The sequence below is a fragment of the Bufo bufo genome, chromosome 2, assembly GCF_905171765.1.
Source record: "Bufo bufo chromosome 2, aBufBuf1.1, whole genome shotgun sequence".
NCBI lineage: Eukaryota > Metazoa > Chordata > Amphibia > Anura > Bufonidae > Bufo > Bufo bufo.
The window spans coordinates 781,135,573-781,423,930 of record NC_053390.1 but is presented as its reverse complement, the minus strand read 5'-3'; the positions used below and the strand labels follow the sequence as shown (position 1 = coordinate 781,423,930).

General features: G+C 44.6%; 2 protein-coding genes across 5 annotated transcripts; one reads left to right on the top strand and one right to left on the bottom strand.

Annotated features, from left to right (window-relative positions):
• Positions 1–110,553: 110,553 nt before the first annotated feature.
• On the bottom strand, positions 110,554–154,453 carry TRMT44 (tRNA methyltransferase 44 homolog). Its single transcript, XM_040419165.1, has 11 exons — positions 154,108–154,453; positions 144,119–144,236; positions 133,539–133,758; positions 131,743–131,811; positions 129,036–129,143; positions 127,315–127,386; positions 125,000–125,106; positions 123,404–123,587; positions 121,910–122,294; positions 120,264–120,380; positions 110,554–110,908 (listed from the first exon to the last, which is right to left on the bottom strand). The coding sequence occupies exons 1-11, from the start codon at positions 154,418–154,420 to the stop codon at positions 110,658–110,660; spliced, it is 1,944 nt and encodes a 647-aa protein (XP_040275099.1). The 5' UTR covers positions 154,421–154,453; the 3' UTR covers positions 110,554–110,657.
• A 471-nt stretch (positions 154,454–154,924) lies between these two features.
• ACOX3 (acyl-CoA oxidase 3, pristanoyl) lies at positions 154,925–278,263 on the top strand. 4 transcript variants are annotated; one of them, XM_040419160.1, is made up of 18 exons: positions 154,925–155,040; positions 160,160–160,322; positions 160,700–160,933; positions 199,743–199,817; positions 209,428–209,517; positions 210,979–211,122; positions 211,702–211,790; positions 227,774–227,870; positions 230,288–230,470; positions 233,244–233,366; positions 241,065–241,185; positions 244,050–244,172; positions 244,728–244,841; positions 267,418–267,533; positions 268,647–268,821; positions 270,179–270,246; positions 274,366–274,452; positions 276,726–278,263. In XM_040419160.1, the coding sequence occupies exons 2-18, from the start codon at positions 160,170–160,172 to the stop codon at positions 276,843–276,845; spliced, it is 2,112 nt and encodes a 703-aa protein (XP_040275094.1). In that variant the 5' UTR covers positions 154,925–155,040; positions 160,160–160,169; the 3' UTR covers positions 276,846–278,263. The 4 variants fall into 4 exon arrangements, with proteins under 4 accessions (XP_040275094.1, XP_040275097.1, XP_040275095.1 ...); XM_040419163.1 differs by having other exon boundaries at positions 154,932–155,040; positions 160,163–160,322; XM_040419161.1 differs by lacking the exon at positions 154,925–155,040 and adding an exon at positions 159,862–159,966.
• Positions 278,264–288,358: the final 10,095 nt, after the last annotated feature.

The following is a 288,358-nucleotide window of genomic DNA, read 5'->3' as shown; positions in this document are numbered from 1 at the left end:
TCCTATATTCTGCTACCCGTTTCTGCCTGCTTGTCTTGACTCTCCAGTTGCCGACCTGGATTGCCTGACCTGTACCTTTGCCGCCTGTCCTGACCTATTGCCTGTCTGACTTCATCTCTGCCTCATCCTTCGGTCCTGCACTGTTGCCCCTGGTAAAGGATCAGCCTGCTGACGATGCCTGTACCTCTGGTACCTTTCTTAGGTACCTCCTGGTCCACCTGGACCAGCTGCCTCGTGCGACCTGGTGTTCCCCTCGGGAAAGTATCCTCACCATCAGGGGTACTGTGAAGATCGAGGGGTTCACTTAGACAATGCACTTAGAGGAGGTAGGACACGTGGCACAGTGGGTTCTCTGTTGGATCCCATTATAGTCAATTTAGGTGGTTTGTGGCGGTATCCAGCAATGCTCAATATGGTAACTTCATTAGTCTATTCCGTTGTCTGAGCAGTCTACTGGAGTTAAGTTCCAGAGATGTGAACTGCCTCTAATTTAGTCATATAGTAATGAGGTCCCATCTCATGAGGCGGCCACTCAATTATGGTTCTTTTCCTTCAATTCTATAAAAGTGCCGCCACAATAAATGGAGAGATGCCTGTTCAAGTGTGGCTCTTTTCATTCACTTCTTTAGGAGTTCTGCCACCATGAATGGAGAGGTGGCCACACAAGCATGTCTCTTCATTCACTTCTATGGGAGTTCGGGCACCATGAATGTTAAAGTAGTTCCCCTTTCGATCTGTAGATTAGGACTACAGACTCATTTCATCTGGTGTCCCAAATTCTCAAAAGCATGCAGTGATCACTGGAGAGAAGTCAGAGAAGCAGACACAAGAAAAAGATATGATCGGGTTCAAGCACAAAGCTTGTGATCCATTTATTTTATAAAAACATTATGTAAAAAGTAGCCAATCATCATCATACACATCATACTGTGGCAAATCTTTGTCAATCAATATAAAATGAATAACACTACATGTGCATACATTAGTTATGTGTACATACTGTTTATTAGCTATGCATACAAACTGGAAGTAAATCCTTTATATGCATAGAGCCCCCAACACTACTGTAAATGCCAGCACAGACTAACTGGCCTAACCCACCCTTCTGCTGGACAGAGTGAACTCAATTAACCCTCTCTGGCATAGACAGAATGCACCAGAGTAACCCTCTCTCTGGTACATTAGAAACACTTCCTGGCTTTAAATACTATCACAAATGGATAGGTGACCACCCAAGTGTGGCTGTCTCCATTCACTTCTATGGAAGTTCTAAAAATATTTGAGCAAGCTTGCTTGGCAATTTCTGAAACACTTACAGAAGTGAGTGGAAAGAGCCAACTTTCCATTCGAGGCCGCTCAAGACAGGACCTCATTCTTGAGGAGCGGGCCACAGAGTTAGGACCGACACCTATGTATATGCCATACATACATGTCCCAGATGGGAATACCTCTTTCACCAAACTGATTCATTTAAAAATACATTACACTTTTTGGTCAAATTTTGAAAACCCATTTCAAATATCCTATTTGAGTATTTAAAATGAATAAAGAGGCTTCTATCAATTACCGTAGATTGGGAAGAAGCTAAAATAGGTCTCTTGCTTTCAAAGACCCATCTTATTATTGTTTTACATATACTGCACATTGGTTTCAATGGTCTTTGTGTAATTCCACATTTTCCCTGGGGTGACACTGCAGGAGAATAAAACACTTGCTGATGGGTTCTCTGACAGGTCACAGCTGAGTTGATCACTACACAGCATGATATCAGTGAACAACCCCTTCAATATCCTTTATATAGATTAACACTGGGTATATTGGAACTCATGGGATCCCCAGTCATGCTGCTCTTATTTTTCATTTCATGGTTTGCTATAGCAAGGAGCTGATGTGGGTAATGTACCTCGAAATGAAGCAAAGCTCAAAGTCCTAATGAGACTAGTTAGTTACCTCAAAATAGAGGAAAATGACCTAGAACCTTAGGTGTTATCTATATGTAACACCCCAGAGTGGTGTTACCACTCCTGCACCCTGCTACTATCTCTAATGCGCTAACACAATGCCATCTTATATATTTTGTTCCAGGTCCTCCACAATGTGCATTCCTAATCTTATTATGCAACTGTTATACATGTAATGTGCCTGGCTCACCAGCAGGTGGCAGCAAACACGGCAGCGTTATAGTTAGACAGAATGGAACTCACCATTCCATTCTCCCCCCCCTTTTGGGCAGAAGTGGGCGAGTCCTGCTTGCTTCCAGAAGGAGGTGGGGCAGTTAGATGATTCCGGTTTAGACTCCATGTTGGAGCTGACAGGACACTAATCTATTCCTTGGCTGAAACTAAGTCAGACAAAGAGTGGAGTGCAGCATAAAGAGGGAATCAAAGTTACTAAGCTAGCCTGTCAGTACAGCAGAGAGAAAGAGATAAAGCAGGGTTGTTTGCCTGCCAGTTCATGCTAAAGCCTGCTGGAACCAAGACAAAGCCTGTAACTGTTGGAAGAAATGTTTATTCAAAGTTAAGCTGCTGTTGAACTTCATCTCAAGGTCTGGACTCAAGTTCTTTCCAATCCCTCAATTATTCCCCCTTTTCATTGCTTTGGAGCCAAAGTCTGGGGTCCAGCGGTATCCAGGTAGGAGCACCGTGACACACAATAAGAAATATTTAGGCCGCACTACACCGCTTGGCATTCTTACACCTGGGACGCGTTATAGGAGTACCTTGGGGGGAGGCGCCCGTTGCATATTAACAGGATAAAAAAAATTAATTCTACTCTTGTTCTCTGTTGTCAGCCGTTTCAGGTTGGGGAGTTTCTTCTACTCATTTAGCTCCCACAATTGACTGGTCAGATTCAGTAGGTGCTATACTATACTGCCCTCAGATAGGAAACCTAGATGAAAGCAGGGTTCACATGCTTTTTCTATGAGTACTTAAGAAAACAGGACTCACAGGCTTTCTCTATGAGTACTCAGGAATGCAGGACTCACAGTCTTTTTCCATGAATACTCGGGGAAGCAAAACTCACAGACTTTATCTATGAGTATTCATGGAAGCAGGACTCACAGGCTTTCTCTATAAAAGGGCAGGGTAAGAAGGACTCACAGGCTTTCTCTAGGAGTGGGCAGGGGAAGAGGGACCAGCCCTTCTCCATGAGTAGGCAGAGAATGCAGGACTTACAGAATTTCTCTATCTGTGGACAAAATAAGTAGGAATCACAAGCATTCTCTATCAGTGGAAAGAGAAAGCAGGGCTCACAGGCTTTCTCCATCTGTAGTTGGGAGAAGCAGGACTCAAAATTTCTCTATGAGTGGGCTGGGAAAATTCACAAGTCTTGTCTAAGAGTGGGTGGAGGAAGAAAGACTCACTGGCTTTCTCTATGAGTGGGTAGGAGAACAGGACTCACAGACATTATGAGTGGCTGGGGGAAGCGGGGCCCACAGGCTTTCTCTATAAGTTGGTGGAAAAGCAGGACTTACAGGCTTTTTCTATGAGTGGGTGGAGAAGCAGAATTTACAGCTTTCTCTATAAGCGGGCGGGAGGAGCAGAACAAACAGGCTCTCTATATGAGTTATAACCAGGACTCACAGGATTTCACTATGAGCTTGCAGGAGAAGCAGAGGAGTTGATAAAGACTGGCAACCAGATTATTATATATGATAAAAGGTCTCTCCTATAATGAGAGAATTAAAAAATTGGACATGTTGAGCTTGATGCCATAGAGGTGATCTAATTTACATGTTAAAAGATATGCGTGGTCAATACAAAGAACAGGGACGTAGTTTATTTATTCCAAGGACTTTACAAAGGGTTAGGGGACATTCATTGCATGTGGAGGAATGTGGATTCAGAAAAGGATTCTTTACAACTACAGTAGTCAAACAGTGGAATGCACTACCAAAATGGACAGTAATTGCAGATACTATGTCAACTTTTATGAGAGGGCAGGAGAAACAGGACTGGTAGGGTTTCTCTATGAGTAGGTGGGCGAAGCAGGACTTCTAAGACTAGGCAGGAGGAAGCAGGACTCACAGGCTTTCTCTATGATTAGGTGGGGATGCAGGACTTACAGGCTTTCTCTATGATTAGGTGGGGATGCAGGACTCACAGGCTTTCTCTATGATTAGGTGGGGATGCAGGACTCACAGGCTTTCTCTATGATTAGGTGGGGATGCAGGACTCACAGGCTTTCTCTATGATTAGGTGGGGATGCAGGACTCACAGGCTTTCTCTATGATTAGGTGGGGAAGCAGGACTCACAGGCTTTCTCTATGAGTAAGCAGGACTCACAGGCTTTCTCTATGATTAGGTGGGGATGCAGGACTCACAGGCTTTTTCTATGAGTAGGTGGGAAGCAGGACTCTTCTGTATAAGTCCTAGTAGCAGTTAATCAACTGTTCCCATAAAATACTGAATCAAATAAATAGAAAACAATGCATCCCCAAGCTCAGCATCTTCATATCTATCCTTTGTTGTCTTCAGATAGGAGACATGAAAGGCTTGCTTTATATCTGGGACCCAATAAAAGGTAATGTTCAAGAAGTATACAGCAGTCTAGGAAAGGCACCGATTATTACTTTGTATTTTTGTAATACTTTTTCTATTCTATTCATAAACCAGGAGGCTCAGGATGGAAAAGTGTCCAAAACTATAGGAATAACTTGTTATTTCACATCTCCCTACCTATATAATTAAATCTTCTAGTGTCTTGAGGTTACTGCAGTCGGTTTCTTGAATGACTGGCAGACAATCCAGCAGTGTTAGTGTGCACTTTCCAGATAAGATTTCTGTCTGAAAATGCTGCCAGATATTGATGGACATCTTAGTCAATTGATCCCTGTTTGTGTATAATCCTGGAATGCTAATAAAGAGACCCCGAAGCAGCCAAATCTTACAATTAATTTTAAAGGTCAAAGGTCACAAATCTGATTATCCTTGATAAGTGACATTAAACAGCAGCTCTTACTCTCCAGATGATGAGAAATCCAGTGCAATAACCATATGCAAACATTACACAGGCACATCTTATCCAATGTATGGTACACATGGAAGGCAATGCCTTATATTTTAATCCTAATTATTAAAAGGGTTTTCCAAGATATTTTTTTTTACTGATGACCTATCCTCTGGACAGGTCAGAATACAGAAACTTTTCTTCATGTTGTCACCCTCTTAACAATCACAGCCTATTACTGTAATCTCTCCCCATGTGCAGGATCTAGTGACCCCAGGGAGGATAGAGGAACATTTCTTCCATTTATCCTCTTTTTTACCAATCATGGATTAGTGATGAGCGGTATGGGCAATAGTGTTGGGCGCGAATATTCGAATAGCGAATTTTAATCGCGAATATCGCCACTTTGAGAATTCGCGAAGATTTAGAATATAGTGCTATATATTCGTATTCACGAATATTCTAGATTTTTGTTCATCTGAACCCATGATCCCTCCCTGCTTCTTGCTTGTGGGCCAATGAGAAGGCTGCAATGTCTTTGTCTGAGCTTAGCAACATCCCTAGCAACCAATAGGAAAGCTGCCTACCCCTTACTATATAAGAACCTCCCCAGCAGCCATTTTCTGCAGTTTTTTGCAGTTCTGAGAAAGAGAGCAGTGTCATTGCTGTGCTCTCTGCTTTCCACTTATTACATTAGATAGTTAGATAGCTTATATATATAATACAGATAGTTAGTGGGAGATAGTCAGTGTAGGTTAGATTGATCTATAGTGTAGCTGTCCATACATACATGCTACAGACATAGTGCGGTGATGTCACAAGTTCACAACAATACTTAGTGCACCAATCAGTAATATGTAGTCAGACCTGCTAAAATGTGAAGTTGCACGTATTGCACCAAAATATGCGCATTATTAATTGCCGATTTGCGCAGTCGCAAATATATTGGATCCCTCTATCTGCATATAAAGCTGTTGTAATGTTCTGCCCTGCCAACCATTTTCTCCAGTCTCAGGAAACTTCTAGCAGCTTGGAAAATGTAGCAAAAGTGACCCACGCCTGTATTGCGCGCGCAATCGCGCATATTACAAGAAAATAATGGCAAATTTTCGAATTCGCTAATTTATGACGAATATTCACCCAAATATTCGCAAAATATTGCGAATCCGAATATTGCCCCTGCCGCTCATCACTAGGGCAATATTCGTTTTCGCGATATTTCACTTTTTTTTTTTTTGCATAATATTCGCAATAAATCCAGTCATTAGTTCAAATCGGCACTAATGATGCACATTTTTTTTGTGCAATATGTGCAACTTCACATTTTAGCAGGTCTGACTACATATTACTGATCGGTGCGCTCAGTATTGTTGTGACATCACAGCACTATGTCTGTAGCATGTATGTATGGACAGCAGAACCTATCACACTACCTAACACCCTGCTACGCTATATCCCTATCTAACCTACACTGACTATCTCCCACTAACTATCTGTATTATATATATGAGCTAACTAACTAGCTAACTTACTAACTATCTAATGTAATTGGATAAGGAATAGGATCCAGATGAAAGCCCAGAGCACAGCAATGTCACTGCTCTCTCTCTCAGAACTGCAAAAAACTGCAGAAAATTGCTGCTGGGGAGGTTCTTATATAGTAAGGGGTAGGCAATTTTCCTATTGGTTGCTAGGGATGTTGCTAAGCTCTGACAAAGATATTGCAGCCTTATCATTGGCCCAGAAGCAAGAAGCAATACTACTGATGAAAAAAAAAACTTGAATATTAGCAATTACGAATATATAGCACTATATTCTAGATTTTCACAAATTCTCAAAGTGCTGATATTCGCGATAAAAATTTGCGATTAGAATATTCGCGATCAACACTATCATGTATTGTTACTGTAAAAACTTGTCTTCATGTTATCTCCCCCTGAGTCTTCATTACGAACTGGAATATAGACCTCCTATTTTCCTGATTTTATCCCCTAGCCCTCCCATCTCTGTGACCTCATTAAAGGGCTTTTTGGGTTCAAAGTATTTTTAGGATAGGCCACCAATATCATATCAGAGTAGAGGCACAACACTCAGGTAAGTACTGTGACATCTTGACTGTTTACACTGCAAGTCATCTATTTAGTAGTGTCTGTGTAGGGTATTTCAGTTTTGTCCCATTCATAGCAATAGACCAAACCTGCAATACTCCTGCCATAGATGCCATCGATGCAGCTGCTATGAAACTAGGGTTACCACTTGCCAGGTAAACCAATCATCAAGCTAATACTTATTCTTAGAATAGTTTAAATTTTCTTGCAATTTTGAATTGTCTTCACTAGAGTTGAGTGAACCCGAACTGCAAAGTTTGGGTTCGTACCGTACTTTGCGAGTTCGGGTACCCGGACCCGAACCCGGACTTTTTCACTGAAGTTCGGGTTCAGTGTTCAGTGTTCGAGTGACATTTTATTTAGCATTCTGTTTTAAGAATGCTATTATTTTCCTTTATAACCATGTTATAACGGAAAATGATAAAGTTAAGTTCAGGTCCCCATTGACTTAAATGGGGTCCGGGTTCCGGGTGAAGTTCAGCAGAACCCGGCGAACCCGAACTTCCACGGGTTCACTCAACCCTAGTCTTCACACATTAAGGTTTTTCACAAAAAATCTAGCAATGCACAAGTTAATGTCACGTGGTCCAGAGAGGGAGGTCCTACCAACTACTTACTATGGCTGGGGCTACATGGCGATCTTATCCGCTATACCTGTCCCACGACCAATGATTAATTGCTGTGTAACTGTGCAGCAATTAAACTGATTGCTTTTGAACCCCAAACTGCTGGATTTCTTGTGATTCAGGGGTCGTGGCAACTTTCAAGATGCACTGCAACCACATTCAGTTGAATGGCTGCACTTCTACACTGCAATCCTTGGGTGTCATGACCAAGATCAATGTGTGGCCCCCAGCCTAAATGTCATCAGACTCCTCCTTCATAGGAGAATAGAGCCTATGTCATGGGACAATCTGCCTATGCCATCCCTACACCAAGATATCATGAGACCACTAGTGGTGGAGTTTTATTAAAATAATTTGAAACCAGAAACAGTCAATTTTGACCAGCGAAAATTGCTCCATTGCTCAGAACACTTAGGGTAAATCTAGATATAGCAGAATTTTTTTTGCTGTGAATTCTATGTGTGTATTATGCTGCAGATTTACAATTTATTTCACTGTTTGCATTGCTAAGAGTGAATTGCACAGTGAAAATCCCTGGCATTCAGCAAAGATTTTTTCCGCTACATGTGGATAGGGTTTTGGAAAATCTGCTAAATCTGAAACTATTCCTATTATTAATACGTTATAATTTTTCTAAGCAATGAATGGTAAATGGTACAGTTGTAAAATTAATTGAAAAATCCACGTGGGACAATGCACTATTTTACACAGTATGAAGTAGATAATGTTTCATAGGAGATATCTATAAAAGGTAAAAATTTAATGTTGTCTTTTTTGGTGGACAAGGTGGCAACCCTATTTACAGTACAGACCAAAAGTTTGGACACACCTTCTCATTCAAAGAGTTTTCTTTATTTTCATGACTATGAAAATTGTAGATTCACACTGAAGGCATCAAAACTATGAATTAACACATGTGGAATTATATACATAACAAACAAGTGTGAAACAACTTAAAATATGTCATATTCTAGGTTCTTCAAAGTAGCCACCTTTTGCTTTGATTACTGCTTTGCACACTCTTGGCATTCTCTTGATGAGCTTCAAGAGGTAGTCCCCTGAAATGGTTTTCACTTCACAAGTGTGCCCTGTCATGTTTAATAAGTGGGATTTCTTGCCTTATAAATGGGGTTGGGACCATCAGTGGCATTGAGGAGAAGAATGGTGGATACACAGCTGATAGTCCTACTGAATAGACTGTTAGAATTTGTATTATGGCAAAAAAAAAAGCAGCTAAGTAAAGAAAAACGAGTGGCCATCATTACTTTAAGAAATGAAGGTCAGTCAGTCAGCCGAAAAATTGGGAAAACTTTGAAAGTAAGGGCTATTTGACCATGAAGGAGAGTAATGGGGTGCTGCGCCAGATGACCTGGCCTCCACAAACTCCTTCAAGACTGTTGGAAGACCATTTCAGGGGACTACCTCTTGAAGCTCATCAAGAGAATGCCAAGAGTGTGCAAAGCAGTAATCAAAGCAAAAGGTGGCTACTTTGAAGAACCTAGAATATGACATATTTTCAGTTGTTTCACACTTGTTTGTTATGTATATAATTCCACATGTGTTAATTCATAGTTTTGATGCCTTCATAGTCATGAAAATAAAGAAAACTCTTTGAATGAGAAGGTGTGTCCAAACTTTTGGTCTGTACTGTCCATAGTCAAGTTACTTTATTATGACCATTTCCTACTTTTGACATCGCTATTGCACAGCTCATGAAGGAAATCACGTGTGGTAAGCCAGCTTGGTTAGTCTATAAGCCTTATAGTATTTATATATATATATATATATATATATAGTATATAGTATAGACTATAGTATAAGGTGTGGGATTGGCGGTCTGCACACATGTCCCTCGCTGCTGTCATGGTTAAAAGGGGCAATTTATCAGAGTTGCAAAAAGGGATGATTATTGGTTTTCGGGTCGGGGTTGGCAGTATTTTTAAAACTGTGCAGTTTGTGAGCTGTTCTTGTGCTGCTGTGGTGAAAGTCTATCGTGAATGGCACCCATGTGATGTCACTGCCTGCCCTGTGAGAGATCTGAGAAGATCGGATAGACTTGCAGCACGTGAGTCTGTCTGACAGGTATTTCTGTGTTTCCTTTCTGTTTGTTGTTGTGGGCAGGATTCCACCTATCCACAGGTTCTGCTCGTTAGCTGTTTAAGAGGCTCTATTTAAGTCTGCCTCTTACTGCTGACTTTGTTTTTGGATCCTCTATTTCCCGCTCGTCTCAAGCTAAGTCCTCCTGTTATCTCCTTTGTGCGTGTGTTGCTTCTAGGTCTCAGGGAAATGCTGGTCCCTTCAGGGTGGAAGGTACCGGCTGTCTCATTCCTCGATCCCTAAGTTAGGGTTTGCGACAGTGTCAGCAGGGCTTAGGTTCCAGCGTATGAGTTCGTTCACCATCAGGACTTGCTCATACTGTTAGCAGTCAGGGAAAGGCTCAGGGATTGTTATGAGGTTACCATTCCCTCCTCCCTAGCTTTTGGACCTAGTCTGTTTACCTGTTGCTGTTTGTCTACTTGGTGTTCCTCTTATCCCCACTTGCCGTGACATGTGAATAAGCAACATGTAAACTGTGGAGAACCACATGTCATTGATGTGAGAGGTGAACATCGGCCATGAAGGTGCGTGAGAGTGGACTGACACCCTACAGTGGAGCAGCTCACCTTTAAAATGAACCAGGGGGCTACCAGACGTGTGTCTAATACAACAGTTCAGTGAAACCTACTGCGTATGGGGCTCTGAAGGAGATGGATGATCACTGCACCTCTGCTAATGAAGTTGAATAGGCAGAAAGGGCTTGAATTGTCAGTATCGGATTTGGACCTCTGCTGACTGGCAAAGGGTTGCCTTTTGTTGGCATGTCAGGCAAAAAACATAAGAGAACAAAATACTCTGCAACCATGGCTGGAAGAACACAAACTGGTGGTGGCAGCGTTATGGTCTGGGAAATGTTTTTGTGGCATTCTCTGGGCCCACTAATCCATATGGAAGGCACTCAACTGATTTGGGTAGGAATCCATCCTTGCAGATCATGTACACTCATACATGCTGATTGTCTTCCCTGGAGTGGATGGGATCTCACAGTAAGACAATGCGACATGTCACACGGCTAGAAATGTCTGACATTGGTTGGAAAATCATGACCTAGATTTCCAAGTATCAACCTGGCCTCCTAATTCCCCAGACTTGATCAAAACTGATCATTTGTGGGGCCATCTTGATCATCGTGTTCATTCTAAGGATCCTCCCCCACACACCATCCAGCAGTTGTGGGATGCACTGCAGTTAGCATGGCTCCAGATACCTGTGACAGCCTACCAGTACCTTATTGAGTCACTCCCAGCCTTATAGCCACTGTCTGTGCTGTACACGGCAGTTATTCTGTATATTAGCTGGTGGTCATAATAATGTGACTCGATAAGGTATACCCTGTAGGGGGGTTGCCCAGGTTTACTTCCATATTTGGTTAAGATTGGTCTTCAATCGGTCCATGACTTGACAGGGTAGGGTTAGTCTTAGGTTGGCCTTGCCGGAATGCGAAAAAAAAAAAAGCTGCTTTCTTCCAGATACAGCACCACGGTGGTCTATACATTGTATGTGGTATTGCAGCACTTTACGGACCATGACCACAATATACAGTATTCGTCTACTCAAATTCTTCTGCAATGTTACATTTCCATATTATGGATTGCATAAATGAAAAGATTAGAACAGGGAGATGAAAGGGAATATAGCGCTGTGATCTCTTTGGACAAGAAACATAAAACAAAATCTAAAAGGCTTTGAACATTTTACTAAATCATTGTGGAGTGAGGGAGCTGACCCGCCATTGCTGCGGCCTGCTGTGTAAAAGCATTTGTCTTAAGAACAGTAATTAGTCTGAAAGTGGCAGAAGAATGTAGGAAGATGCTGATTGGAGGCAATTCTGGACTAAGAAATACAATGTGTCACAAAGCAAATCAATGGTGCTAATATAAAATAGGTTGGCATAAATAGAATTAGATTGTGAAATTTTTGGGCAATTCAGTTTATACTTCAACAAATACTCCACCTAGCCAAGCTAAGGAAGCTGGTAGTAGAAGACCACTTGAGGTACACAATGGAAGGAGACATCCATCAGCAGAATAGTGAAAGATAAGTAATGTAATGTATGTACACAGTGACTCCACCAGCAGAATAGTGAGTACACCTCTGGAGTATAATACAATATATAACTCAGGATTAGTGCAGGATACGTAATGTATGTACACAGTGACTACACCAGCAGAATACTGAGTGTAGCTCTGCAATATAATACAATATATAACTCAGGATCAGTACAGGATAAGTAATGTAATTTATGTACACAGTGACTCCACCAGCATAATAGTGAGTGCAGCTCTAGAGTATAATACAGGATGTAACTCAGGACCATCAGGACCAGTACAGGATAAAGTAATGTATGTACACGGTGAATCCACCAGCTGAATAATGAGTGCAGCTCTGGAGTATAATACAGGCTGTTACTCAGGATCAGTACAACATAAATAATGTATATACACAGTGACTCCAGCTGCAGAAAGACAAGTGTAGCTCTGGAGTATAATATAGTTTGTAACTCAGGATCAGTACTGTTATCGCAATTCATGCGATTCTCATCTTCTTTGTGTGGTTCCAAATCAATTAGAAGTATAAGTATGCACGTGTCATACTGCTTTCATAATGAGACCAGACACACAAGTTGGTTTCATGAAAGCATCTTCCCCCCCCCCGGGGCAAGAGCAAGAAAACTTTATTCAAATTACATTCACTTAAATAGCAGACATGACATCACAAAAAAAGTGACCTTAAGACAAAGAAATGCACATGAGGCTCACACATCTGGTTTGCTGCCATCTTGTGGACAGAAAAGAGTAATACAGTACATATATATAGAGAAATAAAACCTATCTCTCACAAATCCATTCTTTTGTGGGAAATAGACCAAAGGTGAACAGGAAAAGTGAGGTGCTCTCCCAACGCCCTAAACAGCAAAGAGCTGGACTTTCCTTATTGCTTCACCAGGTCCCCTCAAGTCCCTTTCGGGTTTGCCTTCACCTTGTCCTATTTACCCCGCAACCATCAACAAGGTTTTATTTACTTCAGGATGGAATAATCTTTATCTTTGACAGGGGCACAGCACATATACACAGTGTGGGCATGGATGTATTAAACTTTTTTTTTTTTTTCTTCCTAAAATGGAGAACTATATAACAGCCTGTTAAAGCCAAATGCTAAAAACACTGTAGTCACTGAACTAGTTCCCAAAACATTGTTCTGGCCATGATGCGATTAATTTCAGAATTTTCCCGTCAGTTCATTTGATAAAGTCCATCAGTTTCTTCAGATCCTTGGTGATCCTTCCATCAGGGGCAGTGTTGTCTGGAATTTAGATGCAGCAGGAGCTTCCAACGATCTTGTAGACCCCTCCTTTTTCTGCTGTCAAGGACCAGTCGGTTCTGTAGAGTCATCACCGAAAAAGAGCTTAGTTGTTCCACCATTCCCTTTGCAGCATAACAGGTGTAATTCACAAATCTCTGTTGATGACAATAGAGATGTTAATCCAATCTACATTTTTTTTATTACTATAATGACTAAAATCCTGCAACTATCTGACTTTTAGCTTTAAATTTGTCAGAAACTCTTCTACAGACTCCTATGGTATCCATATATACATGTGAGTCAAAGGATGTAGGGAGTGACCTCCTTAGTTGTGACCGGACATTGTGTTGCTTACTGATTTGATCTCACTCTGGAGGTGAGAATAGATCAAATAGCATCAGTACTTGATCGGGGTACATTGGCCACCTTATTCTATCTGCATCCTGGGTCGGAGTTTCAAATCTCCACACAATCACCAGAAATCTGCGTTTTGATCATTTTGGTTGATAAACCAACTGTCAGGAACTATTAGAGTCACTACTTGACTTATTCAGCTGAATTATGTTAGAACAATATCCTGGATGAAAAACACCAAAGGTGTCACGGATGGTGTACAGGAAACAAGACAATGCAATACAATTAATGACTTACTGGATCCACAACTAAGGAACAAAAGGGAGACCCCTGCATAAGACCTGCCACTCTCCCTAAGTGCTCAGCCTATGCGAACACCCCAAAGGTGGATGGGCGCATATCCACGTACCTCGGCTATCTAATACCTGAATACCCTACAATAGTGAGGGGACACGACCACCGGCTCCCTACACTAGACACGGAGGGAGTCAGGGTCACCTGAAAATCCAGCAGACAGAAAATCACAAATAAAGGAACAGCACTTATCTTGCAGAGGTCTGGGAAACAGAAAACAGCATGCACACACACTCCAGGAAGTTGTATAAGACGCAACCTAATGCATCATGGGGAGGAACTTAAAGGAAAACAATCAGTCCAACTGCATGACAGCTGAGATAGACTAACGAGATGAGGAACTTAACCAAAACAAAGAAACTCAAGGAGGAGGATCTGGAAAGCTCCTGTCAGAGCTTCTCAACTGTCTGGTTGTGACAAAAGGGCTTTCCTGTATAAAATCCTGTCTCTAAGGCCACTTTGTCTTCATATTTTTAAATTGGCCAAATATTTAATGCCAATTATAGGTAAGGATGTAGGAGCCACAGATGCAACTGAACTTTGAGGTTTTTCCCTTACCAACATTCTAAATTTGCCAAGGGGATCTTTGTCACTTACACATGCTCCTAAAACATATATCCCCGAATCCTGTTGGATAGGAATTCTAATGGACAGGAACAGAGGATTACACTCATTATGTTTACAACTGTGTGGTGGTGTTCCCTTCAGGACAGTCATCCTTTGCAGAAAACTTTCACCTTTACTGAGGTAGTTTTCACTGGTTTATATTGCCAACACTTCAGACTAGTACTCCATTCTGTTAATCTCCAATATCCACAGTTGGTATGGTCATATCTAAACACAATTACTATAGACTGGGTCAGTTCCAGTCACACTGATGTACTTATCAGACCAAAACCAAGTGTCCTATCTGTCATCTGTCTTAAGTCCACTATACTGCAAAAGTCAACTTAGTTGTTCCTGACTCATCTTGATAATATAACACCGTTGCAATTTGATTTGACTGTGATTTCCCCCTTGTACAATATGAAACAGACAATACAACATGCAAAAACATTATGGCTCTTATAGTCCTGGCACTTGATTGCAATATGACACGTAGACGCAATCAGTCTCTCCTTCCAATTTGACAGCAGTGGCGGTGGTTATCAGGACTTGATGTAGAACTTCAAACCGTAGCTCTAGGACTTTCCTCACGTCTCTCGTTTCACCACTACCCAATCTCCTGATTATAAAGAATGAATTGCTTCTCTAAAGACTGGATTCTAGAAATAAAAAAAACTTGGAAATACACATTAGACAATCAATTTGTGCAACAGACAACATCATTTGAAAAACTACTATGCTGCATCTGGAGCTGTTGGGGAAATAGATACCTAATTTAGGGGCATTCCCAAAGAGTGCTTCATAAGGACTTAGGCCTATCCTCCGGTCAGGTATGTACCGGATGGAGAAAAGCCCCAGGAGTAGGTACTCTTACCTCAGTCAGTATCTTTTAGCTGTAGCCTTTGCTACAAGCCAAATCTCTGAATGTCCTGGAAAGAGATCAATACAGACACAGACATATTCACACTGTTCCACCTTTGTTCTGAATGTAGTCAATCCGCAGTCTCTGAAATGGGTAAGTTGACCTTGGCATATGCCTTACTGGAACTCCCATAGTTCTCCTATCATTATTACAGCATTCACCTTCAACTAACCTAATGGCAGCATTGTTGAACCTAGGAGCCATCCACAATAGAACCCAAACACACCTTCTCTCTCTTGATTTGCCCATGTTCTAAATCCATACTCTTTAGGAAGAGTGCCCTCTGAAGGAAGAGTTTCTTACCAACCCTCCAGAGTCCATTTTCAATCATCACTTCTACCTTTATTCTTTGATGTTTCCTTTCAGCCTCTGTAGCCTGTATCTGAAAAAGACAAACTTTTGGAAGTCTACTGGCCCAAAGCCATTCCGTATCACACAGATTTCCACTTAGCGTAGACTTCAGGTAATAGTTTAGCCTTTACCTTCTCAGGCAGCATCAGGGCATCAAACATCTTTCATACACTCAGCATTAATTCTTGATGTGCTTACCCATGGATCAAACAAAATCTCTGCTTCACCAGATTAGACCATAATAATGAGTGATACCAAAGGCATACCTGGATGTTAGCAGTCTTACCCTCAGCCATTTTACAAACCTCAGCGAGTGTCTACAGCTCTGTCTCCTGCACTAACATTGCTGGAGGGAGTGATTCTTTCTTGACAACATCAGATTAAGTAGGAACAACATATCCTGTCCGAGATGATCCATCTTCCAAGAACCTGAAATTATCTACCAGAAACTCAAAAATTTGGTTATTAATTGGAGACAGTCATGTGAATTCGAATTTTTATTTTTAGAGGTGGGAAGGCACTACTACTCCCTCCCCCCTCCAGTGGCAGCAAAGTAGTCGGATCTAAATTTTCGCACCTTTAAGGCAGTGAACAGTTGGTGAGAGGAGTAGGAACTGCATTACTATCTACTCCTACACATGTGATACTACCCTTAGCCATGAGAGATCATGGAACATGTTTGCTATGAGGCAATGGAAGCAGATCCTAAGGATTGTATAGATAATAGGGATCCAGCATTTGATTCTGGATTGCTAATTCTCTATGGGCGTTGCATTTGAAGGGCTGAACATTTGTAGCTCCTCCCACGGGCGAGGAAGTGGGCATGTACTTAGGCTAGTTTCACACTTGCGGCAGGACGGATCCGACATGCTGTTTAGCATGTCGGATCCGTCCTGTGGCTGTTCGCCGTGCCCCCGCTCCGTCCCCATTGACTATAATGGGGATGGGGGCGGAGCTCCGGCGGAGCTCCGGCGCAGCACGGCGGTGCACGGAGAAAGCCGCCGGACTAAAAAACCTGACATGCAGTAATTTTAGTCCGGCGGCCTTAAGCCGTGCACCGCCGTGCTGCGCCGGAGCTCCGCCCCCATCCCCATTATAGTCAATGGGGACGGAGCGGCGGCCCGGGGGCACGGCGAAACAGCCGCAGGACGGATCCGACATGGTGAACAGCCTGTCGGATCCGTCCTGCCGCAAGTGTGAAAATACCCTTATAAAGTCTTCCTTCCCCCTTCTTGTGGGGAGGACTGATAGGCAGCCACGGCCGCCTTAGGCCTTTGTTCAATTCAACTTCAACAAAATGAAGAAACAAAATGGAGGGCTATAGTGAACTTCACTCAGGACTAGCTAATACTAGACCTTTCCAGATGATCCTTAAGACCATCCACAAAGGCAGAACTTAAGATATTCTCATGCATATCTAAGGTATGCTCAAAGCCCAAATCCACTCAACTTTTCTGGAGTCTACTTTCTCCACACTCTCTGCCCTGTCCTGATGCATATTTAGACAATGTGACAGAATAATCGCCTAAATGCTTTATCCCCCACCCACTGTTGAAGCTACAATCTTGAGAGAAAGAATCCCCAGCTCTACATTGGACTAAACCTTTTAAATCCTACTAACAACATGAGAAAACTCTCCATATTTTAACTGATTCTCTACAAAACAGCATAGGTAAGTCCCCTCATCGGGTAAAATTGATGTTACTACTGGTGATACTGGGTAAAGCAGATTTCATACATCATAAAACGATGCTAGAAATCTCGCATTTTCCTGTGACTGAAATCCACTCACATCTGAATAAGGACTTAGAATGGGTGCAAACTTAGATTGAATGGATTAGTCAGGGAAACTTCCACTTGGCATCATAGGAATGTTCTCTGCAGGCACATTTTAAAATAGTAGAACATACAATTGGGAAAGGTTATTTGTAGACATCATTGAATCTAATCCAATACTGGGACCCATAACATGAACGGAGCCCTGTCTGGAATATCTATAGATAACACACATGTTAGTATCTTCACAGTCTGCAGATACATTACCAATTAGCATCCCCCACCATAAGGGGGGTTGAAATCCTGTGGGAGGGGACTTCACTAGAGCACAATAGGGGGATGGAAAAGAAAGGAGCGGAATACACGATAGGAGGGGTTCCCTCTTGAAGAGCACATTCCAGAGGACAAAGAAAACAGGAAAAGTTATTGTGGAACTAAGAGACACAGAATAGCCAGTGTGAGTTACAGCAGATTTTGAGAAAGGGGGATGGGATGCCACATGGCAACTTCTTTGTTCTCTATAGGATTCATAATCCTCCATCTTGCAATAGAAATGCTGCTTATTTAATTTCTCCAACTTACTTCAACTTCTATCAATCACTTTCATAGACAATTTTCACCATAACTCAGCTTGCACCAGCCTATTGTCCTTTAATAAACTTTCCTTTTTCCTATTCCTTTCCTCAATACACTTATCCACAAACTTTCATTTAATTTACCTCCTACTGCACTTTACTTGTTATGCAGTTTTGATATTCAGCATCTAGGGGGAACTCTTACACAATATTACATATTTCCAGATAATACCGGAATCTCTGCTACACAATATCACAAAATGATTTCAACTTTCTAACTGGAACATTTTCCTCTTTCTTGTATTAGCTGAGCCGCTGTTAACATCTCCTCATTATATCCTGTAACATTAGAATTGCCCCGTTTTCTTTTTTTAATATTTCACTAATATTCTTCCTAATAGGGACACACAGTCTTAAAGATATGCAGCTGTTATCAACCCTTCGGGACTCATATAGTCTTAAAAAAAAATCCAAGCGATACTTACGGATGTAGTAGAGTTAACACTCATGCTTTATGAGACGTGTTATCTTAACTAAATGCGTTAAGAAAACACCTTCAATTTATTTTCAATGGTTTTTGTCTCAAGATAATGTGATGAGTTAAGAAATTTGAGTTAAGAGCTTGAGTGCTAACCCTGCTACATCTGTATCCTACGGAACACACAGTTTTAAAGATATTCGGCTGCTATCTAACTTGATTAGGGTACACACATTACTATTTATCCTTCCTAATCGGGAAACCACAAAAGTATTTAACCTAGATTCCTCCTAACCGGGAAACCACAAATATTTAACCTAGATTTTTCCTAATTGGGAAACTACAAAAAACTAAAACAACAAACAAAAATTCATCCAATTAGGGGAACTCAAAACTATATAATCTAGATTCTCCCGATTAGGGGAACTAAAAAACTACATAATCTAGATTATTCCGATTAGGGAAAACAATCTCACTGGGATCCAATTCTACATCAATCACAGATATTAAGCTGTCTATCAATTCCCGCTTAGTTCCAGCACGTCCTACCACATGAAAAAGGAATATTCAAATGAATTATTTCGTTCTAAATGACAGATCAGCTATAATTTGAACCCTTCTATCGTGATAACACCAATTCAACTCTTGAGAATCTACTTGGGCAAAAGGCTCAGAGAAGGTATGTAAGAAATAAATCTTTCCTACCTTGCTGCAGTATGTGACCTCATCTGATGGTTTTGCGCAAGTCCTCTTGTGGCGTTTGAATCGGAAGTTACGCAAGCTGTCTGCCCACCCAGGGACGATAAATTGTTATTGCAATTCATGCGATTCTCCTCTTCTTTGTGTGTTGCCAAATCAATTAGAAGTATAAGTATGCATGTGCAATACTGCTTTCAAAATGAGACCAGACACACAAGTTGGTTTCATGAAAGCATCTTCTCATCCCCCTGAGCAAGAGTAAGAAAACTGTATTCAAGTTACATTCACTTATATAGCAGACATGACATCACAAAAAAAGAGTGTTCCTTAAGAAAAGACTATTGGCTCCTTAACTTGATAGGAGTGGTTTCAACAACTTCAACTCTGAGTTTCATTGGCACATTAAAAAATGACAACCTAACTCCCCCTCCCCCTCCCCCAGTGACCTTAAGACAAAGAAATGCACATGAGGCTCACACATCTAGTTTGCTGCCATCTTGTGGACAGAAAAGAGTAATACAGTACATATATAGAGAGAAATAAAACCTATCTCTCACAGTACAGGATAAGTAATATAATGTATGTACACAGTGACTCCACCAGCAGAATAGTGAGTGCAGCTCTAAAGTATAATACAGGCTGTAACTCAGGATGAGTACAGGATAACTTATGTATGTATGCAGTAACTCCATCAGCCGAATAGTGAGTGCAGCTCTGGAGTATAATACAGGATGTAACTCAGGATCAGTACAGTATAAGTAATGTATGTACACGGTGATTCCACCAGCAGAATAGTGAGTACAGCTCTGGAGTATAATACAAGATGCAACTCAGGATCAGTACAGGATAAGTAATGTAATGTATACACACAGTGACTCCACCAGCAGAATAGTGAGTACAGCTCTGGAGTATAATACAAGATGCAACTCAGGATCAGTACAGGATAAGTAATGTAATGTATACACACAGTGACTCCACCAGCAGAATAGTGAGTACAGCTCTGGAGTATAATACAGGATGTAACTCAAGATCAGAGCAAGTCAAGATAAGTAATGTAATGTATTTAGTAAGTTGCTAAAAGTTTTATATATTTATTTACTTAAAATTAAACTATCACTATTGTGTCAGATGTGGACATACACATCACAATGTAAAGTTCTCAGTGAGCTGTAAAAAATAGGTCTCTATTTCATGCAGATACTTTAGTGAAGCGCAGTTCTGTCATTTTTTTATGTTGAGCTTTTCGACCTTCACCATATTATGTCTGTGAGTATGATTTTAGCAACACCAGGTATGAATAGGACAGACCAAACTAAAGCATGGGAGCGGTAAAATAATGGCAGATAATATATCATATTCCTGGAGAATGCCTATCCTCCGCCAAGGTTTTGTCACGCATGATAAACTCTGTACATTTAGTTCAAGATATTTCAAGATAAGAATCACACAAATGTAAAATTATTCTAAAACCTAAGACAAAATCTGCCCAAGTCTACTGTAAATCAAAGTAAAAAATGAAGCCACATCTACATATTCCAGAACTATACCATACGTCATACATAATCTAATCCATCTACTGGCATATGCTATACAATTAGGACATCCAGAGTAAATAAGACATCCAGAGGTCACTATACACTTAAAGGGCCACTATATCTAAAAAAAAAAAAAAAAAAGTTGTTTATAGAAGTAGATGCAAACAATAGATATTTAATGTAGTAATCATGAGTCATTTTCTGGTGAGTAATCCCAGTGAGGAGCACATTTCTCTCTGCAGCCTGAAAAGACAGGGAAAAACAGGCATATTAAACTGCACAGCTAATGAACATAGAATTTAATTTTGATGTCCCTTTAAACAAGGGTCTAAGTATAGGGTGGTTTGGAGATACACCTGGGCTTCAGTGGGGTAAGTATTCAGATAATGTGAAGCAGAAAATAAGTTGGAATTCTAAAACAGCAAAATCTGCACCAAAAACAGCAGTGGAATTGCAACAGATTCAATCTCTGCATTGCAAAGGGTGAAATCCTTGGTGGAAAGCAACAGCATACATTAACATCCACAATTAAATTCACTCTGCATGTCAAGTTACATGTGGATTCCATTTATAATTTTGTCTGCATTGTGTGGATGTGATTTTCTGGTACTGTAACATGCTGCTCATTTAGTGCACAAAAATCCATATAAGAAACTCCTCTCTATTTACACATATGCGTATGCCATATAGCTGGCCATATAGTGAAAGTTGCCATACCTCCAGGTCACATCAGTTGCCATTTAATAATTGCCTATGTGGACATCCTTCCTGCTGTCTGCTGGAATTATGTTGACAATGAAATCAAAGACCCTCACCCAGAGAAAACCAACAATAAAACAGGCACCTACTAGGTTCTCTTTTCATCTCTGTTCACCTACTGCATTCCTTTTTTGTCTCCATCCACCTCCTAGGTTCTAATTCATCTCCATCCACCTAATAGGTTCCCTTTTCATCTTCTTCCACTCACAAGGACCCTTTTCATCTCCATTTACCTACTAGATTCCCTTTTGGTCTCTATCCAAGTAATACGTTCCCTTTTCGTCTCCATCCACCTACTAATCATCTTTGCCATCTCTATCTACCTACTAGGATCCCTTAACTCCATACACCTACAAGGATCCCGGTTCGTCTCCATCCACCTACCAGTTTCATTTTTCATCTCCATACACTTACTAGGTTGCCTTTTCATCTTCATCCACTTACTAGGATCCCCTCTTATAACCATCCACCTACTAGGATCACTTTTCATTTCCATTCATCTACTAGGTTCATTTTGTCTCCATCCACCTACTAGGTAACATTTTGTCTCCATCCATCTACTAGCATCCCTTTTTGTCTCCATCCATCTACTAGGTTCTCTTTTGTTTCCATACACCTACTAGGTTCCCTTTTTGTCTCCATCCACCTATTAGGTTCCTTTTTCATCTTCATCAACCTACTAGGTTAATTTTTTGTCTCCATCCACATACTAGGTTCCCTTTTCATTTCCACCCGCTTTTTCAACTCCATCCACCCACTGAGTACTATCTATTTTTCCTTTTCATCTCATCCACCTACTAGGTTCCCTTTTGACCTCATCATCCTACTAGGCTCCCTTTTTGCCTCCATTCACCTACTAGGTTCCCTTTTCATCTCCATTCAACTACTAGTTTCCCTTTTCATTTGCATCCATCTACTAGAATCCATTTTGCCTCCATCCATTTACTAGCTTCCTTTTTCATATCCACCTACTAGGAACCCTTTTCATCTCATCAACCTACTAGGTTCTATTTTTGTCTCCATCCACCTATCAGGTTCCCTTTTCATCTCCATCCACTTACTAGGTTCGATTTTCATCTTCATCCACCTATTAGTTTCCTTCTTCATCTCTATCAACCTACTAAGTTCCCCTTTCATCTTTATACAGCTACTAGGATCCATTCTGATCTCCATCCATCTACTAGGATCCCTTTTTGTCTCAATCCATCTACTAGGTTCCCTTTTGTCTGTATCCACCTACTAGGTTCCCTTTTCATCTCCATCCACCTATTAGGTTCCTTTTTCATCTTCATCAACCTACTATGTTATTTTTTTGTATCCATCCACTAACTAGAGTACATTTTTATTTCAACCCACTCTAAGTTTTCAACTCCATCCACCCACTGGGCACTAGCTTCCCTTTTATGTTGTCCACCTACTAGGTTCCTATTTCACCTCATCCACCTACTAGGTTCCTTTTTTTGTGTCAGTTCAGCGAGTAGCATTTCTTATGTAGAGGAAATTAATACAAGGCACTTACTAATGTGTTGTGATTGTCCATATTGCTTCCTTTGTTGGCTGGATTCATTTTTCTTTACATTATATACTGCTCGTTCTTGCTTGTACTTCATAGTAAAAAGTGCCAGCCTCTCTGGTGGCCAAACCCAGGCAGCGTACATAGGCTAGTGCTTTTTCTTATAGTGTGCAAGCACGACCACCACTGATGGATTGCAGGGAGGTCGTAACCATGGTAATGAACAGTGTATAATGTGATGGAAAAATAAATACAACCAATAAAGGAAGCAATATGGACAATAACAATACATTAGTAAGTGGCTTGTATTAACTTCCACTACATAATAAATGCTATTTGCCAAAGTGAGACAACCCTTTTAAGGTACTGAGCTGAAAAAACTTACAAGTCAAAACTGTTAACAACTTTTAACTTGCAGTTGTAACACCATATTTATATCCCAGGATAGGCACAGATTGAATGCCACTTTAGACTTGGCCCATCATATAGGCTACACTAACATGTTTGCGGAGCTCTCTGCAGTCTTCCTTTTGTCCTCCTCTCACGTCCACATTAACTATCATAATCATGGATGATATGGACAGACAAGGTCTTTGACAGTCTTTCAAGCACCATGATGACCATGACTTTGATGAAAATTATGGTGAGTACTAATCTAAGAACATTTGCTCCTAAAACTAAAATAACTAGTAGTCTGTAGTGTTTTTGTTATTCCTTAGCTTTACAGCTCTTGCAGTAAAGATGTCTTTTCACTTTTGGAAAATGTTTCACAATCCTCTAATAGTTACTGAAAGAGAGGGCCACAGTGGCACACAGCTGAGTGGGGCCATGCCTGGGTTGGAAAGGGAGTGCAGGATTAGTATAGTGCATAGAAGATTTGTAAGGAGTGGTGCAAAAGGAGGAGACGAAAAGGGAACCTAGTAGGTGGATAGAGATGAAAAGGGAACCTAGTAGGTGGATGGAGATGAAAAGGGAACCTAGTAGGCGGATGGAGATGAAAAGGGAACCTAGTAGGTGGATGGAGATGAAAATGGAACCTAGTAGGTGGATGGAGATGAAAAGGTAACCTAATAGGTGGATGGACATACAAGCCACTTACTAATGTATTGCTACTGTCCATATTGTGTCCTTTATTGGTTGTATTCATTTTTCCATCACATTATACACTGTTCATTACCATGGTTACGACCTCCCTGCAATCCGTCAGTGGTGGTCGTGCTTGGACACTATAGGAAAAAGCATCAGCCGGGGGCGTGGCTAGCAGTTGAACAGCGAGGGCGCCATTCCCTGGAGCTCCCACCCGCCGGATCTAATCCTTTAGCATCTAACCTGTAAAGGCCGACGAGGGAACACCGGACCCCACCAACAAGCCTCTCTTCTTTGTGGACTACGGAGGAAGAAATCTCGGAGGCTCCCAAACGCTCTAGGACCAGAGATACATCTGCGGCCAGACCAGGCCCTGAAGCCTCGGCCTCAATTTGCGGCAACGGGAGAAGCGATCGCGATCTCCCGCTTCGCAGCTAGATTGGTTGCCGGGGACCCCCTGTGTCCCTGTCGCTGACGAAGGGGACACTCCCGTGGCTTTCCCAGACCTCTGGCCCTGAATAATAACTGAGGCCTGGCGGGGAAGGCAAATCCCCGGGCTAAATTTTTGGTGCAGGCGGAGACCCGGAGAGGCAGAGCGACGGCCAAACAGCCCAACTGCCAGCGCCCTCCAAACAAAGAGGACACTCGACCTCGCATACCAGCAGCCAAGGTAGACCAGCTAGGCACTACTGTGGACTCCAGAACCTTTGACAAGGCAGCTGCTGGACCCACCACCCACAGGACCTGGAGGTGAGAGACAAAAGTGAGGAGACAGACTCTCGGGGGTGGGACATCACGCATGACCGCATTTTAATGGCTCACTCCTGTGAAACCCTGCCAGCATCTACGAGGTGACATACCCCCTGTAGCACATATGAACTGGAGAATGCCATCCGACATTACTCGGTGGTCAGTGGCGATAGGCCACCTGACATACACGTGGCCCATTGGGACATACAGTTGACTCTCGATTCCTCTCCCTGTCGCCAACTCCCTTCACACAGCACGATATTCGGCCAGCAGCAGTACACAAACCTCCCTAACGCAACTTAAACAGGGAGGGGGAAATACAGTACAGCCACACTAACAGTGGCCATAAAATAACAAGGCCGCATCCCCATGATCGTGGCACATACCCCCGTCATACTTGTCTCCATCTCTTGATGGCATAAAAGTCTTATGAGGACCACCCTCCCAGGTTAACAACAAAACCACGACTCCAGACAGCCAGGCTTAGAGCTAATAGAAATTATGGACAAATTTGTGGCCAAAAACCTCTCTACAAGCACACGCAAAATCTCTCAAGTGCACTGTGTTCCAACCGCTACAGACACCATAACCAAAATGTCTAAAACTTCGGGCAAACAAACAAAAAAAACATCCAAAACTACCCTAGGACCTTCTGTAACGGGGCGCCGAAGGCGCACTTGGTCTCCCATCAGCCACAGACCTGCTGCTTAGCTTCGGGAGCGAGGATCTGTGTTTGGCCTTGTTCCCAGGGTGGCTTTGCTAGCTGGGAGGCTCCCTGCTCCTAGGTCTGCCTTGAGCGCCGAGCTGATCACTCGGTGCTCGATTTGTCTGTCTGTTGGTCATGTGATGCTGGTCACGTCACATGACCCTCACTCCCCACTATAAATACAGGCGGCCTGCTGGCTACAGGTTGCCTGTGATTTTAGTCTCTTAGGCTGTGTGTATTATTAGCTACTCTATTGATCGACCTCTGGAATTTGACCTTGACCGTTTCCTGACCTTCCTTTGCCTGCTCCCTTGGTTTTGACGCTACATCTTGGATTCTGACCTCGGCTCGTTCTCGGATTTGTCACCTGCCTCTTCCCTTTGTATTGACGTGACCTCCCGGACTGAACTCGGCTAGCTGACCCGCCTTTGCCTTCTCCTTCACAGGGTACCTCTCTCTTGTCCCCTTCCTTGTCCATTTGTCTGCCTGCATCTCGCGTACCGTTCTCTGCCTAGCTGTCCGGTACCCTATCTGTTCCTTCCTCCCCTACCAGGCACTTACGGAGTTGCGCACCGTCACCTAGGGTGGGTGGTGCAAGTAGGCAGGGACAGGGTTGAGGTTGGCAGTCTAGGGGGTGCATTTCCTTCTACCTTCCCTTCCCGTGACACTTTCCCAACCAGCATCAGATATACCTTTCTCTGCTGAACTCATAACAGATGGTGACATTACACCACTCAATCTCTCCCCTAGATACCCTCCTCCACTCTCCCCTGAAGAGGACTCTAACCACGCTTCTGCTGTGGCAGAGGAAGTCTCTCTGGTTCTTTTACCTCTTTTGACAAAAGATTGGAGGTACTTCGCTCCTCTATCAATTCTGCCCTGCAATCGATCACCACGAACTCTCAAAAAATCTCAGACTTGGAGAATAAATATGCAGCCCAGGAGATAACTATATCTAATCTGGAATGCACCATAACACAATGCAGAGAAACAGAATCTGCTTTAACCGCTAAACTGGTGGACCTTGAAAATCGGGATCGCCGCAATAACCTTAAATTCATAGGCATCCCAGAGAACAATGCAAGAGAGGACCTGCTCACATATCTCACCGTAGACCTACCCTCAGCACTAAGCCTGGAGCTGTCGAGGCCAGCTTGAATGGATAACCCAAGACCTCGCCCTGTCATCGCAAAATACCTGAACTGGGCAATTAAAGAGCAGATCTTACGCACCTATCGGCGCCAACGCACCCTGAAAATACAAGGCCACTCCATTCTAATTTTACAAGACTTTTCTGCATCAGTCTCATAAAATGAAGAGCATTCACCCCAATATGCCAAAGCCTCTATGAAAGGGCGATCCGATTCCTGCTGGTCTATCCAGCAAAATTAGGGTGCTGGAGAATGGCAGACCGCTCATCTTTGAAAATCCACACGACGCCTGACGTCACTTTCAACTGGATCCTGAGAACTGAAGCCTGCTCCATTATACTGGGAGGGTTCCTTATAACCCTTCACACACATGATCTCACCAACATGGGAGACCCATCGGTCTCAACACACCCGCAGTAGTAGTAGAGTGCAGGACACAGCCTCAACTTTACCGAGGCCCACCTTAGTTAGCACTAAAGTGCAATGGTTTATATTGTTTTTGACATGTTCTGTTTTCCTAATGGGCCATTTAACACCTATTTTTTTTTTTCAGGAATTCGGCCGCGGCGCGCAGACCCCTGAGCACTCCATCTCAGTCTTCCAAATCCGTTCTCTGTCGCTGCTTGGATGACGGGGAATGGTCAGTTATGACACACTCTTTAAACTTCTACTTCACTATTCTGAGGTCAGATGACATCATACACACCCTATGACACGGGGGAGTACATTACCCTCACCACACTTAAATTGATATCCTGGACTGTGGCGGGTCTTAACAACCCAATTAAAGTAAAAAGGTCCTCACCCACTTACAACGAACAAAAGCTGATATAATATTCTTACAGGAAACACACTGGAAATGAGGGTCTAATAGCAGAAGAATAGAAGAATGCCACTGGGCGGACTACACATCCAAAGCCAGAGGGGTAGCCATATTATTTCGAAGAGGTTTGGGGGTATTGGTAGAGGAGGAGTTGGAGGAGAGAGGGGGAAGATATTTACTGCTATGAATACAAATAGCGGGGAAGTCATATACACTCTTAAATATACACGCCCCTTATCAAACGAATACAGATTACTTCGCTAGACTTCAGGCCCTGCTTTTACCCAAGTGAGATCTCAACCTAATTATAGGGGGTGACTTTAACGCTACCATATATCCACTATTAGACAACTCTGCCTCACAAACATCACCTAGAATGTCCTCTAGAGACCTCACTAACTTAATGGAAGCGGTCTCGCTGTGCGATCCATGGAGAATACATAACACTGCCCGGGAACATACTTTTTATTCAGCAGCACATACTAGCTTCTCAAGACTCGACTATCTACTAACAGCATCTCTTTTCCACTCTGTCATTGACACCTCGATCATGGCAATTACAATCTCGGATCATGCACCCATGACAATGACTATACAGAGCCTAGAATCACAAATCAGAACTAGGTTATGGAAATTTCCCACATATCTCTACACTTCAGACGAGTTCCATGACTACCTCAAAATACACTGGGCCACTTTTGTGGACGATAATATTGAACACCTAGACAACCTGCCACTTTTATGGGCAACTTCTTAGGTAGTCCTCAGAGTTCATATCATCAATTACACACGCTTGAAACGTAAAAAGGTAAAATAAAAATTCTCCTACCTACATAGAGACTTACTCAAAGCTCAACAGTTATACATACATTTCCCCTCCCCCCACACTAAACAAATACAGTTGCAAGAAAAAGAATGTGAACCCTTTGGAATGATATGGATTTCTGCACAAATTGGTCATGAAATGTGATCTGATCTTCATCTAAGTCACAACAATAGACAATCACAGTCTGCTTAAACTAATAACACACAAAGAATTAAATGTTTCCATGTTTTTATTGAACACACCATGTAAACATTCACAGTGCAGGTGGAAAAAGTATGTGAACCCTTGGATTTAATAACTGGTTGAACCTCCTTTGGCAGCAATAACTTCAACCAAATGTTTCCTGTAGTTGCAGATCAGATGTGCACAACTGTCAGGTGTAATTCTTGACCATTCCTCTTTACAGAACTGTTTCAGTTCAGCAATATTCTTGGGATGTCTGGTGTGAATCGCTTTCTTGAGGTCATGCAACAGCATCTCAATCGGGTTGAGGTCAGGACTCTGACTGGGCCACTCCAGAAGGCGTATTTTCTTCTGTTTAAGCCATTCTGTTGTTGATTTACTTCTATCCTTTGGGTTGTTGTCCTGTTGCAACACCCATCTTCTGTTGAGCTTCAGATGGTGGACAGATGGCCTTAAGTTCTCCTGCAAAATGTCTTGATAAACTTGGGAATTCATTTTTCCTTCGATGATAGAAATCCGTCCAGGCCCTGACGCAGCAAAGCAGCCCCAAACCATGATGCCCACACCCCCATACTTCACAGTTGGGATCAGGGCCGGCCTTTGGGGTGTGCGAGCTGTGCGGCCGCACAGGGCGCCATGGCAACAGGGGCGCCCGGTGGCCGACACAGCTCGCAGTCGGTCTCTACAGGCTACAGCAGCCGGCCGGCCCGACCCGAGCCGTGATTGTGTGAGTGGCAGGGCCGTAGCGTGGGGGAAGGCGGGCGGGCCGTTGCTCCGGGTGCAAAATTTCAGGGGGCGCCAGGCAGAAAACACTTCAATGAGGGTCATGGGAGCCTATGGCTCCCGTCCTCTCCGTTCTTCCTCATAGGCTTCAGGCTAGTGGCCTGAAGCCTATGAGGCAGTAGAGCGAGCGTAGTGTCTAGAATGTAGTTGATCCTGGGAGGTATGATGTCAGGGGAAGAGGCGGAGTCTCATCATCCAGGGGCGGGGCCTAAATATGTGCGGGAGATTCTACAGAGCAGGAGCAGAGTCTGTAGGTAAGTATGTGGAGGAGAATAGTGACTGTTATTTTTACTTGGGGGGCTTTTTGCAGGGGCTGAAGGGAGAAGGAATCATCTTTGTACTGGAGACTGTATGTTAGAGGGGTCTGAAGAAAGGGTAGTGGGGGTGATATTATATACATAGGACTGTATGCTGGAGAGGCTGAAGGCAGGGGGGTGATATCTTACATGGGACTGTATGCTGGAGGAGCTTAGGCAGGGAAGTGATGTGTCTTACATGGGACTGTATGCTGGAGGGGCTGAAGGCAGGGGGGGTTGTATCTTACATGGGACTGTATGCTGGAGGAGCTGAAGGCAGGGGGAGTGATGTATTTTACATAAAACTGTATGGTGGAGGGGCTCAAGGCAGGACGAGTGATGCATTTTACATGGGACTGTGCAAGAAGTGTTGGAAGGCAGGGGTGTGATGTATCTTACATGGGACTCTATGCTGGAGGGGCTGAAGGCAGACGGCAAAGAGAGGGAATGTGATATTATTTACATAGGACTGTATGTTGGAGGGGCTGAAGGCGGGGAGTGATGTATTTTACATGAGAGTGTATGCTGGAGGGGCTGAAGGCAGCAGAGTGATGTACCTTACATGGGACTGTATGCTGGAGGGGCTGAAGGCAGGAAACGCGGCTGAAAGAAGTTATCATGACGGTCCTATCTCCGAATGAAGATGCTGAGTAAAGTCTACATCACAGGAGAGGTCACTGGATGTAACAGGTATGGTGCGGTATTCTCCTGTATATTTCCTAGCAATGTATGTTATGTCCATACAAATATCTGTTTGGGGGGTGGATATAGAATTTGGCCCACACTGCCGCATCCTGGCCCCAGACTTCAGGTCACACTGTGTGTGTTCTGAATTCTGGGGGCCTAACACCCATCTACTACATTATCTGTACTCAGAGAGTTATCCCTGTGTTATCTGTGGTGTTACATAGGACTGCAGATGACATCTACTGCATTATTTGTAAAAAGGGTGTGGTCACAGGTTGGGGGAGCGCAATACTTGGCTTGCCCCTGGTGCTGGCAACCCGTGCTACGCCACTGGTGAGCGATGAGGCCGCGGAGAGCCTAGGCCTGGCGAGTGGCGAGCGCTGAGCCGCTGGTTCCGGAGCGTGGAGGAGGAGCTTAGGGGCACGGTGCAGCGTCCAAGTGCCTCCGCCTTCACAGTCGAGAGAGCCGCGGAAGGATCCGCCGCTCAATGTGTGAGGCCGGCGGCCAGATTGGCGGTGCGCCTCTGCAGACAGGGGGGAGGGAGCAGAAGACAGACAATGAGTACCTGTTGAACTGTTCTTATTGTTTTTTTGTTTTTTTAACCAAATATCTTTCATTATCTTTCATTAAATGGGGCCTGGGGGCAGGGGACTGGATAAGGGTGACAGACACTGGGTATGATTAAGGGAGCAGGGGACTGGATAAGGTGGGTGACACCGTGACAGTCACTAGGTATGATTAAGGGGGCAGGGGACTGGATAAGGGTGACACTGGGTATGATTAAGGGGCAGGGGACTGGCTTTGGTTGACACTGGGTATGATTAAGAAGGGCAGGGGACTGGGTAAAGGTGACAGGGTATGATTAAGGGGGGCAGGGGACTGGCTATGGGTGACACTGGGTATGATTAAGGCCCTTAATCATACCCAGTGTCACTCATAGCCAGTTTCCTGCCCCCCTTAATCATACCCTGTCACCTTTGCCCAGTCCCCTGCCCCCATTAATCATACCCAGTGTCACCCAGAGCCAGTCCCCTGCCCTCCTTAATCATACCCTGTCACATTTACCCAGTCCCCTGCCCTTCCTAATCATACCCAGTGTCACCCTTACCCAGTCCCATGCCCCCCTTAATCATACCCTGTCACCTTTATCCAGTCCCCTGCCCTTCCTAATCATACCCAGTGTCACCCTTACCCAGTCCCCTGCCCCCTCAATTAGACCCTGCCCCCCTTAATCATACCCAGTGTCACCCATAGCCAGTCCCCTGCCCCCCTTAATCATACCCTGTCACCTTTGCCTAGTCCCCTGCCCCCCTTAATCATACCCAGTGTCACCCATAGTCAGTCCCCTGCCCCCCTTAATCATACCCTGTCACCTTTGCCAAGTCCCCTGCCCCCCTTAATCATACCCAGTGTCACCCTTACCAGTCTCCTGCCCCCCTTAATCATACCCTGTCACCTTTGCCCAGTCCCCTGCCCCCCTTAATCATACACAGTGTCACCCTTACCCAGTCCCCTGCCCCCCTAATCATACCCTGTCACCTTTACCCAGTCCCCTGCCCTTCTTAATCATACCCAGTGTCACCTGTGACAAGACCAATCTCGCCACATTGCATTGGAGAAGCCTGGTTGCCGCCTGCTTCCTTTAGACTATGGCCCCATGTTGAAACGCTTGATTTTCCCCTGCAAAGACATGAAAGCCGGGTCATTTGGTACTTGCCCTATGTGAACAGTGATACCCCAGATAGCTATGCCATGGAGCCCATTCGGATAACAAAAGACTATGTGAAAGACCTTGGCTCCATGGTGATTCTATTGTATTTGTGTAGTCTGAGTGCCATTCACCTAATAATATGCACTCAGACCTGAGCTATCTGTGGATTTGTTAAATGTCTGTGTTTACTTTAATGGTTGTGACATTGTATATTTGAATAGTGATTTCTGTTCTGTTGTCCCCACGTGTACAATGGCGATGTCCCTTTGTCCTGAGATATAATTGAATTACTCCTCGGTTGTCTCCAGGGCAAAGAGGAGGAAACCAGGATGCATTGTGGGGATGTATTGTGTCTGTGTATCCTGAATTGCTCCCTCTGTCCTTGGAGATAAATTGGATTACTTCCCAATTATCTCCAGGACAGAAGACTCTGTAAAACTGTGTATTCTCCTGCCTGTGATAATTACATTAACCCATTGTGTAAGGTGATTGTATCACAGGAAGAGGGGAGGATTTTGTGTGGGAGTGTCTGAGTGTATTGTACGTGTTTATTGGTTGTTTTTACAAAACCCTGTGGGTGGTACTAATGTGTAAGAATGTGTATAAGAACAATAAACACACAGCTCTGCCTGTCCACTGCTTTACCCTCAACACAGAGCTTGGTCTCGTTCTTTGGGGGGATTCACTGTATGCTGTTAGAGACTGATTGCTAGGAGTGTAAGCCTCTTGGGTGCATTTCCTATTCGTCTGCTAGCAGCTATTCGTGAGGTTCCGTTCGGAGTTTGGAGCATTCCCTTGTATGCCGTTCGGGAGTTTGGTGTTCTGTAAGTAGCTGTGCCTGTACCTCTGGAAGGGGAAGATCGCCTAAACGGTTTTAACCCCTTTTATACCCGGGGTGCTGTAACAATTGGTGGCAAGCGGCGGTATTGTTCCCACAGCCAGAAGGACAGCTACAGGAGACACCATTCCATGGATTTTACAATTTGAGGGCAACGCATGTCCTAGTACAGCGACCCTGACAGCACCAGAATGGAACCAGCAGTGGAGTACGATGAGGGTGTCATGGATGACCGAGATGCAATAAGGAAAGGCATCTGGTACCATGCACTGGGTATGGAGGAGTACCAGCAGGTTGGGGGGTTCCGGAAGCTAGTAGCCCTGCGGATGCACTTCCTGGGAGAGCAGCCCCTGGAGGAATGGGTGAAGGAACTGGAACACTTAGTATGGCAGGAGATGTGGCTGGAAGATGCCTACCAGGCGCTCTGGTGGTATGGGGCACAGAACCTGCCCTGGACAGCCGAGCATGACAAGCCAGAGGGAGAGGAGTTGGATGGTCCTGGCTTGTTATGGTAGACTTTTTCAGAGCCGGAGTTTGGGCCCCTACACAAGCCCGGTTCAGGGACCTCTTTGAGTGGCGGGAGAGCAGATATGACTGGGACGACACTCACAAAATTGAGCAAGACCTGGTCCACCTGGTGACCCGGGAGATGGAGCTGGAACAGGACTACCAGCAGCTGTTCCACTCCAGTGAGAGGGCTCAGCGAGAGAGCAGAGTGTCAGACCCAGGTCCAGAGCCCTTCAGCTGGCAGGATATTGTGGAGGTTTACTGGGAAGAACCCCAGGTGGCCAGTGGAGATGGGACCGAGGTCTCTCCAACGGTCCTGCAGGGAATTGGGAGCCCAGTCTCCATTCCCCAGCAGCAGGCTGAGTTACAGGGGGCAGAGATAGTCAGTCCTGTCCCCCAGCGGCAATGGGATTTATTCGGAATTGGGAGCCCAGTCTCCATTCCCCAGCGGCAGGCTGAGTTACAGGGGGCAGAGACAGTCGGTCCTGTCCCCCAGCAGCAATTGGATTTATTCGGAATTGGGAGCCCAGTCGCCATTCCCCAGCGGCAGGCTGAGTTACAGGGTGCAGAGACAGTCGGTCCTGTCCTCCAGCGGCAATGTGATTTATTGGGAATTGGCAGCCCAGTCTCCATTCCCCAGCGGCAGCCTAAGTTACAGGGGGCAGAGACAGTCGGTCCTGTCCCCCAGCGGCAATGTGATTTATTGGGAATTGGGAGCCCAGTCTCCATTCCCCAGCGGCAGGCTGAGTTACAGGGGGCAGAGACAGTCGGTCCTGTCCCCCAGCAGCAGAGTGGTTTATTGGGAGAGGAGAGCTTTGTCCTCCCAACCCAGCGGCAGAGTGTCCAGCAGGGAATAGAGAGCCCAGTCTCCTTTCCCCAGCAGCAGGACAATGTATTGGGAGCGGAGACGGTCGGTCACCCTCGCCAGCGGCTGGAAGTATGTATGGGAGAGGACCTTGTTACCCCCTCTCCCGAGCGGCAGCTTAACGTACCAGGGGGAGACAGTAAGCCCCACAACAGTGCAGATGGGACCGTAGTCTCTGCATATACAGCCCAGGGGGTAGGGACAGTCGGTCCTGTGCCCCAGCAACAGGGCTGTTTAGCCAAAGGAGAGACAGTCGGTCTCCCCCTCCAGCAGCAGAGCTGTGTATCTAAAGGGGAGACAGTTGGTCTCCCCCTCCAGCAGCAGAGCTGGGTATCCAAAGGGGAGACAGTCTGTCTCCCCCTCCAACAACCAGGCTCCAACCAGGCTTCTTCCGTGATAGCTCTGGCACCAGGGCAAAGTACCGCTGGTCTCTGGCCACTCAGCAACCCACCAAGGCAGTCTACCAGTCCCCCACACAGCCGTAGTGAGGCACATGGACATGGACAGGTTTCTCCCTTGCTCAGGTGTAGTAACCATTTATTGTGGGTGGGCTGCACTGCTGTTTCTGTTTTGTGGGTGGGCTGCTGGACTAAAAAGGGCACTGACTGGCAGGAAGTCAGATACCCTGTTAGTCTGTTTGGAAAAGGGGAGAGATGTGACGAGACCAATCTCGCCATATTGCATTGGAGAAGCCTGGTTGCCCGCCTGCTTTCTTTAGACTATGGCCCCATGTTGAAAGCTTGATTTTCCCCTGCAAAGACATGAAAGCCGGGTCATTTGGTACTTGCCCTATGTGAACAGTGATACCCCAGATAGCTATGCCATGGAGTCCATTCGGATAACAAAAGACTATGTAAAAGACCGTGGCTCCATGGCGATTCTATTGTATTCGTGTAGTCTGAGTGCCATTCACCTAATAATATGCACTCAGACCTGAGCTATCTGGGGATATGTTAAATGTCTGTGTTTACTTTAATGGTTGTGACGTATATTTGAATAGTGATTTCTGTCCTGTTGTCCCCACGTGTACAATGGCGATGTCCCTTTGTCCTGAGAGATAATTGAATTACTCCTCGGTTATCTCCAGGGCAGAGAGGAGGAAACCAGGATGCATTGTGGGGATGTATTGTGTCTGTGTATCCTGAATTGCTGCCTCTGTCCTTGGAGATAAATTGGATTATTTCCCAATTATCTCCAGGACAGAAGAATCTGTAAAACTGTGTATTCTCCTGCCTGTGATAATTACATTAACCCATTGTGTAAGGTAATTGCACTTAAATTATATTTAATAAAAAAAAAACTGTTTGTTACAAAGATTGTTTTCCTCTTTGTGTATGTTTAGGTGAACCAGAGGGGGGGGGAGGGGTGACACAAGATTAGCTCGCACAGGGCGCCTGAACACCTAAGGCCAGTCCTGGTTGGGATGAGGTTCTGATGTTGGTGTGCTGTGCCTCTTTTTCTCCACATATAGTGTTGTGTGTTTCTTCCAAAAAACTCAACTTTGGTTTTATCTGTCCACTGAATATTTTGCCAGTACTGCTGTGGAACATCCAGGTGCTCTTGTGCAAACTGTAAACGTGCAGCAATGTTTTTTTTGGACAGCAGTGGCTTCCTCTGTGGTATCCTCCCATGAAATCCATTCTTGTTTAGTGTTTTACGTATCGTAGATTCGCTAACAGGGATGTTAGCATATGCCAGAGACTTTTGTAAGTCTTTAGCTGACACTCTAGGATTCTTCTTCACCCCATTGAGCAGTCTGCGCTGTGCTCTTGCAGTCATCTTTACAGGACGGCCACTCATAGGGAGAGTAGCATCAGTGCTGAACTTTCTCCATTTATAGACAATTTGTCTTACCGTGGACTAATGAACAGCAAGGCTTATGGAGAAACTTTTATAACCCTTTCCAGCTATATGCAAGTCAACTTTTGTGCGAGGCATCATTCACATCAGGCAATGCTTCTTATGAAAAGCAAACCCAGAACTGGTGTGTGTTTTTTATAGGGCAGGGCAGCTGTAACCAACACCTCCAATCTCATCTCATTGATTGGACTCCAGTTGGCTGACACCTCACTCCAATTAGCTCTTGGAGATGTCATTAGTCTAGGGGTTCACATGCTTTTTCCACCTGCACTGTGAATGTTTACATGGTGTGTTCAATAAAAACAAGGTAACATTTAATTCTTTGTGTGTAATTAGTTTAAGCAGACTGTGATTGTCACAACGACTTAGATGAAGATCAGATCACATTTTAGGACCAATTTGTGCAGAAATCCATATAATTTCAAAGGGTTCACATACTTTTACCAGCAACTGTATATGAAGAAACCAAGCAGATACTAGAATCATTTGTCCAAAGCCAGGCAGTTTAGCTGACTTGTCTGGATCAAAATAGATATTACAGAGAAGCAAACAGAACAGGACGTCTGCTGGCACGTCTAGCCCAAAGCCGTACTAAACATGCACATATTCATTCCCTATATAACTCTGCCTCTGCAAGTACCAATACTGAGATAGAGAAGATTAGAGATATATTTCACTCATACTATGAAGACCTCTACAGAGCTGCCCCAACAGATCTGGACAAAATAGCCTTCTTTTATCAATTCCCTTAACCTTTCCACTTTTACGGAGGACCAAAGGACAGCCCTAGATGCAGCTATCACGGAAACTGAGGTGCAAACTGTGATCTCCTCCTCACCAACCAATAAGACCCCAGGGCCTGACGGGCTCTGTAACGATTATTATAAAATGCTCAGCCCTGAGATCATCCCTATACTGACTCAACTATACAACACCATATACACACAACATGCCAAGGTAGATCTGTTTCTCGATTCTAGGACAATACTAATTCCCAAACCTAACAAAGACACGTCATTGCCACAATCTTATAGACCTATATCCCTTTTGAATAGCGATTTACAAATTCCTGGAGAAAATTTTATCTAATAGACTACAAAACATTATCCCCGGAATCATACACCCCTCCCAACCACTCCCAACACCCTTCCAGGATTCATTAGATCTAGACAATCTATTAAAAATATCAGGGCGGCCATACCTTTTGCGCTGTGGCATTAGAAGAATTTTGATATCTCTGACTTTTAGTCTAACCAGACTGTCCATTACTCTGTAATTTCTCTAGCGCCGTTCTATGGAAACAGTAGGTTTAAAGAGCACACCAAATGCTTGAAATAACTTCTTTTTTCACTTCAACTTTTCTTCATATATAACACTGCCGCCTCCGCAGCAGATAGTCCATGTACAAAACACGTGTTGCATAAAGATTTATAAAATGGCAGTATGCATAAGATGGTGGTTCAACTGTTCAATCTTGTCATTCAACATAAAATGGTGGATATATTTCTCTCTTGGGTATCCGTACTCTCACTTTAAGTTATTTAAGCACTTTATGATCTCTCTGAAAGGTATATCTGAGGTTAACCAATAGTTCACTTGCTCTACTTGGTTTGCAGTTTGCTCTATACAATTGCTTATGATCTGGTATGAGCAGTTTGCATTTGTATGCAATTTGTTTGGATTGTATGATTGAATGGCTCAGTAGTTCGTTTGTATGGTGGAACTGTAAGTAAACATACATATACAGTTCAGTATACAGTTATAATCACTATATTAACAATAGGAACGTATATAACTGTTTTAAATACCTATTTTGGCCTCTCTGCTTCCATAAAACACAGCTCTTAGTGGAGTGTGTGTCTGTTCAGCTCCTCTCTCTGGTAAATAATGATTCCAGCAGCTCCTGCTATCGGAATTTCCCACACAAGCTGTGTGTGAGGCTGACTGTAATTGGTCAAAACTCCTGGGCTGTGTGAGGTTAGCTAGGATTGGTCAAGACTACTGCTTAGCAACAACAGTTTAACTCTATGCTTTCTGTTGTTTCTGTTGTGTCATTGAGCTTACCTTACATTATATAATGAATCTTAAAGGCATATTATCTTTTCTGCTTCTGTGAACACAATATATATAACAGTTATATGACATCCAAACATTAAGTCACTGTAAATAACTCTGCATTTGTCTTTAACACACAAACATAGGAACTGTATTAAGGTTATTGGCAGGTCTAGCTGTATAAACACACAAGCTATATTAGCAACCTATGACAGGTCTTAGCTGGCCATCTACACTCCCACCAAAATTACCTATAATTTTATATTCTTAGTGGTAGGACTTAAACATGAATTTGAGGAATTGTTCATCAGGTTCTCAACTTCCAAGTGTCTTTTATCACTTTCAAGTAGAACAACTAACTTCTGTATAGGACATTTCAACTTGAGTGGAGTAGTGAGACATTTTCCTTTTTGTCAAGTTTTGAGTCTCCTATTTGTAACAACACTCTTCTTACTAGACTGTCTTCATCCTTTCGAACTTCTAGAACTCTGGCCAATTTCCATTGACTTCTAGGTAAATCTTCATTTACAAACACTATGTCACCAACTTGGACATTTCTTCTGGGTGTTTGCCATTTACTTCTTAGCATAAGATTGGCTAAGTACTCTTTCCTCCATCTATTCCAAAACTGATCTGATAGATATTGAACTCTTCGCCATCTCCTTTTAGCATATAAATCATCTTTGGTGAGCTTTCTAGGAGGTGGCTGTATGTAATCAGACTAAGGCTACTTTCACACTAGCGTTCGGGGCTCCGCTTGTGAGCTCCGTTTGAAGGGTCTCACAAGCGGCCCCGAACGCATCCGTACTGCCCTAATGCATTCTGAGTGGATGCGGATCCGCTCAGAATGCATCAGTCTGGCAGCGTTCAGCCTCCGCTCCGCTCAGCAAGCAGACACCTGAACGCTGCTTGCAGCGTTCGGGTGTCCGCCTGGCCGTGCGGAGGCAAACGGATCCGTCCAGACTTACAATGTAAGTCAATGGGGATGGATCCGTTTGAAGTTGACACAGTATGGCTCAATTTTCAAACGGATCCGTCCCCCATTGACTTTCAATGTAAAGTCTGGACGGATCCGTCTGAACTACTTTCACACTTAGAATTTTTTTTAAACTATAATGCAGACGGATCCGTTCTGAACGGATCCAAACGTCTGCATTATAGGAGCGGATCCGTCTGTGCAGACATCAGACGGACCCGCTCTGAAAGCAAGTGTGAAAGTAGCCTAAAGGTGAAGTAGATGGTTGGGAGTTAAAGGGTCCAAACTTGTTGGATCGTTAATATTATCAACTGTAAGTGGACGACTGTTAACAATAGACATTATAGAACAGGGTCCTAAGTGAAGCATCATCCATTCTTCCGGCGTTCTTTTTCAACACTGAACTTAACACATTTCTTACAGTTCTGATTTGTCTTTCCCAAATTCCTCCTGTATGGCTTGCATGTGGAGCATTCATGTGAAAATCACACTGTTTCTCTAACAAATACTCAGTTACCTTTTCTTTATCGATCTCTTTTAGAGCTTTCTTCAATTCCTTCTTTTCTCCGACAATATTAGATCCTTGGTCAGATCTAAGCTCTCTGACAGTACCTCTTGTGGCTATGAAACATTTTAAGGCGTTGATAAATGCGTCAGTTGACATATCTTCTAACATTTCCAGGTGAATTGCTCTGGAGCTTAGACATGTAAATATTAGTCCATATCTATTGTACTCCTTGCGGTTCTGTTTGGTGATGAAAGGGCCAAAACAATCCATTCCGCTATAAAGAAATGGTGGTGATGGGTTTACACGATCTGTCAGTAAATCTGCCATTTTTTGTTCTTCAGTAGGTGTACGTGCCTTTCAGCAGACTACACATTTATTTATATACACTGCTCAAAAAAATAAAGGGAACACAAAAATAACACATCCTAGATCTGAGTTAATTAAATATTCTTCTGAAATACTTTATTCTTTACATAGTTGAATGTGCTGGCAACAAAATCACACAAAAATAAAAAAATGGAAATCAAATTTTTCAACCCATGGAGGTCTGGATTTGGAGTCACACTCAAAATGAAAGTGGAAAAACACACTACAGGCTGATCCAACTTTGATGTAATGTCCTTAAAACAAGTCAAAATGAGGCTCAGTAGTGTGTGTGGCCTCCACGTGCCTGTATGACCTCCCTACAACGCCTGTGCATGCTCCTGATGAGGTGGCAGACGGTCTCCTGAGGGATCTCCTCCCAGACCTGGACTAAAGCATCTGCCAACTCCTGGACAGTCTGTGGTGCAATGTGACGTTGGTGGATAGAGCGAGACATGATGTCCCAGATGTGCTCAATTGGATTCAGGTCTGGGGAACGGGCGGGCCAGTCCATAGCATCAATGCCTTCATCTTGCAGGAACTGCTGACACACTCCAGCCACATGAGGTCTAGCATTGTCTTGCATTAGGAGGAACCCAGGGCCAACTGCACCAGCATATGGTCTCACAAGGGGTCTGAGGATCTCATCTCGGTACCTAATGGCAGTCAGGCTACCTCTGGCGAGCACATGGAGGGCTGTGCGGCCCTCCAAAGAAATGCCACCCCACACCATTACTGACCCAATGCCAAACCGGTCATGCTGGAGGATGTTGCAGGCAGCAGAACGTTCTCCACGGCGTCTCCAGACTCTGTCACGTCTGTCACATGTGCTCAGTGTGAACCTGCTTTCATCTGTGAAGAGCACAGGGCGCCAGTGGCGAATTTGCCAATCTTGGTGTTCTCTGGCAAATGCCAAACGTCCTGCACGGTGTTGGGCTGTAAGCACAACCCCCACCTGTGGACGTCGGGCCCTCATATCACCCTTATGGAGTCTGTTTCTGATCGTTTGAGCAGACACATGCACATTTGGGGCCCTCTGGAGGTCATTTTGCAGGACTCTGGCAGTGCTCCTCCTGTTCCTCCTTGCACAAAGGCGGAGGTAGCGGTCCTGCTGCTGGGTTGTTGCCCTCCTACGGCCTCCTCCACGTCTCCTGATGTACTGGTCTGTCTCCTGGTAGCGCCTCAATGCTCTGGACACTACGCTGACAGACACAGCAAACCTTCTTGCCACAGCTCGCATTGATGTGCCATCCTGGATAAGCTGCACTACCTGAGCCACTTGTGTGGGTTGTAGACCCCGTCTCAGCTACCACTAGAGTGAAAGCACCGCCAGCATTCAAAAGTGACCAAAACATCAGCCAGGAAGCATAGAAACTGAGAAGTGGTCTGTGGTGACCACCTGCAGAACCACTCCTTTATTGGGGGTGTCTTGCTAATTGCCTATAATTTCCACCTGTTGTCTATCCCAGTTGCAGTGAAATTGATTGTCACTCAGTGTTGCTTCCTAAGTGGACAGTTTGATTTCACAGAAGTGTGATTGACTTGGAGTTACATTGTGTTGTTTAAGTGTTCCCTTTATTTTTTTGAGCAGTGTACTTTGCTATAACTTTGCTTCCTTTCACTATCCAGTAACCACCTTCTCTCAAACAGCTTTAGCTAAAGCTTCTTCCTTGATGCAAGAATTTGATGTGGTAGTGATCAATAATCAATCTTGTGAAGGTAGAATTTTTGGGTAGAATTTCTGGATGCTTCATTCTGCTAGGTAACAATGCATTTACCAGTCTCCCTCCCACCTTCAGTATACCATCCTGCAGAACAAGATTAAGCTTGTACAATGTGTGGTTGTTTGGAAGCCTTTTAGGTTCTTGACCAAGTCTCTTCAATTCTTCACTGTAGAATCTCTGTTGAATGAGTCTTATGACTGTTTCTTCAGCGTTCATTCTTTCTTCTACATTCAACAATTCCTTCTTTCTGATTCCCTTTGCCAAACCTTGAATTTGAGCTACTACATTTATGACCGTATTCCATTTTGAACATCTGGCTAGTCTTTCAAGTATGTCATCTTGACACTTGGCAGCAGTGCTCAATGTTTGTACAACTTTTAATTCTGGTTCACCCATAGACAATTCTGTGTAACCTTTACTTGGTGGAGAATTCCTTTTCCCAAAGGAACTCTGGGCCTGTGAACCAGTTAGAATTTTTCAATTCTGTTACATTCAGGCCTCTTGAAGCATGATCTGCTGGGTTATGCTTTGTGTCAATGTGATGCCAATGTTCTGGATTTGTTATTTCCCGAATTTTTTCAACTCTGTTGGTGACAAAGAAATTGAATCTTCGAGCTTCATTGTATATGCATCCTAGGACAACTTGTGAGTCTGTCCAAAAATATTCTACAGGGTGGGCCATTTATATGGATACACCTTAATAAAATGGGAATGGTTGGTGATATTAACTTCCTGTTTGTGGCACATTAGTATATGTGAGGGGGGAAACTTTTCAAGATGGGTGGTGACCATGGCGGCCATTTTGAAGTCGGCCATTTTGAATCCAACTTTTGTTATTTCAATAGGAAGAGGGTCATGTGACACATCAAACTTATTGGGAATTTCACAAGAAAAACAATGGTGTGCTTGGTTTTAACGTAACTTTATTCTTTCATGAGTTATTTACAAGTTTCTGACCACTTATAAATTGTGTTCAATGTGCTGCCCATTGTGTTGGATTGTCAATGCAACCCTTTTCTCCCACTCTTCACACACTGATAGCAACACCACAGGAGAAATGCTAGCATAGGCTTCCAGTATCCGTAGTTTCAGGTGCTGCACATCTCGTATCATCTGAAGGCAATCGTCTATGCTGTGAAGATATGAGATGTGCAGCACCTGAAACTACGGATACTGGAAGCCTGTGCTAGCATTTCTCCTGCAGTGTTGCTATCAGTGTGTGAAGAGTGGGAGAAGAGGGTTGCATTGACAATCCAACACAATGGGCAGCACATTGAACACATTTTATAAGTGGTCAGAAACTTGTAAATAACTCATGAAAGAATAAAGTTACGTTAAAACCAAACACACCATTGTTTTTCTTGTGAAATTCCCAAAACTTTGATGTGTCACATGACCCTCTTCCTATTGAAAAAACAAAAGTTGGATTCAAAATGGCCGACTTCAAAATGGCCACCATGGTCACCACCCATCTTGAAAAGTTTCCCCCCTCACATATACTAATGTGCCACAAACAGGAAGTTAATATCACCAACCATTCCCATTTTATTAAGGTGTATCCATATAAATGGCCCACCCTGTATTTTTAACTCCTATTCTTCTCTCAGAAACTTTCTTACTGATGCTGAAGCAACAGCTGCTGTCAGTTCAAGTCCTGATATTGTCTGAATACTGGTAGTTGCTACTCTGGCCTTTCCCATAACCAGGGCACGGTGTATATTTTCTTCTCCTATCACTCTGATGTAGGAGCACTGACCATAACCATAACTACTGGCATCTGAAAAGTGATGAAGTTCTGTTTTCTTGTATTTTCCGAAATCATGAGGTACAAAACATCTGTGTATCTGAACCACTCTCGAGTTTTGCAAGTCTCTTATCCAACTCTCCCACCTTGGCCTCAAATTTTCATGTATGGGCTCGTCCCATCCCAACTTCTGTCTGCATAATTCTTGTAGTATTTCTTTTGCTATGAGGATTACTGGGGCCAAGAATCCCAATGGATCATATATAGAAGCCACTGGGAAAAAGAATATTGCCTCTATTTTCAACTTTCTCTACAATAGATACTTCAAAGAAGAACTTGTCATTCTCTACATTCCATCCCAAGCCAAGTACGTTCTGAACTGGAAGATGATCATAATTGAGATCTACATTTTTCATTGTTGATGCATGTTCAGAGTCACTGATGCATTCCAGTACCTCTCTGTTGTTTGAGATGAATTTATGAAGGCGCAGGTTTCCTCTTGCGCATAACTCTTGACTTTCTTTCACTAGTTTGATTGCAGATTCTGTGGACTCTAGACTTATAAGACCATCATCTACATAAAAGTTTTTCTTCAGAAAATTTGCTGCTGATGGGCAATCTTTTTAATTCTTATTGGCCATGTACTTCATACCATAATTGGCACAACCTGGAGACGATGCTGTTCCAAACAAGTGTACAGTCGTGGCCAAAAGTTTTGAGAATTACATAAATATTGGAAATTTGAAAAGTTGCTGCTTAAGTTTTTATAATAGCAATTTGCATATACTCCAGAATGTTATGAAGAGTGATCAGATGAATTGTATAGTCCTTCTTTGCCATGAAAATTAACTTAATCCCCAAAAAAACTTTCCACTGCATTTCATTGCTGTCATTAAAGGACCTGTGAGATCATTTCAGTAATCGTCTTGTTAACTCAGGTGAGAATGTTGACGAGCACAAGGCTGGAGATCATTATGTCAGGCTGATTGGGTTAAAATGGCAGACTTGACATGTTAAAAGGAGGGTGATGCTTGAAATCATTGTTCTTCCATTGTTAACCATGGTGACCTGCAAAGAAACACGTGCAGCCATCATTGCGTTGCATAAAAATGGCTTCACAGGCAAGGATATTGTGGCTACTAAGATTGCACCTCAATCAACAATTTATAGGATCATCAAGAACTTCAAGGAAAGAGGTTCAATTCTTGTTAGAAGCCTTGTAAGAAGGCTTCAGGGCGTCCAAGAAAGTCCAGCAAGCGCCAGGATTGTCTCCTAAAGAGGATTCAGCTGCGGGATCGGAGTGCCACCAGTGCAGAGCTTGCTCAGGAATGGCAGCAGGCAGGTGTGAGCGCATCTGCACGCACAGTGAGGCAAAGACTTTTGGAAGATGGCCTGGTGTCAAGAAAGGCAGCAAAGAAGCCACTTCTCTCCAAAAAAAACATCAGGGACAGATTGATCTTCTGCAGAAAGTATGGTGAATGGACTGCTGAGGACTGCGGCAAAGTCATATTCTCTGATGAAGCCTCTTTGCGATTGTTTGGGGCATCTGGAAAAAGGCTTGTCCGGAGAAGAAAAGGTGAGCGCTACCATCAGTCCTGTGTCATGCCAACAGTAAAGCATCCTGAGACCATTTATGTGTGGGGTTGCTTCTCATCCAACGGAGTGGGCTCACTCACAATTATGCCCAAAAACACAGCCATGAATAAAGAATGGTACCAAAACACCCTCCAACAGCAACCTCTTCCAACAATCTAACAACAGTTTGGTGAAGAACAATGCATTTTCCAGCACGATGGAGCACCGTTCCATAAGGCAAAAGTGATAACTAAGTGGCTCGGGGACCAAAACGTTTACATTTTGGGTCCATGGCCTGGAAACTCCCCAGATCTTAATCCCATTGAGAACTTGTGGTCAATCATCAAGAGGCGGGTGGACAAACAAAAACCCACTACTTCTGACAAACTCCAAGAAGTGATTATGAAAGAATGGGTTGATATCAGTCAGGAATTGGCCCAGAAGTTGATTGAGAGCATGCCCAGTCGAATTGAAGAGGTCCTGAAAAAGAAGGGCCAACACTGCAAATACTGACTCTTTGCATAAATGTCATGTAATTGTCGATAAAAGCCTTTAAACCTATGAAGTGCGTGTAAATATATTTCACTACATCACAGAAACAACTGAAACAAAGATCTAAAAGCAGTTTAGCAGCAAACTTTGTGAAAACTAATAATTTTGTCATTCTCAAAACTTTTGGCCACGACTGTACATTCATTCTGTATTCTGCTGGCTCTGAATCTGTACGGTTTTACCATAGAAACCTCAGGAAGTCTCTATCTTCATTCTTCACATGAAACTGGTGAAACATCTTTTCAACGTCACACATGACTGCTATGGGATACTTTTTGAATCTACAGAGTTCTCCAGGCAGAGTGTTTGTAAGATCTGGTCCTTTTAGTAGATGACCGTTCAATGCAACACCATCGTACTTTGCTGAGCAATCAAATACCACTCTAATCTTATCTGGGTTTTTTGAGTGGTAGACACCTTGATGTGGGATGTACCACACTTCTCCTTCTTTAGGTTGGTTATTAACTTTCTCTGCATTTTCTTCTTTGAGGATGGCTTCCATGAATTTCAAATAATCATTCTTGAGTTTGGGATCTCTTCCCATCCTTTTATTCAAACATTTCAATCTTGCTAGGGCAAGATTTCTGTTATTTGGCAGACGAGGTCGTTCTCTAAAAGGAAAGGGCATTTCAAGATGACCTTGTTGATTCTGCTGAATATTTTCTTCTAGAGTGTGTACGAACTTTATGTCTTCTTGGGATACACTCTTTTCTTTAGAACTTATGTCTGCAAAGTCGGATTCAAGGATCTTGATTACTTTCGCTGGACTTACAGTTGGTAACTCTTGGACAGATATATGATTACACAATCCTGTCACCTGTCTTGAGTTTGCTATTTGCTGTTTTCCTCCAACAACACCCCATCCTAGATCAGTTTAAACAGCGTAGGGTTCACTCTTTTCTCCTGTGATTACCTTTTGTAGTGCCAAGGCTTTGGGACAATCATAGCCTATCATCAGTCCAACACCAAACTCCTTCAGCGGGGACATTTCATGAGATATGACAGATAGGTGTTCCCATTATTGGCTGTTTTACAGGTAGGTATGCGATCTTTATCTTCGGTATAAGCTGGAGGTAGATCTAATGTAAAGTTTGAATGAAGTCCTCTCAGTCCTTTGACCCTTTGACTGTTTACTACGGTGTCTCTCCCCGTCATTGTGGTGAGTTTGAGCTTTTACTGGTTCTGTAGCCACTTGTAATTTCTTGCAGATTTCTTGATCAATGAAGGTGACATCACTCTGGGCATCCAGTAGTGCATAGGCGTATACTTTCTAGTTCCTCCTTTTAGGATTTGAAATGCATACTGGTACAACCGTTGATGTGCCGTTGCTTTTTTCTTCCCTCACTCTGCAAAAGAATACCGATACTTTCTTTCCTTCCTCGGTATCTTTAGGTATTGAGGATTTATCCTTCTTTGGACATTTTTCATGTAGTGGTGTAGGATGACGTCCTTTGCAAATGCTGCATGTGGCCTTTTTCTTACACGCCTTTTCTTAGACATCCGAAACACAATTGGTTATCCAGTACAAACATTTTCCTTTCTTCTGGGGACTTCTCCTTCAATTGTTGGCACTTGTGTATGGAGTTGTTCTCTCCACAGAACATACACTTGAAGGTAGTCTGAAGATTTGTCGGTTCTGTCTCTCTACTGATCCCAGTAGTAACTTTGAACTTGCTCTCGTAGGTATCTGGACCTTTAGCTGCTGTGTTGGTTGCAAACTAGTTGCTCTTGCACGTCTTATCTCTCTTGCAGGCCTTTCTTCTAAGGATTTTAAGACGTAAGATGATGTTACTGGATTACATGCTATCCTTGCTTCCTTATTGACGAACTCAGAGAACTCTTTAAAACTTGGGAAGTTCTTACTTAGATATAATTGTTCAGTCACATAGCGATTCCATCTAGAAGCTACTTCTTCAGGTAGCTTAGTTAGCATCCTGTGGTTTTCTAGATAATCGTTCAGTACTTCTAGTCCTCGTACATGTGGGGTGGCATTGCTGCATGCTTTTGTCTGAAGTGTTCTTTAGGACCTATTTTAGGCCAGTTATTCAGTTTCTCTCTAAAGGCTCTTTGTACTAGGAAAGGATGACCATATCTTGCATTAAATTTTTCCCAAGCTTGCTTGTAGGCTTCTTCGTCTTTTCTATATGTCATTTTCAAGAACTTCCTTGGCTCCTCCACCATCATATCTCTGAAGGTAGAATAACTTGTCAACTGGACTGAAGCAATGATGCTCAATGATTATCTCAAAACTTGCCTTCCGCTCTATTAACTTCAGTACGTCTCCCGAAAATACAGTAGGTTCCGGAAAGGGAAGTCTAGCTAGGACTGTTCTCTGTGGTCTTGCTGGGACAATGGTTGTAACATTCTCCTGAGCATTGCCATGGCATCTAGGAATTGAATCATCCGGTTCTATATTCTCACTTAGTTCAGAATTAGGTGGGTTCCTTTCTTCATCTTTTCGGAAGAGACAGAGGGTACATTCACACACCTTTTTCCTAACACTGGACTAGGCCTCTCTTTGTTTTTCTAAGCAGGAATGGAAGGATAATAACTTAATTCTTCACTACATGCTGGAGATTTCCTTTCATTCTCTTGAGCGTATGAAGGAAAATAGGAGTCTTTTTCTTCACTTAGTACAGATTTGAACCTATGAATACTCTGACTCATATCCTCCTCATGTACTCTGACTCTGGCTTCTATGATCTTAACTTCTTTCTGCCTTTCCAGACTTTTCATCTGTTGGCACTGTACTTCCATTTCAGCTTCCATCTGATGGCGCTGTGTCACTGTAAATAACTATACTTTTGTCTTTAACACACAAACATAGGAACTGTATTAAGGTGTCACCGCCAGATCTCTGAGAAGTTCTGACAGACGTTCTTCAGTACCTCTTGCATGATGTTCTTTTGTTTTGGTTTCGTTTTGTCATCTCTTCTCCCTCTCCCAGCTGTCATCTATTAGCAGTGATTGCCTCCCTTTATATCCCCTCCCATACTGCCTCACTTTGCGATTTATACTCCTTCCTGGATTGTGCTCACTGCTAGATGCTGCAACTGCTGGTTCCTCAGATAAGTCTATTCCTTTATTTGTGTTTTTCTGTTGGCTTGATTCTAGGTGACCCTGACTCCCTCCGTATTAAGTGCAGGGAGCCGGTGGTCGTGTCCCCTTACTATTATAGGGTTTTCAGGTGTCACTCAGTCTAGGCATGATGGCATGCAATTTTCTATCATAGAGATCTTTGCATGGGCTGAGCAGTCAGGGAGAGCTCTAGGGCTTTTATAGGGCTCACCCATATGTTCCTTAGTTTGGGATCAAGTCAGTCGGATCTTTATTTGTGACTTCTAGTTTTCTGCAAACACCATCCGTGACATAAGGTTATTGGCAGGTCTAGCTGTATAAACACACAAGCTATATTAGCAACCTAGGACAGGTCTTAGCTGGCCAGCTACACCTCCCACCCTACTACTAAGTCTTGATGCCGAAAAGGCGTTCAACAAGGTGTCCTGGCCTTTTCTGAACTCTGCACTCTCACAAACGGTTTGGCCCTATATTCTCTCATTTTATTTGCCATCTCTAATCGGATGTCCGCAGCACACTTAACGATAAATGGTTACAATACCCCCTACTTTGATATTTTTAGGGGCACCAGCCAGGTTGCCCTCTTTCTCCTTTACTTTTTAATATCTCTTTAGACCCCCTTTTACATAATCTACAACCACTTAACAACTCTCCGCAAGATAGCTATCCTCAAATCACCTTAGCTGCATTTGCCGATGATATACTGTTAATTGTCGCAGACCCTGAAATCACACTTCCACAAACATTACAAGACCTCATAGATATCGGACAGCTTTTGGGTTACACCCTTAACCTGGATAAATCTGAAGCTCTGCTCCGCAAAGGGCTCACAAGACCGAGATGGACTGCTCATTTCCCCTTTTAATGGTGCTCCCACTCTATATCATACCTGGGGGTACAGATCAGCAGATCACCTGGTAAGCTCTATAATGCAAACATTGCACCTTATATACGTACACTAGAGGACACGCTAGCAGGCTGGCAACATCTCCCTTTATTCTTAAGATGGTGGAATTTCCCCACCTGCTATCTCTTCTGCATTCCCTACCAATATACTTACGCCCCAGAGACGAGAAAAAAATAACTAATTATACCGTAAATTTATCTGGCATGGCCGTCGCCCCAGGATACCTTACATTATTTTACAACAACCTAGGATTGACCTTTCCCAACATCAGGGCATATAACATCGCAGCTTTGATGAGAATAGCAATAGACTGGATACACCACACATCCATGTTCTCAAATGTCAGGGGGCGAAGGCACGCCGAAATGCGCATCAGGGTAGCGCCATCCTGGTTTTTGGACACACGTGGCTCTTGAGGTAGGTCTCTTCTCACTAGATTTTGACACAATTTGTCACAGGCTTTGTGTCATGCTGCCTGATCTTGTGATTTCTAGAGCATTGCTGGGTTCACTTTCGCAGGCACTGTTATTTAAATATGCAGCTATATAATGTATGAGACCCACATTTATTTATTATATGCTGACAAGCTTGTTACATTACAATATGAATATGTAGCCGTTGTCCTACCAGGGTGGTGTTCTTTTCTGCTACCTTCTATTTAATAGCAACGTCGTTTATACATGTATTGTTGTGATTTCAATAAAATATATACATTTTTTGTATTGGTACGTGGTGAGCTCAATTTTTTGTAGATTTTGTGTTTGAGGTAGGAGCTGGTACTTTTTACCCCCGTATTTTTGCCGCAATGTGATTTGGATGCACTAACTTTAGTTTTGGCATGTGGGCCACGTTTTGCTTTTGTATGTATTTATGCCTGTTAGCAGCAGCAGGAATTAAAACAATCCTTCACACATGGATTGACCCCACGCCCCCACCATTTAAGCTATTTCTTGAGAAAGTCTACTTCTTAATGAAGATGGACTGGGTAGAGGCGTCTTCCAGAAAAGAGACCCATGTGAAGCAATTCTTCGCATGCTGGAAGAGTTTCATAGACATATTGCCCCTCCAGGTTAGAAGAAATATCCAGGATGGTTTTCAACTCACATCTTGGTATCAGACACGGATCTTACTAAACGATCCTCCAATCTCAGGGATTGAATCTACTTGAGGGCTCAGCGGGGGTTCATGCGCGTCGCGTGCCTGCCTGGAATTTGACTCCACCGACTGTGGAGAAGAGGTGAACATGTTGGGCTATTGTTACATTATATAAGCCTTGCGGTTTGCAGGGAGTTAAGTTCTGGTTTCTAAATTATTAATCCCCTGTACCCTATCCCTTCCCCCTCGCCTCTCCCTTCCCTTATAAAAAAACAACAACTGAGGTTGGAAGGTTGACGTATTAGCTCCTATACACTAATCTGATTGTTTATATCAGGACTTGTACCAAAAACTTGCTGTAAAGTACAATTTAACGTATCACACTGTATGTACTCCTTTATTATGTCAACCTGAAATAAAAACATTTGAAAATGAAAAAGCACCAGCCTATGTGCACTGCCATGGTTCTGGCCACCAGAGAGGCTGGCGCTTTTTCCTATGGTGTACAAGCACGACCACCACTGATGGATTGCAGGGTGGTCATAAACATGGAAGCAAGCAGTGTATAATGTAAAGAAAAATGAATCCAGCCAACAAAGGAAGCTATTCGCTGAACTGACACAACCACTTTAAGGCCAGACACACATGAGTGAGCTCAGTGTGAGAAACTCACCGCCTGTGTCAGTGTGAGTTCTCGTTCTGACCTCCACTCCTCTGATAGGATTGCACAGCCTTATAATGCTGTGTGACCCTAAGTATCCTGGAATCTACTGAAGTACACTGACATTATTATGTCAGTGTTAAGCTACATGCACACGACCGTTTGTCATCTCTTCTCCCTCTCCCAGCTGTCATCTATTAGCAGTGATTTCCTCCCTTTATATCCCCTCCCATACTGCCTCACTTTGCGGTTTATACTCCTTCCTGGTCCGCAAAAATAAAAAGGTAGGCATACGTTTTTTTTTTTTGCGGATCCATTGTAACAATGCCTAAGGCTACTTTCACACTGGCGTTTTGGCTTTCCGTTTGTGAGATCCATTCAGGGCTCTCACAAGCGGTCCAAAAACGGATCAGTTTTACCCTAATGCATTCTGAATGGAAAAGGATCCGCTCAGAATGCATCAGTTTGCGTCCGTTTCGTCTCTATTCCGCTTTGGAGGCGGACACCAAAACGCTGCTTGCAGTGTTTTGGTGTCTGTCTGGCGAAACTGAGCCAAACGGATCCGTCCTGACACACAATGTAAATCAATGGGAATGGATCCATTTTCTATGACACAATCTGGCACAATAGAAAACGGATCCGTCCTCCGTTGACTTTCCGTCTTGGCTATGTTAAAGATAATACAAACAGATCCGTTCTGAACGGATGCAGACAGTTGTATTATCTGAACGGATTTGACGGATCCGCACCAAACGCGAGTGTGAAAGTAGCCTAAAAAGGACAAGAATAGGACATATTCTATTTTTTTTTGCGGACATACTGATGCGGACAGCACACGGTGTGCTGTCCGCATTTTTTGCAGACCCATTGAAATGAATGGGTCTGCATCCTATCTACAAAAAAAACGGAACGTACACGGAAACAAACAACGTTCGTGTGCATGTAGCCTTATTCAGTAGATTGCATGACTCTCAGGGACACACAACCAGTGATGGCCAGTTCGCCGTGTTCGCCCACGAACACATGCGAGCTGCCATCTTAACTCACAAGTCCGGCGATGCACAGGTAAGTCCTTACCTGTGGAAAATGCAAATGTGATCGCACACTACATCCAGCACTCTGCCCTGCCTCCATGCTGGATGAGACATGGGTGTACATTTTGGCCAAAGCGTAATAAGCCACTCACCACGTCAAGGTCGCCTCTATGAGTGGTCCCTAACACTAGTTCCTACCTGTTTATGGGCCATGATGGCCACACAAAGTCCAGGGAATGCAGGTCAGCATGCAAGCCAAGCACACTCTGCTTTTAACCCCGTCCGGTGCCATTACAGCTTTCATCGGATCCAGGGATGCAAGTACCAACATATACTTCTCCTGGAGCCAAATGGCTACTGGTAGGTTCTATATAAGCAGACTCAGTTTTATACTGACTTTAAAACCAGCCTCCAGGACAGATTGACTGGTCAGGTGTGCATGACTCCAAGGAGATCGCCACGCCTCCATTATAAACTACAAAGAAAAAATGTGGGGGGTTGAGTCAGCACAACCCGTATGTAGGTGCATATCACTATGGCGAAATACATATACAAACGGAAAATGCAAATGTGATCGCACACTACATCCAGCACTCTGCCCTGCCTCCATGCTGGATGAGACATTGGTGTACATTTTGGCCAAAGCGTAATAAGCCACTCACCGCGTCAAGGTCGTCTCATTTGAGTGGTCCCTAACACTAGTTCCTACCTGTTTATGGGCCATGACGGCCACACAAAGTCCAGGGAATGCAGGTCAGCATGCAAGCCAAGCACACTCTGCTTTTAACCCCGTCCGGTGCCATTACAGCTTTCATCGGATCTGCTTATATAGAATCTACCAGTAGCCATTTGGCTCCAGGAGAAGTATATGGTGGGCTCAGCGTGCATGTTGGTACTTGCATCCCTGGATCCGATGAAAGCTGTAATGGCGCCGGACGGGGTTAAAAGCAGAGTGTGCTTGGCTTGCATGCTGACCTACATTCCCTGGACTTTGTGTGGCCGTCATGGCCCATAAACAGGTAGGAACTAGTGTTAGGGACCACTCAAATGAGACGACCTTGACGCGGTGAGTGGCTTATTACGCTTTGGCCAAAATGTACACCAATGTCTCATCCAGCATGGAGGCAGGGCAGAGAGCTGGATGTAGTGTGCGATCACATTTGCATTTTCCGTTTGTATATGTATTTCGCCATAGTGATATGCACCTACATACGGGTTGTGCTGACTCAACCCCCCACATTAAGTCCTTACCTGTGCCTGTGCGCGAGCCGGTCTGAAATGAAATGCGGTCACCGGGAGCAGGCAGTTCCGAGAACAGCCTCCGGGGGCCTTCATCGGGCTGTTCTCGGAACCCGTGCATCGCCTGACTTGTGAGTTAAGATGGCAGCTCGCATGTGTTCGCGGGAGAACACGGCGAACTGGCCATCACTGCACACAACATTGTAAATCATTATAATGCTTTGTGATCCTGTCAGAAGAGCGGAGGTCAGAACTGGATCTCACACTGACACACGCTGTGAGTTTCTCACGTTGAACTTGCTTGTGTGTGCCTGGCCAAATTCCTATACTTTGTAGCATTTAATTAGATCATTTTCAATAGCCATAGTGCTAAATTGATCCTAAGTGGCTCCGATTATTCACTAAACTTAAACATATTGAGTCACTTATGACTACGACTACATAAATAACCCAACATGGCAACAAAGAAAAATAAACAACATTAAAATATATCAGAGAAAAGCTTTCTGTAGAAGTAAATATTTGATGTTATTGTCCTTTTTGTAATATCAGTGCCTGGAGCTACACAACCTGTGGAGCGCTGAAGGATTCAACCTCCACCCAATACATCTCTAGCACAGCAAGAATCCACAGGATACAAAACAGCAAGTAAATGTATCCATTAGACAGCATGACAGTAAATACTCATTAAATATACATTTTTTGTTTTTTACTTATCTGTCACTGTGGCTCATAAAGCGTGCTCGGTGGGAGTAAATCTGGATTTTTATAGCAAAGCCTGGCAAATGCATCGTAAGTCTTCTATCAGTCTTGGATTGAAATGATATAGAAATATAGCAGAGGCAGAGAAGATTTGAAATACAGCCTAGGATGACACAAAAAGGTACATTAGTAGAAATACATTGACATATGCGATTGTTTGCTTTTACAGGAGTTGCCATCCCACCTTTTTAGAGTACTGGATGTCAGATCTGTCCACTAATACAACAATGTAGAAATAGGGCAGGGGTGTAACATGAAGCAATGCAAAATCTGTCTCAGGGCCCAGAACCTACCATGTGCCCTTTATAATATTGGTTTCTTATGTGCCTGACTTAAAGAGGCAGTCCAAGATTAGAAAAACATGCCTGCTTTCTTTCAAAAACAGCTCCATCCCTGTCCTCAGGTTGTGTGCGGTATTACAGCTCTGCCCTGTTTACTAAGATGAAGATGAGCTGCAATACCACACACAGGGGTGATAATGTTTTTGGATGAAAGCGGACATATTTTCTAATCCTGGACAAATGTTTAAGCTAGGAAGATGGATAAGTCCTACTTGCAAACTCTCCCAGTCACTGTGTGGAGGGCTGATCTCTCTTGAAAGTGCCCCGGGGGAAAATTCTTTTTTACAGTAGGCAACTAGTGTTGAGCGAACTTCTGTTTTAAGTTCGACGTCTAAAGTTCGGCTTCCGGTTAGCGGAGAATCCCGATATGGATTCCGAATTCCGTTGTGGTCCGTGGTAGCGGAATCAATAATGGCCTATTATTGATTCCGCTACCACGGACCACAACGGAATTCGGAATCCATATCGGGATTCTCCGCTAACCGGAAGCCGAACTTTAGACGCCGAACTTAAAACAGAAGTTCGCTCAACACTATAGGCAACACCTTTAACTCAGTCTAATTCCTACCTATACATACCCAAACCAGTCCAGTCCCCTTACTGGCCCACACAGTGGTTATGCCCTCATAGTACTCCCACACAGTAGTGTTAACAAAAATGTCCCCATAGTGCCCCGACACAGTAGTTATGCCCTCTTAATGCCCCCTCACACTAGTATTAACAAAATTTAAAAAAAGTAATACTCACCTAGACTGGTTCCCCTGAAGATTGGAGCACATCCTGCTTTCACCAATGTTGACATCATTGCGCCTGCTGGACTGAAGAATGTATAAGCCTATTCCCCAGCCGGGCAGTGATCTTCGGCCTCTGCACTCTCCAGCTCAGCTCTGTAGGCGAGATGATGTCACTGCATTGTGCCTGCTGCTGAAGAAAGTGTCAGCAGTTCAATGGTAAAGCAGCGAGCCGACAGCTCCCCCACTTCACTATTGCATTAAACTGTATCTGCGTCCTGAGGACGCAGATACAGTTGAAAACAGGACATAGCTCAAATGTTTGGGAACACGGGACAGCCGATGAAATCCGATATTCAGAAGGTATGGTATTCAGCTGCAAAACTAAAATTTACAGATATCAATACATTATATCCACAATGCAGTAACCGCATCACCTAACAGGATTACTCAATGAATTCATCAGCCAAATAAGCGAATCCTACTATGTTCCTTTTAAAAATATTATTATCTTTTATTGAATATGATTTTAAAATGAACACCTTTTCATGATTGTGGTAGGGATTCAAATATAGAACGCCATGATAAATATTCAGTACAAAAAGAAAAAAAAACGATTGAATAAAATGGTCGATTGCACAAATGCCTTGTCTGACTTGTTCTTCCCCTCCTGAAGAAGCAGTAACGCGAAACGCGCGTTGAGGGGAAGTCGCCATCTTTATTCAGCTCACGGTATGTCACCTATTGAATGGTTCCATTTATGTTTGCCACCATTACGCAGATAGGATAAACAGACTTTGTTCTCATGTTAGTTTCAGGAAGGTAAATGTATAGAGGCTAGCCTTGGGTGTGATTGCAACTAGCGTTGAGCGAACTTCTGTTTTAAGTTCGGCGTCTAAAGTTCGGCTTCCGGGTAGCGGAGAATCCCGATATGGATTCCGAATTCCGTTGTGGTCCGTGGTAGCGGAATCAATAATGGCCGATTATTGATTCCGCTACCACGGACCACAACGGAATTCGGAATCCATATCGGGATTCTCCGCTAACCGGAAGCCGAACTTTAGACGCCGAACTTAAAACAGAAGTTCGCTCCACACTAATTACAACCCTTTTTTCCTCCTTTATTAGCGCACTCTATATGTATAGTCGGACTGCAGGGAACATATTAAAACAAGGCAGACAAGGCACATATGCAATCGACCAATTTATTCAATAGTTTTTTTTCTTTTTATACTGAATATTTATCATGGCGTTATATATTTGAATCCCTACCACACTCATGAAAAGGTTTTAAAATCATGTTTAATAAAAAATAATTATATTTTTGGCTGATGAAAACTAAAATTTCATAGGTACCATAGCAATACGGCCACCCCACCTCAACTACTTTTTACTTGAGCAACCAAAGTGCTAATACTATATATTTGTGTATATATATATATATATATATATATATATATATATATCTTTTTTCAGCCACTTTTCATTTTCTGATGGGATGGTAAAGTTCTTAATTTCATGATCACGTGATTATGGGGGCAGCCATCTGGACCATACAAACCTGTAGTCTGCAGATGAAACATTGTTTTCTATGAGAGAGTGTTGTGGGCATGCTCTGTGACCCATGCAAAAGTCATTGAGCAGGGAAGGAAAGCTAAGCAGTGACCATTTATCACTTATTGTGAAAGGTGGAACCTGTGCTCTATATATATATATATGTTAAGACTGTAGAGCAGTGATAAGAGACTTAGGCCCCTTTCACACGAGCGAGTATTCCGCGCAGGTGCAATGCGTGATGCGAACGCATTGCGCCCGCACGTAATCCAGACCCCTTCATTTCAGTGGGGCTGTGTACATGTGCGTTGGTTTTCACGCATCACTTGTACGTTGCGTGAAAATTGCAGCATGTTCTATATTCGGCGATTTTCACGCAACGCTGGCCTCATAGAAGTGAATGGGGCTGCGTGAAAATGCGTTTTTCACGGATGGTTTCTAAGAGATGTTGTTTGTAAACATTCTGTTTTTTATCACGGGCATGCAAAGCGCATTAAATCGCATTGCACCCGCACGATAAAAACAACTGAACGCGATGCGATGCGCGAGCTCGCGCATGCGCAGTGACGGCATAGTGTTCCTTCCCTGTGCTGGCATCAGCCTCAGGGAAGGAACTGAGCATGCGCAAGCTCGCGCACCGCGAGATTACTGCGATCTGACTTTGTGAGCAAGGGGAAGATTCCTAGATACAGGCAGTGCTGGGCTCCTTCACAGGGGGCGTAGCTGGGCTCCAGAACGGTTAGTGCAGTCTCCTGGGCTCCTTACCAGGCTGATTTACATATCGATAAAATCATTTTTAACACTCAATAAAAAGACTCAAAGATATGGGACAGGTATATTGCGGACATGCTAGCGGCGATCTAGCCGTGCATGTCCACATCTCTATAGGGTAAAAAGAGGTGACAGAATCCCTTTAAGATATACCACCAGTATTTGATCTGCAGGCGTCTGACGATCAGTACCCCGCCCCTTTGATTGTGTTAACCTATTGGGGTTCCAGAGATCATTAATGGGCTGTCCTTAGGATAGGCCATCAATGTTAAAGTCATGGAAGATTTCTTTAACTCTATGTCTGTGTGGCTGTTCCTGCCACGTGGCTCCGTTCCTGTACTTGAGTTTCCCCCTCATCCTTTGCTACTGTTGCTTTAGTTATGTCTAATTTTATTTTATTTTTTAATAAAAATCACCACTTATAGCAACAAATAACCTATGTACTTTTTCTGGTGCAATAGTTGGTACACTTCTTACCTGGAGCATAGTAACCAGTGTGTCACCATGAAGCCTGACATGTGACATTTTCAATTTCCCAAGCAATTGGTGATGTCATAGGCCTCCAAGAGCATTGCTCTGATATTTAGACAGTGTGCACAGAAATGTCACAGCCATGATCACAGCAGCAGCAAAATTGATGCTTTCTCAAGGTAACTTCTAAACACTGGTATGGATTTGTGACCATTTGCCCATAAACACTCCAGGATTTTTTTAATATATATTTTGATCCAAATGTAAAGTACATGAGCAGGCATAGATTGACCCACAGGGAGCCGGCAGATCCTATGGTGGAACCCGATCCAGGACTGGAGCCACAGCCCCCAGCTCCCTGCACAAGCGGTACACAGCACAGTACACTCGCTGCACTACATACAGATGTATAGACAGAATACTGAATCTCACCCAGCCTATGCGTCCATATAATAAACTCCTATGCGTCCATATAATAAACTGGGTAGTTTATAATAAACTAGACAGTTTATTATTATAGATACACAGAGGCCATCTGAAATGACAAATAGTCGGAGGGGCAGACCTGCCAGTATATCTCTCTGCGGGTTCCACCTTCTCAATGTTGCCACCAAGCCAACCCCAACAAATCATTTTTGCAGCTTCTTGTTACTGTCTGCGGCCTGCTAATACATCAGCATATATGCCCAACCTACAGCGATAAGAGATCTCTCAATCCATGCAAGAACCAGGTAGCTGACTACTGAGAGGACCCCCAGACAGAGTCCGAAGAAAGGGCCAGGCAGCAGACTGCTAAGATGGCCCCCAGATAGAAAGAGTCAGAGGAAAGGGCAAGGCAGCAGAAATTTAAGGGGGCACCCAGACAGAAGGAGTCTATGGCAAGTACCAGGCAGCAGACAACCGGAAGGTCCCCCAGACAGAAAGAGTGTATGGCAAGGTCAAGGCAGAAGGATATTGAGAGGGCCCCCAGACAAAATAAGTCCAAGGCAAGGGCCAGGCAGCAGACTACTGCTGGAAAAAAAAGTGTGTCCCCAAGTCAGCAGAGGGCCCACAAACAGAAAGAGTCAGGCATGGACCAGGCAGCAGGTGTCACATCTGTGACAGGTCCCAGAAGGTCTGAAAGATTATCTATGCATTAGTGATCTGACAGCCTCTTTTGGTTTCACTTAGTCTGTGTGTTGCTGGTATGTCCACACCTCCTGTTCAGGTGTGGATCATGTGACCTCTACCACACCCTATTTAGTCTGACTTTTCCCATCACTCCTTGCTTGGGATAGCTTCATTTGGTCTTGGAAGAGCTGGAGTGTGGTTCGTGTTGAAGTCCTGTTCATCCTTCATCCTCTGAAGTTAAGTGTTCCGCTTGTCGTGTTTTGTGGTACAGGTGGTCTCTGCCCTGTCATTATCTTAAGGGCATCTGAGGGTCACCAGGGTTTTCTAGGTTCCCGTGTATGGGTATCTCTACCATCGAGAGGTGCCCATACGGATAGGAGTTAGGGCCAGGACCAGGGTTTTATAGGTGGTGACCCTTTTTCTTCCCTAGCGGTGAAGCCTAGTGTCTTTCCCCTTCCTTCTTGATTGTCTTTTGGTGTTCTCCCCTACTACATCCGTGACAGCAGGCTACTCGGAGGGTCCTTAGATAGTGAAAGTCCAAGGCAAGGGCCAGGCAGCAGACTAGTGCTGAAAAACAGTGTGCCCCCCATCTCCAACTAGGTAATTATACCAGCCCTTTCCCTTCCACTGGGAACTAAAACTCTCAGCATGCCCTGACACCTTAAGACCTTCATGGCATACAGGAGTTTTCCTTACCTTCTTGAAAGTGAGTTGACACATACTGTAGCAGCTTTATGACAAATGTAATGGTTTATGACAATTTTTAATGGTTTTTAATTGATTATTAATGAAAGTGGGGTTTTGTAGGTAAAACTGCTGTTTACCTTCAAAAATGTCCAGACATTAACAATCAATTAAATTACTGTGCAGATTAGCTCCAGCACTTTCCCTTTACAGGCTATGCCATAAATACCGTCTCTGGGATCCTCACTAATCGGGTATATGTGCAGCGGACCGGACCGCAGGGACAACACTTGAGGCTACGGTGGGCCGATGGGGGTAGTTCATTTACTCACTGTTAGCGGAGTCTCCCTGGGCCGGCGTGTAGTGATGGGGAAGACAGCACTAAATCCTTTGGGGCAGTCTCTATTGAAGGGAACACCAGCAAGATGGGAGTTGAGGTGCCCTTGATGGTACTGGGTATGTTTAGGGTGCTTTGGTGGCTGGGCCCCTGTGTTTGTGACGCCAGCACCATAAGGTGCAAATGTTGAGGGTAGTAGAAAGGATGAGGAGTCAGTTGTAGTAAAACACAGTTGAACTTTTACTGACTCAATGGTCTCAGGACAGTTGGTACATTTCATTTATATATCAAAGGTAATAATACAGATGTTAATTTAGCTGGGATCCTTATAACAGGTCTGGCAATTGTCAGTTGAGGAGTTTTCCAAATGCTGTTACTTTACAGGCAAGACAAAGGTTCTCTTCTTAGATAGTTCTACTTTAAGTCCAATCTCTAGCACTCAGGTACTGAATATAATGGTTTCCTTACTTTATATTGAGCAATCCAATAAGGGCGTTCTGCCTCGTGGCAGGCAAACTCTCTGCTACATTATTTGATGTAGGATGCTCTCCTGAAATATTTAGTTTCACTATGTCCCAGAAGGCATTTAGTGAAAAAGGATAATTCTGTGCACTAATTATCCAGTTGTGTCCAGGTACCTTTTAAGTTCCTCCTGGCCACTGGTGCTTGTGAAGTCCCTTGGCTAGACTCAGCTCTAATCTTCACTAGACTTGCTTTATATTCGTACATAGACTCACTTGTCTGTGCTGGGCTGCTGTCAGGGCCGTCTTTAATATTGATTGGACCCTGGGCAAGAATTTACTTGGGCCCCCTGGATCCCGCCTTCACACACCCTAGCATGCAATCACGCCCCTCCACCACAACACACAACACACAGTGAATGGGTCCGCATCCGAGCCGCCAAAACAGCAGCTCGGATGCGGACCCAAACAACGGCCGTGTGCATGAGGCCTAAGCACATGCAGTCTCAGGAGTGGTCCACACCACACCCCTGCCTTGCAGCCTCACAGGAGTACAGGACCAGTATCTGCACACGTATGTATGGCAAAATTGGGATGCACATCACACATGACATGACACAGGTCTTTACCAGGCTGCAGCCCAGCAGACACATTATTATTGCCACATGTGTCACATGCCACTACTGACTGCACAGCCATTCAGAGTTCAGACAGTTCACAGTTCCACTTCCTTCAGAAAAGCGAGCCTGCCGTGCACTCCAGCCACTTACAGATAGAGGCAGTGGCGTTGCTATGGCTGGTGTCACCCTTTGCTCAGGGGGGCCCTCATGGTGTGGTGTGGACTGGTCATTTTCACTAAGGAATATAGTTTAACCGTTTATGTCCAAAAGAGAAAAAAATAAGTCAGTAAGTCAGCTCCAATCAGATATCTGCACATAGACCAAGACTCTTGGTCTATGTGCAGATATCTGATTGGAGCGGACTTCTGATTTTCTCTTTTGCACATAAATGGTTAAACTATATTCCTTAGTAAAAATGACCAGTCCACACCACACCATGTGGGTCTTTATTTATGAGGGCCCTCCTGAGCAAAGATTAGTAAATGTGGCCGGGTGGCCCCACGCCACAGTTCAGCAGACAGAGAGAACCCAACCCCTTATGTCTCCCTTCTCTATAATAATCCCCCACTAATGGGGTTATTTAAATTACTGGTGGATTATTAGAGAGACGAGAGACATAAGGGCTTCTCTCTGTCTGCTTAACTGTGGGCTGGGGCCACATTTACTAATCTTTGCTCAGGGGGGCCCTCATGGTCTATGTGCAGAGATATCTGATTGGAGCTGACTTCTTATTTTCTCTTTTGCACAAAAATGGTTAAACTATATTCCTTAGTGAAAATGACCAGTCCACACCACACCATGAGGGCCCCCCTGCCCTGAGCAAAGATTAGTAAATGTGGCCGGGTGGCCCCAGGCCACAGTTCAGCAGCAGACAGAGAGAACCCAACCCCTTATGTCTCCTGGGGCTGGGGCCGTCTCTATAATAATCCCCCACTAATTTATGAATGGGGTAAGGGTTAATTAATAATTCGGTGACCTGACCGGTCTAAATTTCTAATATAAATAAAGTCAATATGCGTGCAGCTCTAGCCTCTACCTACCTCCTCCTCCTGGCGCGGCAGTGGCAGGTCTGCCTGTGTAAGGTGAGTGAGTCACTGGTGGTCACGTGAGTCTGTGACTCACCACCCAATCCTTTTAGCTCCGGAGGTGGAGACTTAGTCCCTGCTGCTGGCTGCTCCGCCGCAGCGCCACTCACCACAGACCCCCTTTACCAACCATGTGACGGCGCCGACGACGCGCTTGCTTGTAAGTTGTTCTGAAGAAGACTGCATAGTGAATCGGAAAACTGAGCTCCCTTGGGCCCCCAGGAGCAACTGGGCCCGGGGCAGCTGCCCCTTTTGCCCTGCGGCAAAGACTGCCCTGGCTGCAGTGACTACCTGGTCTGTCCTCTCCAGGCTTGATCAGGGCCCAGAGGAAAAAAAAGGCAGCTACATCTTGGACTGAGCCTGCTCTGCTCCTCCATACACTTCCTTCCTACTCCTCTTCTACATTACTGAACTCAAACTAACTTTATTAATAAACCACAGGCTACATACACTCACCTAAAGAATTATTAGGAACACTATACTAATACGGTGTTGGACCCCCTTTTGCCTTCAGAACTGCCTTAATTCTACTTGGCATTGATTCAACAAGGTGCTGATAGCATTCTTTAGAAATGTTGGCCCATATTGATAGGATAGCATCTTGCAGTTGATGGAGATTTGAGGGATGCACATCTAGGGCACGAAGCTCCCGTTCCACCACATCCCAAAGATGCTCTATTAGGTTGAGATCTGGTGACTGTGGGGGCCATTTTAGTACAGTGAACTTATTGTCATGTTCAAGAAACCAATTTGAAATGATTCGAGCTTTGTGACATGGTGCATTATCCTGCTGGAAGTAGCCATCAGAGGATGGATACATGATCTCATTCTGTTTACGCCAAATTTGGACTCTACCATTTGAATGTCTCAACAGAAATCGAGACTCATCAGACCAGGCAACATTTTTCCAGTCTTCAACAGTCCAATTTGGGTGAGCTCGTGCAAATTGTAGCCTCTTTTTCCTATTTGTAGTGGAGATGAGTGGTACCCGGTGGGGTCTTCTGCTGTTGTAGCCCATCCGCCTCAAGGTTGTGCGTGTTGTGGCTTCACAAATGCTTTGCTGCATACCTCGGTTGTAACGAGTGGTTATTTCAGTCAACGTTGCTCTTCTATCAGCTTGAATCAGTCGGCCCATTCTCCTCTGACCTCTAGCATCCACAAGGCATTTTTGCCCACAGGACTGCCGCATACTGGATGTTTTTCCCTTTTCACACCATTCTTTGTAAACCCTAGAAATGGTTGTGCGTGAAAATCCCAGTAACTGAGCAGATTGTGAAATACTCAGACCGGCCCGTCTGGCACCAACAACCATGCTACGCTCAAAATTGCTTAAATCACCTTTCTTTCCCATTCTGACATTCAGTTTGGAGTTCAGGAGATTGTCTTGACCAGGACCACCCCCCTAAATGCATTGAAGCAACTGCCATGTGATTGGTTTACTAGATAATTGCAATAATGAGAAACAGAACAGGTGTTCCTAATAATTCTTTAGGTGAGTGTATATGAGTGGTGCCAGCACCACCTAGGGCCGAATAGATGTAATGATAATGCCAGCCTGATATTAGAAAATACAATACATTAAATACATATACATAAATTTAAGGGGACCACTTATACACACATAAGTGTTAAGCTGCATATGGGAGTCCACCAGTTCCTGCCTGCTACATTTTTCATACATTTTGCTGGAAATGTGGCCACATGCAAAAGCATTCAAAATTTACCTCGAAGTGTATAGAGAATGACATGGCCAGGAAATTGCACATGGGGGTTAGTTACAATTTTTATGTAGCTAGTGAGGTACCACAATGAATTTTACTACAGGTCCCTTTTGTGGTTTGCTGATCACAGATGTGCAAAATATGGTTGCGGTCCATGTGCATCCCATAATATTCATGGGGCCCACTGTAAAAAAAAAAGTCTATTATTGCCCGCAAAACAGACAAGAATAGGACGTGTTCTGTCATTTGCGGCTCAGCCACATGGATGACATCAATTTGCTGTCTGTTTCTTGGGGGGACCCATAGAAATCAATGGGTCTGTATGCGATCAGCAAAAAATGGGATTGGACACGGACGAAAAATAGGGTCATATGAATGGGGCCTAATTGTTATTTCATGGGGAATACAAGCATTTACTAAAACTGACATGTCAGGATAGGTGGTGGGCAGTGGCGTAGCTATAGGGGGTGCAGAGGTAGCAGTCGCTACCGGGCCCAGGAGCCTGAGGGGGCCCAAAGACCCTTGTGCCACATAAGAAGACACCAGTATTATAGCAAATGCATACTGGTCAAGTTGCCGGCTGGAGGGAAGGGGTTAGGTCAGGAATTTGGCATGGGGGGAGGAAGGTGCCGTTTCAATTTTTGCCTCAGGCAGCATGAAGGCTATATGCTTCCCTGCCCCTGGCCACAAAGCACTGAGGGAAGGGGGGCCCAAGCTGAACTCTTGCACCAGGGCCCATGAACCTTTAGCTACGCCCCTGGTGGAAGGTCCTCTTCAAATGTTTGTGCCTGGGATGTGGAGATTAAAGGGGTTTTCCGATACAAATGATTTTTTAACAAGTTCCTGCAGCATGGCCCAGCCAATGATGTGGCCACAAGCAGGTCAGTCCTAGAAGACCCATCATGAATTGCCCATTCTTCAAATTGAACTCTGTAATTCTGCATTTTTCCTGTGGGGGAGCTGCAGGGAAACTGAGCCCTTGCTGCTTGATTACCGCAAAGTCCAAATCTTGCGGGAAAATGTACAAGGACGAAAGAGAACACTGAGAATCAAATGGAAATGCAAATTATCTGCCTTCATGTAAAAACCTATCACTGGGTAATTTTAAAATATATTTAGAGAAAATAAAATAATACATACAGTATAATGTAATTAACCAGCATGCATCAGACACTGCTAAAAACAAATCAAAGCTTGTTAAATCAATTCCAGTTTGTCACATAATTGACGAGCAGAATTGTCCAATGACTAATGGGTGTAAACATATGCATTGCGATTATCCTCCCCCGGCTGGGTACGTATACCTTGTCTAAATGCCAAACATTGACATTTAAAGTTTAGCATTGATTTCGAGCCTAAACCTATCTGTAGTGATATTATTAATAATTACATTGAAGAAGTAATTTTAGACGTGGCGTAGTCACAGCGGGAGGGGACATCGAGGAAAAGCCGAACACACATGTAATAAACTGACAGTCTGTGTGAAATGGGGGAAGGGGGAATGAGACTCAGTAATAACGTAAGTTGTCTCCAGACGGATTTGTGAAATAGCAGTAACTGGATCACACTGCTGACATGTTGTCAGAGGAGCGGAAAGTTATTTTATGCTGGAGGTATGCGGCCGGCGTCCAATTCTATTGCCAATTTAAGGGGAATATCAATTAAGGACAAATTCTATTATAAAATATATGGGGGAAAAAATAACAATAATGTAATAATAATAATAATAATAATAAAATAAAAATGTAATAAAATAGTAATAATAATAAAATACTAATAAAATATTATATAATAATAATTCTGCTGAGAAAAATAATAATTAATTTGAGGCATTACAGGGAATGTTTCATGAAGAGAACCCCTGCCCTTATATACATTTGGACGTCATAAGGGGCAATACAGCTCTATGGGCCAAAACAGAGAGTGAACCCATCTTCATGTGTCCCTATTGCCACAGATTCAGCGGGACAGCACCAAAATTCGGAGACTGTCCTTCTGTCTCAGGGCCGCTGTCATTTGTCCCATTTTGAATTGAATCTGTGTTCTCAGATACAGTTAAAGGGCATCTGTCAGCAGATTTGTTCCTATGACACTGGCTGACCCAGGGCTGGGACAAGGTCCACCTCCAACAGAGGCTGAGCTGCCCAAGTGTGCCCCCCCCCCCCCCCCCCTCCTTGCCTGAGCCCAGGGCCGGTGCAAGGTTTTTTACCAACACAAGCGAACCTACATTTTGGCGCCCCCGACCCCCCCTCCCCCTTCAGCTCACCTGGGGGAAGGGGGGGGGGTGCGCCAAAATGTAGGGTCGTCCCATAAGACGCACCTAGGTTTTAAAGGAGGATAATAGGAAACAATATTTTTCATTCCACCTTAGGTCAGACCAGCCATCAGACCCCAGCTCACAGGCACAGCCCCAATGCCTCAGATCAGACCCCCATGTCAGCCATCAGCCCTCCATGTCATATTTCTCCCCGTCCATGGCACAGAAAGACTACAGACATTGTCTCCGGCCCATCATGTAACCCCATCCTCACCCATGTCACATTTCTCCCCCTCCATTTGATTGCTCTAACACCTAAAGAAATCAGGGGTAAAAGGTATCAAACTACAATGTTTTATATTGCTTGCTCTTTTTGAGAGCATCAGGGTTTTTGCACATTTTACATACACAGCTCTGCTACATGCGCACACACACACAGCTCTGGGTGGCACATTATATATCACTGTGTTGCACATTTTACATACACAGCTCCGCTGTGCACATTATACATTCCTCTGTCTCATACAGCTCTGCTACATACACCACACACACTACTGTGCTGGATTCACACTATACACCTATCTTTGCTGCATTATACACATGAAGCACCCTCAGCTCTGCTACATGCACCCCACACACAGCTGCTCTGGGTAGGCAGACACACACAGCTCTGCTACAAGCTCGCTGTACATCTTGTTTGCAGATTTGACTAAATCTGCAATGTGTGAATGAGGCCATACACATCATCCCTGCATTAACCCCTAAGTACCCGGAATTGTAAGTGCTAGGGTGCTAACCTCATATGTTCAACAGTTCAAGCCAAAGTCAGGAGCAGATGAGGATCATAAAGGCGCTACCAGTCCAAAGCCTGGCTCCTCCCACCCACATGACCGGTCACATGGTCATGACATCATCAAAGGTCCTGTAGCTTAGAAGGATCTCGCATCTACACTGAGCTGCAGAGCCCCTATGTCTGGTATACTGGGAGGGGGGGCGCGGAGCTGAGGGATCCCCATATGTTTAGCTCTGCAGGGATAGACAGGGCACGCTGCCGGGGGCCGGGAGGGGAGGGCGCCCGGCAGCAAGTAAGTGAAAAAAAAAAAAAAAAGGTTGGTTTTTCCGCCCACCCCAGGCTGCGCCCTGAGGCTGGAGCCTCCCCAGCCTCTGTGTCGGCCCGGCCCTGGGCTGACCTGTTACATGTGCGCTTGGCAGCTGAAGACATCTGTGTTGGTCCTATGTTCATATGCGCCCACATTGCTGAGAAAAATGATGTTTTATTACAGTGGGATGCGAAAGTTTGGGCAACCTTGTTAATCGTCATGATTTTCCTGTATAAATCGTTGGTTGTTACGATAAAAAATGTCAGTTAAATATATCATATAGGAGACACACACAGTGATATCTGAGAAGTGAAATGAAGTTTATTTGATTTACAGAAAGTGTGCTATAGTTGTTTAAACAAAATTAGGCAGGTGCCTAAATTTGGGCACCACAAAAATGAAATCAAATCAATATTTAGTAGATCCTCCTTTTGCAGAAATGACAGCCTCTAAACGCTTCCTTTAGGTTCCAATGAGAGTCTGGATTCTGGTTGAAGGTATTTTGGACCATTCCTCTTTACAAAACATCTTTAGTTCATTCAGGTTTGATGGCTTCCGAGCATGGACAGCTCTATTTAAGTCACACCACAGATTTTCTATTATATTCAGGTCTGGGGACTGAGGTGGCCATTCCAGAACGTTGTACTTGTTCCTCTGCATAAATGCCTTAGTGGATTTTGAGCAGTGTTTAGGGTCGTTGTCTTGTGGAAAGATCCAGCCCTGGCGCAGCTTCAGCTTTGTCACTGATTCCTGGACATTGGTCTCCAGAATCTGCTGATAGTGAGTGGAATCCATGCGTCCCTCAACTTTGACAAGATTCCCAGTTCCTGCACTGGCCACACAGCCCCACAGCATGATGGAACCACCACCATATTTTACTGTAGGTAGCAGGTGTTTTTCTTGGAATGCTGTGTTCTTTTTCCTCCATGCATAACGCCCCTTGTTATGGCCAAATAACTCAATTTTAGTTTCATCAGTCCACAGCACCTTATTCCAAAATGAAGCTGGCTTGTCCAGATGTGCTTTAGCCCACCTCAAGCGGCACTTTTTGTGCTGTGGGCGGAGAAAAGGCTTCCTCTGCATCACTCTCGTATACAGCATCTCCTTGTGTAAAGTGCGCCGAATGGTTGAACGATGCACAGTGACTCCATCTGCAGCAAGATGATGTTGTAGGTCTTTGTTGCTGGTCTGTGGGTTGACTCTGACTGTTCTCACCATTCGTCGCTTCTGTCTATCCAAGATTTTTCTTGGTCGGCCACTTCGAGCCTTAACTTGAACTGAGCCTGTGGTCTTCCATTTCCTCAATATGTTCCTAACTGTGGAAACAGACAGCTGAAATCTCTCAGACAGCTTTCTGTATCCTTCCCCTAAACCATGATGGTGAACAATCTTTGTCTTCAGGTCATTTGAGAGTTGTTTTGAGACCCCCATGTTGCTACTCTTCAGAGAAAATTAAAAGAGGAGGGAAACTTACAATTGACCCTCTTAAATACTCTTTCTCATAATTGGATTCACCTGTATATGTAGGTCAGGGGTCACTGAGCTTACCAAGCCAATTTGAGTTCCAATAATTAGTTCTAAAGGTTTTGGAATCAATAAAATGACAACAGTGCCCAAATTTATGCACCTGCCTAATTTTGTTTAAACAATTATAGCACACTTTCTGTAAATCCAATAAACTTCATTTCACTTCTCAAATATCACTGTGTGTGTCTCCTATATAATATATTTAACTGACATTTTTTATCGTAACAACCAACGATTTATACAGGAAAATCATGACGATTAACAAGGTTGCCCAAACTTTCGCATCCCACTGTATATGCGAATAAGTCTCTAGGAGCAACGGGGTCGTTGTCATTAAACCTAGAGGTATGCTTTCTCTACAACTGCCGCGCCCTCTCCAATTTCATTGACAGGGCCTGACGTGATGACATTTACACTGCCTGGGTCTGTCATTCAAAGCCAAAAGGCGCTGCAGTTGCAAATGTCAACACCCCCGTTGCTCCTAGAGGCTAATTTGCATATATTAAAACATTATTTTTCTCAGCAGTGCGGGCACATATGAACATGGGACCAACACAGATGCCTTCAGCTGCCAACTGCACATGTAACTTTCTCTTGCTCTCCTCCCCTTTATACTTATTGTATTTTTGATGGTAGTACTCATTTGACTCACTCCTGCTATACACTGTGTTCTATGGGCCAATAGTGCCAATCTAACAGTCATCCCATCCCGCAAAAATTATACCCAACCTGAGACAATCGCCTAAAAACTGAAAAAAACTAAGGCTCTCAGACTATGGAGACACTAAAACATGATTTTTTTTTGTTTCAAATATTATTGTGTAAAACCTAAATAAATAAAATAAAGTATACATATTAGGTATCGCCACGTCCGCAAGAACCTGCTCTATAAAAATATCACACGATCTAACCTGTCAGATGAACGTTGTAAATGATAAAAAAAAATAAAAACGGTGCCAAAACAGCTATTTTTGGGCAAATTTTCCATTTTAATCCATTTTTTACTGTAACAAAGCAAGGGTTAACAGCCAAAAAAACTCAATATTTATTGCCCTGATTCTGTAGTTTACATAAATGCCCCATATGTGGTCGCAAACTGCTGTATGGCCACACGGCAGGGCGCAGAAGGAAAGGAACGCCATATGGTTTTTGGAAGGCTGTTTTTGCTGGACTGGTTTTTTGACACCATGTCCTATTTGAAGCCCCCCCTGATGCACCCCTAGAGTAGAAACTCCAAAAAGTGACCCCATTTAAGAAACTACCCCCCTCAAGATATTCAAAACTGATATTTACAAACTTTGTTAACCCTTTAAGTGTTCCACAAGAGTTAATGGCAAATGGAGATGAAATTTCAGAATTTCTATTTTTTGTTACTTTGCCTCACAAAAAGTGTAATATAGAGCAACCAAAAATCATATGTACCCTAAAATAGTACCCACAAAACTGCCACCCTATCACGTAGTTTCCAAAATGGGGTCACTTTTTTGGAGTTTCTACTCTAGGTGTGCATCAGGGGGCTTGAAATGGCACATGGTGTCTAAAAACCAATCCAGCAAAATCTGCCTTCCAGAAACCATATGTGTTCCTTTCCTTCTGCGCCCTGTCGTGTGCCCGTACAGTAGTTTACAACCACATATGTGGTGTTTCTATAAACTACAGAGTCAGGGAAATAAATATAGAGTTTTGTTTGGCTGTTAACCCTTGTTTTGTTACTGGAAAAACTGGATTCAAATGGAAAATTTGCCAAAAAATTGAAATTCTGAAATTTCATCTCCATTTGCCAATAACTCTTGTGGAACACCTAAAGGGTTAACAAAGTTTGTAAAATCAGTTTTGAATACATTTTTGGGTGGTTTCTATTATGTAAGCCTCACAAAGTGACTTCAGACCTGAAGTGAGATTTGGAAAATTTCTGAAAAATTTCAAGATTTGCTTCTAAACTTCTAAGCCTTGTAACGTCCCCAAAAAATAAAATGGCATTCCCAAAATAATCCAAACATAAAGTAGACATATGGGGAATGTAAATTAATAACTATTTTTGGAGGTATTACTATGTATTATAGAAGTAGAGAAATTGAAACTTGGAAATTTGCTAATTTTATTAAATTTTTGGTAAATTTTGTATTTTTTTATAAATAAAAATATATTTTTTTTTTTTTACTCCATTTTACCAGTGTCATGAAGTACAATATGTGACGAAAAAACAATCTCAGAATGGCCTGGATAAGTAAAAGTGTTTTAAAGTTATTCACACATAAAGTGACACTGGTCAGATTTGCAAAAAATAGCCTGGTCCTTAAGGTGAAAATGAGCCCGGTCCCTAAGGGGTTAAGTAGTGCCCTGTATGTACACCTTCGTTCTCATTAATAAACGTATCTATGAAGATAAATTTGATGGCAATTTGACGCAGCTTTAAGAAATTATTTGTATTAATCGTGTCCTCGTTTTTAGTTTACTTTGTAGGTACAATTTAATTATAAGTGACAGCACAAAATATTGCCTCGCATTTCATAGTGCTGAGGTGAACGGACACGAGCGGGCTGTGAATATTGATCGTGATGCTGGAGAACTGGCTGTACTATGGATTGTCCAAAAATGAGAACGTCCCCATGACTGAGCAGATCCTTTAGCTAATAATAGTTTGTTTGAAGAGATTAAAGTGACTGGCGGGGGAGAAATTAATTATAGCCTCAAATCACACATTAAACATTTAACTAGGACATCTCAATCACATGGATGCCGATAACATCGCTCAAAATACAGTATTAAATAGAGCAGCGGCATCACGTGATCAGCTGCAGATCTATGAAACTGTCTATTGCCCATAGCAACCTATCACAGTGCAGGTTTCATTTCTTATAGAGCTCTTGGAAAGTGAAAGCTGTGCTGTGATTGGTTGCTATGGGCAACAGACAGTGGGAGAGATTTCTAAAGCTGTCTTAAAAGAGGCTTTTTCTTTGGAACTAATAGTAACCAACAGTGATGAGCAGCATAGTCAATATTCATGTTCGCGATATTTTGCGATTTCTTGGCCTAATATTCGCCATAAATTCGCAAATTCTAAAATTTGTGATCTCTAGTCATTATTTTCTTGATTGCGAAAATTGGCAATGTAATATGCGCGCATTGCGCGCGCAATTCAGGCATGGCTCACTTTTGCTACATTTTTAAAGCTGCTAGAAGTTTCCTGAGACTGGAGAAAATGCACAGTACAGTAATTCCTATCACACTACCTAACACCCTGCACTGGAACCTATCAGCTACACTATATCAGGATATAACCTACACTGACTATCTCCCACTAACTATCTGTATTATATATATATAAGCTAACTAACTAACTATCTAATGTAATGACACAGCAAAGCACAGAGCACAGCAATGAAACTGTATATGACATTTTATATGCATACGTTGCAGCTCCAATTTTAAACGAATGAGCTGAAATTTTTGTACCCTGTAAGTCAGTGTTTTTTGCATCTTGACAAAATGTAATTGAATTGGAACTTGGTTAATGGAGATCCATTAATGTGCATGAAAAGAGGGCTTGGTTTACATGATCTAGCAACTATCCAATATTTTTAAGCCAGAACTGGACAGATTGTAGATGACCGTAATTCTTTAAGGGTTACCCAAGTCCCTTTACCTTGCTGGTCTGTTTTAGATCTTTTTATGTATAATTAGATTTTTTTTCCCTATGGATAACCAGGTCGTTGATTTGTAATGGTGCTTCTGTTGTTCTATTCATAGACATAATTTCACTGATGCGAAGTGCACCGAAAAAAGAAAGCGAAATTGCAGCTTTGAATAAATAAGTCTCATACAGGGATGAGCATATAAACTGTAAGTTCTCCATATTTAGTTTTAATAGATCAAGAGATAATGGTTTAGTTCTTTTCTTGATAGGATTTTTTCTTTTTAAACCTTTAATTAGATGTTTTAAAAAAGTTTTTGACGTGGGGGAATATTGCAAATTTTTGGGAAAAAGGAAATGCCGGATAAGATTTTTGGAATGTCGTCCCCTTTGTAGCCCTTTTTTATTAGACTCAAGTATTCCATGCGGCTGTGTAAGCAGCCCATATAGTAGGGGCTAGTGAATTGCTAATCAAACCTTTGATCAATTCCAGATCGTCTTCCACAATTTTGATGGGCATGGGATTCCCTTTTCTTATGCTTCTGGGACCAGCTGTCTGAAATTGGAGAAGTTCTGCTGAGACAAAGAATCTGTAATTACATTAGACCTGCCTTCAATATATTTAGCTTTTAACCAAATATTTTAAACATGTAAGAACGATTTGTCTCAAAATGTTGACTACTACCTCTGATTTGGCAGATAAACAATTTATCAAAAAAAACACACCCTTTTTATCTGAATATATTAAAATCAGTTTGTTTTTTAAATAAATATGCCAAATAGTTAAAGCTACCAAAACTGGAAAAAGTTTCAAGAAATTTATGTTTTTTATGAATGGTTCATCTAGCCAATTTTTTGGCCATGTTTCAGAAGACCATTGGTTCCTGAAGATTGCTCCATAACCCACTGAAGCCGCAGCATCTGTGAATAATTGGAGTGAATCAGAATCTACAGTATAAATTCTTGCTGCCACATAGTTCTACCATTATAGTCTTCCAGGAAACGTAGCCAAATTTGAATATCATTTTTTATTTGTTTTGTAAGACGAATGTGATCAAATGGGCGGCTTTTCCCCACTGTGGCAGAATACATTCGTCTAGAAAAAACTCTCCCCATAGGGATCACTCTAGTTATAAAATTTAACCACTTGCCATCTGGGCCATTTGCCCCCTTCCTGACCAGGCCTAATTTTGCAAAACTGACATATCTCACTTTATGTGGTAATAACTTTGGAACGCCTTTATTTATCCAAGTCATTCAGAGATTGTTTTTTCGTGACACATTGTACTTCATGATAGTCATAAATTTGAGTCAAAATATTTCACCTTTATTTATGAAAAAATCCCAAATTTACCAAAAAATTTGACAAAATCGCAATTTTCTAAATTTCAATTTCTCTGCTTTTAAAACAGAAAGTGATACCTCATAAAATATTTATTACTTAACATTCCCCATATGTCTACTTTATGTTGGCATCATTTTGGAAATGTCATTTTATTTTTTTAGGACGTTAGAAAGCTTAGAAGTTTAGAAGCAATTCTTCCAATTTTTAAGAAAATTGCCAAAACCCACTTTTTAGGACCAGTTCAGGTCTGAAGTCACTTTGTGGGGCCTACATAGTGGATACCCCCATAAATGACCCCATTGTAGAAACTACACCCTTCAAGGTATTCAAAACCGATTTTACAAACTTTGTTAACCCTTTAGGCGTTCCTCAAGAATTAAAGGAAAATGGAGATCAAATTTTTAAATTTCACTTTTTTGGCAGATTTTCCATTTTAATCAAATTTTTTCTTTAACACATCGATGGTTAACAGCCAAACAAAACTCAATATTTATTACCCAGATTCTGCGGTTTACAGAAACACCCCACATGTGGTCATAAACTGCTGTATGGGCACACGGCAGGGCGCAGAAGAAAAAGAACTCCACATGGTTTTTAGATGCCATGTCCCATTTGAAGCCCCCTGATGCACCCTTACAGTAGAAACTCCCAAGAAGTGACCCCATTTTGGAAACTAGGGGATAAGGTGCCAGTTTTATTAGTACTATTTTTGGGTACATATGATTTTTTAATCATTCATTATAACACTTTATGGGGCAAGGTGACCAAAAAATTGGTTGTTTTAGCACAGTTTCTATTTATTTATTTTTACAGCGTTCACCTGAGGGGTTCAGTCAAGTGACATTTTTATAGAGCAGATTGTTACGGACGTGGCGATACCTAATATGTATACTTTTTCTGATTTATTAAAGTTTTACACAATAATAGCATTTTTAAAACAAAAAAATTATGTTTTAATGTGTCCATGTTCTGAGAGCTATAGTTTTTTTATTTTTTGAGAGATTTTCTTATGTAGGGGCTCATTTTTTGCGGGATGAGGTGACTGTTTTATTGGTACCATTTTGTGGGTCATACACGTTTCTGATCACTTGGTGTTGCACCTTTTGTGATGTAAGGTGACAAAAATTGCTTGTTTTGACACAGTTTTTTTTTTTTTACGGTGTTCATCCGAAGGGTTAGGTCATGTGATATTTTTATAGAGCTGGTTTTTACGGACGCGGCAATACCAAATATGTCTATTTTATTTTTTCTATTTTTAACTTTTTTTTTTATTCCTTACTTGGGGACTTTTTTTTTTTACATGTGAAACTTTTTTTTATTTTATTTTTTCAACCCTTTATTTTTATTTTTTTTATTTTACACTTTTCGTCCCCCATAAGGTCATACAAGACCTCTGGGGGACATTTACTTCACTTTTTCTTTTTCTTTTTTCACTGTTGATTTCTCCTGTAACTGGGGCTGACATAGTAGCCCCAGTTACAGGAGAAATACACCCCTATAGAGGCTGTACAGCAGCAATACAGCGCTGTACAGCCTCAGAGCAGGGCTGATCGAGGTCTCTGAAAGACCTCACACAGCTCCTGCACTCTCTGGTCCCGGCGGTCACACGACCACCGGGCCGGAACAGGAAGCGCTCAGCGCTTCCTGCTCTGCATACACAGCGCTCGGTGAGCACTGTGTATGCAGCGATTCAGAAGGCAGGGACACCTGGGTACTGTCCCTGCCTTCTCTCTGGGTTTCCCTGCTGTCACTGACAGCGGGCAACCCGATCAGCAGCTGCACGATTAGCGTGCAGCTGCAGTTTCTGAACGGACGTTCTGGAACGTCCATTCAGAAATAGAGATCCACCCATATCCTATGGGCGGACGGAAAGTGGTTAACGAACCTAAAGCTGATTGTAAACATTTTAATGTAGTTTTCTTGGATGTTAACAAATTGATTAATAAAATTCTCAATGCCGATATTTTTTCTTCCGGTATTTTGAATTCCATTTTTTCTGTATTTATGGGGATACCCAAAAGTATGATATCCTTTGTTGGGTATACAGTCTTTTCTTCTGCTAATGGAATTTGGAAAAATTCAGCAATGTTTCTAAAGGTGTTTTTAACAAATTCATGCAATCATAGTTTTTTTCCCCACCAATGAATAGAAAATTGTCCAAGTAATGGATTGTGTAACCTCCGCTTGAATGACTTTCTAGCATCCATTGAAGGAATGTTGAGAATGCCTCGAAGTAGAAACAGGATAGGGAAAAACCCATGGGAAGTGCTTTGTCATAATAAAATTTTCCTTCTAATTGAAAGCCTAAAGAATTATACCCAGCTGGGTTAATAGGCAATAACCTGAAGGCAGATTTTATGTCCATTTTTGCCATCAACACATTCCTTCCTGCTTTTCTAAGTAATGATAATGCTTGATCAAAGGATGCATAGTGTACAGATGTCAATTTTTTATCAATTTAATAATTTACTGAATTGTCTTTTGGGTATGATAAGTGATGCATGATTCGGTAACTGTTAGCTTCTTTTTTAGGGACTAACCCTAGTGGAGACAATCTAAAAATTTTTAAATGAGGTTGCATAAAAGGACCAGCAACTCTGTTTTCTGAAATTTCTTTATCAATTTTTTCTTAAACAGCTGATTTATTTAAATTAACCGATTTAAAATTTTTAACAAAAGAACATCCAGTATTAGAACAAGGCAAAACATAAAATCCATACAGTTTTTTGTTTGGCTATATTTTTAAATAGTGAATGAGCCTTGGTAGGTTCAATGGGGTCACCTCCTCTACTGAATTCTTTATTATTGGAAAGGTGCAAAAAGTGCACTCGTGTTTGTATTTGCAATTTGCTTGCCATCTGCATACTGACTCGTTAAATGCAAAGCAAATTCCTTTTTTGGGAAATTGTTGCCGAAAAAAATTAGTCCTTTGGGGCAACATAAGGTTAATCCAAAGACCTACATCGATTTTAATTCCGGGTATACTGTTTGTTTTTTTTTACGAAAAGATTTGTCATAATTACACCATGCAGTACCTCCGAAGTTTTTATAAGCTTCTAGGATACTGTCAAGATGGTGAAATAAGCCGCTACATAAATTCAGGTGTTTTTCCCCCATTACTGCTGCAAAAATGCATAATGCTTGAAGCTAATTTAAAAAAGTATTTTGTTGATTTCTTTTTCTCTCCTCCTGTTCTTTTTTATACATTTTTTATGTTTCCTTAGCCGAAGGTAGTAGAGAAAAAACATCACTATGTTCCCTGTTCCATATTTTTTCTTTGATTTGTTTGAATAAATGGAATCACAGAGGGAAAATCTGGGCGGGCATTGTTTCTTTTAATGATGTTTCTTTATATCCGCTTCCAGACTCCAGGGATGGGAATAAACATTTGTCATTTAAATTCCCTGAATTATCTATTGTGTAAATATTTCTGGAGCTATGCTTGTTATCTTTAATGCTGTCCGAATCCGAATTTTTGCCTGGTGAAGACCATACCAAAATCGGATTCAGATTTGACGCCTTATGAGATAGGAAAGAAATAAATTCCTTAAATAAGTGAACCTTATCTAAAACGGTGTCAGGGTTAGTAATCATGTTTGAAGTTTTAGTGCACTGCTGAAAGCAGTCTTTAATGACTATTGGTGTAAAAGTATTCTCACCATCCTTAGTTCTGTTTGATGTCCTTTCTTTTTCAGCTCCTTGAGATTACCTGCCTAGAGGGACTGGCTAAATTGCGCAGGGCAAAGGCATTTTTAGGAGTTCCGGTGACAAACCTGGCTCTCCATGGGGCTGACAGGAACCCCGGTGACGTCACCGGCATTGATGGGCGGGATTTTGCTTTGCCCTAGCCAGTTGAACGGCTAGGGCAGAGCTAAAGCCCGCCCCTCAGAGCCGGTGACGTCACCGAACACACTGCCGGGCGGAAGTTACCGCCCGGCAGTGTGTTATTGAAAACAAAAGAGCCCGTGCCCTGCGCGATTTAGCGCAGGGCACGGGAGCGCATCGGAGCATAAGATTCTCCGATGCTAGGCTCAGGGGGGCTGCCGGGGTGAAAATGAGGGTATGTCCGGGTTCAGCTCTGAACCGGGACAACCCCTTTAAGAGCAGTAAGGTCCTCAGCTGTCAGTGTATCACAAAGTTGTTTTTCAATTGATACAATCTCTGCCTTCGTTTCAGAGATGGCATTAGCTAAATGTTCGATAGTGAGGACCATTAGATCGTGTGAGCATTTGTCTAGAATTCTTGCGAATTTAGCACAATAATCGATATTTTCACAAAAGAATATCGGTCTAAGGTTTACCCGCAGTCCACGCGGAATCCTCTTTAATCTGCAATATTCTGCCAAGGTAGCCTCGTGAAGTTCACACGCTATCAGCTTCTTGGACCCTGCGGGTAAACCTTAGACCGATATTCTTTTGTGAAAATATTGATTATTGTACTAAATTCGCAAAAATCTTAGACAAATGCTCACACGATCTAATGGTCCTCACTATCGAACATTTAGCTAATGCCATCTCTGAAACGAAGGCAGAGATTGTATCAATTGAAAAACAACTTTGTAAAACACTGACAGCTGAGGACCTTACTGCTCTTAAGACCAAGATCGAAAAAACTCAGTACAGACGTGTTGATAGGATTGTTTCGGATGCTTCAATTAAAGAAATGAGGATTAATGAAATATCAAATAAATTTTGGGCGAGGGGATACCCACAACCATTGTTGGAAAAAGAACAGGATAAACTGAAAAATGTTTCTACATCAATTCAGGGTCTACCAAAAAAACAACCACAAATTCCATTGGTGGTAAAATACCACCCATGGATTAATAAATTTAGGAACATCAGAAATAGACACTGGAACATTATAAGAGAGGCATACCCATTAGTAACAGAATTCCAGCAGTTACCGATGATTTGTTACAAAAGATCGAAGAACATTAGGGACATTATCATCAGGGCTGATGTAGGCAGCAATAAGACCTTATCGCGACAAATGACACTTGCTACACCTAAAAGAGGCACATTTCCCTGCCTACAATGTATACATTGCTCAAGTGTAATAAAAGGGGAATATTTTGTACATCCACATTCTGGAGAGAGATTCCCAATTAAAGTTTTTTTCACTTGTGACACCAGTTTCATAGTTTATATTTTAAAATGTCCTTGTGGATCATTGTATGTTGGGGAGACATCGACCAGAATGAAAGACAGATTTTCAAAACATAAATCGACAATAAGGAAGAAGAATTTATTGTTACCTATACCCTTTCATTTTGATCGCTGTCACCACAACAGAGTCCAGTTTTAAAAAAAACGCGAGGCATTCTGGATCCATAGGTCACGAACCTTGGAGCCAGGAGGCTTAAATCGCGAATATGAATTAAATGTCTTTCTATAGGTTTTAACTTATATACTTTTGTTTTGCTTATAGAAAACCTGATGTGAAAAGACATTACCCTAACAGGTCTCCCTTTACTTTTCATCTATTACAATATTAACAATGTTAATTATGGTGTTATTTGGTATACCATACATCGAGATATTTTGCATCCATTGTCGGCAACATTGTTTATTTTGGTCATTCATGGTATTTTGATCCTCTGTTCTGTATATGTTCTCGCCAGGCCCCAGGATAAATGTCGGATATATTTGTTTACTTGTTTCCCTGGTTACGTAGCGTCACTTCCGCTGACGTTGTAACTAGAGGTATAATAACTAACTTTATTGTTTCTAATATTTTTCATTTGTTATGTTTTCTTTATGTTCCCTGTTGATTTTTTGCATGAACTCTCGATTTACTTTGTTTGTATGTTTCCGTGGTTACGGAACGTCACTTCCGCTGACGTGGTAACCGGCGGTCTATTTAAATGCACTCATTTTATATTCACATTTTACTGGTTTGATAAAGACTCATGTAGAGTCGAAACGCGTGACCTTATCTATTATTGTTCCTCCATGTGAAACAATCAAAGAATATTGCATCCTTTCTATATGGATACATGTGGGACGCCGGCCCTGGACACGTGCACCGCCAATTAACATTACGGAGTGTCGACTGATCAATTTGTCGAATTTCCGTGCTCAAGCTGAAGACATCTTCTGAGCCCGTCCTCCCCTCTGTAAGTTTCTGCTTTTGTGTTTAATTGTTTGAGTAATTCTTCCATTTCTTCTTTCAGGTGCAGGTCTGGATTCTTCACGTGAGTGCGCAGCAACTGACATCTCCTTTCTTTTATAGGTTTCTCCACGCGACCAGCCGTTGATCCATCCTCCAGTCAAGAAGCTCCAGATGACTTCAGCCTGCACCAAGTACAGCTGTTACCAGGTAAGTCAAAATCACACACACATCTTTTGCGCATGAAAATAACTGGGGGCATGACACCATGTCCCCCCTATTTACATCTGCAAATATGGTTTCCTCAGAGCACAGCTGTCACGGCTGTATGTGAGCAACAAGAGCATACACAGTAAATAGAGCTACTGACCGGACCCAAACTAGGGAGGATAAAGGGTGACCACTGTCAGACCCTCAAAGCTCTCCCTATGCTGCTAATCACATGCCCGGATCCAAATGGTGGAACGAGGCATGCCCGCATACTTAAGACTGATGACCACTGTAACCCCTACAATAGTGGAAGGGGCACGGCCACCGGTGCCCTGCTCAGTATATGGACGGAACCGGGGTCGCCTCGGATCCAGTCAGAAAACAAACAGAAACACTACAATGTCTGCACACTTAACTGAAGGAGCTGCAGCAGCAGTGAAGACAGATCCAAAGACAGCTGGCAATATCCGGAGTACTTGCTGCAGGAGAACACAGGTCCAGTGAAATGATAGCACACAAGTGAAGATACTCAAGCAAGAGATACAACTCAAATGAGAAATATAATCCGCACCCTACAAAGGAGGAGGGGTGATTTAAAGGCAGAGAAATCAAACACAGGAGGAACAGCTGGGAGGAAGGAAACAGAAAGTAAAGACCTCATCACAGGGGCGGAGAAACAGAGCAGAGAGAACTCCTCCAAGCTCTAGTAGTGACATCATCACAGGGGTGGAGAAACAGAGCTGTGAGAACGTCTCAAAGCTCTGGTAGTGACAACAGCAATGACACTGCTCTCTCTCTCTCTCTCAGAACTGCAAAAAACAGCAGAAAATGGCTGCTGGGGAGGTTCTTATATAGTAAGGGGTAGGCAGCTTTTCTATTGGTTGCTAGGGATGTTGCTAAGCTCAGACAAAGACATAGCAGCCTTCTCATTGCCCCACAAGCAAGAAGCAGGGAGGGGTCATGGGTTCAGATGAAAAAAAAATCTAGAATATTCGCGATTACGAAGATATAGCACTATATTCTATATCTTTGCGAATTCTCGAAGTGCCGATATTCGCGATAAAAATTTGCAATTTGAATATTCGCGATCAACACTAGTAACCAATCACAGCGTAGCTTTTATTTTATTATCTGCTCTTGAAATATGAGCTCCGTGCTGTGATTTTATTTCCTTATTATGTTTTCCATCAAAAAGTTTTTAAGTTAGAAAACAAGATTTAAGGTAATATGTCATCAGTTTCTGATGGCAACATAAAACTGGTGACAATGACCTCAAGCAAAAAGCTGTGTCACTTTCTTGACAAAGTCATTTTGCTAAAATCAGTATTAAGGTCCATTCACACGTCCGTAAGTGTTTTGCGGATCCACGTATCTGCACGGACACCGGCAATCTGCGTTCCGCATTTTGCGGACCGCATATCGCCGGCACTTAATAGAAAATGCCTAATCTTGTCCGCAATTGCGGACAATAATAGGACATGTTCTATTTTTTTCGGGAACGGAATTGCGGACCCGGAAATGCGGGTCTGCAATTCCGTATCCGGGCAGCACATTGTGCAGCCTTATAGAAATTAATGGGTCTGCAATTCCGTTCCGCAAAATGCGGAACGAAATTGCGGACGTGTGAATGGGGCCTTAAAGGAGTTATCCAAAGTCTAAAATATCCCCCCCCCAGTGCCTCTCGTATACATTATACTTACCTGCTCCCTAGCACATGCGCCTCTTCGGATCCCTGCACAGCTGCTGCTGCATCTCCCCGTCGCGCGAATCAAAACATCACAGGCCACAACGGGGATCAAAATGGCAGGCTGCAACGGGGATGAGCCTCCCTAGCTCGGAGCGACAAGGGTGCCGGGAAGCAGGTAAGTATAATCAGTGATGGCCAGTTCGCCGTGTTCGCCCGCGAACACATGTGAGCTGCCATCTTAACTGACAAGTCCGGCGATGCACAGGTAAGTCCTTACCTGTGCCAGTGCGCGAGTCGGTCTGAAATCAAATGCGGTCACCGGGAGCAGGCAGTTCCGAGAACAGCCTCCAGGGGCCTTCATCGGGCTGTTCTCGGAACTGCCTGCACCCAGAGACCGCATTTGATTTCAGACCGGCTCACGCACAGGCACAGGTAAGGACTTACCTGTGCATCGCTGGACTTGTCAGTTAAGATGGCAGCTCGCATGTGTTCGCGGGCGAACATGGCGAACTGGCCATCACTGAGTATAATGTATACAGGGGGCCTGAGCACTGGAGGGATATTTTAGACATTGGATAACCTTGGCAAAATGACTTTGTCAAGAAAGTGAAACAGCTTTTTGCTTGAGGTCTCTGTCACCAGTTTAGGCTGCCATCAGAAACTGGTGACATATTACCTCCAGAGAAAGCTGAGCACTAGAGTCCTCTGAACGTTCTCAGGAGTCCTCATATTCATGAGCTTAGTGCCCTCCTGCCACTGATCACTATAGGAAGAGAGCTGTCAATCAATGTGGGGGGAGGGAGGACTCCCGAGTGCATGCAGTTTATTGAGTGGGCTCTAAGGCCCCTTGCAGACGAGCATGAGCGGATTAGGTCTGAATGCGTTCAGTGAAAAATGTGCGATATTGCAAGCAAAGTCATTCAGTTTTGTATGCGATCGCGTTCAGTTGTTCAGTTTTTATTTTGCGGTTGCCATTCTATTTAAAGCATTTTGCACGCGCGTGATAAAAAAAAGAAGGTTTACAAACAACATCTCTTAGCAACCATCCGTGAAAAACACCTCGCATCCGAAAGCAAGTTCTGCGTTGCATGAAAAACGCAGCATGTTCTATGTTCTGCGTTTTTCACGCAGCCCTGGCCCCATAGAAGTGAATGGGGCTTCAGTGAAAAACTCATTGCATCCAGAAGCAAGTGCGGGTGCAATGCGTTTTTCACTGATGGTTGCGAAGAGATGTTGTTTGTAAATCTTCTATATTTTATCGCATGCGTGAAAAATGTATAAAAAAAAACGCATTGCACCCGCGCATAAAAACTAAACAACTGAACGCAATCGCAGAGAAAACTGACTGAATTTGCTTGAACGCACCCTGAACGCATCTGGAGCCAATTCGCCACGCTCGTGTGAATGAGGCCTAATGGCAGCTCACGCTATACTGGCTTTAGCAGAATGACTTGGCCAGCTCCATAAACTGACCCAGCTTGGGGCACACTTGCCAACTTTTGACCTGCAGTCTGTGGGAGAGTTGATAGCTTGGCGCACAAAAGCGCACTGCTGAAATTTTTTGGACATTAAAGAGGTTGGCCACTTCCTGGCTACTGTTGAACAATTTGTTTGCGAGATGATAATATGGCACTTACTAATATAGTCCTTGTTGAAATTCTGCACTATTGTCTATATTTTCTAAGATATGCTTACTTGTTTACAAAGTCTTTAGTGCTTTCCACACAGAGGTCCTGCCCATAAGATGGCCGCAGATGGAGGACACGTGACCAGGCCAATGACCTCCATGTGATGTCTCCTCTATTCAAACACAACTCCCAACAGAACAAGTACAGGTGGCAGGTGCAGTGTATTTGAATGGAGGAGACATTGGCCTGGTCACGTGTCCTCCATCAGCCGCCATCTTATGGACAGGACCTGTGTGTGGAAAGCACTAAAGACTATGTAAACAAGTAAGCATATCTTATAAAATATAGAAAATAGTGCAGAATTTCAACAAAGACTATATTAGTAAGTGCTATATAATCATCTCACAAGTACATTGGTCAACATTTACCAGAAAGTAGCCAACCCCTTTAACCTATATCTTTTATCAGGCCCCACTCATTTCCTTACATGCCCCACCCCCACTTATCCAACTTTCTGTGCTGGGGCGGCATCTAACGAAGTTGCATCACTGCGATATATACATTTATAAATAAAGGACTTTTTTTCTGGGGAGAAAGCAACCCTACCAGCAATTCCAGGAATTCAGGGGGTTTTCCCTTTTTGTGGGAGTCTCCCAGAGGTTCCAAGAAATTTGGCAAGTATGGCTCAGGGTCTCTGTCACCAGTTTACACTAAACTGGATATGAAACCAGTGACATAGCGAAGCTCCACATTTAACTGCTATTGGTTATACTCATTTTGCCAACATTACATCACACATTGTTACATAGGGTGGTAAAAGGGTTAATGGGGCTATCCAACTTTTGAAACAAAATAAAAACAGCAGCAAACGCTATAAAATAATAAAAATTAAAAAAAATAAACAAAACACAACTCATCTCTCTAATCCCACATGGATTGAGCGCAGATGAGCTGGTGACCCCCTCCCCCAGTAAGCGGTCATCTTGTGACCACTGACCACTGGAGCCAGTCAGGGGGCCTTAGTGGTCACAGGCTGCACTAATAACATAACCTCAGCCGAATGAAACTAGACCGCTTGAGCTCCTACTGTCTACATTTTTCTACCGCCTCACTCCTTTGGATTATGTTGTTGGCGCCTATTGTTTTATACCTGGTTGTCATCCCTGACTATGTCACTGCTCCATGAGCTCGACTGCCATTGTTGACTATCCTGAAGGACATAAAATGGTAATCCAACCCAGAAAGTTTGTACCTGCTTACAGGATTTGAAGGTAAAAACTTGGAGAATCCTTGGAAAACTCTGCAGCCCAGTCTAGCTAGCTCTTAACAGATGGGTGTTTTAGAAGATCCACATCTCCAGCAAGAAACATAACAGTGAAAGTTCCCATTGAATAACAGCAAGCAGAGATCTTGAAAACTGTGAGGAACTGATACAAAATGTAGCAAAACTATATAAAATATAACAGGAGAAATAGCTTTAATATTATACAACATTAATAATAAAATATACATATACATATACAGTTATGGAGACTAGCATCCTCACACCCCAGTCTTGATCTCCCTGCGCTGGAGTAAGATGCACCCAATTTATTAAGAGGCAGATGCGTGATATTTAAATAAATAAAATACGAGTTTTGCTGAATCTTTCCCCACAAAACTATATATCAATCTGCTCAGTTCCACCTGCTCTATAACAGGTTGCCTGTCCTGTGGCTTTAACGATGGCAGGTGTAACACCCCAGAGTTGTGTTACTACACGCCTCTACCCCGTTACTATCTTCTAAGAGCCTGTATATTGTCATCTGATGTAATTTATATTATGTATTCACAAATATGCATCTAAAACCATGCTAAACACAATTGATCTTGACATTTTCCAGGTTCATCAGCAGGTGGCAGCAAAACTGTGGCAAGGTACAAGTCCTAGTTTAGTGTATCTAGGCTGGAATGGATTATTCCAGCTTAGCTCCCCCTCTGTGGGGAGTGGTCAGTTCCCACATCCTGCAGCATGGGTGGAGAAGGAAGTTAGAGTCAGTGTATCAGCCTGTGTGATAGCGTTCAGGAGATCCCCTGCATAGGGAAGACAGCAAGGATCTTGTCTCGGCTGAGACTTTATCATTTTCCCAATCTGAGCTCCATCAGTCTCAGCTGGATGAAGAAGCAGCAACTGCAGACAACCTCCAGAGTTCCAGGAAGAAAGCATACCCTGAGAAACCATCTGAGAGATAAGTCCAGAGGCCTAGGAGAAGCCATTCCTCCCAGCTAGTCTGTCTCCCATAAAGCAGAAGTTACAGAAAAGTGCAGAAGATTAATTCCTGCCACAATTACAGAGCTACTAAGCAGATGACTTATCCTGCAAGCTCTCCAAGTTTAAAGCAGAAGCACCCATTCCTTCCAATCATTGCTAAAACCTGCTGGGACCAGAGACCAAAGCTGTATACCGCTTGGATGAAGGTTACAGTTGACACAATTATCACTACCCTACAGAGACATTATAGGCCATTGCACCACTCTGGCATTCCTAATCTGGGACGTGCGTTATAACACCTTGGAAGGGCCCCGGGGTAGTACCCTGCGCATGCTGCAATTAGCGTCACGACAAATACAGACTATTATCCACCTGTGTCCTGGCCCACTGCATAAGTAGCGTCAGTGTACCTGTTCCTGGTCACTGCAAAAGTGGCGTCACTAGAACAGGATAGAATTGTGTGCCTGTCCCTGCTATAACAGGATCGGATTGTGTGCCTATCCCTGCTACAAGGCCTACGGACTGTGTGAATACCCTGAAAATTGACTTTAGTTCAAGTAGTGAGGAGGACCTGCAAGTCTTTCTCTAGATGCCTCTTTACTACAAATAAAGACTACTGGGAGCCACAACATGGACTGCACTTGAAGGGGGAAGATCTGTTGGCCATTTGTTCCGTGTGTGTTGCCCTCATTTGTTCTTCACCAGGATGGACATGGTTTGTAAGGACTCCCCCCCATCTTCAATAATTTTTTATACCAAGTCTACACATTGTTTTATTCCCTTTCTCAGGTTACCTGAGATCCTCATGGGACTATGGTTCTCATCATGCTACTATTTGATATGTGTTTTTATATAACATTGCATAATATTCCTTGGATTACAAATATACCTCACAAATGTGCATCTAAAACCATGTTAAACACAGTTGTTCTTGAAATTTTCCAGGTTCACCAGCAGGTGGCAGCAACACTTTGGCAAGGTACTAGTCCCAATTTAGTATATCTAGGTTGGAATGGATTATTCCAGCTTAGCTCCCCCTCTGTGGAGAGTGGTCAGTTCCCACATCTGCAGCATGGGTGGAGAAGGAAGTTAGAGTCAGTGTACCAGCCACCCCTGTTGGGGAAGGCTGTGTGATAGCGTTCCGGAGATCCCCTGCATAGGGAAGACAGCAAGGATCTTGTCTCGGCTGAGACTTGATCATTTTCCCAGTCTGAGCTCCATCAGCCTCAGTTGGATGAAGAAGCAGAAACTGCAGACGACCTCCAGAGTTCCAGGAAGAAAGCATACCCTGAAAAACCATCTGAGAGATAAGTCCAGAGACCTAGGAGAAGTCATTCCTCCTCAGCTAGTCTGTCCCCCATAAAGCAGAAGTTACAGAAAAGTGCAGAAGATTAATTCCTGCCACAATTACAGAGCTACTAAGCAGACGACTTATCCTGCAAGCTCTCCAAGTTTAAAGCAGAAACACCCATTCCTGCCAATCATTGCTAAAACCTGCTGGGACCAGAGACCAAAGCTGTATACCGCTTGGATGAAAGTTATCTTCAGTAAAGAAACGTTTGAACTTCATCTAAAGGTCTGGACATCGTTTATTTTTCAAAATTCCTCTATTACTCCTACTATCACTACACTCAAATTTATTGAGCCAGGAGTCCAGCCGTACCCAGGTAGGAGACACAGTTGACACAATGATCACTATACTACAGAGACATTATAGGCCATTATACCACTCTGGTATTCCTAATCTGGGATGTGAGTTATAACACCTTGGAAGGGCCCTGGGGTAGTACCCTGCGTACGATGCAATTGGCATCACAACAAATACAGAACTTTAAATACGCGTATCCTGGCCTATTGCACAGGTTCCCTTTAATTAATCTGGCCCTAATATGTTTTTGAGTGAATTTTTACTGAACATCATGCCATTTTTTTTTTTTTTAAGTTTCTAAACTACTTTCCAGACATGGATTAAATGAATAACTTAAAAAAAAGAAATCTCAATTTACAACAACGGAAAGAAGAGTAATGAGAGCGAAATAAGAATATAAGAGTGGAAATGACAGAATTCATATTATGGTAATCACAAGAGACCCCGGTATAAATTAGTGTCAGAAATATCAGCAAAGGAAAAGTGATATCTAAAATTGCAATCTAGTCATTGTAGTGAAATTAGAAGATAATAAATGGAGAGAAGGGACATAGGGAAATTCTTAAGATGTAAAATTCTTAAGATGACTTGAATGGGTCCGCGAACCGTTGTCCGTGAAAAAAATAGGACAGGTCATATTTTTTTGACGGACTGGAAACACGGATCACGGACGCCGATGACAAACGGTGCATTATCCAAGTTTTCGGACCCATTGAAAGTCAATGGGTCCGCAGAAAATCACGGAAAACGGAACAACGGACACGTAACACAACAACGGTCGTGTGCATGAGGCCTAAGGCTGAGTTCACACTGAGCCACATAGCACCCCCTCAAACTTCATCTGTCCGTGTTGTAAGTGGACGAGTTGAGACACAGGAAATGTAGACAGGCTGCCTAGCAGATGATGATGATGACGGCTAATAGCAATGATATCCTGGGAGAGGTCCCGTTTCAGCATGGTAAGGCCTGTAGGACCTGTTGGTTTTGCCACTGCCTTTAAAGGGTTTATGCCATGATTGATGTAAAAAATGAAGACCAGACATCATATAGTACATGAAAATCTCTTTCTAAGGGTACTTTCACACCTTCGTTAAAGTTTTCCGGTATTGAGTTCCGTCCTAGGGGCTTTTCCCTATTTTTTACCAATTTTTTTTAACTTTATTTGGAGAAAATTATGTTTTGTTTTTGTTTTTACTTCAAACTTTTAATTTTTGGGGGGAAAACTTTCTTTTTTCAACTTTTTTTCACTTTATTTTTTGTCCCACTTTGGGACTTCAACTTTTGGGGGTCTGATCCCCTTTACAATGCATTCCAATACTTCGGTATTGGAATGCATTGGCTGTATGAGTAATACAGTGTGTATTACTCATGCAGCTTCCTGCCTGTGAGATCCAGGGGGCTGGATCTCACAGGCTCTTCACCGGAAGTCAGCCCCGATGCCTCAGGAAGGCATTGCGCTGCCTTCCATGCCATCGGGTCCCCATTACAGCAGCACGGGGACCCGATGGCAGCGCCCATCCCCGCCTGAATGACCCGTAAACGCTGCAAACCGCAGGTCTGAATTGACATGCGGTTTGCAGCGATCGCCGATACGGGGGGGGTCACAGGACCCCCCTCGGCATTGTCACAGGGTGCCTGCTGAATGATTTCAGCAGGCACTCTGTTCCGATCACCGCCCGCCGTGCGGCAGTGATCGGAAATACACAGGCGCACAGGTACGCCTTGTGTCCTTAACCCCTTAAGGACTTAGCCCTATTTCACCTTAAGGACTTGGCCATTTTTTGCAAATCTGACTAGTGTCACTTTAAGTGCTGATAACTTTAAAACACTTTGACTTATCCAGGCCATTCTGAGATTGTTTTTTCGTCACATATTGTACTTCATGACACTGGTAAAATAAAGTAAAAAAAAATCATTTTTATTTATAAAAAAAGACCAAATTTACCAAAAATTTGTAAAAATTGCAAATTTCCAAGTTTCAATTTCTTTACTTCTATAATACATAGTAATACCTCCAAAAATAGTTATTAATTTACATTCCCCATATGTCTTCTTCATGTTTGGATCATTTTGGGAATGATATTTTATTTTTTGGGGATGTTACAAGGCTTAGAAGTCTAGAAGCGAACCTTGAAATTTTTCTGAAATTTTCAAAAACCCAATTTTTAGGGACCAGTTCAGGTCTGAAGTCACTTTGCGAGGCTTACATAATAGAAACCACCCAAAAATGACCCCATTCTATAAACTAAACCCCTCAAGGTATTCAAAACTGATTTTTACAAACTTTGTTAACCCTTTAGGTTTTCCACAAGAATTAATGGAAAATAGAGATACAATTTCAAAATTTCACTTTTTTGGCAGATTTTCCATTTTAATAATTTTTTTCCAGTTACAAAGCAAGGGTTAACAGCCAAATGAAACTCAATATTTATGGCCCTGATTCTGTAGTTTACAGAAACACCCCATATGTGGTCGTAAACCGCTGTATGGGCACACGGCAGGACGGAGAAGGAAAGGAATGCCATACGGTTTTTGGAAGGCAGGTTTTGCTGGACTGTTTTTTTTGACACCATGTCCCATTTGAAGCCCCCCTGATGCAACCCTAGAGTAGAAACTCCATAAAAGTGACCCCCATCTAAGAAACTACACCCGTCAAGGTATTCAAAACAGATTTTACAAACGTCGTTAACCCTTTAGGTGTTCCACAAGAGTTATTGTCAAATGGAGATTAAATTTCTGAATTAAAATTTTTGGGCAAATTTTCCATTTTAATCCATTTTTCCCAGTAACAAAGCAAGGGTTAACAGCCAAACAAAACTCAGATTTATGGCCCTGATTCTGTAGTTTACAGAAACACCCCATATGTGGTTGTAAACAGCTGTACGGTCACACGGCAGGGCGCAGAAGGAAAGGAATGCCATACGGTTTTTGGAAGGAAGATTTTGCTGGACTGGTTTTTTTGACACCATGTCCCATTTGAAGCCCCCCTGATGCACCCCTAGAGTAGAAACTCAAAAAAAGTGGCCCCATTTTAGAAACTACGGGATAGGGTGGCAGTATTGTTGGTACTAGTTTAGGGTACATATGATTTTTGGTTGCTCTATATTACACTTTTTGTGAGGCAAGATAACAAGAAATAGCTGTTTTGGCACCATTTTTATTTTTTGTTATTTACAACATTCATCTGACAGGTTAGATCATGTGATATTTTTATAGACCAGGTTGTCACGGATGCGGCGATACCTAATATGTATACTTTTTTTTATTTATGTAAGTTTTACACAATGATTTCTTTTTTGAAACAAAAAAAATCATGTTTTAGTGTTTCCATAGTTTGAGAGCCATAATTTTTTCAGTTTTTGGGCGATTACCTTGGGTAGGGTATGATTTTTGCGGGATGAAATGATGGTTTTATTGGCACTATTTTGGGGTGCGTGTGACTTTTTGATCGCTTGCTATTACACTTTTTGTGATGTAAGGTGACCAAAAATTGCTTTTTTTACACAGTTTTTTATTTTTTTAATGGTATTAACCTGAGGGGTTAGGTCATGTCATATTTTTATAGAGCAAGTTATTATGGACGCGGTGATACCTAATATGTATACTTTTTATTTATTTATATAAGTTTTACACAATGATTTCATTTTTGAAGCAAAAAAAATCATGTTTTGGTGTTTCCATAGTCTGAGAGCCATAATTTTTTCAGTTTTTGGGTGATAACCTTGGGTAGGGTATGATTTTTGCGGGATGAGATGACTGTTTTATTTTCACTATTTTGGGGTGCATGTGACTTTTTGATCGCTTGCTATTACACTTTTTGCGATGTGAGGTGACAAAAAATGGTTTATTTAGCACAGTTTTTATTTTAACTTTTTTACGGTGTTCATCTGAGGAGTTAGGTCGTGTGATATTTTTATAGAGCCGGTCGATACGGACGCGGCTATACCTAATATGTATACTATTTTTTATTTATGTAAGTTTTACACAATAATATAATTTTTGAAACAAAAAAAGAATAATGTTTTAGTGTCTCCATATTCTGAGCCATAGTTTTTTTTTATTTTTTGGGCGATTGTCTCAAGTAGGGACTAATTTTTTGCGGGATGAGGTGACGGTTAGATTGGTACTATTTTGGTGGGCAAAAGCCTTTTTGATCGCTTGCTGTTGTACTTTTTGTGATGTAAGGTGACAAATAAATGGTTTATTTAGCACAGTTTTTATTTTTTACGGTTTTCATCTGAGGGGTTAGGTCATATGATATCTTTATAGAGCCGGTCGATACAGACGCGGCGATACCTAATATGTACACTCCCCCCCCTATTTTTTACCAATTTTTTTAAACTTTATTTGGGGAAAATGAAGTTTGTTTATTTTTACTTGAAACTTAAATTTTTGGGTGGGTAAAACTTTATTTTTTCACTTTATTTTTTGTCCCACTTTGGGACTTGAACTTTGGGGGGGTATATTCCTTTACAATGCATTCCAATACTTCTGTATTGGAATGCATTGGCTGTATAAGTAATACTGTGTGTATTACTCAAACAGCTTCTGGGGCCTGTGAGATCCAGGGGGCTGGATCTCACAGGCTCTTCACCGGAAGGCAGCGCGATACCTTCCTTAGAAATTGCGCTGCCTTCCATGCCATCGGGTCCCCCCCACAGCCGCATGGGGACCCGATGGCACCGCCGCACAGCCGCTGCAACCGCAGGTAAAGCCGCAAACCGCAGGTCTGAATTGACCTGCGGTTTGCGGCGATCGCTGATACAGGGGGGTCACATGACCCCCCCCAGCGTTGTGACAGGATGCCCGCTGAATGATTTCAGCGGGCATCCTGTTCCGATTAACCCCCGCCGTGCCACAATCGCGGTTTAAACCCATGACGTACCGGTACGTCATGGGTCCTTTAGGACTCGGGAAACATGCCGTACCGGTACGTCATGCGTCCCTAAGGGGTTAAGGACTCGGACATCAGGGCAAAATAAATAAATACCGGATCCTTTTTTTCCGGATGACACCAGAGAGACGGATCCGGTGTTTCAATGCATTTGTTTGACGGATCCGTCTACAAATGCTATTGGTTTGCACACGGATTTCCGGATCCGGCAGGCAGTTCCAGCGACGGAACTGCCTGCCGGATCTTTACAACGCAAGTGTGAAAGTACCCTAACAAAGCTGGAACCAGCCCTGTACCTCACATGGGTCCAGAGATCTCTACATTCATTGCTCCAATTGCTCTACTAGATTATTTTTAGCCTGGCAGCTCATGGGTCATGTCCTTTTTGCTGCAGCTCTATCCCTGTAACAGCCACAGCTTCTAACAGAACATGTTGCTGGTGGCAGTTGAAGATGGAAGTGAAACGGATGAAAAATAAGTAAAAGAACGAACAGCAGATGGTGCTGTCCAGATACATTTTATTGAATAGCTCTCTGGTCATACTACACTTTTAATTACATGCAAATAAAGTATTCAGATCCAGCTAGTTTCAAAAATGTACAATATGTTTCGTGACACAACCCCTTTAACAGAAAAAAATATATCACAGAGATAACAATCATGTACAATGTAGAAACCATATTGTAGCATCGCATACAGGAGGCGCAAAAGTTTTATAACATAGAATTATCGGACATAAATGTTTCATTTGACACTAAATTTGCAAAAATTAACCACTAAAGGAGGATGTATCATCATGACAATTTATTCTTTATCCAGAGGATAGGGGGTAAATGTCTGATCAGTGGGGGTCTGACCATCGGGACCCTTGCTGTTCACGAGAATGGAGGTTTTGTGAGATGGGGAAGCAGCTCTTATTGTCTGAACACAGTTTGTGTAAATTAAGTTAAATATCTGGACTGACATTCTGATGTTTGGCCACAAGATGCTGCTGTTTCCTAAACACAGCTACAGACTGCATATTGTTCCATATTCATGAGAGGTGGAGTTACAAGAGCCTGCAGAGGAAGAGGTAGAGCAGCCATCTTGGGAAGAGCTTGGAAGAGGATCCAGGAGCTGTGTGCGAGGAGGATCCATCAACATCCAGGCGTGGGAGCATCCTTCGGTTACTAGAACTACAGCCCAGTGAAGCTGAGTATGTCCAAGGCCCTAATCCTGTCCAGAGGAATGAGGATTGCTTCCAGGAACGCTGACGAGAGCTGTGGAGCAAAGCAACATACACTGCGATACCACATGCTTGTTCGAGAAGCTTTTGTTCGTTCACAGCCACTAGCGGATGCAGAGCAGACCCTCATCACAGTGCTGGCGCCTGAAATCCTAGAGACTGAGACCAGGCCTGTAGTTAGTTAGATTGGATTTCGTTTTGTGTCAGGCCACAAGTGTTGCTGACTGTTCATTGTAAGGACTCTATAAGTGACATTTCACACTGGAGATCTGATAAACTTCCCCACAAACTCAAGCCATGCTGGGGTTTGGGTTCAAAAGGTATACTCTGGCACGTGCTACAAAACCAGTTATGGGAGTGGGAACTCTGTAGAGCATTGTAAGTTTGTAAGCTGTTGTGCTGCACCGCAGACTAGCCCATACCACACACCCAAATAGTTGATCTTCATCTTTTAGGCTAATAACAGGTAAGGCGTGGCTGTTTAATTGTGCCCGCCAGTAGGTAAATTACCGCACGTTCCTCCGGCATCCATCGGAGGGCGCCGCGCTGTGCAGCACTAGGATCTCAGCCTTCAGGCTGGGTGTATGTAAATGTATTGCGTGTTCCCAGCATTTGTGGTTGTGCTCATTGCCACGTTTAAGTAAAATACTGTTTTGGCAAAAGCTGGTGTTGGAGTTGCTTTCCTCATTCGTAACTTTGCTGTAGCCTGGGGAGCCCAACCTGGTACACGGCTTACAGTTTGAGCACACTGGCAGTCACTGGTGCACTGCCGCTCCGTACTGCTCTATGAGGCTAAATAGCTGAGCGTTTGTGCTCAGCTAGCTCCAAAATAACATAACAAAAACAAATACAGGTGCACTCTGCGGTCTTACTAACCCTCGTACTGGTGTAAAATTGAGAATTAGCCAACATATGCTACTTGGAGGACATGTCTGAGCCCGAGCACCGTGCCAAGGTTTCTCAAGTAGCTCGGGAACCTAACGCTAAACCTACCTGGGCCATATGGGCAATACCAGGAGCCAGTGGGCGAATTACAGGTGCGTAAGGTCCGACTCAAAGCAATCTCCCAGTATCCTCCAGCATGTGACCATGCATACAATGGGAGGAGGCAGAGAGCTCTGAGCCCCACCCAAGACTGGCTGATATAGCCCGGGCCTCACATGTGCACCAGAATGGGGTTGAGCACTTCCTGCTTTTTAATACCACACCAATTTGTAGTTTGTATTTGGAATTTTTGGAGGTGTAGAAACTCCTAGTCTGAATGTGCCTTTATTTCCATCCACAGGCAGCATTCTGGTGCACATGTGAGGGCCGGGCTATATCAGCCAGTCTTGGGTGGGGCTCAGAGCTCTCTGCCTCCTCCCATTGAATGCACGGTCACATGCTGGAGGTTACTGGCAAAACTACAACTCCCAGCATGCCTGGACAGCCTACAACTATTAGGGCATGCTGGGAGTTGTAGCTTTGCAACAGCTGGAGGGTCACATGTTGAGCATCCCTGATCTAGAGTAAATGATAGATTCTGCATTCTCTCTATAGAGATGCTTCCTGTTATTGTACAGTGCTGTGATGAAGACTGATGAGAAGTGATTTCTACAGAATGGGAAGTAACAGCCTATTATCAGTGGCCTCAGGGAAAACTGCAAAATTTCAGGATTTTTTTTGAAATATCGTTGGTGACATGGAAAATTTAAAACTTTCTCAATAATGCATGTATCCGAGCAAAACATATTAATTATAATCAACAGATTAGTAATCGTCTTATCCTTCCATTTATGAGAAGCTGCATTGTGTGACAGTAACAGACATTGGTATTTTGATCTTTAAAAGCCCACATGTTAAAAGTTTATAGTGTGCATTCACTTTCAAGTGTGCTAAAATGTGCAGAAGCTTTTTATCGAAAATCCCAGCATGGCAACCATGTAGCCTCTCACTCGCATATGAGCAATATATATAGCATACAATGCCCCGCATGTTACTCATATTCTAATCATTAACCTATACGTATCTCAAAATGGCACCAAAAGAAAGTACCTCTAAACCACCAAAACTGCATTGTCTCATGCAGCTACGTTCACCTAAAAATAGAGAAGTTATGACCCAAAAAAAAGTCTTATGACCCTTAAAGCAATTGTCCAGTTTGTAAAACCCATTTTAATACACTCTTTGAGGTAATAGAGGGTGGTCTACTGTTTAGTATCTTCATCCATTGGTCAGAGAGGTTTCCTGCTCTGGAGGACCTGTACTGTCCTGCATTACATGACCTATTGATTTGAATAGGCACAGTGTAGTTTTCTTTGGGGCAGCGTTGCAGGAAAATTGAGCAATCAATGCCAGATTTTCCCACCATTGGTGGTTCCAGTAGGAGAACACTTATGATCTGTTTATTGTCAAATGACCTTTCTAGCAAATAAGAATAGTACTTTTGAAGAAGTTGTCCAACCCTGTACAAGTGATGGCCTATCCTCAGGATAGGCAATCACTATCTGATTGGAGGGGGTTCAACACCCCACACCCCCGCTGATCAGCTGTTCTGTAGTAGTTCTGTCTGTTGAGCAGTGGGTGGAAATGTCAACTGCAGCACTGCTCCCATTCACTTCAATAGGAGCAGCTCTGTCTGTAAACTCTGTCTACTGCACAATGGACAGAGCTGTGGAGTTCCAGTGCCGAATTCCAGCACAGTAGCTACTGAGGAACAACTGAACCCCACCAATCAGATAGTGATGGCCTCTCCAGTGTATAGGCCATCACTTGTAAAGAATTCTGATGTAGGGGCTACTGTGGAACAGAAACCCCCACCGATCAGATAGTGATGACCTCTCCAGTGAATAGGCCAAACCTTTTAAAGAGTTGGACAATCCATTTAAGGCCAAAAATAGCATGGTCTTCAAGAGGTCAATGATTTGAAAAAAAATGGGCAAAAACTTCACAGGTCTTTGTAATTTTATATAAAACATAAAAGTTCATATGTTGTCATCTATCGTAGGCTACAGTGACACAATATTGTGTTCATTCTCAGAGATAAAGAGGAAAGGAAAAAGTTTTCTGCAAAAGTCGAAACTCCACACCAGAGAATTTCATCGACTGAGCTGAAACAAATCAAGCACATAGTGACAGTGACACAAAGTAATCATCCTTCCACATCTAAGCCCAGGAATTATTTATGACGGTAACATTTGGATGAAAGTGACGAGGCAGAGGACATGTTCTTCTCAACCTCTAGAAACCAACAGGGAAGTGCATTTAATTGGAAGAGATTTGTTGAGTGGAGTGTCATCGGCGGTGACACGAGGTGGGGGGTAATCATCACCTACTCTTCATGACATTGGTTTATGGATTGGAGAGTGTGTGGGAGAGAGGGAAACACAGAGACATCTTCAGCCGCGTATCAATTATACATAAAGGAGAAAAGAGAAGTAACTGACAGCGGGAAGATAAAGTGAAAACCTCTTATTTCCTCCTCTATTTCCACCAATAACTAAATTGTCAGATTAGGGGTTTAAGCAGCAAATGCTAAACAGATCTTGAAATTATATAAAGAAAGAGCATGATGTAATAATCATAGAACATACTGTGTAAAGACAGAGAAGGGAAGATCTTCAGGATATGTCACAGAGCTGAATTTTTGTTTAGTCAATTAAATGTAAGGATGTGGAAATATGTGTTCTTTATGGAAGTTAATGGAGAGAAATGGAGGAGGGTAGTTTCACCATGATACTTTCATTCCATACGTCTAGATAGTGTAATTTACATATGATGTGCAGTAACTTCTGCTGCATGTAAACTTATCATTAAGGCCTTGTTCACACGAACGTATGGCTTTTATAGTTTTTTGCGGTCCGTTTTTCACGTTTCTTGAGTTCCGTGTTTTCGTTACCTTTCCGTTTGCCATGTACAGTATACAGTAATTACATAGAAAAAAATTGGGCTGGGCATAACATTTTCAATAGATGGTTCAGCAAAAACGGAACGGATACGGAAGACATACGGATGCATTTGCGGACCCATTGACTTGAATGGAGCCACGGAACGTGATTTGCGGGCAATAATAGGACATGTTCTTTCAACGGAACGGAAAAACCGAAATACGGAAACTTATGCTTTTTTTTGCGGAACCATTAAAATGAATGGTTCCGTATACGCAACACAAAAAAACGATCGTGTGAACTAGGCCTAAAGCTGAGAGTTCCTTAAGAGATAAGGGTCAGGTTACAATCTGCCCACAGAAGTCTATGGAGAGGGGAGGGAGACAGGGTAACAAACAGAGATCCTGCTGCTGTTTCTGGTAATTTTCTTATCTCACCCCAGGACTGGATTCACAGCTACACTGGTCAGTACTGCTGTATAATGTGCTACTGCTTCTGAGTGTGCGCAGGGCCGGCGCCACCTGTAAGGCGACCTAGTCAGCCGCCTAGGGCACAATTTAGCAGGGGGCGCCGCCGTGCGGTTTAAAAAAAAAAAGTGTTGCCGCAAGTTTTATTTATTTTTTTTTTTTTTTAAGTACGGCGGGCCCTCCCCCGCACCGGGCAGCTGCCGCACTGCCCAGAGAGAGGGACTGACAGGAGGGAAGCGCCTCTAATTCATTTTCCTGGCACTATATAGTTGTTAGGAGTGGGGCACCCTCGTGTCCCCCTCCCACTGGGCTGAAGGGGTTAAAACCCCTCACTGGGAACTCTTCTCCCCGATCCTCCTCTCTGCTGCGAATGCGCATGCGCACGCATTCAAAACTATGTTCCGCGTCTTCCCACTGTAATTTTCACAGTGAGAATCGCGGAAGCACCTCTAGCGGCTGTCAGGGAGACGGCTACAAGAAGCTGGATTAACCCTAAGGGAAACATAGCAGTTCTTTTAATTTAAATGCTGAGAAAGGACTGGAACATATGTGATGTCATGATATGGGCAGATCATCTGATAAGGAAAGGGGGGGGGGGGGGGGGGGGCGGCAATTTTTATCTTGCCTAGGGCGGCAAAAATCCTTGCACCGGCCCTGAGTGTGCGATACAGAGAGATAGGGGAGCAGGATCTCCTCTTATGTATGTGTGTTGTGTATAGGTGACAGCATAGCAGCTAGTCTTCAACATTACATAAGTTAAAGTGATAATTAGAGATGGAGCCTGCAGAGTAGGAAAACTGTTGAAAAATGCAGAATACAAAAAGTCATAAAATGGTCACATATAGTGATATTCCTTATGTACACACAAGGCAAATTATTCAGTCACCCGAAATAATTACACTTTAAAGGGGTTTCGCGTTTGGTTATGTCACTGCTGAAGCCAGGTGACCATGCTCACGCCCGGCTGGAAGTAAAAAAGTAGAGATCGGAACATGTACACAAGAGAGCCAGTGCCCAGGACCAGAGTGGCGGGGAGCAGGTAAGTATGACTCTTTCCATAGCGGAGGCAGGCTGCAGGGATCAGGAAAAGTTAGTTATTTCTAAAAACCCCTTTAAGATTCATTCAGATGCTAACATTATGACAGCGGGTCCTGGTCCGACCACAGATCTAATGATCCAAGCTAACAGCATCATTGAGATCTATAATGCAGCTAGACTGTGTTTTTAGACCAAGGTAAAATGTAGTTGCATTATGGCTGTCCGAATGAGGCCTTACAGTCCCCAGAATGTGATGGAGTAATGCTCCTCCCATAGAGATCATGAAGTGACAGAGCAGCTGCATCCAAAACAGTATCTGTCTGTATAATGTTGCTATCTTGGCTTATCTAAGCCTCCAACAAAGCAACAGAACTGTCACTCTGTTCCCTGCCCTCTGCTGACCCTGTCCCAGTCTACATGGTTAAGCTAAAAGACGAGCTGCGGAAAACAGAAAATGTCATCTTATTGTTTGTGTTCCAGTGTCTGGTCTGAAAATCGGAAAATCAAGCGACTGATCGAAATGTGTGGGGGTTAATCCCCTGGGAACTGAAAACACAGAAGGACCTTCCCCAAAAATGTTTCCTAATCACTCTCAACCAATAGGAATTGCTGCACAGCCCCATTAACCTGCACTGTCAATGTTGCAGTTCCATGCATGGGGGCTCGTGTAAAAAGTCCCAGTGATCGCAGACCCCCACAACTGTACACTGATCTTATTGCTATGCTATCAATGTAATTTGTGGGGGGGAAAAACCCTTTAGATTTCAATCTGAGGCAAGTATACCAGACTCCAGAATGGGAAATCGTCCTCGTAATATTACAATGTGGGTGCTGTACACATGTACTAATGTGGGTACAGAACGAATAGAAAAAAAAAAATCACAAAAAAAAAAGTGGCCTAAATGGGTGGAAATGCTCCAAACCCAAACACTGTAGCGTGTCTATAACCGGGGGAGCAATTCGCAGAACGGCAATCCCCAGCAAAAAATGCGTACAACGGAGGATGCCGGGGCGGACCGCATGCACCACAAGGACATCTTACACAAAATAATACAATGTGCAGATGAAAAAATATATAATTCCAAAAATCACTGCAAAAAATGCACCAAAATGATACGCAACTGACAATACTAGCTAATTCCTCAGGCCGATGTTAAAAGCTGAGAACTTTGCCAATATCTTCCAGTCAGGAACATATCGGAGCCCCTCATGCACCACGTCACGGTGTCTCAGCACGCATGGGGTCCTACCACTCAACTACCCGTGGTGTGTGAACAGGGTCTGAACAGTGCTAGAAACCAGCTCTCCGCCAGACTCTCACATGCCTCCATAGTGGTATCACCAATGCACTGTGAGGTAGGATAAAGCTGTGAGCCGCACCCACAACAGACCATGTGACACAGAAGCCGCACCCACAACAGACCATGTGACACAGAAGCCGCATCCACAACAGACCATGTGACACAGAAGCCGCACCCACAACAGACCATGTGACACAGAAGCCGCACCCACAACAGACCATGTGACACAGAAGCCGCATCCACAACAGACCATGTGACACAGAAGCCGCACCCACAACAGACCATGTGACACAGAAGCCGCACCCACAACAGACCATGTGACACAGAAGCCGCATCCACAACAGACCATGTGACACAGAAGCCGCACCCACAACAGACCATGTGACACAGAAGCCGCACCCACAACAGACCATGTGACACAGAAGCCGCATCCACAACAGACCATGTGACACAGAAGCCGCACCCACAACAGACCATGTGACACAGAAGCCGCATCCACAACAGACCATGTGACACAGAAGCCGCACCCACAACAGACCATGTGACACAGAAGCCGCATCCACAACAGACCATGTGACACAGAAGCCGCATCCACAACAGACCATGTGACACAGAAGCCGCATCCACAACAGACCATGTGACACAGAAGCTACCAGGTGCAAAAGAATGTTACCAACGAAATGAAGAGGCACTTTCCATACACATAAAGAAAAAAAACTCACTGAAAAAAGTGGCCTAAATGGGTGGAAATGCTCCAAACCACAGCTTTATCCTACCTCACAGTGCATTGGTGATACCACTATGGAGGCCTGTGAGAGTCTGGCTGTGAGTTGGTTTCTAGCACTGCTCAGACCCTGTTCACACACCACGGGCAGGTTAGTGGTAGAACCCCATGCTTGCTGAGACACCATGACGTGGTGCATGAGGGGCTCCGATATGTTCCTGTCTGGAAGATATTGGCAAAGTTCTCAGCTTTTAACATCGGCCTGAGGAATTAGCTAGTAATGTCAGTTGCTTATCATTTTGGTGCATGTTTTGCAGTGATTTTTACAGAACTAATAGGCAGAAACCATCAGAATTCAGAGATGTTAGAATGACAACTTCCGTGAGAGCTGGAAGAAATGTCTTTTTGGTTTCCAGTTGAAAGATTCAGACCAGCATAATTAAAGGGAGTTATCTTTTGTACTTACACGTCCTAAACAATTGTTCTATTGAACAGCCTTTCTGTGTCCACCTCAGTAAATGTGCTAGGGTGGTCACACATGCTCAGTCTTGCTTCTCTCGCTGTTCCTTTGGATACATTATATGAATGCAAAGGCGGACATATTTGCGGATCCGTTATTTGCGGTCTGCAAATAACGGATCTGCAAAAAATATGAATGATATCCGTGTGCATTCTGTATTTTTCGGAACAGAACAGCTGGCCCCTAATAGAACAGTGCTAATCTTGTCCGTAATGCGGACAATAATATGACATGTTCTATTTTTTTGTGAACGGACATACAGAAAGCACACGGAGTAAATTCCGTATTTTTTTTCCGTACCCATTGAAATGAATGGTTTCGCATATGGTCCGCAAAAAAAACAGAACGGACACAGATAAGAAAATATGTTTGTGTGCATGAACCCTTAGAATGTATGGGCTCAGATGAGCTGAAGTAAGTTATTCACAAAGTCGCATGTGACTTTGTTGAATAACTTCCGTAGTTGATATTTGATCCCTTCCCGACCTATGACGTACTACTACGTCATGGGAACCACTGCGTTCCCGCAATTTGACGTAATAGTACATCATGGTGATCGCGCGGGCACGGAGCGGTGAGAGATAACAGCAGGGGCCCGGCAGTCCTCAGGCTGGGTCTCCTAGCAACCTGTTAGTGTATGACACTAACAGGCAATGCATTACAATACAAGATGTAATGTATTGCAGAGGGGATCAGACCCCCAAAAGTGAACATCAGAAATAAAGTAAAGAATTTTTTTTTAAAAAAAAGTGTTTTTAATAAAATTAATAAAGTAATAAAATTAATAAAGTAAAAAAGAAAAAAAAAACGCCTCTTTCCCCTTATTTTATACAAACAAAAACTGAAAAAACAAAACAAAACCCACACATATTCGGTATCGCCGCGTCCGTAATGACCGGCTCTATAAATATATCACATGATCCACCCTGTCCTATAAAACACCATAAGAAAATAAAATAAAAACGGTGTAAAAAAAGCAATTTTTGTCACCTTACATCACAAAAACCATCACCTCATCCCTCATCCTTCATCCCTGCTATTATTGTGCTAAAGTTAAATACATAAAAAAAATATACATATTAGGTATCGCCAGTGATGGCTGCCATTTTTTGTAAGGTAGACTCACCTGTCCAGCGATGCACAGGTAAGCCCTTACCTGTGCCTGTGTCGGGAGACGGTCTGAAATCAAATGCAGTCACCGGGAGCAGGCAGTTCCGAGAACAGCCGCCGGGGACCTTCATCGGGCTGTTCTCGGAACTGCCTGCTCCCGGTGACTGCATTTGATTTCAGACCGGCTCCCGACAGAGGCGCAGGTAATCGCTTAACTGTGCATTGCCGGACAGGTGAGTCTACCTTACTAAAGATGGCAGCCCGCATGTGTTTGCTGGCGAACACTGCAAAGTGACCATCACTGATCGCCACATCCGTAACAACCAGCAATATAAAAATATCACATTACCTAACCACTCAGGTGAACACCGTGTAAAAAAAAAAAAAAAAAAAAAAAAAAAAAAGCCTTTTTTGTCACATTACATCACAAAAATTGCAACAGCAAGTGATCAAAAAGGCGCATACCCCCCAAAATAGTACCAATCAGACCGTCACCTCATCCCGCAAAAAATGAGACCCTACCTAAGAGAATCGGTCAAAAAGTAAAAAAGCTATGGCTCTCAGACTATGGAAAAAGTAGACATATTAGGTATTGCCACGTTAAAAAGAACTGTGCCAAAACATAAATTTTTTTGGTTACCTTGTCTCACAAAAAACTTAATATAGAGCAATTAAAAATCATATGTACCCCTAAATAGTATCAATAAAACTGGCACCTTATCCCGTAGTTTCCAAAATGTGGTCACTTTTTTGAGTTTCTACTGTAGGGGTGCATCAGGGACATGGCAATGGGACATGGCATCTAAAAGCCAGTTCAGCTAAATCTGCCTTTCAAAAACCATATGGCGTTCCTTTCCTACTGTGCCCTGCAGTGTGCCCCTACAGCAGTTTACGATCACATGTGGGGTGTTTCTGTAAACCACAGAATCAGGGTAATAAATATTGCGTTTTATTTGGCTGTTAAACCTTGCTTTGCTACTGGAATTTTTTTTATTAAAATGTAAAATCTGCCAAAAAAGTGACATTCGGAAATTTCATCTCCATTTTCCATTAATTCTTGTAGAACACCTAAAGGGTTAACAAAGTTTGTAAAATCAGTTTTGTATACCTTGAGGGGTGTAGTTTCTAAAATGGGGTCATTTTGGGGTGGTTTCTATCATGTAAGCCTCACAAAGGGACTTCAGACCTGAACTGGTCCTTAAAAAGTGGGTTTTGGAAATTTTCAGAAAAATTTCAAGATTTGCTTCCAAACTTCTAAGCCTTGTAACGTCCCCAAAAAATAAAATGTCATTTTCAAAATGATCCAAACATGAAGTAGACATATGGGGAATGTAAAGTAATAACTATTTTTGGAGGTATTACTATGTATTATAAAACAACAAAAAGAGAAAATCCGGCTCTTGAACAACAGGAGACACCTTATTTAGCGGTAAAACTTCCAATCCTCATAGGCAGGGTATAGTCAACATGTTTCGGACCTTCGTATATCAGTCCTTAATCATGACCTAAAAACCCCAAACTGAACAGTTACCCATATACCCCTCCCCCACCAATCCACGGAGGTTAAGGCATCACATGGATGTTTAACTGTTTAGTAGGATTTAAAACAGACCTAATGTAAAAACAGCTTGTACATAGACACTTAATTACCATATATTTCGCTTTATAAGACGCACTTTTTTCCCCCCAAAAGTGGGGGAAATAGGCCGTGCGTCTTATAAAGCGAATACTTCGCTGGCCGCTATGCTGCACAGCGCGGCCAGCGAAGTATCAGTGACAGTGTGGAGGGAGGAGGCGGGGCCCGGTGCAGTGACTCTACTCTAATACACCGGGCCCCGCAACTGTTAAACATTCAATCTGATAGTATATGCTCTGTACGGGCGGCTCTTACTATAGTACCGTAAGTATAGCGCAAACCGGCATCTCCATCGGTCATGCGCCGCTTGCCGCACCTCCTTCCTCATGCGCCGTCTGCCCCAGCTCCCTCTGTCATGCGCCGCCTGCCCCAGCTCCCTCTGTCATGCGCCGCCTGCCCGTTCATTCATAAAGTGAGATAAGCAGGCAGGCGGCGCATGAGGAGGGAGCTGGGGCAGGCGGCACATGACAGAGGGAGCTGGAGCAGACGGCGCATGACAGAGGGAGCTGCAGCAGGTGGCGCATGACCGATGGAGATGCCGGTCTGCGCTATACTTACGGTACTATAGTAAGAGCCGCCCGTACAGAGCATATACTATCAGATTGAATGTTTAACAGTTGCGGGGCCCGGTGTATTAGAGTAGGGTCACTGCACCGGGCCCCGCCTCCTCCCTCCACACTGATGCATCTGATGGGGGGATATGTGGATGACACTGATGGGGGGGATCTGTGGATGACACTGATGGGGGGATCTGTGGATGACATAAGTGTCATCCACAGAGCCCCATAAGTGTCATGCACAGATCCCCCCTCAGTGTAATGCACAGATCCCCCCCCATCAGTGTCATCCACATATCCCCCCATCAGTGTCATCCACAGATCCCCCCCATCAGTGTCATCCACAGATCCCCCCCATCAGTGTCATCCACAGATCCCCCCATCAGTGTCATCCACAGATCCCCCCATAACAGTGCGTCATCCACAGATCCCCCCATAACAGTGAGTCATCCACAGATCCCCCATCAGTGTGTCATCCACAGATCCCCCCATAACAGTGCGTCATCCACAGATCCCCCATCAGTGTGTCATCCACAGATCCCCCATCAGTGTGTCATCCACAGATCCCCCATCAGTGTCATCCACAGATCCCCCATCAGTGTCATCCACAGATCCCCATAACAGTGCGTCATCCACAGATCCCCCATAACAGTGCGTCATCCACAGATCCCCCAAATAATTTAACTCTCCTTAGTCCACTTGATCGCATAGCCCGGCATCTCCTTCTGTCTCCTTTGCGGAACAGGACCTGTGGTGAGCATTAATTAAAGGTAAAGGACCTTTGGTGACGTCACTCCGGTCATCACATGATCCATCACATGATCTTTTACCATGGTGATGGATCATGTGATGACCGGAGTGACGTCACCACAGGTCCTTTACCTGTAATTAATGCTCACCACAGGTCCTGTTCCGCAAAGGAGACAGAAGGAGATGCCGGGCTACGCGATCAAGTGGACTAAGGAGAGTTAAATTATTTATTTATTTATTTTAACCCCTCCAGCGCTAGTTTACTATGCATTCTGTATTCAGAATGTATTATTTCCCTTTATAACATAGTTATAAGGGAAAATAATAGCAATCTACAGAACACCTAACCCAAGCCCGAACTTCTGTTTAGAAGTTCGGGTTTGGGTACCAAACATGCGTGATTTTTCTCACGCGAGTGCAAAACGCATTACAATGTTTTGCACACGCGCGGAAAAATCGCGGGTGTTCCCGCAACGCACCCGCACATTTTCCCGCAACGCCCGTGTGAACCCAGCCTAATAGTAAACAACGTTTGAGATCCAATGTAGATGATCTGTCCGGTGGCGATGCCATTATCTTCTCGACCGCTTACAGTGAAGAGTACAAAGACATCTGTCACATAATGAAAAAACATCTCCCTGTTCTGAGTTTTGACAAGGATTGGTGAAGATTCATACAGGGCGGTATTAAATGTGCTGCACGACGTGCACCAACACTAGGAAATCTACTCGGCCCCAGCCTTTATGTTGAACGTACCAGGCTGCAGCCAACCTGGCTTTCCAATAAAGGCAATTTTAAATGCGGACATACCAGATGCATATGTCGTGGGCACATGGAAGTAAGCAATATTTTTACATCTACGGTGAATAAAAGACAATTTGCAATCGAGACATATTTGAACTGCAATACCAAGTACGTCCTCTATTTAATCACATGTCAAATCTGCTTGCCTCAATACGTGGGTTGCACAACAAATGCATTTAAAACCAGGATTAGAAAACATATATCCCACATTCCGCATTATAAAACAAGGAACGTTTCCGCTGTTAGTTTGCATTTCGCCTTGGAACATGGAGGCGATCCCTCAGCACTGAGTGTGGTTGGCGTTGAAAGAGTTACAGCCCCATTACAGGGCGGGGGCCATCGCAGAAAGCTTCTCAACAGAGAGACCTTCTGGATGTTCCAATTGACTACTCGGATCCCAGCAGGATTAAATAAGAGACCAGATTTAATTTTACAGTATAATTAAGTGTCTATGGGATTATGTTGGAATACATCAGCTAATGTTGTGGGTTTCTTGCTCCACGTTTTTGATTTTAGTAACATATGTACAAGCTGTTTTTACATTAGGTCTGTTTTAAATCCTACTAAACAGTTAAACATCCATGTGATGCCTCAACCTCCGTGGATTGGTGGGGGAGGGGTATATGGGTAACTGTTCAGTTTGGGGGTTTTTAGGTCATGATTAAGGACTGATATACGAAGGTCCGAAACATGTTGACTATACCCTGCCTATGAGGATTGGAAGTTTTACCGCTAAATAAAGTGTCTCCTGTTGTTCAAGAGCCGGATTTTCTCTTTTTGTTGATTTGCTGTTACGGCCGTGTCCAGGCTGGTACCGTGCTCACCACAGGTGCAGCAGGTGAGAGCTGCTCAATCTCCTCATTTACTCCTTCTATGTATTAAAAAAGTAGAGAAATTGAAATTTGCTAAATTTTTTACAAATTTTGGGTAAATTTGTTATTTTTTTTATAAATAAAAATTATTTAATTTTTTTTTACTCATTTTTACCACTGTCATGAAGTACGATATGTGACGAGAAAACTGTCTCAGAATGGCCTGGATAAGTCAAAGCCTTTTAACGTTATTACCACATAAAGTGACACATGTCAGATTTGCAGAAAAATGGCCTGAGCAGGAAGGTGAAAACAGGCCCGGGGTTGAAGGGGTTAAAATAGAAAACCCACTTTAAAACTTGAAACTTCTAATACTGCACGGAGACGGTTCTCCATGCAGTATTATTCCGAAGTTTTGAACGAAGTGACTTCGGATTAAGCTCACTTTGCTCAACTCTAGTGGTGACGTGAGCCAAGGGGGAGCAATGGAACTGGAACCCAGCGGCGGGGATCAGGTAAGTACGATCCCCATCGCGGGTCCGGGCCAAGCACAGGAAAGGTGGACAGACACTTTAAGGGAGTTGAACCACCAAAACTACTTCCCATAGAAATGTACCGACCCATATATATGGTCAAATTACAATACCAACAAGAATATATGGATACTCACTAGATCACCTAGAATAATGTGCCAAGACAGAATATAATCAGATCATGCAAAATGTTATTATAATCACTAAAGAACATATAATTGACAAAACACACGATTAAAACACTGGAGCTGGTGGTGCATGATTAGTGGACTACAAAAATATATAAATCGGATAATAAAGTGCAAATGTGCGGTTAGCAGCAATAGATGGATAAATGCTGGCATCCAATAGTAGCCGACTACAATATGAATAAACCAAAACAAAACCTCGCCGGCGTCACTGTTGTGACACACACAAGGCACAGAGGAGCTCAGCATTAAATAAATACAAAACCGGTACAACTTTACAGTGGTCACCCTAGTTTGATAACATCCACCAAAATATACAAGGGAAATACCATTGCAGGCATACTGACCGCCAAATAATCCGCAACCAAGTGTATGCCTTGAGAAAGCAGCACGCGAAACGCGCGTTGGGGAGTGGACTGGTGGTGCGTGCACTTGGTTGCGGATTATTTGGCGGTCAGTATGCCTGCAATGGTATTTCCCTTGTATATTTTGGTGGATGTTATCAAACTAGGGTGACCACTGTTAAGTTGTACCGGTTTTGAATTCATTTAAGACCTCATGCACATGACCGTGGTGTGTTTTGCGGTCCGCAAAACACGGATGGCGACCGTGCGCGTTCCACAATTAGCGGAACGGCACGGACAGCCTTCAATATAAATGCCTATTCTTGTCCGCAAAGCGTGGACAAGAATAGGACAGGTTATATTTTTTTTTAGCGGGGGCCACGGAACGGAGCAACGGATGCGGACAGCACGCAGAGTGCTGTCCGCATCTTTTGCTGCCCCATTGAAGTGAATGGGTCCGCATCAGAGCCGCCAAAACAACGGCCGTGTGCATGAGGCCTAATGCTGAGCTCCTCTGTGCCTTGTGTGTGTCACAACAGTGACGCCGGCGATGTTTTGTTTTGGTATATTCATATTGTAGTCGGCTACTGTTGGATGCCAGCATTTATCCATCTATTGCTGCTGACCGCACATTTGCACTTTATTATCCTATTATATATTTTTGCAGGCCACTAATCACGCACCACCAGCTCCAGTGTTTTATACTTTAAAGTGTGTTTTAAATAACCCCCACAGACAGCGGGATCTGTCAAGGAAATCCTACTTACCTGCTCTCTGATGCTTGGTATCAGCTCCTTGGGTCCCCTGCTATTTTCACCCAAGAGATGTGCTGCTTTGGGACACGTCACCGTAGAGGTGTATGTGACCCCCATCTGTGCCAGAAGTTTACATACAGGCAAAAGCGGATTGGCCAGGGAAGTTTCCCTGTACGCCGATGTCCATGGGGCCGCTGAGCCCTCCTCACGGGTGCCAGTCACGTAAGTAATGTCCGTCGATCCCAGTGTTTATTAATGCTGGGGGCATCAAGTAGTTATGTACCTACAGATACCCTGCCGATTCCTGAATTCAACTGTATTGCCACCCTGAGGCGACTAGAGTAGATAGACAGAACATGGCAGCTGAGCTGGTCACCAGAGAGGGGTAAGCTTCCGGGAAGGGGTGCACCATCACTGAGGCGACTAGAGTAGATAGACAGAACATGGCAGCTGAGCTGGTCACCAGAGAGGGGTAAGCTTCCGGGAAGGGGTGCACCATCACTGAGGCAGCACCAGGTAGGGGAAAGAGGGAGGTGATGCTTCTGCAGTATAGTATTGGGAAGCACAGTGGGCACAGTACATGGCGCTGTATTACCCTGTAGGTTTTGTTTGGACACCGTTTCAGTTTTCGCTTCTGGCAGCAGAAAGGCTAGGGGCACCTCTGCGTCTGGGAGGTATTTTGTGCGTCACTGTGGTTTTTGATGCTGCCGGGGCAGTTTATTGTGTTGCACTGTGGTACTTGTCTCTGCTGGAGCGGTATTTTGTGCTGCAATATGGTATTGCTGGCCCTGGCTACTTGGGTTAGCCCTGACTTCTGTCAAAGTGGACCGGCCTAAACACGGGGGCCGCTTTTAGTTTTTACGTTCCCTGTCCGCCCCTGCCTACAGTGACTCAAGCGCAGTGAAGGGCGTGAGGGAGAGAGTTTCTAGGAGAATACAAGTATTAGGTTAGGTGACAGGTCTTTTTAGTAAGGGGGAAATGGTCTGTAAGGACTACTCTAGAATAGTAACGTGAAGGAAAACAACTGCAAGGCCATTAATCTTCATAAAATGCATCTGGAAGCGTTCGTGTAAGACGTACAGCAGTGTGAAATGAAGGTTAAATGCTCCAAAGTGTTCTAATTATTGAAATGTGGCTTCCCGCGGTGTACAGCAGGCTATAATTTACCCCGCACCTTTTGTTCTCAACAATTGACATAAGACTTTTATATACGCCAGTCACTTTATCCACATACTTCGACTAAAACTATTAAAACATAAAAATTTGAATTATAATCATATCCGTCATTGAAGTTTATATCATTTCTATTGTGTCGAGACTTTTTTTGTTGTTGTGTTGGCAAAAAAGAACAATAAAAGCAGAAAACTGCAGATAATGAATCACGGCAATCAATAGCGAGAACATTCCTTGAGTTTTTTTTTTCAGAAAGTTTAATTAAAAAAGAAGAAAAAATAAAAAAAATCACAGAAAATCAAAGAAAAACAGTGAGCCGGATGGTCTAACATGTAAGGTGCAGAGCAGTCTTATGCTTCTTAGGTAAAGGACATGGCCGCAGTTCTTTACCTCCGTGTGCGAACGGGCAATGGACGGCGGGACGAGGACAGCCGTCGGAGTGGTTGGCATGAAACCAGCAAAGTCGCGTCTTTGAGGTATCGGCTGAGAGCTTGCGTTTGGCTTCTGTCTTGCGTTTATCTGAAGAGGTTCTTGTCTCTTGGCTCCAATCGCGTATAGAAACCAACGATTTGCGCACTGCAAAGAAGACAAAGTGTGTGGTTACTCAGAGATCAACATACTAAGTTTTCTATACCGATTGAGGTGTAGAAGAAGGTTGAGGTGTAAGCAGAGACACCCCCTTAGCAGTGCTGCCGGCATCAGGCTGCGAACTGTGAGTGAGAGAGCATCTCGGCCGGCCATTGCCAGTGAATCATTAACGGAATGGCTCAGGCGGGATGAGTGCAGTCAGCAGTGACAGAGGAGGGGAGGTTACGTGGGCAGCGCCGCAGCAGGGGGATCAGCCTATGAAGTAGCGTGCATGACCTGAGTCAGGGAGTGTGCGCGCACCTATCTTGCCTCCGGCCGCCGCTCACCCTCCTCCAGGCAGGAAAAAAAACATTCCATTTTTGCAGCCGCTCGCTCGATCCAGTGCTCCTCTCTAGTCCTCCTGAAAACGGCTGTGTGCCTTGTAGTGAATTGAAGTGACCACCAGTGTTGCGGGTCACAGACAGGGTGTGGGCAAATATACACTGTAGCCGAGCTGAGCCTGCTGCTGTTTTAGTAAAAAAAAAAAAAAAAACCCACTGTGTGTGTCAGGGCATTACTACTACGAAGGGGGGGACAGAGGGCATTATTACTATAAAGGGGGGCACAGAGGGCATTACTACTGTGAAGGGGGCACAGAGGGCATTACTACTGTGAAGGGGGCACAGAGGGCATTACTACTGTGAAGGGGGCACAGAGGGCATTACTACTGTGAAGGGGGCACAGAGGGCATTACTACTGTGAAGGGGGCACAGAGGGCATTACTACTGTGAAGGGGGCACAGAGGGCATTACTACTGTGAAGGGGGCACAGAGGGCATTACTACTGTGAAGGGGGCACAGAGGGCATTACTACTGTGAAGGGGGCACAGAGGGCATTACTACTGTGAAGGGGGCACAGAGGGCATTACTACTGTGAAGGGGGCACAGAGGGCATTACTACTGTGAAGGGGGCACAGAGGGCATTACTACTGTGAAGGGGGCACAGAGGGCATTACTACTGTGAAGGGGGCACAGAGGGCATTACTACTGTGAAGGGGGCACAGAGGGCATTACTACTGTGAAGGGGGCACAGAGGGCATTACTACTGTGAAGGGGGCACAGAGGGCATTACTACTGTGAAGGGGGCACAGAGGGCATTACTACTGTGAAGGGGGCACAGAGGGCATTACTACTGTGAAGGGGGCACAGAGGGCATTACTACTGTGAAGGGGGCACAGAGGGCATTACTACTGTGAAGGGGGCACAGAGGGCATTACTACTGTGAAGGGGGCACAGAGGGCATTACTCCTGTGGAGGGGGCACAGAGGGCATTACTCCTGTGGAGGGGGCACAGAGGGCATTACTCCTGTGGAGGGGGCACAGAGGGCATTACTCCTGTGGAGGGGGCACAGAGGGCATTACTCCTGTGGAGGGGGCACAGAGGGCATTACTCCTGTGGAGGGGGCACAGAGGGCATTACTCCTGTGAAGGGGGCACAGAGGGCATTACTCCTGTGAAGGGGCACAGAGGGCATTACTCCTGTGAAGGGGCACAGAGGGCATTACTCCTGTGAAGGGGCACAGAGGGCATTACTCCTGTGAAGGGGCACAGAGGGCATTACTCCTGTGAAGGGGCACAGAGGGCATTACTCCTGTGAAGGGGCACAGAGGGCATTACTCCTGTGAAGGGGCACAGAGGGCATTACTCCTGTGAAGGGGCACAGAGGGCATTACTCCTGTGAAGGGGCACAGAGGGCATTACTCCTGTGAAGGGGCACAGAGGGCATTACTCCTGTGAAGGGGCACAGAGGGCATTACTCCTGTGAAGGGGCACAGAGGGCATTACTCCTGTGAAGGGGCACAGAGGGCATTACTCCTGTGAAGGGGCACAGAGGGCATTACTCCTGTGAAGGGGCACAGAGGGCATTACTCCTGTGAAGGGGCACAGAGGGCATTACTCCTGTGAAGGGGCACAGAGGGCATTACTCCTGTGAAGGGGCACAGAGGGCATTACTCCTGTGAAGGGGCACAGAGGGCATTACTCCTGTGAAGGGGCACAGAGGGCATTACTCCTGTGAAGGGGCACAGAGGGCATTACTCCTGTGAAGGGGCACAGAGGGCATTACTACTGTGAAGGGGCACAGAGGGCATCACTTCCTTCTGGGATTCACGTCCCCACCTATCCCTTGGTTGAACTTGATGGACTTTTTTCAACCGTATTAACTATAATATTAAATTTAGTTTACATGTCGGTATAAAATGCATTTGTATTTCCTCAGCTGCCGGCAGAAATAAACCTGCACTTAGCCCGAGGGCCCGTCGTCTACCTGGGAGAGCAGAGGGAAGCGGAGGTCAAAACCGCAATTTATTCTGACCTAGAAACGTATTGATGGCTCATAAGGAGAAACACAAGAAAACAGAATGTGCTCCTCAGATTACGGAGAGCTCCTTTTATTATCTTATGTAACATAACAGCAGGTCGGCCCGAGTGCACTCTGCAGATAAAAATTATTTATAAAGTGCACCTCAAGCTACAAACGTACAGTCCAGTATCTCAGTATCAGATCAGTATGACCTTGATTCATTCGTTTCTGCTCTGCACTAAGTGTACAAAGACATTGCTTCTTGGAAACTGTCAGCAAGTAGGCTACCTGCATATGAGGAATCCAATTATGCATTTTATTATTAGAGTAAATTACAATCAAAACAAGTAGCTCAACTTATTCCCAGCATTGTTCAGATAGCCATATGTACCAAGGATACAACAAAAAACAACAAGATATTTCAAATCCATTAAGACTTTTCTGCTGTTCTTAAAGGGATGGTCTAGAATTTTCTTATCGATCAGTCCATTTATCAGGTGTCACCGGAATGGGAGCAGCGCTGCAGTAACCAGCACTACCCATTACACAATGGGCAGAGCCGTGTAGTTCCAGCTCATCAGCAGGGGCGCAGGGCGTCGGATCACGCTGATCAGATATTGATAGGCCATCAATAGTAAAATCCTGTAAGAGGTCAATGGCATCTACTCTGGTGGTCTATGGTAAAGAGGAGGTTAATATTCTATTCCCTAGTGGTTTTGGATAGAAGAGGGGTCAATACTGGTATTTCCTGGTGGTCTCGGGTAGAAGACTGTTTAATATTTTATTCCTTTGTGGTTTTGGTTAGAATGGATTCCCTAGTATTTTAGGATAGAAGAGGCGTTAATATTAGATCCCCTAGTGGTCTAGTGTAGAAGAGGGGTCAATATTTGATTCCCCAGTATTTTAGGATAAAAGAGGTGTTAAAATTAATCTCTCTTAGTGGTCTAGGGTAGAAGTGGGGTCAATATTTAGTTCCCTAGTATTTTAGGATAGAAGAGGTTTATATCCTCTAGTCGTCTAGGGTAGAAGAGGGGTCAATATTTAAGTAGTATTTTAGGATAGAAGAGGTGTTAAAATGATGTTCTCCAGGTGACTAGGGTAGAGGAGTAGTCAATAGTTGATTCCCTAGTGGTTTAGGATAGAAGAGGGGTTAATACTGCATTCCCTAGAAGAGGGGATTATTCCTGGTTTACTCATTTCTCCAGGCACCAACAACATCTCCTCTGTGTGCAGTCTCTACATTCAGCTTCCATTCCTGCCCTGCACAGATCAAACGCCTCTGTCCCTGCCCTGAAAGGATGAAACTGTGCTTTGTGAACACACTGCCAGATTAAGGGAGCTGTCAGGGGGCCTGGTACTGCCTATGAGATGCAGAGAAAGTAGAAGCCTGAAAAATACAAAAATATCTGAACTGTCTAACATCGAAATAGTAAATACTTTGGGTATAACTGTGTAAGAACAGTATATGGGCCCCCTTTGTCTCTTAATCATAGGGAACCCTCCTTAACCCCTTAGCGACCAGCCTGTTTTGGGCCTTACTGACCAAGCGTTTTTCTTCCTTTTTTCGTCGTCACCTTCCAAAAGTTATAACTTTTTTATTTTTTCGTCTATGTAGCTGTATGACCGCTTCTTTTTTATGGGATAAGTTGTAGTTTTTAATGGTGTCATTTTAGGGTACACATAACTTTATGATTAACTTTTATGAAGTCTTTCTGGGAGGGAGATGGGAAAAAACAGCAATACTGCCACTGGGTTTTTACGTTATAAATTTGACAGCGTTAATTTTTCGGTATAAATAACATAATATCTTTATTCTCTGGGTCAGTACGATTACAGCGATACCAAATACATATTTTTTTTTTTTTACGTTTTACTACTTTTCTGTAATAAAACCTCCCCCTTTTTTTTTTTTTTTTAAAAGAAAGAAAATCTTTTTGCATCGCCACTTCCCAGACCTATAACTTTTTTTTTTTAATTTCTATGGAGTTGTATGAGGGCTTGATTTGTGTGGGACGACTTGTAGTTTTCATTGGTATCATTTTGGGGTAAATTAAGTTTTTTTTTCGGTAGTGACTAAGAATAAATTAGCAATTCTGCCATTTTTTTTTTAACTGCGTTCACTGTAGGGGATAATTTACATGATATTTGTGTAGTGTGGGTCATTACAGATGCAGCGATACCAAACATGTGGTGGTGATTTTATTTTTGCAATTTTTTTTATTGAAAAGTGTATTTTTTTTAAATTGGAATTTGTTTTATTTAATAAATGTTTTTTTAACCACATAATAGTCCCAGAAGGGGACTATGACAGGCAATATTTAGATTGCTTTTAAAATATAATGCACTATCCCCATTGCATTTTAATGTCAGTGCACAGCCTGCTAGAAAACACTAAAGGCAGACTTGGGGCCTACACCAGGCCCCACCCAGCCTTTACACACATCAAAACCCCACGATCGCATTTGTGGGGTTGCCGGTGGGACACAGAGGGAGTCCACTCCCTTTGACACCGGTTACATGCGGCATGTAAGGGGTTAAACAGCCCAGATTGGCACTTCTGCCGGTCTGGACTGTTCGAAAATGTGAGAGCCTAGCCGCTGCTTTAGAATGGGCCACCGAGAAAAGGCGGATAGGTCATCAGTATCTGATCGTGGGGGTCTGGAATCCGATCAGCTTTTTGTTTTTTTCTTTTAAAAGGCAGCGGCGCCTCTGCTTTCTTGCAGCTTGCCAAGCACAGCGCCGTACATTGTATAGTGGTTGTGCTTGGTATCACAGCTCAGACCCATTCACTTGAATGTGGCTGAGCTGCTCCTAGGCCATGTGACAGATGAACGTGTCATCACTCGGCCTAGGAAAAGCAGAGAGAAGGCCGCAGCACTCAAGAGTGCCGCTGCCTTCTCAAACAGCTGATCGTCAGGGGTCCTGGGATTCGGACCCCCACCGATTAGATACTTATAACCTATCCAGAGGATTGGTCATCAGTAGTGTCGAGCGAAGTTCTTGAAAATTCAATTTGGACACTTTGCTGAATTAAAAAATTGCTTCATGACAAATTACTTCTTCACGAAGTGCATTTCTTTGTAAGCAGTGGGTGCAATGACAGGGAACGGCAATTGCACCGCTCCCAGTCATTGTACCCCTCAGATGTCCTGTTCATAGCTGATCACAGCATCTAACATTAATATTAAGGTCTATAATAAAAAAATAAAAACCATACCTAATCCATTCGATCGCGAAGATCCTGCCACCGCCACCATCTTGATTGAAGATCCAGTGTGAAATATTGCGCAGCACATGACGTCATCACATCAGCCGGTGTGGTGACGTCAAATGCGGTATCTTCAATCAAGATAGCGGTGGTGGGTTCTTTGTGTAACACCCCAGAGTTGTGTTACGAAACTCTTTTACCCCGCTACAATCTGTTAAGCGCCTTTACATTGTCATCTAATGTAATTTTACATAATATCCTCACGAATGTGCATTGAAAGCCTTGTTAAATGCATATTGTTGTAATTCTTCATGTTTACCAGCAGGTGGCAGCAATGTGTCAGCAAGGAGTTAATTCAGTTTAGTGTTTCTGAGCTGGAATAGTTCATTCCAGTTTAGCTCCCCCTTCTGTGAGCCAAGTGGGCTGCGCCCATATCCTGCCTCATGGGGAGGGAAGGAAGTTAAGTTAGTGTGCTAGCTACCCCTGCTTGGGGAAGGCTGTGCGTGTAGGAGCTCCCAGATATAGGGATCCAAAGCCAGGACCTTGTCTCGGCTGAGACATTGATCATCATCCCCAGCCTGAGCCTTGCAGTCTCAGCTGGAAGAAGCAAGCAGACAACTCCAGCTCCAGGAAGAAGCATACCCTGTGAAGAAATCTGTGAGTACAGACCAGAACCCAGGAGAAGCCATATTCCTCCTCAGCTAGTCAGTCCCCAGACAGCAGAAGAAAGAAAGCGCAGAAGCCAAATTCCTGCCACAGTTTAGAGCTACAAGCAGACGTCCTTTCCTGCAAAGCTCCAGGTACATGAGAGAGCAGAAGCATGAATTCCTGCCAACCATTGTCAATACCTGCTGGGACCTAAGACTAAAGCTGTACCTTGCCTGGATGAAAGTTACTACAAGTAAAGACAAGTTTGAACTTTACCCAAGGTCTGGATCTGAATTACTGCTGCAAAAATTCCTCTATCCTCCTACTAGCACCACACTCATTTTATTGAAAGTGAGCCAGGATTCCAGCCGTACCCAGGTAGGAGACACCGTTGACACCATTTCTACTACCATACAGAGACATTACACCACTCTGGCATTCCTAACCTGGTACGTGAGTTATTACATTCCTAAAGGGCCCTGTGACTGTACCCTGCGCACGCTGCAATTGGCGTCACAAACAAACTATAGACTATTACACCCATATCCTGACCCACTGCATAATTTGGCGTCCGTGTAACCGTACCACGGTCCAGCTCATTGCATTTGCACTTAAATGAGGTATGAATTTTTTTTTACCCCATTTCAGAGGAAATTCGGCTTCGCGACGAATAAAAGTTTTCCTGAAATTTGGATCGAAGTCCACTTCAGACACTTCAATTTGCTGAACACTAGTCATCAGTAAAAAAAATATCTCAGAAAGTCTCTCCAGCAATGCCCTAGTAAGGCCTCCCGCACACAACCGTTTTTTTTTTCTGTTTACGGGCCGTTTTTTGCGTTCTGCATACGGAACCATTCATTTCAATGGTTCCGCCAAAAAAACTGAATGTACTCTGTATGCATTCTGTTTCCGTATTTCCGTTGACAGATAGAACATGTCCTATTATTGCCCACAAATCACGTTCCGTGGCTCCATTCAAGTCAATGGGTCTGCAAAAAAAAAAAAAAAAAAAAAACGGAACATATACGGAATGTACTCCGTTTTTGCGGAACCATCTATTGAAAATTTTATGCCCAGCCCAATTTTTTTCTATGTAATTACTGTATATGCCATACGGAAAAACCGAACGGAAACAAAAAAACGGAACAACGGATCCGTGAAAAAACGGACAGCAAAACACTGAAAAAGCCATACGGTCGTGTGCAGGAGGCCTAATAGTGAGCTATTGTCTGGCCAGGTCGCTGCTGTGCAGGAAAGATGGAGAAAGGGGCCAAAATCAGAGCTGCGGCCTGTCTATTCTAAGGACTGGTGGGGGCCTCAGGGCTGGACCCGTACAGATCACAAGATGGGAATACCTCTATATAGACGACATGTCACAGGAGCGGAACTGTGCCACATTTGTTAGAATGAACAGACCATGGTTCCCCTCTTCATCTTCTGGAAACATTGGGATATCACAATATCTCCCATATGGAAATGTACATTGCGCTCTCTTTGTTCTACAAATTAGTGGAAGGTTAATGGCACAGACCTCACTGATGACATCATCTGACAAGGGTTAGTGACAGATCAGAAGTTGTCTTTTTTTGTTTATTTTTTTAATGACCTATTAAAATTAAAAAATATACTAAACAAAAAGGTGCTCAGAGGAGATCGCTCACAGAAGTTCCTACCAAGTAAACACACATAATAACAGTTCTGTTAACATCAACCTGCTGACAGTTTCCAGGCAGCAACACAAGTTTTTTTTCTTCACGGAATTGAGTAAAAATGTATGCAAAACATGGACAAAGGAGATAAAGTAATGCTATATATATTGCGGACTGTATAATCCATGTTAATCAATGGGTTTAGGTGACAAATATCAGATCGGCGGGGTCTGGCACCTCACACCCGGCTGTCGATCAGATCCAGGGCTACCAGGTTACAGCTGATCACCTGAGACCCGACACCCGGTTGATCTGATACCGATGGTCTATCCAGAGGCACAGTCAAAAATATCAAACCCTGGAGAACCCCTTCAAGTCACTTTCTAGCGGCACCAAATCCCTGAACTCTCATGACATCACCAACTCCCATTAGCCACCTGCACCGCGGCTGATGGGAGTGCACACAGAGGCTTTACCAGCTCCTGTCTGTACATATGCCAGATCCTGTAAAGGGCTCGTGTGCCCGTGACCGCGATCGGCCCGGGAAACCTGGTTGCATCAATCAGCCCTTAGCCTTAGTACAGCGCCTGCGCAGGTTAAAGCTGGAGTACACAGAGATAGCTGAAAGAAATATTTCACTGTCTGCAGTCTAAGGGCTCATTCAGCCAACCGTATGTTTGTGGCCGCATTGTTTCGCAATTTTTCATTCATTTCAATGGGGCTGCAAACGATACGGACAGCACACAGTGTTATTCTATTATGCGGCCCCACAAAAAGATAGAACGTGTCCTATTCTTGTCGGTTTTTGCGGACAAAAATAGGTATTTCTATCGTAGGGCTGGCTATTCCGTTCCAGTCGTCTGAAGGGTACAGGGTACTAAAACGGCCATTCAAAATGGATACGGTATAAGTTTTTTATGGCCGTTTTAAATAGGTTTTTAAAGACTATTAAAAAATGGAAGTTAAACAGATTAATTATAGGCTTCTCTTTTAAAACCCACCCCGGCAGTGCCCTCAGTGTACATAATGTACCCATGGTACCCCCTGGATATCCAACGGCTCCCTGGGGAATGCTCCCCAGTATAAATAATGGCCTCTTTGTGTCCCCCAGTATAAATAATGCCCCCCTTTTTGTACCCCGTATAATGGCCCCCTTTGTGTCCCCCGATATAATAATGGCTCCCCCCCTTTGTGTCCCCCAGTACAAATTATGGCCCCTTTTGTGTCCCCCAGTACAAATTATGGCCCCTTTTGTGTTCCCCAGTATAAGTAATGGTCCCATATAATGCTTCCAGTATAAGTAATGGCCCCACGCAGTGCCCTATGTAGATATAATAATATATATATATATATATATATATATATATATATATATATATATATATAAAATTAGCCCCCCGTTGTACCCTCTGTATTTATAGTTCCCCATAGACGGCAATAGTTCTGAAACGGGACTGATGTCTCTCACCGTGGTATAAACTCACCCTAATGCTCTTACCTTGGAAGACTTGGTAATTGTTCCTGAGCAGGGTCTGCAGACCTCCACACTCATTCTTCAGTCTCTGTAGCGTCTCCTTGTCCAGGACTTCAGCGACTTCCCGTAATGGAAGACTTCCTGTAGTGGATATGAAAAAAAACCTTTAAAAAAATCCGACTTTACGCACCCCCACAATCTGCTGTCTGAAGGGGCTGTATTGCTCAGACAAGTGCTGCAGCCTTTTCATAGTATAGTAAGCACAGCGCCGTACATTGTATAGTGGTTGTGCTTGGTATTGCAGCTCAGTAACATTCACTTGAATGAGTCTTAGCTGCAGAGAGGTCATGTGACAGACGGATGTGATGCTATAGGCCGAGGCCGTAGCGCTCAGCCCTTCCAGCGGCTGATCAGCAGGGGGTGGCGGGAGTTGGACCCTCACCTATCAGATATTGAGGAGAAATCCTGAGCACAGGTCAATCTCAGAAAACCCGTTTAACCCTCACAAACTCTTCTTTTTATGACCAGGATTGATTGGCTGACGTGATTACTAGCAATTTTCTATAAGTAATTAGGAAATATCACTTCATAAGGTCCCCCCTTTCCCCTAAGGATTGGGACCACAGGAGCAACATGAGAAGGGGCATACTAACACCGTCACTGCCCGAGAGTACCAACATCTTCATCACCAACTCCTTCTCTAGAAGCACTATATGGCAGTACTTGAATTGAAGGACTGAAAGGCAGTCATATTCACGGCACCAAATGGCAGTAATATGGGCAAGGACTAGCAATCTTATTTGATGCAATGAACGGCACTATTACTTGGAGCACTGATTTAACAGTTGTATTCGTATTCTTGGCACTGAATGGCAGTCATGTCTCGTGCACTTAGTAGTATTATTTGGTGTACTGGCTATCAATCTTATTAATCGTACTAAACAAGCAGTCTTGTGATTGAGTGGTAGTCATTTGGGGCACTTAATGGCAGTATTACGGCACTATATATAGCTGTCTGATTTGGGACGCTGGATTGTCAGTGTCACTTATGTCACTGAATGGCAGTATTATTTGGAACACCGGATGTCAATCTTACTCATGGCACTGAATGGCAGTATTACTTAGAGCAGTAACTAGCAGTCTTTTTTGGGGCACTGAATGGCAATATTATTTGGGACACCAAATGTCAATCTTAGGCAACTTTCACACTGGCGTTTTGGTTTCCGTTTATGAGATCCGTTCAGGGCTCTCCCGGATCAGTTTTGCCCTAATGCATTCTGAATGGAAAAAGGATCCGCTCAGAAGGCATCAGTTTGCCTCCGTTCTGTCTACATTCCGCTTTGGAGGCGGACACCAAAACGCTGCTTAGAGCGTTTTTGGGTCCGTCTGACGAAACTGAGCCAAAGGGATCCGTCCTGGCACACAAGGTAAGTCAATGGGGACGGATCCGTTTTCGCTGACACAATATGGCACGGATCCGTCCTCCATTGACTTTCAATAGTGTTCAAGACAGACATGTTATGGCTATGTTAAAGATAATACAAACGGATCAGTTCTGAACGGATGCATGCGGTTGTATTATCTGAACGGATGCGTTCCAAACGCGAGTGTGAAAGAAGCCTTACTCATGGCAGTACAGCAGCTCAGGAGACACAGAGACACGGACTTACTCCCTCTGTTCCAGGATTGCTCGGCTCCATCTTTAGAAAGGTCGTCCTTCTCTCCTGGGTCAGAGCAGAGTAATAACTGGGCGACTTGCAGGACCACCTTATCGATGAAGTCCCTGGGAAGTGACACACAGTTCCTGACCTTTTCCACTTTGTCTCTGGGTTGGAACCCCGATATCCAGTCCCCATGTTCTGTCCTGGAACAATTGGTAATCCTGTCGGTGTTGACGCCACCAGTTGCATCGTCTGTGTGATGTGTAGAGCTCTCAGAAGCCGCTTGGCTAGTCACAGAGTCCGCTGAATGACTGGAGATATACTGAGCTCTCTGTGCATCAGCCTGGGGCTCCTCGGCAGGAGAGTAACTCCTGGACTTCCCTAGAAGGCACACCTGTAGAGAGGTCACCAGGAAGGGAGTGTTAAAATCCATGTATATAAACTACTTACTGGACACATTAATCCTAATTAAAGGCGCTGTCCAGAATCAGAAACAAAAGGTCTGCTTAGTTTTCTTAGAAGCAATGCCACCCTTGTCCTCAGGTTGCGTTCGGTATTACAGCTCGTAACCATTTTCCTAAATCTGAATTGTGCCTGTGTGTATATTGTGTGTGATCCCCTTGTGCCACCAAATCTGCTCCGACCTGTCGAGACATGGACTACACAGAATCTCTGAATACGTCCTGTGGTATTTGGCACCAAGGCGTTAGCGGAAGATCTTATAAGTTCTGAGGCGAGGACTTTCTTTTTCCAGCACATCACATAGATCAGGGATGCCCAACCTGAGGCCCTCCAGCTGTTGTAAAACTACAACTCCCACAATGCCCTGCTGTAGGCTGTCCAGGCATGCTGGGAGTTGTAGTTTTGCAACAGCTGGAAAGCCGCAGGTTGGGCATCCCTGCCATAGATGATTGGATTGAGATCTGGGGAATTTGTAGGCCAAGCCGTCCACTCTTTGTCATGTTCTTCAAACCATTCCTGAGCAATGTTTGCAATAGGCAGGACACATTACCCTGCTGGAAGAGACCGCTGCCATTAGGGGATACCGCTGCCATGAATATTTAGGTAGGTGGTACGTGTGAAAGTAACGTTCGTGTGAATGCTAGGACCCAACTTTTCCCAGGAGAACATTTCCCAGGGCATCATATTGCCTCCGCCAGCCTGTCTTCTGCGTATAATGCACCCTGCTGACATCCCTACCTTTGCTCCTCAGGTCAATGAGCCTTGGGCACCCATAACCCTGCCCCCGGTTGTCCTTCCTTAGACCGCTTTTGATATGATGAAGCAGTCATCTAGCTATCACAATTTGGATCTTGTCAAAGTCGCTCAGATTCTTGCCCATTTCCAACACATTTTCACTGAGTTGGTTGAGGCGTCAGTGTGAAAGGAATGGGTCCACGTCCAATCCACAAAAAATGCAAATCAGATGTGGAAAAAAATATATATAATAATACAGTCGTGTGCATGAGGCCTTAGGCGGACATAAGTGAGGGGGCTTCTTACTCTTTTTGTTGATGGGATTCTCAGACAATCCTCTTCCACCAGGAATCCGCAGCGAGTGCCAACTTCAGTGACAAAGTCCAGGTATTCTCTGTACTGGGTCTTTTTACTGGATTTTCTGTTGTATTTTCCGTAGAAACTGAAGAAGCAGCACGGCAATACGAAGAAGCGGCAAGAATAAGAAGACCTGGAAGAGAAGTCCTTCAATGTAAGACACAAACAGACGCTCCGTCCACTTCATTGTTTCCATTATTGTTATTGCAGCTATAGCTAAGGTTTTCTAAGCAGAAGGAGCAGGTTTTGAAGGGTTTTTTCAATTTTCTCCCCAGACCTGCGCTGCCTGAGGAGAAGAATGCAGCTCGTTATCATCAACAGAGCACGTAAATCTGGTAGAAAACCGAGATCAGATAAAGTAAAAAACTTTTGGGAGGATTATCAATGTCAATCACTAACCTTTAAAGGGGTACTCCTCTAGGACATGCAGTCAGTTGCCGATAGGTCAAAGTTCAACCTCAGACTCCCCACTGACCGCAAACAATGATTTAGTGCAGGCAAGGCCAACCTGCGGCTCTCCAGCGGTTGTAAAACTACAACTCCCACCATGCCCTGCTGTAGGTAGTCTGGGCATGCTGGGAGTTGTAGTTTTGAAACAGCTGGAGAGCCTCAGGTTGGCCGCCCCTGATTTATCCTGCGAAGTAACGCTCTGGGCCGCGCAGTGCACTGAAGCACAGCCCTGTTCGCTTGTTCGGAGCGGTGCTGCAGTTCCCCTGCGCAGCAAGATGGACCCTGCACTGCAGCCCTAGGGGACGGAACTCTACAAATCATAAAGTGATGGCGTATCCTTAACAATAGGTCATCACTTTATGAGATGGGAATACCCCAGTGATATCCCCTACAACAGGGATAAGCAACCTCCGGCACAACAACTCCCAGCATGCATACTTACACTGCTCTTCAGCGAACTCCCATAGAAATGAATAGAGCATGCTGGGAATGGTAGTGCCGAAGGTTGCTGATCCCTGCTCTACAATAGGCCATCACATGCTGATCTATCAGGGCCCGACTGCTGAGACCCCCACTAATGGCAGAGGTTGCGGCGAGCTGCGGTGCACTGCAGGCTGAGATCCCTCAAGGGCATCCAGGATCAGATCCGTACTGAATCCAAGGACGATTCTATTCCCCAACCTGTGCAGCAATAGAAACGCTGGCAGTGCACATTAGATTCACGGTGGCTGAACCTGAGGACTATCTAATGTGTATGGGGAGGGCCTCCTGACCTTCCCCTGACCGCTGATCTTAGATTTCAACTGTTCGAGAAGAGAAAACCGAAAGCACTTGTTAGTCTCTCCTGTTCACAACACATGCGTGCCTGGCCAAGCCGAGTATGCCTTACACATGGGAGAGGGGACTGTTGGCCAAACGAGCGTTCAGCCGACAGATCTCTCAGGTGAGTGGCCAGAGTAAATCCATGGATTGGGGACACTGAAGCACCCCGCTTTCACAGATCCGACCTCGGCTGAGATCTCGGCAGCTTTGTATGGCTGCTTAACATTCAACTGCACCTCCTCTATGGAACATATAGGAAGCTTTATTCATTACCGAGCGGCGATCACGGGCAGCCAAGGTGTCAGCTCATCAGAATGGTTGCCGATTATCCAGTCCGTGTCTGGAAATAAGTAATTATCACTTGGTGTAATAGCAGATTCCTAGGAAAGACAACATGAAAGTCGTGAAAATCCAGAAATCCACAGGCAAATTTACCGCATAAAACTAAAAATTGCTAAAAGCATACGTTACATTCTGATACTCGAATTAGGCTACTTTCACACTTGCGGCAGAGGATTTCGGCAGGCAGTTCCATCGCCGGAACTGCCCGCCGGATCCGTCAAAACGTATGCAAACTGATGGCATTTGTCAAATGGATCAGGATCCTGATCCGTATGACAAGTGCACCGAAATGCCGGATCCATCTCTCCGGTGTCATCCGGAAAAACGGATCCGGCATTTATTTTTTTTCACATTTTTTGCCGTCTAAGCATGCGCAGACCGCAATGCCGGATCCGTTTTGCCGGAACACTCGGGCCGGATCCAGCATTAATGCATTTCAATGGGGAAAAATGCCGGATCCAGTATTCCGGCAAGTGTTCCGGAATTTTGGACGGAGATAAAACCACAGCATGCTACGGTATTATCTCCGTCCTGAAAAGTCAAAAAGACTGAACTGAAGACATCCTGATGCATCCTGAACGGATTGCTCTCCATTCAGAATACATTAGGATAAAACTGATCAGTTCTTTTCCGGTATAAAGCCCCTAGGACGGAACTCTATGCCGGAAAAGAATAACACTAGTGTGAAAGTACCCCTTACGGTATATGGAATTGCAGACATTTTTACAGCAGTTTGCTTTACTGTTCTTATAATATAATATTTCATAATTCTGTTTGTTGCCCTTGACTATGGGTCTCTACTACTGCTGGAGGCCATGTGACGCAACAATTTTTTATGGGAAAAACCTGTGACATAAATCAACATGCCGTGCATTTAAAGGGGTTATGCCCCTATAATGTCTCCCTAAATGCCCGTGCCCCTTACACATATTGTACTTACCTTGCTCCCCAGCATCTGGGTTGGTTCTGACACCCGCCGCTACATCTCCCCGTCGCGCGAATGAAAACATCTGGTGACAAGGGGGAAGAAGCAGCCAATAGCAGGCCGCGACGGGGACGAGCCTCCCTAGCATCGCCAATTTCTGCCACATTCCATGCAGTGTGTGGAGGAGAGGTGTTAAAATCTCGTCCATTTTGCTAGTTCTGTAATGCGTTGAGGATTTTCTGCCTGCTTAATCTGGTCCGAAAATCTGCAGCGTATCCAACCCGCGTAAACATGCCCTAACAGTATAAGGTCACACCCGGACCCAGCTGCAAGACCTGCACGATTCCATGGCGAGTCAGTTTCCAGTTCGCTTGAAATCAGAAGAGTGCAGGCCTTAAAGGGGTTGTCCAGTTTCCAATAATGATGACCTATCCTCAGGATAGGTGATCAATATGAGATTGGCAGGGGTCAGACTCCCCTGCCGATCAGGTGCTTGAAGTGAACGCAGCGATCGCAGTCTCTTCATCGTGTACCTGCTCACAGTAGACATTGCAGCAGCTCCAACTCATTCAAGTCAATGGAACAGAGGAGCTGTAATTACACTGCTCGTCTCTGCAGGTACACAGTGACGAGATAAACAGCGGATTGCAGGGGTGCCAGGAGTTTGGACAGACCCCCACCGATCTTATACTGATGACCTATTCTGAGGATAGAGCATCAATACAGGAAACTGGACAACCCCTTTAATATGGCCTGAGGGTCATCTGAACTCCTACACCGCAGACCAGTGGCATTCTGAATTTAGCTTTAGCTATGAATAGAGAAGAAAACACCTCCCTTTCATGCAAGTTAGCGTTTAATAATGCCCTGTGTACGAAACAGAAAAGGGGCCATTTTCTCATGTGCGGGAGCGTGCCAATATCAGCGTGAGCGGACCCAGCCATAATGTGCCTACAGATGGCATTTCTCCCTATTCCCTGGTGGAAAACAAACAATCTCCCGACCACAGGGACCGCCAACCACCATTTAACAGTAAAAGGCTTTGAAGAGGTAAATGTAATGGATGTAATTGCCTTCACCAGCGATGGATGCCATTAAACTATCAGGACGCGGGTTTAGCAGAATGAATTCGCCGGAGGGAAATTAAAAAGGAAGCAAAAAAAGCTGGACCCCTCTAAGCAATAAACAGCCGAAATGAAAAGCAGCGCATGTCTCATGTAGAAATATCACGTTGTCTGGCTCTCAGGCGGTGTCTGTCGCGGCACGCAGCTACTTCCAACGTAAAGGTCATCAGCCATACCACAGAATACATTTAGCTTACCTCCAAAATTGTCCGTGACCCGTACATATCCCAGATTTTTCTCCTGCGGACATCAATGCCTCGGCCAGGGTGCTGTTATCACATGTAAAATTAAAAATAAAAGAATGACTTTTTACATAGAATATTCCTTATGGGCATTATTTGTACTGCTAGAATTCTCATCTTGTTCAGTACATGTTTATTAAAGCGTACGGAAAAAAAAAAACGTCACGTCCTTGTGTACAGAACCTCTGCTTGTGCTGCAGACCTCCTCTTCTTGTCTTCATTGTCTGCCGTGGTACACACATGGTGCAGCTGCAGCCCGGTCACGGGCACCGTGTCTTCCAGTATGCCAGCTCACTGTACACCCCCCTTCCGAGTAGTCACAGCATGGACTCCCCTCTACCCCAGTAGTCAGAGCAAGGGCAGCCCAAGCCCACTCCCTCTTCCATGTAGACACAAGCCACGAGCCCTCCTCACATCGTGACGATGCGCCTATTACCAGGTGTTGTACGTAGATTCGGGTATTGGCCTCTGGTACAACTTAGTCATCATATGGCGCCCGCAGGGCCTTTTCTCTAGCTAGCCGGAGTGGTTTGTGGCCTGGGAGATTGATTTAGATTCTTTAGGGAACTGGGGGGGAAAGCACCTGCTTGACAAATGCATTAAAAGGGGTTTCCATTAGGAAGCAAAGATGGCTGAGCGGGCATCTACAGAAGTAGAGACCAGCAGACACGCAGTCAGCATTGCCAATGAACTGTAATATAAGCAGGGGTTCCTTTATGTTTTAACCCCCTCTGAGCCTGCTGCAACCATTTTTTTCCTGATGGAAAAGCCATTAAAAGGGGTTGTCCGGGTTCAGAGCTGAACATGCCCACATTTTCACCCAGGCATGCCCCCCTAATAACTAGCAGTGGAGCAGCTCTCCTTTGCCCTGCACTGAAATCACGCAGGGCAAAGGCTTATTTTGGAGACGTTACCGGGCTCTCCATAGGGACTGCTAGGCAGAGGCTTCCGCCCAGCAGTATGCACGGTGACGTCACGGTACTAATGGGCGGACTTTAGCGAATACCTAGCCTGTAAAGCGGCTAGGGCAGCGCTAAAGCCCACCCCATCAGAGCCAGAGACGTCACTGAATACATTGCTGGGCGGAAGCCTCCGCCTAGCAGTGGGAAAACAAAGAAAAAAGCCCTTGGAAGATCCACCACCAGCTATAGGGATAGCGTCAGAACATGAAATGCTCCGATGCTAATATCAGTGGGCTGCCAGGGTGAAATTGTGGGCATGTCCGGATTCGGCTCAGAAGCCGGACAACCCCTTTAATTAATAGCAGAGAGCTATAATTAATAGCAGAATCCAGTTGCCATAGACCATTTTCCAGTCACCATAAAGACAAGGAGGGTCATTTACTAACTGATATACGCGTATCTGCGACTTTTCCCCACTCACGCCAGTTCTAAAAAAAAGGGAGCGGGGAAGGGGGCAGCCCCGTCTCATTTATCATTTTCTAAGGCTGTTTTAGGCGTAAAAAAAAGTTCTAAATCTAAGGCCAGCAAGGGAGACAGCGCCTCTACATAACTTTGGAGGATCCACCACCAGTGTCTAAAAAGACGGTCTTAATAAGTGACCCCCCCAGGTTTTCTGCAGCACAGGTCTAAGCCCACTACTACGTTTAGGTGACTTAGCGGCAATATTCAGACCCAAATCACAAAAATGTGCTGTGTCAAAATGCATAGAATTACCCCTTCATTGCTTAAAATATGAACCAGGAGTCCATTTCCACATCCCAAGTCTACAAAGGACTGCTTCTCCGTACTTTGCCTTTGTGATCGCTCTTCCTCCCAAAGAACCTAGAAGAAACACAAGTTGTGGCAAAAGTAAATGAGAATCTGACAGTAAGAGCAGCAGTCTGAACAGAGAGAATTTGAGGTGTCACTAACAAAAACTCCAGGGCCCGAATGCAAAACCGCTGGTCTCCTCAGAGGCAAGGATCCAGGTATCCAGACAGGAGAACACTATAGCCGTCCCTCAGAGCAGAACCAGGCAGAATAAAACTTCATATTGACACAACCCCTGATGACAAAGCTCCACAAACTGTGTGGTTACCCAGATTCCCCTACCTAGTGCTGTCAGCAGTTTAGCATGATCAAAACTGCTGACTAAGTCCCGATAAATCTGGTGCCCTGTGAGACCATTAATTAGTTGGTGCACATCTTGCCCCCCCCCCCAAGCTGGCAAGTAACTCCTCTTTCCTGCTATGCAACATCTTTGGTTGGCGCTCCGTCGCTGTAATAAGGGTCTAAAATGCTTAAAGGGGTTTTCCCGTAATAATTATATTTTGTTATGCATCCAGCCTGCCTCTTGAAAGAGAAGATTCATACTACTCCATGCCACTCTGGTCTTCTGCCGTCTCCATCTAGCGGTCCCCGCAGTGTTTACATCTGGCTGGCCATGGTCACAAGCACAGCTCCAGCCAATGACTTGTTGTGGCCACATCACCGCTGAAGCCAGTAATTGGCTAAAGCAGTGCATGTGACCATGTCCATGTCTTCATATACTGGTTCCCACACTGTTTACATCAAACTAGCCATGGTCATGGTGAGGGACATGTGACCATGCCCATGTCTCCATCTACCGCTTCCCACACGGTTTACATCAGACTAGCCATGGTCATGGTGAGGGACATGTGACCATGTCCATGTCTCCATCTACCGCTTCCCACACGGTTTACATCAGACTAGCCATGGTCATGGTGAGGGACATGTGACCATGTCCATGTCTTCATATACTGGTTCTCACACTGTTTACATCAGACTAGCCATGGTCATGGTGAGGGACATGTGACCATGTCCATGTCTTCATATACTGGTTCCCACACGGTTTACATCAGACTAGCCATGGTCATGGTGAGGGACATGTGACCATGTCCATGTCTTCATATACTGGTTCTCACACTGTTTACATCAGACTAGCCATGGTCATGGTGAGGGACATGTGACCATGTCCATGTCTTCATATACTGGTTCTCACACTGTTTACATCAGACTAGCCATGGTCATGGTGAGGGACATGTGACCATGTCCATGTCTTCATATACTGGTTCCCACACGGTTTACATCAGACTAGCCATGGTCATGGTGAGGGACATGTGACCATGTCCATGTCTTCATATACTGGTTCCCACACGGTTTACATCAGACTAGCCCATGGTCATGGTGAGGGACATGTGACCATGTCCATGTCTTCTTATACTGGTTCTCACACGGTTTACATCAGACTAGCCATGGTCATGGTGAGGGACATGTGACCATGTCCATGTCTTCATATACTGGTTCTCACACTGTTTACATCAGACTAGCCATGGTCATGGTGAGGGACATGTGACCATGTCCCATGTCTTCATATACTGGTTCTCACACTGTTTACATCAGACTAGCCATGGTCATGGTGAGGGACATGTGACCATGTCCATGTCTTCATATACTGGTTCTCACACTGTTTACATCAGACTAGCCAATGGTCATGGTGAGGGACATGTGACCATGTCCATGTCTTCATATACTGGTTCCCACACGGTTTACATCAGACTAGCCATGGTCATGGTGAGGGACATGTGACCATGTCCATGTCTTCATATACTGGTTCCCACACGGTTTACATCAGACTAGCCATGGTCATGGTGAGGGACATGTGACCATGTCCATGTCTTCATATACTGGTTCTCACACTGTTTACATCAGACTAGCCATGGTCATGGTGAGGGACATGTGACCATGCCCATGCACCACCGGATGTAAAAGGTGCAGGGACCGGAAGATGAAGACATTGGAGGCAGCGTGGAGCAGTTAAGTATGAATCTTCATTTTCAGGGGGCAGGCTGGGGCATTACACAAGATATTTATTAAAGGGGTTTTCAAGTAATAATTATGTGGTTCAAAGCATGTCCACCAGCCGCACCAGAATTCAGGTGAATTTTGTATTAGCAGATCTCCCCCATGTAGTCAGCTCCTGAGCGCCCTCTAGTGGTGGCTGCAATCTGCTTTTTTTTTTTTTTTTATCTATGCAGTGGATTTGGGGCTCCGTTTCCATAAAAAGGACACTCTGACCACCCTGAAGATATACTTAGAATTAATCTGCACAGAATTTTGAACCTAAAATAGAAGATGAGGATAAGTTGGGAAGATCAGTAGATCTGTCACTTTTTCCCCAAGGCTCAGCTACGATTCATGCAAAACGACATTAGGACTTGGCTGTGAAACCACCTCTTCTCTGTCAGCCGTGAAGTCATTTTACTCTGTGCTGAATACGGCGGGTTCCTTTGTGTCGCACATTTAAAGCCAACATGATTCTGCCACGGAAACTGGCCACGTGGGATACAGAATCGGGTCACGTTGAGTACAGATATACAGCCAGGTGTTTCACAATGGGAATCTGCCCTTTTAGACTCACTAACAGATAGGTCGCTATGGCCACATCTTCATAGACAAACTTTTCAGGATCTGTGACTTCAGGCCAAACCTGAGGGGAAGAGAAAAAGAGGAAAAATGTGATATTAGCAAAAGGATTCTGTACAACTTGTCCTTAGAGAGAATTACAAAAAAAATCCTTGTATTCTACATGCCTTTCCATATTATATGCGTTTCTGGGAAAGCTGGGTGACAATCAATATTGCTACTATTGGGGATATTCTTCAGGAGGGTCTCGTTTTAAAAAGGGTTATTTCATTAATTATTTTCATGCTATTGGCAGTTTCAAAATACTTCTGCATAAAAATTTCTTTTTCAGAATTTTTTGCTTCCATATGTCCCTATTGATGATGCTGGGATAGGGATCTGGATAGAATCGGTTTCCTTTCCTTCTGGCAGCTGACTCCCAAGATGCTGCAGAGGCTTTGCTCCTTCCTGACATGGGCACCAGTTCTCAGCCCATTTGGTGGACCTGCACATTGCTAAACACTGGTGGCTTTACAATGCAAGTAAATGAAAGCAGGTGGCGCAATACTATGTAAGTAAATGAACAGCAGGTGGCGCCATACTATGTAAGTAAACGAACACCAGGTGGCGCCATACTATGTAAGTAAATGAACACCAGGTGGCGCATACTATAAGTAAATAAACGCAGGTGGCACCATACTATGTAAGTAAATGAACACCAGGTGGCGCCATACTATGCAAGTGGAATGAACACAGGTGGCGCCATACTATGTAAGTAATGAACACCAGGTGGCGCCAAACTATGTAAGTAAATAAACACCAGGCACCACCATACTATGTAAGTAAATGAACACCAGGTGGCGCCATACTATGTAGTGAATAAACACCAGAAGGCGCCATACTATGAGTAATGAACACCAGGGTGGCGCCATACTATGTATGTGAATAAACACCAGAAGGCGCCATACTATGAGTAAATGAACACCAGGTGGCGCCATACTATGTAAGTAGATGTCATTACTCTTTACAGTATCTTTTTAACAGCAATTAAATGGCAAATATGCTTCATTTTTATGATCTATACAATTAATATTATATTCAATGGTGGGACAAGCGACAGCCTTCTAGATTTATAAATCACTTTAGTCATCATCTTCCAGGATGTACCACTAACATACTCTTAACAGAAGCTAATAATCAGGCAATAATCGGATTTGTCACAAGCTAATTATAGTTCCCTTTTGTGGTTGCGGGACCTTTGGACCTTCTTTAGTCGAAAAGGGTGCAAGGGCAATTGTAAGTATAGCTGCTACTGATTCAACAGCGAATGAATTTAGGCTGAATTTGGAGGTCCTAACAAAAACAAACCTGATTGGCCATTAACTTTTGGCCAATCAGAGATAGTCAGAAAAAGGTCATGTGGTGTAAATCCCGCCCATGCAGAACCATTCAGAAATGGATTACATAGAAAATGAGCCCTCCTGTTGGTGCATGGCATCAGATCACTCCAGGGGCTTGCTGACCATGCCCTCCCCCTTCACCGGTTAGCATCATGGCGTCTGGGCCCCAAAGCTGCCTCTACTACATCGCCTGCTAATAAATAACTGAAATTGTACAAACATTCTACGGATTTCACACAATGTAGGATATTCACATTTACTGCCTACGAAACTGAAGAGCAGGGTGAAAAATTGCTAAACTTCCAGCAGTAATCTGGGGCAATTAATAAGAGAATATGAGCCCGGGAAACGATTCATTGCTATGATTTTACTGTAATATGTGCCCTGGCAGTGATGGATGAGCCCCGGCTACCTTCACCATATCTCTGTACTTCTCCTTCAGGCTCTGATACTTCTTGCTATATTTATCCACCGCAATGAGCGATAGCGTGCTCTTAAAGTCGCTCTCTTGTCCTCCGTGGACCACTTGCCGCAGCCGAGACAGCAGCTCATTTTTCATCCAGGAGATTTTAGGGTAAATCACGCCATCCGACTCCCAGCCTTCTGCATAAAGAGTGAATAGGGAGAGCGACCTGCAAAACAGCCATGTATAATTGTATCAGGAGAACATACCTAAGTAGAGGTCCCACCCATTCATACCTTGTCTGCCCATTTTTCTAACACAGATCGATTGTGTAAACATATTTAACCCCTTCAAGACCAGGGGAAATGTATTCCCCCCCCCCCCCCACTCCGCCAATCACATGCTTACTTTCCCGTATGAGGGTTTGTTTTCTGCAGGACAAGTTATATTCTGCAATGGCACCGTTTAGTTTACCATATTTTGCGTTGACAAATTCTTTGTGGGGTGGAATTGAAAATTTTAAAAAAACGCACTTCCGCAATAGTTTTTTTGAGTTACAGGGTTCACGGTTCTCTAAAAATCACATGAGGACCTTCTTCTGTTCTGGTCAATATGATTACACCATCTTATATATACGCCACCAGAAGCTGAAAAAAAAAAAAAAAAGCAGCTGGAAAACGTAAAGGGGTTTTCTAGTTACACACAAAATAATAAAAATAAATAAAATAACCCAGTCAGGTGATGAAGTCACGAGTGCATTTTGACTCCTCCAGCGTAACTGCGAGACTCATGGGCAGCTTGAATGTCACAGATCCAAGCCTGCTTGAAGTAGGGTTGGGCAATATACCGGTATTTATGATATATCGCAGTATTAAAAAAACGGCGATATCGCCGTTTCTTAATTACTGTTGTATTTTAGTGATGTCATAGGGGCAGTCGAACGTCAGAGTGCTGACTGCTTCTAAACGTCCAGCGCACATTACAGAGCAGTACGCCCACCAGCCGGAGAGTCCCTCCCTCCCCACTGTGAGGGGGCCGCCACTGCCACCAATGAAAAAGATTAAGGGGAGGGGCTATGAAGCTGCCGCTGGCCACCAATGAAGATAATACTTGGGGAGCCAATGAATATAATTAAGGCTACTTTCACATTAGCGTTTTCAATGCCGCTATTGAGATCGGTCATAGGATCTCAATAGCGGTAGAAAACGCTTCAGTTTTGTGCCCATTCATTGTCAATGGGAACAAAACTGAACTGAACGAAATGGAGTGCACTTAAATGCATTCCGTTCCGTTTGGTTGCGTCCCCATCGCGGACAGAAAAACGCTGCAGTACAATGTACTGTGCTAAGCAGGGAGAAGACGGCTGATCGGCAGGGGGGGGTCCTGGGACAGGACAGCTCATCAGTAAAAGCCTTTTACGTTTTCCAGGTATTCTCTCATTTTTATTATGCTTTACAAAAGACTAAAAACCTTTGAAAAGAAATGTTTTTGCATCACCATATTCGGACACCCATAACTTAATATTTTTTAGTCTACAGAGCCCTCTCTTTCCTGACTGACGGGGCCCTGTTCCTACAGGTTCTTTTCGCTTAGCCCTGTCAATCAAAAGAGAGGGGCTAGCAGAGGAAGCAGGACTCTACCCAAAAAGCAGATGGAGATAAAAGTTGGGCAAGCTGGGTTTCAATATGCCTGATCCTTTTTTTTCCCCCAGGGAACTAAGCAGCCACCAAAAGGAGCCTGACATCAGCTTCTCATGCGGAACACATGCATGCTCGGCCGATGTACAACGGCCAGCTTACGAATCAGGAATACCTTAAAAGGGGTTCTCCGGGAATTAAGAAAATCAAAATACCTAAATATTACTTTATAATAAATATATTCCCAGATATCTTGCATTAGTTATAACGGCTCGATTTGTCTGGGGAGCAATCATTAGGGGAAATAAAATGGCCGCCATCCTACTAGTACACACAAAACTGTCCTAATCGCATAGCAGGACACAGCAACATCCCCACCCTCCTCTCTGTACTTCATGTCTCCTCATGAACTCCATTCCTACAGAGATTCAACTGAAGATCTTACCAGCTGTATTCAGGATTATAATTCCTGACAAGCAGAGCAGAGAGGAGGATGAGGCAGCTCTTTACCTCAGGGCTCTGAAGTAACTTGTCCTGCAGTGTGATTAGGACAGATATTGTGTGTACTAATAAGACGGCGGCCATTTTATTTCCCTTGATGATGGAAATATATCTATAATAAAGTAATATTTACTTATTTTCATTATCTTAATTTCCTGGAGAACGGGAAGTCTGGCATTCCACCGCACACTGAGGGTTAATGAAAGCTAAAAGCAGTAAATTAAGCTCAGTAAATAACTGAGGACCAGAGAGAATTAGAAAACGCCACTTTCTCCATTCAGAGGAGAACAAAGAGCTTTGAGGAGACGAGATAAAACATAAAGGGGGAACCGAAGGACTGAAATTTCATTTACATTTTAACAAACTAAACAGAAACCTGATTAGAGGAACTGCAAACGAATGCGCTCGCTCTAAGGGAGATAAATGGAGCAATGGAGGAACAATGCAGAAACTAAAGGCCCGGAAATATCCAGGAGGTTTTATAAAGGATGCTGATGGAGACGATTATCTGCGCTCCGCACTCCAAAAACTTTTTTTTTTTTTTTTTTTGGAATGCGTGGGCACTTGTATGCCGCTGTCCTCCCCTAGAGAGGAATGGAGCAGTAGTGCGCATGCGCATCCTGCTGCTTCATTCAGTTTGGGTGGCCCCAAAGGGTACAGGGTTTTTATTTGTATGCAAATGAGCATGTTGGAGCACCAGGAGGCGGGGCTGAATCCATGGAGCCTTACTTTGTAACACCCCCTTGTGCTCTGTACACTCCTCCTACCCTTGATTGACAGGGCTAGACATCAGCATGCTACATGTACACATCATATACTCTATGTACTACAGCCTTACCATATTGAGATCTGCTCAGAAAGCTGAATATATGATTATAAAGACACCAGTAATATGTGTTAGCGTCTAAGCAAGAAAAGACATACTTCTCTATGCGGTAATGCTATAGCATAGTGTGCACGGTTTTGTACGTAGCAATCCCAAGTTTGAATTTGGGGAGAGATTTTTTTTTCTTCCACATTTAACCCATAATAAGTCTATATCCTTATGATATTGAGAATAATGTTTTTATGCTTAAAAAGCTAATATTACTGGTTTCTTTACAATCATATATTGTGCCTGTGAATAAACCAGTAATAGGAGACTATATATTATGTATTGTAGTATAGCCTTTTATTACAGATTTAGGCCTCATTCAGACGGCCATAGTTCTGGGTCCGCACCCGTTCTGCAATTTTGCGGAACAGGTGCGGACCCATTCATTTCAATGGTGCTGCAAAAGATGCGGACAGCACACCCTGTGCTGTCCGCATCCGTGCTTCCGTTCCGCGGCTACACAAAAAAAGGTAGGAGCATGTCCTATTCTAGTCCGCAGACAAGAATAGGCATTTTCTATTATGGTAGCGGCCATGTGCGGTCCACAAATTGCGGAACGCACACGACCGGTATACGTGTTTTGCGGATCCACAAAGCACTACGGCCATCTGAATGGGTGCTAAATAAGAGAAAAAAAATGAAAAAAAAGGCTGTGCACTTACTAATGAGCTATAGCCATTTCCCATAGTGTAAGTAGTTTTTACTTTTCTTATAAGACCTGTTTCACACTTGCGTTTTGGTTTCCAGTTTGGAGACCCGGACGCATCCGTTCCGTTAGGATGCGGTTGTGTTACATCGAAACAGAACATAACCATATCCGGCACTAAAATCATTGTAAGTCAATGGGTGACGGATCTTTTTTTTTTTTTGGATCTGAAAAAAAACGGATCCGTATCAGTGAACTTTAGTGCTGGGATCCGGATTGTTCCGTTTCGCAGACAGACACAAAACTGCAGCTTTCAGTGGTTTTGCGTACGGTCTCAAAAAAAATGCAACAAACTGGAATGGAATGCATCTGATCAGATTTGTCCCTATTGACAGTGAATGGGGACAAAATGCAAGTGTGAACCAGGCCTAAGCTGAACACATTAGGCTTACTTTCAACACCTGCGTTCGGGTTGTCCGCTCGTGCGCTCCGTTTGAAGGGGCTCACGAGCGGTCCTCCCGAACGCAGCGTCCAGCCCTGATGCCTTCTCAAATGGAGGGGATCCACTGAGAAATGCACCCGTCTGCCAGCGTTCAGCCTCCGCTCCGCTCAGTGAGCGGACACCTGAACGCTGCTTGCTAGCGTTCGGGTGTCCGCCTGGCCGTTGCGGAGGCGAGCGGATCCGTCCCAGACTTATAATGGAAGTCAATGAGGGAGGATCCGTTTGAAGATGACACAGTATGGCTCATTTTCAAACGGATCCTTCCGCCCATTGACTTTCAATGTAAAGTCTGAACGGATCCGTTTGCATTATCATTGTTCATGGTTATGCAGACACCAGACGGATCCGCTCCTAACGCAAGTGTGAAAGTAGCCTAATAATGGTGTCTTTATAATCACATATTGTGCTTGTGAATAAAGCAGTTGTATGCAGATTAGCCTTCTGAGCAGATCTCAGTTTGGTGAAGCTATAGTACATGGTGTATATGATATGTAGATGTAGCATTCTTATGTCTAGCCATGTCAATCAAGTGGAGGGGGGAGAGTGAAAATGAAAATCACACATAATCTACTACATGACAACCTCTTTCTAACAAAGCTAGAACCAGCCCTGTACCTCACATGGATCCAGAGATCTCCCCATTCATTGTTCTGCTAGATTTATGAGAAGCTGACACCTTAGGGGACATGCCCTTTCTCAGGGAGCGTGCCCTTTCTACTGCAGCTGGTGGCAGTTGAAGAATGGAAGTGAGAATGTGCTTCTGTCTCAGTGAGAAGGCAGAGAAAAAGAACAAACAGCAGGTGGCGCTATACTGATACATTTCATTGAATAACTCAGTAGCTATAAGGCCCCTTTCACACAGGCGAGTATTCCGCGCGGATGCGATGCGTGAGGTGAACACATTGCACCCACACTGAATACCGACCCATTCATTTCTATGGGGCTGTTCAGATGAGCGGTGATTTTCACGCATCACTTATGCGTTGCGTGAAAATCGCAGCATGCTCTATATTCTGCCCCATAGAAGTGAATAGGGTTGCGTGAAAATCGCAAGCATCCGCAAGCAAGTGCGGATGCGATGCGATTTTCACGCACGGTTGCTAGGAGACAATCGGGATGGAGACCCGATCATTATTATTTTCCCTTATAACATGGTTATAAGGGAAAATAATAGCATTCTGAATAGAGAATGCAAAGTAAAATAGGGCTGGAGGGGTTAAAAAATAAATAAATATTTTAACTCACCTTAGTCCACTTGATCGCGCAGCCCGGAATCTCCTTCTGTCTCCTTTGTTGAATAGGACCTGTGGTGAGCATTAATTACAGTTACAGGACCTTTGATGACGTCACTCCGGTCATCACATGGTACGTCACATGATCTTTTACCATGGTGATGGATCATGTGATGACATCATCAAAGGTCCTGTAACTGTAATTAATGCTCACCACAGGTCCTATTCAACAAAGCAGACAGAAGGAGATGCCGGGCCGCGATCAAGTGGACTAAGGTGAGTTAAATTATTATTATTATTTTTTTAACCCCTCCAGCCCTATTGTACTAAGCATTCTGTATTCAGAATGCTATTATTTTCCCTTATAACCATGTTAAAAGGGAAAATAATACAATCTACAGAACACCGATCCCAAGCCCGAACTTCTGTGAAGAAGTTCGGGTTTGGGTACCAAACATGCGCGATTTTTCTCACGCGCGTGCAAAACGCATTACAATGTTTTGCACTCCCGCGATTTTTCCGCGCGTGTTCCCGCAACGCACCCGCACATTTTCCCGCAACGCCCGTGTGAAACCAGCCTAATACATTTTTAATCACATGCAATCACAAAAGTATTCAGATCCAGGTGCTGGTTTGGAAACCGTTGAATATTTTTCATGGGACGACCTCTAACCTTTAACAGCATTTAAAGATACATTTTACAAAAACCATAAAAGACCATGGGAAATGACAGAATGGGGACTACTCCTTGACTTCTATGGAAGAATGTAGTGGGCGTACTCTGCGACCTGCGCAGGGGTTATTGTGCAGAGAGGGGGGGGACACAAACTGTGATATCAGCTATTGTGAATGGTGGATCCTGTGTTATATATTCAGAAGTGTTATCTATCCTTGTAATCCTGCCCTTGATAATAAGATGACTGCTGAGAAGAGATCTGTACACATCGAGAAGTATTGCCTATTAGGCTTCGTGAAAGCTGCAAGATTTATTCTTAAAGGGGTATTCCCATCACAGACAATGGGGGCATATCGCTAGGATATGCCCCCAGTGTCTGATAGGTGCGGATTCCAGAGGTGGGACCCGCACCTACAACGAGAACGGAGCGGGAAGAGCTGTCACTGGAGGACCCCAGATTTCCCGGGTTCCGTTTACCACCAAGCGCTGCTCCCCGATGCTCCCATAGAAGTGAATGGGAGTGCACCGCGCATGCGCGGCCCCTACTCCCATTCATTTCCATGGGACAGACGGAAATGGCCGAGCCAGCGCTCAGCTATTTTCGGTGGCCCCATAGAAATGAATGGAGGGCGGCTGCGCATGCGCAGTGCGCCCTCCGTTCATTTCCCCGCTCCGTTCTCATTGTAGGTGCGGAACCCGCGCACCTATCAGAGAATGGGGGCATATCCTAGCGATATGCCCCCATTGTCTGTGATGGGAATACCCCTTTAATTTAGATAATGATGTGAAAAAAAATATGTCTGACATTGAGAGATGATGGCACGTTCCCTTTTAGGGGGAACTCCAACAGGAGTGGAAAAACTGGAACTCCTCTTTAATAAAATATCAGAAAATGGCACCTGGTAAGGGAATGGTCCACATGTAGCATCTCCACACGTGGGCACTGACAAGTAGAGGAGGACGCCATCATGTCGTGCTCATCTACTGAACAGAATTTGGTGGCAAAAAAAATCAATACAGAATAAAAAATAAAATAAAAAAAGGTGTAATGAAGAAGACAATATAGAGAAGTGGGTGGTACCTGGATGACTCGCAATAGAAAACGATCTTCAGCGGGAGAATGAATGAGTGCAATTAATGAAGCACTCCGGGATTTTTTTTTCCTTTGCCTTGTAGGATAGGCCATTTATAAAGAATAAGTTTTTTTTTCCGTTTCGATTTTTGCACTCCGTATACGGAACCATTCATTTCAATGGGTCCGCAAAAAAAAACGGAAAGTACTCAGTATGCATTCTGTTCAAACTAGATAGAACATGTCCTATTATTGCCCGCAAATCACGTTCCGTGGCTCCATTTAAGTCAATGGGGCTGAAAAAAAGGGAACGGACACGGAATGCATCCTTAAGTCTTCCGTATCCGTTCTGTTTTTGCGGAACCATCTATTGAAAATTTTATGCCCAGCCCAATTTTTCTATGTAATTACTGTGTACTTTATATGCCATGCTTCCGTTTCCGTTCCGCAAAAAAACGGAAAACAAACAGAAAAAACGGAACGGAAACACTAGTGAAACAAAAAAACGGACCGCAAAACACTAAAAAAAAAAAAAAAAAAGCCATACGGTCGTGTGTAAGAGGTCTAAGATAGAGACTCTTGTGAACACCTGTTTTACTTGATGTGCAATGTGTGGGTTGTCTGCCATCTTTATTCCTTCTTCCTAATGAATCCTACATTTCTCATCATGCCTGGCTTTGCAGAGACAGAGCGGGTGCAGTCTCACCACACCACGGTGTGTAAGTGCAGCCATGACAGATCAGTGACAAAGAGCTGCTGTCCCCCAGGGCCGGCCTTAGGTGTTCAGGCGCCCTGTGCGAGCTAACCCCCCCCCCCCCCCCCCCAAAAAAAAAAACGCTGCTTGTTGCTGGCATCATGGCATAGGCTGGCTGACTATCCAACCAAGTAGCTACCAGCCCACACACCCCAAAGGCCGGTGTAATGTTATACTTCCCTACTTCGTGAGATTTCCCTTCCCTCGTCACTTCCAGTCGCACCGGACATGACGTGAGGAGGTGTGCAGCGCCGCGCAGGCGCACAACGACAGGGAAGTTTCACAGCAGAGTGCGCATGCGCCAGGAGCCTCACCAGCGGTTAGGGAAGGGAAAAATTACGTACGGGCCAGTGCTTTTTCCCTACCCTAACCGCTGGTGAGGCTCCCAGCGCATGCGCAGTGTCGGCCGGTGTCCAGCTGAGAACATCCATCCGATCACCGCACCTGTGCACTGGCCCATAATTTTTCCCTACCCTAACCGCCGGCGAGGCTCCCAGCGCATGCGCACTCTGCTGTGAAATTTCCCTAACCCATCGTTGTGCGCAGTGCGCCCCCCCAATATAATAAACATTGGTGGCGCAGTGCGCCCCCCCAATATAATAAACATTGGTGGCGCAGTGCGCCCCCCCAATATAATAAACATTGGTGGCGCAGTGCGCCCCCCCCCAACACCCCAGTATAATAAACATTGGTGGCGCAGTGCGCCCCCCCCAATATAATAAACATTGGTGGCGCAGTGCGCCCCCCCTCAATATAATAAACATTGGTGGCGCAGTGCGCCCCCCCAACACCCCAGTATAATAAACATTGGTGGCGCAGTGCGCCCCCCCAGTATAATAAACATTGGTGGCGCAGTGCGCCCCCCCAACACCCCAGTATAATAAACATTGGTGGCGCAGTGCGCCCCCCAGTATAATAAACATTGGTGGCGCAGTGCGCCCCCCCAACACCCCAGTATAATAAACATTGGTGGCGCAGTGCGCCCCCCCCAATATAATAAACATTGGTGGCGCAGTGCGCCCCCCCAATATAATAAACATTGGTGGCGCAGTGCGCCCCCCCAATATAATAAACATTGGTGGCGCAGTGCGCCCCCCCCAATATAATAAACATTGGTGGTGCAGTGCGCCCCCCCTCAATATAATAAACATTGGTGGTGCAGTGCGCCCCCCCTCAATATAATAAACATTGGTGGCGCAGTGGGCAGTGCCAATGAGGGTTAAAAAATAATTAACTCACCTCCTCCAATTGATCGTCTTCTGTTCTTTCTTCATGACCTGTCAAAGGACCTGTGGTGACATCACTGTGCTCATCACATGATCCATCACCATGGTAATGGGTCATGTGATGAGCTCAGTGACGTCACCACAGGTCCTGAAGAAAACAGGAGACCGGCAGCTATGCGATCAACTGGAGGAGGTGAGTTAATTTTTTTTTATTATTTTTTAACCCTCACTGGCACTTCCCACTGTGCCACCAATGTTTCTTATACTGGGGTGTTGGGGGGGGGGGGGGGGGGGCCGCACTGTGCCACCGTTTCTTATACTGGGGTGTTGGGGGGGGGGGGGGGCGCACTGTGCCCCCGTTTCTTATACTGGGGTGTTGGGGGGGGGGGGGGGGCCGCACTGTGCCACCGTTTCTTATACTGGGGTGTTGGGGGGGCGCACTGTGCCACCAACGTTTCTTATACAAATACAGGAGGCGGGTGCTGGAATCAAATAGCCGGCACCCGACCTCTGTGACAGGGAGCTGCGATCAGCGGCAGTTAACCCCTCAGGTACCGCACCTGAAGGGTTAACTCAACTGCAGCTAATCGCAGCTCCCTGTCACAGAGGTCGGGTGCCGGCTATTTGATTCCGGCACCCGCCTCCTGTATTTGTATTTCAGGTCAGTTTTTTTCATTGGTGGCGCAGTGGCCACAGCCCCTCCCCTCCTCCTCCCGTCTCTCTTCTTATTGGCAGCGGCGGGGGCAGCAGGCAGGTCAGACAGGGGAGAGGGAGATGGAGGGGGCGCCCCGAGGGAGAACACAAGTGCAGCCTCGCCTGCCGCAGATTACATTGCGAGCTGTCGGCCGCCCAGCGCCCCTGTTACTATGGCGCCCTGTGCGGCCGCACAGCCCGCACACCCCAAAGGCCGGCCCTGCTGTCCCCTCACACTGCAGGGTCGCCATGTTTTCCTAGGTGATGTAGCTAGCTCCTGTCTGACCTCTCTCTTCCCTGTCAGCATTCACAATGCAGTGAGACCAGTGCGAAGCTTCATCTCATAGAACTACACTGGAGAGTCAGCACACACTGATAGTACAGACAGGCAGTGTGAGTCAGGAGGTTTATAGAACTGCAGTTAATCACTGTATACACTCTTGACCCTTTAAATAGGGAAGACTTTATATCTTCAACAGAATACAGGGGTATACAGAGGAACATGGAGGGACTTGAGAGCTTCGAGGAGGGATGTGATTGGTGATGATGTCATTAGGGAGTTCACAGGAAGTCATGGATGCAACTGGTTAAAAATGTATGGATGTAATGGAGTACACTGCTAGGATACTGGTGGTAAGTTAATAATATATGTGAAATTAAAATAAATTAATAAATAAAAAAATAAAAAAAAAATAAACGGAGTGCTCCATCGGTCTCCTGAGCGAAGCATCATATCCTAGATACGGGCTAATGTATGCAGTGCAGAAAACGCTCACCATTCATCATCCTCGACATGTTCAAGACGGATCTGATAAATGTTGTTTTTCTTGACCTGGAAATGTCCCTGGCTGGCCTCTTCCAGCGGGAGAAATGTCACTGCGTTGCCGGAGACATCTGGAAAAGGGTTTCAGAGAACAGGTAACATGACTTCTCCTCCATGATCTCACCGCCACAAAGGTTAGGTCACAGACAGAACAGCCACGGAAGGCTCTGTTCACACTTCCTTCATGTAACGGACCCCTAGGACTTAGAATGGGCTTGGTCGGGTTCTGCTGTGAAGTTTGGGATTTTGACACACTTACCGACGTCGTAGTTGGCAAATTCGGGGCATGTAAGCCCCACTCTCGGAAGGTCCCAAACCCACTCAAATATGCCCACTTTCGTGGGCAGTTTTGCTCCCATTTTCAGTATGGGACAGCCCAATTTTGCCAGGACAGTCCTTGTAAAGTCAGGACTGAGGCTCCAAGTGGAAATGTGAACACAGCCTTAAAGGGTTATCCAACACCTATTATGCCCCCCAAAATGCTCAGGCACCTCATACAGGTTATACTTACCCTGCTCCCCTCCTGGTGTCCGCTCGGCCGCCGCTGCCTCCCTAGTGTCATCCGCAATGCTAGGAGGCTCGTTCTCATCGCAGCCTGGCACCCCAACCCCCTCCCCCCCCAGGGGTATCAGGAGCGATGCAGGTGCCGGGGAGCTGGGTAACTATAACCTATATGAGGTGCCTGGGCATTATAGGGGTTGGATAACCCCTTTAAAGGGGAAATCAGGTTTCCAGCTATAAAGTTTCTGAAAGGTTATACAATTGTCCACTATACTTCCTGTATTAATCCCACCGTTTTTAGGATCTCTGCTTGCTGTCATTCAATAGGAACCTTTATTGTTTACTTAAACGGGATGGACTCCTGTCCTGGCTCTGGGATGGCTGCTCGGCTCGTTACAGCTCTGAAGTAGGCACTGTATGATCCCTGGGGGCCCCAACAACCACTAGAACAGGGGACCGAGCTCCCATTCTTCCTCTCTATGATGCTGATGGAAACAGAGGAATCTTGGGCGTCTTCATCAGTCCCAAAGACTTCGGGGAAACAATGGACCTCATTTTAAATCTAACAGTATGACCGCCACTGTTTTCCATAGCAACCAATCAGAGCTCAGCTTTCATTTTTCTACAGCAGTTTAAGAAATGTGCACCGAGCTCTGATTGGTTCCTATGGGCCAATGATACGTGAGGCCCATCGCGAGTGGAGAGCTATTCACACTGCGCAGAATATTCAGACTTGTGCCCTGCCCTTTAACCCTTTAGAGACCCGAAAAGACCTTAATTGACCAGACACTTTTTTTTAGTGCGCGTGGTGGTTTAACGGTACTCTTTTTTTGTTTTTGTTTAATTTTTTACTTTACTTATTAAAGTTTTATTTATTTGTGACTACCAAAATAATTTGGCAACTTTTTTTTTGAGACCTAGGATTTTTTTTGCAATATGTTTAAGGATTTTCAATTTTTTTTCTTAGTTTTATTTTGGTAAAACGGCAAAAGAAATGTAAATTTTATTTTTTCCAAAGTGTAGCGCTTTATTCTTTAAATATGCAAACCGACCAAAATAAATTATTTAAACCGGTTCATTCCGCAAATGATAGAACATGCCCTATTCTTGTCCGTATTGAGTGAGAAAAATTCGGGTTGCATGAGGCAGGTGTCCGTATTTTGTGAATCGAAATACTGATACGGTCATGTGCATGAGGCCTAATAGTTTTTAATTAGTGGGACAACCCCTTTAAGGAAACCCAAGGTCACCCTTGAGGGCGATGAATCCTGTGGACTGAACCCAAATATTTAAATCCAATGACTAGAAATAAAATAGCGCTACAGACCATAAAGTAGTACTAAACTATTCGTCACGATTGCTTCGCCTACACAAGTCACCCCCACGTGCATTTTGGTTTAGACCACAGGATGTACGTGTGCACCCCTGTACAACGCTTAGTGTTGGTTTTATTAAAAGTAAACGGAAGCAGCACTGCAGTACCAGCTCCATCCACTAAATAACAAACGGCGCTGTGTAGCTCAGGTGCTGGAGCTACTGCAGAACATCGATTAGAAGGGGAAGGGGTGCAAGGAGTCAGACCCCTGCTGATCAGATAGTAGGCCATTACTTGTAAGGGTTGGACAAGCCTTTTAAAGTCATTGTTTTATGCTGTCCTATCAGAGAGAAGGAAATGACAGAGGGAGAAAAGCTGAGCTTAAGTTATATGATTTGGAGCAAGATTCCTTAAAGTAGCACTCCTGCAAAAAAAATTATTCTCTGACCTGTTAAAAAGGTAATCTTCTCACCGGTGACGTATTTGTGAGTTATAACCTCCCTTCTGATCCTCAGCTGTGTCATGTGACCAACACTCCAATCCTCCAACTGACACAGGACAGGAAGTCAGTTACTTCTCTATTCATTCCTATTAGGGTCCATTCACACGTCCGTAGTGTATTGCGGATCTGCAATACACCCAGCCGGCACCCCTATAGAACTGCGGGCAAGAATAGGACATGTTCTATTTTGTTCCAGAGCCGCGGACCGGAAGATCGGGGCCGTGCTCCGGAATTGCGGATGCGGACAGCACACTGGCATTGGGGGTGGGGGGGGCTCGGGTGGGGCTCAACGGTATCCCAGTGCTGCTGAATGGCTTACGGTGTTTAATCGGCGTATATAAACCACTATACCCACTCTCAATTAGGCCATCCAGCAGCAGGGTCTGGTGCTGACCCTAATCTCATACCGTAATGTGCACCACTGTTTAGCACTGGGGTATGAACTGCCTTTCTGATGTGAACCTGACTCTCCCGATTTATTTATCCCAATTACCCTTGGGTGTCAGGAGTATTCCGATATAAGCCTGTGAACTGGGTGACGCTCCTTTTAACCGAATATAGTAATAAAGATTTATTGTTTGATCTTTTAGCGTCTTATATAGGCAGTGAGTAGGAGAGTCCGTGTTGGTCACATGACACAGCTGGGGATCAGAAGGGAGGTTATAACTCACAAATACAGCCACTGGATTATATCATGTACCTTTCTACCAGGTCAGAGAATAAACATTTTTTGTTGGACTCCTAGAAGAGACCGTGAGAGTCCTGATTACTCCACCTACACAGGATGATTGACAGCTCTCCCCATACAAGTCTGTGTAAACAGAAGGCTGTCAATCACTGTATGTGGGTGGGGTGATCAGGACTCTCACTGCTTCTCCTAGGAGTCCTGAGAGGATTTACTCTAACCCTGGGTTCACACCTGAGCGTTCTGAAAGGAGCGCTCTGTATGCGCGATTGTACGGGCGTTTACAATCGCGCAGAGACAAGCGAACACACATTGTCGCGCGTTCCCGAAAGTCTATGTACGGGAACGCGCGACAAAACGCCCCAAAGAAGCTCAAGAACTTGTTTGAGCGTCGGGCGTTTTACAGCGCGATCGTACGCGCTGTAAAACGCCCAGGTGAGAACCATTCCCATAGGGAAGCATTGGTTTCTCCTTGTTGAGCGTTTTACAGCGCGTAGGAACGCGCTGTAAAACGCTCAGGTGTGAACCCAGGGTAAACCTTTTACTCAGAAATCCTGCTCCAAAATCATACAAACCTATATATCAGGGGGCCCGGCTTCTCCCCTTCTATCACATCCTCCTTCCAGATAGGGCACCAGAAATCACATGACCGGCTCCCTTTAAAGGGGTTCTGCAGTTATTTTAAACTGATGATCTATCCTCTGGATAGATCACCAGCATCTGATTGGCGGGGGTCCGACACCCGGGACCCCTGACGATCAGCTGTTTGAGAAGGCAGCGGCGCTGGCAGTAGCGCCGCGGCCTTCTCACTGGTTACCGCAGACCCCCGCCGATCAGATTCTGATGATCTATCCAGAGGATAGATCATCAGTTTAAAATAACTGCAGAACCCCTTTAAGGCTAATTTTCCGTATGGATGCATTACAGTTTGTGAACGGAGAGCCCCCCCGGATTCCTCTTTCAGTTTCCAAAGGAGCTGTGAAAAATGAAAGGTGGAAGATGAAAGCAATCGCAGGCAAAACCATCAGATCTTCACTGAGCAGACCATGACACATTCCCTGTCACTCATGTGAAAGAGGCTCGAGGCCTATTCACTGACAGCAAGCAGAGATCTCGGAATTTACACTATATACTTTCAAATCTTGATTCCACTTCCATTGTACACAACCATACAACAAGCGACGTTTTCTACGCACAAGGCCATTCTCAAGCCTTAAAGGGATTCTGTCACCACATGTTACCCCCTACAGTAAAACAGCTACTTGTAGGGCTCCCTGAGCTGTATTAAACGATGCCCTTATTAACTAATAGTCTTCATTTATTTCTTTATAAAATCGATTCCCAGCCGCACCCCTCGGTCCGGTGCCCAGCGCCGCCTCCAATATAATATATTCAAGAGCCGGCGCGCTAACGTAATCCCTGAGCCTGTTTGAAATCCTGCGCGTGTGCACTACACACTGTAGTCTGCGCCCGTGCGGACTACAGGTAATGGCATCGTCGAGCGAAGTGCGCTATAGGCCGGCGCATGCGCACTTCGCTCGACGATGCCATTACCTGTAGTCCGCACGGGCGCAGACTACAGTGTGTAGTGCGCACGCGCAGGATTTCAAACAGGCTCAGGGATTACGTCAGCGCGCCGGCTCTTGAATATATTCCATTAGAGGCGGCGCTGGACTTAGGAAGGCGCCGCTGGGCACCGGACGGAGGGGTGCGGCTGGGCACCAAGTTAGGAAAGGACATCCTCTTGGGCACCTTATGTAAGTCATTAGCATATCACTAAAATCGATTTTATAAAGAAATAAATGAAGACTATTAGTTAATAAGGGCATCGTTTAATACAGCTCAGGGAGCCCTACAAGTAGCTATGTTTTACTGTAGGGGGTAAAATGTGGTGACAGAATCCCTTTAACCACCTCAGCCCCCAGTGCTTAAACACCCTGAAAGACCAGGCCACTTTTTACACTTCTGACCTACACTACTTTCACCGTTTATTGCTCGGTCATGCAACTTACCACCCAAATGAATTTTACCTCCTTTTCTCCTCACTAATAGAGCTTTCATTTGGTGGTATTTCATTGCTTTTTTTGTTATTAATCGAAATTTAACGATTTTTTTGCAAAAAAATGACATTTTTCACTTTCAGTTGTAAAATTTTGCAAAAAAAACGAGATCCATATAGAAATTTTGCTCTAAATTTATAGTTCTACATGTCTTTGATAAAAAAAAAATGTTTGGGTAAAAAAAAAATGGTTTGGGTAAAAGTTATAGCGTTTACAAACTATGGTACAAAAATGTGAATTTCCGCTTTTTGAAGCAGCTCTGACTTTCTGAGCACCTGTCATGTTTCCTGAGGTTCTACAATACCCAGACAGTACAAACACCCCACAAATGACCCCATTTCTGAAAGTAGACACCCTAAGGTATTCGCTGATGGGCATAGTGAGTTCATAGAACTTTTTATTTTTTGTCACAAGTTAGCGGAAAATGATGATCTTTTTTTTTTTTTTTTTTTCTTACAAAGTCTCATATTCCACTAACTTGTGACAAAAAATAAAAACTTCCATGAACTCACTATGCCCATCACGAAATACCTTGGGGTCTCTTCTTTCCAAAATGGGGTCACTTGTGGGGTAGTTATACTGCCCTGGCATTCTAGGGGCCCAAATGTGTGGTAAGGAGTTTGAAATCAAATTCTGTAAAAAATGACCTGTGAAATCCGAAAGGTGCTCTTTGGAATATGGGCCCCTTTGCCCACCTAGGCTGCAAAAAAGTGTCACACATCTGGTATCTCCGTACTCAGGAGAAGGTGGGGAATGTGTTTTGGGGTGTCTTTTTACATATACCCATGCTGGGTGAGATAAATATCTTGGTCAAATGCCAACTTTGTATAAAAAAATGGGAAAAGTTGTCTTTTGCCAAGATATTTCTCTCACCCAGCATGGGTATATGTAAAATGACACCCCAAAACACATTCCCCAACTTCTCCTGAGTACGGAGATACCAGATGTGTGACACTTTTTTGCAGCCTAGGTGGGCAAAGGGGCCCATATTCCAAAGAGCACCTTTCGGATTTCACAGGTCATTTTTTACAGAATTTGATTTCAAACTCCTTACCACACATTTGGGCCCCTAGAATGCCAGGGCAGTATAACTACCCCACAAGTGACCCCATTTTGGAAAGAAGAGACCCCAAGGTATTCGCTGATGGGCATAGTGAGTTCATGGAAGTTTTTATTTTTTGTCACAAGTTAGTGGAATATGAGACTTTGTATGAAAAAAAAAAAAAAAAAAAAATCAGCATTTTCCACTAACTTGTGACAAAAAATAAAAAATTCTAGGAACTCGCCATGCCCCTCACGGAATACCTTGGGGTGTCTTCTTTCCAAAATGGGGTCACTTGTGGGGTAGTTATACTGCCCTGGCATTTTCCAGGGGCCCTAATGTGTGGTAAGTAGGTAAATGACCTGTGAAATCCTAAAGGTGCTCTTTGGAATATGGGCCCCTTTGCCCACCTAGGCTGCAAAAAAGTGTCACACATCTGGTATCGCCGTATTCAGGAGAAGTTGGGGAATGTGTTTTGGGGTGTCATTTTACATATACCCTTGCTGGGTGAGAGAAATATCTTGGCAAAAGACAACTTTTCCCATTTTTTTATACAAAGTTGGCATTTGACCAAGATATTTCTCTCACCCAGCATGGGTATATGTAAAATGACACCCCAAAACACATTCCCCACCTTCTCCTGAGTACGGCGAAACCAGATGTGTGACACTTTTTTGCAGCCTAGATGCGCAAAGGGGCCCAAATTCCTTTTAGGAGGGCATTTTTAGACATTTGGATACCAGACTTCTTCTCACGCTTTGGGGCCCCTAGAATGCCAGGGCAGTATAAATACCCCACATGTGACCCCATTTTGGAAAGAAGACACCCCAAGGTATTCAATGAGGGGCATGGCGAGTTCATAGAATTTTTTTTTTTTTGGCACAAGTTAGCGGAAATTGATATTTTTAATTTTTTTCTCACAAAGTCTCCCGTTCCGCTAACTTGGGACAAAAATTTCAATCTTTCATGGACTCAATATGCCCCTCACGGAATACCTGGGGGTGTCTTCTTTCCGAAATGGGGTCACATGTGGGGTATTTATACTGCCCTGGCATTCTAGGGGCCCTAAAGCGTGAGAAGAAGTCTGGAATATAAATGTCTAAAAAATTTTACGCATTTGGTTTCCGTGAGGGGTATGGTGAGTTCATGTGAGATTTTATTTTTTGACACAAGTTAGTGGAATATGAGACTTTGTAAGAAAAAAATAAAAAAATTCCGCTAACTTGGGCCAAAAAAATGTCTGAATGGAGCCTTACAGAGGGGTGATCAATGACAGGGGGGGTGATCAATGACAGGGGGGTGATCAATGACAGGGGGGGTGATCAATGACAGGGGGGTGATCAATGACAGGGGGGTGATCAATGACAGGGGGGTGATCAGGGAGTCTATATGGGGTGATCACCACAGTCATTGATCATGCCCCTGTAAGGCTTCATTCAGACGTCCGTATGCGTTTTGCGGATCCGATCCATCTATCAGTGGATCCGTAAAAATCATGCGGACGTCTGAATGGAGCTTTACAGGGGGGGTAATCAATGACAGGGGGGTAATCAATGACAGGGGGGTGATCAGGGAGTCTATATGGGGTGATCACCACAGTCATTGATCACGCCCCTGTAAGGCTTCATTCAGACGTCCGTATGCGTTTTGCGGATCCGATCCATCTATCAGTGCATCCGTAAAAATCATGCGGACATTTGAATGGAGCTTTACAGGGGGGTGATCAGGGAGTCTATATGGGGTGATCACCACAGTCATTGATCATGCCCCTGTAAGGCTTCATTCAGACGTCCGGATGCGTTTTGCGGATCCGATCCATCTATCAGTGGATCCGTAAAAATCATGCGGACGTCTGAATGGAGCATTACAGGGGGGTAATCAATGACAGGGGGGTGATCAGGGAGTCTATATGGGGTGATCACCACAGTCATTGATCACGCCCCTGTAAGGCTTCATTCAGACGTCCGGATGCGTTTTGCGGATCCGATCCATCTATCAGTGGATCCGTAAAAATCATGCGGACGTCTGAATGGAGCTTTACAGGGGGTTGATCAATGACAGGGGGGTGATCAGGGAGTCTATATGGGGTGATCAGGGGCTAATAAGGGGTTAATAAGTGACGGGGGGGGGGTGTAGTGTAGTGTAGTGGTGCTTGGTGGGACTTTACTGAGCTACCTGTGTCCTCTGGTGGTCGATCCAAACAAAGGGGACCACCAGAGGACCAGGTAGCAGGTATATTAGACGCTGTTATCAAAACAGCGTCTAATATACCTGTTAGGGGTTAAAAAAAACACATCTCCAGCCTGCCAGCGAACGATCGCCGCTGGCAGGCTGGAGATCAACTCTCTTACCTTCCGTTCCTGTGAGCGCGCGCGCCTGTGTGCGCGCGTTCACAGGAAATCTCGGCCATCGCGAGATGACGCGTATATGCGTGACTGTGCGCAGCGCTGCCACCTCCGGAACGCGATCCTGCGTTAGGCGGTCCGGAGGTGGTTAAAGGCTATGTAAACCTTTGGGGGGCAATTTTTTTTTATTTTTTTCAATTGGTCTTTATTAAAAATAATTAACATTTCTGTCACAAAGGGTTAAACATCTAGCTATGTGACTGGTACATCTAATACCCCTCATCTGTAACTTATTGAAAAGGTCATAAACACTTATTTAAAGGGGATGTCCAGATTCAAAGCTAAACCCGGACACAACAATCCGATGAATGAGTGGAGCGTCGGCGCTTTTCACGCTCCGATGCTCGCCATTGCCCTGCGCTTTCTTGGGATCCGGTGACGTACCGGGCTCTCCATGGGTAAGCTAGGCAGAGGCTTCCGCCTAGCAGTGATCCCGGTCACGTCACCAGCACTAATTAGCGGTGCCTCAGCCTGTTTTTACATCCACGGGCAGCACTAAAGACCGCCCATTAGAACCAGTGATGTCACCGGGGTATCACTGCTAGGCAGAAGCCTCCGCCTAGCAGCGTCCAAAAGTAAACATAACAGCTGAATCGCACAGGACAAGGGGGAGCATCAGAACGTGAAAAGCGCCGGTGCTCCACTCATTCATGGTGAATGAGTGCAGATCGGGTTGTGTCAGGGTTCAGCTCCGAATCCGGACACCCCCCTTAATCAGTAAGATAAGGATTGAGCTGCACTGAGTGTTTATCATGTCAGAGAGCAGAGATAAGGAGCCGTCAGCTGAGCTGCCTGATGGAACAGAGTGAAAATACAGAGCCTGCTACGAGAGAAACTCGAGGCTGCACAGAGACAGGGGCTCAACATTTTTAATTGAAGACCAATTGAAAATAATTTTTTGCTCAAAATGAGTACAATGCAATAACAAAAAGGTGTCCATGGCCTTAAAAGAGCTTGTGTGAAAAGTTACCCTTTTCATGCTGCAGGGGAAATGCGCAGCTCGAAACAGAACGGAAAGGCTTTGAAGAAGGCAGTGGTTTTTGTTCGCCCAATTCCGTTTTTTCATGGCGATTTTTTTCGCTTCCATGTGAATGCAGTTTTGGTGGACATGAGGCACCAGACAGCGGTGAGTAGGCTCTTTAATCACCGCTCCCTGGACCTCTCCTGCATCTCACTGCAGCCACACTTTAAAAAAACAAAATATATATATATGGTCACCCTACTGATTGGCCAGGTGTAACATGCAAAAAAAAAACACTGTTTGCAGAAAGAAAAAACACAGACATAAGGAAATGCTGTGATATCTGCGGCAGAGTCTAGGGTGACCCCCGTCTGTCCTCTGATCCCCGGGGTCTATGGGTTGACTGTATGAAGGTAAGATAGGCCATACGTAGGCAGATAACGCATAAGGCCCTGTTCACACGGGGCTCACCTCTCAGTAGCAGCTCTCTCCGGGGCTCGGTGGACGGGTAGTGCGGGTTGGCCTTTGGGATGATGCTCCTCAGCACGCCGCCGCCCTCATACCCCCTGACCCGGGCCAACACCTCGTCATCTCCCCCCGGACAGCTCAGCCCTGACAGCAGCCTCTGCACCGCGTCTTCCTCCCATTCCCCCTCCGCACAGGAGCCGCACAGCCTCTTATTCAGCACCTGCGGCTTCTCCACCCACACCGCCACCGCTGCCCAGAACCCACCGGGCAACACCGAGCCGGGATCCCGCACACACAACTTCCCCAGCTCCGGCATCTTCCGGCTACAACATGTGTGCACACAGCGGCGCCTGCTAATGACCGTCACAGCTGTCAAACTAGATTGTCACCATAACTGCAGCCATTTTACTTAAGACCACCTATCTTTTCCTATATAAACTTGTCTTCACAAAAATGGCGGCCAACAGCGCTCCCCAGTACAGAAATAATGACTACTTTTAGTGTGCATTTTGCCCTAGCAGCCAAAGGACGTTTCCAGCTGTATCAGGACGCATATTGATGACGCTTTCTCATTGCTTACTGGCAACAGTTTGGAGACTGAATGTAATCTAGACCGCGTCATGAAGCGGCGGCCATCTTAGTTTCGGGCAACCACTCTGGTTCGGGTTCTATGACTTGTACATTAGATTCAACGACTTCCATTTTTGCTTGTACAAGTACAGTCCTTTTGACAAATGTATGTTTGTATTTACACAGCGGCACACGTTTTCACATAAGAGCGAATTCAAGCTTGAGACTATTGCCCAAAAGAAATATGGCGGAAGGGACTTCCCCTTCCTATAAAGGATCTGTGCCTGTGGGTGTAGTATTTGGCTGTCACTTTTAGACTCTCTGCTCTGTATCTGTACAGTCTAGGAGGGCATAGCCGTCACTGAGGTGAGCTTGATATAGCACCATTTCTTTCTACTGTATGTGTCTGTGGTTGAACTATAAGTCCCAGCATGCCATGATAGCAGATGTTCCATCAATCTCCCTAAGGGCTTGTGCACACAAATGTATTTTTTGTCCGTGTTCTTTCAGTTTTTTTTTTTTTTTTTGTAGCCAGTATGTGGAGCCATTCACTTCAATAGGGCTGCAAAAAACCTGAACTGACTCTGTGCGCATTCAGTTTCTGTATGGCCATTCCGCAAAAAAATAGAATATGTCCTATTACTGTCCGCGTTACGGTCAAAGATAGGACTGTTCTGTGAGAGGCCAGCTCTTCCGTTCTGCAAAATATGGAATGCACATGGCTGGTATCCGTGTTTTGCACATTTGCAAGTTGCGGACCGCAAAACGACAACGGTCGTGGGCATGAGCCCTAAAGCTGTTGCAGAGGAAACGTTTTAGGGGATGCTCCTATTCCAAAAGCTGTGCTATGTCTCCTTTCGGGCTGTAGGGTGTGCGGAGGCGTGACCACTAATACTGGCGCAGTGACCCTCTGTGCACGTGCTTCAAAATATGGCGCAGCTGCTCAACATACCCGGGTATAAGCGGGCAAATCCTTGTGTAATGAGGCTTTAAAACCAAGCCCCTTTTTGTCACGCAACTGCTTGTTGGATTTTTGGGCGACTGTCATGTTGTATTGTGATGCCATTCGCTATGATTACAAAAATAAAATAATTGTGCGACTTTTCTGTGACAAAAAGTCGCCGTTTAGTTGCGCGACACATTTCGCCATGCAGCCCTAGCCTTTCATGTTCCCACCCCAAATCTGCCTGAATCTCCCCCCAGTTCTCCTAAGGCCTCATTCACACGTCAGTGTTCGGTCAGTGATTTGTGAGCCAAAACCGGGTCCTGGTGAAAAACCCAGAAGAGGTGCAGACGTTTCCCTTGTACCTCACGATCCCTGATGGAAATCATTGCTCAAACACAGACATGCCTAAAGGGGTTCTCTAACTTATTAAAAAACATCCCCCAGCAATGGTGATAAAGTAATGTATACTCCTCCTTTGCTGCTCCCATCCTCCCCGCCGAGCTTTGTTTGGCTGCAGCAATGACAGTGCCACATACCACTGTGGCCAGTGGGTGGCTGCAGCAGTGTCCTGCGTCTATGGGCACGTAATCGCTGCTGCGGTGGGGGATGGAATAGGGGAGGGGTGTATGCATACTGTTATTGTTTTATCACCATTGCTGCCTTGGAGAGGTTGGACTTCCCCTTAAAGGGCATCTGTCAGCAGGTTTGTCCCTATGACACTGTTGCATGTGCGCAGTTGGTCCCGCATTGCTGAGGAACATGATGTTTTATTATATGCAAATGAGCCTCTGGGAGCAACGGGGGCGTTACCATTACACCTAGAGGCTCAGCTTGCTCTACAATGGCAGCACCTTCTGCCCGTTGATGGACAGGACCAGGTGTGATGATGTATTCACTGTCTGGTCCTGTCAATCAAAGTGCAGAGGGCGCGGCCATTGTAGAGAGAGCAGAGCCTCTAGGTGTAATGGTAACGCCCCCGTTGCTCCTAGAGGCTCATTTACATATATTAAAACATCATTTTTCTCAGCAATGCGGGCACATATGACCATGGGACCAACACAGATGTCTTCAGCTGCCAAGTGCACATGTAACAGGTCAGCCAGTGTCATAGGGACAAAACTGCTGACAGAGCAGGGTTTTCTGGGACGTCAGTATTGATGATCCATCCTCAGGATAAATTATCAGTATCTGATTGGTAGGGATTAGACTCCTGGCACCCTCTCCGGTCAGCGACTTTCCGGTGGGCGCTGCAACCTCTTCCTAGGCCATTTACATCACGTTCATCGGTCGCATGTCCTATGTGCAGCTCAGTCCCTTTCAAGGGAATGGGGCTGAGCTGCAATACCAAGCACAGCCACTATACAATGTACGGCGCTGTGCTTGGAGGCCACAGCTTTTTGTCAAACAGGAGACAGACCCCACACTGATCAGATATTGATGTCCTATCCGGAGGCTAAGCCATCAGTATTAGGCCTCTTTCACACGTGCGTCATGTTTTTTGCCCGGATAAGATGCGGGTGTGTTGCGGGAAAATACGCAATTTTTCCGCGGGAGTGCAAAACATTGTAATGCATTTTGCACGCACGTGAGAAAAATCGGCATGTTTGGTACCCAAAACATGGGTTAGGTGTTCTGTAGATTGTATTATTTTCCCTAATAACATGGTTATAAGGGAAAATAGCATTCTTAATACAGAATGCATAGTACAATAGGGCTTTCAAAACAGGGGTTAAAAAAAAAAAGTTATAATAATTTAACTCTCCACTTGATCGCGCAGACGGCATCTCTTCTGTCTTCTACTTTGCTGTGCACAGGAATAGGACCTTTGATGACGTCACTGTGCTCATCACATGGTCCAATCACATGGTTCATCACCATGGTGAGGGACCATGTGATTGGATCATGTGATGTGACGTCACCGCAGGTCCTTAGCCGGCAGCTCAACATTACAGAAGAAGACAGAGATCCGCAACTACACGATCAAGTGGACTCGGTGAGTTAATTATTTTTTTTTTTTAACCCCTCCATCACTATTTTACATTCTGTATTAAGAATGCTATTATTTTCACTTATAACCATGTTAAAGGGATAATAATAATAATGATCGGGTCTCCATCCCGATCGTCTCCTAGCAACTGTGCGTGAAAATCGCACCGTATCCGCACTTGCTTGCGGATGCTTCCGATTTTCACGCGGCCCTATTCAGTTCTATGGGGCCTGCGTTGCAGAATATAGAGCATGCTGCGATTTTCATGCAACGCACAAGCGATGCGTGAAAATCATAGCTCATGTGCACAGCCCCATAGAAATGAATGGGTCAGGATTCAGTGCGGGTGCAATGCGTTCATCTCACGCATTGCACCTGCGCGGAAAACTCGCCCATGTGAAAGGGGCCTTAAAGTTCTGGGAAAATCCTTTTAACATATTCAGGACTAAGTTAAAAGGTGACTTATTGGGGAGACCCCCACCCCCTCTTAATATATATCGATATATGGGGAATTATTATTTTAGAGTTCCCCTTTAAAGGGTTTATCCACATTGGACAATCCCTACTTGTTAGAGGTGTCCTTCTGGTACATTTCTACCAACAGATTATCTGACCAATTTCTATCCAATCAGACCAATAATTGGTGCGTGTAACGAAATATCTGTGTGAACGGCCATCTGACCAATGATTGGTCCGAAAATCTGTCAGGTAATCTGTTGGTGTAAATGCCCCCTAAGCAAATTGTACTGTTCCCCTCCTTCCCCCCCCCCCCCCCCCCCCCCCCCCCCGCTGGGACCCAGCGGTCGACTGTAATCATCTGTGGGGGGAAGCATTAGGGCTCATGCACACGACTGTATGTATTTTGCGGTCCGCAAAAAATACGGCTGTCGTCCGTGTGCATTCTGTAACGGAACAGCTGGCCCCTAATAGAACTGTTTTATTTTTTTGCGGAACAGACGGAATATGGAAATGGAATGCACACAGAGTAACATCCTTTTTTTTTTTTTTGAGGACTCATTGAAATGAATGGTTCCGCATACTGTCTGCAAAAAAACGGAACGGACACGGAAAGAAAATATGTTTGTGTGCATGAGCCCTAAGTGATCAGTTTCCCTGCAGCGCCACCACAGGGGGAATTAAGCACTACAGTGTCCAATCAAATTCATGAGATGTCTGTGTAATATAGGGCAGGTCCGCCAGAAGATGGATTCCCTAATGGGGTCAATGAAAATGGACCACACCTTTTTAAGGTCCTCCAGGTTAGGCTACTTTCACACTGCCGTTCCTGGGTCTGCCTGTGAGATCCGTTTCAGGGATCTCTCAAAGGGCCCATAACGGATCAGTTCAGCCCCAATGCATTCTGAATGGATGCGGATCCATTCAGAATGCATCAGTTTGGCTGCGTTCCGTCTCCATTCCGCTTTGGAGGCGGACACCAAAACGCTGCTTGCAGCGTCTGATGAAACTGAGCCAAACGGATCCGTCCTGACCTACAATGTAAGTCAATGGGGACGGATCCGTTTTTACTGACACAATATGGTGCAATTAAAAACGGATCCGCCTCCCATTGACTTGAAAAAAAATCATGGTAATGCAAACGGATCCGTTCTGAACGGATACAAGCGTTTGCATTATAGGTGCGGATCCGTCTGTGCAGATACCAGACGGATCCGCACCTAAACGCAGGTGTGAAAGTAGCCTTAGACTACTTTCACGCTCTTGTTTTGTGCGGATCCGTTCAGATAATACAACCGTCTGCATCCGTTCATAACAGATCCATTTGTATTATCTTTAACATAGCCAAGACGGATCCGTCTCGAACACCATTGAAAGTCAACGGAGGACGGATCCGTTTTCTATCGTGACAGATTGTGTCAGTGAAAACGGATCCGTCCCCATTGACTTACATTGTGTGTCAGGACGGATCCGTTTGGCTGCAAGCAGCGTTTTGGTGTCCGTCTCCAAAGCGGAATGGAGGCTGAACTGATGAATTCTGAGCGGATCCTTATCCATTCAGAATTCATTAGAATACAAACAGATCCGATTTGAACCACTTGTGAGATCCCTGAACGGATCTCGCAAACGGAAAGCCAAAACGCCCGTGTGAAAGTGGCCTTACCCAGTTGGATGACACACACTATGCTTGCTAGGAACTTTTGTGAGTGTTGCAACCCAAAGTACAATAGAACCCGATGGAGATGTACTTTAATACCCTGCTACGGTGGAGTCCCAAGTCCAGACATCTTATCAGTGTAGTCAGTAAATAACTGTGTGCCGGGCAGAGATCTGTCACTGAGCTGGAGAGGTGTCCTTCTAGATCATCTCCTAGTCTCGGGGTCCGGTTGGTTTCCTTGTAATAGTGAGTATAATACTGAGCGGTGATGCAATCTGTGTATGTATTGTCTATAGATGTCACCATGTTCATGGAGCTCAAAGGGTGGTCCCATATGGACATGTATGGCATGTCCCCATGGTGGCCCTCCCCTGTCATGTGGTCAGTTGCTCATTGACGTTGCTCCACTGTCTGACGTAGTATTTTTTGTTTTTTCCAGCAGGTTAATAATGATCACTGCCAGTAAGTCAGACGCCGTATCTCAAGATGGACTGCTGCCTGACTTACCCAACGGACCGCTCAGTGAATACCGCCGAAAGGCCTCCTTCAATTGGAAAGACATGGCGATGTTTCTGGAAGATGAAGACCTCATCGCTTTTAAGGTATGGGGGTAAGGTCTAAAGCTGTGATCTCCAGCCTGTGGTTCTCCAGCTGCAGCACCCATCATGCACTGACAACTGAGAGTTAGTTTTGCGAAGCAGGATAACGTCTCACAATACCCCCTCTCCCCATCATCCTATTTAAGGTAAGGTGTAAGATCTAAAGCCATGATCTCCAGACTGTGGTTCTCCAGCTCTTGAAAAGCTGCAGCGTCCATCATGCACTGACAGCTGAGAGTTGTAGTTCTGCAAAGTGGAAGAACATCTGTGAATATACCCCCTCTCCTCACCATATCCTAATCGGAGGTCTAGGAAGCTGAGATATGGGGAACTCCTCACAATGGTTCTTTAATAAATAATAAATTTACTTCTGCCCTCAGAACAAGATCTTCTCCACCCTAGAGAGTGATCCACTTTTCTACCGTCAGCCTGGGGTGGACCTACCTTTGGAGAAGTACAGAGAGTTGACATTTCTACGGTGCAAGAAGATTTTTGAATATAACTTTCTGACTTTCGAGGCAACCATGGAAAAGCCTCAGAAAATGCTTGTCCTCATCAACTGCCTTGGCATGTACGACTGGTCCCTGTCCACTAAATATTTCCTGGACACACAGGTTAGTCCAAAAGTGTCTTCACTGACCACCTTGTGTAAAAAGCTACGTACACCTTCAGAACCAATTTGTTTATTGCCCAAATTTACCTAAGGTTGAAAAAAGCAATGTTACAAATGGACCACCTTAAAAATACTGTTTGGGGTCCACAGCTGCTATGTACACTTATGCATCTCCATGGTAACAGACGGAAAACACACTTTGTGTAGTCTGGTCCTGCAGTCATGCGTTCTTTCTCCCAGCTAATATACCAAATGTGTGCTAGAGAGAACAGATAGAAGACGTCAGGATCCATCTACACAGGGTCTGTTACCATGGAGACGCATAAGTCCGCGAAGAAGCTGTAGCCACACGGGCAGACATTTTTAACGAAGGTGTAATAAAAAAATATTTTGAAAAAAATGTTCGACATGGTCTTTAACCACCTCAGGACCGCCGTACGCAGGATTGCATCCTGGCGGCGGCCCTGTTGATCTGGATGGACGCGCCGAGATTTCCTGTGAACGCGCGCGCACACAGGCGCGCGCGTTCACAGGAACCGAAGGTAAGCGAGTGGATCTACAGCCTGCCAGCGGCGATCGTTCGCTGGCAGGCTGTAGATTTTTTTAACCCCTAACAGGTATATTAGACGCTGTTTTGATAACAGCGTCTAATATACCTGCTACCTGGTCCTCTGGTGGTCCCCTTTTGCTTGGATCGACCACCAGAGGACACAGGCAGCTCTGTAATAAGTAGCACCAAACACCACTACACTACACCCCCCCCCCCCCCTCCCTGACACTTATTAACCCCTGATCACCCCATATAGACTCCCTGATCACCCCCTGTCATTGATCACCCCCCTGTAAGGCTTTATTCAGATATTTCTCTCACCCAGCATGGGTATATGTAAAATGACACCCCAAAACACATTGCCCAACTTCTCCTGAGTACGGCGATACCACATGTGTGACACTTTTTTGCAGCCTAGATGGGCAAAGGGGCCCACATTTCAACGAGCACCTTTAGGATTTCACAGGTCATTTTTTACACATTTTGATTTCAAACTACTTTGCACGCATTAGGGCCCCTAAAATGCCAGGGCAGTATAACTACCCCACAAGTGACCCCATTTTGGAAAGAAGACACCCCAAGGTATTCCGTGAGGGGCATGGAGAGTTCCTAGAATTTTTTATTTTTTTGTCACAAGTTAGCAGAAAATGAGACTTTGTAAGGAAAAAAAAAACACATAATTTTCCGCTAACTTGTGACAAAAAATAAAAAGTTCTATGAACTCACTATGCCCATCAGCGAATACCTTAGGGTGTCTACTTTCCGAAATGGGGTCATTTGTGGGGTTTTTCTACTGTCTGGGCATTGTAGAACCTCAGGAAACATGAGAGCTGCTTCAAAAAGCGGAAATTCACATTTTTGTACCATAGTTTGTAAACGCTATAACTTTTACCCAAACATTTTTTTTTTTTTTTTTTTAGCAAAGATATGTAGAACAATAAATTTAGAGAAAAAATTAAATAGAAATGTAGTTTTATTAGAAAAATTTTACAAATGAAAAATGTAATTTTTTTGCAAAAAAATCAGTAAATTTCAATTAATAACAAAAAAAAGTAAAAATGTCAGCAGCAATGAAATACCACCAAATGAAAGCTCTATTAGTGAGAAGAAAAGGAGGTAAAATTCATTTGGGTGGTAAGTTGCATGACCGAGCAATAAACGGTGAAAGTAGTGTAGGTCAGAAGTGTAAAAAGTGGCCTGGTCATTAAGGGGGTTTAAGCACTGGGGGCTGAGGTGGTTAAGAAAAAATTATATAATAGGGAGGGTTTTCTTTATGGACTACTTATGGCTGCTTTCTTCCAAAAAACAGCCGAACACCTGTCCATATGTTTTGTGGTATTACAGCTCAGCCCCATCCACTTCAGTGGAACTGAGCAGCAATACTAGGACAACTCATGGACAGGTGTCGGACTATTTTATCATACAGCAGTCCATTCACGTGGTGTTTTCCCGTTTTGGCACAGGAAGATAGCAGCTGCGCCAAGATCTTCAGCGCTGGCTTCCATTAAGAAAAAATGGGAGGCAGAAATGACGCAGCGTTCACTGGAATTTCCCGGGGGGGAGAGAAACGCTGTGTGAACAGGCTCTTATCCTGTAGTCCTGGCCATCCCCTGATATTGTTGCTATTGATTGACATGCGGTTAGTCGCAATGCCATGACAATGTCATCACTGCAGGACAGCAACAGGGGCTGGCAGGAGTAGCGGCAACGTAAGTAACATTTGTTTTGTTAGTTTAGCATATCCCCTTCTTTCTCATCAATTTTAAAAGGTCAGAGAAAACCCCTTTAACCCCTTAAGGACACATGACGTACCCGGCGGGAGGTGATCGGAACAAGGTGCCTGCTCAAATCATTGAGCAGGCACCTCTGCTAAATGTGCGGGGGGGGGGGGGGGGGGGGTCCCGTGATTGCGATCCGCTGCCTCTTGAATATTCATCGGTGTCCAGTGGTTATACCAGAGTGTCAGCACATTGCTGACACTCTGGTATAAACGGCTGACATCTGTGCTGTGATGTCAGCCGTTTAACCCTTTCCATACCGCGGTCCGTACGGACCGCTGTAAGGAAAAGGTTAACAGTCATTTCAATGGGGCTGTTCAGATGAGCGGTGATTTTCACGCATCACTTGTGCGTTGCGTGAAAATCGCAGCATGCTCTATATTCTGAGTTTTTCACGCAACGCAAGCCCCATAGAAGTGAATGGGGTTGCATGAAAATCGCAAGCAAGTGCGGATGCGGTGCGATTTTCACGCACGGTTGCTAGGAGACGATCGGGATGGAGACCCGATCATTATTATTTTCCCTTATAACATGGTTATAAGAGAAAATAATAGCATTCTGAATACAGAATGCATAGTAAACTAGCGCTGGAGGGGTTAAAATAAATAATAATAATAATTTAACTTGCCTAAATCCACTTAACCCCTCCAGCGCTAGTTTACTAAGCATTCTGTATTCAGAATGCTATTATTTTCCCTTATAACCATGTTATAAGGGGAAATAATACAATCTACAGAACACCGATCCCAAGCCCGAACTTCTGTGAAGTTCGGGTACCAAACCCGCGCGATTTTTCTCACGCGAGTGCAAAACGCGTTACAATGTTTTGCACTCACGCGGAAAAATCGCTGGTGTTCCCGTAACGTACCCGCACATTTTCCCGCAACGCCCGTGTGAACCCAGCCTTACCCTTCCCAGTCTGCTCAGTTGTGGCCACAACTGAGCAGACGGGGAAGGTTCCCATGGCAACAGGACGCCTTCTCAGGCATCCTGCTGTCCATGGTGCTGAACAGATCTGTGCTAAAGGCATAGATCTGTTCAGACAAAGTGTAAGTAAAATACAGTACAATACACTATAGTGTACTGTATTTTATATAGACATCAGACACACTGGATCTTCATGAACCAAGTGGGTCTGGGTCAAAAAAGTGAAAAAAGTAAAGATTAAAAAAAAAAAACATTTATCGCTGAATAAAAATAAAAAAAATAAAATACACTACACATTAGGTATCGCCACGTCCATAACGACCTGATCTATGAAACGGTCATGTTACTTTTCCCGCACAGTGAAGGCCATAAAAATAAAAAAATAAAAACTATGAGGAAATTGAAATTTTGCCCACCTTACTTCCCAAAAAAGGTAATAAAAGTGATCAAAAAAGTCGCATGTACGCCAAAATGGTACCAATCAAACCGTCATCTCATCCCGCAAAAATTATACCCTACCCAAGATAATCGCCCAAAAACTGAAAAAAATATGGCTCTTAGACTATGGAAACGCTAAAACATGATTTATTTATTTTTTGTTTCAAAAATGAAATCATTGTGTAAAACTTACATAAATATAAAAAATTGTATACATATTAGGTATCGCTGCGTCCGTGACAACCTGCTCTATAAAAATGCCACATGATCTAACCTGTCAGATGAATGTTGTAAATAACAAAAAATAAAAACTGTGCCAAAAAAGCGATTTCTTGTTACCTTGCCTCACAAAAAGTGTAATATAGAGCAAGCAAAAATCATATGTACCCTAAACTAGTACCAACAAAACTGCCAACCTATCCCGCAGTTTCTAAAATGGGGCCACTTTTTTGGAGTTTCTACTCTAGGGGTGCATCAGGGGGATTCAAATGGGACATGGTGTCAAAAATCCAGTCCAGCAAAATCTGCCTTCCAGAAACCGTATGGCATTCCTTTCCTTCTGCGCCCTGCCGTGTGCCCGTACAGCAGTTTAGGACCACATATGGGGTGTATCTGTAAACTACAGAATCGAGGCAATAAATATAGCATTTTGTTTGGCTGTTAACCCTTGCTTTGTTACTGGAAAAAATTGATTAAAATGGAAAATTTGCCAACAAATCTAAATTCTGAAATTTTATCACCATTTGCCATTAATTCTTGTGGAACACCTAAAGGGGGAATATTAATCACCAATATTTATGCAAATATCGGTAATTAATATTCATAAATAAATATAGGCTGGCTCACAGTATTTTTGCTTTAAAATTTATTAATACATTAAATCACAACAGGCTAACTGTGTCAGTATCAGCGTACATATATAGACAAAAATGTGTAAATAGGTATATAAGTGCGGAGCTCACGCACAAAACCTAAATAGCCGGAGTACTCCTAGGAATAAGACCTAATGGCTAAAGTTGGGCTGCAAGGGGTATTCTGTTGAACGAATCATATGTCCATGCTTTCAAATATCAATTTGCCATATAGTTGGAACTGGAGATTCTGCTTTGTCCCGATTATATTTTTCTCACGGAAGGACTCTGTGTTGAGATGTTGTCTGACAAAATAGAAACCGCACTTGTTCCACTTAGTAGGGCTCCACTTACTTATTGTTAGCGGAGCAAACCATCAGAGCCGCTCTCTCAGCGTCCCACGTGTCCAGCCAGGTAGTCGATCGCTGGTTTGTGACGCAGGAGTCTGAACCGTCAGACCAGCGGAAGCTGGTACAGCTGAGTTGAACCAGTATTGTCTGAACTCGTCAGGTCAGAAAAAGTGAACAGGATTTACCTTGTATTTGCGGCAATGCCAGATATAGCAACACAATGTCAGTCCACTTGGTGAGTCCTTAGTAGATAAGATCTTTTGCAGCGGTGTGGGAAAAAATAATTGAAGAAAGTCCTCTTGCGTTTTTTAAAAAAACCGCACTAATAGCCAGGTCTTAATACACACTAGACGCGTTTCGGAACCAAGTTCCTTCCTCAGTAGATAGGTGTATAATGCTGAATACAGACACAGGTTGTTACTTTATATACCCTGTTTGGGTTTGTTAAAAAATGTGGGTCGGATGGCGGACTGGGCTGAACAGCACAGCCGTAATCTTCACCTTCAATGACAGACACAATGACTAACTGCAAATATATTGCTAAAAGCGTCCTACCATCATGTTATAATTATATATGTGTAGGATACACATTGAAAAATTAACAATAAAACAATTAAAATAATTTAAAATGTAACATATGCTGGAACGGCTGGACTTTGTTATAGAGAGGTTTGATGGAAAATATGGATCGGTTTTTGGACTGGACCAATCACAGTCTCAGTCATTACTCAATAAATTCCAGCACGTTACTGCACAGGCTATATTATGTGGATACACATTTATTTCATATTAAATATAAATATACATAATAGAAAAAAAAAAAAAAAATTGTTAATAAAATACAATATAATAATACTAAAATAAAAATAAAAATAATACTAATGATAAAAATAATAAAAAGTGATAATGAATTACATGTTGGGATGTCTGGTATGTGGCTTTAGGGTGAGAGGGGAAGGGATGCAGGAGGGGTCAATGCGCTGAAAAACAGCCCGGCATTGACTCCCCGTGTAAACCAACCCGTCTTCCCTATAGGAACCCGAAAATTTCAATTTCTGAGTTGAGACCTAGAGGCATCAAAGACCCAAACTCGAATATTTTCTTGGACTCCTGTCTAGACATTTTGGCCACAAAGTCGCCTCCTCTCCAGTCCTGTTTGACTGTTTGGATAGCCGCATAACTCATTTTGCCTGGATCACCTGCATGATATAATTTAAAATGCTTGGATAGAGGATGCGTTTCAGATTGTTTCTTGATATTATTAATATGTTCAGATATTCTGGTCTTAAATACCCTTTTTGTACGGCCGATGTACTGCTTTGGGCATGGGCACTGAACAATGTAAATGACTGCCCTACTATTGCATGACAAAATTTCTTTAATCTCCCATTTGAAGTTGTTGGACGTTGATGTTATCTGTTTAATGTTTCTATCAAAGTGTGTCTGTCTACAATTTTGACAGCATCCACACCTGTAGAAACCTTTTAGGTTGGCCCATGGGGTTATCAATGATTTAGTTTGATGTTTCCTTATAGTGGGAGCCACTTGTAGTCCCAAATTGGGGGCCCGGGTATAAACTATTGGCGGATGTACCGGGAGTATAGGACCCAACAGTTTATCATCCTTTAGTAGATGCCAATGATTATGAACGATATTGCTCACCATTTTGTAATCTTTGTTATATGGTAAGATTATTTTAGCTGCAATATCTGGTCCTTGAATGGTGGTAGATACTCTTTTGGGTTTGAAAAATAGGGCTCTGTCAAGTTGTCTTACCCTTTGTATAGAGTTCTCCAATAGTTTGTTGGGGTACTCTTTTTGTAGGAACTGTGTTTTCATGTTCAGCGCCTCTGCTTCGAACTGTTCATCCTCCGTACAATTTCTTCTTAAACGCCTAAATTGGCTATAGGGGACATTCAAAAGCCATCTCGGGAGATGACAACTTGTGTTCAGAATAAAGCTATTTTTGGCCACATCTTTATGATAAGTACTACAGGCAAAAGTTTCCTCTTTCTTTTCAATACGCAAATCCAGAAAATTTACTGTATGTGGATCAATATTGGCTGTAAATTTTAAATTTAGTTCGTTAGTGTTTATGTTACTTATAAACTCCAACAGTGATGGATAAGAACCTCTCCAAATCAACAGAATATCATCAATATAGCGCCGCCATAGGACCAAGTCCGCTCCAAGCTTGGGAGTGATGGTATCTTGTTCCCAAGCTGCCATGAATAGATTGGCATAGCTCGGAGCGAACCTGGTACCCATGGCGGTGCCAGTAGTCTGTAAATAAAAACTAGACCCAAATTGAAAATAATTGTGGTTCAGCACAAAATTGATCCCATCCAGTATGAACTGGAGTTGCTCGATCGCCAAATTCCCTTTTTGTGACAGGATTTTGGACACTGCCTGTATGCCCTGATTGTGATTGATGCTTGTATACAAAGAACTCACGTCCAATGTAGCAAGCATCCAATCTGGGTGACAGTACATCTCTTCCAACATTTTCACTACTGTAGCCTGTGCAGTAACGTGCTGGAATTTATTGAGTAATGACTGAGACTGTGATTGGTCCAGTCCAAAAACCGATCCATATTTTCCATCAAACCTCTCTATAACAAAGTCCAGCCGTTCCAGCATATGTTACATTTTAAATTATTTTAATTGTTTTATTGTTAATTTTTCAATGTGTATCCTACACATATATAATTATAACATGATGGTAGGACGCTTTTAGCAATATATTTGCAGTTAGTCATTGTGTCTGTCATTGAAGGTGAAGATTACGGCTGTGCTGTTCAGCCCAGTCCGCCATCCGACCCACATTTTTTAACAAACCCAAACAGGGTATATAAAGTAACAACCTGTGTCTGTATTCAGCATTATACACCTATCTACTGAGGAAGGAACTTGGTTCCGAAACGCGTCTAGTGTGTATTAAGACCTGGCTATTAGTGCGGTTTTTTAAAAAAACGCAAGAGGACTTTCTTCAATTATTTTTTCCCACACCGCTGCAAAAGATCTTATCTACTAAGGACTCACCAAGTGGACTGACATTGTGTTGCTATATCTGGCATTGCCGCAAATACAAGGTAAATCCTGTTCACTTTTTCTGACCTGACGAGTTCAGACAATACTGGTTCAACTCAGCTGTACCAGCTTCCGCTGGTCTGACGGTTCAGACTCCTGCGTCACAAACCAGCGATCGACTACCTGGCTGGACACGTGGGACGCTGAGAGAGCGGCTCTGATGGTTTGCTCCGCTAACAATAAGTAAGTGGAGCCCTACTAAGTGGAACAAGTGCGGTTTCTATTTTGTCAGACAACATCTCAACACAGAGTCCTTCCGTGAGAAAAATATAATCGGGACAAAGCAGAATCTCCAGTTCCAACTATATGGCAAATTGATATTTGAAAGCATGGACATATGATTCGTTCAACAGAATACCCCTTGCAGCCCAACTTTAGCCATTAGGTCTTATTCCTAGGAGTACTCCGGCTATTTAGGTTTTGTGCGTGAGCTCCGCACTTATATACCTATTTACACATTTTTGTCTATATATGTACGCTGATACTGACACAGTTAGCCTGTTGTGATTTAATGTATTAATAAATTTTAAAGCAAAAATACTGTGAGCCAGCCTATATTTATATTGATTTATTCCTCTTTTTCAGCTGGTAAACTGAAAGGCTGTGCTCCAGTAGGTTGCTGGTGGAGCCTTTTCTAAATATTTGTTATTTGTTACAATATTCATAAATAGGAGGAGTCGACTATTGATAACTCCGCATATTTATGCCTTTATATAACAATAACAATATTTTCACTATGCCTTACACTGATCGCTACACTAGCTGCATGCGCCTTACTAACTATCGCCAATAACTACACGTTACACAGATAGATACAAATATAACAGTATTTATTAACAATACACTGCGCAATACACTAACATTACAGCACTAATTATACAGTACTCAACTACACTACACGTTCCCAATTCCACCCATAAACTAACTATACGATACACACATTCAATATTAACAGCCCACCCACCTAGTACTATAAACTGTCCCTATGGGGTAGACGAAGGTTGACGGTGGTCTTACAAGGGTGTAAGCCGACCTCAAAGCATTAAAGGGTTACCAGGGGAGTATAGGGTTACCAGGGGAGTATAGGGTTACCAGGGGAGTATAGGGTTACCAGGGGAGTATAGGGTTACCAGGGGAGTATAGGGTTACCAGGGGAGTATAGGGTTACCAGGGGAGTATAGGGTTACCAGGGGAGTATAGGGTTACCAGGGGAGTATAGGGTTACCAGGGGAGTATAGGGTTACCAGGGGAGTATAGGGTTACCAGGGGAGATAGGGTTACCAGGGGAGTATAGGGTTACCAGGGGAGTATAGGGTTACCAAGGGAGTATAGGGTTACCAGGGGAGTATAGGGTTACCAGGGGAGTATAGGGTTACCAGGGGAGTATGGGTACCAGGGGAGTATATAGTAGGTGGGGTATATAATAGTGGGTATTTAGTATATATAGGTAAGTGGGGTATATTATAGGGGGGGGGGGGGGGGAGTGGTGAGAGTGGTAGGGGGGTAAGATAGAGAGGAGAGAGTAGTGGGGTATATTGCAGGGGGGTCCGGAGGGTATACAGATGATGCAGGGATTCCGGAGGGTATACAGATATAGTGATGATACTTAGATTAATGCTTCGTTGTCCAGGGGTCGCGTCGTTCGTCAAAGGGGGAATCACCTTCAGGACGGCGGGGGGGGCGGCACGGCTCTTCCTCCCTCAGTGCTGGGTCCGTGGGATATTTATATCCCACGGCCCGCACTGCCGCACCGCCCACAGGGTGGCGCGCGCACGCGCGCACACCACTATTGGAGACACGTGGGCTCGTCGCAGTGAGATGATGTCACTGCTCCGGCCCGTGCGTCTCCTGAACGAGCGCATCGGGGGCCGCGCTTTCATACCAACAGGCGGGGGAAGCCTTTGATCTCCCGCCTGTGGTATTTAGCAATCCGGCCAGCGAGAATGTTAATTTCGCTGCCGGAATGCGCATAATAGAAGAAGGGTAGAAACCTCCACTCCTCTATCATGTATCATTGTCTCCAGCGGCGCTGGTGACAATTATAACAAAGGGCTCAGATTCTGTGAATCTGAGTCCTTTGAAGTTATCAGGATGACCAGACCTTAGTCTGGTCATTCTGATACAATCAACCAGATTGCATCTGTGTGAATGCTTGGGGGACATTCACACCGATGCATCTTGTTTCAGATGTATGGAGGGGGGGGGGGGGGAATAATCATATAATATATATCTAGATATGGTGTATGGATGCATGGGGCACATCCATACACATGTATACACCATCATAGGGGGACAAATACACGTCACTTCAGGGGGCTTAAGGGGGCCCAGTTATATACATGTATACATATCCTAATATGTATACACAGTGTATACAAGGGCCACTGCCCTATACAAATTATAAAGGGGGATTATAGAAATACATATACATATATATATAGAAAAGGGGGCCACAGTATATATGCTAAGGGTGCATATATTTCCCACAGGGGCCACCATGAGTCCCCTGTGGGCACCCATGGGCAAACGCGCACAGATGCTTGGCACATCTGGCACATCATCCCAGGAGCGGTAGTACTGTATGCATATATACATACATGGCCGCACGTGATTGCATGCATGTATGGGTATATATGCATACTTCTCAACTCTTCCTCAACAATCCCCCTGTTGTCGGAATACGACAATATCTTGGGAGAAGGGGTTGAGATGTATTTGCCTCCCCTTCCCCTCAACCCCATCTTCAGTGATAGTTCAGGAAGAACTGTAGTGTCCAACAGGTTCTTAGGTACCTTAGACATCACCCCTCCAGGTTTCCTCTGACCTGCCGTTCACCGTAACCTACTCCTCCATCCACCGGGCACACCATCTTCTTCTTTAGAACTTTCTTGACCTCCTTTATCTTGATCAGTCCCTCCTACTGTCATCTTGGACTTCCGGAGCGGCTTGACCCTTGCAGTCTTTGACTGGTCTTCCGTTGTTAGCCACCCCTGGGGTTGGGGTGACCACACTCTTACTGTCTCTCAGCAATGCTGCCGATCTTCAAGTCCATCTCGCCCCAAAGGAATCTGGAGCGGGTTGACCTTCGCAACCTTAGTCTTTTACTGCGCCAACCTTCAGGTACGACTTTTGCCAACATCTTGTGTTCAGTCTGGGTAGGTGCGGTACTCCCATGGACAGGTTAGTAGGTCTTTACTAGGCAGGTCAGTTCTTCCATAGAGCGGGGTGATGTCTCGGAACCCAAATTCTAACGGTGGAGAACACCTCCGCCACACTACACATCCAGCCCTTCCCTTATGAACTTCACTATTCCAGGGTTCAAGGTGGCAAATGACAAACAGAGGGGCCCTGTCCCTGTCGTGTCCTAATCTAATCCCCATTCATACAAAACATCTATCACGATTCCCCTTCCCCTCCTCCAACCCACCCACACCCAAAAACATTTATATGCAATACTATGAGGTCTCAGGATGGGCAGGGTGTACCTCCCAAAACCTCATACGCACCAGTCCAATATACATCACATAGGGTCTCAAGATCAATTAGAGATTTTCCATCCTGAATCCCCCCCCCCACATGAATTGTCCTGTCTTTAGAATCTTCCTCGGCTTCAGGGCTTGGTGGAATCAAGTCCTGAGCCTCCGGCGATTGTGTTCGTGAAGTGCCGTCTGGTTCTGGCTTAGTTGGTCCGTTAGTCTCTTGATCCTCCGGTACATCCACCCCAGTCCTATGTACATGAGACCGACCAGAACCAGTAGCACTATCACCGGGTGTATCAGCAAATTAAAAAACGAGGTTGCCTTAGGACTGTATCCAAAAAGACTCTCCCACCATGAGATCTTTGAGTCCTTGTCCAAAGCTGTGGCAACTGCGGTAATTTTCATTCGGTCATGGGTAAGTCGAATAGTGGCCTGTTTCTCCGTCTCCCGAAGATGTTGTAAGATTTCTTCCTCTTGGCTGAAATCCATCAGGAGCTGTTTAAGTTCTTTGCCGAGGCCAAGGGGAATCTTCTGAAGTCTCACGGGAACATCGGGGCGGATGTCGAGTCTTCTTTCCGGGGTGATTGGGGTTCTTCCTTGCTGTCCTGCGACGTCCAGACCTAGAACGGGGCTAAGGGTACAGTACGCTCCGGGGAAGAGTGTTCCTCGCTCGGTACAATTGAATCCATAAATTGTATATGACCCATTATTCCCTTGGTACCAACACCAATATCCCTGTCCCAAGTATTTTAAAGAGGATGAAGGTATTGGGTTGACCTTCATCTCACAGGTCCCCTCGGTGTTCCAACACTGGTGCCCAAGCACCCGATCTCGACCACCCTGACATAGGATGGCATCCTCTCTCAACCAACATCCTTCTGTGTCAAACAAAGAAGGATGGCCTTCTTCATAGGTTAGAACGCTCGAGGGGAGCTGGGGATGAAGTACCGTTCGGTTGTTCATCACCGTACCTAGATTGATGACACTGTATCCCTGTCTAGTGCGACCGGACACAGGTGCCAATGACGAAGCAGTACAGGTTGAATTTCGACACCCATGCCACTGAACCGCCCACCAGTTGGTGTGGTTGATGGCGAAAAGAGAGATCAGTGGACTTATTCGCTGGCGGAGGTTGAATGGGAAGTGGCCGTTGTGTAGTACTGAGACAATATGTTTAAGGTTGTCCGAGAGTTCGCTTTGGACCTGCGTACACGCCAGAGCAAGCTGAGCCCGATCCTGCTCCTCTAACAGACCCACCACTAACCTCCTAAACTTCTCACGTATAGCAGAAGATAGAGAGGTGGTGGCATCAATGTGCGAATGCTGTAAACCCTCTAGGACGTGGTTTACATCAAGCTGGGTCCTGAATCCTTCCCCGGCATGTCGCGCAACTTCTCCAAGCTTATTTCTCAGGACTTCCATATCCATAGTGTTCAGGGCGCCCACTCCCAAAGCGCCTCCGCCAAGTCCCATAGCCACTAGATCTCTCCTCCCCCTGTTCTTCCTGCGTGGGGGGTCGTCTTTTCTTATCTCTTGTCCCGCCTCTATCCAACCTCTTACCATGTCAATTTGGTTCCTGACGAACTCCTCACACCTGTGATCCCAATGGTCAACTCGGAAGTCATCTACGGAAATTCTCCAGGTAAATAGGATGAATTTGGCGTCCGTGATGATTTTCCAGGGGGATGACAGTTGAGGAGCTACAGGATCTGCCAATTGATGGATAGGGGCGGTGCAAGAGTCGGAATGTGGTTTTAACCGGTTGGAGATCTCTGTATCGTAGGGGACCCTCACCACTGTTTGCACAGATCTGTCCCCTTCCTTTGAAGGGGTTACCACTGATCGTTTTCTCTCCAGCCTGTAACACTAGCTTCCCTACAGGTTTGGTTTGGGACAGATAGACCCACTGTGTAAAGGTCCAGCACTCCTTCGTCTGCTGCCTCACAAAAAGGCCACTTAAACGAACTATCTATATTGATGTCAAAGTTAATATCTGTACCCCTGGAGTCCTTCCAATCGGAAGACACATACCTACCCCAGTATTCTTCAGTCATAGGAGTACCGTCCATCCATACATCCACCGTAGGGGTGTCTACCCCATTGCACACCAAATCCCAACTCCAGGGATTAGTGTTCAACATCACCATCTGGGTTTCTTGCTCCCAGTGAGCATAGGTGACAAAATACACTGCTCAAAAAAATAAAGGGAACACTTAAACAACACAATGTAACTCCAAGTCAATCACACTTCTGTGAAATCAAACTGTCCACTTAGGAAGCAACACTGAGTGACAATCAATTTCACATGCTGTTGTGCAAATGGGATAGACAACAGGTGGAAATTATAGGCAATTAGCAAGACACCCCCAATAAAGGAGTGGTTCTGCAGGTGGTGACCTGACTACGTCTCAGTTCCTATGCTTCCTGGCTGATGTTTTGGTCACTTTTGAATGCTGCCGATGCTTTCACTCTAGTGGTAGCATGAGACGGAGTCTACAACCCACACAAGTGGCTCAGGTAGTGCAGCTTATCCAGGATGGCACATCAATGCGAGCTGTGGCAAGAAGGTTTGCTGTGTCTGTCAGCGTAGTGTCCAGAGCATGGAGGCGCTACCAGGAGACAGGCCAGTACATCAGGAGACGTGGAGGAGGCCGTAGGAGGGCAACAACCCAGCAGCAGGACCGCTACCTCCGCCTTTGTGCAAGGAGGAACAGGAGGAGCACTGCCAGAGCCCTGCAAAATGACCTCCAGCAGGCCACAAATGTGCATGTGTCTGCTCAAACGGTCAGAAACAGACTCCATGAGGGTGATATTAGGGCCCGACGTCCACAGGTGGGGGTTGTGCTTACAGCTCAACACCGTGCAGTACGTTTGGCATTTGCCAGAAAACAGCAAGATTGGCAAATTCGCCACTGGCGCCCTGTGCTCTTCACAGATGAAAGCAGGTTCACACTGAGCACATGTGACAGATGTGACAGAGTCTGGAGATGCCGTGGAGAATGTTCTGATGCCTGCAACATCCTCCAGCATGACCGGTTTGGCATTGGGTCAGTAATGGTGTGGGGTGGCATTTCTGTGGAGGGCCGCACAGCCCTCCATGTGCTCGCCAGAGGTAGCCTGACTGCCATTAGGTACCGAGATGAGATCCTCAGACCCCTTGTGAGACCATATGCTGGTGCGGTTGGCTTTGGGTTCCTCCTAATGCAAGACAATGCTAGACCTCATGTGGCTGGAGTGTGTCAGCAGTTCCTGCAAGACGAAGGCATTGATGCTATGGACTGGCCCGCCCGTTCCCCAGACCTGAATCCAATTGAGCACATCTGGGACATCACGTCTCGCTCTATCCACCAACGTCACGTTGCACCACAGACTGTCCAGGAGTTGGCAGATGCTTTAGTCCAGGTCTGGGTGGAGATCCCTCAAGAGACCATCTGCCACCTCATCAGGAGCATGCACAGGCGTTGTAGGGAGGTCATACAGGCACGTGGAGGCCACACACACTACTGAGCCTCATTTTGACTTGTTTTAAGGACATTACATCAAAGTTGGATCAGCCTGTAGAGCGTTTTTTCCACTTTAATTTTGAGGGTGACTCCAAATCCAGACCTCCATGGGTTAAAAATTTGATTTCCATATTTTTTTTTTGTGTGATTTTGTTGTCAGCACATTCAACTATGTAAAGAACAAAGTATTTCAGAAGAATATTTAATTCATTCAGATCTAGGATGTGTTATTTTTGTGTTCCCTTTATTTTTTTGAGCAGTGTAGTATCCTGTCACCTCAGAAACACAGTTGTCTCTCATGATGGTGATCATGAAAGACCGTATGGATGGAGATCCCCTTAACCGAGCATACCTGGGGTCCTTTGCGTCGGTCCGTACCTTTAAAACTGTGGCTCGATATAGCCTTCCAGTTTACCAGACCACTCTGATCGTTCCAGATGCTTGACCAGAGTCACTGCAGTTTAATTTTAACATCATTATATTGGTTCGTAAATAATCAGTGGACACATGTCCCTGAACGTAACTGGATTCCCTGGTGATAATCATCTGGGAATCTCTTAACATGCAATAAGCCTTCAGGGTGCCTTTTACTGAATGGGCCTATCAAAATATGTCCTAACCCTTAACCTGTCTAGGCTATCCTTCTCCAGGAAGGTAGCCTTCAGATGTGCCAACCGCTGTACTCTGCCCCAGTGACATCTTCAGGACTCAGTATTCCTTCTTGTGCATAACACCGTAGTAGTGTTAGCTCTCACTTGCTGTTGGTGAGTGTGGTCTTTAGATACCCATCTTAGGATTTGATAGGTGTAGGGTCTGAGTCCTGAAAATGCCTAAATTCCTTGAGACAGAGGCGTGTAAGTCATGTTGAATGGGCAGACACATTCTCCACTGGGGGTATAATGCTGAATTACACCACCGTGGCAAAACCCTCTCTTTGGAAAACCATACAGATACCACTGACCTGAAGTAAAGGCGAAGTTCTCGTATGGTTTCCGGATTTTGCCACCCCAAACATTCCACCATTAAAAGGCCGGGTCCATTAAGTGATATGTTTGCCATATCAATGTTAGTCCCCAGGCCCTCCCCTGAAGAGGCCGACCCTGCCGTCACATGCTTACCGCCAGTGTCACAAGCTGGAGACATATCCCGTTCAGAGGAATGCCTAGCTCTTCCCTGGTCAAGTGGTCCCATGGCGTGTCTCCCTCTTGTGTTCTGTAATTAGATGGAGTGTGATCAGTGGAATGGATTTATCATCGACCCACCAAGCCCTATTACCCCCCCTCCCTTCACCCCACTCAGAACGGTATATGTTATTGAGTTGGGGAAGCTCGGGTGGCTTTGGCTTGGTCGATGTGAATCCACAAGAGTTCCTGCCGTCTATGGGATTCTTTTTGTTGGTGATTGGCCTTTGCACTTCAGCATGGTGTCTCCCATTACTTCAAGGACCTTGTATGGTCCTTCCCAGTTTGCGTCCCAGGGCCAGCCCGACGGAATACTTTTACCATCACCATTTCTCTACAGGCGGGCATTGGTGTTTCCCCTGTAGATACGGTTTGTGTACCGTATTGCTGCGTGAGGCAGTAGCTCTTTCAGGTTCTGTTGAACCTGTTGGAGAAACATGTCTCTGGCGATGGCGTCTTTCGTGGCTCTGTGACACTTGAGTTCGTTGGGAGACATAGGGGCATCTTACGTCCGGTCATCAGTTCATACGGGGAGATACCGGTACTGGAGGCTTCGGTGGCTCGAATACCCATCAGCACTGCTGGAAGATAGGTTACCCAAGAGGAACCCTTCTCCAGCAGCGCCTTGGAAAGCCGGGTTTTGATGGTCCGGTTCATCCGTTCCACGATACCCGCTGACTGAGGGTGGTAAGGCACATGAAACCTTTGCTTTATGTCTAAGAGACCACAAAGCGCTTTCATTACCTTACCCGTGAAATGTGTCCCTCTGTCTGATTCTATCACTCTGGGGATACCCCATCGTGACAGAACCTGTTCCCAGAGAACACGGGCAGTCGTGGAAGCCGTTTCATTGACCGTGGGGATGGCTTCTACCCATTTCGAGAAGACATCCACTATTACCAATGCGTAACGGCAGTTACGACTTCCGGTTGGTAATGGTCCAATGAAATCGATTTGTATCGCGGACCACGGACCATCCGCAGGTGGAACCCGTTGCAACACTGGTTTCAGGGCGGATGCCCTTGGGTTGACTTGAGCACACACCAGGCACTGTTGGGTAACCTCCTCTACTGAATGGGACATCCCTGGCCAGTATAATTTGTCTCTCAGGAGAGGCAAGAGTTTATTCCGGCCAAGGTGTCCAAACAGTTGGTGGTTCAATCGCGTCAGTTTTCTGCTTGCAGATGTTGCGGGACCACCGAAGAGGAGTTGCTGAGTACCAGTATCGTAACACAGATCCCTTGTGTACAGACCAGGGGTGTTGAGGTGATTTGATGTGTGTCATTAGAAGAGGATCTTAGATTGTTCCTCTTCAAATGACACCGGGCCGTCACTCAGATGGGTAACGTGCTGCAATCCGGTGAGTTGGTAGCGCACCCATGCCTGTTCCCGGAGGGTACCAACACTGCCGCTAGTTTGGCCAACTCGTCTGCCTTGTTGTTTCCCATTATCAAAGGTTCATCGCCTTTTTGATGTGCCGGGATTTTTGATAATGGCTGCTTCCGTCATATGTGCCATGCCCCACTCCCACAGCTCTTTCAGGACCGACACATGAGCCAGAGGTTTGTTTTGGCTGTCTACAAAGCCTCTCTCTTCCATATGTCAAGATGCAGGGTGAGGGAGCGAACTACATACGAGCTGTCGCTGATATAGTTCGTTTCCCTGGGGGGCTGAAGAAGCAGAGCTTCTTTGACCGCCTCTAGCTCTGCACGCTGTGCTGACATTGACCCGTAGCCTGACAAGACTCTGGGTACCAGTGGTCTCATCCAGTACAGCAAAACCCGTGACATATTCTCCTTCCAAATAGTCATCTTTGTTGATGGCTCTCGATTCTGTCATCTGGACATCTGTCGGTTCTGAACATCTGTGGAGAGTCGTCCAGTTCGGGTTGGCCACAGTCATGTTCGGTTCCAGTCAGGTTTAGCAACGAGACAGAACATACTTGGCCTTATGGTCCACCTGCAGATTCCGGCCACTGAATCCATGATCCATCTCCCGAATCTCTGTTGGGAGACTCCAGGGAGAGTATCACGGAGCAAGAGGGCTAAAGGAGAATGTGAGTCTGCAAGGTGAGGGGTCGAAGCCTACAATATGCTCGGTAGTCTTGACGGCATAGTGTATGGCTGCCAATTGTTTGGCACATTCATCGAACCCTCGTTCGACGGGTTGAAAGTAGCCTGGAGAAATATCCCAGCGGTCGGGCCTCATACCCTACTTTCTGAAGAAGGACCGCTGCGATAGACTCCATCCCTGCATGCGCCTGTATGGCCATTTCCCCCATCTGGATGTGGAGTAGCCAACCACAGGTGCAAGGATAGATCCCTTTTCAAAATGAAAAGGCCTCCTCCTGTGTCTCAGACCAGCCTTTGATTGAGGGTTCTTCCCCTCTAAGGAGCTCATAGAGAGGTTTGCTTTGGCAGCAAAGTCCTCTATGAATTCCCTGATAAAGTTCGGCCACCCCCAGGAATTTTCTCAAATCTGAAGAGTGCCGGGTCTGGGTAACTTCACCATGGCTTCCACAAGGGCAGTCATGATTCCTTTGGTTCCAAAGGAAATTTGGACCCCAAGGAAGGTTACCTCCGCTTTGGCCAAATTTGCCTTATGGGGACTCAGCTTGAGTCCTGACTTTGTTAGGAGTCCCAGCAGCTCTTTCAACAGAACCAAATGTTCCTCTATGGTTTCTGTATGCAAGAGCAGGTCATCCACGTATTGTAGAAGGCATTCCGGTCGTGAGAACACTCAGTACGGCCGCCAATGCCTGATGAAAATACGTGGGGCTGCTGTGTAACCCCTGAGGCAGTACAGCAAACATGTACTGTTTGTCCCCCACCGTAAAGGCAAATTTGTACCGGCATGACTCCGTGAGTTCGATAGAGAAGAACCCGTTAGCAACATCTAGAGTCGAGAATACGCGGCTTTTGCCGCTTATTCTGGCCATGATGTCGGGAGTCTGGGCCACCACTGGAGCTGACATTGGGGTGTATTTATTGAGGATCCGGAGGTCTATGGTGAGCCTCCATGCACTAGTGTCCTTTTTCTTGACTGGCCAGAGGGCATTGTTGCATTTTGAATTACCCTCAATAACCACACCCCTAGTCTCAACTCCTGGACCGTGTCCATAATTGAATGGGTGGCTTCTGGTGAAATCGGTATTGGCGTGTGAGGTGCAGGACCTGAGTCCACCTGAACTCCAATCAGTCTGCCACAGTCATTTTTGCTCTGGGCCCACAGTTCGGGATGCTCGTACACAATAGGCTCCAGGTCTAGATTATGTGAGACCTCAGGCCACTTGTGTTCGAGCATGTCAGTAGAATTTTCTACTGCTTGTAAAGGTGGTCCCAGACAATGGCGTTGGATAACAAACACCTTAGCTCGTCTGGGACCCTTCCACACAATGCAATTTGCCAGATCCAGGATCCACCCATTTTGTGTCATTACATCGGTTCCGATAATGTTGTCAGAACCGGGGTAATACCACATGGGGATCCTAAGGGTCATGTAACTGGTGATCTGGATGATTACTTCCTCTATTCTGTGGGCCTTCACTCCCCCTTGTTGGTGATCAAATCCGATCACCACACACTGAGGGCTGTTGGGATGTAAATCATGTTTGACATTGTTAATGGAGATTTCCGCACCAGTGTCGAGCATGATTTCAGCGTCCTGATTCTTTATTTTGGCTTTTATGTGGGGTCTCCTGAAGAATCCAGTATGATAGGACATACTGGCGCCAGATCTTTAGGGATCCCTGATCTTCAGTCAATTTCCACCAGACTCCCCGTAGGTACCTGTGAGGTACATACTGCCACTTGTGGGTTCTTGCTATGGAACCTTGGTGTGGATTCCGGGGATTCACACCCGTTACCGAACGTGCTGAACGTTCGCCACAGACACACGTTTTGGTGTCTGGACCTGTGAATATCCCAGATTTCTCTCAACATATTCCCCCACTGATTTGGCATAATTAGGTTTCATCTTGAAACCGTTATTATTGCCTGTTCTCTCAGGATTAGTCGGTTATTACGTGAGCCATTGTGGACAATTCCTCTTTATGTGCCCGATATTGCTAAACATAGGAAGGCATCGAATGCCTCCGTTCCTTTCCAATGGCGGGGCTGTGGGGCGAACAGTCCGAGTTACCTTTTGTGTGCTGTACCCGTTTATCTTGAGATGTATCGTGTACCGGCGCACGCTCCGTCACTTTGACAGATTTCTTATTGAGCAGTGTATCCTGTCTGCACTGCTCAATAATCATAGCAGCATCCGTGAGGGATGGCTCCCTAGCTGCACTCACCGGATTGCAGTGTCAAGGTATGGGAATTTTTCCACAAAACATACGTATCATACCCTGTGGAATTCCGATACCGTGATCTTTCGTAACCCTTCTGTACATTGCTTCAAAACCGACTACACATAGACAGAGGTTCGTCATGTATAGTGGGTTTGAACTTGGACAGGATATCCGGAGTGACGTCCCAATGGCCCGTTGCCAGTCTCATGAGTATGGATAGACGTTCCTCTTGTCATAAAACTGTCCATTCATGGTTGCGTCCTCCCCGTTACCTCATACCTTTGGTTTAGTGTTGTAGGTAACCATAACTTGAATAACTCCATGCGATATTCGTGAGCCACTGAATACTTGTTACAGTGACCCTCGAAGATATCACATGAAGTAAACGGATCTACACTGGGATCATATTTTGGGATCTCCTTGCAGATCCGTAACAGGAAGTTTATCCTTTCCATACTGGAATGGTTAGGATAAAAATCTTCCTGTCTTCCGGACGCGTTGGCGGATTGGAAGTGGTAAATGGCCAACCACTTTCCTCTCTCCAATCGTTGCCTCTGTTCCTGGGATCGGGTTGCTACTAATCCCCTGGGTGTGGGGGTGAAATGTATCGTCCGTGTCCACCCGTCCCCTAGTGTCTACTGTATCGGATGTTTGATCCGTGGAAGATCTTGGCGCTGTCGCCGCTATCTCCCCCTGTGCCATTCCGAAACACAACCTGTTTCGTGGGCACCATACTGTTAGCACCAGGCCGTGACAGATTCAGATGACATGCGTGGCAAATCTGCAATGGTTTGCGTTTTTGCAGTCAGGTCCTCTCTAAGGTTGAACAATCATGATATCCTAGCTACCGTATTGTTCCTGAACTGGTTTATCTCAGTGTACAGTCTGAGCAGTTCCTTATCCATGTCAGAGTAGAAACTCTCCTTGTCCGAGAGTCTAGGACTCTAACACGCAAATCCTCCCTGCCCCTCTCGACCGTACACTGGGATTTCTCTTGTAGTTGTGTTTGTAATGTGTGTAACTGTTTAATGTTCTCAACACAACAATTGCAGTGAAGTTTGCAGTGTTGGAAACTTCCTCTGCCTTGCCGTGCTGTTAAGTGTTTCCAGATGTTCCGGCTTCCAAATGATATCCTCAAAGGTGTGAACCAATTTGGCTAACATTTGGAGCCGTTTTTTGGTTTTTTTAAACATGCTGCGATTAATGCAGAGTTTGTCATGAGCGTATGCCTGGTCCAATAAGGTGGACCATAGCAGCTCAGTGGATTTGTACGTGGTGGGGATGATGGGGTTGTATGTGCTATGTTTGCTGAGGTGTTGCAGTGTGGCGAAGTTCATACTTACTTTTTGACGAGAGGCCATCTTCATTGGTGTCGTTGTTGGTTGTGCTGTTTTGCTGCGTGGAGGAGGTCCTTCAATATTCGGAACGCCTTCTCCCGACCAGCCAGACGACTTCTGTTCGACTTCAATGACGATGGTTCTCTCTTCAGTGGTGTAGGTGATGACTTCTCTCCAGTGGGCGTGTAAGGGAATCAGAAAATATTAATACAGAAAAATAAGAAAATATTATAGATTCTCTGCTGTATAGATTGCTCTGTGTCTGGTTCTGATTGAAAAAAAACGCTTTACCTGTACGAACTATCAGGCAATGGACGCTCAGAATCCACTGACCGCGTCCCTCCTGTCTGACTAGTTCACAGCGTAAGCGATTCTTTTCACCAAACCCAAACCCAGAAAACAAACTCTTAGCAGTGGGCCTGGCTCGCCAATGTAAAGGGGGAATATTAATCACCAATATTTATGCAAATATCGGTAATTAATATTCATAAATAGGAGGAGTCGACTATTGATAACTCCGCATATTTATGCCTTTATATAACAATAACAATATTTTCACTATGCCTTACACTGATCGCTACACTAGCTGCATGCGCCTTACTAACTATCGCCAATAACTACACGTTACACAGGTAGATACAAATATAACAGTATTTATTAACAATACACTGCGCAATACACTAACATTACAGCACTAATTATACAGTACTCAACTACACTACACGTTCCCAATTCCACCCATAAACTAACTATACGATACACACATTCAATATTAAACAGCCCACCCACCTAGTACTATAAACTGTCCCTATGGGGTAGACGAAGGTTGACGGTGGTCTTACAAGGGTGTAAGCCGACCTCAAGCATTAAAGGGTTACCCAGGGAGTATAGGGTTACCAGGGGAGTATAGGGTTACCAGGGGAGTATAGGGTTACCAGGGGAGTATAGGGTTACCAGGGGAGTATAGGGTTACCAGGGGAGTATAGGGTTACCAGGGGAGTATAGGGTTACCAGGGGAGTATAGGGTTACCAGGGGAGTATAGGGTTACCAGGGGAGTATATAATAGTGGGGTATATAGTAGTGGGGTATATAGTATATATATAGTAGTGGGGTATATAGTATATATATAGTAGTGGGGTATATAGTATATATATAGTAGTGGGGTATATTGTGAGTGGTGAGAGTGGTAGGGGGTATATAGAGAGAGAGAGTAGTGGGGTATATTGCAGGGGGGTCCGGAGGGTATACAGATGATGCAGGGGGATCCGGAGGGTATACAGATATAGAGTGATACTTAGGATTAATGCTCGTTGTCCAGGGGTCGCTCGTTCGTCTAAGGGGGATCTCCTTCAGCGGCGGGGGGGGCGGCACGGCTCTTCCTCCCCAGTGCTGGGTCCGTGGGATATTTATATCCCACGGCCCGCACTGCCGCACCGCCCACAGGGTGGCGCGCGCGCGCGCACGCGCGCACACCACTATTGGAGACACGTGGGCCGTCGCAGTGAGATGATGTCACTGCGCCGGCCCGTGCGTCTCCTGAACGAGCGCATCGGGGCCGCGCTTTCATACCAACAGGCGGGGGAAGCCTTTGATCTCCCGCCTGTGGTATTTAGCATTCCGGCCAGCGAGATGTTAATTTCGCTGCCGGAATGCGCATAATAGAAGAAGGGGAGAAACCTCCTCTCCTTCTATCATGTATAATTGTCTCCAGCGGCGCTGGTGACAATTATATCAAAGGGCTCCGATTCTGTGGAATCTGAGTCCTTTGAAGTTATCAGGATGACCAGACCTTAGTCTGGTCATTCTGATACAATCAACCAGATTGCATCTGTGTGAATGCTTGGGGGACATTCACACCGATGCATCTGGTTTCAGATGTATGGAGGGGGGGGGGAATATCATATAATATATATCTATATATGTGTATGGATGCATGGGGCACATCCATACACATGTATACACCAACATAGGGGACAAATACACACACATCAGGGGGCATAAGGGGCCCAGTTATATACATGTATACATATCCTAATATGTATACACATGTATACAAGGGGCCACTGCCCTATACATATTATAAAGGGGGATTATAGAAATACATATACATATATATATAGAAAAGGGGGCCACAGTATATATGCTAAGGGTGCATATATTTCCCACAGGGGCCACCATGAGTCCCTGTGGGCACCCATGGGCAAACGCGCACAGATGCTTGGCACATCTGTGCACATCATCCCAGGATGCGGTAGTACATGTATGCATATATACCATTCATGGCCGCACGTGATTGCATGCATGTATGGGTATATATGCATACGTCTCAACTCTTCCTCAACATTAATCAGTTTTGAATACCTTGAGGGGTGTAGTTTCTAGAATGGGGTCATTTTTGGGTGGTTTCTATGTAAGCCTCACAAAGTGACTTCAGACCTGAACTGGTCCCTAAAAAGTGGGTTTTTAAAAATTTCTGAAATTTCAAGATTTGCTTCTAAACTTCTAAGCCTTCTAAAATCCCCAAAAAATAAAATGGCATTCCCAAATTGATCCAAACATGAAGTAGACATATGGGGAATGTAAAGTAATAACTATTTTTGGATGTATTACTATGTATTATAGAAGTAGAGAAATTGAAACTTGGAAATTTGCAATTTTTTAAAAACTTTTGTAATTTGGTATTTTTTTTACCAGTGTCATGAAGTACAATATGTGATGAAAAAACAATCTTCGAATGGCCTGGATAAGTCAGTGTTTTAAAGTTATCACCACTTAACCACTGGTCACATTTGCAAAAAATGGCCTGGTCCTTCAGGTGAAATAAGGCTGTGTCCTGAAGGGGTTAAGGTCATTGTTCACTTTTTGCTATCGCGTTGTTAGGTCCAAATTTCAAAGCCGGTTAATTAATACATCTTTATAGCGACTGTGTTTTCTGATCCTGAGCTCCAAATAAAAAATCACTGGAAACGGGGTCAAATGTACAGCATATCTCTGAAGTATATGCTTCGGTGATACAAAGGCAGGTTAACCCCTTCCTGACATTCGCCACACTTGTACGGTGGATGCCTGGTCTTTAAAGATGGTGCCTGCTATAGCCAACCGGCGGCATTGTCTGTGATTGGAGGCAACTACGATTGTGGACTTTTAACCCCACTGATGCCAAGATCAGCTGCGACTACGGCATCCGAGATGTTATTTACTGGGAGAGCGCGGCGCTTCAGGTGACCAAATGCCCTCTTGCAACTAGATCACTGGGGCCATTCAGTTGCTATGGCTGTCAGAATGCTCCTGTCATAGCAAAGTTCCTATGGAGTCCTGCCTATGGCAGGACTTAAAGGGGCTCTCAGGAAATAAATACTTTTTTTGTACTGCCTGCAGCCTGCCTCCATAAATGCCTGCCAGCGTCATGGCTCTCCTCCTCACCACTTCTTGTCCCTGGCATTTTGAAAGGGATGTACTGTTTAAAAACTTCATTTTTAAAAACCCTGTTATGGAAATTCTGACTTAACAGAGGATTGTCGCCTGTTCAGGATCTTCATAATTTAGCTGTGGCAGAGAGCAGTTCCACTGAAGGACCCCTTTAATGGTACGTAGGGCATTCGGGTCCTCTATATTAGAATAGCAGTTCCAGACGATTTTTCCCCTCACCCACGAGAGAGGATCTGCCCCCCATAGACAGGAAACCTGAAGCACTAAAAGGCTGAGGCTCTCCTCCCACTTCAGTATGGTTTCTGGTCTCTGAGGGAAGCCTGTGGTACTGTGTAGCTTCTCCCTTGGGTGCCCTTTTTTACCTGCATTTCCCCCGTTCCGTGGAGTTGGCGGCATGTTGTGATGCGCTGGAGATCCGGCAGAGACGTGGTAGCGTTATGGGGGCATGTTGCTTGGTAGACTAGGTGCGCACTATAGGCCATTTTTTTTTTTTTTTCCCCCTGGCCCAGGGGATGAGCGGTTACTTCCGGAAGCCTGACGGCGTAACAGGAAGTAGAAGGCGTCCAAGAACGAGGCCTGGAACACACAAGCGTCGGATGTGGCATGGCGCGGTGCATGATAATGTCAGGGCGCGAAACCCAGATGTAGCTGCCGGCGATTACATCGGAATTTAACACCGTCTCCTGGTGGGTTTCTTTTGGATGACCCAGATTAGGAACGTGAAACCCTCTGTCAAGCTATTATGGAGGAAGAAAAGAAGGATATGGCTGACAATCCTCATTCCACTCCAGCTCTGGTACCTGCAAAGGGGGGGTGAGCGGCCTCTGGCCATGCTTTTCTTAGAGCCTGTGTTAATAGCCAAAAGGAGGAATAAAGAGTGTGACCTATGCAGATGTTCTTTGTCTTCTTTAATATGGAAAGAAATTGTCAGGTCTGCATTGACAAGACCGTAGCGGAGGAATCGCCATCTTTTTAAAAAACTTCAGATTTAACTAAAGACAAGTCCTACCTGGCCATAAAGTCTGGAGTACACAGAACAGAGGTCTAGACGGGTTCAGCCGTTAGAGATTTTTGGTTCCTCAGACTCCGAACAGAAAGAAGAAGATTTTCCTTCCTTTAAAAACCCCTGTTCTGAGGTCTCATCTTATTCTTTTGGAGAAGATGAAAAACAAATGGGAAGACACTTTTTTTATTTATATTTTTTCCAGTAGAGGATGTTGATTGTTTATTGAAAGCTGGGAAATCGACCATAGGTATCGAGGATTCAAAAGAGCCTAAATCTGTGCAGGATATGATGTTTGGCGGTCTTGAAATTGGGCATCAGAGATGTTTTCCAGTCCATAAAAATGTAACGACATTAATTAAGGGGGAGTGGAATAGGCCCAATAAGAGGGTTTATATTTCTAAAAATATTTAAAAAGAAATATCCCTTTTTGGAAGAGGATTGTGCCTCTTGGAATAAAGCGCCTAAAATAGAAGAGGTTATGTGCCGTTCTCTGTGAGGGAGAGTATCTTTTCGGTTCTGCGTTAGATGAGCTTTTAGAGAAAGCCGCAGATAAAAAGAAGAAATTTCCAGTTCAAGCTTTTTCTTCTAGGGGGAGATTTGATTCAAAATGGAGACTATAAGATCAGCTGTAAATCTGCTCTTTCCGAATTGCTTCATGGCAGTACTGGACTTAAAAGATGCCTACTTTCATCTCCCTATTAATCAGGATTATCCAAAAAATTTCTGAGTAGCGGTAATGTTAGGGCGAGTCGTCGGGTATCTACAGTTTCAGGCCCTTCCTTTTGGACTTTCAATGGCACAGAGGGTGTTAACGAAGGTGTTATCAGAAATGGGGGCTCATATCAGAGAGGACATTCTTTTTATCCCTTATCTAGACTAATTTTTCATAGTAGGTGAAACGCGTGAGTCCTGCAGAAAAGCAGTACAGTTGGTGTCTCAGATTATGGAGAAGATGGGATGGATTCTGAACAGGGAAAAATCAAGACCAGAACCCTCAGAGTCAGCATTTTTTGGGGTTACTCCTGGATTTAAAAGTATAGAAGTGTTTTTTGACGGAGGAGAAGTTTGTGAAATTGGGAGTAAAGATACAAGACTTGGCTAAAAACCCAAAGATATCTTTGAGTAGAGGTATGTCGATTCTGGGAAGCCTGACCTCCTTGTATTCCCGCTGTTGTATGGGCCCAGTTTCGTTCCAGGGATCTGCAGTGAGACTTGCTGACCGCATGGAAAAAAAGGGGGGGGGGAATACTTAGAGACCAAGATAGTAATATCAGATCAGACTTTTGAGAATCTAAGATGGTGGTTGATAAAGCACAATCTGATTCAGGGGGCACCTTGGAGAAAGAAGAATCTTTTGTGTTAACGGATGCAAGCCCTTGGGGTTGGGGGGCTCATATTCTGAGCCAATCCATTCAGGGTCTATGGAGGGGCAGTCTGAAGTCAGCCCCCTCAAATACGAAAGAACTAATGGCGGTAAAATTTGCGATGTTAGAAGTACTCCCAATGGTATCAAACAGACATCTCAGAGTGACATCAGACAACAGAACCGTAGTTCACTACATAAACAAACGAGGAGGTACCAGGAACAGGAGTTTGATGCTAATGGTGGGCGAGATTCTCCAGTTAGCCAAACAGAATTGCATATCCATTTCGGCGGTTCACATCAAGGGGACAGAAAATGTTCAGGCAGATTTTCTAAGTCGTCATTTGATTTCCCAGGGAGAGTGGAGTCTAAGCCAAAAGATTACAGACAGTTGGGGGCTCCCTTCAATAGACCTTTTTGCCACAAATCGGAACAAGAAAGTGAATAAATTTTTCTTTTTCTTCAGAGGGATTCCCCTGTGGTCTGCATGCCGTCCTCCACAGTTGACCTTTCCCTCTGGCTTATGCCTTCCCTCCTTTTCCCTTAATTCTCAGGGTTTTGCAAAAGCTAAGGGAGGATCATGTGAGAATTATTTTGATAGCTCCCTTTTGGCCCAGAAGGACGTGGTTCACCTGTTTAAGAAAGTTCTCTGTGACGGACCCGTGGGTCCACCGTTCTGTCTCGGGGGCCGGTTTTTCATCCACAGATAAAGGGCCTCTATCTGACTGCGTGGAATTTGAAAGGGTCCTGCTGACCAATAGGGGTTTTTCTTCATATCTAGTTAATACCCTTTTAAAATGTGGAAAGAAAGGTCCTGGAAAAGGTTCCTGAGTTTTGCAGGTTTAGATTTTAGGAACATCCCTTCCCCAGCTCCGGTTTGCCAGATTTTGGAATTTCTTCAGAAGAGTTTGCATTTAGGTTTGTCACCTAGTATCTTGACAGTTCAGGTTTTGGCGCTCTCGGCCCTGTTTCATGAGAATGTGTCTTCAAATCCATGGGTTTCTAGTGTTTTGTTTGTTTTTTTAACAATTCTCAGATCTTCCCTGAATTTTTCTCCCAGGGTAGCACTTTGGGATTTAAATTTGGTTCTGAAGGCTTTAACGAAACCTCTCTTTGAACCTATTGAAGAGATTTCTATCAGATGTTTGTCCTTTAAGCTATGCCTCTTAGTAGCTTTGACTTCGGCCCGTAGGATTAGTGAACTCCAGTGCATTTTTATCGATCCTCCTTATACTAGCATATTAGAAGAAAGTGTAATCATTCGACCTGATCCGGAGTTCCTTTGTAAGGTAGCTTCTAGGCAGGGCCGTCTTTGCCGCAGGGTAAAAAAAGGGGCAGCTGCCCCGGGCCCAGTTGCTCCTGGGGGCCTAAGGGAGCTCCGAGTCCCGACTACCGACTCCCATTCACTATGCAGCAGCGCAGCAGTCTTCAGAACAACTTACAACTGCGCTGCTTAGTTAGCAAGCACGTCAGCGCCCGGCCGTCACAAGGTAAAAGGGGGTGTGTGACTCACCGCAGCCTGGTGAGTGGTGCCACGGCGGAGCAGCCAGCAGCAGGGACCAAGTCTCCGCCTCCGTTCCGGAGCTAAAGGTATTGGGTGGTGAGTCACGGCCTCACGTGACCAGACCACCAGTGACTCACTCACCTTACCTTACACAGCCAAACCAGACCTGCCACTGCCGTGCCAGGAGGGGAGGACTCGCTAAGTAAAGCAAAAAGCACGCATATTGACTTTATTTTATATTAGAAATTTAGACCGGTCAGGTCATCGAATTAACTACCTCAGCTCCCCTAGCTTAAACACCCTTAATGACCAGGCCACTTTTTACACTTCTGCACTACACTACTTTCACGGTTTATTGCTCGGTCATGCAACTTACCACCCAAATGAATTTTGCCTCCTTTTCTTCTCACTAATAGAGCTTTCATTTGGTGGTATTTCATTGCTGCTGACATTTTTTCTTTTTTTTGTTATTAATCGAAATTAACGACATTTTTGCAAAAAAATGACATTTCACTTTCAGTTGTAAATTTTTTTTTTTTTTTAAAACGACATCCATATATAAATTTTTCTCTAAATTTATTGTTCTACATGTCTTTGATAAAAATAAAAAAAAAATGTTTGGGTAAAAAAAAAAATGGTTTGGGTAAAAGTTATAGCGTTTACAAACTATGGTACAAAAATGTGAATTTCCGCTTTTTGAAGCAGCTCTGACTTTCTGAGCACCTGTCATGTTTCCTGAGGTTCTACAATGCCCAGACAGTACAAACACCCCACAAATGACCCCATTTCGGAAAGTAGACACCCTAAGGTATTCGCTGATGGGCATAGTGAGTTCATAGAACTTTTTATTTTTTGTCACAAGTTAGCGGAAAATGATGATGATTTTTTTTTTTTTTAATTAACCCCTTAGTGACCAAGCCTGTTTGGGCCTTTATGACCAAGCGTTTTTCTTCCTTTTTTTATGGTCTCGTTCCAAGAGCTATAACTTTTTTATTTTTTCATCTATATAGCTTTATGAGGGCTTGTTTTTTACGGGACAAGTTGTAGTTTTTAATGGCGCCATTTTGGGGTACACAACTTTCTGATTTTAACTTTTATTAACTCTTTCTGGGAGGGAGATGGGGAAAAATAGCAATACTGCCACTGCGTTTTACATTATACATTTTTTGGCGTTCATTTTTCGGTACAAATAACATAATATCTTTATTCTCTGGGTCAGTACGATTACAGTGATACTAAATACTTATAATTTTGTTTACGTTTAACTACTTTTTTTGCAATAAAACACCTTTTATTAACCCAAAAAATTATTTTGCATTGCCACTTCACAAGACCCATAACTTTTTTTTATTTTTTTATATGGAATTGTGTGAGGGCTTGATTTTTGAAAGACGACTTGTATTTTTCATGGGTATGATTTTGGAGTAAATGCCGCTTTTTGATCGCTTGTTATTACGTTTTTTTCGGTGGAAACTAAGAATAAATTCGAAATTCTGTCTTTTTTTTTATTTTTTTATTTTTTACGGTGTTCACCATAGGGGATAATTTATGTAATATTTATGTAGTCCCGGTCGTTACGGACGCGGCAATACCAAACATATGGGGGATATTTTCTTTTTGCAATTTTTTTTTCATTGAAAAGCGTATTTTCAATGGAAAAAAAGGCATATTTTTTTATTTTATGGAATTTTTTTTATTTAATAAATGTGTATATTTTTTTTTACTACTTAATAGTCCCACAAGGGGACTATAATATACAGTATTTTGATTGCTTTTAAAATGTAATGCATTATCTCTATAATGCATTGCATTTCAATAGCAATGCTATTCGAACATTGACCAGCAGGCTGCGCCAGAGAGGCACAGCCTGCTGGAAGTAACTGAAGACAGGCTCGGGCCCTGATCGGAAGCAAGGTAAGCTTCCCAGCACATCAGCACCCCGCGATCGCATTTTCGGGTGCTGATGGAGACAGAGGGAGTCCGCTCCCTCTGTCACCACTTTACATGCAGCGGGCGCCATTGCGCCCGGCATGTAAAGGGTTAAACAGCCCGATCGCACTCCTGCCGTTCCGGGCTGTTAGAGCAGGGACCCGGCTCTCATGTGAGAGCCAGGTCCGCGCTCCCCGCTGCACGGGGGAGCCGTGCAGCGCTTAAACTGGGCCGCCGTAAAAACGCGGCGGCCCAGCCTAAGGCCCCTTAGTGACCGCCGTAAAAACACGTATGGGTGGTCACTAAGGGGTTAAAGTCTCATATTCCACTAACTTGTGACAAAAAATAAAAACTTCCATGAACTCACTATGCCCATCATGAAATACCTTGGGGTGTCTTCTTTCCAAAATGGGGTCACTTGTGGGGTAGTTATACTGCACTGGCATTTTAGGGGCCCTAATGTGTGAGAAGTAGTTTGAAATCAAAATGTGTAAAAAATGACCTGTGAAATCCGAAAGGTGCTCTTTGGAATGTGGGCCCCTTTGCCCACCTAGGCTGCAAAAAAGTGTCACACAGCTGGTATCGCCGTACTCAGAAGAAGTAGGGCAATGTGTTTTGGGGTGTCTTTTTACATATACCCATGCTGGGTGAGAAATATCTCGGCAAAAGACAACTTTTCCCATTATTTTTTTTTTTTTATACAAAGTTGGCATTTGACCAAGATATTTCTCTCACCCAGCATGGGTATATGTAAAATGACACCCCAAAACACATTCCCCAACTTCTCCTGAGTACGGCGATACCACATGTGTGACACTTTTTTGCAGCCTAGATGCGCAAAGGGGCCCAAATTCCTTTTAGGAGGGCATTTTTAGACATTTGGATCCCAGACTTCTTCTCACGCTTTAGGGCCCCTAAAATGCCAGGGCAGTATAAATACCCCACATGTGACCCCATTTTGGAAAGTAGACATCCCAAGGTATTCAATGAGGGGCATGGCGAGTTCATAGAAATTTTTATTTTTTTGGCACAAGTTAGCGGAAATTGTTTTTTTTTTTTTTCTTTTTCTCAGTCTCCCTTTCCGCTAACTTGGGACAAAAATTTCAATCTTTCATGGACTCAATATGCCCCTCAGTGAATACCTTGGGTGTCTTCTTTCCAAAATGGGGTCATTTGTGGGGTGTTTGTACTGCCCTGGCATTTGAGGGTCTCCGCAATTATTACATGTATGGCCAGCATTAGGAGTTTCTGCTATTCTCCTTATATTGAGCATACGGGTAATGATATATATTTTTTTCGTTCAGCCTCTGGGCTGAAAGAAAAAATGAACGGCACAGATTTCTTCATTCGCATCGATCAATGTGGATGAAAAAATCTCTGCCAAAAAAAAAGAGGTGAAAGGCGTCTGCCAGGACATAGGAGCTCCGCCCAACATCCATACCCACTTAGCTCGTATGCCTTGGCAAACCAGATTTCTCCATTCACATCAATCGATGTGGATGAATAAATCATTGCCGGGATTTTTTTTTTATATATACAAAGTGTTTGCCAAAGTATATGAACACCGCCACCTCCTCAGCTCATATGCCTCGGCAAACGTATCTTTTACTGCAGAGGAGAAATCTCGTCTTGCAGCGCCTCATACACCGACTTGTGTGTAATCTGACAGCAGCGCAATGCTTCTGTCCGAATGCACATCAGTGCTGCAGCTGGTCGATCGGTTGGTCCACCTGGAAGGTAAAAAAAACAAAACAAAAAGAAAAAACCAGGCCGCAACACAATAAATTTATTAACTTTATAATAACATTTGAACGGAACATATAAACTTTATTTAACATTTTTGCTTACCGGTGATTTATTTTTATTTTTTTATTTTTTTACCTTTTATAGGACAAACCTCTCCTTCCCCATGGGACAATGTGCAAAGCGCAAATCGCCCAAAGATGTGGCGAAGTACATTATGCACTTTGTCCCAGGTGAAAGGAGAGGTTTGCAGTAGCTGTGAGTGTAAGGGCCCTAATAGCCCTGTGTGCCTGTCCTGTGAGATGCAATCCCTATGCTAAGTGTACCTGTGTGTGGTACTTCCGGAAACACTCCCCTAAGCATAGGGCAGGGTGGTCAGGACAGTCAGGACAGAAATGGCGGGTGTCACGCCTTATTCCACTCCTGCTACAGACACAACCTCTTTTTCGGGGTGACGGTTGGGTTGAGGTACCAGCAACGACATTGGGGAAATGTCGCTTGTGTAGACGGCTAACTACACTGGTGGATGGGGCCACGGAACCTCCTGGATACAGGAGGTTCGCGATGATCTCTTCCTGAAATTTGAGGAAGGATCCTGTTCTCCCAGCCTTACTGTAGAGGACAAAACTATTATATGCACTGCAGCCAATTGAATCAAATATACAGACACCTTCTTATACCAGCGTCTGGTGTGTCGAAAGTAGTTAAGGAGCCTGGTCATTGAAGTCCACCCCTCCCATGAGCAAATTATAGTCGTGGACTGAGGGGCTTTTCAATGACACTGGTTGCCCGTACTATTTGTATTGTCATGTCTGCGTGAATAGAGGGGAGCATGTAAACGTCACGCTTGTCTCTCCATCTCACCGCGAGCAGTTCTTGGTTACACAAGGCAGCCCTCTTCCCCCCTTGCAAGACGGGTGGTAACGAGCCGTTGGGGGAAGCCCCGGCGACTAGGTCGCGCGGTGCCACAGCAGCCAATCTGTTCTAGGAACAAATGCCGGAAGAGGGGCACACTTGTGTAAAAATTGTCCACATAAAGATGGTACCCCTTGCCAAATAAGGGTGACACCAAGTCCCAGACTGTCTTCCCACTGCTCCCCAGGTAGTCAGGGCAACCGACCGGCTCCAGGGTCTGATCTTTACCCTCATAGATCCGAAATTTGTGGGTATAGCCTGTGGCCCTTTCACAGAGCTTATACAATTTGACCCCATACCGGGCGCGCTTGCTTGGGATGTATTGTTTGAAGCCAAGGCGCCCGGTAAAATGTATAAGGGACTCGTCTATGCAGATGTTTTGTTCAGGGGTATACAAATCTGCAAATTTGTTGTTGTGGTCTATGAGGGGCCGAATTTTGTGGAGCCGGTCAAAAGCTGGGTGGCCTCTGGGACGAGAGGTGGTGTTGTCGCTAAAGTGCAGGAAACGCAGGATGGCCTCAAATCGTGTCCTGGACATAGCAGCAGAGAACATGGGCATGTGATGAATTGGGTTCGTGGACCAATATGACTGCAATTCATGCTTTTTGGTTAGACCCATGTTGAGGAGAAAAATTTTAATTTCGGAAACTTGGACTGGTTTCCACCGGAAAGGCTGGGCATAATAGCTTCCCGGGTTGGCAGCTATAAATTGAGTGGCATACCGATTTTGTTTCTGCCACGACCAAGTCCAAGAGCTCCGCAGTCAAGAACAGCTCAAAAAATCCCAGTGCCGAACCGATCTGAGCCGTCTCAACCCGAACTCCAGACTGGGCGGTGAAAGGGGGAACTAATGGTGCGGCTGAAGTTGGTGACTGCCAATCAGGATTTGCCAGCACCTTAGGGGCTCTACGGGCCTGTCTGTGCGGTGGCTGCGACGGGGTAACTACTGCACGTGCCACCGTACCAGCTTCAACTGCCCTTCTGGTGCTCGCCACTTCACCATGTTGTACGGCAGTGCTGGTACTAGGTCCAGGATGGGCTGCGCTGCTGGTGTATGCCTCACCACGTAATCCGACAGCGCCAGCCCCACTCTGCTGCCCTTGAAGCGGATCCTGCACAACCTGTGGTCTAGCGACACGGGGCTGGGTACGCCTGGTTCTATCAGGGACCTCAACCTCCTCGTCCGAACTTTGGGTCAGAGTGCCACTGCTTTCTACAGGTTCATATTCTGACCCGCTGGATTCGTCAGATGAGGGTTCCCATTCCTCATCCGACTGGGTCAGAATCCTGTAGGCCTCTTCAGAAGAATACCCCCTGTTTGACATTTTGGACTACTAAATTTAGGGGTATTCCCTGAGACTACCCAAGAAAAAAAGCAAACCTGTCTTACAAATGGGAGGCTAGCGAAGCACCAGAGGTTGCTGCGGTTGATAAAAAATAATCAAGCTAAGGTGACACTAATACTATTATAGATCTGACTGTGATCAGTTTTGATCACTTACAGATACTATAAAAGTACAAATGCTGATTAGCGATACGCTAAACAGCGAATAAGTGACTGCGGTGCGGTGGGCTGGGTGCTAAATGATCGCTAAACTACCTAACCAAGGGACCTAAACTATCCTAAAACTATCAGTCAATACCAGTGAAAAAAGAAAGTGACGGTTTACACTGATCACTTTTCTCCCTTTGACTAGGTGATTGACAGGGGCGATCAAGGGGTTAATTGGGGTGATGGGGGGTGATCTGGGGCTAAGGTGTAGTGTTTGGTGGCTACTCACAGTGATGTCTGCTCCTCTGCTGGGACCAACCGACGAAAAGGACCAGCAGAGAAGCCATTTAACACATTATATTTATAAATATAAGGTGTTATATGGCTTCTGATTCGTTTTTTTGAAAATCGCCAGCCTGCCAGCAACGATCATTGGCTGGCAGGCTGGTGACGAAATTGTCCTTTTAACTTTTGGCCAGCTCTGACCAAAATCTCGCAAGATGACGCACTGATGCGTCCAGGAGGAATGAATCGACCGCCGCCAGGACGCATCCGTGCGTTAGGCGGTCAGGAAGCAGTTAATAATTAACCCCAGATCCATTCATAAATTAGTGGGGGATTATTATAGAGACAGACGGCCCCAGGAGACCTAAGGGGTTGGGTTCTCTGTCTGCTGCTGAACTGTGTCCTGGGGCCACCACCGGCCACATTTACTAATCTTTTCTCAGGGGGGCCCTCATAGTGTGGACTGGTCATTTTCACTAAGGAATATAGTTTAACCATTTATGTGCAAAAGAGAAAATAAGAAGTCTGCTCCAATCAGAGATCTCTGCACATAGACCAAGACTCTTGGTTTTATGTGCAGATATCTGATTGGAGCTGACTTAGTGACCTCTTTTTTTTTTTTCTCTTTTGGACATAAACGGTTAAACTATATTCCTTAGTAAAAATGACCACTCCACACCACACCATGAGGGCCCCCCTGAGCAAAGGGTGACACCAGCCATAGCAACGCCACTGCCTCTATCTGTAAGTCGCTGGAGTGCACGGCAGGCTCGCTTTTCTGAACGAAGTGCAACTGTCTGAACTCTGAACGGCTGTACAGTCAGTAGTGGCATGTGACACATGTGGCAATAATAATGTGTCTGCTGGCCTGCAGCCTGGTAAAGACCTGTGTCATGTCATGTGTGATGTGCATCCCATTATGCCATACATACGTGTGCAGATACTGGTCCTGTACTCCTGTGAGGCTGCAAGGCAGGGGTGTGGTGTGGACCACTCCTGAGACTGCATGTGCTTAGGCCTCATGCACACGGCCGTTGTTTGGGTCCGCATCCAAGCCGCCGTTTTGGTGGCTCGGATGCGGACCCATTCACTGTGTGTTGTGGTGGAGGGGGTGATTGCATGCTAGGGTGTGTGAAGGCGGGATCCAGGGGGCCCAAGTAAATTCTTGCCCAGGGTCCAATCAATATTAAAGACTGCCCTGCTTCTAGGTTTCACAGGTCTCAGGAGATTATCCTTCCAACCTTTTTATGAGACTCCAACTACGGAGGAGGAAGAGTCTTTTCATTATCTTGATGTTAGGAGATGTTTGATACAGTACTTGTCCAAAATTAAAGACTGGAGGAAATCTTCCTCAATGTTTGTTGTCTTTCAGGGAAAAAGTAAAGTTCATGACGCATCTAAGAATACTTTGGCTAAATGGATTACGTCAGCAGTGTCTTTGGCTTATTCATCTTCAGGGAAGTCTCCTCCTTAAGGCCCATTCTACAAGGGCAATTTCTACCTCTTGGGCAGAGAGGGCTTCTGTCTCTATTGAGGATATCTGTAAGGCGGCAGTCTGGTCTTCTCCGACTACTTTCTCCAAACCTTACTGGTTACAGTTAGACTCTTCTTCTGATTTGACCTTTTGCTACGAAGGTGCTTTATGCTGTCAACCCACCCTAAGTGTCTCCTTGGTTATTCACTCTCGTGTGTGAGGGGGGGGAAATGAAGATTACTCTTACCGGTAATTGGATTTTTCTGAACCCACGACAGCACCACGAGAGAGAGATCCGCCCCCATAGACCGCAAACCTGAAGTACAAAAAGGCGGAGGCCTCTCCTCCCACCTCAGTATGTCTTTCCAAGGATGAGAGGAACTCCGCCCATAATTATCATAATCCTCAATCCCTAAAGATGCATTGCAAAGTCTGGAATCTGTGGGGAAATATGCTGAATAAGGCCTCATGCACACTACTGCATCGTATTTCAGCCTGCAAACCACGGATCCACAAAATACAGATACCGTCCATGTGCAATTAGTATTTTTCTTGCTCCCATCAATAGTATGAACTGCAGTACTGAACAGAATAGGACGTGTTCTATAATGTGTCACACAGAGCCGCAAAAAAAAATGGCTGTGTGCACGGCCTCATAAAAAATGCATAGGTCAGTATTTTATCTGCAAAAAATGCACATAACACAACAATGAAAAATACAGTTGTGTGCTCGAAGCCTACGTTGATGTGCTCCTACTGTAATACGCTGTGGATCTTTTTCCTGCAATTCCACGGCAGAATATCCCCACTGTGTCTACCACTTGTGAACATACCTTTTTTTTTAAAGGGGTGTTTCCATCTCAGACAATGGGGGCATATCGCTAGGATATGCCCCCATTGTCTGATAGGTGCAGGTCCCACTTCTGGGACCTACTCCGAGAACCAAGCTGGTTAGGTGGTGGCCAGTGGACTTCCTGGTCCGGCCACCGCAAAGCGCTCTCCAAATAGAAGTGAATGAAAGCGCACCGCACTTGCCCCGCACTTCATTTCTATAAGACCGATGGAAATAGTTGGCTCGGCTATTTTCAGCGGCTCCATCCATAGAAATGAATGGAGGGCGGCTGCGCATGCACAGTGCGCCCTCCATAACTTTCATGTTCTCGATGTAGGTACCTACATCAGACAATGGGGGCATATCCTAGTGATATACCCCCACTGTCTGTGATGGGAATACCATCTTAAAATTAAAATTAGAGCTGACATTCCCTTTAAGGCCCCATTCAAACAGCGTCTATTGGTAAGCCAAAAAGCTGGCAGAAGCCACTCGAAATCCGCCTCCCACAGTTTTTATTGGGCTGCCTTGCTGCTGTTCATGCAGCCTGGGGTTTAAAACTATGACCGTGCCAAAAAACATGTCCTTTCATGGCGCAGTGTCTGGACAGAGGGTGGAAAAACCCTTTGTAAAATCTGCCGTGTGGGGACCCAAGGTTAATAAATTAAAGTCCCCATTCTTAGGTAATAGCCATAGGAGGGGGGGATGGTGGTCCATAAAATGAGAACCATTCTAAACCTCAATGTGTGCCACCCAAGAGCATTATTACCTTTCGCCTGTACAATGTGAAGAGGAGATGAGCCTCCAACCTGGAAAGCTGAAGATACTTGACATTAATTGCTTCCTAAGTCCGAATCCAATCTGGAATCATATTGTACGATTTAGAAGGGTCTTTAATCCTGTATTCATACTAGTGCTCTGTATTAATGGACTAGGCCTGGAAGAAAGTAATAATGTTCCTCTATCTAGTCAAGCTGTCCTGCAGAGAAGGCCTTCAGGTCTATTTATAGGTATACAGCTCTATTAATATGGCCACATAACTGCTTTTTTTCCATTTCGCAGGTCTTTGGTGTCGCTATTGGAAATACAGGTTCTGAGAGGCACGAGACGATCCTACATCAGACACAGACCATGGAGGTAAGTTCATGATAAATAACCATAGGTGATCACATCAGAGCTCACAATATTGTTTCCATATCGCACCTTACGACCGTCCTGCAAATTCGATTACCATATTTTTTGGACAATAAGACGCACTTTTTTTTTAGCAAGAAAAAATGTTGCCAAAAAGTGCCTGCGTCTTATAGTCCTCAGTTTGGGTGGTCCTGCAGTGCCAGACCCACCTGACTACTTCTGGAAGTGCTAATATATCGCTTTGCCCAATGGGTGAGACAGACCCTGCTCACTTCTGTCTCCCTACCCAATACAGATCTGTGTGATCAGTGCAGGAGAGGAGGCTGAATGAGCATGGAGACGACTGTGAAAAAACGGCTCTCCCCATGCTTCTGCAGCTTGAGGACCATTGATGATACCATAAAGGCCTCTTTCACATGGAGGTTGCGGGAAAATGTGCGGGTGCGTTGCGGGAACACCCGCGATTTTTCAGCGCGAGTGCAAAACACTGTAATGCGTTTTGCACTCGCGTGAGAAAAATCACGCATGTTTGGTACCCAAACCCGAACTTCTTCACAGAAGTTCGGGCTTGGGATCGGTGTTCTGTAGATTGTATTATTTTCCCTTATAACATGGTTATAAGGGAAAATAATAGCATTCTGAATACAGAATGCAAAGTAAAATAGCGCTGGAGGGGTTAAAAAAAAATTATATATTTTTTTTAACTCTCCTTAGTCCACTTGATAGCGCAGCCGGCATCTCCTTCTGTATTCTTTCTTTAGGACCTGGGTAAAGGACCTTTGACGTCACTCCGGTCATCACATGATCCATCACCATGGTAAAAGATCATGTGACGTACCATGTGATGACCGGAGTGACGTCATCAAAGGTCCTGTAACTGTATTTAATGCTCACCACAGGTCCTATTCAACAAAGGAGACACAAGGAGATGCCGGGCTACGTGAGCAAGTGGATTAAGGTGAGTTAAATTATTTTTTTAACCCCTCCAGCGTTATTTTACTTTGCATTCTGTATTCAGAATGCAATTATTTTCCCTTTATAACCATGTTATAAGGGAAAATAATAATGATCGGGTCTCCATCCTAGCAACCGTGCGCGAAAATCGCACCGCATCCGCACTTGCTTGCGGATGCTTGCGATTTTCACGCAACCCCATTCACTTCTATGGGGCCTGCGTTGCGTGAAAAACGCAGAATATAGAGCATGCTGCGATTTTCACGCAACGCATAAGTGATGTGTGAAAATCACCGCTCATCTGAACAGCCCCATAGAAATGAATGGGTCGGTATTTAGTGCGGGTGCAATGCGTTCAACTCGCGCATCGCATCCGCGCGGAATACTCGCCCGTGTGAAAGGGGCCTAAGGTTGAGGAGTCACACCAGAAAGAAGTAAAGGATATTTGAATCAAAGAAAATAGTATGTAAGATGCCTATGTGTATCTACCGTACATATAGCAGTGCTGTGTGTGTATCTACCGTACATATAGCAGTGCTGTGTGTGTATCTACCGTACATATAGCAGTGCTGTGTGTGTATCTACTGTACATATAGCAGTGCTGTGTGTATCTACTGTACATATAGCAGTGCTGTGTGTGTATCTACTGTACATATAGCAGTGCTGTGTGTGTATCTACCGTACATATAGCAGTGCTGTGTGTATCTACTGTACATATAGCAGTGCTGTGTGTATCTACTGTACATATAGCAGTGCTGTGTGTATCTACTGTACATATAGCAGTGCTGTGTGTATCTACTGTACATATAGCAGTGCTGTGTGTGTATCTACTGTACATATAGCGGTGCTGTGTGTGTATCTACTGTACATATAGCGGTGCTGTGTGTATCTACTGTACATATAGCGGTGCTGTGTGTGTATCTACCGTACATATAGCGGTGCTGTGTGTGTATCTACTGTACATATAGCGGTGCTGTGTGTGTATCTACTGTACATATAGCGGTGCTGTGTGTGTATCTACTGTACATATAGCGGTGCTGTGTGTGTATCTACTGTACATATAGCGGTGCTGTGTGTGTATCTACCGTACATATAGCGGTGCTGTGTGTATCTACCGTACATATAGCGGTGCTGTGTGTATCTACCGTACATATAGCGGTGCTGTGTGTGTATCTACTGTACATATAGCGGTGCTGTGTGTGTATCTACTGTACATATAGCAGTGCTGTGTGTGTATCTACTGTACATATAGCAGTGCTGTGTGTATCTACCGTACATATAGCAGTGCTGTGTGTGTATCTACCGTACATATAGCAGTGCTGTGTGTGTATCTACCGTACATATAGCAGTGCTGTGTGTGTATCTACCGTACATATAGCGGTGCTGTGTGTATCTACCGTACATATAGCGGTGCTGTGTGTATCTACCGTACATATAGCGGTGCTGTGTGTGTATCTACTGTACATATAGCGGTGCTGTGTGTGTATCTACTGTACATATAGCAGTGCTGTGTGTGTATCTACTGTACATATAGCAGTGCTGTGTGTATCTACCGTACATATAGCAGTGCTGTGTGTGTATCTACCGTACATATAGCAGTGCTGTGTGTGTATCTACCGTACATATAGTAGTGCTGTGTGTGTATATACCGTACATATAGCGGTGCTGTGTGTGTATATACCGTGCACATAGCGGTGCTGTGTGTGTGTCTGCCCTGCACATAGCGATGCTGTGTGTGTGTGTGTGTCTGCCGTGCACATAGCGGTGCTGTGTGTGTGTGTGTGTCTGCCGTGCACATAGCGGTGCTGTGTGTGTGTGTGTGTGTCTGCCGTGCACATAGCGGTGCTGTGTGTGTGTGTGTGTGTGTCTGCCGTGCACATAGCGGTGCTGTGTGTGTGTGTGTGTGTGTCTGCCGTGCACATAGCGGTGCTGTGTGTGTGTGTGTGTGTCTGCGGTGCTGTGTGTGTGTGTGTCTGACGTGCACATAGCGGTGCTGTGTGTGTGTGTGTGTGTGTGTGTCTGCCGTGCACATAGCGGTGCTGTGTGTGTGTGTGTGTCTGCCGTGCACATAGCGGTGCTGTGTGTGTGTGTGTCTGCCGTGCACATAGCGGTGCTGTGTGTGTGTGTGTGTGTGTCTGCCGTGCACATAGCGGTGCTGTGTGTGTGTGTGTGTCTGCCGTGCACATAGCGGTGCTGTGTGTGTGTGTGTCTGCCGTGCACATAGCGGTGCTGTGTGTGTGTGTGTCTGCCGTGCACATAGCGGTGCTGTGTGTGTGTGTGTGTGTGTGTGTCTGCCGTGCACATAGCGGTGCTGTGTGTGTGTGTGTGTCTGCCGTGCACATAGCGGTGCTGTGTGTGTGTGTGTCTGCCGTGCACATAGCGGTGCTGTGTGTGTGTGTGTGTCTGCCGTGCACATAGCGGTGCTGTGTGTGTGTGTGTGTCTGCCGTGCACATAGCGGTGCTGTGTGTGTGTGTGTCTGCCGTGCACATAGCGGTGCTGTGTGTGTGTGTGTCTGCCGTGCACATAGCGGTGCTGTGTGTGTGTGTCTGCCGTGCACATAGCGGTGCTGTGTGTGTGTGTGTGTGTGTCTGCCGTGCACATAGCGGTGCTGTGTGTGTGTGTGTGTGTGTCTGCCGTGCACATAGCGGTGCTGTGTGTGTGTCTGCCGTGCACATAGCGGTGTGTGTGTGTGTGTGTGTGTGTGTGTATCTTCCGTGCATGATGTAATGCTCTGTATCTGTATAATGACATGTCCATGGATAGAGTAAAAAAAAAGTTTAAAAACATAAATAACAGAACAAGCAGTCATAAAACTATGGAGCAATACAATACACGTCTACTCCTATCGTGACCACATGCACCATTTTTTGATTCAGTGGTTAGAAGATGACACTAGTGTTGATAGGAGCTGACCAAAACTATCAATTCTGATCCTCTGCCCTAGACTATTAAAGTCAATGACATTAAAGGGGTTGTCTCACTTCAGTAAATGGCATTTATCATAGAGTGAATACAAGCCACTTACTAATGTATTGTGATTGTCCATATTGTCCCCTTTCCTGGCTGGATTCAGTTTTCCATCACATTATGCACATGCTTGCCCTACCACTAGCTACTTACGACTAGGATACTGTACAGCCTGTAGCACCCCCCCCCCCCCCCTCCCTTCCATAGGTGGAGTAATTGCACTTCCACTGGATACTGTACAGCCTGTAGTATTACCCTCCTTCCATAGGCGGAGTACTTGCACTACCTCTGGATACTGTACAGCCTGTAGCATTGCCCGCCTTCCTTAGGCAGAGTAATTCCACTTCCACTGGATACTGTACAGCTTGTAGCATTATCCTCCTTTCTTAGGCAGAGTATTTGCACTACCACTGGATCCTATTCATTCTTTATCATTGCAGTTCTGTATGGGGCCTTTTTTCATAGGCAGGGTATTTGCACATGGGACCCTATACATCCGGTAGCAAGGCCTCTTTCCCCAGGCGGAGTATTTACTTCACCACTGGATACTGTACAGCCTGTCACATTACTCTCCTTTTTATAGGCGGAGTACTAGCAATACCACTGGATACTGTACGTCCTGTACCATTATCCCTCCCATAGGCGGAGTATTGGCACTACCACTGGATCATATATTCCCGATAGCATTGCCATCCTTCCATAGTGGGTGTATTTACACTTCCACTGGGTACTGTACATTCTGTGTCATTATCCTCATTCCATGGAGTAACTGTGCTACCACTGGATACTATGCAGACTGTAGCATTACTCTTCTTCCTTAGGCAGAGTAATTACACTTCCACTGGAGACCATATGTTCTGTCGCATTACACCTTCCACAGGCAGAGTAACTGCACTAATCCTGGTTATCTTCTGTCTGGTTGGGTTTCCATATTCTATAGGTGGACTAGTTGCACCACAATCGCATACTGTAGATCCTGTTGCATTACCCTCCTTCTATTGACGGAGTAGTCGCACAACCAGTAGTGCCTGCACTACCAGTGGACCCTGTACATCTGTGGGGTTTCCCTCTTTCTGTCAGCGGAGTAACTCCACTACCGCTGGAAACTGTTTATCCTGTTACATTATCCATCTTTCTTACGTGGAGATGGGTACCACACCTGCATACTGTAAGGTCCTGTAGCATTACCCTCCCATCGGCGAGGTAGTTCCACAACCAGTGGTACTTGTTCTCCCAGTGGATACTGTACATCTTATCGGGCTCCTTTCTTTCCATAGTCGGAGTATTTCCACTACAGACTACCACAGGATACTGTGACTACTTTAACACTATCCTTTTCCTCAGGTAGTCATTGTATGGATTGGGGTCGGGCGCCTACGTGGCAGCCTCTTTCCAGGGTGTTGACCCACGACATGCCTCTCCTCATGCCTCGAGTCCCCATGCGGAGCATTCTAATTTTGTTGCTTTTCCTTGGCACGCTCTGCGTCCACACTCCTTCAGTAGGTGGAAAGTCTGCACAGGTTGCCAGTTTTCTTCCTTCCCCAGTGGAGTATTGCGCTACCAACAGTTCATGTTGGCTACTGCTGTTTGACCTCATTTTCAGGTGGAGTCTCCCCTCTGGAGAGGCCATGGGTGCTATGGCCTCCCCCTATGAGGCAGTCTTTGCGCTGGTCGTAGATTTTTGCGCTACTCCTATTCCGTGGCTACTACTGTTACCCCTTACCAGGGGGAGTTTTTGCGTTCTTCCTTTAAATGCCGACAGTCACTGGTTCTGGCTCACAGGGCACATTGTCAGTGGGCGTGGCACCGGAGTTTCTTGCCGCATCCCCTTCCTCCATGTGGGGTATTGACCCTGGCATTTCGTGCAGTTTTCGGTAACATTTACCTTGCTTGGTATGTATGGTGTTCCTGAGGCTGTGGCTGATAGATTCACTTATTCCTTATGGCTCTGGTTAAATTCCCATACCAAGCCATGCTTCTGGTGATGTGTTCACTGCTGGTTGGCACTAGTACGGTTTTCTGTACCTGGTATAACCTACTGATTTCTTTGGCACTGGATTAGTACCTTGTTCCCTTCACATGTCGTGCATTGCCTCTACCATCTGCTACGGTGACCGCATCTGCGTTCCCTCCTTGTAGAAGTTTGGGTATGCACTTGTACAGTTTGCCTCTGAGTTGTCTGCACTGCTTCCCTCACCAGGTACGGTGGTTGTACTGTCCTTGTTGTCACCACTTACGGTTCAGTAGAGAACTAGTGTATCGGCCTCTTCTACTTCTTCCAGGTAATGTTTCTGCTTGATTGGACAGTTTTCATAGCTCTTGGGTTCTTGTAGGCCACCTTTCTGCTGTGGAGTATCTACGCGGGTAGTATAGTTCGTTACCTTTTTTCTTTCTGGGACTTTGTGGCGTTCGATGTCCGCACTCCCTTCCTGGCACAGTATTTATCCCATATCTGGTTCCGGTCTGGCCGTTTCGTACATTCCTCTCATAGCCTCCTTCTCTTCTTTAGGCGGAAATGGTCCGCAGTGGCGGTTGATAGTGTCTGATGGGTTTACGCATAGTTTGTTTTCAGACATGTATGTTGCTTCTACCTGTTCCCTTGGCCTCTGTACTTTTTCTTTAGCTTCCAGTTAGGTCTGCCTTCCATAGTATCAGACGGCTTCTCTTGTTATGGAGCTTAAGGTCCTCCTCTCCATGTCTCTGCTTACCACATTGTCATTCTCCTTGAGGAACATTCTTATGAGCCAAAACCCTTGGGTGTAGGTCTAGAGGGGACTTTTTTTGCTACCAGGCTACTTTCCAATTTTTTATTTTTTTTGGGGTTGGTTCCACTGCCTTGGTCCCATTGTGTCTCTTCTCTCCCTCGATATTCTTTTCTTGTGGGCCATGGTCATGCCTGACATCCAGGTTCTCTAGCCCTGATTTGTTAATGGTTCTGCTGGAGTGCTCTTCTCCTTTGACAACCTGGTATGGAGTTGGGGGTTGTCGCCTTCTGACACCTCTATTTCTTCTTCCCCCTTGGCGGGGGCAAGATTTGTCATGTCCACAGTTCTCTGGCCCTTGGTAACCAGACACCATTTTCAGTTTGTTTTCTTCTCATGCCATGTCGTGTCTGTTGATCACTGTAGGGTGTTTTTATTTTTTTATTTTTTTCCTGGAGTGCTGGTCCTTGGGTATCACCTTCCTTAGAAGTCCTCTGGGCCCAGGCTATGTTTTCTCTCTCCAGTATATTCCATAGTGGCTCAGTTTGCTCTGGCGCCTGACTTGTTTTCATTCTTATCCATCTTGTGGATATTCTGTGTGCTCCCCGCTTCCTCCGAAGTCTCCCAAGCCGTGGCTTATGTCCCCAGGGCTGTTCTTCTGCCCAGCCAGGGCATCTGGGTATTCCGACGCTCTCTGGCTGGCCTTCCTGGGAATGGCTCTTCCGGTCCTTTTTTTCAGGGGTCCGGGTGTGTCCTCCCCCGCAATTCTGTGCGGGGCTTTGACAGGCCTTGGGTTCGTTCTGTTTTGTCTCCTCCCCATGGTACTGCTCTTTAACGTTGCGTGGTCTTCTGTGTCCCCCAATGATACAAGTGAGAAAGTAGTAGGATTTTTTTTTTGTCTTGCATGTAAAATCCTGTACTCACTAAGTTCATTGGGGGACACCGCTCCCACCCCGTATGTACATTGCTAGCTCTCCTTGAAGGGTCCCTCCGGTTCTTGATTATGACCCATCTTCGCCTTTTTTTCTTACTTTTTATTTTCTGTTGGCTTCTCCTGACTGCTCCTACTGCTTTCGTACAAACTGATTAGCTCAGTGTCTGCAGGAGGGGTATAGCTGAGAGAAGGAGCTAACACCAAAGATCAAGTGGTACAAGGAATCTGGAGTCAAAAGATGGCAGTAGCATCCTCCAACTTGAAAGAGTTGATGGCAGTTCTCAAAGTGCTTCTTTCTCTGCAGTTGACCATAACATCCCAGCACATAAAAAATACTGTCCGACAACTCCACTACCATTGCCACTCCACTAATCTAAATCGACAGGGATGGACAAAGAGAAAAGCGCTGGGGGAACTTTCAGGGAGAATTTTCTTCTGGGCAGAGAGAAACTTGGCTTCAGTAACCGATGTTCATCTGAAAGGCAGGGAAAACATAGTGGCGGATTTCCTCAGCAGAGAAACTCTGAGAGAAGGCGAATGGTCACTAGATCTCAACATGTTCAAAGAAATATAAAAAAAAATGGGGTTCCACAATAGTGGACCTTTTTGCAAACTGGAAAAACCAAGTAGAAAAGTTCTGTTCCCTCTCTGTTTGGGATCAACCTCTGATGATAGATGCTCTATCCCCTCCTCTACTTTATGCCTTTCCACCTTTCAGCTTAATTCCAAGGGTACTAATGAAGGCAATAGAGGAGAAAGCTTGTTTAATACTGATCGCACCCTTCTGGCCAAAAAGATCCTGGTTTCCTCTCCTGTTCAACCTTGCGGCAGGGCCCAGTGTCCCATCCAAGTGTATCTCCATTACATGTAACAGCTTGGAGACTGAACAACTCCTCTTAGAACGGAGGGGTCTGTCTGAGCCGGTGATCTCCACTCTTTTATTGAATGCCTCCCTAGCGTCAACCGTGATGCTACTTTTAATCCATATGCAAATGAACAGTTAAGTGCATTGAAGGTGGATCTAAGTCACTCTGTGCACCTTTTGCTTCCTCTGCCAGCCCCTCCCTCTCCTTGATGACAGCACCAGGTTCCTGCATCTTGTCTGGCCCTGTCAATCAAGGAGAAGAGGGAGGGGCTGGCAGAGGAAACAGGAGGCGCAAGGGTGCACAGAGTGACCTAAAGGGGTCGTCTCACTTCAGCAAATTACATTTATCTTGTAGGGAAAGTTAATACAAGGCACTTACTAGTGTATTGTGATTGTCCATATTGCCTCCTTTACTGGCTTGTTTCTCGGGGTTACTGCCACCTCTGCAGCGCACATACGATTTGGCCCTTACATGCGTACCCTTACAGAAGACTACTAGCAAGTCATTCATAACTTCTAGTAGAAATAACAGGGGAATGGTACAACATAGAGCCATGAGAATAGATGCTTGAGCCACCACTTCCCTTTGGAGGGGGCCACACGGCTATCGGGGAAACTGGTAGTACCAAGGATACCCCTTTAATCGTCCTCTTACACTAGGAATGCAAGTAGCTAATTAAACAGGCATTTCAGGAGAGGGGACAGCTCCTCTTTAATATAATATACACATATTTGGTATCGTCATCACCATAATAACCGGTGCAATAAATTTATAGCATCAATTCTGATATGTCGTAATGGGCAAAAATAACAGTGTACCTTATATAAAAATTTTATTTTGGTAAAACACCAATATATGTATAAAAAAAAGACTCCAACACACCACCTAACACTAACCTCAAAAAAATGAAGCTCCACACAGCTGCATTGTGGGGAAAAATAAAAAAGTTATGACCTTCAGAATGCCATGAGGAATAATCAAAATCTAGTTCTGGTCCTTTTTAAAGAGGTGTCCCTGCCCATATCTCGCCGCTCCCGCGGTGCTTGGGTCCCTGCTGTGCGCCACTTCCTGCGCCTGTTCTCACCATGGCTGGGAATGCTGCTCGGCCAATCGCTGGCTGAGGCAGGTCATCCTAAATATCTATAGTCTGGTTACATTGGCCCTTTTTATATTGTCTTTCTTCTTTCAGATTTTTGGCTGCTTGGCACTTACAGAGCTCAGTCATGGCAGCAATACAAAGGCTATTCGGACAACGGCAAGGTTTGATGCTTCTACCAAGGTAAGCCGAGAGAGCGGACTACATCTGTTCTGATCTCTGAAGGCTCTCCGTCCGGACTCTATCCGTTCTGAGGTAGCCAAGCTATGTACGCTTCAACAGTCCCATAGAGAATGAGTGGAGCGGCGGGGGCATGCTTGAGCCGCCACTTCCCTTTGGACGGGGCCACAAAACCCATGTTCTCAAGATCAGTTGGCTATCGGGGAAACTGGTAGTAACAGGGATACGCCTTTAATTGTCCTCTACGTGTCCATCGAAAAATCACTCTGTGCAAACAGGAGCTTAAAGCATATGTTAAAGCTGGATTGGCAATGGAGGTTCTCGCGCTATTAGGCATCTTTCACACGACCATTTTTTTTTTTCCGTTTTGCGTTCCGTATACGGAACCATTCATTTCAATGGTTCCACAAAAAAAAAACGGGATGTACTCCGTATGCATTCCGTTTCCGTTTTTCGTTCCGTTAAAAGATAGAACATGTCCTATTATTGCCCGCAAATCCCGTTCCGTGGCTCCATTCAAGTCAATGGGTCCGCAAAAAAACGGAACACATACGGAAATGCATCTGTATGTCTTCCGTATCCGTTCTGTTTTTGCAGAACCATCTATTGAAAATGTTATGCCCAGCTGAATTTTTTTCTATGTAATTACTGTATACTGTATATGCCATACGGAAAAACGGAACAGATCCATGAAAAACGGACCGCTAAACACTGAAATAGCCATACGGTAGTGTGAAAGAGGCCTTAAATGTAGACCTCAAGGACATGGCAGAGCTGCGTGGACTGAGCAGTAAGGTGTGCCGCCATATGATGCTTATTGCAGAGATGGTCTCCCCTAGGTGCAATCTTCGGGGCACCACTTCATCTCCTCCTCTCCATGTCTTCCAATCCGTCCCTTTTACGGTATTTGACCGGACAAAATACCGCAGCATGCTATGGTATTTTTTTTTTTTCCGGCACAATACCGCACTTGCCGGATCCGGCATTCATTTCCATAGAGATGTATTAATGCCAGATCCGGTATCAAGTGTTCTTGAAATTGCTGCATCACCGGATCCGGTTTTCCGCTCTGCGCAGGGATGTAGAAGGAGACTTTTTTTTTGCTTTTGATCTTAGGAAAAATTTAAATACTGTATCCATTATTCCGGATGAGACGGATCTGATATTTCACTGGATCCGGAAAAACAAGTGTTTCAGTTTGTGTACAGTTTGCAGTTCTGTTGCTGGAACTGCCTGCCGGATTCAAATAACACTAGTGTGAATTTACCCTTAACATGGTCACTTGGGTTATTAGTATGTTTTTTTTTTTTTGGACTGTGGGAGGGAATCCAAGTACCTACAAACTCCATGTAGTTGGATCTGATCTCGGGATCCCAGTATTACTGGTCACGCAGACATGAGTATAGCAGCGGCTGCTTAAGATCATGGCTATAGAAAGTCATTGCAATGTTTTTTTATTTCCAGGAATTCATCCTCAACACCCCAGACTTTGAGGCAGCTAAATTCTGGGTGGGTAACATGGGTAAAACCGCCACCCACGCTGTTGTGTACGCCCAGCTGTACACATCGGACGGGCGCTGTCATGGATTGCATTCCTTTGTTGTACAGGTAAGGATTATCTGTTTATTACGGACCGGTGAACCAGAAACCACAGGCGGCTCATCAAAATAGGAAATCCGAAAGCTCATAAGAAAATGGAAAGCGGTGGATATAAAAAAAAAATTACAGTATTATAGGTTTATTCTATAATCTGTGGAAACACTTAAAGGATTTTGATATTGGTGGCCTATCCTCAGGATTCATATTATTAAGGGTCTGACTCCCAGGGATCTAGCGAATCATCCGGAGGGCTCTGTGGCCTCTTCACAGCGCCATACGTTGCATAGTGGCCATGCTTGGTATTGCAGCCCGGGCCCAATCACTTGAATGGGGCTGAGCTGCACCTGGGCCATGTGACAATTAATTTGACGTCTCTGGCACCAGCGCTCACCGGAGCACCACTGCCTCCTCCAAACGGCAGATCAGCGGGAGTCGGACCACCGCTGATCAGATGTTGATGACCTATCCTAAGGGTAGGCCATCAATATCAAAATCCCAGACGACCCCTTTAAGATCTTCATTTGTATATGTTTGCTTCTTCCATAAGGAGTTCAATTTATAACAAATTGTCACTTTTTTTATACTTAGATTCGGAACCCCAAAACTCTGCTTCCCATGTCTGGCGTGATGGTGGGCGACATTGGCAGGAAACTGGGTCAAAATGGCTTAGATAATGGGTAGGTTGCATTTATTTTATTTATTTATTTATTTATTTATTTATTTTACTCTTGAGCAAGCTTGTTAAAGGGGCTGTTCACTTTGGATGAATTCTATTCTTTTAGTGGATCTTCATTCTGTCTAACAGGTGGGGGTCATGAACAGAGGACCCCCATACTTATCACATGGGTTTTCTAATGTAGACTGCTTCTTATCTTTATCCTTGTCCAGAGTGATTTTAAAAAGCTGCCCTGGAGGACCTGACCTTTTAAGAGGCATTCCGTTATGCATTCCGTTATAGAATTTCGTTATGGCCCGTGGTAATGGAATCCATATCGGAATGGTAAATCAACTCGAACTTGTAAAAACACAAGTTTGCTCATCCCTAAATGAATTTCTGTTCTGTACAGGTTCAGTAGCTTGAGAAAGACCGCAACAAGCGGTCGAAACGTCGCTGCTATTTGACACTGGGTGAATAAACCACGTTCATTTTTTTATTATATCGGAGCGCTGCTGGCTTTTTGTATTTTTCTTCTAGCTTTTCAGTAGCTATCATCATTATCATCACATGCAGGATTACAATGACGAGTAACACCTCTGTATAGATAACACATGATTCACCATTCACAATAGGTGATATCACAGCTTATCTACACCCTCCTGACCTCCGCACAGGTCACAGAGCATGCCTAGAAAACTCTCCCATAGAAGTCAGTGGGGTCCCCTCCTGACCACTGTGTCTATGGCCCATGTAGTCTTAACATATTTTAGGCCTAGTGGTCAGTGTAGAGAAAAAAAAGTGCCCCTTTCCCTTCATCAAATGAATTTTAGTAAAAATCGACATATTAGATTGCTGTTTTCGTATCACATGACCTACCCCCTCGCTGAATGCCATAAAAAATAAAAACTGTCAAAACTGAATTTTTTTTGGTCAAAGTCTAATCCGTCAAACATCCCAAAAAAGACATTTACAAAATGATGGAAACATAAAGTAGACATATGGGGAATGTGAAGTAATAACTATTTTATGACTATACTGTCTTAAAAGCAGAGAAATTGACATTTTTGAAATTTTGCTAATTTTTCCCAAATTTTTGGTACGTTTTTCCCATTTACCACTCTCAAGAAGTGCAATGTGTTACGAGAAAACGGTCTCAGAACGACTTGGATAAGTAAAGGTGTTCCAAAGTTATTACCACATAAAGTGACTCGTGTCAGATTTCCAAAAATGTGGCCTGGTCCTTGAGGTGAAAAAATGGTTCGGTACTAAAGGGGTTAAGTTTGAGAACGGCTCAATGGAAAGTCACAGGCAACTGATAAAGAAGCATTGAGTAACGCCTACTATGCTGTGCAATCAAGGGTCCATGTACCCCAGAGGCAGACCGAGTGACTACTATGTGGTCCTTGGAGAGGGGAGGGGGGGGGGGGGGGCAGTCCTATTTGGTCCCATCCCTTTTATAGTCCCTGCATTGTTGGCCCATGGAAAGGGGAGACGGACACCCAGGCCGTTCTGTCCTGGCTGCAAATCTCAACACCCTTATTAGAGCTCGTTTTTGATTTTTTTTTTTTTTTTTATGATTATTATTTTCTATGGGTTCACGTCCTCTAGGTAGACCAGTGACTTCAAGGCATTCCTATAGATGCAGGATCTCCTGTGGTACAAGTCGCCAACTAGATGAGGCTGAACACCATGGTTCTTGGCAAGATATTTTATTTTGTGGGTTTAGCTGCTTTATTGTGGTTCTTCGTTCTTACCGTATATGATAGATCTGCTGGTTTTTATTTCTTTATGTGTATACAGAGTTCAGCCACCAGGTGGCACTACTGCAACATGGTACAATCAATGGGACTTTTGCCTTTCTACAGTACAGTTTTTCTGATGATTTTGCGATTTGTCTTTGCCAGGTTCTCAGACTTCGGATATGTTCACACGGTACATTCTAGAGGCTGAAAATTAAGAGAAATCTGCATCAGATTATCAAAATGTGTCACTTTCCATAAAAAAACAAAAAAAAAAACACCCTATGATCCATGGCACATTGAAATCAATAGGGAGATGTTTGTGGGTGGCTTTCACATGAATTTCAGTGCATAAAACGCACCAATACATATTAAAAAAAAAACCACACATGGCCTTATAATATGAAATCTCATTTTACTCTAAAATAAGGAAAATGTTGCTCTTAACCCCTTCCTGTCACTGCACTACCGTTTTACGTCCTAATAGATTTGCCACGTTCTATTAGGATGCCGAGCTCCTAGTAGAAGTATGAACACCATTGCCGGAAGGTGTCTGCTCAACAGTGACCGCGGCATCTAAGGGGTTGGACACAGGGAGAGGACAGATCACAGGGGCAGTTCTCTACTATTGCACGATTTATGACCCCCATCTCTGGGCGTAGGTATTTGCCTATTAGGACATATGTGGTGTGAAAATAAAATGCAAAAAACCATGGTGGAATTTTTCCCCATTAACAAAAATAAAACTTTAAATTATATGTACACCAAAGTGGTGGTAAAAATATGCACCTCGTCCTGCAAAAAACACAAGCTCCTAAAGGGTTACGTAGATGAAAAGATGAAAAAGTTATGGGTCTTACAAAGTTAGGCCTCAAACTCCCCCCCCCCCCCCCCCCCCCCATTAAAAAAAGACACTTTTATTCAGCAAGCATACTAAACCTAAAAAAAAAAACTTCTATGAATTTGCTATGACCGTAATCGTACCGACCTGCGGATGCAGCTGACATGTCATTTATGCCAAACAGTCCATGGTGTTCCAAAATAAACACAAAAAGCAGGGTCAGAAGAGCATTTATTTATTTTATTTTTTCCCACCCCTCCTCGCAAAAAATTAATAAATGTGAATAAATGACATGTACCTCAAAGTGATGCCAGTAGAAAGTACAACTCGTCCCTCCACAAAAATGCCTTGTGCAGCATTGCCAGTGGAGAAATAAAAATGTTATGGCTCTTGGAATGCGACAATGATAAAATGAAAAGATAAAAAATTGCTTGGACCTGAAGACTCAAAAGACGCTGTTCCTTAACCCCTTAGGCTGGGTTCACACGAGCGTGTCCGGATTAGTTCCGGATGCGTCCCGGTGTGTTGCGGCAAACCCGCGCGAGTAGGAATGCAATTGCAGTCAGTTTTGACTGCGATTGCGTTCCGATGTTCAGTTTTTATCGGGCGTGTGCAATGTGTTTTGCACGCGCGTGATAAAAAACCGACTGTGGTACCCAGACCCGAACTTCTTCACAGAAGTTCAGGTTTGGGTTCGGTGTTGTGTAGATGTTATTATTTTCCCTTATAACATGGTTATAAGGGGAAATAATAGCATTCTGAAAACAGAATGCATAGTAAGTGATCAGTTTAGGGTTAAAAAAAATAAAAAAAATTAACTCACCTTCTCCGTTTGTTCGCGTAAGTCCCGGTCTCTTCTTTACTTCTCAAAAGATGAACTATGGGCTAAAGGACCTTTGACGTCAGATCACATGGTCCATCACCGCGGTGATGGACCATGTGATTGGAGCATGTGATCTTACGTCACCAAAGGTCCTTTAGCCCATAGTTCATCTTTTGAGAAGTAAAGAAGAGACCGGGACTTACGCGAACAAACAGAGAAGGTGAGTTTATTTTTTTTATTTTTTTTTAACCCTCAACTGATCACTTACTATGCATTCTGTTTTCAGAATGCTATTATTTCCCCTTATAACCATGTTATAAGGGAAAATAATACAGTGAATAGACTGTCACCTAGCAACCATGCGTGAAAATCGCACAGCATCCGCACTTGCTTGCGGATGCTTGCGATTTTCACGCAACCCCATTTACTTCTATGGGGCCTGCGTTGCGTGAAAAACGCAGAATATAGAGCATGCTGCGATTTTCACGCAACGCACAAGTGACGCGTGAAAATCACCGCTCATCTGAACAGCCCCATAGAAATGAATGGGTCAGGATTCAGTGCGGGTGCAATACGTTCACCTACCGCATTGCACCCGCGCGGAATACTCGCCTGTGTGAACGCAGCCTTAGGGACCGGGCTCATTTTCACCTTGAGGACCAGGCCATTTTTTGCAAATCTGACCAGTGTCACTTTATGTGGTGATAACTTTAAAGCACTTTGACTTATGCAGGCCATTCTGAGATAGTTTTTTCGTCACATATTGTACTTCATGACACTGGTAAAATGGAGTAAAAAAAACATTTTTATTTATAAAAAAAAAATACCAAATTTGCCAAAAAATAAAAAAAATTGGCAAATTTCCAAGTTTCAATTTCTCTACTTCTATAATACATAGTAATACCTCCAAAAATAGTTATTACTTTACATTCCCCATATGTCTACTTCATGTTAGGATCATTTTGGGAATGACATTTTATTTTTTGGGGACGTTACAAGGCTTAGGCCTCTTTCAGACGGGCGTTGCGGGAAAATGTGCGGGTACGTTGCGGGAACACCCGCGATTTTTCCGCGCGGGTGCAAAACATTGTAATGCGTTTTGCACTCGCGTGAGAAAAATCACGCATGTTTGGTACCCGAACTTCTTCACAGAAGTTCGGGCTTGGGATCGGTGTTCTGTAGATTGTATTATTTTCCCTTATAACATAGTTATAAGGGAAAATAATAGCATTCTGAATACAGAATGCAAAGTAAACTAGCGCTGGAGGGGTTAAAAAAAATAAAAAATTTTAACTCCCCTTAATCCACTTGATCGCAGAGCCTGGCATTTCCTTCTGTCTCCTTTGCTGAACAGGACCTGTGGTGAGCATTAATTACAGGAACAGGACCTGTGGTGACGTCACTCCGGTCATCACATGATCCATCACCATGGTAAAAGATCATGTGATGACCGGAGTGACGTCACCACAGGTCCTTTTCCTGTAATGAATGCTCACCACAGGTCCTGTTTAGCAAAGGAGACAGAAGAAGATGCCGGGCTCCGCGATCAAGTGGATTAAGGTGAGTTAAAAAAATTTATATATTTTTTTTTTTTAACCCCTCCAGCGCTATTTTACTTAACATTCTGTATTCAGAATGCTATTATTTTTCCCTTTATAACCATGTTATAAGGGAAAATAATAATGATCGGGTCTCCATCCCGATCGTCTCCTAGCAACCGTGCGTGAAAATCGCACCGCATCCGCACTTGCTTGCGGATGCTTGCAATTTTCACGCAACCCCATTTATTTCTATGGGGCCTGCGTTACGTGAAAAACGCAGAATATAGAGCATGCTGCGATTTTCACGCAACGCACAAGTGATGCGTGAAAATCACTGCTCATCTGAACAGCCCCATAGAAATGAATGGGTCGGTATTCAGTGCGGGTGCAATGCGTTCAACTCGCGTATCGCATCCGCGCGGAATACTCGCCCGTGTGAAAGGGGCCTTAGAAGTTTAGAAGCAAATCCTGAAATTTCTCAGAAATTTTCAAAAACCAACTTTTTAAGGACCAGTTCAGGTCTGAAGTCACTTTGCGAGGCTTGCATAATAGAAACCACCCAAAAATTACCCTATTCTAGAAACTACACCCCTCAAGGCATTCAAAACTGATTTTACAAACTTTGTTAACCCTTTAGGTGTTCCACAAGAATTAATGGAAAATAGAGATACAATTTCAAAATTTCACTTTTTTGGCAGTATATATATATATATATTGCTTAAAAAAATAAAGGGAACACAAAAATAACACATCCTAGATCTGAGTTAATTAAATATTCTTCTGAAATACTTTGTTCTTTACATAGTTGAATGTGCTGACAACAAAATCACAAAATGGAAATCAAATTTTTCAACCCATGGAGGTCTGGATTTGGAGTCACCCTCAAAAATAAAGTGGAAAAAACACACTACAGGCTGATCCAACTTTGATGTAATGTCCTTAAAACAAGTCAAAATGAGGCTCGGTAGTGTGTGTGGCCTCCACGTGCCTGTATGACCTCCCTACAACGCCTGTGCATGCTCCTGATGAGGTGGCGGACGGTCTCCTGAGGGATCTCCTCCCAGACCTGGACTAAAGCATCTGCCAACTCCTGGACAGTCTGTGGTGCAACGTGACATTGGTGGATAGAGCGAGACATGATGTCCCAGATGTGCTCAATTGGATTCAGGTCTGGGGAACGGGCGGGCCAGTCCATAGCATCAATGCCTTCGTCTTGCAGGAACTGCTGACACACTCCAGCCACATGAGGTCTAGCATTGTCTTGCATTAGGAGGAACCCAGGGCCAACCGCACCAGCATATGGTCTCACAAGGGGTCTGAGGATCTCATCTCGGTACCTAATGGCAGTCAGGCTACCTCTGGCGAGCACATGGAGGGCTGTGCGGCCCTCCAAAGAAATGCCACCCCACACCATTACTGACCCAATGCCAAACCGGTCATGCTGGAGGATATTGCAGGCAGCAGAACGTTCTCCACGGCTTCTCCAGACTCTGTCACGTCTGTCACATGTGCTCAGTCTGAACCTGCTTTCATCTGTGAAGAGCACAGGGCACCAGTGGCGAATTTGCCAATCTTGGTGTTCTATGGCAAATGCCAAACATCCTGCACGGTGTTGGGCTGTAAGCACAACCCCCACCTGTGGACGTCGGGCCCTCATATCACCCTCATGGAGTCTGTTTCTGACCGTTTGAGCAGACACATGCACATTTGTGGCCTGCTGGAGGTCATTTTGCAGGGCTCTGGCAGTGCTCCTCCTGTTCCTCCTTGCACAAAGGCGGAGGTAGCGGTCCTGCTGCTGGGTTGTTGCCCTCCTACGGCCTCCTCCACGTCTCCTGATGTACTGGCCTGTCTCCTGGTAGCGCCTCCATGCTCTGGACACTACGCTGACAGACACAGCAAACCTTCTTGCCACAGCTCGCATTGATGTGCCATCCTGGATAAGCTGCACTACCTGAGCCACTTGTGTGGGTTGTAGACTCCGTCTCATGCTACCACTAGAGTGAAAGCACCGCCAGCATTCAAAAGTGACCAAAACATCAGCCAGGAAGCATAGGAACTGAGAAGTGGTCTGTGGTCACCACCTGCAGAACCACTCCTTTATTGGGGGTGTCTTGCTAATTGCCTATAATTTCCACCTGTTGTCTATCCCATTTGCACAACAGCATGTGAAATTGATTGTCACTCAGTGTTGCTTCCTAAGTGGACAGTTTGATTTCACAGAAGTGTGATTGACTTGGAGTTTCATTGTGTTGTTTAAGTGTTCCCTTTATTTTTTTGATATAATATAAATATAATATATATAATGTACATTTTTTTTATTTTTTTTTCCAGTTACAAAGCAAGGGTTAACTGCCAAACAAAACTAAATATTTCGTAAACCGCTGTACGGCCACACGGCAGGGCGCGGAAGGAAAGGAATGCCATATGGTTTTTGGAAGGCAGATTTTCCTGGACTGGTTTTTTTGACACCATGTCACATTTGAAGCCCCCCTGATGCACCCCTAGAGAAGAAACTCAAAAAAAGTGACCCCATTTTAGAAACTACGGGATAGGTTGGCAGTTTTGTTGGTACAAGTTTAGGGTACATATGATTTTTGGTTGCTCTATATTACACTTTTTGTGACGCAAGATAACAAGAAATAGCTGTTTTGGCACCGTTTTTATTTTTTGTTATTTACAACATTCATCTGACAGGTTAGATCATGTGGTATTTTTATAGACCAGGTTGTCACGGATGCGGCGATAAGTAATATTTATACTATTTTATTTATTTATTTATGTAAGTTTTACACAATAATTTCATTTTTTAAACAAAAAAAATCATGCTTTAGTGTTTCCATAGTCTGAGAGCCATAGTTTTTTCAGTTTTTGGGCGATTATCTTGGGTAGGGTATGATTTTTGTGGTATGAGATGACTTTTTGGCACTATTTTGGGGTGCGTATGACTTTTTGATCGCTTGCTATTACACTTTTTGTGATGTAGGGTGACAAATGGCTTTTACACCGCCTTTTTTTTTTTTTTTTTTTTTTTTACAGTTTTCATCTGAGGAGTTAGGTCATGTGATATTTTTATAGAGCAGGTTATTACGGACGCGGGGATACCTAATATGTATTTTTTTATTTACTTAAGTTTTACTCAATAACAGCTTTTTTTAAAACAAAAAAAAATGATGTTTTAGTGTCTCCATATTCTGAGCCATATTATTTTTTTGGGCGATTGTCTTAGGTAGGAGCAAATTTTTTGCGAAATGAGGTGACTGTTAGATTGGTACTATTTTGGTGGGCATACGCCTTTTTGATCGCTTGATGTTGTACTTTTTGTGATGTAAGGTGACAAAAAAAATGGTTTATTTAGCACAGTTTTTTTATTTTTTACGGTTTTTCATCTGAGGGGTTAGGGTAATAGAGCCGGTCGATTTAGACGCAGCGATACCTTATATGTAAATTTAATATTTTTTACTTTATTTGGGGAAAATTACATTTTTGTTTATTTTTAGTTGAAACTATTTTTACATTTTTGGGGGGGGAAACTTAAATTTTTTAATTTTTTCACTTTATCTTTGCTTCCACTTTGGGACTTCAACTTTTGGGGGTCTAATCCTTTACAATGCATTCGAATACTTCTGTATTGGAATGCATTGGCTGTATGAGTAATACTGTGTGGGGCTGGATCTCACAGGCTCTTCACCGGAAGGCAGCGCCTTCCATGCTATCGGGTCCCCCTTACAGCCGCATGGGGACCCGATGGCACCGCCGCCGCAAAGTCGGGGGGGGGGTAACACGCATTGTCCCCGGGTGCCTGCTCAATGATTTGAGCAGGCACCTTGTTCCGATCGCCGGGCGGCGGTGATCGGAACTACACATGACGCACCGGTATGTGTCGAACAGGTTAAAGAGGTCCTTTCCCTTTTTTTTTTTTTTTTGGTGTTAAAGTGCCTTTACAAGTGGGGTATGCTGCGCTATTGCTGCTCTAACTTTTTTTTTTTTTTAAACTCCCCTCTCGGCTGGCCCTTTTTTATCCCCCTTTTCTGTTTTCGTGCCCTATATGCTAATAGATAGCACCAGTAATTGGACCATGCCACAACCAGGGAGAAGTAGACACACCCCCCGAGAAGTGCTGGCGTCTCCTAATCCCTTTACCGATGCTAACGATTAGCATACAGGGCGCGAAAACAGAACGAGGGCACAGCGGGTGAAAGATCCTCTTTACAGGGGTTGTTCACCCCCCAGATTCCTTTCAGGCAGACCCCCCCCCCCTGCCTGGACAGGCTGAGGAGACCATACTTACCTGATTCCTGCCACTGGGTTCCAGCTCCTTCGTCGTCGTCCCCACTGCAGATCTCTCTCCCAGCGTCAGCATCCAATATTTGGCTGCAGCAGAGACCCATGTCCCACATGTGACCCAGTGACATGTCGCATGGGGGACACTGTAAATCATTTTAGGAAGCTTTGACCTCGATTTAACTCCTAAACAGGTAAAGATGGAAACAGATTGGAAGTGTCAATTTTGACCTGAGTACACAATGGCTCAGTGGTTAGCACTGGTTCCTTGCAGCACTGGGATCCTGGGTTCGAATCCAACCAAGGACAACCTCTACATGGAGTTTGTATGTTCTCCCCGTGTTTGCGTGGGTTTCCTCCAACACTCCAAAGACATACTGATGGGGACCTTACATTGTGAGCTCCATTGGGGACAGTGTGATGTAATGTCTGTAAAGCGCTGCATAAAATGTCAGTGCTATAGAAGTGATTAAAATAATTCAATATGGCAGAATTCAAAATGGTGGCCATAAAAGTTTCCTCCGCCAAGTAATGCAGTCTCACTCCCAACTCAACTTTCATACGTTGGAAGTTAATCTTCTAGAAATTGCACCAGTTAAAAAGGGTGTCCAGACTTTTGCCTCGCCCTGTATCCCCCTTATGTCCTCCACTATCTGCCTGCAGCTCAAACACCATGTTCAATGTGACAGGTTCCCTTTTAAAACCTATCAGGAGCTCAGGCAAAACGGGAACCTCCTAATCGTGTACAGAAAAATAGAAAATTTACAAGCAGGGCAGATGAGAAAAAAGGAATAGGTTTCATCTGGTTTTAAGATATGAAAAATATACATTCCCTTTAAATATGTGGTTGGCTTTAACCTTTCCTGGTAATTCTGGTCTTTGGGGCTTTCACTAACTAGGCCCTTCCTTTTTAAAAAACACTTTAAAGTCATGTGGCTAGAAGTTTTTCAGGAATACAATATTGATGACCCATCCTCAGTATAGGTCGGCAATATTTGATTGGTGGGGATCGGACTCCTGGCACTACCGGCAGACGGCTTTTTGGAAGGGCTGTGAGCCTCCTCACAGCGCCGTACATTGTATAGTGGTTGTGCTTGGTATTGTAGCCCAGGCCCATTCACTTGACTGGAACTGAGCAGCACATAACCTTGTGACCAATGAACATGATGTCACTTGCCTAGGAAGAAGCCACGGCGCTCAGTGGTGGAGTCAGAAGTCGGCCTCCTGCCGATCTGGTATCGATGACCTATCCTGAGGCTAGACCATCAATACCGAGCTCCCCCCGAAACCCCTTTAAGCAACTTGATATAAAGACTTCACGTCCTCAATGAGCTAGAAAGGAATGCTGGTAGATTTTAGCTCTGAAGCCTCCATATTTGATAATGCAGCTCTCGACTATAATACAGTCTGTAATTCAGGATTAGCTCAAGATGAATAATACAATGAATGTAGAAAGTAGGTTACATTTGTAAGTATGATGTGGACACAGTAGATGCACCTCGGAGAATGTGCGTATAAATAGAGGAACGACTCTCTGCGGATATGATTTCAAGGCGTCTACGTTTTATAGGGTTTGTTTGAATTTCACAAAGCAGAAGCTTTCCGCATCCATCCTGATTGGATTTGTACGCAGACGACATGCGATACGCTGACTGTAGGGGAATGTGCCCTGGAGTCTTTACCGTATTGTTCTAATTATCTGCCCGTTACCTCATCCGAAAAACACCCACAAGACTGAAGTCTTATGTCAGACGGAGCAAACCGAGAGGGTGTACAGTGTACATGATCTACAAAGCACACAGGAAGGAACAGTTTATAAGTTTTGAGTGCAAATAATTTAATAGAATTGGAAAAAAAAAAAATTCTGCCTTAGTTTTATGGGTTTCATTTTAATGGCGTTCTGTTGAGTTTCTTTTTTTTCCTATTTAAGGCATTTACCGTACAGGATAAATACATTTATATTTTACTGGGGTTTTGGGACACAGAAGTTCAAATTTTAATATTTTTTTTTTTAATATGGGGAAAGTGGGTGAATTGTGTTTATTTTTAAAAACGTTGACAATTTTTTAAAAACTTAGGGGAATTAAACATGCGATCATCTGATCGCTTCTCCCATAGAATGCAATGGATTATCTTTACAACCTGTGGGAGTTTCATTATGTTCCTTTGTGGCAGTGCTCCATAGGAGCATCGCTGTGGTAAGCCTCGGCCGCCTCTGGCAAGCTCAAGGCTACCACAACGAACAAACGGATCCTCTTGATCTCTGGATGGGGGTGGGGGGGTTAGGGCCCCGGGAGAGCAGCACTGCCGGGAAAAAGCCTATTGGATGTTATGGTCACAATTGACTATGGAATCTGAGCGTTTAAATGTCCGCATTTGGCGTGATCACCAATCACAGACATTAGCTCCTGGTGTCTGCTGTTTAAAACAGCAGAAACCCAGCGGCAGTGGCACCTGCTCATCTTCTGAGTGGGTGCCTTTCTTAGTAGGCGGATTTCTGCCGTACATGTACAGTCAAGGTCTGGAAGGGGTTAATACACAAGAATATTCTGCTAGCCTTAGAAGCAGCCAATTGACATTGCATTCTGTTCTTTAGTCTCTGCTCTACCAGGTACTTCTAGTCTGACTTCTCCAGGACATGGGCAACAGAGCTCATTGCAATTAAAGCTTGCTGTATTTCAATTATTGCCTAACTCTGTTAATTATTGTATTAGGAATTGGTACTTGGTCATTGCATAATGTGACACTATAATACAAGAAATGGGGGAAAGGTTGTTGACATTTCTGTGACTGTGGCCAAATATACTTAAAGTGAATGTCTGCCTTTTTTCATAATTTGCCTATAGTCTTAAGACTATAGTTTTTGCCTTATCTTGACATGTGCCTTTCACTTCCATAAAACGTAACTTTTATTACTGACCATTAAATCTACCCATTTAAAAACTATCAGTTGTGTTGCCTATTTTTTTGTTAATGGATCAGTTTATACTCGGTTCACTATCTGGACTGTAATGCAATAAGGGGCTGGAAGCTGCGCGCTGGCTCCAGACTCCCCCCTATTCTTATGCTGAATACACTTGTGTTTAGACTGAATACACGCCATTATGCTGAATACACTCGATATTAATAGGCTACACCCCTGCTCTAAAAACACCCTCAATGACTGTCCCCCGACATGTTTCGCCAGCTAACCTGGCGTCTTCAGGGGATCAGACAGTCTACGAATTGTTGGGCGTTGCATGGATCTTTTATAGACTCCCACGGTGGCGTCATGTCTCTATACTAATTATGTGATCCATTAAATTACATTTAATTGTCATCTGCTTGGCCATTGGGCCAGGTGTATCAGCCGCGCCACTCTTAGGGATCTCCACGTATCGCCTACTATCCTCCCAAATCTCGCATTTTCTTACCTCATCCTGCGCACGTCACCGGACTTAAAATTCTTACCTTTACGGCTTTCATTCCGCGCATGTGAGGGAACTTAGTCTGTTTCTCACACTGTGATCGTTACTGCGCATGTTTCCGGACTTAGGTGGTTATTCTATCACTCCACAATAATTGCACTGCTCTAGACTATAGAGCAGGAATCATTGAATTAATAATGTGGATCAATAAAGTAAGTATGTTACAAATGGTATCGGGGTTGTAAATGCATAGTCTAGAGCAGTGCAATAATTTTTTTTTGTCTAATTATTTTTTTTTCAAAAAAAAAAGTTAGCATAATTTCTCTGCTTCTTTGTACAGTCATAACGGTGAAGGAAGAGGTTTTCTTTTGGGCTTCCCTAATATATTTTTCAGCCTAATGAATTATTCCCTGTTTCAGCTGCATAGCTAGATCCAATTCTCTCAGAAGCAGGGGCATCTGTCTGACAACAGGCAGTGAACTGCAAATTAGGTGGAAGGGAGACCCCTAGTGGCCATGACTTTATAGCTTTTTTTTTTTTTCAGGTAGATGCAGGCAGATTATTTTTTTTTAAATGAAGCGATTTAGAAATTTGCTAATCGCGCTATTCTGTATTATGTGAAAATACAGTGTCTCTTTTTTAAACTTTGCAGGTGATGAATTATTCCTGTGAGCAATGATTCATACTCGCGACCATTTGGGTGAACCCCTTTCAGACTTATTCTTATTAAGTCTACCACTTCAACATGAGGGATGCGGAGTCTAGCAATATTCTGACCTCCTCCCCCGCCTTGCAGTGTTTCAGGAGACTGCCCCCTTACTCCTACATGAAGTATGGGGCAGACTCTCCTGAGACGTGGCATGGGAGGAGGCCAGAATGCTGCCAGACTCGTGTTGTTAAAGGGTTTGTCCGGTTTCTGATATTGATGACCTATCCTTGGGATAGGTCATCAATATCAGACCAGAGGTGGTCCGACTCCAGGCATTCAGCTGTATGAAGAGAACGCAACGCTCCTCCGCTCTTCACTGCATACTGTCTTCATTGCAGCGACCAGCAGGTATAATTACAGCTCTGCCGTCCCATTCACTTGAACAGGAAGGTGCACTTGCAGTTGCACTCCATCCAGTTCAAGTGAATGTAACGGCTGAGTTGCAATTACACTGCCCACCTCTACGATGTCGACAGCGAACATGTAAACCGTGAAGAGAAAGCGGCCGCCCTGTTCTGTTCATACAGCTGATCGTCGGGGGTTACACTGCCCACCTCTACGATGTCGACAACGAACAGGTAAACCGTGAAGAGATAGCGGCCGCCCTGTTCTGTTCATACAGCTGATCGTCGGGGGTTACACTGCCCACCTCTACTACGATGTCGACAGCGAACAGGTAAACCGCGAAGAGATAGCGGCCGCCCTGTTCTGTTCATACAGCTGATCGTCGGGGGTTACACTGCCCACCTCTACTACGATGTCGACAGCGAACAGGTAAACCGCGAAGAGAAAGCGGCCGCCCTGTTCTGTTCATACAGCTGATCGTCGGGGGTTACACTGCCCACCTCTACGATGTCGACAGCGAACAGGTAAACCGTGAAGAGATAGCGGCCGCCCTGTTCTGTTCATACAGCTGATCGTCGGGGATGCTGGGAGTTGGACCACTGCAGATCTGATTTATTGATGATGTATCCTGAGGATAGGTCGTCAATTTTTTTTTAAAAGTGGACAACCCCTTTAATTAAGGAATCATGACTTGTCTTGTGTATGAGAACCTCAGGTTTCGTCTTCCTTGGACGACCGATCTCTGCTCGGGTGGTTACACATAATAAATCCATAGTGCCATTAATTTTGCTGCTCACATAAATATTTATGGCTGCAGTAAATATTCGGCAGGGTTAGTAACACGCCAACGCCAAGATAAAACAAACCGTCGGCTTTTACTAGAAATCAGAGCTCGAAATAAACCCCGGAAACGCTGCCAACATTTTTGTTACACTCTGCGCTCCTTCACTCGTACACCCCTGGCTGTAGGGTTCCTCCTTTTATACAGATACTGTGTGTTGGAGAAAGACCGAGTGAGATCTTCAAGGAGAGCCTAGAAACCTATGGATCCCCTCTCCATAGCAGTCCCTGAGCTTCCCTAGTGAGGCGCATATCTAAGGCCTCTTTCACACAGGCGTTGCGGGAAAATATGCGGGTGCGTTGCGGGAACATCCGCGATTTTTCCGCGCGAGTGCAAAACATTGTAATGCGGTTTGCACTCGCGTGAGAAAAATCACGCATGTTTGGTACCCAAACCTGAACTTCTTCACAGAAGTTCAGGTTTGGGTTAGGTGTTGTGTAGATTTGATTATTTTCCCTTATAACACGGTTATAAGGGAAAATAGCATTCTGAATACAGAATGCTTAGTAGGTGATCAATTGAGGGTTAAAAAAATAAATAAAAATTAACTCACCTTCTCCTCTTGTTCGCGTAGTTCCCGGAATCTTCTTTACTTCTCAAAAGATGAACTATCGGCTAGGACCTGTGGTGACGTCAGATCACATGCTCCAATCACATGGTCCATCACCACGGTGATGTACCATGTGATTGGAGCATGTGATCTGACGTCACCAAAGGTCCTTTAGCCCACAACTCATCATTAAAGAAGTAAAGAAGAGACCGGGAAGGAACTACGCGAACAAGAGGAGAAGGTGAGTTATTTTTATTTTTATTTTTTTTAACCCTCAATTGATCACCTACTAAGCATTCTGTATTCAGAATGCTATTTTCCCTTATAACCGTGTTATAAGGGAAAATAATCAAATCTACACAACACCTAACCCAAACCTGAACTTCTGTGAAGAAGTTCGGGTTTGGGTACCAAACATGCGTGATTTTTCTCACGCGAGTGCAAACCGCATTACAATGTTTTGCACTCGCGCGGAAAAATCGCGGGTGTTCCCGCAACGCACCCGCACATTTTCCCGCAACGCCCGTGTGAAAGAGGCCTATGGGGCCTGCGTTGCGTGAAAAACGCAGAATATAGAGCATGCTGCGATTTTCACGCAACGCACAAGTGATGAGTGAAAATCACCGCTCATGTGAACAGACTCATAGAAATGAATGGGTCGGTATTCAGTGCGGGTGCAATGCGTTCACCTCACGCATCGCATCCGCGCGGAATACTCGCCCGTGTGAAAGGGGCCTAAGTGTGTCCTGATGGTCTCAGCCAAAGCTTCTCCAAGAGCTAAACCGCAGAAAGTTTTGGCGTTCTGAATGCATTCATTGGTATGGCATGCTCCTCATTGGGTTAATAGGGTAAACTTCTCATCACACAGTATTTGGTCCACTCTTTAGGATTTGTATTATCATTTAATTTTTTTATGTCTTAACAGATTTGCAATGTTTCACAATGTTCGGATCCCCTATGAAAACCTATTAAACCGCACCGGAGATATTTCCTCCAGCGGGAACTACACAAGTGCATACAAGGTGCTATTACAGATGCGTATATATATGGAGTTATTGTACTTTATTATGGATGATTTTATAGAGATCTATGTCTGTTGATCTTTGTATCGATCAGTCATCTACCTACCGGTCACCTCTCCATCTAATCTCCTTCTCTCTGGAGTGTCAGACGGCTCACCGGGAAAGAAGCCATTAAAAAGGGTTTTCCGGGAATAGAGTATTAATGACCTATAGTTGGGATAGGTCATCAGTATCTATTTGGTGGTGATTGGATTCCCATCACCCCCGCTGGTCACGTGGCCTATGTGCAACTTGGTCCCATTCAACTGAATGAGCCTGGGTTGCAATACCAAGCACAGCCACTATACAATGTACGGCGCTGTGAGGAGGCTGCAGCGCTCACCGGAGCACCACTTCGGTTACAGTGCTTGGAGTGCTCAGGATAGGTCATCAGTATTCTACTTCCGCAAAACCCATCGAATGCTTTAGATGGGAATATCCCTTTTTAAATGAACATTCTACTTAGAACCAAGCTTGGGTTTGCTCAATCACGCAGTGCCATCCATAAGTTACTCCCACACACTGTACCCCCAGTAGTGCCAGTCACCGAGAGGCCCCTTAGGGCAAGTTAACACACTAAGGAGTCACTCAGATTTTGTGCTCATGTACACGAACGCAAGGGGTCCGTGCCCGTATTACAGAGCACAAACAGCAATTTGACTTGAATGGGTCCACGATGCGCAAGATACGGCAAAAGATAAAACCTGTTCTATCTTTTGCGTAACGAAGGCACTGATCAGAAGCTCACGGAAACGCCACAAAGCGCTTTCGGGTGTGTGCCTCCGCACCGCAAAAGATAAGACATGTCCTACCTTTTGCCGTATCTTGCGGATCACGGGCCTGTTTGCGGTCTGCAGCACGGCTCTTACGTTTGTGTGCATGAGCCCTTTAGCTGTACAATCCACTGACTGATAGGAAACCATCCAGATAATAAAAACGTGGCTGCACAACATTTCACAAGCAAACAATAGAACTAAGAAGTGGGGATCATTCTAAATTAAAGTGGTATCCTACCGACTGCGGAAGCCACCTTGATGCCTGGTAGATGGGCCCGACACGTTTGATCAAAAATGTGCGCAAAGAGCTTCTATTTCTCCATTTATAGTCGGTATAATACCACTTTAATTTAGAATGATCCCCACTTCTTAGTTCTATTGTTTGCTTGTGAAATGTTGTGCAGCCATGTTTTTATGATCTGTATGCTTGCTTTATGGATATGCACCTGGGACCATGTTTGCGTAAGGCTACTTTCACACTAGCGTTAGTCTTTTCCCGCATAGAGTTCCGTCCTAGGGGCTTTATACCGAAAAAGAACTGATCAGTTTTATCCCCATGCATTCTGAATAAGGAGTAATCCGTTCAGGATTCATCAGGATGTCTTCAGTTCAGTCTTTTTGACTGTTCAGGACGGAGATAATACCGCCGCATGCTACGGTTTTATCTCTGTCCAAAATTCCGGAACACTTGCCTGAATGCCGGATCTGGCATTTTTTTACATAGGAATGTATCAGTGCCGGATCCGTCATTCAAATTGGCGCATTGACTGCTTCGGTATTCCGGTCATACATATGCAAATTAACCTGAGATGAGTCCTGTCCCTGAGAGGAGTCCTGTAGGTGAGATGAGTCAGGGACAGAACTCATCTCAGGGTAATTTGCATATGTATCAAATCGGGGTTTTTTTACACAATAAAAGCACACAGAGCTATAGGAACTGGGTATTGCGGATGTGCTAGCGGCCATCTAGCAGCCCATGTCCTCAGCTCTATACACAAAATCCCGGTGACGGGTTCCCTTTAAATAGGACCCATCACCTTTCCTGATGTCTGTTTAATAGTTACTTCCATTAGCTATGAAATAATTAATCTGTGTTTTTTGTTTTTAATAATTCATTTGTTCATTCCTCTGTTCTGCCACCTGAAAAATAATTCCTAATTTGATAGTGTTTGTGAGACATGCCTCACTGACAAGGGGAAAGGGTACACCCAGTGTATTCGCACATTTCCAGGAGGCATAACCGAAGAACATCACAATGCAGTACTGTCCAGTTCTAACTAAAGGTTCCCAGAATTTACCAAACGAGTGATGGAACTAGAAGCAAGGGGGGTTATATAGGGAGAGGGGAAGCTGTATATTTTTATAGTGCCCTGGATTCCTAGGGTCGAGGTGGTATAATTATCACTATTGACTGGGAGAAAAGTATTCCACACTAAATAAAAAGCAACTATCTTCTTTGCTGCCTCATACCAGCTCTTCGGGGTTTATCTTTGGGACTAGTTTTATAACTGTGTAGATATTATTATTTTTTTTATGACTTATAAAAAAAAATGTTTTTTTTTTTTATATATTTTTTTTAAATTGTTTTGGCATTTCCTGCAGGACCCAAAGCAGCGTCTTGGCGCTTCTCTCGGCACTCTGTCTAGTGGTAGGGTATCAATCATTAGCATGGTAGTCACAAACCTGAAGCTTGCCATTACCATTGCTATCCGTTTCTCTGCAACACGCCGTCAGTTTGGACCAACTGAAAAGGAAGAAATACCAGTTCTGGAGTACCAGTTACAGGTACATGCATTTTTATTTATTTTCTCTTCTCATTTTGTGTGTGTGCATATATATAATATAATTTTTAGTGCTAGAACCTTTGTATAATATTCCAAAGGTCTACAGCCAAACCAATGCGTCAATAGACACACTGTATTCTGGTATTTTCTAAGCCACCTTGACCACCAGTGCGGTATCGTGGGGTTCACTTATTGTGTTTTTCAAATTGTATGACACTCTTATCCTACCACATTATAGTTCTTTTTATGATATTACATTTGTATTGGTCTCTGATAGGCGAAAAGGAATCGGGTTCCCTCTCATTATACTCAAAGTGCCTCCCATGATTAGTAGTCTATTCCCAGTCCCTCCCATGATTACAGTTCTACTCCCAGCCCCGCCCATGAGGTTTACACAGCACAGTAGTGGCTAGTCTCCTTTCGTTTTCTCCCTCTTAGCTCAACCATAGTGTTTGAGCTTGGACTAGGTAGAAGATGATGGTATTGGAAGCTATCTGAGGAACATTCACCATGAATTCCCAAAGGAGAGAAAATGTACTGTATAGACCATCGTGCTTGTGCCAAGGATGTGCATTCAATAACAGTCCCTTATGGTGCCCATAGATTTAAGAAAAAGTCTACAATTTAGACCACAGACCCTGTGCTAAAGATATATATGTATGCAATAAAGACAGCTCCAGTGGTGCCTACAGAATAGATGTCTCCATGGGCATCAACGTTAGCTAATAATGAAGGGAACTTGTCTAGAACCGGCACCTGGATGGGTACCCCATAGAGTGTTTTTTCCTCATATGTCATCTATTGTTATTAATAGTTCTGATAAAAGATGGATCGCGAATATGTAAGGTTAACAGGGAATTCCAGGAGGACATGTAGTATAAGTCTTCTTCATCCACTAATGGCCTTGCTCTCTTGTGAATTCCAATGAACTTGCCTTTATTAATGGAACTAGGGGGGCAGTTGATCTCTTTATGGAACCATAGAATATACATGTTACAGGGCATCAAAAAATTGCAGAACAGGTCAGCATATACCATAACTGAAGACTTTTGACTAGTCCGTACCCCTATGGCATTTCTAGCAAGTGTAACCCAAAGTTGTTTGTTTCCCAAGAGTAGCTAGGCGCCAAGGCGTTTTATAGAAGTTCTTTTATGTCCTTTTCTTTTTGGATGGAGATGTGTTGTGTATCCAATTTGCCGCGTGTCCCATCACCCATGAAAGCATTTTTACTATTTACGAATCCTCAAATTTCTGATGTTCAAAAATGTTACATTTTATTCCTTGGGATAATGAGCATGACATTTAGATGAGAGGAAAAATGATACTGATGGTGGAAAAACTCGGCTCTTGTTTCTGCAGCAATTAAATTTGTCAAATTTTACTGCAAAGTTGAGCAAAGACATCAATTTCCTGAAAGCCAGGATTATGCCAGAAATAAGGCTTGATTGCATGAGACACTTATGGTGGAAAATAAAGACCACACATAATATAGAGGCGCAGTGCGTCTCTCTTGTCCGTCGACAGGACAGCTGCTTCTATGCTGGCTCCATCAACGTTGTGACCAAGGCTTCTCATCTCTAATGGCATGAATATTTGCACACCGTAGGCCTTCAGTTATAGTCATTAAAAAGTTTTTCCGAGATATTTTACTGATGACCTATCCTCTGAATTGATGAGTAGTTATGAGCTGTTAGGAAGGTAAAGATAAGAGCTAAATATTGAGCAGTCAGACCTATCCTCTGGATAGATCATCAGAATCTGATCTGTGGGGGTCCGAAACCCAGAACCCCCGCCAATCGGCTGTTTGAGAAGGCATTGGTGCGTCAGCTTTCTCTCTGCTCACCAAGCACAGCGTCATCTATTTGATAGCGGCTGTGCTTGGTGTCGCAGCTCAGCCCCATTCACTTCATTGCACCTAGGCCATATTACCAATGAATATGTTGTCACTGGCCTAGGGAAAGCTGCAAGAAGACCGAGTGCTGGTGCCTTCTCAAACAGCTGATCGGTGGGGGTCCCGGGTGTTGGAGTCTCCCCCCCCCGATCAGATACTGCTGACCTATCCAGAGGACAGGTCTGACTGCTCAGTCTGTAGTCCTTATCTTTACCTTGCTCTCAGCTCCTAAATAATCATCAATTCTTATCAAACTGATAAGACTATGGCTAAAATGAGTGTTCATAAGCTGTCAGGGAAGTAGAGAAAAGGGCTACAGATCAAGGTGACTGCATCTGTGTAAAGGGCTAATCGAGGCGGAGAAGCAACAGTCTGCGGATGCTCTGGAACTGAGCGCTGTAGAGGAAAAACCGGTGACCATTTTTAATAAAGACCCAAAATAAGTAGAATTGAATCATAAAAAAACCCATTAAAGGTGTCCATAGCTTTAAAGAGGACCTTTCACCGCTCCTGACATTCCTGTTTTAATAGCTTCATGCATTCCCCATGTAATAATAATTCTGGAGCATCTATTCCTATGGCTCTATGTTGTGCCATTCCTTTATTATTCCTTCTAGAAGTTCTGAATGAATTGCTGGCAGTCTGCAGTAAGGGTACAGAGGGGAGGTAACCAGTTGGAGGTAACCACGCCGAGCGTGGTCATTTTCTGGTACAACGTCATTGGCAGACTTCTAAGGGTCATTTTGTCCCTTAGAACAGATTTCCATGTTGAACTTACACTGCTTACTTGTAGACGGTGTCAGTCATATTGATCATACAACCTCTTAAGTGTATTTCGCTTGTATTCTTGTTTCATTGAACTTTACTTTTTTTATTTTTTCAGCAATGGAGGTTGATCCCTTATCTGGCTGCAGCTTATGCTTTAGACTACTTCTCCGTGAGCTTCTTTTTTAACTTAATTGAGCTTCAGATCGGGATTCTTATGAAAGATCGGAGCCCAAGACAGGTAAATACTGTACACTTTATGGTTATGACTTATGGGCGTTGACATTATGATGCTATATTCCATCATTCTGGCAGAAAAGTGGCGCCAAGACTTTATATTCAAGAATATGAAAAAATGTGAGTACACTCGGCACAGGACCTGTGGTCCCCGTTCTTGAGTCTCGTGAGAGTATTATCCACCTCAAGGTATCCACTCTGGAAATCGGACACCAGCAATGACCTGATACTGGGAGGGGTCAGCATAGCAGTTGGGGATATACAAGGCTGGTCCTACATGAGGTTAACCCCCCCCCTTCCCATTGGTAAAAAAGAGCTAAACGTATTGCAGAAGTGTCCATCCAACACCATTCCTTTCTGGTAATAAAAATTGACCCTCACTTGCACCTCCTTACTTCCCCAGTTCTCAGAGCAGACCCTATATTTCCCCAGTACTCACAGCAGGACCTTCCCAGCTGACTTTACACATCAGTTGAAGGTTTTACCCCCAGTAGTCCTAACAGAGCTCCACGTTTTATTTAAGTGTCCATCTGCATCCTTTTCTTTTTTTAGTAATAAATGTGCCTCACATGCTCCTATTTACTTCCCAGTCTTTGAAGCAGGGCCCATATCTCCCCCAGTAGTCAGAGCAAGGCTTCCCCATCCACGTTTCCATGTACTTTCCTCCACAGTCCTGAGAGGTTCTTTTGGCTGCTGATTTTAGGTGCCACAAGAGAGATGCGATCACCTGATGAACATTGCTTATTTGTCGGGTGATTGTGGCACCTTTACCTGGGGCAGTTATATGGTTCCGTGCCGATCCACGTGTAAAAGGGCTTTTAAAGGGTTTGACCCATCTGGGACACCGATGGCATATTGCTAGGGTGTGCCTTCAGTGTCAGATACGTGCAGGTCCCACATCTGGTACCCACTCTTTTCTAAAGAACAGAGGCCCCCAAAGTGAAGGAGAGCACACCATGCATGTGCAGTGTGCTCTCCATTCATTGCTATGGGAGTTCCAACAATACAAGAGTGAGCACGCTTGGCTATTTTCAGAAATCCCATAGTGGTGAATGTAGAGTCCAACACACAAGAGCCGCCTCTTGTCCATTCCCTGCAATGGGACTGCTGGAAATGGCTAAGCCAGTGCTCAACTATTTTTGGATCTCGCATAGTGATGGCCGCACGTCTGCAGCTGCTCTGTTTTCTTCAGGGGTCCCATTCTGAAGATGGGAGAGGGTCCCAGATGTGCACCTATTTGACATTGATGGCATATACTAGTGATATGCCACCAGTGTCCTAAATGGGAATACCCCATAAGGGAAACACTTTTAAAAGGCCACTTAAAAATGGACTTGGTGAACTGGTGACGAGCAATTCAGAACCTAAATAGTATTCTGAATGTGAATAAATGTGTCCGAGATATGAAGATTCAGCAGTTTTGTAATTGTTGTCTTTTTAATAAGCACTTTTCAGTATGTGTTACCATATAAGGTCACAATCCTCCCGTAACGAGCGCGTTTTGGTAGTCGTCCATTAACCCGAGCGTGCACTCAGATTTAACCACATGCTTAACTCTGCTTCTTATTTCATTGCTATGTAACCTTCAACTCCATCAAGGCAACCAGGCCAGAAGACCTTTATGGTGGCCATGGTTTCTGTGTGGAAGGGATTTAGTGCTGTGATTTATTGTAGGATAAATTATAGGATTGTATTTTTTGTGGCTTTTTGTCTTTATGTAAAAGATCACGATCAGGAATAACACTCATTGCCAAAATGTTAGCCCCTCAACCTTTTATAGCTTACATGTAGAATAAATCTACATACAAAGTGGAGTCATTTTTGTAAATACCATATTTTCCACTTTATGACGCAGCTGAAGCTAGGTTTTAGAGGAGGATCCCATATTAGATTCAGGGATCAGATTCCCCCCCCCCCCCCATATTAGATTCAGGGATGAGATCCCCCCCCCCCCCCCCCCCGCCCCTCCATATCAGATTTATGGATCAAACCCCCCCATATCAGATTCATGGATCAGACCCCCCCATATCAGATTCATAGATTAGACTCACCCCCATATCAGGACATCAGATCAAATCCCCATCAGACCTCCATGTCAGACCTTAAATAAGTTGACTTACCTCTCCTGCTCCACCACTACTCTGCAGCTCCAGTGGTCTCTTTTGTAGTGCAGCTCTGGACTATAATACAGGATGTAATTCAGGATCAGTACAGGATAAGTAATGTAATGTATGTACACAGTGACTCCACCAGCAGAATAGTGAGTGCAGCTCTGGAGTATAATACAGGATGTAATTCAGGATCAGTACAGGATAAGTAATGTAATGTATGTACACAGTGACTACACCAGCAGAATAGTGAGTGCAGCTCTGGAGTATAATATAGGCTGTAATTCAGGATCAGTACAGGATAAGTAATGTAATGTATGTACACAGTGACTGCACCAGCAGAATAGTGAGTGCAGCTCTGGAGTATAATATAGGATGTAATTCAGGATCGGGTGTGTAGTGATAACGTATGTATTTATAACATTGCCCACCTCATTAGGTAACACTGCTAGGGGTCCACACTAGAACTTCCAGTTTCAATAGTTTGCATGCAGTTTTTGGAGATCTGGCCCTACACAGAGGTGCAGAATGTCTGTGGCTCCATAGTGTGCCGCTACCTGGACTCTATACGGATACGTACGTAACGCCTCTGCTGTGTGTATGAAGCCTTAGACCACGTTCCAATGTCGTGGCTGGTTCGTTGTGGTTTATTGGTGCTGCGGAATCCAGAAGAGTCCAGTTTAATACATGTAACTGGGATATTCAAAGCCACATTCACCAGCTATTTCTACAGTGAATTTGGTGACCTTTATCAGTCCACAGCATGCCCATTATGTCAGGAACTTGCAATGCTAATGATTTATGGCGGTAGCTGTCATTTTATGATGTATTTCTTTTACCTTTTTAATTGCTCCTATCTTCCGTTCTAGGCTGTGGTCACATGACCATGTCCGTGCAACTCTTTCTAATTTCCTGTGATGTCATGGCCATGGGCGGAGTGGAATGATTGGGCGTGTCCATGTAGGTGGGTGGGAGGAGCTATAAACTAGCTGAATGTTAGGCTACTTTCACACAAGCGGCACGGACCTCCGGCAGGCTGTTCTGTCGGTTGAACAGCCTTTCAGATCTGTCCTGCTGCTAGTGAACGTGTGCCCCCAGACTGCCGCTCCGTCTTTATTGACTATAATAGGGGCAGAGTTCTGGCGGAGCCACGGCAGTGCATTGCGAGAGGCTGCCGGAATAAATGTCGGACATGTCGTAGTTTTATTCCAGCAGCCTCTTGCCGTGCGCTGCGCCCCCCCCCCCCCCTTATTATAGTCAATGGGGAAGGAGCGGCAGTTGGGGGGCACACATTCATTAGCAGCAGGACGGATCCGACAGGCTGTTCACCTGACGGAACAGCCTGCCAGAGATCCGTGCCGCTAGTGTGAAAGTAGCCTTAGGGGGAGTGTTTGTGACTGGGTGGGAGGAGCTATACACTAACTGGGCGTTATTTGGGGCGGTGCTGGAGCTGTGGCAGATAATGAAGTGCATCATGGGTTTGGTTGGATACGGGAACAGGAAGTGTTTCTTACAGGATGGAAAGCAACCGGAGGGATTGGTTTACATGGTAAAAACAGGTCAGGTCCAAATTGAAAACTAAGTGTATGGGGAAGATGTACCTGAGGTTAGTAACTACATGAGAGTATCTGTTAAACATAGTAATTCCAGAAAACCTCTTTATAGGGGTTGTCTCACTTCAGCTAATAGCATTTATCATGCAGACAAAGTTGAGTTCTCTGAGATTTTTGAACTTCTCCTTCTGGATAGGTAATCAGTATCTGATTTGTGGGGGTCTGATATCCAGGACCCCTGCTGATGAGCTGTTTGAGAAGGCGCTGGCACTCGCAGTAGCACCACGACCTTCGTGCAGCTTTGACTAGGCCATGTGAAGTCACGTGGCCTAGACGGAGCTCAGCCCCAGATACTATCCATTGCAGTGCATGCAGGCCTATGTACGTTCCCGTGGTCCCAGAGAGCAGAGAGTCCTGTACTTTTTCCTATAGTGTACAAGCACGGCCACCGCTGCTGGATTGCTGGGCGGTTGTAACCCCTGGAAACAAGCAGTGAATAATGTGATGGAAAAATGAATCTAGCCAGAAAATGAGGCAATATGGACAATCACAATACATTAGTAAGTGGCCTGTATTAACTTCCTCTACATGATAAATGCCATTTACTGAAGTGAGAAAACCCCTTTAAGCAAAAACCACAATTTAATGTGATGTGTGAACACACCCTTACTGGTTATGTAGTGTTTGCACATGGAAACCAGTCTCCTGGCTGCTCGTTCTGCTCATTTATGAGACGACCTTCTTATAATCAGTGTTCGCAGTGTCCCCGCCACCTTGCCCTTCTATCCTATATGATAATATTCAGTAAATTCTCAGCTCGTGTTCGCAGTGTCCGCACCGCGTGTGCCGCACAGGACCACTTCTCTCAGGGTCATAAACCGCGTCTCCCGCCAAAGCATTCCTACTGTACAAAGATGCCAGAAAAGGGTATTTTTAGCTGTTAGTAGGAAATTCTGTTTTCAAGCAAAATTACTTCCATCCTTGTGTTTTTAGCTATTGGGCTATTTTTTACTTCACTATTTATAGTTTCAAAGCTAAAAGTGAATATTTAAATAGAAGCGAGTAATTGAGATGATGGAAAAGTATTAATTTCAGTTTTATTTGACCTTAGGCCCTGTTCAGACTATAGTTATACGCGAGGTCCAGGAAAATCTTCTTATGCATACGTCCCCGTCCCCCCATACACTGCCATTGCAAAATACAGCTAAGGGTCCATTCACTCTTCCGCAAAATGGGTCCACATCCGTTCCGGATCCATTCATTTTCAATGGGGCCAGAATGTGCTGTCCGGATCCACATTTCCGTTCCGCCAAAAAATAGAACCTGTCCTATTCTTGTCCGCAATTGCGGACACGAAAAGGCATTTTCTACGACAGTGCCGGCGATGTGCGGTCCGCAAAATGCGGAACGCATTTTGCTGGTGTCCGTGTTTTGCGGTTGCGCAAAACACATACGGACGTGTGAATGGACCCTTAAGGGAATGTCCATTTATAGCATATCAATATGTGACCCGCTCCCATCTCCAGAATGGGGCTCCGAGGTGAATGGAGAGCAACACTTCACATGCACGGAGTCCTCTCCATCCACTGCTGTGGGACCTCCAACCCAGTGGGGCCCCAAAGTAAATGAATGGAGGGCGGCCGCCATGCATGGATTGCTTGCTGTTCACTTGGGGTCCTCGTACTGGAGGTAGAAGCAGGTTCAATAGATGAGACCCACAGTTATCGGACACTTATAACCTATCCTAGCGATTTGCCATAAGTGTCCCAGATGGGAATACCTCTTTAAGAAACCGGGCATATTGACGCGCTCTTTTGGCATACAATCCATTAGATCCTATCGATATGATCAGTATATGTGCTAGCATCTTCTCTCACATTGTATAGACTAAACATTGGATGATCTACATCGTATACTATACACAGGGTGATTCTAAAGTCTCCATACATCAGAAATAGTGAGGGCATAGCAACCAATCACAGCGCAGCTTTCATGTTTCCAGAGCAGTTGAAGGAATGAAAGCTGAGCTTTGATTGGTTGCTATGGGCAGCAAGGCCTAGTTCTTCTCAGGCCCACTATTTCCTATATATGAAAACTTTTTTGACTAATATATATATATATATATATATATATATATATATATATATATATATATATATATATATATATATATATATAATATATATGTGTGTTTGGCCGTAGGCAGAGGTATAACTTGAAGCTTCTGGGACCCAATTGGTAGCAGGATCCTCCATGTGCCATGTGTAAAGCCAGTGTCTTATGTGGTAGAGGGGCTTTTATACCCCTTAAAGGTATGACGGTGGCTATAAGTCAAAAAACGGTCATGATCATAACAGGTGCTGGAATCAAACCTCTACAGACTCCCCAAACACTGACTGAAACGCTGCAAAAGCCACGTATAAACGTTCTGCTCACCCGTTCAGGCTATGGATTCTTTAGCGCAACAAGGCGGACTTCTAAAGTGAATATTTTATACACAAAAAACAGTGCAGAGCTTACAAAACCGATGTAAAACGAGACAAAGTAAAAAGAACGTACACAAACAGTAAAAGTAAAATAAATGGGAGAAAGTGAGAAATGAGAAGAACTGTCCATTTGCACCTCTGTCGCTGGCAGAGGCCCAGCCTGCCCGACTCCATCCTGCTGGGATTAAATGGAGGCTTAACAGCAGTCAGCCGTTTGGTGAATGACCCTTCTCGTCAGCAGGGAATCCGTATAAAACAGGCACACAGCACATCTGATTCCATAATGGTTATTACATGTATGTACCCCCACATCATATTTATGACGGTATCCATAAATTCTTGCCCCACAAAAATGAGCGTTCACAAAGCTGCCATCAGCAGAAAGATATGCTATGGGTGCCAGAATATGGCAACAAAAGGGCGAGATTTATCAAGACCCGTGCTTTCTCAGCCAGACTTGACATTCCCTGTGCTGCCGGAGGATTCCCCTAACTTATGATGAGACGCAGAGCTCGTCCTATATTAGACGCATCCGCTGTCAGTCTATGCGCCTAAACGGAAGTCGGCAGCAGTTCAGAGCTGCCGTAGATTTTTCTTCATCCGTGCCAGAAAACTGGTGAAAATTAAAATAAATCTGTCATCTGTTGGAAAAGTAGCAAGGGTGGAGTAAAAAAAAAAACGCCACATGCGACAATATTTTGACTCCATAGCATCTAAAAAGTTGCAAACGCGAGGCTTGCAACTTTTTTATGTTAGAAATCGGGCACAAGGAGATAATAAATCTCCCCCAAAGTTTTTCTTTTAGTTTTCATTTTCTAAAAATAGTAAAACATGGCTACAAATATATAAATTTGTTATTCCTGTAATCCTATTGACCCACCGAATAAAGTTAAAATATAACTCTTACCGCTCAGTGAACACTGCAAAAATGAAATTCTAGACACAATGGAGGATTTGCAGAACCTTTGCAATGTCTTAATTTTTTTATTTCTTTATTTATTTGATGCACTTACATAGGGCTGCTATATTCCGCAGCACTTTACAAACCTTATTAGCTCAAAATGCTTCCTTCAGGCTCCTACAGTGAATTCCAAGTAAGTGAACTGTCAAGGAGATGGAGGGAGGAGTCTAATCGGTGGAGAAAGAGGCATTTTTCGGTAATAAGATATATTACAAAGTTTCTTATATTCACTATTGAGTGATGGACATTTCTTTATACACTTTACAACCTCTAACTTTTTGTTATACAAGGAATTGGCTGTTAGATTTGAAAACATCTTTCAGGGCTCATGTACAGAAGTTTGGGGCGGAATATGGGATTCCTGCAGCTCCATACTTCTAAGTGTTGGATGGTGTGTGATGCCTCCTGAGATCATTAGCTATACCATATTCCTCAGATGTGCTCCACTTTGTAGGAACAAGGTGCACTCTGAGCAGTTATTCCATATGGTGGTCATTAGGCCTTCTCTGTAAGGATGTCTTGTCTTGTGTGCCTCCTAGTATACAGAATATTCCTGAACTTTACACTGTCTTTATTTTTTTTTATTTTTTCCAGGCTGAACTTGGCAAAGAAATCCACGCTTTGTCCTGTGCCGGTAAACCACTGGCCTCATGGACTGCACAGCATGGGGCTCAGGAGTGCCGGGAAGCATGTGGAGGTCATGGCTTCCTAGCTAGTAGGTGACCAGATTACTGTCATTCGAGTGGACGTATGATTAGATCTCGGGATGAGTGGTTTTTATGCCTCACAGATTATCGGTCATAGTTCAGAAAGATTCCACAGTGTAATTGGGGATTACTGGATGCATCTGTTTCTAAAAGGCAGATTACGGACTGAGAAGATGTGTACTGCGGCCAAAACAAGTCGCATCCAATTACGAGCTGTTGAGATGAGATTCATCTTAAACTATAACTCCATTTACACATCATAAATGTCTCCGTAAAAACAATGCACATTTTATCTTGGGTGCAGCTTGAGGTTCCTGGACTCTGATGGAAAATCTGTCCCAGTTATAAATTACTAATAGTTTTCATGTATTTTTAAAGGGTTGATTGCCGAGGCTACTTCACAGGTTTTTACTGCGCCTTGATATCCCCACCATTTACCACGGAGTGCTCTGCCTCTTTGTTTTCAGTATCAACGGGCACCCCAGATGTAGACCCCCCACAGTCATAGTCCCAGGCTCATGCCATAACATTATAATGCTACTTTCACACTTGCGTTGTTAATTCCGTTATGGAGATCTGGCAGAGGATCTCAATATCGCAATTAAACGGATCCGTTTTGATTTTGCATATCAGGATGCGGTTCTGTGAAATCAAAACGGATCCATCACTACATACATTGAAAGTTAATGAGTGGTGGATCCGTGTGTTTTTTTTTTTTTTTTTTTTTTTTTTGGCTCTAAAAAAAAAAAAAAAAACGATCAGTCACCATTGACTTACATTGTTTTCAGTGCCTTTTTTTCAGTTTTTATGTCCAGTCACAAAAGGCAATGCTGTCGGAACGGAAGACGTCCTGATGCATCCTGAACGGATCTCTTTCCATTCAGGATGCATGAGGACTAAACGGAACCGTTTTATTCCGGTATCGAGATCCTCTGCTGGTTCTCAATACCGGAAAACAATAACGTAAGTGGGAATACGCCATGAACAGCAATTTGAGTATTTTCATATTTTTCTATGCCCGTCCAATGATTCAGACTGATAATCGGATCCTAGTTGTTCCAGATTAAAGGCATCTGACTTCATATTAAAAACTTTAGCCACGCTATACAGGGTCCTGCCATCATACGGAGGTAAGGCTACTTTCACACTGGCGTTTTGGCTTTCCGTTTGTGAGATCTGTTCAGGGCTCTCACACGCGGTCCAAAATGGATCAGTTTTGCCCTAATGCATTCTGAATGGATAAGGATCCGCTCAGAATGCCTCAGTTTGCCTCCGTTCCGTCTCCATTCCGCTCTGGAGGCGGACACCAAAACACTGCCTGCAGCGTTTTGGTGTCCACCTGGCGATGCAGAGCCAAACGGACGGATCCGTTTTCACTGACACAATATTGCACAATAGAAAACGGATCCGTCCCCCATTGACTTTCAATGATGTTTGGCTATGTTAAAGATAATACAAACGGATCCGTTCTGAACGGATTTGGGCAGACGAGATGGGCCAAATGGTTCTTATCTGCCAACACATTCTATGTTTCTATGAACGGATGTGGACGGTTGTATTATCTGAACTGAAGCGTTTATGCAGATCCGTGACTGATCCGCACCAAACACGGGTGTGAAAGTAGCCTAATTTGTGCAACTCCGAGCTCAGGGACACCCACACTAATAACACTGTTATTTTTAAGCAAATGAATAATTTTGCAACCGATTTTTTTATTTTTATTACTCAAATGCATATAAATTATGATGCAATTTGCAAATGCCTATTGCTAGAAAATATGACTACAGCTCCTATGCAGACTTATGTGTTTCCATGTTTACAGACTACATACGTCTTTGTGTAGTGTTTCTGCAGTCGCTTCACTCCCATCTGCCTCCTTCTTATGTTACCCTACAGACTGTAGAAGGGAGGGCAGCGGCAGTGGAGTAACATGACTGCAGGATCCGACTACACAGGGCATGTTTGTAGTCTGTAACCATTGGAAACACATAGGTCTCCATATCAGCAGTGGACAAAACAGTAGAATATTCTTAAAGGGGTTGTCTCAGAGGGACAACTTATCAGCTTATCCACAGGATAGATAAGTGACTGATCGGTGGGGTTCCTACCACTGTCCGATTGCTAGAATCGGGGAATTGTGTCCATGTTTGAATGAAGCAGCGGTCAGGCATGTGCACTGCCATTCCATTCAGGACTACAGGAGATGGCCAACAGACATATAGGGGTCATTTATTAAGACCGGCGTTTTAGACACCAGTAAAGGCCCATAGCTAGTGGGGAATCCGCCGAAGTTAAGAAGAGTCTCCGGCCTCTCCATAACTTTGGCGCATCCAAATCCAGTTCTAAATGTAAGACTACTTCCGAGCTGTCTTACATTAAAACCATTTTCTATGCCTGCAGTCTGTCCCCTTCCCCGCCCACCATTTTAGATCTGGCGTGAGCGTGGGAAGTTGCAGATATCTGCGCCTGAAATACGCCTAATTTAGGCCTGTTTCAGAATAGTAAATGACCACCGTAGATTTTTTTTATGGAACAGGCTCGACCACAGCTCCATTCAAACAGTGGACATGGTTACTCTTGTTTTCGTGATCGATGAGGGTCCCAGCGATCGGACCTCACAATCGGACACTTATCCTGTGGACCGGTGATGAGTTGTCAGGGGACTACACCTTTAATCAAGACTTTTCACAAGGTTGCTAATTCTTGTTGATGCACGGGAGTAATAAAAAATTGTTGCAAAAATGTGCGTACCCTTTCCAAGTATGGCTGCTCTCTGTGCTTCGTACTCGTCACCTCTCCAGACACCTTTTTGTGCAGTTCATTTTTCATACTTAAAGGTAACCAGAAGAATTTGTTCTTTTCCCATTTCTAGTGAATCGTTTAGGTGACATCCGCAACGACAATGATCCAAACTGCACTTATGAAGGAGATAATAATGTCCTACTACAACAAACCAGTAACTATCTGCTGGCTCTGGTCCAGTCTATACACGAAGGTCAGTCTGCACATCGCATCTCCTTTCTCCTGCTCCGTAATCTCCCTTTGTAAAGGCCTTATTTCCTCCCTCATTACTGATAACGCCGGGGCTGAATTTATCATTTGGGACTCTGGGGCCGTGTATCTTTCAACTGTGGCTTCTGGTTTTACATGGGACTACATCATTTTAACTCCTACAGTCCTGTGCACCAACAGCGCACTCTCAAATGCCTCTGGCCTCCATTGCAGCTCATTCACTTGAATAGCACTGAGCTGCACAAAGGCCAGGCGACTGATGGACGCGCCATCTCAAGCTGATGAAGAGGCTGCTGCACTCCCGCCAGTGCTGCGCCCCCTTTAAACAGCTGACCGGTGGGGGTCCTCTAGACAATCATGTAACGCATGAACGGCCTCGGTCCATCAGGTTCAGGGCTGTTCTTACAAAGCACCTTTTGATTCTGGCTCCTAGAGAAAATCCGGAGCAGGCCATTCAGCACCCCGATGTCTATATTCCCTAGTACGGCATAGTATATACTGCTTGCAGGCCCTAATTGTGGATTCTTTTTATTGCCAGATAACGCCCCCTGTGAATCTCCTCTGGGCTCCATACATTTCCTCAATGATTACAAGACCATTCTGAAACGCAAGTTTACTGCAAGCACCGTGAGGGAGTGCCTGGACTGTGCAGGTAACGGGGTAACGTGTGGATTCAAGGGGTACAGGTTCTAATAGCACTGCATTTACTTCTTAGTATGAACTTGGCCACAGAGGTGCCAGGGGCAGGAGGCGGCAGACAAATGGCAGAGAAAATCAGCCTTACATCATACTTCCAGACTGCGTTTAGGACAGTATCTCCCATTCACTGATTGCTGTGTACAGTGCTCCTGTCCTAAGAGATGTGCAGAAGTGTAAAGCAGCATGTAAAGTCCATTCTATATTGTGTTAGGACTGTCTGATAATCCAGAATATCTCATAATGCAGCAGCTGTCAGGTCCCTTTAATGGCAGTTTACTATACTATCGTATGCTAAAATGCCCCCCATTATTTTCCAGCTACATTGCCTTGTGCATTAAAGAATTGTTGTGTATTCTATGTACAGATCTCCTCTCCAGGAGCGTCCTCATGTCTTGTACTTCACCATAACTCATCCATTGACACTTGATGACATAGGCTAATGCAAACTGAATATGGGAGGAATGATCGCTACCACAGTCGTTGATCCTTCATTCTATACCAGTGATGGAGAACCTTTTAGAGACAGAGTGCCCAAACTGCACCCCAGAGCCCACTTATTTATCACAAAGTGCCAACGCGGCAATTTACCCTGAATCCTACAGTCCAGTATAGTATATCCTCCATGTACTTTATCATTTAGCTATACCAGCCTGCCTGTATTCAGTGCGCTGCCTGTGCCGTTCATAGTGCGCCCTGCCCTGATGATGGCAGGAAAAATCTGGCTACTTTCACACTGGCGTTTCTGGGTCCGCTTGTGAGATCTCAGGGCTCTCACAAGCGGCCCAAAACGGATCAGTTCAGCCCCAATGCATTCTGAATGGATAAGGATCCCTTCAGAATGCATCAGTTTGGCTGCGTTCAGCCTCCATTCCGCTCTGGATGCGGACACCAAAATGCTGCTTGCAGCGTTTTGGTGTCCGCCTGGCGATGCAGAGCCAAACCGATCCGTCCTGACTTACAATGTAAGTCAATGGGGATGGATCTGTTTTCACTGGTGCAATTGAAAACGGATCCGTCTCCTATTGACTTTCAATGTAAGTCAGGACGGATCTGTTTTGACTTAGACTTTTTTTGGAAAGAATAACAAAAACAGATCCGTTCTGAACGGATACAAGTGTTTGCATTATTGGCGCGGATCCCTCTGTGCCGATACAAGACGGATCCGCACCGAACGCAGGTGTGAAAGTAGCCTTAGACATATTGGTACCACCATAGACTTTTTTTTTCCAGGGCTCTGAGTGCCGCCTCTGGTACCTGTGCCATAGGTTCCCCACCGCTGTTCTATACTATTCATTATCGGCAGCACATCCCCGTCTACACAGGGAGATATACGGCGGATAATTGGGCATCTTTCATCCTGATCGGCTGACAAATCAGCGTTCGCTGGTTCATCGGCTGCTCTGTTTTACGGGCCAGTTATTGGGGACGAGCGCTCCTATGAATGCTGGTTCCTGATAATTAGCCCGAAAATCGTGCAGTCTAATGGGACTCTTTTATACTGTGACCTCAAGCAGAAGTATCTTTAGAATCCTGAAAAGGCCAATTCCCTGCTGGTTTTCTAGACTCCACACCCTGACCGTCTCAGTCCGTCCCCCCACCGCCTGCGTGCCTGTCAGTTGTCGCTATGGAGAACAAACAGACGTGTAATAGAAAATTGCCAGTCGTTAACCTAATTGCCGTATTTTTATAAAAATCTTTGGAATGTGTTTTATAACCCTTGACGATCAGCTGTTATTTCTTGGAGAAGAGGGCACCGTTCCACCGAGGGGAAATGTGCTATTATGTTTTGCTCATTAAAGTCAATGGGCGACTGTAACACAGGATCATATGGACTCCTCCAGAACTGGAGCCCTCCACAATAGACGGGCTCCCCTCCATGACGGCCATATGCACATGGACAGATTATTAATAGTAGGGTACATTCGGTGTTAATTTGGTGAGGGAAGGGTGGCTGTAGGCAACTGCTTCACCGATGGTTTGATAGGTTTACTGCAAGCACTGGCTTGACTGTTCTTAAAGGGGTTGTCCTAAAGCAGTTTTAAGTATGACCCTGAAAGTGCTTAGCATAAACGGAAAAAATCACGGATCCGTCCCCCAATGACTTTCAATGGAGTTCTTGACGGATCCGTCTTGGCTATAGAAGACCTAATACAACCGGATCCGTTCATGACGGATGCATGCGATTGTATTATGGTAACGGAAGCGTTTTTGCAGATCCATGACGGATCCGCAAAAACCACTAGTGTGAAAGTAGCCTTAAGCACCTAACATACTATGTATACACCGTAATTGTTTGTCATTGGTATTTCTCTTTTTTAAGTTCCCCCCCCTCCCCCTCAATAAATACAGGTCCCTGTATAGATTTTGTACTGGGGCCAAAAACCTCCACCGCTTCACCTCTGACCATAGGCCCTAATATTGCCATCTACTATTTGCATTTCATTTTTAGGCTGCATTCACATTGTGTTTTAGCCCCCCGCAGGGCTTTACACCAGGGGTATACATTGGAATACCCCAAAACAGTACTCAGACGTATACTGCCGCAGGTACGTTGATTTTAATGGGTTAAAAGGAGTTCAGTGCATTCATCTTTTGGCCCCCAAAATGCCGGAAAGGGATGGAAAACGGGTCAAATGAAGTCCAAAGATGAATCCTTTTGAATTCCTTTTAACCCATTAAATCAACATACCTGTCGCGGTATACGTCATAATATTTTCAGATGTATACCCTGACGGGATAAGAATGCAATGTGAATGCAGCCTAATTTGGTTATTACCAGATTCAAAGTTAAGATAGAGACAGGATCCCCGTCGGCCTATATCTTCTGGGAACTGGAACAATGCTTGGAACAGTAGACAATAGTAATGTCTGAAACCTCCTTCCAGATGTCCGCCCAGCTTTCCCAGTGTTCACCATCACCCTCTGCTTTCAGCATGTTGGGCCCCCTTTTTCCGCACAGCGATAAGCACTTTCTTACAGCACTTGAGAAGATTACACAACACATCACTTTCAGGCAAACAATGGAGGAGAAGCGGAGAACAGCTGTGAGTCATGGGAACAACTGCTGCACATTACCGCCAGATGTTCTTTATCTCCCAAGAACATGTTTGGGTGTATTTCTTTCCTTTCCTGGAAGTTAATTGTATATAGCAGCGTTTTTTACACTTGGTTTTCCCATCTCCTCTTATACCTATATAAACAGCCTGTAGTATGCAAAGAAAAAAAAATCTTCAAGGTTGTGGTCTGTCTCAAACCCTCTCCAAAATAAGAAGTACTCCCGACCTATTCCCTCTAAGGCAGAAGACCCTGCAAGATTAGCCCTGTCTGTGCTCCTGGGTCTTCCAAGGCTGCCATCATTGGCATCATGTGAGTTGAGGGACCTGAAGGCTATACATTCCTTCCTAGACCCCTCCAACAGGGACACCCATAAGGACACCTCAACCTAAAAGGGGTATTCCGGTCATAACAAGTTATCCCCTATCCATCAGATCGGTGGGGGTCCGATCATGAGAACAGGGCCTCCCTACCCTGTGGAGCCCCCCCCTGAAATGGACGGAGTGGCTGGTTGGCAATGCATGCCGCCGCCACTCCATTCTTTTCTATAGGAGCGCCAGAGATAGACGACTAAAGCTCTTGGCTATCTCTGGCGCTCCCATAGAAATGAATGGCTCATCAGCGTACATTTCCAACCAGCCGCTCCATCCATTTCAAGGGGGCTCCTTGGGGGCCCCCCATTCTCGTGATCGGCAGGTGTCCTAGTGGTAGGACCCCACCCATCTGATAGTTATCCCCTATACTTTAGATAGGGGATAACTTATAACCAGAATACCCTTTTAAGTGAATGCACAGTGAAAACATAAAGGAATGATTATTGCTGTGCAAGAATTTTCCATATTAAAAACGAAATCTGAAAATAGTGGGGAGTGTGCTTAAAGGCTCAGTAACTTTTCACAAAACCTTTCCATATGACGGCGATGTCAAAAGTTTAAATTGGTGGGGGTCTGAGCACTGAGACCTGCACCGATCCATGTAATGAGGGGCGAGAAGCACGCACGCACTCCTCGTGTGAGGCGGACTCCAGTGAAGTCTACGGGTCCTTCTCAATTCGTTCCTCAGCAGCAAGAAGCGAGAGTATGATACACACACGCTTATCTCCCCTCCTAGGGATCGTTGGGGTCTCAGCACTCAGACTCTCACCTATCGAGCTTGCAAGCCATAGGTAGGTGAGTACGGCACTCCTCGTGTGAGATTCATACCCAGGACTCTAGCCTTTCAATGAGCACCAAGTAATCAGCATTTTGCTTTCATGCTACAGATATAACCAGGGTATCCGTCCCATGTCCTTTTCAGAAAACCCCGTTGGGGTTGCATCATTGTAAAATGACTATATTGTCATGTGCGGGACATGGATATAGTCAGGTCACTATATTCAAAGAATCCAGCAGCTTTTTACACTGAGCTTCATATATAGGCCTACACTTCCTTTTCTGTATAGATCACTTTTCAGTAGTCCTCTCATTATCATCCTAAGTAACCCCCTGCATATATAGATAATACAAGATCCACAATTTGCAGTAGGGGGTTTCACAGCTTATTTACTCCCCTTCCCTGCAGATTGACCTCTGCACAGGTCATGGAGCATGTCCACACCACTCCCTCATAGAAGTCCTCTCCAGTCTGTAGGTTCCTATGGCCCACGTGTCCACTGGAAGGCAAACCTCTGAATGCTGTTGAGAGCATTTCAGGAAAGTTTGCCGGCCCTTTAAGCATGTCCTGAAAATAGAATTGAAAGAAAATATGTAATCCTAAATAAAAGATCAGAATAAAAGGATATCTTTCACAATCTGGTTTATATTCGTATAAAACCAACACCTTCCCTTTTAATTTGTAGTTCTGAAGAAACCGATTACAAGGCACGGAAATCCCACCAGCAAGGCAGTTATGGCCCTTCTACTATGTATTGGGGTTGTTTCCACCATCCTCAGATGTTGTTCCCGTATGCAATGCTGGATGTTTCCTCCTTGTAAGAATAATTAGTAGAAATGATTAGCAGCAGGTTGCGGGGACTCCCTGCTTATCTATCACGGGGCTTGGCAGGGCGCAGTTGAAATGAGTCTTTACAGTCTGTTTAGTAATTCTCTCTTGGGCCGTGTCTTTCAAGGGGTTTAATAATAAGGCTGCAATGAGCCGTTGAGGAAAAAATGTGACTGTCGGGAACAGTCTATTCTCCTTATCATCCGAGGTGTCTAAATATTGAAACCTAAAGGCCTCTTTTCATGGTCTGATGTAGCATACAATTGTCGGGAAAGAAGCATTCATTCCTGACAATCGCCTGCTTGTCAGTGGCGGAGACCACTGCTATTACATGTAACAGTCTCCTCCACAGTTGGGGGAGTGATTTTTTTTTTTAATGTGAGCACTCGTCCCCATACAGAATCTGTGTTTGCCAGCAGTAGAGTGATTAGATGACACAATTTGCTGCCGGAAAATGATTTAGGTGAGCGTTTGGCTCGTTCATTGGGTAATCGGCAGTACCATTACACTGGCAGATTATCACTAATGAGCGTTTGTATGAAAGCAGTTTTACCGACAATCTGCCTGAGCATTGGGCAGTGTAAAATACCCTTTTCTCTTTATGGTAATGAGGTATTCGGAGCACCGAGGGGTGGGCCTAGCCCCTCGGAGCACCGCCTCACCTCTGCTTTTATGCCTCAGCCACTCCCTCTCTCCAATTGATTGACAGGACCAGGCATCATCATCACTCTTCCAATGCCTGGCTCTGAAATCTTATGCTGCCCAGAGTACAACCCCGGTTGTCACTGCCACATGAGATTTCAAGGCCAGGCAGCAGGACAGTGAAGATGCCTGGTCCTGTCAATCAGCTGGAGAGAAGGAGAGGCTACGGTCTAAAGGTAGAGGTGGAGCTGTGCTCTTATGGTGCTCCGAACACCTCATTAGCAAAAAATTCAAAGTACTAATATCTTCAAAACACTACAACAGATTGCACTTGGCATGATCAACCCCACCAGGTATTATCCCTTGTTTACTAATCATGCTAACAGAAGCTCTTTAAAACAAAAAACAAAATTGTATAACGGCGGTAATTTTTTATTTTTTACTGTATGGAGTAGCGTAGTCGGCTTAGTTCATACAGTGGATAAAAAAGTATACAAAGAGGTAAAAAGTAGTGTCGAGCGAACTTCTGTTTTAAGTTCGGCGTCTAAAGTTCGGCTTCCGGTTAGCGGAGGATCCCGATATGGATTCCGAATTCCGTTGTGGTCCGTGGTAGCGGAATCAATAATGGCCGATTTATTGATTTCGCTACCACGGACCACAACAGAATTCGGAATCCATATCGGGATTCTCTGCTAACCGGAAGCCGAACTTTAGACGCCGAACTTAAAACAGAAGTTCGCTCGACACTAGTAAAAAGGTCCAGGATGGCTTGACTCGCAGGGAAATGCTGAAAATGCTCACTCAGCGGCCAGTGAGGTGAGTAATGACTACCATCTTGGCCCTTTTTAAAAATAAATATATATAATTTTCACCCAGACAATGGCTTTAACCCCTTCAGGACCCTGCCATCTTTCACCTTAAGGACCAGGACATTTTTCACTGTCACTTTGTAGTCAATGTGGCCACCATTAAAGGTCCCACATGGTTTCTCATACAGCTTTGTCCTGAAAAGCAGCTGGTAGTATGGGAATAAGACTGGTGGATTTTAAACTGAGGAGTCTAGGAATATTGGGTGACACCCCTAGCTGAGAACTAGCCATCTGGATTTCTTTTCAAGGAGCGGTTAATGTCGATGGATACAAGGCTTTTCTGCTTGGTCGGGGATGGCAGACAGCCTCGAGGAGGAGAACATCTTCCCTACAAGTATAAGGTGATGTTATCATTCTTGTGTCATACATGAGCCGGCCACAACCAGCCCCTCAGGCCGGGGTTCCTGCAGGGTCCACAGTAAGCCGTCTGCGGTCGGAAAACCACATTCCCAAACATCTCTGGACAGGATTATTTTCACGTAAACTAGAAGAATTCTGCTTAGCTGGTTCTTCACATTGCATTGTCTAGTCGCTGCCTGTCCGCCCTCCTGATGTGTCTGTTTTCGGGAATGCTTGGATTTCCAATGAAATAACCATTTCAGAGGATCTGATTTGTGCAGTTCCTCTGTTATCCCTCCCGGAAATGTATGAATAAATCGATAAAGGACGTTGCCATGATCCCTTCCATATGTAGTATGATACAGTCCATGCTGATGATACAAATCTGTAGTAGTTTTCTCATATACCTTTTACGCGGTCTTTTTCTATTATGGAGCCATTGCGTTTGATGCTAGGGGAGCTCTGTGGCTTCGTACTATGCATGCAAGTTGCAGATGCGGAAGCTTCACATAGCTAGGTGTGCACAAGGTAGGGCGAGTTGAATCGGGCATTTAGGCGAATATACTGTATCTCCAATGCAGAGAAGGTGGGGGCTCCACTTTAATTTTAATATCATTCAACCAATGCTGACCCATGGACGTGTGCTGTCCGTGGATCACTGACTTGTGACTAAGGCCTAGGCCACATTTCCGTTTTTTACTGACGTGTGCTGTCCGCATTTTCCACGCACAGCGCACACGTACCCATTGATTTAAATGCGTCTGTTCGCATTTCAGTATTTTACTGCCCGTCGGTCAGTAAAAAAAAAATCATGGGGACCTGCACTACTTTGATCCGGGATGCGGACCAAGCACGCCTATAGAAGTCTATGGGTCCATGAAATTAACAGACCCCCACGGATGGCATCCGCGGTTCGTGATGGGAGATTTTTCGGAAATAAATTTTCAGCGAAGTAATGTCAGTGAATCACGGAGGACACACGGATGTTAAAAACTGACACACAGACCAACCATGGATCCTTGATCCTTAATGGATGAAACCTGTACGCTTTTTTTTCACGGACGGGTCACTGACACTGAAATGTGGATGAGGCCTAATACAGGCAGTGTAATTCATGTGGATTTTTTTGCACAGATTTTCCAGCACACTTTGCTGCGTTTTACGCACCAAAATCGACAGGTGTTGCTTTCAGATTTTGAAGATCTCATCCATCGCATTGCAAAGGGTGAAATCTGCACCGAAAATCCACACAAACCATTGACGCACTGCGGATCGGCTGATGCTATTTTGTAAAACTTCTCTGTTTAGCTGGTACTGCGTGACGCACACGAAAATTCTGTGCGTAATACGCACTGTTTGCATGTGGCCTGCCAGCTGAGTGGATGAGATTTTCAAAAAGTCCTCAACATGGTGCAGACGTTTTCTACACGGAAGTTGACCTGTAGTGTGGCTTTTGTGCAATACAAAGGGTGAGATCTAGGGCAAATCCGCATCAAAATCCGTGCCAAATTCTATGGATTTGCTGCACAAATGCAGCGAAATCTGCACAAAAATCAGCTTGAAAAATCTGCATAAACTGCACTGCCGTGGTGCATGTACCTTTTTATTAAGAAACTGATACAGAAAGGAAATGGGGAAATGTGTAACTCGTAAACGACCCCTGCCTTTCTGCCAGGTTTCCCAGACTGTCCCAGGAGCCTTCACAGTAATTTCTAGTTTTAATATCCCTTTTAAGTAAAACCGTTAGAACGCGAGGTGCACTTAAATTTTTTGCAATCCATTTTCGAATATTGAATACGATTCCCTGTAACCAGATGACTGGCAAGAGATGGGAATTTGATTTGGAATCATTTTTTGATTTTGTATTCCAGACCTTGCCAACAATTTATACGGTATATTCAGTCCAAAGCACACAGCTCGCAGGCCGCTCTATAAAACGTAAAGCGCTTTCCATTCTAGAACATTTATAGTGAGGAGTTGTTGTTTTTTTTTTTTATAATCCTCCAGGTCTCTTTAATTGTGAACGCGAATTACAGGCTATAAAGCTGAAGAGCTGAAGTGCGTGTCTTATTACAGACCTATACACGGCGAGGGTGGAGGGCAATAGTCTGACATTTACAGGGAGATCAACCAGGTCTTGGAGCCTCAGTTAGCAGCAATGCGCTGCTCAAGCTTGCAGATGGATCCTGCCATGGGCAATATTTGGGCCGTATGTGACTTTAGATGTATTCTCTATGTGACTTTAGGTACTTTTCTTGCCTGAGCTGATATCCATGCTTTTAAAGAGTCTGTCACCATGATCAACCCTATAAAACCAAGCATACTGCCTTATGCTGATCAAAAGAAAGGTGTCGTTTTTGTATATTAAACAGCCGCAGAGATATCTGTTTTATTCATATGCAAATGAGCAAGTTGGAGCACCAGGAGGCGGGGCTGAATCCCTGGAGCACTGCTTTTGTAACGCCCCCTGTGCTCTGCACACTCTATTGACAGGGCCAGACATTTTGCCCGGCCCTGACAATGTTGCTATACTTGCACCAGAGGAGTAGAGGCGCATGCACAGACGCTGCTTTGGGAGCAGAACCTCTGAACTTGCACCACAGGCACAAGATTGTCAGGACCGGGCAGAATGTCCAGCACCGTTGGGGATCTTCTTCTGAAGTGGGGACAGCCCCTCGCAGGGGAAGATTCACTCACTCTTTAAAGGGAACCGGTCATCAACTTTATGCTGATGTCACTGAGGGCAGCATAAAATAGTGACAGAAATGCTGATGTCAGCGGTGTGTCACTCATGAGCTAAAAGGAAGTGGTTGCTGAGAACCAGCATCTTCATCATTGCAGCCCAGGCCTTGAAAAGAGTCAAATCTACCTGAGAAGAGTCCTGGTTATTCCTAATCTCCTGCTCTCTGTCCATCTGCTGATGACTGGCAGTTCTCTCCTAGAGAGAAAGGGAGAAAACTAGGTAGAAGACGGTCAGTCATCAGCAGGTGGGCGGGAGAGCAGGACTTCATGAATAACCAGGACTCTTCTCAGGTGGCCGTGACTCTTTTCCAGGCTCAGTCTGCAATGATTGTGATGTTGGTTCTCGGCAACCACTTACTTTTAACTGATAAATGACAGACCGCTGAAATCAACTCTCCTGTCTCTACTTTATTCTGCCGATTAGTATGGGCAGCATAAAGTTGATGACTGGTTCCCTTTAATGCTTCTCTACACCCAGGTGGCTGTCTGTACTCCAAAAGTGGTCGTCTTAGTATTTTCGGAAACAGGAAGTTCTAACAATAGTCAGCCATTTTTAAATCTGTCTTTGGTCACACAGACTCTTCCCTGCTTTCTCCTCCCCCTCTCATTTCTCCATATGTGTCAGTCTTAGTAGAGACTTCATACTCCCTTGCATTGTGCAATGGAGTTTTTTTTAAACAGGGGTTGTCCAGGATCAGAAAAAACATGGCTGCTTTCTTCCAGAAACCACCCCTGTCCATGGCTTGTCTGGTATTACTGCTCAGCTTTATTAAAGTGAATGGGGCTTCAAAGCTACATACAACCTGTGAACAGGGGTGGTGCTCTTTTTGGAAGGAAGCAGCCATGTTTTTCTGATCCTAGGCAGCTCGTTTGTAGGCCAGAGTCTGGAGAAAACAGACTTGGGCTCCATTCACACGATCGCAAAATGGGTCCGCATCCTTTCCGCAATTTTGCAGAATGGGTGCGGACCCATTCATTCTCTATGGGGACGGAATGGATGCGGACAGCACAGTGTGCTGTCTGCAGCCGCAATTGCGGAGCGCGGCCCCGATTTTGGGTCCGCAGCTCCGCAAAAAGATAGAGCATGTCCTATTCTTGTCCGCAGCTTGCGGACAGGAATAGGCATTTCTATGGGGGTGCCGGGCTGGTGTGTTGCGGATCCACAATACACCACGGACATGTGAATGCAGCCTAAATCTATAAAAATGTTCCCTTTTTCTCAATTTGATATCCTACCACATTTTAAAGGGGGATTTTGCTAATTATTTAAAAATGGCACATTTTCAATTGTAACTCTGCTCCAGTATGGTCACCAATTAAATCATCCAACTCGCCCAGCTCTGGTCCTAGCCGATCTCCAATTCACATGAATGTGACGGTGACCTGCCCGTATCCCACGTGACTGCTGCAGCCAGTCGCCGGCATCTGTGCTATACAGCACAAGACCATTGAGCTCAACGGGCACACCACCACCATGTAATTAGAGCCCGGCACTGTGAACGATGGGGGATTACACCAGTGAGTATAACTTCTTTTGCTATTTATCGCAATTGCTAGTGTTGGGCAAATTTTCAAATAACTTGTAGAACCCCTTTAAGAAACGCATTGAAATGATTAAAGTAACTAAAAATATAAAATACAGTATTACTCTTGAGGAATCCAATATCGTTCTATAAAATCACACTTTTAGTATTAGCCTTAAAATAAAGTTCTTTTCAAGTTCTTTTTTATTTTTTTTTATTAACTTTGCCTGTACAGAAATTACATAAAAACATATTTGTTCCAAATATGGTGCCAGAAAGCAAAGACAATTTGTTCCGCACGTGCAAAACAAAGTACCATTCACTGGGCTATTCCCGTTGAAAATTCTTGAATAAGGAAGGGTGAATGTTAGTGCTGTTACCCCGTCCGTGTGCCCAAATGCTTGTGACCCATGGCATTCTGGGCTTCTGGGACCCTCCACCGAGCCTGTGAACGAAGCTCCTTCTAAGGTTTCCTGGTGCACTTGAATGAAGCGACTTGGCAGGATTTGGCTGGGGGGCTGCCATGCAAGGAAGAGATGCAACACTATACCAACACTACCAACCCTTCTTTCTCAAGATTGGTGGGGGTCCAAGAGGTTTAATTCCCCCCCCCCCCAATCAGGAAGTTTTGGGATATCCTATTCATAAGATGGGAATAGCCATTGTAGGGATCTGCCCCAATGGTAGCCTTCAAATAACACAGCAGCAGCCTTTTAGCGGTGAGAGCAAAGCAACGATTGTGTTTAATTCTTGACAAAACAATAAGGCAGTGACCAGCTTGCTCTAGCCAGCCTCAAAGACAATAAAGTCCCGTATCTATAGCACAACACAGGTATGGTTTTGCACAGTAGCGTAACCCCACGGGTGTTTGTGGACCTCACTTTGTCCTCAGTCTTTCTGGCACTGCAACTCCAGCTCAGACTCTGATCCCACACAGCACTCCACAGAGCTTCACAGTCAGAGAGGTAATCACCCCCACCTGACACTGCTGGCTGTTTTTTGTGGGCCAGTCAAGACCTAGTCTGGAACGTCGGGAGTAGTCACCCACCCAGCACTATGACTACTCCCAGTAAGAGCCGTCCCAGATCAGCTATACTAAATAAACAAAATGTCAACCACCTACTGCCGCTGACACACATGAACTACTGGCTCCTAATTCACCGAGGCCAGGAACCTCAGTGACTCCTATCTACCATCAATGATGGTCCTTTGTGCCTTCCTACATACCCCTCCCTCTGCCCAAAGCTGGGGTCTGGGCAACTTCAGCAAGCATGCAGTGTACTCTAGACAGGGCATCTGCATTCCCTTGCAGTTTGCCCAGCCTATGCTCCCCAGAAAAAATTGAATCCTGTAGAGCCAGAAACCAGTGGGTGACCCGGGCATTGTTGCTCTTTTTCTTCCGTAGCCATTTCAGAGGGGCATGATCCAATACCAGCTTAAAGAGGATCTTTCATTACAATAAAAAATCTAAACTAAGTATGCTCACATGGAGACCTGCACTTACTATTATCCCTGGGCGCCGCTCTGTTCTCCCGGTATAGGAGAAAAAAAACTCTCAGGTTATGAGCTGAGCGCTGCGATTGGCCAGCGCTACAGCCTGGGAGAAGGAGACGCCCAGGAGAACTAGAGCAGGCTCCTCCCAGTTGAGCCAAAAATCTGAAGATACCGGGAGAACGGAGTGGCGCCCAGGGATAATAGTAAATGCAGGGAGATCCCTGGGCGCCGCTCTCCATGTTTGTATACTTAGTTTAGATTTTTTATTGTAATGAAATTTATTGTAAATTTCCGTCCAAGGAGCTAGTATCTGAGGTAATCAAGTGCCTACTTAATGGCCAAGCATTCTCTCTCAATTATCAAATAATTCCTCTCTTCTGGGGACAGCTTTCTGCGGAGATGACACATGGGAAGTTCCTCCGCATTTATGACCATCACTGCCCCTAGGCCTACCTCTGGTGCATCTGTCTGAATGATAAACTCTCGGGAGAAGTCGGGAGCTACGAAGACTGGCTATTTACAGAGGGCCGACTTAAGCTTCTGGAAGACTGGCTTCAGCCTTGGGGGACCACTTGATCATGGCCGACTTTTCTCCCTTTGTAAGATCGGTCAAGGGTACTGCTATTTCCGCGAACTTAGGGGCAAATCTCCTATGATATCCCACAATAACGAGAAATGTTTCTTGGTAAGTGGACGGGGCCATTCTTGGATAGCTTCCACCTTTATGTATTGGGGTTTTATCACCCTTTTTCCCACGATGTACCCAAAGTACCTGGCCTCTTCCATCCCCATTGCACACTTACTTGGATTTATAGTGAAGCCAGCCTTTCTTAGTGCATCTAGGACGGCTTTAATTTTACTAAGGGGACTCTCCCAATCACGACTGAAGATCACTATGTTATCCAAGTAAGCTGCCGCATATTCCCTGTGTGAGCAAAATATCTGGTCTAGCCCTCTGAAAAGTGGCAGGGGCCTCTTGCAAACCAAATGGCATCCTTATGTACTGGAAGGACCCTTCTGGTGTGGAAAACTCTTTTTTCTAGCTTCTTTCGATAAAGGAATTTGCCAATACCCCTTAGTAAGATCTAGGGTAGTTTATATAGCGAGCTGGCAGTCCTCCAGAGGCAGGGGTAGGGGGTTGTTGTTTAACCCCGACTCTTCCTCTGAAAACCTTCCCCCTACTGGACCTCTGGCGTCATTGTGATTTTTTTTTAAAGTTCAACCTAGCCTGGGGAAAAATAGTTGCCTCCCTCTGGGTCCTAAAACAGATAAAGTTGGGACACAAAATAGAATTTTCCTCATTTCCCCCGTCAAGATTTCTCACAAACCGAATTTATTCAGATGTAAAGAAACAGGACGCTCTGGAATCGGAGGTCTCGGACCTTTTTAAAAAACAAGTTGTCATTCAGGTCCCAAACGCCGAAAGAGGTCAGGGGGTTTACTCTCCCCTATTTCTAATTAAAAAAAAAAGTGGAAAATTCAGAACCATTTTCAACCTAAAAGACCTAAATCATCTAGTGATTTACAAAAGATTCAAGATGGAGTACATAAAATCAACAATAAATCTCCTGTCAGGATTATTACATGGCTACAATCGATCTGGCCGATACCTATTACCATATTCCCATCCACGTCGACAGTCAAAAGTTCCTCAGGTTTGTGGTTTATATGAGAGGGAACCTATGTCACTTCCAATATCAGTCCCTCCCCTTTGGCCTTTCCAGCGCTCCTCGTCTTTTTACAAAGATCATGGTAGAATTCCTCTATCTGAAAGGTATCATTATTGTCCCTTATCTAGACGACCTGTTAATTGCTGCAGATTCCTATTCCTGGCTTCTGGATCACCTAGAAGAAGTGAAAAGGACTCTGTCATCTCTAGGCTGGTTCATAAATCTGGAAAAATCAAGCTTGTTTCCATGCCAACAAAAGGTTTTTCTAGGAGTCCTTCTAGACACTCATCGTCTAACATCCTTTTTGCCACAGGAAAAGGTGCTACACCGGATATCCCGAGTAAAAACCTTTTGTACAAACAGGACAGCATCAATAAGGGACACCATGAGTCTACTAGGTCTCCTGACATCAACCTTACCCTCAGTAAACTGGGCCCAGGCGCATACACTGATCCTACAGGCCTTTCTCCTGTCAAACTGGGACAGAAAGCAGACCTCCTTGGGGAAGAAAATCAAGATTCCATCTTATGTGAAGAAATCGGTGCTGGTGGATGGTAGTAAAAAAAATTATAAACAGGGGTTCAGTGGCGACTGAGAGATCTAATTACAATTACCACAGATGCCAGCAGCAAGGGCTGGGGAGCCCATACTCAACAACAGATGGTACAGGGAACCTGGAGCCAACAGATGTCATTAGCATCATCAAATCTGATGGAATTGGCGGCGGTCTTCCATGCCCTCTTAAAATAAAAATCGACAATCCAGAACCACCATGTCAAAATATTATCTGACAATGCAACGACTGTGGCATACCTAAACCGCCAAGGAGGTACAGGAAGCAAGCCCTTAGCCACCAGTGCGGAAAAAATATTATTTATATGGGAAGAGATCTCTTCACATCGAGAAAAAACAGGAAGACACAGAGGTTCTTTTCCATCTGCCCCAAAGAAAAGAAAGATCAGGTGGATGCTCTATCTGTAACTTGGCCCAAGGGTCTCCTCTATGCCTTTCCACCATTTTCAGTAATAGCAAGAACTCTGATGAAAATACAAGAAGAAGAAGCAGAAGTGATAATGATTACACCTTATTGGCCGAAAAGGGCTTGGTTCCCCTTTCTTTAGAACCTTGCGACGGAGAAGCCTTGGTTCCTACCCCAGACTCCAGACCTTCTGCTTCAGGGTCCTGCCCTTTATCCCAATGTGCAGCAGCTTCACCGAACAGCTTGGAAACTGAACGCATCCTGCTAAGAAAGAAGGGGTTCTCGGAAGCAGTCATTTCCACCTTGTTACACAGCTGAAAACAAATCACTTCCAAAATGTATTTAAGAACATGGAATACCTTCTTGTCATTTGCGGGAGACCGCTGGAATCCCCAGGGAGACCTGGACATAGGCCTAATCCTAGATTTCTTTCAAGCAGGATTTGACAAAGGACTCGGGACCAGCACTTTAAAAGTCCAAGTATGTGCCCTAAGTGCTTTCTTTGATTGCAAGTTGGCAGAATCATTAAGGGTACCAGTAGGCTTCGTCCATCCTTATTTGTTAAGGTTCCCCTATGGGATCTCAGCCTACTGCTCTCGGTCCTCCATGTCTCCTTCCTTTTGAGCCCCTTTCTGAAATTTCCCTGAAACTGACGCTTAAAACCACCTTTTTGATAGCCATTAGCTCATCCAGGAGGGTGGGGGAAATTCAGGCCCTTTCTTGCAAGCAACCTTATATCTCTATTCTAGATGATTCTAAAACTTGCCCCAGCCTTCCTCCCTAAAGTCTTCTCAAAATGTCACTGCCAGCAGGAGATAGTTTTGCCATCCTTTTGCGATTCTCATTCATGTGAGCAAGAAAGGCAGTTTTATCACCTGGACGTCAGACTCACCCTATTAGAATACCTTAAAGTCACAGAATCCTTCAGAAAGTCAGACCATCTCCTTCTCCAGTTTCAGGGAAAGAACAAGGGGTTTGGGGCCTCTGAGGCTTCTATTGCCAGGTGGATCAAGTTAACTATCATTCTGTGCTACAAAGAAATGAAGCTCTCTCCCCCGTTAACCTTAAAGGCCCACTCCACAAGAGCTATGTCTGCCTCTTGGGCTGAGAGAGGATCAGCCTCTGTGGACCAAATTTGTAGGGCTGCCACTTGGTCTAACCCCATAACCTTTTTCAAACATTACAAATTGGATATTCTGGCCAACCAGGACCTGGCGTTTGGGCGTAAAGTCCTTTTTGGTTCTCTCTTACTAACTTAAGCAGGTTGGAGGAGATGTCTTTTTATTTGGGGCTTCTGCTGTTGTTTCCTGTCCTTGAGAGGTGGGATCAAGCTCCTACCAGTGCCGTTGTGGAGGCTATGGGAAATCAAATTACCAGTAAGAGTAATGGTCATCTTTCTCTAACACCCTGGCCAATAAAACCTTTGTAAAACTCTTTCAAGGGTCTTATCGCCCCCCAAGTATCCCCCTAAGACATGGCCGTGTGCCAGGTCCATTACCATTCATCTATATAGCTTGGGGACCACGAGCTGTTCCACTAATTCTTCATGGATTTTAGTCACCGTTTACAACAAGTTTCTATTTATGGCAAAGTGAGGGTACCCCATTGACTACCCCCACATTATTTAAGGCCCCTAAAGTCTAATCTCGGAGTTGGGTGGTCCAAAAGTTTCCCAGAGATACTTCTAAGTCAGGGACTGTCTCCCCAACGGCAGACTCCTCCTCATCACCTACCATGACAGAGAACGTAAATTCAAGGACCACCTCGGGGTCAATGAGCACGGGGCTGTCTTTGCACGCAGGGAGTTGTTGCGGTACCCCCCTTGCCCAAAGATCCCAGAACAAAGGACAATCCCGGCCAATGATCATCTCGTGCATCAGCCCCTGCACCACCCCTACCTGGTGGGATACATACCCTCCTCTGTTTTTAAGGGGACCTGGGCTACTGGGTAAACCTTGGTATCGCCATGAATGCAGGTGATTCCCCCGCCCCCCCCCCCCCCCCAAGGTTTTCCCAGGGACCAACTTATGAGGGATATGGGCCATTAGGAGCGTGACCAGGCTCCCCAGAGTCCAGAAGTCCAGTTGTGGGGATGTCTAACGCTGATTGAACAGAGTGGAAGTCCCTCCCCAAAGTTTGGAACAGCACTACATGCAAACATGGAGCTTCATCTCCCCACAGAACAGTCCATTTGGTCTGAGCTGGTGGGGCACTGGGCTGCCATATGTACCGGGGCATAACATCTCCAGCAGATCTCTTAGGGAAGGTCTTGGCGTTGACTCTGGTATGCTCCTGGTCTTAGAACGTCCTTCCTGAGGAGTTTCACTCCAAGCATTCCAGTATGGGGAGGTCAGGGACCCAGAGTCAGCTATGGTGTGCTCCACTGCATAATATCTCTCTATCGAACCTACCAAGTCATCCGCAGTCTGCGGGTTTCCTTGTGCAACCCAGCACTGCACTGGCTTGGAGAGAGCTTGCATGAAGCGGTCCATTACGATCCACTCCATCATTTTGACTGGGGAACAGACATACAGCTGTAGCCATTTCTGGACGAGGTACAGAAGGTCAAACATTTGGGACCTCGGGGGCTTGCTTCTCCTAAACCCCCATTGATGCACCCTCTGAACCCGGACTGTGAAGGTTACCCCCAGATGTGCCAAGATCTCTGTTTTTAGTTTGGGGTATTCCCGCGCATCCTGCAATGACAAGTTATAAGCTTTCTGGGGTTCGCCTGAGAGAAATGGGGCCAAGACCTCGGCCCATTGCTCAGCTGGTAGTCTCTCACGCTCAGCGACCCGCTCAGATTCTGTGAGGAAGGCTTCTACGTCGTCCTGTGGTCATTTTTTGCATGGCTTCTCGTACCATCCTCTGTGCTCCGCTGGCATTCCTCATTACTGTGGGAAGCTGGGGTCTCCTTGACCCGGATGGTTGCTGACATTATGGCCGTTTGCTTTATGAGGGGCTGTTAGTCTCCTGTTGTGCTCATACAGACTCTGCAATAGCTTGTTGCTGTTGAGTACTGGCCTGCACGAGGTGCTTTACAAGATCCTCCATTTTAACCGCCTAGTCTTTTATTCTAATTGCAGCCTTTACCCAGGACATCCAGTGACAAAAATTTTCTTTCAAAAGGTCAGTTCAGTAACTTAGGCTACTGCCCCTTTAAATGTCTAACACAAACAATTTGGCTTCTGGCTCTTTAACTTGCTGTTGCTCCTCGCAACAATTGCTTTGCCTGCATTCTCCACCAATTGTAGGGATCTGCCCCAATGGTAGCCTTCAGGTAAGAACGCAGCAGCAGCCTTTTAGCGGTGAGAGCAAAGCAACAATTGTCTGTCTGTTATTATTGACAAAACAATAAGGAGGTGACCGGCTTGCTCCAGCCGGCCTCAAAGAAACAAAGTCCTGTATCTATAGCACAACACAGGTATGGTTTTGCGTAGTAGCATAACCCCTTCGGGGTGTATGTGGACTTTGCTTTGTCCTCAGTCTTTCTGGCACTGCAACTCCAGCTCAGACTCCGATCTCACACAGAGCTCCACAGTCAGAGAGGTAATCACCGCCACCTGACACTGCTGGCTGTTTTTTGCAGGCCAGTCAAGACTCGGCCTGGAACGTGGGGAATAGTCACCCACCCAGCACTATGACTACTCCCAGTAAGAGCCGTCCCTGATCAGCTATTCATAGCTATACTAAATAAACAAAATGTCAACCACCTACTGCCGCTGACGCACCTGAACTACTTGCTCCTACTTCACTGAGGCCAGGAACCACAGTGACGCGTATCTACCATCAACGATGGTCCCTTGTGCCTTTCTACACCCTTTAAAGGGAAAACCAGGCAATAGTCATCGTATAATCTTAGTAGCACCACCAATTTCCAGAACACAGGTGTGGTGCTCCACAGGTTTACAATCTTGAGTAGACTGCCATAAATCTGAATGGTCCTTTGTGTGGATTACGTCAGAGGTTTGTAGTGATACGAGGATTAAGGCCGGCGATACGTAGATGCTACCGAAAGCTTGTTCAGCCATCGGCTCTCTCTTAATACCGGCCAAGCATGCATATGTCCTGAATGGGGAGAAAGCTGCTGCCAGAGTAGTCCCATCTTTATCTTCCCCCAGCATCTGTCATCAGCGGAGCCAAGACTCCTTCCTAAACATTAGATGGCTGGTCATTCCTGATGGTATTGGCACATTTGGGTGACATTTATTGGGCTCTGTATTTCTGAGATCAATGAATCCACAAATGTAGTCTTTTGAAGTAAAAAGATCACTTTTAGAAAGTTCCACCCATCATGGCAGGACAATATTGGTTAACAATCAACTTTTCTGCACCATAATCTTAGGCAAAATCCACACAGTTTGACACAAATTTTGGCCAAATGCGCTTCGGATTTTATGCAGTAGACCCACTATGTGCAGGTGTGCCATATCAGTAAGGATTATGGCAAGTTCTGGAAAGGAAAATCTTGTGCTTTTCACGTGAACATTCAGGATCCTCCATAGACATCCTGACTGGGAGACATGGTAACAGATCCTGGTAATTCCACAACACAACTCAACCAAGGAACCTGCTGCCTCCCTTGAGGAAACTGAGATGAGAGCTGACAGCAGCGTGCAGTAAGCAGTTTACACTCGTCTTGTACATTGTAATGTCACGTCACATTCCCCCGATTAACACAATGTCCCCGTCCCGTCCTTGTTTTGATGGAAACCTTGAGACGTTACAGCCGTATAATGGCAGTTTAGTGCTAAGATTATACAGTATTGGGTGCACTGAGTCCTGCCATGACATCAGTGGAACAGTTGCACTCTTGAGTCCTGAAAAACACTCTGACTTTTATATACTTTTTATATGTTCCTAGTTTAGCTGTAGTTAAAGCCAGGAAACAGATGCCCGACATCTACATCTTTACTTTCAGGAACTTGCTTGCTGTTTTCCTCGTTTAATGGGAACAGATCATCTAATTTACATTACTCAAGATTATTACAAACATGAAACATTCTAGTTTTCACACTGGCCTCTAGACAAGTCACATTGGGAGGGGGGTGTCCTGCTTTCAGTTGTCCGCTTTGCTGTGTGTATTAAAAGTAGTAGCACCAGAGTCCAGAAAATCCTTTACTGTGCCATGCCAGGTATACAGTAATCTGCGTTTTGACCCATGGTTACAGTCAGGTCTCTACCAAGCTTACAAATGACTCGTAACCACTTGTAAACTTGATAAAGACCTGATTGTAACCATGGATGGAAACATTGTTGATTGACTGTATACTAGTGCTGCAGTAAACCTATTTTAGTAATCAAGTATTCTACCGATTTTTTTTTTTTTTTTGATTTTTTTTTTTTTTTTTTTTTTTTACGATTAATCGAGTACTCTAATAAGAAAAAATTAATTAATAGACTGTTTTCCTTTATAAAAACTGATCAGACCCCCTGCCACCAGTTCCCCCCAGTGCCATCAGCTCTCCCCCCACCCCAGTGCCATCAGCTCTCCCCCCACCCCAGTGCCATCAGCTCTCCCCCCCCCCCACCCCAGTGCCTTCAGCTCTCCCCCCCCCCCCACCCCAGTGCCTTCAGCTCTCCCCCCACCCCACCCCAGTGCCTTCAGCTCTCCCCCCACCCCACCCCAGTGCCTTCAGCTCTCCCCCCACCCCACCCCAGTGCCTTCAGCTCTCCCCCCACCCCAGTGCCTTCAGCTCTCCCCCCCCCCCGTGCCATCAGCTCTCCCCCCCCCCCCCCCCCAGTGCCATCAGCTCTCCCCCCCCCCACCCCAGTGCCTTCAGCTCTCCCCCCACCCCACCCCAGTGCCTTCAGCTCTCCCCCCCCACCCCAGTGCCTTCAGCTCTCCCCCTACCCCAGTGCCTTCAGCTCTCCCCCCACCCCAGTGCCATTAGCTCCCCCTCCAATTCCACCAGCTCCCCATGTCATCATTTGCTCCCCCTCCCACTGCCATCAGCTCCCCCCCCCCCCCTAAAATGTCCTCAAGATGTCTGTACGTCAGGATCCAAAGCAGCGTTGTGCGAGCAGGCGGGTGACCGCGGAGCGTGAGTAATAGCAAGCTCTTCACTTACACTCTGTGGTCACATGGCACAAACGAATCTTCGATTTGAGGCTTTTTTTGTCGAGTTAATCGATTTATTTGAGTAATCGTTTCAGCCCTACTGTATACCTGGTATGGCATAATAATGGATTTTTTTTCGATGCTGGTGTTACCACATTTTATGCATATTTGAGGAGGAAGAGTCCAGATCGCTTCTGCTGCACACGTGCATCTGGGATGTAAGGACTATTTCACTGGAGGAGAAGCGCCTGGTGCTGTCTAACATTCTATATTTTGAGCTTTGCTGTATAGACTGGGACAGAGTGAGCAGATCTGATCACAGCGCTGTGGTATTACTGGAGGCCAAGATGAGGCAGTATAGCAACACTGAATGTTATACAAGTGTAAACAGATAAGGGTCTGTATGAGCCTAAGGGGGAGAGGTTTACTTCCATTCCTTCCTAAAGACCAATGCCGTTCATTGCAGTTGTCCTAAAGAATATTCACCATGCTTTGCCGTCTTTACAGACTATAGAGAAAGAAAGGACATGCCTCCAATATAGCTTACACCAGGAAAGTAAAAAAAAAGAAAATGGCTACAATGGCATATATTGTCTATAGATCGCTCATATTTTGTGGGTTCCCCTTACATTGAAAAACATAGCAAACTCCGGTTTCTAATACAGTGGGAAAAGTTATGGCAAAAGAACCCTCTTTTAGTATAAATCGGGCCCCTTACACCCTGTGGGCACACACAGTATATACACTGGGAGCATTTCCAGACGTATACACCGAACATAGCCTTGCACAGATAAATCAAAGCTATCCGATCCAATGTCCTACCGTAGGGCGGACTTTTGCGAAAGGAAACCAGCAGAGTTCTGAAACCGGCTATGTATGAATGGACATGAAATAACTGTCAAAACTGCTACAAAAGCAGTAAAATATCTGCACAGGTTTTTTATGTAGATTTAAAACAGAAGACAGATCACCGTAGGTTGTAATTCATGTCAAAGTATCTAAAAATGTATCTCAGAATGTGTTTCCTGAGCCTAGTAGAACATCAGCGCCTCCAACAGCTAGGACGTCCCTCACAGCTTGGGATGTGCTGGAGTCGTTTCTGTACTGAATAATAGTAATATTCTACTGCAATGATTGGTTTTGATTATTATATTACTGTATGTTCTTGTCTTTCAGTGGCTCTGGACGCCTACAAATGGTTAGTCTGCTACCTACTCGGAGAAAGCCATCATAAACTCCAACAGGAGAAGCAAAGGGCCGCAAACGATTTCGATGCCAGAAATAATAGTCAGGTACAGAGTAATGCAGACAGCCTTTATGTGGAGGGTCTTGGCATTGTATGTACCGTATATGTCATAGTTACGCTTTCCTTCACCAGGGCAAACATTCAGGTTACTGCCCTAACCCCTAAATACGATGACCAGAATGGCTTTAGGCACCTCACTGGGACCCAGGACATGCTCTACATGCCCACCCCAAGCTGTGCCCCTGATATCCATGTTTAATAATGTACAGGAATATAGATGAATATTGTGCCAGGAACATTATTAGTGTGTGCATTACTTTTCTTAACATTATCCCTGTACTGTGACATCACTGTGTGCATTATCCCTGTACTGTGACACCACGGTGTGCATTATCCCTGTACTGTGGCATCACTGTGTGCATTATCCCTGTACTGTGGCATCACTGTGTGCATTATCCCTGTACTGTGGCATCACTGTGTGCATTATCCCTGTACTGTAGCATCACTGTGTGCATTATCCCTGTACTGTGACATCACTGTGTGCATCATCCCTGTACTGTGACATCACTGTGTACATTATCCCTGTACTGTGGCATCACTGTGTGCATCATCCCTGTACTGTGGCATCACTGTGTGCATCATCCCTGTACTGTGGCATCACTGTGTGCATCATCCCTGTACTGTGACATCACTGTGTGCATCATCCCTGTACTGTGGCATCACTGTGTGCATCATCCCTGTACTGTGGCATCACTGTGGCATCACTGTGTGCATCATCCCTGTACTGTGGCATCACTGTGGCATCACTGTGTGCATTATCCCTGTACTGTGGCATCACTGTGTGTATCATCCCTGTACTGTGGCATCACTGTGTGCATCATCCCTGTACTGTGGCATCACTGTGTGCATCATCCCTGTACTGTGGCATCACTGTGTGCATCATCCCTGTACTGTGGCAATACTATGTTCCCTATTCCCTTCATTTGACATTACAGTGTCCCTTTTCACTGTGAAAAACAAACGGCCAAATGGATTGCCAAGGGGATGTTCTTGGGGTGGCTGGGATACATAAATTAGATGTTTGTGCACTACCAAATTTAAAAAAATCCTAATTTTCCTGTCGGTTTATGGGTTACGTATTGTTTCCTTCCTCTTCAAGGTGTACTACTGCCGCTCCTTGGCCTTGGCATTTATAGAGCACACAGTTCTGCAGAGATACTACGATTACACCCATGACCCAAGTACACCCGGCTCCTTGCAGCCCGTGCTGAAGAAGCTGTGCTGCCTGTATGGACTGTGGTCCCTAAATAAGCACATAGCCGTGCTCTACCAAGGTGAGGCTCCACCGGGTGCACCATGACTACCACATGCGCCGGCTCTTATTGTTTCATTAATTAAAATTCCTCCTTATCGACTTCCGGTGTCTCGAAAATGTCCGTCATGATTTTTCAACCAATAATTGTTTTCGGTGATCTGGATAATCATGATGTGCAAATGCAGCCTATAGGGGTGGTAGAAGATTAGAAATGCATGGCTGCTTCTCCTCCTCCCCCACCAAAATAAAACCAGTGCCACACCTGTGTACAGGTGGTGTGTGGTACTGCACCATAGCTCCATTCACTTCAATGGAGCTGAACTGCAACTCCAGACACCACCTATAGACTGGTATGTTTTTCCACTTGTGGACAGCCACAGATTTATTATTTAGGAGCGCAGGATTTGTATCCCTTCTGTTTTGATCCTGGGGAGATTTGCCCTTTTAATATTAGGAAGCGACATGGAATCGTCATATAGATGAGATTCTGGTGACAGATCCCGAGGCAGAAGGTGTCCGTTATGATCAGGATCTGGATAAGAAGCATCCGCAGAGCAGACCATTTCGAAACCACAACATCCTGATTGGAAGCGTGGCCCCGAAACACTGCCAAAAACAGATTTTTCTGGAGAATTTCATATTAAAATCTGGCCTCTGACATGTAACGTCAAGTGACCGAATTACTGTAGGATGTAGTTGTATCAGGAGTGTTGGATTTAGACGCACACTACATAGAAGTCTCATCAAATATTTTGATTAACTCCCTTTCCTTTTGTATTGCACTGGGCCTATATCCTCGTGCTAACTGGAAACCATCAGCAAGTTACTACCGACAGGTTTGTTATTTTTATACGTTGCTTGGTTTAGTACTTTGAGTGCAAAAGGGTGTATTTACTGAATGGGATTGCTTGCCATATAGCGCGTGACTGCGGCTCATAGAAGGTCCCTAAGCAGGGGACTGTCCTCAATGATTCCCATACGCTTTAAGAGCGTATATAGAAATGCCTCCACTAGTCTCCGGATAGTTTAGCCAGTGCCAAAATCTTATAAAATAGTGGATATGCCAACACATTATGATCAGTGGAAGGACAACCCCTCCGATTTTGTAATTTGAAAGGGCTGCAGAGCCCAATCTGATTTAGCACCGGACCCCCTGCGAAGTTTTCTCTGCGCCTCCCTGACCACCCAGCTGTTCAGGGTACTGCCATTAGGAGCAATGGGGTGGAAGCAATGCTAAACTAACATTCTTAAAATCGTTGGGTCTCGGAGGTTGCAACCCAGCGACTCGTACCCCAGCGACTATGCCTTCTCTTCATAGGATGGAACACCCCTTTAATGCCATAGATTTATACTTTCTTGCTGTTTTTTTTTTACAGGTGGATACTTTGCTGGTGAACTGCCTGGTAGGATCGTGCAGGACGCAATTCTGGACCTGTGTGGCCAGGTAGCAGATCAGAATCTAAGGAGTCACTTGGCGAACATACATTTTATTGCTAAACAGGACCCCCCCCCACACACACACACACACACACACACACACACACACACACACACACACACACACACTTACCGTAGCTTTCAGAACAGCAATTCTCCAGTTCCAACACATACCAAAGGTTTGGAGAGTGGTCTGCTGACAGGACATGGGGGTACACCGCACTCTGGTCAGATAGAGGTGGCATCAGCTTTATGCCTGGGAGCATTATCCAGCTGGAAGCAACCATTAGAAGTTGGGTATATTGACTGTAAGGGATGCGGATGACTAAAAGGATACTTTCACACTAGCGTTTTTCTTTTCCGGCATAGAGTTCCGTCACAGGGGCTCTATACCGGAAAAGAACTGATCAGGCATATCCCCATGCATTCTGAATGGAGAGTAATCCGTTCAGGATGCATCAGGATGTCTTCAGTTCAGTCATTTTGACTGATCAGGCAAAAGAGAAAACCGTAGCATGCTACGGTTTTATCTCCGGCGAAAAAAACTGAAGACATGCCTGAATGCCGGATTTTTTTCCATAGGAATGTATTAGTGCCGGATCCGGCATTCAAAATACCGGAATGCCGGATCCGTCCTTCCGGTCTGCGCATGCGCAGACCATTAAAAATAAGAAAAAAATAAATACCTGATCCGTTTTGCCTGATGACACCAGAAAAACGGATCCGGTATATTGCAATGCATTTTTCTGCCTGATCAAGCATTTTTCAGACTGATCAGGATCCTGATCAGTCTGAAAAATGCCTGATCAGTCAGAAAAAATGACATACGTTTGCATACAGTTTGCCTGATCAGGCAGGCAGTTCAGTAAACTGAACTGCCTGCCGGAATCAAACAACGCAAGTGTGAAAGTACCCTTAGAGGTTGGCGCTGGCTGTTCATACCACCATTGAGACGAGGTAGGATGGATTCCTGGAGAGGTCTTCCTTACTCCAGTCTGATCTTACAGTCTTCTACATGGTGCAGAAATCGGGATTCACCAGACTAGATAGTACTTGCCCATTCTTCAGTCTCTGTGCACACTCTGGTGTGGACTTCTGCTGTAGACCATCTACGTCAAGGCTCCTCACGATGTGTCTTCACAGATGCTGAGGAAACCTGGCCATACAATAACTTTCAGCCTGAATGGTCTTTTGGCAGACTCTTTCCCCCCCCCCCCCCCCCCCCCCATACACGTGCATTGCTTAGCTCAATGCAGACGTCCTTTCAATTGGGAAAGGGGAATCAGCTGCTGCCAGACACCTCTGGTAGGATCGCCATGTCTGGCTTCACACGTTAGATGGTCAGCGAGTCCTGCCGGGTTTGGCTGATGTTCATCTAATGTGTATGGCTAACTTATCAGTAGGGTTTGCAGATATAGTATATCCCAGGAGAACTCCCACATTATTTATAGTAGAGACCCTAAAGGGTCCGTTCACACATCCGTATGTGTTTTGCGGATCCGCAAAACACGGACACCGGCAATGTGCGTTCCGCATTTTGCGGACCGCACATCGCCGACACTATAATGGACATTTTTTCAGGAACAGAATTGCGGACCCAAAAGTGCGGATCTGGAAATGCGGATTCGGACAGCGCATAGTGTGGCCCCCATAGAAATGAATGGGTTTCGCAATTCCGTTCCTCAAAATGCGGAACAGAATTGTGGACGTGTGAATGGACCCTTAAAGGAGTTTTCCGATTTTTTTTTTTAATTTTTTTTTTGATAACCTGTCCTCCAGGATAGATCATCAGTATCTGATCGGTGAGGGTTTAACCCCTGGTATTCCCGTTGATCAGCTGTTTGAAAAGGCCAAAGCCAGTGCCTTCTCACCGCCATACATTGTATAACGGCTGTGCTCGGTATTGCAGCTCAGTCCCATTCACTTGAATGGGATTGAGTTGCACCCAGGCCATGTGAAGGATGAGTGTGACCTCACTGGCCTAGGCTAAGCTGCAAGAAGGCAGTGGGTCTCCTCTGAGCCCCTCAGTCTTCTTCTAAAACAGCTGATTGGTGGGGGTCCGAGACCTGAAACCCCCCTCCGATCAGATACTGATGACCTATACAGAGGATAGATCATCAGTTAAAAAAAATAATGTAGGAAAACCCCTTTAATGTTATTAGAAGTACTCTGGGTCACACAGTCACTAGTTAGATTTCTGGTGTTATGTGACTGGTTGGTTAACGTCCAATATAATGTGGACAGAGAAGCTTTTCCGACAAGAGGCCAGTGATTTCAGCCGCAGTTGACCTCTGTTTTTCACATTCTTAGGCCTCCTGCACACGACCGTAGGTGTCCCATTGCCGTATTGCGGATCGCATATGCAGATCTGCAATACACTGGCACCGTTCCGTGTGCATTCCGCATCACGGATGCGGACGCATTGACTTGAATGGGTCCGGAAATGTGGAACAGAAGCACTGAACAGAACCCCACGGAAGCACTACGGAGTGCTTCTGTGGTGTTCCGCAATAAGATAGAACAAGTTCTATCAGATAGAACCTGATGCCCATCGATCAGCTGTTTTAGTGCCACTCTGGCACCAGAAGCTGGTTGACTTCAGTGGGCGCAGCGCTGCGATAACCCGCTCTGTCTGCTACACATTGGACGAAATGATGTGTTTCCGGTGCTGGAGCAGCCTGATTGGCGGGCTGTGGGACCCCCAATGATCAGATATTGATGGCCTACCTTGAGGATAGGCCATCAATGACAAAATCCTGTCATACCTCTGTAAAAGTTTTTGTAATATACTTTGTGTTTCAGTTCTTCACTGTTTTCAAGATGTCTGCTTGCTGTCAGTGAATGAGTATTCCTTTTAACCTACTTCTGCTCCGCTATAGATTGTTACAATGTATCAGTTTAGGTCTCTGCTCACTCAAGCAAGCGATCAGAAAATCGAGAAGCATTTTTATTCAAAGTATCTCAGAAAGTTTTCATTACACAGCAGATAGTGGACGACCCCCTCAACTCGATGTCAGGTGTAGCAGAGCTGAGCTTGTGCGTTGAAGCAAGCATTGTGATTATCTGTCGTTTTTCAGACGCGCACACTGTGCATGCAGCTGCAAAGAGCTAAACAACAGAGTCGGCTCTGCTACATCTGTAATTTGCTTTGCTTCTCCTGGACATTGGTGTATATGGTCCAGTACGGATTAGGCTACTTTCACACTGGCGTTTCTGGGTCCACTTGTGAGATCCGTTTCAGGGCTCTCACGAGCGGCCCAAAACGGATCAGTTCAGCCCTAATGCATTCTGATTGGATAAGGATCCGTTCAGAATGCATCAGTTTGGTCTCCGTGGTGTTTTTTAGACGGTCACTAAAACGCAGCTTGCAGCGTTTTGGTGACCGTCTGACGATGCGGAACCTAACGGATCCGTCTATACTTAAAAATGTAAGTCAACAGGGACGGATCCGTTTTTCACTGACACAATATGGTGCAATTGAAAACAGATCCGTCCCCCATTGACTTTCAATGTAAGTCAAGACGGATCCGTTTTCACTTAGACTTTTTTTTTTTTATGAATAATGCAAACGGATCCGTTAACGGGTACAAGCATTTGCATTATTGGTGCGGATCGGTCTGTGCAGATATTAGACGGATCCGCACAAAACGCAAGTGTGAAAGTAGCCTAAGATATAAGCACCAGAGAGTGACGGGATTTAGGATTTTACAAAAAAGACCCCCATCAGTCCTTTTTCACTGCCATCTGCTTTGATTTAGCGAGTTTGCTCCGCGTTTACATTTTCTTGGCCACTTGAGATCGACCATATGAGAAAACCGGTTTAGTAGATGAAATAAATGCAGATTCCACATTAAACGGCAGCAGTAGTTCTGCTCCGGATGACCAGATCATGTCCTTGTAGAATTCCCATCGAAAGGTTAACGAGACTCAAGGAGGACACAAGACACGGAGAAATCTTCCAGACAGACTCCATGTTGCTTCCAAGACAATAAAAGTGAATCCTGCGCTCCCCTGACGGCGTGACCGCTCAGGTTTCACTCTGTGTCATTTCTCTTCTGCTCTGTTTTTGCTTTGGTTTCTATGGAAAGCGAGGACGGCTGCCAACATTTTTCCTCTTTTCACACAGTTGAAAGACGATGCCGTGTCTCTGGTGGACGCCATCGCCCCTCCAGACTTCATCCTGAACTCCCCCATTGCCAAAGCTGATGGAGAGGTAAATTCACAGAGGAATAAATCCTCTCTTGCCTTAAAGTTTTAAATGGTTTTTTGTCCATTTTATTTACAAGAATTATTAAAATGTAACTGACTGCTATGCGTTCAGATGTAGCAGTGCTGGAGCTGTCGTTCAAAAGGGGTTTTCCAAGACTTTTATACTGATGACCTATCCTCTCCTCTAGATAGGTCCTCAGTATCTGATCGGTGGGGGTCCGACACCTGGAACCCGTACCGATCAGCTGTTTGAGAAGGAGCTGGTTCTCACGGTAGCGCTGCGGCCTTCTCTCGGCTCACCGCCATTGTATAGCGGCTGAGCTGCGCCTAGGCCATGTGATGTCATACTCATCGGTCACATGACCTAGGCGCAGTTCAGCTGCTATAGAATGGTGGTGAGCTGAGAGAAGGCCGCAGCGCTACCGTGGGCACCGGTGCCTTCTCAAAACAGTTCAACGTCGGGGGTCCCGGATGTCGGACCCCCACTGATAATTTAACTGATGACCATCATCAGTGTCTGATCTCAGAAGACCCCTTTAAAAGGGGTATTGTCACCTTAGACATTTATGGCATATTCACCATATGTGTCATTAATGTCTGACAGGTGGGGGTCTCGCCGCCGGGCCTTGAACCCATATCCAGACCTGGGGGGGCCCCCCTGACCACCATGTCACTGTATGCGGGTGGAGAGTGAATGGTGAGGTGGCTACACGTGTTCTTCCCTCTTTATTCACTTCTATAGGAGGTAAAGCAACAAACATAAGGTGAAACCTGCCTCCTGTATGGGCCACCAATATCTTAGGCTATTTTCACTCTGGCGTTTTGGCTTTCCGTTTGTGAGATCCATTCAGGGCTCTCAGAAGCGGTCCAAAATGGATCAGTTTGCATTCTGAATGGAGAAGGATCCCCTCAGAATGCATCAGTTTGCCTCCGATCCGTCTCCGTTACACTTTGGAGACGGACAAGCAGCGTTTTGGTGTCCGTCTGACGAAACTGAGCCAAACGGATCCGTTCTGATACACAATGTAGGTCAATGGGGACGGATCCGTTTTCTATGACGCAATCTGGCACAATAGAAAACGGATCCGTCCTCCATTGACTTTCAATGGTGTTCAAGACGGATCCGTCTAGGTTATGTTACAGATAATACAAACGGATCCGTTCTGAACAGATGCAGACGGGTGTATTAGCGGTGTGGCTCCGTCTGTGCAGATCCATGACGGATCCGCACCAAACGCGAGTGTGAAAGTAGCGTAAGTTGGGAATCCCCTAGGCTGCATGACCATGATGTAGGTTTACCTTCAGTCCTAGTTACCATGAATGAAACATTATGATAGATTGATGAGTTCTGGCAAAGCACAAACTCGGACGAGCTGCATCCGACAAGCTCATCTCTGCCGTGTCAGACCCATGCCATTGGGTAGCACCTGACAATGCAGTGGCAGAATTTATATGCAATTGTTTGACTGCTATACATACACATGTAGCAGAGCTGCAGTTGTCATTTAAAGGGGTATTCCCCCCTTAGACATTTATGGCATATTCGCTGGTGCATTTTTCATTATTACTAATCTTAAAGGTTGTCTAGCTTATAATACCATTATAGGGTCTTCATTCAGGGTCCTCGCCTATTAGCCGGAACAACGGCTGCAAAGAGGCTTTTGCGCTGGAGGACCCAGAATGTTTGCGCCTGACACAGATAGCCGATTGATTTTAATGGGATCTGTGTAATGTTTTATTTTCCCATGTGGTGGCGCTACAGGAAAATTTGACCAATTGCTACCGTTTTCCAGTACCAATCAGATCGCCAGTCTTCCATCAGATGTATACGTTTGGTGTACTTCCTGATGTTTACCTTAATGAGAAGGATCTGATGTAGGACACTGTATACATATATTAAATACACGCATTTGTTAAATGCATATATTAAAGGGGCAGTCCAGGATTAAAAAAACCGGGCTGCTTTCTTCTAACCACAGGTCCATTCCTGCCCAGCTGCAATACCACATGCTACCTGTAGACAGGTGTGGCGCTGTTTTTTTAAAGAAAGCAGCCATGTTTTTCTAATCCTGGAAAAATTATTTTTAAAGGGGGTTTCTACAATATTACATTCATGGTGTGTGATTACTAATGATCCCAGATCCTCCATCCTTACAGTCTATGAATATATGGTTAGTTACAGAGTAAAAACTGGGACTTGAGGCCCCCGTCATATGGCAGGATGACCATCCTTTACCATCAAGCTTTAGAAGTCTAACTCGCGTTACGTTCTTACAGCTGTACAAGAACCTGTGGTCCGCAGTCCTACAAGGAGAGAAGGTTTTGGAGCGTCCATCATGGTGGCCTGAATTTTGCTGCAACAAGCCTGTCATTAGCAAGCCGAGATCGCAGCTCTGAAGGCACACATAGGTTTATGTCCATACATGTGACATTCGTGTATGTAATATTTGCGTATTGCACAATTGTCACGTTTTTTTCATCCATTCCTCATTTATAATTGTCTGTAAAGCATTTGCTGGTTTAAGCATAATTTTTCTGAATAGTGGTAAAGATGGCAGTGAAAAAAAATGCATGCGGCTCCCGCACAAATATTAGTATACTATAGCACAACAGGGCTTTGTTTTTTTCTTTAAAATATCATCTATGTTACCTACTGTATGGTAAATGTGTTTCGGATTAGCTTCTACATACTCTACTGCTCTTCCAGCTTCTATAGTATCTAATAATCTCCATCTTTTATCATCATGTTCTTTTTGCTTATTCTGCGCTGATTAATCTAATCTCTTTATAGCGGTAAGAACTTTGTTTTTCTTATAAGGGGCTCCAAATTCTCTCCATAGATTTGAGACAAAATGCTAGCTGTCAACAACAGCCACCACTAGAGGGCGCCTAGCCGCATACGGCACGTTCTTATTCAGTATGCAGTAAACTCTTAAGCTCCCTCTAGTGGTGGCAACAGACAATGGAAAGGTAATATTCCATATGCCTGTGTAGGGGGATTTGAAGTTCTGCATCAGAAATCAAAGCTTTGAATGCTACAAAGATATACTGTATGAAATGAATCGGCACAAAAATAAATCTGTGTTCGGGGGCGAACGTTCACTTTAAGTCTTGAGGAGAGCAAAGTGTTTTGTCTAACTGGGGGATGGCATCTCTATATCTCATGTATCTGAATGTCCAAAGGAGAATGTATAATAAACTAAATTATATATGACAATTGGTACATTGCTACTGATTACACTTTAAAGGGGTTGTCTGATTTATTTTTAAAAAAATGGCCCCCAGTGCCGCAGTGTTAAATTAACCTATACACCCCCGTTCAGGCCTCATGGCTTCCAGTGCTGCTGCTCCAATCCTCCCCGCCAGACTTTGATTGGCTGATGCTTTGGCAAGGCTATATACAGTACACATGACCACTGCAGCCAATCACTGACCTCAGCGGTCATGTGTTGTATAACACTGAGGCCAATGATTGGCTGCATCGGTGTCTAAGGTATAGAGCTATGTCTGTTATTGCTGCAACCAAGAAGGTAATGTCATGGCTGTAGAGGTGAGGAAGATCGGTGCAAGGGCGCTGGAATTGATGGGGGCTAAAATAGGTAGGAGTATGCATTGTTTAATTTTATATTTAACTTTTATTTTATTTAATCAGACAACCCCTTTTAAGGCTTGTCCTACCGTATGGTGCTTTACATGTATGAGGGCACCCTTAGGCTTCTGTAGGTTTTACTTTGCCTCTAAATACATAAGGCTTCACACAGGGACGCACAGAGGTTTCGTCGGTCAAATGGCGTACAGATCTAACAGAAAAAAAATGTCATGTCCCATTGGAAGCACGTTGTATGGAGATATGTCAGACTATGGCTTTTTGGGGGGGAGCAACCTCCAGTATATGTCAACCTGGAGATCTCCATGTGGTGGCACGCAAAGTACAGAGCCGCAAGGAACCCCATGTGCCGCCATAGAAAAAAAAAGTCCATATGATTGTTGGGCCCAACCTTTTCCAAAAAAGCAGATTTCCTCATTGCATAAGCATGAGTGCGGTGACCTCACTTCGAGGGTGCAAGACGGTCAGGAGCCATTTCCCCCCTCCCCCCCAACGTTCTGTCGCTCACAATCCATTCAGTAAATGTAGGAAGTATTGGATTTGGATGATCTTCAAAAAGTTGTCACCAGCAAAAACGCAATTATAGTCGAATAACCCGATGTACAGTAGAAGACCTAGTCGAATATATTTTCCACACTTTCCCAGAATGGGGATGACACATTGAACTGGTTTGGACCTCTAGCTTTTGAATGACCTGGGTTAGAAGCATAGGGTCTGTGTGCAGGGGAAGTGTAGCATTATATGGTGGCACTGGGTTTGCCAGATCGGCTTAAAGCGGCACATCCCAAACTGCGGCGCCCAAAACCCTATGACATCCGGTAGGACATATGGAGAGAGGAAACCACTGAAATAACATATAACCTGAGGGCAGGTCATCAATATCGGAATGGTGGAGGGTCCAACACCCGGCACCCACATCAATCAGCTGTTTCGAGCAGCCACCAGCACCGGAAACTACTTCCGGCTCCATCCATCGTATAGTTTCCAGTGTCGATGGCTGATCTGTGGGGGTACTGACTCCCCCACTCCTTCCCTAGGAAAATCATTAAGAATATTGCATATGAATTTTGTGGTTTTCTATATTTTTCCTACGTTTCCTTTGTTGTGATCTTGATGCGGTTTTATATGGGCTCTTTCACGCGAACGGATCCCGTGCGGGTGATCCGCTGCGTGAAAGAGAGCCAAGCCCCGTTCCGGGCAGCAATTATGATTGATGATGCTCTGTGCCTCTCTGACCTTTTTACTACAAAATCAGTGACCACTTTATCTCACTGTGATTTTGTAGTAAAAAGATCAGAGGCAGAGACCATGATCAATCATGTTACTGCTCCGTGTCTCTGCTGTCCGGAACGGGGCTTGGCTCTCATTCACGCAGCAGATTACCCGCACGGGATCCGCTCATGTGAAAGAGCCCCATTTCTCCACAGAGCAAAGTGTAAACCTGGCGTGAATAATCTATATACATGAATTAGATGGAGCATATAATACCCACCATTATTAACGCATTCTGTCTAGCAATCTGCTGTCCGCCCATAATCCACCGCCATAATCTACTCACTGTAAAACTTCTGGCATTTTCTAGACATTAAAGATAATATCCTTTCGTTCCTAAATAAATGTGAACAATTTATAATAAAACTGATATGGTTGTTTTTATTATGGATATATAATATCCAGATCTTTATTATCCATATACAGTATGTGTTTTCTTCGGGTAAAGACATCTTGATGTGGTCAAGCTCAGCTTTTTTAAATTCTCACAAACTCTGCTCTGCTACATCTAAAAAAAATTAAAGGGGTGACCTGTACAAGGCCTTACAGTTTGGCTATGAGGGACACCATCCGTCCATGTGCACTTTTGATTGGTCCCATGTAATACTTTATGTCCTCTGACAGGGGCGTTGCAGAGGAACAGTGTAAGTAGGAGCATCTTCCCTTTGCAAAATTGGACGATGTTTGGGTTCTTGGGAAGCAGCTTAGTAAGGTGGGGGATAAAACAACCCCTTTATGCTTTGCAGATCTTGCTCTTCTCACAAGCTATTGTGAATGGTGGATCCTGGTATGTACATATATATATAGGAGTTATATTTTATTGTAATCTTGCCTGTGATGATAATAAGAGGACTGCTATGAAGTAATCTCTACTTAACAGGGCAGCCTGGCCACTGTAAAAACTGCCGTGTTGGTGACATGGAAAGTAAGATCTTGATTTAAACAACAGATTATTTTCGAAGTACACATTCCCATTAACCCTTTCACACCCCCTGATGTAACTGTAGTTCAACAGTGTGTATGAAGTGGGCTCACTAGCTGAGCCTGCTCCATACGCGATGTGTGCCGGCTATGCAATACAGATGACACCCAGCAGCAATGATGCAATCGGAGATTAAACCCCCCCAGATGCCATGGTCAATAGCGATCAGGGCATCTGAGAAGTTAAATAGATAGAGATAGCTCCCTCTGTTGTCTGATCAGATCCCCTGTGCCCAATTCGCAAGGTTCCGATTGGTTGCTATGGAATCCTGGGACTTTATAGCTCGACCGCAAACTACCTGTTAAGCTCTGGCATAGGCAGGACTTAATGGGCAGCCAGTAAAAATCCCATAGATTGCAAAAGTATACTATTGCAGTGTGTGGCATAAGTGATAAGAGGATTGTTAAAGTTTCCTAAAGGGACTAAAAAGTACAGTTAAAAGAATAAAAAATAACTGTACCGTTTTGCAAATGAATAATAAAACCAAATGCATAATTTTTGCAAATGAATAATAAAACCAAATGCATAATTGGTATTTCTGCATCTGAAAAATGTCAGCAAAAAAGGGGGAAAACAAAAATGGCCCCTTTGCCATTATTTTTCACCTCTTCCTCCCCTAAAATGTAATAAAAAGTGATCAATAAGTACATGAAAATGCTCCCCTCCCCCACAAAAAAAAATATGTTTTGTAGATTGAAATATAAAAAAAAAACTGTCAGAATATGGCAATTATTGTAAAAGTAGTAAAACATAATATAAACCATATAAATCTGATATCTCTGTAATTGTATAGACCCTCAGAATAAGGTCCTCATGTAATTTGTTAGCGCACAGTGAATGCCGTAAAAACAAAGCCCAAAAAAGCATGGGGGAATTTTTTTTTTTTATATATATTTTTTTCAGTTTCATCCCCACAAAGAATGATTTTCCCATATTTCAATATATGATATGGTAAATGAAATGATGCCATTAAAAATACATAGCTACTGTAGGTGAACAGAAAAGTAAAACAAAAAATGTTACGTGCTGAGTCGCTCACCAATCACTAGAAGGAGAGAGGGACTTGAGGGACCAAGCTAGAATGGAAAGAAGGTTCCATTCTAGGCAAGGTAGCTCTGCCATTACTGCCGCCATCTGCTGGTGAACCAGGTGTATTACACTTGAACATAACACTTACATGGAAAAGAATATGCACATTATACAGGACCTGGAAATGAATACATATGATGACATTATATTAACCATAGAAGACAATGGGCAGGTGTGGAAGGTGGTAATGCACCTCTGGGGCGTTACACATCCTCAACGCTTCTCTTCCTTCCAGCGATCAGTTGGAGTCTTAGCACTCAGGCCCCCAAATGATTAAATCTGTATGAGATTAAAAGTAAAAAGTTTTACCAGAACTCAGTGACCAACACAGTAATGTGTGCAGGGAGCTCCCAACTCTCCCCTGAAACCTCTCAGACCTTCACAAACCAGATGCACACAGGAGAAGAAAAGGAATGATGACACACACTGCTGAGAAATAGTTAGCATGTGGAAAAACAAGGCCTGCTCTGCTACATCATTGCAATCCTCACGGTGACTAAAAAACTATAGTAGTGTTGAGCGCACGCTCTGAATATTACCTACAATGCCCGGGGTAATGGGCTGATCATACACATTAGATGATCGGCTACAGTGTGACCAACCAATCAACATGCAAGACTGAACTGGCAGATCGGGGACATAATTTAAAGGCCATGTACACCTTTGGGGACAAATTATAATTTATTTATTTTTTTATGATTGCATTTTACTCATTTTGGGCTAAAAATCTCTTTATTGAAAATATTCAGCTGTTCTGTCCTAAAGGGTTAACTGTCTAGCTGTGTGAATCTTACTTTCACTTTGTGCCAGTCATCTAATAAACCTCATCTCTAAATTACTATTAGCTCACACAAACATTAATTAAGTGACATTGTTATCGGTGAGATAAGAATTGAGCTAAAATTACTGTTTATAAGGTCAGAGATAAGGAGCCCTCAGCTGAGCTGCCTGACGGAACAAAGTGAAAACTCAGATCCTGCTACTAGAGAATCTCAAGGCTGCACAGAGACAGGGGTTCCAAATTTTTAATAAAGACCAATTGAAAAAAATTATTTTAGCTCAAAACAAGTACGATGAAATAATAAAAATATTTTTTTTAAAAACTGCATCAAAGGTGTACATAACCTTTAACCCTTGGACTATCTGTACATGTTGCAGATTGCGTGCGGGAAAACCACAGCGTAACACAGTGCCAGCAAAGTGAATGTGATTTGACAAATCTCTTGTACACTTTGCAGATTGTTTCCAAGCCGAAATTGATTATGAAATCCGCAGCCAGTCAATTGATTCTGTGGATTTTACTATTTGCAATGCAAAGGGTGAGATCAGGGCAAAACCGCATCAAAATCCGCAAGCAAGGCCTCTTGCACACGGTCGTTGTGCTCCCGTGGCCGTATTGCGGGCCGCATACGGCAGTTCCGCAATACACGGGGCACCGCCCGTGTGCATTTCGTATTCCGGATCCGGACCCATTCAAATGAACGGGTCCGCAAATCCGGTAATGCGGTGCGGAATGGAAGCACTACGGAGTGCTTCCGTGGGGTTCTGATCTGTGCTTCTGTTCCGCATAAAAATAGAACTTGTTCTATCTTTCTGTGGAATGGACGGATCACGGACCCATTCAAGTTGAATGCACAGAACAGAACCACAACAGCCGTGTGTGAGAGGACTAACAGAGGAAACGGAGAAATGTGCGCACAGGTAGCCAGAGGGACAAAGTTTGGGAATTCTGTAGGAGTTTTCCCATTACAACAACTTATTTTGCCGGAGATAGCTGAGTGCTGGCCAGTGGCTTACATAGAGCAGTAAGGGCCCCATAGAAAGGATCACACCAGGCCCCCCACACAGGACAGAAGGGTTTCCGCCTAAACCCTTTTCAATGACCCTTGGGCCATTTCTCCACTGCTTCATTTGCTAAAGGTTGTTCCTTTAGAGGGTAGAGTCCAGACCAAGTTTTCACCTCCAGTAGAAGAGGAGACAATCCCAACTAAGACTGGGCCCCCTCTTGCCCTGGGCCCCATAGCAGTCGCATGGTCTGCCACTAGTGCTGGCACTTGGCTATCTCTATAGAGCAGCACACAGATCAAACAGGGGAACACGGTGATCGGCAGGGGCCCCTGTGGTCAGGCTCCCGCTGATCAGACACTTATAGGAGATACATTGTTGTAATTGGACAATCCTTTTAAGCTACATCTCGATTGTTGCACGTCTATGGGACTGTTTCAGACCTTGCGACAGATTTTGTTGCAGGTTTCCATGACTGAAAATCATTTCCATTCATCTGAAAGGGGCTTGCAGAATACCATGTTCTTCAAAAAGCCTTTCAGATAAATGGAACTTATTTTTAGTTGCAGAAAGTTTCAGCAACAAATTCTGAAGCTTGTGAAGACACCCTTAGGCCTCATGCACACGACCGTTCCGTTTTTTGCGGTCCGCAAACCGCGGATCCGTAAAAAAACGGAAGCCGCCCATATGCCTTCCGCAATTTGCGGAACGGGACAGGCGGCCCATTGTCGAAATGCCTATTCTTGTCCGCAAAACGGACGAGAATAGGACATGTTATATTTTTTTTTGCGGGGCTACAGAACGGAGCAACGGATGCGGACAGCACACGGAGTGGTGTCCGCATCTTTTGCGGCCCCATTGAAGTGAATGGGTCTGCATCCGACCCGCCAAAACTGCGGCTTGGATGCGGACCAAAACAACGGTTGTGTGCATGAGGCCTTAAAGGGATTCTGTCACCAGGTTTCACCCCTGTCAGCTAAACATATGCTGATGTTCAGGGCCTCATCACGATTCCTAATGTGGGCTTATAAATGTGATCCGTAGCCTTATTTTGCTAAAAAACAGCTTTTACTAACCTGTCACTCAAAGAAATAAGGTGCCCAAGGGGATGTCAAGGGATGCAAGGTGCCGGCCGCACCCACCACCGCCTTTCCAGACTTCTGCGCCGCCTCCTAATCCTCTGTGCCGCCTCTCGCTCTCCCTCTATCCCCCCTCCTCCTGCTGTAAGATCTCGCGCGTGCGCACAGGGCTCTGCCTGATGCGCCCGTGCGGACTTTTCGATTTGGCTTCTTAAAGCGAAGTGCGCATGCGCCGGCACTTCGCTCAACCCAGGTATGCCCTGCACTCTGGCGCCAGCCTTTCAGAGCCCTGTGCGCACGCGCGAGATCTTACAGCAGGAGGAGGGAGAGGGAGAGCGAGAGGCGGCACAGAGGATTAGGAGGTGGCGCAGAAGTCTGGAAAGGCGGCGCTGGGCACGAACCGCGGTGGGTGCGGCGGGCACCTTGCATCCCTTGACATTCCATTGGGCACCTTATTTCTTTGAGTGACAGGTTAGTAAAAGCTGTTTTTTTAGCAAAATAAGGCTACAGATGACATTTATAAGCCCACATTTGGAATCCTGATGAGGCCCTGAACATCAGCATATGTTTAGCTGACAGGGGTGAAACCTGGTGACAGAATCCCTTTAAAAAGTGAAATTTCATTACAAACTGCTAGTAATTCATTCATAACTTCTAGCAGGAATAATAGAGGAATGGCACATCATAGAGTCATAAGGACAGATGCTCCAGAATTGTTGGTATATGGGGAATGCAAGTAGTTACTACAACAGACCTGTCAGGAGAGGGGACGGCTCCATGGGGGATACTTTGTTAGGCTACATTCACACAAACGTATTTTGTTCCCTATTTTTTGCAGATAGGATGCGGACCCATCCATTTCAATGGGTCTGCAAAAAATGTGTGCTATCTGCATCCGTATGTCCGTTCCGTATCCTTTCCCAGGGGTGTGTCCTTTCTGCTGCAGCTCATTCATTATCACAACTCGGGGCTTTTTCCTCAAGGGCGCGTGTCCTTTCTGCTGCAGCTCTCTCCCTGTAACTGCCACATCTTCTAACTAAAGATATGGCTGGTGGCAGTTGATGGATGGAACTGAGCATGTGCGACCACCTCAGTGAGGAGGACGGAGAAAAAAGAATACTAGGAAACAGCAGGTGGCGCTATACAGATACATTTCATAGAATAAGTCAGTGTATACAAAATTTTCAATCAAGGTGCTGGTTTAAAAAAATCTTGAATATTTTTTGCAGGACAACCCCTTTAGAGAGTGCTTAAAAAATCCTCTCTTGCTTTTGGCGTTAAAAAAAAACGAACAAAAAAAAACTGTAAGTATGCCCAGCAGTATGAGGCCGCAAGTAAATGAACTTGATGTGTATGTTGCACTCAGATTTGCATGTAGATTTTGCCCCGGATTTCACCTTTTTGTATTGCAAAGTCCACAGTGAGAATCCAGATACAGTATGCGCACACATGGTATCATGCAGCTTTGTCGCCATGTTTGGGTTATCCGAGCTTAGAAAAACATGGCTGCTTTCTGCCAAATCCAGCACCACACCTGTCCATGAGTTGTGTTGAAGTACTGGAGCTGAGCTGCAATACCATAAACAACCTGTGGACAGGTGTGGCGCCATTTTTACAAGACAGCAGCCTTGTAAACCTGAACAACCTCTCTATTTCAAACTCTGGTTGATATTTATGAGCTGGACAGGTTCCAGGTATTGAATCAGGAGGGGGTGACTAATCTCGTGGTCTGGTGATGGACTCAGTCGGGTTGTGCTGACTTCTCCAGCCAGGTGCCAGATCATCCCTGCACAAGTGAGACTGAGAGTTCACACAGCTCGCCGGCTTCATACAGTGCTATGAGTCACAGGGGAACGTCTTCATGTAGATGATTGATGATCTGCCGTGGACCGTATTTACCAGCAGTTACTGGAAACGTGACTCTGAAGGGTTTGTCACTATAGCAATTCAGCTGGATTCACATTAGTGGGGGTCTGGGATGTCGGACCCCCACTGATCGGAACTATGGCATGTCGTAAAAATATACTATCACTTTCTATGATAGGAAAGCTTATTTAATCTCTTGTCAGCAAAGATACTTGAATGTACCAGCATTTTATATAGTAACCCCTTTCCTGCCCTAGACCACCATTGGTGCAGACTTTAAAGGGGATTTTCCATCATTAGCCCTAGCGATATGCTATCATTGTCTGAGAGGGGGATACACCTTTAAACCATTAATGGCTCAAGATCACTCAAGATGCAAATATTAATCCATTCATTGCACCAGAGATACTGTATCTACACAGATGCCTTCAATAACCTGAACCACCAAAAAATTAAACATTATTTTCTTCATTACCCTAAACAACCAGGGAGGTAGACCTCCGCCTAGATCAACGGGAAAGTGGAAATTAATTTTTAAACTACTCTAGACCATTAGGCCCCTTTCACACGTCTTCCGCTCAGGTGCGATGCGTGACTTGAACACATAGCACCCACACTGAATCCTGACCCATTTATTTCAATGGGGCTGTGTACATGAGCAGTTTTTTTCACGCATCAGTTCTGCGTTGCTTGAAAAACGCAACGTGTTCTATATTCTGAGTTTTTCACGCAGCTCTGGCCCCATAGAAGTGAATGGGGCTTCAGTGAAAAGCGCATTGCATCCGCAAGCAGGTGCGGGTGCCATGTATTTTTCACTGATGGTTGCTAAGTGATGTTGTTTGTAAACCTTCAGTTTTTTATCACGCGTGTGAAAAACGCATCAAAACGCATTGCACCCGCGCGGAAATAACTGAACAACTGAACGCAATCGCAGACAAAACTGACTGAACTTGCTTGCAAAATGGTGGGAGTTTCACTGAACCTGAACACATCTGGACCTAATCCGTCACGCTCGTGTAAAAGAGGCCCTAGGGTTTTGGTATTGCCCTTATCACTCCTCTAGAACTCAGCGATGTTATATGCTTCACTAGGCTAGATCACCAGGAAACCTGGGATGTATGTCTCTTCACTACCCTAGTCCACCACTTCTCTAGACCTCAAGGATCTTACAGTAAACCTTTTTACTGCCTTAGATGAGGATATTTACCATTACCCCATAAACCACCAGATATTCAACTATTGTTCAAACATGTTCTTTGTTAGTAGGCCCAGAAATTCTGTGGGCTGACCTGATTTACCTGGATGTTGTAGGCAATATTTAACCAGTGTTTTTGAGAGGGTGCTCGATAAAACCTATCTGGATCCTGTAGAAAACTGGTGGAGGCCCTTGGGCACAAGATTTTTGTAAAGGTCTCCTCCTAAGCTTTATATGATACATGGCAAGTTGAGCTGACTATACATACCACTGTTGGCTTACCTGACCAATTTCGATAGGACCTACAATTTTGTAGTCCCACTGTCCCACCAGTTGGAGAAACATGCATGATTCATTTTACATATGAGGTGTCTTGCCGTCACTTTTCAGCCCTCTTCCTATGGCAGTAAGGAAGAATATGATTTCTTCAAGACATCAGCAGAGACACATTGGCATTGAAGATCCAAAAAGAGTACAGGGTCCTGGTACCTATGTCTTGCTGCTGGTTATGGAGGCCCTGGGCATTTGTCAATTTTGCCCTCCCTGTAACCCAGCCCAGGCATGGATCCAGTGTGGCACTGTATAACAGGCTTCTGTACGGCTAATCATTTGGGTAGTATATGATGATATTTATGTGAAGGTGTTTTGGATCAACCGGCTCATTGCTCTATGGGTGCCTTTTGAAGACTTGTATGGAAACACTATCATTCAAGGTCAGCAGTAGAGATGAGCAAATCCATTTGTAAGAATCGATTCGGGTTTTGCTACTTTTTAACACCAAAACCATATGCAGCGTCCCACTACATGTGTGTGGGCACTGCTTAAAAGCACCCCTTTTTCCCTAAGAATTGTATTATGCTCTGCTATGTAATGTTGTACTAACTTATCTGCAAAATCCCTGTTACTGGGCAGATTAGGTGTAATTTATACATCCCACCACTAGATGGGGATAACACTTAGGTTCTATAAATACTTAGGTCAGGCCTAGATAGTGGGTGAAGCTTAGATTAGACAGATAGTGAGTTAGTGGTTCCA

Bases quoted from the DNA above. Each gene is read 5' to 3' on its own strand.
- TRMT44 (XM_040419165.1), bottom strand. From the start codon at position 154,420: ATGCCGGAGCTGGGGAAGTTGTGTGTGCGGGATCCCGGCTCGGTGTTG. The intron at 131,812-133,538 runs GTAGCCGGGGCT...TCTTCCCCTCAG, and splicing joins AGTACAGAGATATGGTGAAG to GTTTGGCCTGAAGTCACAGA. The intron at 125,107-127,314 runs GTAAGCTAAATG...TGTCTTTCCTAG, and splicing joins GGTCACGGACAATTTTGGAG to GAATCTGCTATTACACCAAG.
- ACOX3 (XM_040419160.1), top strand. From the start codon at position 160,170: ATGATCACTGCCAGTAAGTCAGACGCCGTATCTCAAGATGGACTGCTG. The intron at 209,518-210,978 runs GTAAGCCGAGAG...TTTTATTTCCAG, and splicing joins GGTTTGATGCTTCTACCAAG to GAATTCATCCTCAACACCCC. The intron at 211,123-211,701 runs GTAAGGATTATC...TTTTATACTTAG, and splicing joins TGCATTCCTTTGTTGTACAG to ATTCGGAACCCCAAAACTCT.